Source organism: Mytilus edulis, chromosome 8 (genome assembly GCF_963676685.1).
Source record: "Mytilus edulis chromosome 8, xbMytEdul2.2, whole genome shotgun sequence".
Classification (NCBI taxonomy): Eukaryota; Metazoa; Mollusca; class Bivalvia; order Mytilida; family Mytilidae; genus Mytilus; species Mytilus edulis.
The window spans coordinates 37268486-37556843 of record NC_092351.1 but is presented as its reverse complement, the minus strand read 5'-3'; the positions used below and the strand labels follow the sequence as shown (position 1 = coordinate 37556843).

The 288358-nt window shown below is 32.0% G+C and overlaps 6 protein-coding genes and 2 long non-coding RNA genes across 9 annotated transcripts in view; 5 read left to right on the top strand and 3 right to left on the bottom strand.

Annotated features, from left to right (window-relative positions):
* The window catches only part of LOC139486796 (uncharacterized), a 110616-nt gene extending 4590 nt beyond the window's left edge, over window positions 1–106026 (bottom strand). Inside the window, exons 1-24 of the mRNA XM_071271767.1 lie at window positions 105880–106026; window positions 101717–102019; window positions 70151–70394; window positions 61331–61462; window positions 56914–57042; window positions 55361–55442; window positions 54734–54866; window positions 50374–50508; window positions 48873–48976; window positions 46433–46560; window positions 42025–42278; window positions 41180–41380; window positions 37499–37666; window positions 35227–35412; window positions 18852–19062; window positions 16397–16528; window positions 15425–15571; window positions 11578–11818; window positions 9632–9764; window positions 8843–9081; window positions 2224–2348; window positions 1374–1618; window positions 566–766; window positions 1–79 (exon numbers count right to left, since the gene is read on the bottom strand). The exon at window positions 1–79 is cut by the window's left edge and continues 95 nt beyond it. Of these exons, the coding sequence (XP_071127868.1) occupies window positions 1–79; window positions 566–766; window positions 1374–1618; window positions 2224–2348; window positions 8843–9081; window positions 9632–9764; window positions 11578–11818; window positions 15425–15571; window positions 16397–16528; window positions 18852–19062; window positions 35227–35412; window positions 37499–37666; window positions 41180–41380; window positions 42025–42278; window positions 46433–46560; window positions 48873–48976; window positions 50374–50508; window positions 54734–54866; window positions 55361–55442; window positions 56914–57042; window positions 61331–61462; window positions 70151–70394; window positions 101717–102010 (3943 nt within the window). The 5' untranslated portion in view covers window positions 102011–102019; window positions 105880–106026. The remainder of the gene's footprint in view (window positions 80–565; window positions 767–1373; window positions 1619–2223; window positions 2349–8842; window positions 9082–9631; window positions 9765–11577; window positions 11819–15424; window positions 15572–16396; window positions 16529–18851; window positions 19063–35226; window positions 35413–37498; window positions 37667–41179; window positions 41381–42024; window positions 42279–46432; window positions 46561–48872; window positions 48977–50373; window positions 50509–54733; window positions 54867–55360; window positions 55443–56913; window positions 57043–61330; window positions 61463–70150; window positions 70395–101716; window positions 102020–105879) is intronic.
* A 6218-nt stretch (window positions 106027–112244) lies between these two features.
* On the top strand, window positions 112245–126105 carry LOC139486794 (bifunctional arginine demethylase and lysyl-hydroxylase psr-1-like). Its single transcript, XM_071271766.1, has 10 exons — window positions 112245–112953; window positions 115260–115689; window positions 116197–116275; window positions 117360–117501; window positions 118335–118450; window positions 119017–119119; window positions 119770–119877; window positions 120293–120438; window positions 123235–123375; window positions 125010–126105. Exons 2-10 carry the CDS (start codon window positions 115283–115285, stop codon window positions 125139–125141), a joined length of 1374 nt encoding a protein of 457 aa, XP_071127867.1. The 5' UTR covers window positions 112245–112953; window positions 115260–115282; the 3' UTR covers window positions 125142–126105.
* A 9350-nt stretch (window positions 126106–135455) lies between these two features.
* Window positions 135456–148855, bottom strand: LOC139486795 (uncharacterized). Of its 2 annotated transcripts, XR_011655636.1 has the most exons (4): window positions 148665–148855; window positions 139147–139192; window positions 137586–137620; window positions 135456–136211 (listed from the first exon to the last, which is right to left on the bottom strand). It is a non-coding gene; the product is annotated as an uncharacterized lncRNA (long non-coding RNA). The 2 variants fall into 2 exon arrangements; XR_011655635.1 differs by lacking the exon at window positions 137586–137620 and having other exon boundaries at window positions 148665–148849.
* A 7347-nt stretch (window positions 148856–156202) lies between these two features.
* On the top strand, window positions 156203–174265 carry LOC139485488 (uncharacterized). The gene is made up of 9 exons (XM_071270001.1): window positions 156203–156283; window positions 158247–158321; window positions 159557–159721; window positions 160545–160623; window positions 167383–167549; window positions 168384–168569; window positions 169205–169326; window positions 170718–170859; window positions 172338–174265. The coding sequence occupies exons 1-9, from the start codon at window positions 156235–156237 to the stop codon at window positions 172655–172657; spliced, it is 1305 nt and encodes a 434-aa protein (XP_071126102.1). The 5' UTR covers window positions 156203–156234; the 3' UTR covers window positions 172658–174265.
* Window positions 174266–177293: 3028 nt separating this feature from the next.
* Window positions 177294–187631, top strand: LOC139485487 (uncharacterized). The gene is made up of 9 exons (XM_071269999.1): window positions 177294–177409; window positions 178043–178117; window positions 178995–179159; window positions 180063–180141; window positions 180470–180633; window positions 181649–181834; window positions 182495–182616; window positions 183329–183386; window positions 185472–187631. The coding sequence occupies exons 1-9, from the start codon at window positions 177358–177360 to the stop codon at window positions 185669–185671; spliced, it is 1101 nt and encodes a 366-aa protein (XP_071126100.1). The 5' UTR covers window positions 177294–177357; the 3' UTR covers window positions 185672–187631.
* Window positions 187632–194501: 6870 nt separating this feature from the next.
* On the top strand, window positions 194502–195953 carry LOC139486998 (uncharacterized). Its single transcript, XM_071272025.1, has 2 exons — window positions 194502–194985; window positions 195469–195953. The coding sequence occupies exons 1-2, from the start codon at window positions 194562–194564 to the stop codon at window positions 195921–195923; spliced, it is 879 nt and encodes a 292-aa protein (XP_071128126.1). The 5' UTR covers window positions 194502–194561; the 3' UTR covers window positions 195924–195953.
* A 10299-nt stretch (window positions 195954–206252) lies between these two features.
* Window positions 206253–207867, top strand: LOC139486997 (uncharacterized). Its single transcript, XR_011655708.1, has 2 exons — window positions 206253–206675; window positions 207388–207867. It is a non-coding gene; the product is annotated as an uncharacterized lncRNA (long non-coding RNA).
* A 7985-nt stretch (window positions 207868–215852) lies between these two features.
* On the bottom strand, window positions 215853–280544 carry LOC139486793 (protein dachsous-like). Its single transcript, XM_071271765.1, has 19 exons — window positions 278266–280544; window positions 239856–240039; window positions 238112–238342; window positions 235789–236207; window positions 234172–235291; window positions 232125–233129; window positions 231440–231679; window positions 230541–230675; window positions 228939–229148; window positions 228285–228654; window positions 227512–227900; window positions 226604–226813; window positions 223990–224201; window positions 223264–223549; window positions 222390–222577; window positions 221519–221623; window positions 221029–221173; window positions 220387–220558; window positions 215853–219735 (listed from the first exon to the last, which is right to left on the bottom strand). Exons 1-19 carry the CDS (start codon window positions 280021–280023, stop codon window positions 217197–217199), a joined length of 9918 nt encoding a protein of 3305 aa, XP_071127866.1. The 5' UTR covers window positions 280024–280544; the 3' UTR covers window positions 215853–217196.
* Window positions 280545–288358: the final 7814 nt, after the last annotated feature.

Here is a 288358-nt window from a genome sequence, read left to right as displayed (position 1 = left end):
CTGTCCATACTGGATAAATATCAATACTGTATTTAGCTGACAACGGCTCATAGCCTACTGCTGAAAATACCAGGATGAACTGAAAAGTAAACTTCCATTGTAAAAATACAAAGATACTTAAACTCATATTAATTACTAAATTCAAATCCAAAGAAATCTGTATCTGAGGCCCAAATATAAACATCAAGAAAGTATAGCAGTACTTTAAACATAAAAATCTTATAAAAATCACAAAAAACTGCCATGAATTCACAAACATAAAATATATTTTGTCTATCCTCTCAAAATTTGTTAACTTAACTGCAGAATGAATTATATAATGATCTGCCTATTTCAGTGAAAATTTATTGTCTACTCTACAGTCGGGTTGTTGTAGCTTTGACGCATTCCCCATTTCCTTTCTCAATTTTATTGACCAAATGCTCTCCCTTTATATACATAAAATGTCAAATGTCAGTTTTACTTAAATGCAGTGATGTAAACCAAGAACATTAATTCTAATGAACCAATCACATTACAGTATTTTTAGAAATGCAAATCGTATATAAGAACTATTAATACCTACCAGTATAATCAACGGAGTTATGACACACCACAAGGCATGCCACCAGTGTCCTGTGTGATGACCAATCATATGTTTTATATTGGCCGAGAACTGTTTTACACCATAAAACCAACCAACAGCTATACACATAAATATACCCGTAACCATGATTGGAAATCCCGCTACATACTCATCTATCACACGTAATATGTACAAACCACTCTGAAAATAAGATTTTTGAAATCATTTTATTTAATGAAAAAATAGGATAAGTCTCAACAAGGCATTGAAATGTAATTTGATCAGTTTAGCCATACAATGTAGTATCTCATATAGTTAAGTTGTACAGATTAGAACAAGCATGCATGAAATGTAGGTCAAAAGGATCCATTTCTGTTTAGACCTTTTTTTCTATTCACATGTCCATGATCATTAAATCTAATTTGTGGGTGCTGAAATATTAAAATATTTGGCATCTTATAAACAAAATTTTGAATGAAAAAATGTTCCCTAAGTGGAGCTGTAAAGAGGGAGATCTTCTACTCTGTAGCTCTGAAAGTTTGACAATATTCACTTCAGAGATTTTCAACATTTCTTTTTTTTTTCAAGGTGAAAAGCTTCATAAAAATTCCCTACCAGCCTCAATATCTTTAAAATATTTATTTGGCTAACATCCATTGCATTTGAAATATCAAAAGACAACCATGTCTTCCCATTGATCAAAGATGTGCCATTTACTTAATAAAGATCATTTCTCTTTCAATTAAAATGCATGATCATGACTCAACTCTGAAACAGATCTAAGAACGACAAAAATAATGGCAATTACCTGTGTGGTTAAAGGAAGACCAAGTAAAAATAATGATGAACAGACAACAAATAAAACAGCAATTCTCCGTCTTCTGAAGAGGGTGATATTTTCATCAATGATAGCGGTGATGACAGTTTCTACATTGACAAACTGTGTACTGATGCCCAGCATGATAATCATGAGAAAAAATAAAATGGACCACAATGGAGAAATAGGAAAATAGGACATGGCTTCTGGATTTACTATAAATGTTAGTCCAATGTCTGAAAAAGAAAATAAATACAAGTGTTTTACAATTACATGAACCTTATAGAATTTTATCTAAATTGTTCTAGAAAACTAAGTGTTTATCTTCAGTTTTTACTTTGTGTACAATATATCCTTACCTGTAAAGTTTTAATTTCAAAATTAAGATACCATAAATATCAGAACCTTAAGATGTTTTACCCTTTGAAATTGTTGAAGTTATTTCATTAACAACTACATGTAATCAAAAAGAATAGAGAAACCATAGGTTGTTGTCTGATCATATTTGTATTTGCTTTATTGTTTTAAACGAAAATCAGGCTGTTTGTTTCCTGCTTTGAATTGTTTTATGTTTTGTCACTGCACAGCCTTATAATATATAGCTTACTCCTAATTATGGGTATTACTCATTATTGAAGGTCATGCCAGTGACTTAGTTATTTATATCAAAGTCATTTGGTTTCTGTTTGGTAGTTGTTTCAGGACATTGGCACATTCCTTTATTTTTAAATTATTGAAAATTAGAACACTCACCTGACTGAATGACACTCTCTATATCTGCATCTAGTTCATGACTTAGTACTCCTAGCATTGCAAACATAGAGAAAATTAGAGCACTCACCTGACTGAATAACACTTTCTATATCTGCATCTAGTTCATGACTTAGTACTCCTAGCATTGCAAACATAGAGAATCCAGCTAACACACTAACTAGTGTATCTCCTAAACATACTAATATTGCATCACTGAAAACAGTACAAAACATTTAATTACTGGAAATTCAGAAATTATTGCAAGGTTTTTATTATTGCGAAAAATGAGAGTTGAAAACGCAATAATTTAAACTTGCATTTTGAAATATTAAACATGAATTGAAAAGGATTTTTCTCAAAATTGTAAAAATTTAAATCGCAGTTAAGTCTTAAAAATCTCAATAATAAATGCACGCAATAATTTCTGAATTTACAGTAGCTCTTTAGTATAACACCATTGGAAACATATTGTTTTTACATTTGATGTTGGAATATGATGAACCACTGCATATCATTACATGTTAAAGTAAAGAATGTGTATATACATGATATATGCCACTGTAATTTGTTCTAAGAGATAATGTTCTATGTGCCTGTCTACAGATCTAGCTAGAGTTTACAACACAACAAAACCCTTAGAAATTTTATGTAAAAAGTTAATGCTAGCCATAACCATACAAATTATATGTAAAAGTTCTAGCTAGCCATAACCATACAAACTATATGTAAAAGTTATGACTAGCCATCATCCTACAAATTATATGTAAAAGTTTGGCAAGCCATCACCCTATAAATGTATGTAAAAGTAATGGCTAGCCATCACCCTACAAATGTATGTAAAAGACATGGCTAGCCATCACCCTACAATTGTATGTAAAAGATATGGCTAGCCATCACCCTACAAATGAATATAAAAGTTATGGCTAGCCATCACTCCACAAATGTATGTAAAAGTTAATGCTTAAGCCATCCCTATTCAAATGTATGTAAAAGTTATGGCTAGTCATCACCCTACAAATGTATGTAAAAATTATGGCAAGCCATCACCCTACAAATATATGTTAAAATTAAGGCTAGCAGCCATCACCCTCCAAATTGTATGTAAAACTTATGTCTATAGTCATCAACCTACAAATAGTATGTAAAAGTTATGGCTAGTCATCACCTTAACAATGTATGTAAAAGACATGGCTAGCCATTACCCTAACTAGAGGCTCTAAAGAGCCTGTGTCGCTCACCTTGGTCTATGTGACTATTAAACAAAGGAAGCAGATGGATTCATGACAAAATTGTATTTTGGTGATGGTGATGTGTTTGTACATCTTACTTTACTGAACATCCTTGCAGCTTACAATTATCTCTATCTATAATGAAGTTGGCCCAGTAGTTTCAGTGGAAAATGTTAGTAAAAATTTACAAATTTTATAAAAATTGTTGAAAATTGACTATAAAGGACAATAACTCCTTAGGGGGTCAATTGACCATTTCGGTCATGTTGACTTATTTGTAAATCTTACTTTGCTGAACATTATTGCTGTTTACAGTTTATTTCTATCTATAATAATTTTCAAGATAATAACCAAAAACAGTAAAATTTCCTTAAAATTACCAATTCAGGGGCAGGAACCCAACAACGGGTTGTCCGATTTATCTGAAAATTTCAGGGCAGATAGATCTTGACCTGATAAACAATTTATCCCCCTGTCAAATTTGCTCTAAAGGCTTTGGTTTTTGAGTTATAAGCCAAAAACTGCATTTTACCCCTATCTTCTATTTTTAGCCATGGCGGCCATCTTGGTTGGATGGCCGGGTCATCGGACACATTTTTTAAACTAGATACCCAAAAGATGATTGTGGATAAGTTTGGATTAATTTGGCCCAGCAGTTTCAGAGGAGAAGATTTTTGTAAAAGATTACTAAGATTTACGAAAAATGGTTAAAAATTGACTATAAAGGACAATAACTCCTATATGGGTCAACTGACCATTTCGGTCATGTTGACTTATTTGTAAATCTTACTTTGCTGAACATTATTGCTGTTTACAGTTTATTTCTATCTTTAATAATTTTCAAGATAATAACCAAAAACAGTAAAATTTCCTTAAAATTACCAATTCAGGGGCAGCAACCCAACAACAGGTTGTCAGATTCATCTGAAAATTTCAGGGTAGATAGATCTTGACCTGATAAACAATTTTCTAATAGTCAGATTTGCTCTTAATGCTTTTGTTTTTAAGTTATAAGCCAAAAACTGCATTTTACCCCTATGTTCTATTTTTAGCCGTGGCGGCCATCTTGGTTGGTTGGCCGGGTCCCTGGACACATTTTTTAAACTAGATACCCCAAAGATAATTGTGGCCAAGTTTGGATAAATTTGGCCCAGTGGTTTCAGAGGAGAAAATTTTTGTAAAAGATTACTAAGATTTACGTAAAATGGTTAAAAATTGACTATAAAGGGCAATAACTCCTATATGGGTCAACTGACCATTTCGGTCATGTTGACTTATTTGTAGATCTTACTTTGCTGAACATTATTGCTGTTTACAGTTTATCTCTATCTATAATAATATTCAAGATAATAACCATATAACGGCAAAATTTCCTTAAAATTGCCAATTCAGGGGCAGCAACCCAACAACTGGTTGTCCGATTCGTCTGAAAATTTTAGGGCAGATAGATCTTGACTTAATAAACAATTAAACCCCATGTCAGATTTGCTCTAAATGCTTTGGTTTTTGAGATATAAGCCAAAAACTGCATTTTACCCCTATGTTCTATTTTTAGCCATGGCGGTCATTTTGGTTGGTTGACCGGGTCACGCCACACATTTTTTAAACTAGATACCCCAATGATGATTGTGGCCAAGTTTAGTTTAATTTGGGCCAGTAGTTTCAGAGGAGAAGATTTTTGTAAAAGTTAACGACGACGGACGACGACGACAGACGACGGACGACGACGACGGACGACGGATGCCGGACGCCGGACGCCAAGTGATGAGAAAAGCTCACTTGGCCCTTCGGGCCAGGTGAGCTAAAAATGTATGTCAAAGACACGGCTAGCCATTACCTTATCAAAGTATGTAAAAGACATGGCTAGCCATCACCCATCAAATGTATGTAAAAGACATGGCTAGCCATCAACCTACAAATTGTATGTAAAAGTTATGGCTAGCCATCACCCTAAAAATGTATATAAACAAGAATGTGTCCAAAGTACACGGATGCCCCACTCGCACTATCATTTTCCATGTTCAATGGACCATGAAATTGGATATAAAATATAATCAGGCATTAAAATTAGAAAGATAATATCATAGGGAACATGTGTACTAAGTTTCAAGTTGATTGGACTTCAACTTCATCAAAAACTACCTTGACCAAAAACTTTAACCTGAAACATGCACTTTCATTTTCTATGTTCAGTGGACCGTGAAATTGGGGTCAAAAGTTTAATTTGGCTTTAAAATTAGAAAGATCATATCATAAGGAACATGTGTACTAAGTTTCAAGTTGATTGGACTTCAACTTCATCAAAAACTACCTTGACCAAAAACTTTAACCTGAAACATGCACTTTCATTTTCTATGTTCAGTGGACCGTGAAATTGGGGTCAAAAGTTTAATTTGGCTTTTAAATTAGAAAGATCATATCATAAGGAACATGTGTACTAAGTTTCAAGTTGATTGGACTTCAACTTCATCAAAAACTACCTTGACCAAAAACTTTAACCTGAAGCGGGACAGACGGACAAACGAACAGACGGACGAACGAACAGACAGACGAACGGACGCACAGACCAGAAAACATAATGCCCCTCTACTATCGTAGGTGGGGCATAAAAACATGGCTAGCCATCACCCTAAAAATGTATGTCAAAGACACGGCTAGCCATCATCCTTGAAATGTATATAAAAGTTATGGCTAGCCATCGTCACCCTACAATTGATGTAAAAGTTATGGCTAGCTATCACCCTACAAATGTATGTAAAAATTATGGCTAGCCATCACCCTACAAATCATATGTAAAAGTTATGGCTAGCCATCACCCTATCAATTATAAGTCAAAGTTATGGCTAGCCATCATCCTATACATTATATGTAAAAGCTATGGCTAGCCATCACCCTACAAATTGTATGTTAAAGTTATGGCTAGCCACCACCCTACAAATTGTATGTTAAAGTTATGGCTAGCCATCACCCTATCAATTATAAGTCAAAGTTATGGCTAGCCATCACCCAACAAATGTATGTAAAAGTTATGGCTAGCCATCACCATACAAATGTATGTAAAAGACATGGCTAGCCATCACACTTCAAATGTATGTAAAAGTAATGTCTGGCCCTCACCCTACAAATTGTATGTAAAAGTTATGACTAGCCCTCACCATACAAATTGTCTGTAAAAGTTATGGCTAAACCATCACCCTACAAATGTATGTAAAAGTTATGGCTAGCCCTCACCCTACAAATTGTATGTAAAAGTTATGACTAGCCCTCACCATACAAATTGTATGTAAAAGTTATGGCTAGCCATCACCCTTCAAATGTATGTAAAAGTTATGGCTAGCCCTCACCCTACAAATTTATGTAAAAGTTATGACTAGCCCTCACCCTACAAATTTATGTAAAAGTTATGGCTAGCCATCACTCTAAAAATGTATGTAAAAGTTATGACTAGCCCTCACCCTACAAATTGTATGTAAAAGTTATGGCTAGCCCTCATCCTACAAATTTATGTAAAAGTTATGGCTAGCCCTCACCCTACAAATTGTATGTAAAAGTTATGACTAGCCCTCACCATACAAATTGTATGTAAAAGTTATGGCTAGCCATCACCCTTCAAATGTATGTAAAAGTTATGGCTAGCCCTCACCCTACAAATTGTATGTAAAAGTTATGGCTAGCCCTCACCCTACAAATTGTATGTAAAAGTTATGGCTGGCCATCACCCTACAAATGTATGTAAAAGTTATGGCTAGCCCTCACCATACAAATTTATGTAAAAGTTATGGCTAGCCATCACTCTAAAAATGTATGTAAAAGTTATGACTAGCCCTCACCCTACAAATTGTATGTAAAAGTTATGGCTAGCCCTCATCCTACAAATTTATGTAAAAGTTATGGCTAGCCCTCACCCTACAAATTGTATGTAAAAGTTATGGCTAGCCCTCACCCTACAAATTGTATGTAAAAGTTATGGCTAGCCCTCACCCTACAAATTGTATGTAAAAGTTATGGCTAGCCCTCACCCTACAAATTTATGTAAAAGTTATGGCTAGCCCTCACCCTACAAATTTATGTAAAAGTTATGGCTAGCCCTCACCCTACAAATTGTATGTAAAAGTTATGGCTAGCCCTCACCCTACAAATTGTATGTAAAAGTTATGGCTAGCCCTCACCCTACAAATTGTCTGTAAAAGTTATGGCTAGCCATCACCCTACAAATTATAAGTCAAAGTTATGGCTAGCCATCACCGTACAAATTGTATGCTGAAGTTATGGCTAGCCATCACTCTCCAAATTGTACGTAAAAGTTATTGCTAGCCATCACCCTACAAATAGTATGTAAAAGTTATGGCTAGCCATCACCCTACAAGTTGTTTGTAAACGTTATGGCTATAGACATCACCCTTTAAATGTATGTAAAAGTTATGGCTGGCCATCACCCTACAAATGTATGTAAAAGACATGGCTAGCTATCTCACTTCAAATGTATGTGAAAGTAATGTCTAGCCATCACCCTACAAATTGTATGTAAAAGTTATGACTAGCCCTCACCCAACAAATGTATGTAAAAGTTATGGCTAGCCATCACCATACAAATGTATGTAAAAGACATGGCTAGCCATCACACTTCAAATGTATGTAAAAGTAATGTCTGGCCCTCACCCTACAAATTGTATGTAAAAGTTATGACTAGCCCTCACCCTACAAATTTATGTAAAAGTTATGGCTAGCCCTCACCCTACAAATTTATGTAAAAGTTATGGCTAGCCCTCACCCTACAAATTGTATGTAAAAGTTATGGCTAGCCCTCACCCTACAAATTGTATGTAAAAGTTATGGCTAGCCCTCACCCTACAAATTGTATGTAAAAGTTATGGCTAGCCCTCACCCTACAAATTTATGTAAAAGTTATGGCTAGCCCTCACCCTACAAATTTATGTAAAAGTTATGGCTAGCCCTCACCATACAAATTGTATGTAAAAGTTATGGCTAGCCCTCACCATACAAATTTATGTAAAAGTTATGGCTAGCCATCACTCTAAAAATGTATGTAAAAGTTATGGCTAGCCATCACCCTTCAAATGTATGTAAAAGGAATGGCTAGCCCTCACCCTACAAATTGTATGTAAAAGTTATGGCTAGCCATCACCCTACAAACTGTCGTAGAAAATGACATTGCTAACTATCAACCATTCTGAATTTGTCCTTAATTCTATGGCATGTCATTCCTTTACAAGTTTACAAGCAATATACCACTATAGTCTTATGTATTCCCATATATCATTATCAAAACTTTACAATTGAAAATATGCACATTGACTCTTTCATAAAAATCTTACAACAAAAGTTATAGAAAGTTAATATACCAGTTCTTGACTTATTCCAAGTAATTTTGTGAAAAGATGCTGGGGCTTTCCTTTTGATATTTTTACAAAATCTATTATAAAGTACCCCAAATGTTCATCCCTTAATGTCACTTACCTATAAATATTATTGTGGAATTTATTATAACTGGCGAGTGTAGTGAGTCCTCCCATACAAGCTGATAAAGAGAAGAACACCTGTACTGCTGCATCAGCCCATACTTTAGGTTCCTTTAACTTCTCCCACTTAGGTGTGACGTAAAACTTTATTCCTTTGATGTTTCCTTCCATCATTAAAGCTCGTACTAACAGGACCATCATAATTACCATCGGAAATGTTACCACAAAATAGGCAATCTATAAAAAAAATTAGCAATTTCTGAAGTATAATGCATCTTAGTCTTGTTTTACTTTAATTACAGTACTAATTTTTTGTGTGGGAACCAATTTCGATTGATTGAAGAAAAATTGTGTTTTCATGAATAGCTGATTTCATGGATTTGCTAAAGTCTGCATTCAAGCCTATAGAAAAATGTGTACTTTGTTGAACATTTAAATTTGTGACTCACTGAATAATAATGATTCCACAGTAGCTCAATTAATCATTTTTTTTATTTTTTTTTAAAGAAGTGATAGTTATTAGTTTTTTTAATTTGTGAGATTTTTTTTTTTGGTAAGGATCCATTTCAATTTAATGTTAAAAAATCAAAAAGCAATAAGATGAGTTAAAAGTTAAACAGATATATTGAAAAAATATCAAAACTCCTGACTCTTTGCTCATTAAAAAGATTTATAATATATTATGAACATGTTTCTATTAAATGAGCAGAGATTTAGTCTCCGAAGATATATTAAGAAATTATTTTAATAACTAATGTTCTAACTCCCTCAGATAAGATATACTGACCTTTCCTGAGGTTCTGATTCCTCTAACCAGGCATACAAAGACAACCACCCAACATAGTAACAGACATAATGCAAGCTCCCACTGGATACCTCCAACATTACTAAGACTTCCAGATACATTCAAAACTCTGTTACTGAAAATACAATCAGTTAATAAAGAATTGTGAATTAACATAAAAAAATTTGACTCAAGAAATGAGCTTTTTCTCCATGTAGAAAATGAAAATAACTCTTCATAAATTTTATGTGTATCAAGAACTTTCCTGGTTTTAACTTCATGATAAAAGCCTTCCTTTGTTATCAAACTGAAGAACAGCAAAACAGTGCTGTTCCTTTGCTATGGATTTTGTCTAATGTGTGAAGTTATTTTGTGTCATGAATTGATACACAATATCCATCTTTTCCATTGATTCATTTTTTATCAAAACTTTTTCAATAGCTTTTTGAACAGTGTTCAACGGTATAGCTGACTAAATAAAACCTGTAACCAAATTTTGGAAATCCTTGTATTGTAGTTCCTGAGAAAATTGTGCCGAAAACTTTCAACTTGGCTATCATGTGTAAAATTATACAAGTATTCGATAAACAGGAAGTTCTCGAGTGATGAATCTAAAAACGCATTACACGGTATAGCTGACTAAATAAAACCTGTAACCAAATTTCAGAAATCCTTGTATTGTAGTTCCTGAGAAAAATGTGACGGAAATTTTTAACTTTGCTAATATGTGTAAAATCATACAAGTATTCGCGAGTGATGAATCTGATAAGGCATCACACAGTATAGCTGACTTATATATACCCTGAAACCAAATTTTAGAAATCCCTGTATTGTAGTTCCTAAGAAAATGGGACGAAAAATATTCACGGGACGGACGTACAGAGTGACAGAAGGATGGACAGACAGAGGTAAAACAGTATACCCCCCTTTCTTACATTCTTATAGAAACTATCTTTAAATATATGTCTTCTATACGAATCAAAAGTAACAGAGAAAGAAGAATGTTTGTACCTATTTTTTTTATATCTGTAAAAGCAGAACAGGGGACCATCCAATATTTGATATTTTTTCCTACTTGTCAGATAAAAGAGATGATTTTTCATTTTCCAATCGTTAATTATCCCTTTTTAGATGGTGACGTTCCCTTGTCACCATCTTACAGTGTTTATATATCTTAACTTGTACGATTCGCACTAGTATGTAACAATGTTTCAGATTTGAACGTGAGAAATTTATGTATTACTGAAAAATTATTACACCAGGGTTTTCGATATCGCAAACTAGTCAAAACATTTACTAAATTTTATCATCGGTATAAGGACATCATTCGTAAATATTCATAAAAATAATACAAGACTAACAAAGGCCAGAGGCTCCTGATATGGGACAGGCGCAAAAATGTGGCGGGGTTAAACATGTTTATGAGATCTCAACCCTCCCCTATACCTCTAGCCAATGCAGAAAAGTAAACGCATAACAATACACACATTAAAATTCAGTTCAAGAGAAGTCCGAGTCTGATGTCAGAAGATAAACATGTTTAACCCCGCCGCATTTTTTCGCCTGTTCCAAGTCAGGAGCCTCTGGCCTTTGTTAGTCTTGTATTATTTGTAATTTTAGTTTCTTTTGTACAATTTGGAGTTTAGTATGGCGTTCATTATCACTGAATTAGTATATATATTTGTTTAGGGGCCAGCTGAAGGACGCCTCTGGGTGCGGTAGTTTCTCAATGCATTGAAGACCTGTTGGTGACCTTCTGCTGTTTTTCTGTTCCATGCATGGTCGGGTTGTTGTCTCTTTGATACATTCCCCATGTCAATTCTCAATTTTATTGTTACTCTTTAAGTATCTTAATTACTTTTACAAATGACTCAAGTAAGCTTAATTCACAATGAAATAAATATACACAATAGTCTTATGCATAGGAACATGCTAAATCAGCTACTTACTAAAAATATTCCTCACTTGGAGTAGTCATTTTTGTATGACGATCTGTTGTTAGGACAACAGCACCAAACTCTTTTCTTAATTCTGTTATGCAATCTGTTACCAATTTGGTCTCATTTTGGCTGTACAGGGAACAGTTTGCCAGGACAGGGAAACAGGAATGATTTTGAAACTGGTTCTGGTATACATATGAACTGTTGAAATGTGAACAATTACTGACTTCAAATATGTTCTTACTACACTCTGTAAAAGATAAATTAAAAAGATTAAATTGGTGCATTTCAACATTTTATATGGATCAATTCAAAGGAATAACTTTAAGAAAATACATCAAATTCATGTATTTCGTGTACTAATTTTTTTATTACAATATGACAAAATTAAATAGATCCTACCTTCATGCTTTGCCTCTGAAAGAGCTGCAATGATTTTCAGATTTTATAGTAATTATCTTAAGAAATGAATTTATTGCCTCCAACTTTTTTAATGTGTTTTTATTCTAACAGCAACACTTTAGGATCATAAAAACTCTTCACATCAGGAAGTAAAACAGTGTTGTCAGATTCTTATCAGTGAAGCGAAGAAATACTGACTATGTGTCTGAAAATGACACTTTTTATGCACCATTTATGGCCATTATTTTTTCTGGTCTGTGTGTCTGTCAGTCCGTTCGTCCCTCTGTCTGTCCCGCTTCAGGTTAAAGTTTTTGGTCAAGGTAGTTTTTGAAGAAGTTGAAATCCAATCAACTTGAAACTTAGTACACATGTTCCTTATGATATGATCTTTCTAATTTTAATGCCAAATTAGAGTTTTGCCCCATTTTCAGAGTCCATTGAACATAAAAAAATGATAGTGCGAATAGGGCATCTGTGTACTAGGGACACATTCTTGTTTGTCATATACTTTTCAATGGAGCAAGATCTATATTGTTCTATGCATGTGCCTCAAATATGATCAATTGTCATTTGTCATACAATAACATTGCTGGGATATATGTTTACAGCCTTAGTGTGCTGATGTGGCTACAGGCAATCACAAGTCAATCAGTCATTTAACAGTATTAAAAGGCTTAAGTTGGTACCCAACACTTTCACTAAAATTAATTTGGCTTGTTTAATTTTCATAAAATTTTGACACAGTATTTACTTTGACCCTTTAACAAAAATATAAAAAAATTCAAAAAATTTGAACCAACCGTTTAATCAGAAAATTTACACTGGTTATATAGCAGTTTGACAAACACTTATTTTGATCATTGAGATGCTTAATATTCCCTTAACAATACAACGTAATTAAAACGTTCTGCTGATTTTACAGAGTTATCTCCCTGTAGTGTTAGGTACCTCAAAACTTTATAATGTATAAAACCTTGCTTTGAAAAGACACAGTAAACAGTTGCTGTTTGGTTCCAAGATGATTAAATGATCAGCAATTGTAAAACAATAAAAAAGGTGGCTTCTCCATGTCTTATACCTCCATAGCTTTGAAAAGTCACAGTTTATGGTTGTATTTTTCTATGAAGCTTAAAGTTGTCAACAATTCTCGAACAATTAAAAGCTTTTTAGAAACCATTTGATTTAAATAGACAAATAAAACATCTTAATTTGTAAAACCACATGGCAACACATTGGAATTGAAAACATTTTGAAAACTGAACAATTAAGACATCTATTTATTATTAATGAGAGATAATTAAACCACTTTCTGCTTGGAAAACCTTGTTCTGTAGGGATCAATACATATTAGATAACTGAAACTATTGGTCTCGTAATCTCTGTTTTAAATCAGCTAATTTCACAGCAGACTGTTATGTTACTAATTTGTTCTATTTAAAGAAATGAAAAATTAAAGATTCATATACGCTATATTAATTTATCATAACTCTCAAAATTCATTAGAATTATGTTATGTCTATTGTAAAATTTTAGAAAAATAATGAATTCTGTTACAAAATTGTATAATATCAATATGATATAGATAGTAAAAATGAATTTAAAAGCATTCTTTAATTACTATATTTATAGCAATCTTCATACTTTGAGAAGTTGTTGACAATTATAGATTTTACTCAATTCAAACATACTTCAATTAAAAAAGAATCCATTGAAAGTTTCAACTACCAATTATATATAATTATTGAGAAATAAAGCTCAAGTAGAAGAAGATAGATTTATTATTTATCTAATTGGCCTAGTAAATTCACCGAAAATTAAAGACCATGTTATCACTATATTCCTTATTTTTAACTTCTTAATCAAACAACATAGCTGTATTGATGACACAATTTGACTGTGATGGCATAAGCAAGATTTGTCAGATTTTTTGCCAAAAATAAACTATTTTAGAACAATTTTTGTTAATTAACATACAGCACTAGCTTTTCCTTAAAACATTTTTTTGGGGGGATAGGAGGGTCCTGATCCCGAAATCCTGGGCTTTAGAACACGAAATTCTGAGGTCGTGAAATTCAAATAAATTAATCCCAACATCCCGAAATTCGAAAAAAAGAACTCCCGGAACCCGAAAGGGTCAATCTCGAAATCACGAGTTACAAAACACCTGATCCCAGAGTCTCCATAAAGGTCCTATCCCCCTCATTTTTGCTGGCGAATATATTATCACTTAATACACTGTTAAGATATATTTATGGGCAACAGTTGTGCTGTTTATTTTTTCTAAGCATATACAAGTCAATTAGTCAAAATTTCATCACTTTAATAAGTTTAATGTCATGTCATGGCTGTGTTAACTCTTGAAAAGGCTATATATTTATTGGGAACCAAAACTGAATTGTTTTATTAAAGAACATAGATTCAATATTTGATACTGATAATCAGATAGTTTGAGTAGTTTCAAATTAAATAGTACAATTTGACGCTAAAACTTTAAAATGAATAAATGTTTTTTATCATATCAAATAATCTGAGATACATAACAAACAAACCTTCAAATAAACCAAACACTCACGATTACTCTCATAAATGTTTCAACACTTGAAATTTAAGTTTGTAATACCCTTAGCATACTATTGATTCAGAAAAAAAAATGTTCATTGTAAGAAGGCATAATTAATCCATCAAGGTTTTGAAGTACAAAATGTACCACAATATTTACCTGTTCATTTTTCCATATTTTGACCTATATTTCAATTCTACTCCAATCTTAATTTGACAAGTATAATATTCTGCGGACAATCAATTAGCTTAAGCTTTTATAGTATCAAGTTCAACAAAATATTAAAAATGCCACTTTTTGTCTAGTTATTAGGCTACCATACTTATGTCTATAAGCATGATTTATATTAGTCCAAATAAAATTAGTTGTCATGTTTAGAGATTATATGTCACTGTGTCACATGTGTTTTCCTGCAATACTCTATTCAAATCAAATAAAGAAAATGAAGAATGTGTTCATGAAAAACAGCTGATTCCCCCGATTGCATTTAACTAAATAAAGGGACATTATTAAACTAGAGATCTGTAAAAGTGTCACCACTCAAATTTGAACTTGGTCTGTGTTTTATGGTAATAAGTACTAAGTTTCATAACATTTGGTTGATGTTAACTAAAAATGGTTGATGTAAACTAAAAAAAAGAGAAATAGAAACAAATTTTGTGAGGTACCTATCTATGGCCTAGTGTTACATTTAATGCCTCCTTCGTCTAGCTATATATAGAGGCGGGGGCATAAATAAAATGAAATATAAAAACTTGACAAACTGTTAAAAAAGTATTCTGTTTAAAATCTGGACTGTGAGAAGCAAAGCATCAAAATTTGTTAAGTACTTGTTGGGGTCAAGAGTAGCCCAAATACTCTAAACTGGTCCCATTATCTAAGGATTTTACTTACTGTCTGGGTTATTCCATTTATTTCCACAATTAAACCAAGGAAGTGTAGCTGTCATGGAGGAAAACAGATAATGAACTGCCCAAGCATTCACCATGTTGTAATAGATAGAAACAACAAAGCTTGAGAGAACCATTGCCATACCAATACCTGAAAAACATAGGATCTTTTATTTACTTTTATTATTTTCATTATAAAGACATGTTAAAAGTACTTGAAGATTTGAACAGAGTTTGTATCTATGTGTATAATTTTGTATGGTGCTTACAGCTGATCTGATGAGTGGTTGGCCCTTAACAGTTTGCTCATGTTGTGCTACTACACCACAATTCCTGATTAGGAGGACATTTGAGCACTTATAAAGATGTTAAATCCAGCCATATTCTTTGATTACTTGTCCTAAGTCAGGAGCCTGTAGTTTAGAGGTTGCAAATGGTTGCTGTCCATCATATTTGCCTTTTGTTTATTGTTTTTAGCATAATTCAGGTTGTTTTTTTTCTCTTTTAAATTGTTTTTCATTTTGTCATTCTATGTCTTTTTATAGCTTACTTTACAGTATGCGTTTTGCTCTTTGTTGTAGGTCATATATTGAATTAAAGATATGTACATCTATTTCCTTATTCTATGTCTCATTGGCAATCTTACCACATCTCCTTATATTTACATAGCATGTATGGTCTGTATTAAAGTTTTTACCAATCTCAGTTCATGGTCAAAATACTTAATTTGATTTTTATTGTTTTAGCTATAAAATGAATATTTCATACATTTTTTGTAGAAAGACATTTTTATTTTATAGTATTTTATTTTTAAAAATATTGTCCCGTAAACACCTTCCTAGTCTCTCTTTCGATACTTTTTACCCTGATTTTATGTGCATAAAAATCTTGCAAAATAAATTGATTGAATACAACTTTTCTAGAAAAATTTGTCTTCTGTTGACTTCCACTAAAATGTCTAGCTAATATATTTTACCTTTAAATAGTGGAACAGATCTCCATACAGTTACTGGACCTAAACTGGCATATTGTCCAAATGCTAACTCCATGAACACTAACGGTATTCCACATGTCACTAACATTATTATATAGGGAATAAAGAATGCACCTAAAATGGAAAAGAAGGATATGGTGTACTAGTTCATGACATAAAATACCTACAGTTACTTAAAATATAAGCAACTGAACAATGCTTTTGATAATGAGATCATACAAACATGTTTAATTCTATAGCCTGCTGTGTGAGCAAAGGCTCTGTGTTGAAGACTTTTCCTTGACCTATAATGGTTTACTTTTATAAATTGTGACTTGGATGGAGAGTTGTCTCATATGGCACTCATACCACATCTTCTTATTCATATTAACCCAACCAAATTCTCTATGTGCTAGTCCAATCAATCAAGAGCCTGTATATGGTGGTTGTAGTTGGTGGCAGTCTGTCATATTTGTATTTCATTTATTGCTTTATCATAAATCTGGCCCACAGTTTGATTTTGTAATGTCAGAGTCTCTCAAAGCTAACTAAACTGTTTGGATTTTCTTTATAGTTGAAGGAAACATAGTGACACATTGCTGCTAAATTCCAAGTACTGGTAATTTGGTTTCTGGGAGATAGGTGTCTCATTGCTAATCATACCAAAATTCCTTTTTATTTTTCAACTTTATAAATACCATCGCCCACATAAAATGTATTAAATTAATTGCAGTATTAAACACTGGTATCCTTAAAACAAGCATGTATAAAAGTTTGAAACCACATTTTACCCATAAAAAGACAAGTTTTTTTGTTTTCTTCCTAAACAAGTTTGTAATGTTTTGTTTATGGGATTGTATCTTTTTATGGATGTTTTGATTGGTCAAGACATCAATTACTAGCTTCTCACAGTAAAACAAGGAAGTTGTATTTCTGAATTGTCCCATTAAATACATAGCAGGTATTTCCATTCAAAGTGTTTGTATAATTCTTTGATTTTCACCAGAGCAAAAAAAAAATTTCTTGTGTTTTCCTGGAGAGTTATGCATTTAATTCATCGATTTTCCTTGCTATATGCAATCTATTTATCATTTGCTGACAGGCATTGTGTCTTTTTACAGTATGATCAAAGCCATGCAATACTTCCTCCAGCTCAATACCTTAAAAGGATTGTCTGTAAAACCATCAATTTCCAAAGGCATGTCATATAACTATTTATATTGTTTGGAAACATAAAAAAAGTAGCAAGAGACAATGAAAAAAAAAAATCAGATTTGATAGCGATTAATATATAATAAGACTTAGAGCTTCTAAGTGATGTACATGTAACTTAATTAAATCCATGTACCGGTACACCTGATACATTTAAAAATTGTTTTGACAGTTCATTTGTACTCTGATCATGTTTGACTAGCTAATTGCAAATATCTTTTTTATAACCATAAACCTAAAATTTGAAGTTTAAGCTTTTGTAAGCCAATGATATTAAGCCCTTTTTATCTTTTTTGTAGGGTTTAATTTTCTGGTTTAATTGTGGCCCTCTATCTCCATGTATAAATTTACAATTAGTTATGCCAAAAATAAAAGATCTGCTTCAAAAAGAGATTCTAAAACTCTTCCTGTAAAGAAAGCAATCATTTGATACCAGGATCGTGAAATCTTGAATATTTAGTGATCAAACTAACCCAATTGGTCCGAGACCACAATTATTTCCTAGTGCATTTCTTTTAGAACATAAATGAAAATAAAAAAAATCCCACCTGCGCTTTCTCAAAGAAACTTTTACAGTGTGTTGTACTACTTTTGGGACAAATTATATCAAAATTATAGAAAACTTCATCGGCTCTAACTCAAAATATGGACAATTTTATGTTTAGGGCGTCTTGAAATCTTTTGACAGCTTCCGAAGTACTAATTTTCAACCTTTTTCAGCTGGACCAAATCACTACTTTCCTTTAAAATTCTGGACCCAAATTTTTTTAATGAATTTTACCCCCCTACATGCAATTTGAGGCATTAAACATGGAGAAATATATTTGGAAGGGGTATAAAAATTAATTGTAAGTAACCCACTGTCAACACTAGGGACTATATTCGTGAACAACGAAAATCAAGAGACGACAATTGTGGTCTCGGACCAATTAAGAAGCGCATGGCTCAGGAGTTTATTGAGTTACCATTTTATTTAATTTTCCATGTTAATCTTCTAAAAGCCTTAGCCATGCATCAACAGTTTAAAAGTTATTTTAGTAAATGATTGTTATAAGAGGGGTAGGAGGGGTCCTGATCCTGAAATCCCTAGGTCCCAAAATTAAATAAATTTAAATCCCGACATCCCGAAATTAAAAAAAATAATTCACAGATTCCGAAAGGGTCAATCCCGAAATCCCAAGCTAAAAAAAACACCAGATCCCGAAGTCCTGATAAAGGTACAATCCCCCCGCTTATAACAACTTACCTCCGCCATTTCTGTAAACTAGGTATGGAAATCTCCAAACATTGCCTAAACCAACAACATATCCCAGACAAGACAGGACAAAGTCAAGACGACTACTCCAGTTACCACGGTGACTGTTGCCACTGTCATCTGTACTCTCAGTGTCGCCACTGTCCACTGTCATCATGTCGGAGAGGTAAGGTCCAGATGAATCATCACTGCCCTGGGTTTCCTGTAAATGAAGGAATCGGAACATTTTGAAATTTGTCTTCGCACTTAGCCTTAATCCTACGGAAAAACTTCCATGTAAAATTATTAACAATAATGCTTCAGAGAATGAACGAATAGCAATAAAATTTCATAAAAAATCAAATTAAAAGTTGATATTTGAAAAAACTAATTTGTTTTCATCTTGATATCATATCACATTAAGTCCTTCTAAGACAAACTGTTATGACATATTTTTTTCTTCTTCCGGGAATATACAAAAAAGATGACTGATTTGTTCAATATGAACCTGAAAATTAAGCTGGAGTCAAGACTCCCAGTGGCACCGTTATTAAAGCATCAAGTCGTCTAATCAATTATTATAACAAATAACCATAATTATTTTGAGATTAAAGGGTCATCCTTTAATTAACAAGCCACAAAGCTATGATGATGATTATATATGTAATCATAAACTGTTACGGAGACAATTACCTGGAAACTTAATGATAACTACCTGCTCAGGTGTTCTATTTAAGAGTAATGAGATTTTGATGAAGATACACCTATGAGGTGAGAAAAATCAATAAAAAAGTGAAAATGTTAATGTTAATCGAATTTATAAACATTTTATTTTTTTATATCTTTTAAACTATCATGAAAGGTTGAACTGAGTGGTGTTTAATGTCCAGTGGCAAATATTACTACAAGTATATAAGGACGAGAACATGTTGCTGTGAAATTAATTTGAACCTTGTTTCACAGGCCAGTTAACTAGTTATAAAGAACACATTTAGGGTCCTTTATAACTTACTGTTTGGTGTGAGCCAAGGCTCCATGTTGAAATTTGTACTTTGATAAAATATCATTTAAAATATTTTGCTATTTTTACCACTTCATTAAAACTTCAAAATACTGATTGCATTAAGACAAGGGGAAAACAAATTTTGCAATAAAAAAGTTCTATATACTGATTAATTAAAATAATGTTTGCTAAATGTCCAGTTACAAATATCTTATCCATTTACAGCACAAAAAATAGTCTTTACTCTACAAGTATAATTAAATTGTGTTTGAAATAAGATTAACAAGAATGTGTCCATAGTACACAGATGCCCCACTTGCAGTATCATTTTCCATGTTCAGTGGACCATGAAATTGGGGTCAAAACTTTAATTTGGAATTAAAATTAGAAAGATATATCATAGCAGGGAACAGGTGTACTAAGTTTCAAGCTGATTGGACTTCAACATCATCAAAAACTACCTTGACCAAAAACTTTAACCTGAAGCAGGACAAACAAACTGACAAACTAACGGAAGAACAAACGAACGGAACCCACAGACCAGAAAACATAATGCCCCTCTACTATCGTAGGTTGGGCATAAAAAATTTCTCTAATTGAATCTCAGTTATATTAAAACCGAGAAGAAGTTTTGTCAAATTGCAATATCTAATCTACAAACTGTTCACCAATAATTGTTTTCGCAGACTTGCAAAATTGTTTAGAATGCAGCATTTTCCACACATGCATCTACTGTTACCAATTGCACTCAAGTTAATGGAATATAATATAAAAATCCAGAGCTTCATTATCTCAATGTGACGACATCACCATGGGATTTACTGCAACACAGCTAACCCTTGGGATGTTCTACACCCAAGCTTTCCATAGCAACGTTTTTCACACAAGCTTACTCTTAATAATTGCTCAACTGAAGCCTACCTTTAGGGATTTTCTAAACCACAAGATTTCTCAAAGGTTTTTTTATACTCAAGCATATCCTTATAAGTTTAAGACCTCAACTGACCCTGTGCAGAGTCTACACTCTTACGGTAGAGACTCCCTAAATCTCAACGTACACCTGCAGGAGAAGCACTACATTTATTTGTTTATTACTTATAGAATTCAGAATTAAATGTACATTACAATATGTTACCTGGAAATCTACCATCATCTCTCCAACGGAAATATGAACGTTCCTTTTCACTTAAATAAAATCCATGACAGACACAATAAGCTTATTAAATCAAGGAATTCCATGTCACAACATTAGGACCGATATACTACATTAGATGCTAAGAAAAATGTTGGGAAAAGGTAAAAAGACGAAAGCGATCAGCTCATTAATACAATACCAATTAAAGGTGTTGGTATTGATTCTGAATTGAACAGCAACGATATACATATTTATGACATTAAATCTAGTGGAAGGCTGATGGATGTTAAAGCCTTTTTTAATTACAAATTGGGATCAACCTTTGAGTCAAAGGCTGCAATTTTCAATGTAATAATCATTTGTATGTTCATAAAAAAGGAAATTTTTGATCTCGAGTGTAAACAAATGTATTTGAACTTGTAGTTTTACAAGGATTTAAAACAGAGCTTTAGAAAATAATACATTTTGATTAACTACTGTAAATTCAGAAATATTGCAATGTTTATATTATTGTGAAAAATGTGACAGGGTAATATTCACAATAATTTGCATTTCCCTTTTTTATATGAATTAAACAGGATTTTTCACGATATTGTAAACATTAGAATCACATTTTAATCTAAAATGACAAAATCGTAATAATAAATGCACGCAATAATTTTTGAATTTATAGTATGATGGATTGGTGGTTATATTTTAAAGTCCTGTGGCAAATATTATATGCTTATCAAAATGTGGACACTGAATCTCTTTTGTTTTTACTCCTTAAAATGCACGATACTGTAGAAATACAAGAGAAGCTTGAATATCAAGTCATTATTTTAAATATGTAGAGGATCATACCCAAGAACTTTCAATACTATAGGCAAGCATGCTACCATGAGACCAAATAGGTGATTGATATTTAAAACAGAGCAATAACAAATTGTGAAACATAAGACAACAGTTTTTATTTCCACTTCATTGCACACAATTTTAGATAAAACATTGCAGGGGAAAAACAGTGGCGGATCCAGAACTTTGCCTAAGGGGGGGCCCGCTGACTGACCTAAGGGGGGGCCAGCTCAAGTCATGCTTTAGTGATTCCCTATATAATCAACCAAATTTTTCCCAAGAAAGGGGGGGCCCGGGGCCCCCAGGGCCCCCCTGGATCCGCCTATGGAAAAAGGACAAGACAAAACAAGTCCACAGAACACTGCTAAAAATAGACAAACATCACCTTCACCCCCCCCCCCCCCCCCACTCTTCCCCCTCAAAAAAATAACTAAAAATAACTGACCAAACTGTGGTGCTATGGATGTGAATTACTCAGCAGTTAATTGAAATACAATAGCAGTTTATGGGTGGGAAACAAAATATCAAAAAATTAAATAACTCTATCTTAATTTCCAGCTGTTGCATGGTAAAACATACCCCTCAATATCATTGCTAATATGGTAGTTATAGAAATCAAATGTCAATTCCATAATAAAATGAAAATCATCTATCGATCTTAATGACAATTAAAATTTTAATTACATCATGCAACAATGAAATAAGATACAGTTTAGACAAAATAGATATATCCCTTGTTTTCAAAACAATATCACGTAACAGGAAGAAAATCATTTGCATTACTAATGATAACAGCCTGCAGTCAGCGATTTCAAAATCCATGTTGTAAAACTGAAAATTAATATTTGAGAATCTTCCAGGGGATATGAGATTAACACTGCATGAAGATCATTAGTGATGAAAAAAATACAAATTTCAAGATTATGAAAATGTGAAATTGGAACTTACCAAAGAAATTCATTAAATCAAGACAACAACAAAAATCCTGATTTTATTTGTACTTTTACGATCTTTCACTATCAACAATATATAAGCCACTAAATCTTTATTGTACTTTTAAGTTAAAAAATAGCATGAGAATTTTGTGTAGAACAATTAGTATATGATGAGAAAACAAATATAATAATTTTATATGTCATATATCTTTACTAAGTTTATCAAGGCTTAAATAAATTTATGGTATTTGATGAACACTTGAAAGTCTCTAAGTGAAAGTTCACAACTGTAACATAGGTAAATTGTTTATACTGGACTGTTTTCTCATAATAATGAATTGTTTTACATTCATCATTTCGGGCCCTTTTGTAGTTAACTATATGGTATAAACTTTGCTCATTGTTGAAGGATTATTTACACTATAGTTGTTAACTTCTATGTCATTTGGTCTCTGGTGGAGAGTTGTCTCAAAATGGCAAGTGGCAATTATTCCACATCTTCATTTCTGTATCCTTTTTTCAAATTTTAGAACCAAACCCTTTACTTTACATTTAGACAAATTGAAGAAAAAAATAAAAATGACCATGTTTTTCAATTGACTAATTGGTGTTTAATGCCACCTTCAACACTATTGTGCTATTTCGTGGCATTCAGATTTCATTGGTGTAGGAAAGCCAGAGTGCATGGAGAAAACCACTGACCTTCAGGAGGAAAACTGACAATCCTAGTCAATTCAAACTCACAACCTCAGTGTTTACAAGCTAGCTTGTGATACAGAAGTTCAACTACTTAAGACAATTTGACTGATGAAACTTCTTTAAACTTTTTGAACTATTTCCTGATATCATTTAACAATACAATCCCCCTATATATAGATACATTTATTGATGAAGGTAGCCAGGTGCTCATTAGAGTAGGTCTGTTTTGTGAGTCCCATCATTCTTTTCAGTATAAATGTGACACTTCATTGTAAATTGAAATTTGTTTATTTGTCAAGAGGACCAATAAATCAGTAATAGCTTTGTTTACAATCTATAATTTTTTAGAGTAACTTTCGTATTTACTATCCAAACAAATCATGAAGAAGTCAGAAAGGGAGGTCAACAAAGTCAATTTGACCAATTCATTTCTTTACTTACTGTCATGAATTAAGAATCATATATTATAAGTTTACTCATCAAGTACTGTATTTAGCATACATATATAATGTATCATGGAATTGTTGTTATTCGCATGAGATACCAATTTTCATTGATTTTGTGGGTTTAGCTGACTAAAGAGTTTAAATGTTCAACTTATATACTTGAAGTACAAATTTCCTATAAAGCTCACATGAGATACCAACTTTCATTGATTTTGAAGGTTAAACTGAACAAAGAGTTTAAATGTTCAACTAAGTTAAGGTGGTACCTAACACTACAGGGAGATAACTCTGTAAAATCAGCAGAAAGTTTTAATGACGTTGTGTTCAAAAGGGAATATTAAGCTTCTCAATGATCAAAATAAGTGTTTGTCAAACTGCTATATAACCTGTGTAATTTTTCCGATAAAACGGTTGGTTCAAATTTTTTGAAATTTTTATATTTTTGTCAAAGGGTCAAAGTAAATACTTTGTCAAAATTTTAAGAAAATTAAACGAGCCAAACTAATTTTAGTTAAAGTGTTGGGTACCACCTTAAATTCTTGACCATTACATTTCTACATACAGTTACAAAATGCAAAACAATTCAAAAGAGAAAACAAACTATGTTCAAAACAAGAAATGAAAAAATAAATAGCAGACAGCAAACAATCACAACTACTAAATTTACAGGCTTACTTAAGACAGGCACATATAGAATATGGTGGGGTTTAAAAAACTCATGTTCAGTGGACTGTGAAATCAGCATTAAAATTAGAAAGATCAGATCATAGGAAACATGTGTACTAAGTTTCAAGTTGATTGGACTTCAACTTCATCATAAACTACCTTGATCAAATAGTTATCAAAGGTACCAGGATTATAATTTAGTATGCCAGACGCGCGTTTCATCTACATACTCATCTGTGACACTCATATCAAAATAGTTATAAAGCCAAACAAGTACAAAGTTGAAGAGCGTTGAGGATCCAAAATTCCAAAAAGTTGTGCCAAATACGCCTAAGGTAATCTATGTCTGGGATAAGAAAATCCTTAGTTTTTCAAAAAATTCAAAGTTTTGTAAACAGGAAATTTATAAAAATGACCACATAATTGATATTCATGCAAAACTTTAACCTGAAACAGGAAAGAAAGATGAATGGATGGACAAACAAACAAACGAATGGATGCACAGACCGAAACCATAATGCCCTTATAGGTGGGGCATAAAAATCAAATGTAAAGGCCTTTAAGGGCTGGACTCATCAGATCAGCTCAAATTGTCAAGATATGAATACAACCTATTATACAAGTAGGTCATGGTCAGCAACTAGACTCTTCACCAAGGCCTTGATGTGTCACTTTAAAATATCTTGTTTAAAGAAATTCAATTGTTTAAATAAATAGGGGCACTAAATATCATCATTCACATTAAAACTTTAATACTTGTGTAAAAAGGTAATGCATTTCTGTATTTAGAGATTATTTCATCCCCATCCTTCGTAAACCCCTGACATATAAATATTTTATATACAATTATCAAATTGCATTTAAATTATTTGCACTCTGTTCAAATATCCTAATATGTATGTCAATAAAATAATAAAATAAATCTTTATGCAACAGAAAATTAATATTTGCAGCATGTAATCCAAGTTTACAGATATTTTGTTATAAACATCAACGTTGATTAATATGAAATTGTGAATACATTAAATTTAGCCTATCATAATTTTTCAGGTGTGAGGACAGACAAGTTTTTCAATTACATTTGCTAGTTTTTGTCATAGTTGAATTCACAAACAGAAAAGATTAGAGAAATACAATGATCCACGCTTTTTAACTATCGTGATGTTGACGCAAATTTTCACTGTAAGCCTTCTTTCTGACTTAGCAACACTTGATATAGAAAATTATATAATCTAAAAATCACATAATATTGTATGATTTAAAAAAAATATTTAAAGAATGCCGCAAAATACTTGATCTTTGATCCAGCTATTTTACATCTATAAGAAAGTAGTGTAGCAGATTATCAAAATAATATTGATATTGATGATAAAATTCAAAGATAAATAGGAGAATCCTTTAATGGTAAATATGATTGAATCATTAATGTCATAAAGGGGCCTCACAAGTTCTACATTGAGAAATAAATATTTTACAGATGAGCTCTATTGACGTAATAACTATAAAGTTTAATAGTTTATAAGACTTGTTTTTATTTCATCAACTGAGGCTTGTTCCAATAGCAATAAAGTTTAGGGAGAGGACATCACTATTGGTGTCCAATCCCTTTTGCTACTTTTGCAAAAAAATTTACTTCAATTAAGCAATAAAGAATTGTGCATGGACTATTGGAAACTCAGAAAACAAATTACTACAACACACAATTCAAAATTATAGAAGACATCTAGAAATCTTAATCTGCATCAGCTATTATACAGGCAGACAATTGATAATTCAATCCAATTAAAATCTAAAATAGGAAAAGCTATCAATAAAATGAGACATAGGGTAAACATCGGGTTGTTGTCTCTTTGACAGACATTCCCTATTTCCATTCTCAATTTTATCAACTAGAAAACACAACTAAACCAAGAAAGACATCTTGAGGACGTCATACATGCAAGTTTTCCTCAATTAACAAAAATTGATACCTGCAAAAATAAATGAATACACAGTGTAATCAGTCCATGAATTATTAAACAGAAAATGAGACCTTGGCTTTCCAGTACACTAAACCTGTTTCAATCTATAAATTTTACTTCATCAATGGTTGCTACCATTCAAACTTTGTATTTTCAATTTTATTTATCACTCAACAAACTCTCACATGTATCAGAAATCATTGCTGTTAGATACAAAAGTTCAAACTATTCAAAAGATATCCCTCACCATATATTTATTCAACAATCTAAAATTAAACATCATTTATTTAAGAAATAAATTTAATTAATGATAATTAAACATGCACTTTTAAATAAATCTGTTTAGATACCTTTAGAAGTCTATCTTGATAAAATACAAAGTTCTTTACTAAGCAAATATAAAAACCTACCTTTTACAACAATCAAAGTTTGTTTGAATTGTAAACTAATCCGAAATTTAAGTCTCTATTTGTCAATCGTGTAATATACAGTTATATTCATAAGATTTCTCTTTTATCATCTGAAGTAAAAATTTGTTTTACTTTATTTGATTTGAATTCCGCTGAATTTGTAAACATTTAATGGTCTAATGGTTTTAAACAAAATTTTATGGTAAAAATTTGGCCAAAATCTAAGGTGTAGAGTTCATCTATACGTCTATATTGTGTTTTTATAAATTACAAACGTAAACAGCTATTATTCTCCACTATTGGCCTTGCTTTAACATGGTAAATTAAACATGAATTGGGAGAAATATTTTGATTTTAAATCACAATTATTATTCAAACATATATACTTATAACTTAAAATAAATTTAATATAATTTCTTTTTTCCTTATGTTAACATTAATATTTACGAAGTCTATTTATATTTTTAAGATTTGATATATGTGTTCCTCTTGAGATCACATTCACAAAACAACATTGTCTTTAAATCTCAAACAAAACTGTTATCATGAAATGATGTAAATAATACTGTAAGCGTCCTTTTAGCTAACAACATCTTTTTCAAATAGATCTATTGCTTAAGATTTTAGAGCAGCTACCTTATCCAAAAAGAGGAAAGTTTGTATAGCAGTAATGACTTTACAATCTTTTCTTTTTGTTGAATTGCTCTGCTCAAATCTTTTTTTTTGAAAGAACTCTTTTTGTATATCCCTAGTTTGGCATGAACTTCTTACTTTATTTGTATAACTCCTGTATGACATGAACTTCTTACTCTTTTTGTATAACCTCAGTATGGCATGAACTTCTTACTCATTTTGTATAACCCCAGTATGACATGCACTTTTTACTCTTTTTGTATATCCCCAGTATGGTATGAACAATTTAATCTTTTTGTATAACCTCAGTATGGCATGAACTTCTTACTCTATTTGTAGATCTCCAGTATGGCATGAATAATTTACTCTTTTTGTATAAGCTCAGTATGACATGAACTTCTTACTCTTTTTGTATATCCCCAGTATGGCATGAACAATTTACCCTTTTTGTATAAACTCAGTATGGCATGAACTTCTTACTCTTTTTGTATAACCTCAGTATGGCATGCACTTCTTACTCTTTTTGTATAACCCCAGTATGGCATGAATTTCTTACTCTTTTTGTATAAACACAGTATGGCACGAACTTCTTACTCTTTTTGTATAAACACAGTATGGCACGAACTTCTTACTCTTTTTGTATAACCTCAGTATGTCATGAACTTCTTACTCTTTTTGTATAACCCCAGTATGGCATGAACTTCTTCCTCTTTTTGTATAACCTCAGTGTGGCATGAACTTCTTACTCTTTTTGTATATCCCCAGTATGGCATGAACTTCTTACTCTTTTTGTATAACCTCAGTGTGGCATGAACTTCTTACTCTTTTTGCTTAACCTCAGTATGGAATGAACTTCTCAATCTTTTTGTATAACCCCAGTATGTCATGAACTTCTTACTCTTTTTGTATAACCTCACGGTGGCATGAACTTCTTACTCTTTTTGTTTAACCTCAGTATGGCATGAACTTCTTCCTCTTTTTGTATAACCTCAGTGTGGCATGAACTTCTTACTCTTTTTGTATGAACCCAGTATGGCATAAACTTCTTACTCTTTTTGTATAACCCCAGTATGTCATGAACTTCTTACTCTTTTTGTTTAACCTAAGTATGGCATAAACTTCTTACTCTTTTTGTATATCCCCAGTATGGCATGAACTTCTTACTCTTTTTGTATAACCTCAGTGTGGCATGAACTTCTTACTCTTTTTGCTTAACCTCAGTATGGAATGAACTTCTCACTCTTTTTGTATAACCCCAGTATGTCATGAACTTCTTACTCTTTTTGTATAACCTCAGTGTGGCATGAACTTCTCACTCTTTTTGTTTAACCTCAGTATGGCATGAACTTCTCACTCTTTTTGTATAACCCCAGTATGTCATGAACTTCTTACTCTTTTTGTATAACCTCAGTGTGGCATGAACTTCTTACTCTTTTTGTATGAACCCAGTATGGCATAAACTTCTCAGTCTTTTTGTATAACCCCAGTATGTCATGAACTTCTTACTCTTTTTGTATAACCTCAGTGTGGCATGAATTCTTACTCTTTTTGTTTAACCTCAGTATGGCAAACTTCTTACTCTTTTTGTATATCCCCAGTATGGAATGAACTTTTTACTCTTTTTGTATATCCCCAGTATGGCATGAATTTCTTATTCTTTTTGTATAAACACAGTATGGCAAGAACTTATTACTCTTTTTGTATAACCTCAGTATGTCATGAACTTACTCTTTTTGTATAACCCCAGTATGTCATGAACTTCTTACTCTTTTTGTATAACCTCAGTGTGGCATGAATTCTTACTCTTTTTGTTTAACCTCAGTATGGCAAACTTCTTACTCTTTTTGTATATCCCCAGTATGGAATGAACTTTTTACTCTTTTTGTATATCCCCAGTATGGCATGAATTTCTTATTCTTTTTGTATAAACACAGTATGGCAAGAACTTATTACTCTTTTTGTATAACCTCAGTATGTCATGAACTTACTCTTTTTGTATAACCCCAGTATGTCATGAACTTCTTACTCTTTTTATATAACCTCAGTGTGGCATGAACTTCTTACTCTTCTTTGTTTAACCTCAGTATGGCATGAACTTCTCACTCTTTTTGTATAACCCCAGTATGTCATGAACTTCTTACTCTTTTTGTTTAACCTCAGTATGGCATAAACTTCTTACTCTTTTTGTATATCCCCAGTATGGCATGAACTTCTTACTCTTTTTGTATAACCTCAGTGTGGCATGAACTTCTTACTCTTTTTGCTTAACCTCAGTATGGAATGAACTTCTCACTCTTTTTGTATAACCCCAGTATGTCATGAACTTCTTACTCTTTTTGTATAACCTCAGTGTGGCATGAACTTCTTACTCTTTTTGTTTAACCTCAGTATGGCATGAACTTCTCACTCTTTTTGTATAACCCCAGTATGTCATGAATTTCTTACTCTTTTTGTATAACCTCAGTGTGGCATGAACTTCTTACTCTTTTTGTATGAACCCAGTATGGCATAAACTTCTTACTCTTTTTGTATAACCCCAGTATGTCATGAACTTCTTACTCTTTTTGTATAACCTCAGTGTGGCATGAATTCTTACTCTTTTTGTTTAACCTCAGTATGGCAAACTTCTTACTCTTTTTGTATATCCCCAGTATGGCATGAACTTTTTACTCTTTTTGTATATCCCCAGTATGGCATGAATTTCTTATTCTTTTTGTATAAACACAGTATGGCAAGAACTTATTACTCTTTTTGTATAACCTCAGTATGTCATGAACTTACTCTTTTTGTATAACCCCAGTATGTCATGAACTTCTTACTCTTTTTATATAACCTCAGTGTGGCATGAACTTCTTACTCTTCTTTGTTTAACCTCAGTATGGCATGAACTTCTCACTCTTTTTGTATAACCCCAGTATGTCATGAACTTCTTACTCTTTTTGTATAACCTCAGTCTCTTTTTTGTATATCCCCAGTATGGCATGAACTTCTTACTCTTTTTGTATAACCCCTGTATGTCATGAACTTCTTACTCTTTTTGTATAACCTCAGTGTGGCATGAACTTCTTACACTTTTTGTTTAACCTCAGTATGGCATAAACTTCTTACTCTTTTTGTATAACCCCAGTATGTCATGAACTTTTTACTCTTTTTGTATAACCTCAGTGTGGCATGAACTTCTTACTCTTTTTGTTTAACCTCAGTATGGCATAAACTTCTTACTCTTTTTGTATATCCCCAGTATGGCATGAACTTCTTACTCTTTTTGTATATCCCCAGTATGGCATGAATTTCTTACTCTTTTTGTATAAACACAGTATGGCAACAACTTCTTACTCTTTTTGTATAACCTCAGTATGTCATGAACTTCTTACTCTTTTTGTATAACCCCAGTATGTCATGAACTTCTTACTCTTTTTGTATAACCTCAGTGTGGCATGAACTTCTTACTCTTTTTGTTTAACCTCAGTATGGCATGAACTTCTCACTCTTTTTGTATAACCCCAGTATGTCATGAACTTCTTACTCTTTTTGTATAACCTCAGTGTGGCATGAACTTCTTACTCTTTTTGTTTAACCTCAGTATGGCATGAACTTCTTACTCTTTTTTTTATATCCCCAGTATGGTATGAACAACTAACTCTTTTTGTTTAACCTCAGTATGGCATGAACTTCTTACTCTTTTTGTATAAACACAGTATGGCATGAACTTCTTACTCTTTTTGTATAACCTCAGTGTGGCATGAACTTCTTACTCTTTTTGTTTAACCTCAGTATGGCATAAACTTCTTACTCTTTTTGTATATCCCCAGTATGGCATGAATTTCTTACTCTTTTTGTTTAACCTTAGTATGGCATGAACTTCTTACACTTTTGTGGCAGGAACGTTTAAGTTATTTATATATCCAAAGTGCAGCATGGACATCTTACTCTTTTTGTATACCCTGTATGACATGAACATTTTACTCTTTCAAGTGTTACAAAAACTCTTACGCTATTTGCATACTCAAATTGTGACATGAAATACTTTAGTCTTTTTGTATACACCCAATTTGCTATGACCTTTTTCTCCTTTTGTTTACCTCCTTTATGGTATGAACTTCTTACTTTTTAGTATACCCCTAGTATACCATGCACTTCTTACTATTTTTATATATATCCAAAGTGTGACATAAACTTTTACTCTATTTGTTTACCTCTCATTCAGCTTTATTTCCTAATATAATATTCTCCAATGGTAAGACTGAAATTATACTGTTAGACATTTTTTTCTAACTTGTCAAAAAGTGTCCCAATGAAGTATAAACTGAAATCCTAAAGCATAGGAAAACTGTAAAATTTGTAATCTCGAACTAAATATGAGTTTCAATCTTCAAAATCAATAGAAAAGAATTACCATTACATGATTTTTACTGAAATATAGTGAGGGTGTGCAAAGTTATTCAATATAACTTATCTAAAACAATCATTGAAAATGTGTTATGAATAGCAATCGCTTTGGCATAATTCTTCATAGGTTTATGAAAGAGATAGGTCCCAAAACAGAAATGTGAGTCTTATAGTGAAATTGTCTTTGTACAATTGGAACACACATACGAATAATACCCAAAGTTTTGAATGTAAAAAATGATGAGAGCAAAAAACAACAAAATGGTCTAATTTATCAGTCAAATCTTTCAACTTCGAATGAGGAAATTGGTTTTGGTACAATTTCAAATTTTGTTAACTGAAATGCATCATTGAAGTCATGTCAGTACAAAAACCTTTCGATCTGTAGATCTCTAAAATTTGACCATTTATCTGTAAATATTGTTTTCAAGGCTGGTGATGCATACATAGCAATAAACCCCCTGTAGACACATCCGTTTTTTTCCTTCTGAAGTTCAACAGATTCCCTCAGTTTTTTTTTACCAACAGTTAAAGACTATTGCCTCAATTTTATAGCTACAACACATATATTGCAAGATACTGTATCATTTAGTAGCTTAAGGTGGCTCGTGGGTACAATAATTTCAGCAATAAATTGAACCTTTATTTTTTCATTACAAATTTTATTTATTACACTATTATTACTTTATGATAATTTTATGGTAAAAAAATCAACCCAAAAAATCGATTCGGTTTGGCCCCACATGACTTTTAAAATGTTTATAGCATTGAAAAAGCTCCAAATTATCTCCCTTTGGTGCAAAAATGCCATTTTTTGGCATTAAATTTGAAATATCTTTTTTAACTCATCGGTGACCTATATTTTTTATTATTGTTTTCATATAAGCTGTACATAAACTAAATAATTGTAAAATTTAAGGTGGTACCTAACACTACAGGGAGATAACTCTGTAATGTCAGCTAAACGTTTTAATTACGTTGTGTTGTAAAGGGAATATTAAGCTTCTCAATGATCAAAATTGGTGTTTGTCAAACTGCTATATAACCAGTGTAATTTTTCTAAAATGGTTGGTTCAAAATTTTTGAAATTTTTATATATTTGTTAAAGGGTCAAAGTGAATACTTTGTCAAAATTTTATTATAATTAAACGAGCCAAATTAATTTTAGTGAAAGTGTTAGGTACCACCTTAAGCGATTTTTGTAATTAGGTTATTTTTTTATTTCGGTATTACCTCTTTTTCTCCTATTAGTTCAACAGAAAAAGGACATTAACAAAAATGTATACTTCTTCCGGAGGCAGATTGTGAGCTTAAATGAACGGTGACCCCATTTTTTTATTTCATTTTTCTTTTAAGTATATGATAAAGTTCATTTATAAAAAAAATATAGCGAAATCCTATATTAGAAAAAAAAATTGATTTATACCTAGGAGCCCCCTTAAAGCACTAATTTTGCAAAAAACTGAAAACAATTTTGACAGTATCAAATAACATTATAAGTACTTATCAAATTTATTGACTAAGATGGTGCATAAAAGTGTGATGCACTATTCCTATAAAATAATAATCTATTCAAAGTACAGGAAATTTGAAAATGTCATTGTATATCTAATGTATCATGAACAGTTATGGGCTTGATACAATGAAATGCTACATATGAAAATTCTTAAAAACATTAATAATTTAATATATCAAACCTTACTTAATTGTGACTCTATCGAGCAGAAACAAGGGACCATAAAACTCACAAAAGATGAACTGTATAAGTTATTTTTATGTGAGAATTTTGGGTCATAAATGAGGCAGTTTATTATCCTGATTTAGAGTAATTTCTCGCAATTTGATTGGCTGATATTGTCTTAAAAAATTTCAGTACAATTTTTTATTACGTCAATAGGAATTATCTCCCTTATTTATTACGTCAATTGGGATTATCTCCCTTATGCCATTGACCTAATAAAAAAGAAAACAAAGTTGAGTTGCTATAGTTGTTATAGTCCTAATATTTTTTTATTTTTAACAGTTTTAGATTAAATACCTTCAATATATTTCATGATATTGTTCTGATATTGAATTTGAATATAATAATTTGTAATATAACAAAACAGGATAAATTCGTTACACAGTGTTCAATTGTCCTAATACAGAAGTTATCGGGTCAATAAAATTCATATCGGGTTTCGCTTCGCCTCACCCGATATGAATTTTATTGACCCGATAAATTCTCGTATTCCCTGAGTTTAATATTCACATTTCATAGCCTTGTACAATGCATTCAAAGGATATTGAAATGATTGTAAAAGGTAAGTTTTTGTGGTAAAATGTGTATCATGAAAATAGAGAAAATTATAAAAACAAGAAGACATCCAGATATTGGTATATGTCTCCCCTTGTTTTTTCAATAATTTTCTAGGTGGGATGCTACTGCAAGTTTTGGAAGTTAGGAGCATTAAAACAGCTGTTCATTCCTTCAACTACTCAGAGAATAGTATTATAACTTCAAATTCATAAAATAATGACTTTTGAATGAGACCTTGAAATTCTATTGAAAATAGGATATTTAAATCTTGATGCAAACACATTTCTAATAGCATCAATGGTTTATCAGAAGTACATATACACCTTATTAGAAAATATTATGCGAAAGTCAAAATTCTGAAAAAAAGAAATGGAAAGATACTAAGGAGGCAATCAACCCATAATGGAAAAAAAACCCAGGCAAACAACACTTCACAGAAGATGGTGCAACACATGAACAGATTCTACAGAATAACCAGATCGAACATCGACGAACAACACCATAAGCAGTTCCTGTACAAATTGTGGTCCCTACTATGTTACTCATGGCAAGTAAAAACTCTAAACATGTCAAATTTCAAACTAATCAACAACTGCTGTGACCTTGAACTTTACCTCATCAATACCAAAATCAATCAAAGTTTGAAGAAGATACGACTTTTATAGGCACTTTCAAACCACTTTTGGAATAGATAACTCTTTATGTGTTCAAAGACTTTGTCCTTTTTTTTCCCCAACTTTAGATACTTTAATTCACTAGTAGCTGTTAACAAAGCACCTTAATGTTACAACAATGGCATTAAGGTTCTTCCCTGAATTGTTAGTTACCAATAAAACCAGGGGTTTCATTGGCAAACTTTTTATAATTCTACATAGTATTGCGTGTTAAAGATTTTGTACAGAAAAATTTATCAAATATTGACACATCACAGTACAAAGCTACATCATGCAAAAAATTGTATTTATGATTTAACCTACCTCTAAATCTATTAGTCCTTTCAGATTAGGTATGTACAGGTTAGCAGTGAGTAAAGCTAGTCCAGTCTCTGGTCTGAAGATGTCTGGGGTGCAGATGACATAGTCCGGAGGTTCAGTCCCTGGTTCCTGGTTTCCTAAGGGTCCTGGACCCCAATCAGTTGGAGTCTTTGTCAGGTCCTTGTACTTCTAAAATATAACAAATATTTTAGTTTTTGGTTGTACCATCAAATTGCTGTTTATCATAAAAAGAATGTATTCTTTTAAGTATACATAAATTCATAATGATTATGTTCTATTGAATATTTTTTTTTATTCATACCTAACAAATTCAGCAAATTCAAACCATTTTTTTTTTAAAGATAATAAATAAATTTCAAAATATTGTAATTTGAGTTGGAGAGATTTCATTGGCAGCCAATTTGACTAACTAACATGCAATACACACTAGTCTGATATGAGATCCATACTAGCTTGTAGTGATGAATAAAGCTAGAATTTAAAAAAAAACAAGAATGACTTGTGTCCCAAGTACATGGATGCCCAATTCGCACTATCATTTTCTATGTTCAGTTGACTGTGAAAATGGGATAAAATCTCTAATTTGGCATTTAAATTAGAAAGATCATATCATAGGGAACATGTTTACTAAGTTTCAGGTTGATCAGACTTCAACTTCATAAAAAACTACCTCGACCAAAAACTATAACCAAAACTTTAACCTGAAACAGGACAGATGGACAAACGGACGAACAAACAAACAGACAGACCGAGGCACAGACTAGAAAACATAATGCCCATAAATGGGACATCAAAAGCTTTTTCAGTGAATCTATCTGAAATTTGCTGATTAGACATTTGTACACTTAAACCTTCAACAGTGACAAAGGGGAAGTAACTCTAGCTCAAATTGTTTCAATTAGCAGTGACTACACAATGACTACAAAGAGAATCTCTCTTCAAAGAAATATTGAATTTATGCTCCTAGAATACCACTGAAATAACCAAAGCTGTGTTTTATGACTTCAAAAAGCAAATGACATATTTGAAATAATCTCTCAAAATCCCATTTGTCATCAAAATAAGATTAGAAAAAAAAAATCTTTAATGAATATTGTTCTATTTTTTATGTCAGTTTATTTTTACTCAATTTCTTATGCAAACATGACTTGCTTCTACAAATGTGCCTTTTTTCTATCAAATCAACCAAAGATTTCCCCCAGAAAAATATTGATTGATCATTTCCAACAAAAAATTCATTCATGATATTTATATGTGTTGCCCTCATAACTACAATCACTGAACTTTAATTGTAGCATAAACAAGATGATGTCCCTTCATATTTGATTTCTCTCCTTTAACTGTGTTTGGAATGAAAGTGTAAACAGTTACATAAAGCCACTTTTTTTTATGAGATGCCAAACAGCATGCCATCATAATAATATGAAGAGTTGTCTCCCATGTTGTCAGAAATGATAAGTTACTAGCTAGATGTACTAACAGAAATGAACATCATATGTTGTAAGAAAGCATTATTTGTAAAATAATAAGTAATGGTAAACAGAACAGCCACTTAATATACTGTATCCAAGTTATTTTCACCGGGTGTAAATTTTTGCGGATATAGTCATGGCCAAAATAATTCCGCCAATTTAATAGTGCACATATGAAGGAATTGATAAAAGTTTTGAATTCGCCAAAATAATAGCCACCAAAATATTTTTCAAACCTTTTTAAGTGAAAATTGCTAAGTTTTACACCCACTATATGGTAAAATGTAAAAACACTTAAAATGTAAAAAAAATATCAACCTAAAAGACTGAGTTGTTATCCATTCATTTGATGTGTATGAGCTTGAAATGTTGCCATTTGATTGTGGATTTTCCATTTTGAATTTTAATCAGAGTTTTGAATTTTTGATATTTTACTATTTTCTATATTCCTTTTTTGATAAAATCTTCACTATATGAATACAACTTTTAGTTCATGTGATGTAAAGTAAAAATAATACTTTCTGGCATCTATGTAAGTCTACAATGTAAAAGTGAAGTATTATTGATGAGCAACAGGAATTCTGCTTAAATCAGTGACTTTAGCTCAATTTTGAAGACTTCAGTGTGACTTTAAGATGAAGAACAGCCATTACATCTTTATTTGTTGTTTTTGGTGTAATATCTGATAAATAACTGACTGTTATGCGATTAAAATACACAATATCTCTTTTATAATTCTGTTTCTAATAGGTAATCTGATAATTTAAAGTTATAATACTTGCTTGTCTGAAGGATGAGAAATCATTTCTGTAGCATAGAACTGCAGCATATAACAGTGGTAACAATGGAATGAATGTTATACACCAGCTTATCTGTTTAGTGAGAGATGGATACTCATATAACTTGTACTGTAATACTGAGTCTGTCATAATGGTTAGAATGATCAATGTCTGAAATATCAAATGGTCAAAGGGAGGTAATTCATTAATTTTTACTCAGATTTTCACTTGCTAGAAAGGACAAGGTTCACTAATGGCACAAAATGGCCTAAAATATCAACTTTATCATAAAACACCAAAAAGGTCTCAATTTAGTTCGTAAATGGGTTTATTTACAGAGTATAAATGCTAAATATATCAGTTCTTTTCATAAGAGTACAAGATATTTGCCAAAAGTAAGCCCATTTTTCAGACCTAAAAGCTTTTGAAACACATTGGCCGCCACTTACGATCCAAAATGTGTTGTAACCAAAAGATTCCAATTTTGATATAGATTTCATCAATATTGAAACTTTTTGGATCGTAGATGGAGGCCAAGGTTAATTATGCCAAAAACAATTGAAATTATGGACAAAAAGTACCAAAATTGACCTTTTAAACCAAATTATGCTCATTTAAGTGGTCATTGCTTCATAAATAGAAAAGGAAAGTGCCACAAAAAATATTTTTGTCTTAGTAGTACAGTACATTCCGGTTATTTGCATAGCCTATTTGTCAGACGAAATTATGCAATAAAGCGGAGTATGCTAATATCCGAAATGCCAAATTACGGAGTCAAATAACATCGGTAGTGCAGATCAGTAAAGGAAATCCCTGAAGAAAGATGAACGTCCATAATCCACTTACAACATATGGAATGCTTATTTATTCCAATAAAAGTTATTTGTCTAGTGTCATTCATTTTATTTCATTGTGCATTCTTTCAATAAAGTTTGTAAACACATTTTGTTTTTAGTTTATTTAAGTACCGACTTTTCCTTTACCTGTGGCTGTGATACGAAAATAAAATTTTCTAAAAATAGATTTGTTTCTATGACCCGGATGTACACATTACATTGTTAGGGGTCATCCATAATTGTCAACCATTTTCCAAAGTGTACAAAACGTACTCTTTTTCAGACCCCCCACCCTCCCTCAAAAAGTGTACATCAACCATTTTCAGATTTCAAGAGAGCAATCAATCATTCTTAATAAAAAAAAAGATCCTGTTTATTATATTTTAGTTTAATATAGAAATTTGCATTGAAAATAAACTAAAACATCTCTGACTGTTTTATTTGATGACATCTATCTGTGATGCTTGTGTTTTGTTAGAATAAAGAGTTCAAATATTAGTGTTTCCCCTATCACACAGTGGGAACTCCAATGAAAAAGGGCACATAGAGCATGCAAAAGATTAACAAAAGGGCACATAAACTATGCAAAGAATCAAAGAAAGGGAAATGCATGGTTATATTGCATTGGTAAAGTATGGACTGACAGTTGTTGATGGAATCAGAGCTTAAGACAGCAATCGATAAAAGTGTAATGTTTTAAAACATTTTAAGTTTTTAAATTTCCCGCCTGTATTTCTATTTAAAAAGTCCCTGTAAATATGCCATTCATGGCACTATTATCGTTTGTGTATATATACTGTAACGTGTACATATATTGGATAATTTTTAAGGTTAAGGTTAAACTTCATATGGAGGTGCTCCTAATTAAAGGAGGCTTATACTAAGAAAAAAAAGTTTACTTCCGGTTTACTGTTTTGGAATACATTACAAGGAAATTAATCGAAGGACCAGTATAAAATCTTTTCACAAAATGGTGTCTTGTCAAAATCAAAACATTCAAAGAATTTAGTGTTTCCATCAGTTTTGTTTATTAAACAGAGTGAAACGATAACGATCTATAATAAAGCAGGTGAAATTGAGAATACCGAGAAATGCTTGCAAACTTTTTGTTTAAAAAATTTACAAGTTTACATTTTTGAAAGATTTAGTTTTTATATGATTTGATCTTTTAATCGTTCAATCCGGATTGAGGAGAATTATGATATCGAAATAAATATCATCAAGTGAAAATAATAAAGAAGAAATAAGAAGAGAAACACACCCAAGTCAATTCTCGATTTTATACATCGACCTTCCCTACGGGAACGAAATAAATTCAGGAAAGAAAAAAAAAAGCGTACGGTAAAAATGTTGATTTTTTAACCCCCTCCCCCCAAGTGTACGTTTTGTACACTTTGGAAAATGGTTGACAATTATGGATGACCCCTTACGCTTTGATTAAAACAAACTGTTTAACAATGGTACACATTTTTTAATCATTTTAAACAATAAATGTGTAATGAACTCCCTTTGATATGCAGTATTTACCGATTGCACAGTGATGTAACACTGTTACTTTAACCTCGTTAGTTTCGTATGATCTCGTATATGCAAAGCAGTTAACAGGTAATGGGGCCCTGTACGGGTTATTTGCTGGATACGAATGTTGAAAGTTAGAAAATATAATAATGGGAAGTAAATGTTCTTTTAAAAAAATATTAAAAATGAAAGATTGATTTATAAAATTCTTCAACCATATATAAATGTCCTGTAATATTTAACATAAATGTAGATCACCCCTAGCCGAATTACGAGATTAACACATTGGATAATGATCGATAATTAGCAGGCGTTAATGTTTTAAAAATTCACCAAAAATGTAATCTATGAACAATGTTTGAAACCCAATCAATAATTAACACCTTTGGAAATAGAAGATCATAGAATGGTTGTGTTTTTACAACCATCAGCTGACTGACATTTGTATGACCTCGAGGCTTAAAATAGAATATGGGAAACTTTACCTGTGTACACATCGAGGACTTTTTTATAATCATATAAACACGAAAGAAACTGTTTTAAAACTTTATTTAAATAACACAAAGTAAATGTGAAATAATAAGGCAAAATAATGATGCATTCAAGAAAAATATACTTACCAAATTGCCGTTTCCGGTCAAAAATCTCGTCAGTTTTAATTAAGCATATCTAGCTGGCGATTATTTTCTATGCAATTAACCGAAATGCCACTTGTAAGGCTATGCATATAACCGGACAATTTAACATTAGATGAATGGGAAATGGTTTTGTGCAGGAGAAAAGTATGCAATTAACCGAATTATGATATTAAGCGGTATGCAATTAAGTGGAATCGACTGTATTATCACAAGTATTTCTATGTGAAATTTGTAATTTTTCGGACTGAGTTAAAAAACATAAAAAATTCAGGGCCAATTTTAACCCTTTGTGAACCTTCTCCTTTATTATTTCTTTTTTCAATTTGTTTTCTTAATAATGTTTAACCTGAATGAGAAGCGTTTAATGAACAAATAATTGAACTATTTGTATAAAAAAAAACACACTTTGATTTAATTTGACATTTATGACTGAAAAAAGTTTCTTTAAAGAATGTAGAAATCTGTATGTACAAAATAAACCCTATTATCTAATTTGCTGTTTCAGAATCTTAGATCAAGGGTGATTTAATTGTACCATAAAATGAGAATAATTTCACATCACTGATTTATTCTCCATTGTTTTAAGCTGTTGATAGTTAATAAAAATGTTCTTGTTGTGCGTTTTTTTTTTTTAAATATTACCCAGAATGCATAAATTCTAAACCGTTTTATTCTATAAGTTACAATCTTACCAGTATAACTGCTGGAGTAAGAAATTGCCATGTTATCTTCCACCAGGGAGAATCTGTACTGCCTGTCATGTCAGCAATATTATTCCACACCCGCTGGGCACCATATACCCACGCTAACAACATGCATTCACATAAAGTGATGAAAAACAATGAAAATTTTGTCACACTGTTCATCCAGTAAAATGAAATGTATAAACCTGCCTGAAAATATAAAATGTTGATTGCTAATCATTAGGGCAAAAGATTCAATGATGGTTATGTTAAGAGAATTCTATGTATACCATTCCATTACCTGGAGCAACAATTTCTGTATTTGTCAAAGACTGAAAATATAAAAAAATACTGAATAAAACCATTTTGTTTTGCAAGTCTCATTTGAGTCAAACAAGACACTTATTAGTGGCCAGAACAAAACTGGTGTTCATGCTTATAAAATAAAAACTAAAAAAAAAAATTACTTGTATCAAGAAAACCAAATGTTAAACTGTCTAACTGTGAAGAAAAAATTAGCTTTCTGGTCGAAACAATTTTTTAATAGATTTATCATTTTCAGACTTCAACTTATCAAAATGCAGGATTTGGTCTTATGAGTACAAATTTTGTACTTCAAGTACAGAGTAAAGTGTTATGACTGAGATCCTATAGAAATAGCATGATAAACAGATTTTCTGGTTTTCTATGTATAGAATTTTTCTAATTTCAGCCACTTTTTGCTTGTTTACTGGGATCACCCACTTAAAAGCTTCTCATTGTGTCTAGCGGCATATATTTTAATATCAATGTACAGAAAACCGAAAAGAGCATGATTACAAATTATTACTTGGTAATTTAGATAAGATTCTCACCTGAGTAACAGTTATAATGCTAAGCAATGATATAAGTAGACACACAGATCCCGCCATTATGTATTTAAACTTCCATCGGAATCGATATTTTTCTGGTAGGAGATGAAGTAATGCTGACACAACATTCTGTAAATGGACTGCATGAGTATCTAGTCCAACTAAAGCCAAGGATATAAATAACAGTCCAAGCCATAGTTTGGGTGAGGTAAATCCATATAATACTGATGGTACTATCACAAAACCTAGATCTATTGCTAAAAATAGAAACAAATATCAGATTATTCATAAAAATAAAAACAAACAGTAAATCCATATAATACTGATGGTACTATCACAAAACCTAGATCTATTGCTAAAAATAGAAACATACCATAAGGTCAAGGCCAAAAAGTAGAAAATAAGGTTATTGCAAAAAAAGAAAAAGAAAATTAAAAACCAATTGTTCAGAGAACAATTGAAGGTCTTTCCACTAGTAAAGATCTATTTTGATATGGAAATATGAAAAATCAGTTTAAAATGTTAGTTCCTATGGCTTTATGATGTATTAATATCAATTTAAAGCAAAGGTCAAAATCTAGAACGTCCTATTAACCTATGACCTTGACCTCAATTTCAAGGTCACAAACCAAGGATCTTAAATCAAAAGACCCTAGGTCTTTAATATGTTTGGTTAAAGAGTAATATCACTTTACGGGTAAACCTAAATATAAGATGGGCAAAAAACTCCCATTTATTATCTGCGCACCCTTTCAACCAAAATATACAAGTAAGGACATGTCGCAACTAACAATTTATGAAAAATTATTTGTCGATATGTCATACGGTATTTGAAAATCAGTGAAAATAAGCAAAAATCAAAATTTAGAACATGACCTTGACCTTTGACCTTGACCTCATTTTCATTTTTTAGGACCAAGGACCTCAAATCGGAAGACCCTAGGTCTCTATCACTTATGGTTTACCAGTTAGAAATGCATATTACTTATATCATTTACATAAGGGGAAATAACTCTCATATGGAGTCTCTGGAAAGCTTCGGTCCAAATGAATTGCCTAATCCTGAAGATGTAACGAGCAATTTGGTAAAATAAATTTGTCGTAATCTTTTACGGTTGTGAAGGAGTAGTGGCCACAAGAAAAACAGTGTTTGGGGAGATAACTCTTACAACGCAAAGTATTTGGTAACGCAGTTGTCAGTTTTAAAAGCGCATACACTTTACAATATCATATTCCAAATATCTAAGCGACATCTTTTGAAACATCAATACTACGCAAGAAAAAAATTAGGCGGAAGAAAAAAAAAAAAAAAAATTAAAAACCAATTGTTCAGAGAACAATTGTAGGTCTTTCCACTAGTAAAGATCTATTTTGATATTGAAATATTAAAAATCAGTTTAAAATGTTAGTTCCTATGGCTTTATGATGTATTTATATGAATTTAAAGCAAAGGTCAAAATCTAGAACGTCATATCAACCTATGACCTTGACCTCAATTTCAAGTTCACAAACCAAGGACCTTAAATCAAAAGACCCAAGGTCTTTAATATGTTTGGTTTATTAGTAATATCACTTTACGCGTAATTCTAAATGTAAGATGGGCAAAAACTCCCATTTATTGTCTGCGCACCCTTTCAATCAAAATATACAAGTAAGGACATGTCGCAACTAACAATTTATGAAAAATTATTTGTCGATATGTCATAAGGTATTTGAAAATAAATGAAAATAAGCCAAAATCAAAATTTAGAATATGACCTTGACCTTTGACCTTGACCTCATTTTTATTATTTTCGACCAAGGACCCCAAATCTAAAGACCCTATGTCTTTATCACTTATGGTTTACCATTTAGAAATGCATATCACTTAATTAAATGGAAAAGGGGGAATAACTCTCATATGGAGTCTCCGTAAAGCTTCGGTCCAAATGAATATCCTAATCCTGAAGATGTAACGAGCAATTTGGTAAAATAAATTTGTCGTAATCTTTAACGGTTGCGAAGGAGTAGTGGCCACAAGAAAAACAGTGTTTGGGGAAATAACTCTTACAACGTAAAGTATTTTGTTACACAGTTGTAAAGTTTTAAAGCATATAAACTATACGATACCATATTCCAAATATCTAAGCGACATCTTTTGAAACATCAATAATACGCAAGAAAAAAAATTAGGCGGAAGAAAAAAAAAAAAAATAATTAAAAACCAATTGTTCAGAGAACAATTGAAGGTCTTTCCACTAGTAAAGAGCTATTTTGATATTGAAATATGAAAAATCAGTTTAAAATGTTAGTTCCTATGGCTGTATGATGTATTTATATAAATTTAAAGCAAAGGTCAAAATCTAGAACGTCCTTTTAACCTATGACCTTGACCTCAATTTCAAGGTCACAAACCAAGGACCTTAAATCATGAGACCCAAGGTCTTTAATATGTTTGGTTAATGAGTAATACCACTTTACGCGTAATTCTAAATGTAAGATGGACAAAAACTCCCATTTATTGTATGCGCACCCTTTCAACCAAAATATACAAGTAAGGACATGTCGCAACTAACAATTTAGGAAAAAATATTTGTCGATATGTCATACGGTATTTGAAAATAAGTGAAAATAAGCCAAAATCAAATTTTAGAATATGACCTTGACCTTTGACCTTGACCTTATTTTCATTTTTTTGGACCAAGGATCTCAAATCAAGAGACCCTAGGTCTCTATCACTTATGGTTTACCAGTTAGAAACGCATATCACCTATATCACATACATAAGGGGGAATAACTCTCATATGGAGTCTCTGGATAGCTTCAGTCAAAATTAAAATCCTAATCCTGAAGATGTAACGAGCAATTTGGTAAAATAATTTTGTGGTAATCTTTTACGGTTGCGAAGGAGTAGTGGCCACAAGGAAAACAGTGTTTGGGGAGATAACTCTTACAACGTAAAGTATTTTGTTACGCAGTTGTAAATTTTTAAAGCGTATAAACTATACGATATCATATTCCAAATATCTAAGCGACAACTTATTAAACAACAATACTACGCAAGAAAAAAATTAGGCGGAAGAAAAAAAAAAAAAATAATAATAATAATAATAATAATAATCAGAACAAAAACAATAAGTCTTTCCACAGAAAAGTGGAAAGACTTAATAATAATAATAATCAGAACAAATTCAATAGGTCTTTCCACGGAAAGGTGGAAAGACCTAATAATAATAATAATCAGAACAAATTCAATAGGTCTTTCCACGGAAAGGTGGAAAGACCTAATTACCATCAATTTATTTCTTATAATAGAAGTATACCATCAGGCTATTGCTAAAAATAGGAATGAAACATAAGGCTATTGTAAAAATAGAAACATATGATAAGGTTATGCTAAAAAAGTAACATACAACCAATAATTGTTATTGTTATAAACAGAAACATAAAATTAAAAATATAAAATGAAATATTAATCATGTTCATTATGAAGTTTCAGTGAATAAAAGTATGCATGTTAAGATTAGAAAACAAATATCCAGTAAAAGAAATAGGAAACTGAATTCTCTGGAAAGCTCTAAACATTAAATTTGAATAATTAAGCTTTCTATATTTATAATTGCTTTCCTATTGATTGCTGGAATGGTACCTGAAATAGCAGGAAATTTAAAAATATATGACTTTTGATTTACTACAGTTGTAATAGTCCCCAAGAGTACCTTTTACCCAGTAGTTATTGCTTTTCACTGAATATTCCTTATGAAGATTGGTCTTATTTTAATGCCAGCATTAAACCTTTATATATTTATTTTTGGCTTCCTTCAATTATTTGATTTTATGGTAACATTCTCATTGGCATAGATTAAATTTCTGAAGTTATTTTGAAAGTTGAAAACAAGAATGTGTCCATAGTACATGGATGCCCCATTTGCACTATCATTTTCCATGTTCAGTGGACCGTGAAATTGGGGTCAAAACTTTAATTTGGCATTTAAATTAGAAAAATTATATCATGGGGAACATGTGCACTAAGTTTAAAGCTGAATGGACTTCAACTTCATCAAAAACTACCATGACCAAAAACTTTAACCTGAAGTGGGACAAAGGGACGAACAGACTAACCAACAAACAGATGCACAGACAAGAAAACATAATGCCCCTCTAATATCGAAGGTGGGGCATAAAAAGTACAAAGTTTTATCAATATAAAAATCATCAAAACATTTTGATGGTGAATTATTTTAAAGTTTTAATTTTGTTTTACTACAATTTTTATTGATATGAAATATTTTAACTAATGGCAATAATATTTGTCAAAAATTTAACACAAGTAAAGGATCATAAAGGTTTCTTTTCCCAAATTTTCGTAGGCAGTAACAGCTCAAATTATTTATATTGCTGCACTCATAACACAAATATATGTGTACAGTACCTGTTATATTAAGTGTGTCAGTAAGTTTCTGTCCCGTCTTTTCATTGTACACACCAACCAATGAAAACAGTGTAAACCCAGCAAATACCATACCAAACAAATGAGCCAGGGTTGTTAACAAAGCATTTCTGTAATAAAACAAAATAACTGTATAATTATTCAAGTCAAAAAGGCATTCAAAGTCGGAGAGCAAATGATTTGACATAATACATTCAAGCATCATAAAGTGAGTCATTGAGTCAAGATTGAAATTCTAGCTTTGGATGCCTTTTGTTTTAGTTTGTAAAGAGATCATTACTTTAATAATATACTGATATTTTTATTCATTTATCATAACACGAGTGCTTACTGAAATGTCTCGCCTTCTTTACTAACCATTGATTTTAAGTTGAATAGTCCTAAATATAAAGCTTTGCTACAACTATCACATAAACTTATCATGATCCAAGAAAATGAGGATGAGGTCCAGGTAAGGAAGTGTCTTGTTTTATCTTAATTTCAGATTTTAAACATTTATTTTCAATAGAACATGATGTTTTTTTTTCTTCTCCAAACAACTATAAATATTAGACAGAGGGATTTGTATGAAGCTCCATTTCAAATTTAGGCCAACACTTAAGAACAATGATGGACAATTAAACAATACATTTTTCACCCACTTCAATTCCCAACTAAGAGAAAGATATTGCTTTCATCAATTATATGACGCAAGAAACATATCGTACTTCATTATATATATAATAGAACAGGAAGATATTAGTTAACCAATTACACAGTGAAAATATTTGAGTCAATCCAATATCAAAGTCTGATAATTCATTTCTCTTTTATAAACAAAAATATCTAGAATTTCTACCATAAATTATTATGTTACAAAATATCATGATTATTGGTCATTTGTACTTGTATCCTATCATAAAGTCCAGTGAAATAGGAATATACTTTAAGATAAAGACGTGTATCACCGGTCATAGATATAAGAAGATGTGATATGAGTGACAATCTTATTGATGTATACCCACATCTCATTATATTCAAATTTTATACTGAACAAAGGACCGCCATCTGCAGAAGCATCAGAAAAGTACACCTTACAAACTTTTGGAAATGATGGTACCCAATGAAGGTTACTTAAATAAAAACAAATAAGGTCTTAAATAAACTTATTTGTTTGCTGGTGCTGCTAGACGAAATCGAAGCTTACATGTCAAAAAAAAATTTATACAATGTGCTGGAAATTTTCAAAATACAGTCCACTCTTGTTATCTCGAAGTCTGCCGGACAAAGATCAGGCCCATGTGAAAACTTAGACTCATCCAAAATTTCAATTCAATCTTAAGTTCGAGACGAGAGTTAACTGTACCAGCAATGATGAAAATAAAGATATTTTCACTACATTTTCTAATGGAACAATATGTGTGCTGATTAACACACTTGAGACAAATTTTGAAAAGAAAGGTTACAATATTGATGTCAGGCGTAAACTATAAATGCCTGTACCAAGTCAGGAATATTACAGTTATCATCCATTCATGTGATGTGTTTGAGCTTTTAATTTTACCATTTGATTGGGGACTTTCTGTATGGAATTTTCCTCTTGAGTTTGGTATTACATGAAGTGTGATTTTACTTTGACATGACCCAATAGTTTTGTAAAATCCAAAAAATACATACATTTTTTTGAAAAAATTAAGTATGACTTTTTTAATCATTTTTTGGTATTTGGTTTTGAAATTACTGATTACCATTTTTTGAGAGGGTTGATGTTTCTTTGAAATTTTAGTACCCTGGCATTAAGGGCATACGATACAGTAACAGGGGAGGTAATGATGATGCTAACGTAAATTGTTATTTTCGCGACATCAATCAGTCACTTATCGGGAAAAGATGCCATTTTCAGCTGATTTTATCATTCAAACTGATTTAATTTGAAAACGAGTGCATGGACCCCCATTTTTTAAATCGTCATTTTGTTTCATTTTGCAGGGAGATTATGTGGACCAAATTTTATAAAACTGTAAATAGTGCAATTTTTTTAATTTTGATAAATATACAGCAAAAAATTACGTTTTTTTTCTCAATTCATGACCATTTGATAAATAGGAGTTATTTCTGAACAAAAAATGCATAAATTTTTAGAATACTTATAAAATACAGAAATTACAAATTATTTAACAAAAAACATTTTGTGTTCATCTTTTAAAACAAAAAAGTTATGTCTTTCTTTCGAAAAGAATTCCGAAATTTTGAGCAAATATACAAAATTTCAACCTCATTTAACTCAAAAAGTAGCACATGAAGGTATATTGTTTATTACATATTTGATTTAATTGGGTAAAAAATATTCATCAACTTGTAAATACAGGATCAAAACTGTATCGTATGCCCTTAAGAACATCCTGTCCTACTCCGTAGAAAGTCACAAAGGGAGATAATTTACCTGAAACAATGACTGTGGAAGTGTGAATATCCTGACATTAATGTAATGCATCCTGTTCCTATTCCAAGGGAGGTAACCATTAACTGTCCTGCATCAACCCATATCTACAATGAATTTATATCACAAAACTTTTAAAAACCTTAAAACACACTGCATTTGTTTGCACCTGTCTTAGGTCAGGAACATGTTGTTAAGTTTGCTGTTTGTTGATGTGGTTCATAAATGTTTTTGTTTTTATAAAGATTAGACCAGTGATTTTTTTCCTGTTTGAATTGTTTTACACATTGTATAGCTTGCTGTTCAGCCCGAGCCAAGGCTTTGTGTTGAAAGCCATACTTAGACCTATAATACGGTAGTTTTCTTTTTACACACTCTGACTTCCTTTTTCAATCAAAACTGTACTTTGTTTATAACTTAAAAAATACAATGTAATGAAGGATAAAAGCATAAGACCTGAAATTTAAGTGTTTAAATTTGAACATATGAATTTAGCAAAGTTAAAACAAAAACATCTACATTATGAAATAAATGCTGCAAACTCTATAAATCTTACAGAACTTCCTACAACATCTACCTCCCACAATACATTTTCTTTTCCTCAAATGTCATTATCCTTTGGCATTACATTTTTTATATGCTTCCTTATTGTGATGACCTTCAAATGTAAATAATGATAGTAACTTCCAGAATTTATGATGTTAATACCATTGATATTGCTGTTTTATGTCTCAATAAGTTTGTAGAAAATTTCATATAGAAAAATAGCAAATATTTAAACCACTTATCTCCTAACCAATTCTGACATTTCAAAAGTACATGTACTACATACTGTAACATGTCTGATTATCAGATATGTCAAGACTAATCTATGAAATATACTGTAACATAGTTGTCAAAAAAAACACTGGTAATAATTGCAAACTTCACATTACATGTATCACAAATGTGAAAAGAAAAAGACTTTAATTTCAATTTCATTACAATAATAATAGAATTTTGTCACTTAGTCCTTATAACTGCAGTGTATTCTAAATGATTGAAGACCTACCAGGAAAGTTTTTTAATTATGAAGAAAAATCGTTATTTGCTCCTTCTCTGCTTATAATTAATCTCATGGAATTAAGGGGTAAGAGCAGAGACTGGATGGCTAGGAGTCAGAATAATGTGTCCCTGTAGAGTGACATATCTTACAGCAAATTTCAACCTTGTAAACTAGTAAAAATTCAGCTTAATAAGATGTAGTACGAGTCTGTTCAAATTCATATCATGTCAACATGTTCTCATCCTGAATATCACATTTAATGGCTGTTAAACATCCATTCATCTATCCAGCCAGCCAAAATGCTTGAATATGCTGGAGTCAATTTCGCAAAAAACTTAAGACTAAGATTGGTCTTAAGTATACTGATTTATTCATGACTTATGATCAATCTTAGTCGTAAGTTTTTTTGTGAAATCCACTGCAGGTCTTACTGATATAAGTAATAATAAATATAGTCACCTGTAGTATACCTAGAGCTTCCCAGTTAAGATTGAGGAAGACTTTAATGCCTGTTACTGCTCCCTCCTCAAAACAGGTTCTTACTAATATAGTAATCAAAAACGTCATAGGAATAGGAAAGGATATATAAACAGTCTGAAAAATAAAGAAATGTACAATTATTCAGCTTTAAATTCAATGAGCAAAATGACGTTCCTTGCTGGTTTCATCTCAAAATTATAAAAATGCCAACAAAATATTAAATCAATCCCATCAAAAGGAGCAGAGAAAACATTGATGAAAGTTTTTTTCTTTAAATCAGATGGTCAGATGGACAAATGAACAGGGTTGAGCAGTTACTAGACCTGCTTCCATCTTTGGCGCCTTAGGTAAAAATCTAAATAGTTCAAATTCCGTACAAAAACAAACATTTTTCTCCGTTTTATTAGTACATTAATCAACTCAACTCTTTTACTTATCACTCTATCAAAATCACTCAAGCAAAATCTGTCTTCGATTGATAATGAAGTTCTTTACAAGGTATGAACTATTAATTTCCTGTAGTAAATCACTTCAGAAGTTATTACATTGATTTTTCATTATCTTCTTAAACTAATTAATGGTCTTCAAAAAACTTCAAACAAGCTAATTTCTTTGATAACAGTATTTTTTTGTTTATGGCATAATATATGAAAAAAATATGACAGAAACAACTTATCAACATCTGAGGGTCTGGATGCCAGGTTTACAAAATACAGAATAATTAACAAATACTCTTAAAAAATTGCGCCCAAAAAAATTCAGAATTTAGAAAAACAGACTAAAAAGGAGCAAAAATAATAATGGGATAGCTTAAATATATAGATAATACAGAACTCGAGGCTCTCATAGGGAACCATGTTTGGTTTCATTCGATTCAGTGCTCCTCTAGAAGAAGCATTTGTATGTATTTTTGGATAGATGAGCTGAAAAGGGTTTATTTTTCAACCAATTGAGAGAACAAATATTGCCAATTCAAAAAAGACATTTCGGTCCAACTTATTAAATTTTTCATGAACTAAGGGACGACATCAACAGATCAATGTAAGATAAAAAACTTAATTCAAATAGTTTGGGGTGGGGGTGTTGATCTAATGCAAGATTTGGTTATACGACATTGATTTTTACATATATCCATATGGGTCAATCAATTTTTCCCAAATTAAGTTAAGACAGGAGGGTGGGGTCAGTGAAAAAACTATGTGAATTAAGTTTTTTATCCTTCATGGAACTTTTGATGTCGTCCCTAAACTGACCAACAAGAAATTGACCTCCAGGTAATTTTGGGGTTTTGTTACACATCACTACAGATTTTGGGGACACTTATCCTTTTGATGTGATATATCATCAACAACTTTTGCACAGTGGAATGAGACATTTAAAGACATCAAATTAGTATTCTGCATTAATGTTTTGTCATGGATACATGATATAGATTCTACAATGGAAGTGAGTGTGATACAATATTTCTACTAGTCATTTCACATCAATAAAATTCATGAGAGCTTCACATGAACTGATATCACGTGAATTGTACATAAAAATTTTGTTCAAGGTGAATTCAAATGAATTTCATGTGAGATACCCATTAATTCAATTTCACTTGAAATCGATGCGAGTCAAATTTGTAAATCAGACTATTTATCTTTTTGATGATCTGCAAACATTGTTAAATATCTAGCTCTATTACATCATCAGACATGGTTGCCTTTTTTCTTAATGTCAAAGTAGCAAAGTCTGTTGAAAAAAATGCCGCCATAATTGAATTTTGACCGCTAAAGAACTGTGATCAAGCAAATCACATGTTGATTGTACAGAAAAAAATCAAGTTCAACCATTAAGGAAATGTATATCAGTTTACTAAGAATAAGGAAAATACATATATCTAATAGTTACACCCACATATATACGGATTAGGGATGTCAAAAGATCTGAAATTGAATACTCGGATACTCGGTCATACTACTCGAGTACTCGGGAGTACTCACGATTTCTTGGCTGAATCTTAAACGTCTATTGAACAGTTTAGATTTCAAGTGGGATGCAGTGTTTTTCTTTTTACCTGTCATAAACATATTAGCGAAATACAAACATGCTGTAAACATAGCTTGATCCAATGTTTTTTGTGTCAATTAAACAATGAACTCCCGATTGCCGTTTCTACAAAAAGAACTATCATAATAACAATTATTGTTTGTGTACAAGTGTTCAGGAATCAAATTCCAGTAAAATCAAAAATGTTTGCATATAAAGTCCGACAAAGTAGACAATATATTTATCATATGTTCCTGAGAAGTTCGTATTTTTTTATAATACGACGTGTCAATTAAATTGTCAACAGCAAATTGACAAATCGACTTCAAATTACTTCTGCTTTTTTGTAATGCTCAGTCTTACTTTTTCTTTGTTCTGTTATTTTGCACTATCGTTTGTTTGATGTCTTTTTTTTTAGCCATGACGTTGTCTCTTTAATTTTGACTTTTGTGTTTCAATGTCGCTCTCGTACTTTCGCCTATCTTTCAATTGTAAATTAAACAATTATAGTTAAGTTTTAAACACACAGTAATTAAATTGAATTAAATGTATATCTCATACCAATCACATTTACTGAAGTCTTGATTAACAAACAAAGGTACGTTTTTATGGCTTGTAATGAGTAAATTATTAATCAATGAAATTGTTGATCCGTTACAAACACCGTTAAAATTGTCTTTAATCAGTTGCGTAGGGATCACAGCAGGTCACTTTGAATGTTTGAATGGTTTTTTTTTGTTCTTGTTTAGAAATATGATCTGGTCAATAATTTCAGACGAAAGATTGGGTTGACTGTTAATTTTTGTTACAAGTAGTACACATGAAAACATTCCCTCGGAATGAAAGGACATTGCTGGTACTACTATAACAAATAGTATCGCCAGGATAAACATATTTATGTTGTTAATTGATTTTAAAAAATGGATTTGGTTATTACGAATGGGTAGTTCAACGAAACTAAAGTGAGTGGAAATGTGAAGAGAAATATCTCAAGACGTATAACAGACAATCGAGTATCCAAGTACTAAAACTGTACTCGACTACTCAGCCTTTCGAGCGAGTACCCGAGTACTCGAGTACTCGTTGCCATCCCTAATACGGATATATAATTATCACCTTATAAATTTCTTACAAGGTAATACAAATGAAACTTAATATTTTTATCCATTATACAAAGATATCAGAAAATAATAAACAACACAAAATCAATAGATTATCATTAACAATGATGAGAGAAACTTGAGTATTTGCTGAGCTATTCAGTTTTGACATTACAACTAATTTTTGCTATTTTCAGTGCTACTTCCTAAGTCGTATTTGTTCTCAGCATAAAAGACACATATCAAGTTCTGACCTTAATGAAATAAGTTCAGATTTTTGTTCTTTCTTATTTTCTTATCAATTAACTGACAAAGAGGTCTTTTCTAACTCACTCACTCAGATATCAATTAACCAACATTTTCCATATTGATATGCAATATTGGCATCATATAGCAATGTCCAAAACGGGTCGACAAACTGAGATTGACAAATCAACATAATGAAAAGACATCTGTTAATTCTCCGGGATAGTATTTCTAATTTCAGCATCTTTTAATTTATGTGTCTTTGAAATATGAATATCTCACATTTCCTTTATCTATGTCTATTCTCAAAGATCCATGGATTCTTAATAAACTCCATGGATTCCTAATAAACTGTTGATTCATCATTATTTATGAGATACCAATTTTCATGGATTTAGAAGGTACAGATGAACCAAGAATTTAAACTAAATTTTCTATAGACTTGTATGCAGATTTTGATAAAACCATGAAATTAAAAATCAACAAAAATAAAAAATTTCCTCAATCCACAAAACATTGTACCCGCAATAATAAATAAGTCTACACCTACTGTGTACTTTGATCTAATACTGACCTTTCCTATGGACTGTGGACCTCTGATAATAACAAAGTAGACTACGGTCCAACCCAGGATCAATACCAGCAGTAAACGCCACTGGACATCTCACAAACTCTCTATACCATTTGATATGTTTAATACTGACCTTCCTATGGACTGTGGACCTCTGATGATAACAAAGTAGACTACGGTCCAACCCAGGATCAATACCAGCAGTAAACGCCACTGGACATCACCCAAACTCTCTATACCATTTGATATGTTTAATACTGACCTTCCTATGGACTGTGGACCTCTGATGATAACAAAGTAGACTACGGTCCAACCCAGGATCAATACCAGCAGTAAACGCCACTGGACATCACCCAAACTCTCTATCCCATTTGGTATGTTTAATACTGACCTTTCCTATGGACTGTGGACCTCTAATGATAACAAAGTAGACTACGGTCCAACACAGGATCAATACCAGCAGTAAACGCCACTGGACATCACCCAAACTCTCTATACCATTTGATATGTTTAATACTGAATTACTGAAAATATATAATCAAATAAAACAGATATCATAATTTATCAAGATAGTGATGAAAACAAAATTGTGACACTTTCTTTTTTAAAACGGCTGCTCAAAACCATTAGTGTAAACTTTTTAAACCTCCAAATTCTGGGAGAAATAAGGCCATGGTAACTTTTCATGGTTGAAAACACATCATATTGATATACACGTACTGTACCCATTTGTCAAAAGACAGTTATGTTAGCGACATAAAAATGGAAAGAAAGAAAACTACAACAGTGCTGAAAGTGGTCAAGATACAATAATTCTTTACTTTTCTTCTGTGTATTAGCCTCCTTTAAGTAGGAGCACCTCCGAATGGAGTATTTACAATAATAAAATTTGTAAAATAATGTTAACTCCTGTTAAAATTTCAAGAATTTTTCAAGATATCAAACTCATCTGTTTTATAATGTACTTTATACTTTTAATTTGAATTCCTATTTTTTCAGTTACAATTTTAATACTTACTAGAAATATGTAGAATGCTGCAATGATGGGTCTGTACTATCTGTACTATTAACTAAATAAATACTTGTATTGTGTGAACATCCTGAAAATAAAATGATAAATAATGAGTAAAACTTACTAGAAGTCATGCTGGTTAACAAATACAATGCCCTGCCACGTGCACATGTCTGGTCTGTTTTTATATGTTTGATGTGTGATTTAAACCTTTTTTCAACTTTTTTATAGTTGTTCTCTTGTTGTGATGTTATGCCACTGTCCCAGGTTGGAGGAAGGGTTGAGCGCTCAAAAGCATGTTTAACCCTGCAACAATGTTTATGTGCCTATCCCAAGTCAGGAGCCTGTTGTTGGGACGTATTCATTGGTTCATGTCTCTCATATTTGCTTTTTATGAATTGTTTTACTATAAATTAGGCTGTTTTCTCAATTGCATTGTTTCATATTTGTCATGGTGGAGCCTTTTATAGGTGAATATAAAGTATGGGTTTTTCTCATTGTTTGTGGCTATATGATTGCTCCTAATTGCTTACTTCCACTTCATATGACAGGGGCAGATCCAGCCATTTTAAAAAGGGGGAAGGGGGGGGGGGGGGTCCCAACCCAGGACAAAGGGGGGTTCCAACTATATGTCCCCATTCAAATGCATTGATCAGCCAAAAAAAAGGGGGGGGTTCCAACCCCTGAAACCAACCCCCACCCCCCTGGATCCGCCAATGTATGATCTTTTGTGTATAGTTGTCTCATAGACAAACATACCTCATCATCATATTTTTATAACAATAGAAAGGTACAAAATCTAGTCAAATCCTTATGTCCAAGATTTATCAGGAACATAAAACATCACATAACAACCTGGAGGCTTAGAGGAGCCAGAATGAGTCACCAAGCAACTTTACTCCTTATTGACATGAGAGAACATAAACTCTGAAATGTTTAATTACAAAATTTTTTTGTTTATATCAAGCCTCTACATTTTAAAAACATGTTGCCTGATGGTTTCAGTAGAATTATTTTTGATTTTTTTTAGTAAAATCAAAGATTGCTAATGTCTACCAAGTTTTTCTTTAAGAGACAATAACTCATATATAAGGCCAATTTACATCAGTAATGTTAAGTTAGTCATTCTGTACCATTTAACTTTATTAGTGTTAAAGTACATGTACAAGTATATTGCCGTAATGGCAAGTTTAGAATTTTCCATTGTATAAAATGATAGATTTTTATTTTATTTTATGACTGTTTTTTTTAGTCTTTGCATTGTCATTTAACTTTTGACTAAATACATTGGTATTTATCACCCCTCTTTTGCACTGTATTCATGTCAGGCGCGGATCCAGAGGGGGGGGTTCTGGGGCTTGGAACCCCCCTTTTTTTGGACGATCAATGCATTTGAATGGGGACATGTAATTGGAACCCCCCCTTTGTCCTGGGTTAGGAACCCCCCCTTTTAAAAATGGCTGGATCCGCCCCTGCATGTATATCTATTAGATGAAACTGAGGTCACAAATTATACTAATTTCAGCTTGTGTACTGTTAACTTGTAAAAGTATAAATACCTTGATATGTACAATTCCACGACTGATCTGAACAAATTGATATGAAAAACATGAAGAAAGACCATACTGTTGTCGTGTTAAAACAAAAACTCATGGCTCCTGACACACACACCATACACACTCCTATACCTGCAAAATAATATTATATATTTTTAATGTATACTACTATTCTTTACCAACAGATTTACTATAAATTGAAGAAGGAAAGTGGATTTCCAGAAATAACATGATCTGGAACTTTGGTAATAATTTACAGAAAGAAGAATAATTGCCCCCAAAACAACTAGCAGAGGAGGTGAGATTTTTAGCTCAGTGTTCAAGGCCTCACAGTGATTTTGAGACAAAGAACAGTAATAATAGAGCTTTTCCTTTGCTTTTTATTTGCTTGTTTTTTATTTTTTTGTTTTTCATTTTGTTGTTGTTGTGCATGTATCCATTTTCAATCACAGATGGATACCCTATATCCTTTATTTTCCAATTCTAATATGACGTCCTTATTATGTTTTGTAAACAAAGCCGTGTTCTAATGAGCACAAAAATATGTTTGACACATGCGTACAAACTTACTGTTTATATTAAAGTTATTTCCATCGTTATCCTATAAAATATATACATTCAAGTAGCTTACATAAACTTTTACAATATATGTTATATCGAACAACATATATTTACCCTGCTCGTACTTTTTAAACTTATTAAATATGAAATGTAATGTACAGACTCCTTGGGGAGGAAACAGGAACAGCTAAACATTTTTACGGTATTTTCGTACACTTCGACCTATAAAAATACTGTATTTGTCCTATTAGAATCGAAATAATTCCTTCATGTCATGCTCTATGCTCATTTTAAAGTCATAAAAAACCTCAAATTAAAAAAAAGTTATGCATATTTTTTTATAACTAAATGGATAGTTTTCATTATACAACTTATGCACATATACTTTTTCTGAGGAAAATTCTTTAATTTGTCCACATCTAGAAGAAGTTTACTCATTTTTAATTGCTTCCTTGCAGGAAGCAATTCGCCAACATATTTTCCGTATGCATAGTGACCTGAGCGAAACTCTCGTCGTAAAAATCTGGAGATCACAATTAGTAACACATGGATCTGTCATTTAAATAAACAATTATCTGATTGTACATATTAAACATGTGCTCAATACCCATGCTTTTTGTCATTTGTTTACTATAAGGTGATAATTGGTAAACTTCGGCTTCAAAACACGGCATTTAATGAGCAGTCATATTTGTCAAATCATAACACACAGAGAGAAAAAAAATTGACGATTATACGATATAAAAGGTGTAAAAAATGAGAAAATCGTGCAGAGCACTTTGTTTATGATATATATATGCATTGGTTCAAGAATTGGATAAACATTATTTTTCACCACTCACTCGTTTCATATGACTTTAACATGGGTAGGCATCATATTTGACAAGATTTTACACCTCGCTAACGCTCAGTGTAAAATATCGACAAATAAAATACCTACCCATGTTAAAATGAGCATAGAGCACGACATGAAGGAATTATTTCTTAATTAGACAATTAAAGAATCCTGAAAGACCATCCAATTCACTGGGTGTTTTTATTTATCTATAGAAATAATATAAAATGCATGTTCAAATTAGATGTGTCTTGTTTGAGTGGTCCAAGCACCTCTTGAGATACCTGACATTCAAAATATGAATCAGTGAAAGGGAGTATAGTGGGTAGCAGGTTCATTTTAAATCATAACTCTGGATGAGTGATTAGACAATAAACATATTATCTACCAACCCTTAAACTACAACCCCTGTTCAATATATACACAAATAATTCTTATATGATTTGCATATTAGGGATTCCGTTGATATGATTGGTCGAGAGATTTACTTCTGGATGTTGATCTTGACATAGGTTATTTTTTGATAGACAAGGCTGACCAAACTTCTTTTTGTAACCAATGTAAACAAGATGAAGGCGCTGATAACACTGACGTTACCAAATTTATTTTCAATGCATGTTAATCGTTAAATAAAATAATACACAAAAACATTCGTTTTAATGATGATATAGGGTTATTGCATGAATATTGGTGGATATTGTCCTGAGTAGAATTTTATATTGCACGAGCTTGAGAGTGCAATATATATTCTACGAGGGACAATATTCACCAATATTCATGCAATACTCCTTTTATTGTATAGCAATATAATATTTGCAAGTAAACTAGAGGCTCTAAAGAGCCTGTGTCGCTCACCTTGGTATATGTGAATATTAAACAAAGGAAGCAGATGGATTCATGACAAAATTGTGTTTAGGTGATGGTGATGTGTTTGTACATCTTACTTTACTGAACATTCTTGCTCCTTACAATTATCTCTATCTATAATGATCTTGGCCCAGTAGTTTCAGTGGAAAATGTTAGTAAAAATTTACAAATTTTATGAAAATTGTTAAAAATTGACTATAAAGGACAATAACTCCTTAGGGGGTCAACTGACCATTTTTGTCATGTTTGACTTATCTTTAGGTCTTACTTTGCTGTACATTATTGCTGTTTACAGTTTATCTCTATCTATAATAATATTCAAGATAATAACAAAAAACGTCAAAATTTTCTTAAAATTACCAATTATGGGGCAGCAACCCAACAACCGGTTGTCGGATCCATCTGAAAATTTCAGGGCAGATAGATCTTGACATGATAAACAATTTCACTCCGTCAGATTTGCTCTAAATGCTTTGATTTTTGAGTTATAAGCCAAAAACTGCATTTTACCCCTATGTCCTATATTTAGCCATGGCAGCCATCTTGGTTGGATGGCCGGGTCACCGGACACATTTTTTAAACTACATACCCCAAAGATGATTGTGGCCAAGTTTGGATTAATTTAGCCCAGTAGTTTCAGAGGAGAAGATTTTTGTAAAAGATCACTAAGATTTACGAAAAATGGTTAAAAATTGACTATAAAGGGCAATAACTCCTTAAGGGGTCAACTGACCATTTCGGTCATGTTGACTTATTTGTAAATCTAACTTTGCTGAACATTATTGCTGTTTACAGTTTATCTCTATCTATAATAATATTCAAGATAATAACCAAAAACAGCAAAATTTCGATAAAATTACCAATTCAGGGGCAGCAACCCATCAACGGGTTGTCCGATTCATCTGAAAATTTCTGGGCAGATAGATCTTGACCTGATAAACAATTTTACCCCATGTCAGATTTGCTCTAAATGCTTTGATTTTTGAGTTATAAGCCAAAAACTGCATTTTACCCCTATGTCCTATATTTAGCCGTGGCAGCCATCTTGGTTGGATGGCCGGGTCACCGGACACATTTTTTGAACTACATACCCCAAAGATGATTGTGGCCAAGTTTGAATTAATTTAGCCCAGTAGTTTCAGAGGAGAAGATTTTTGTAAAAGATTACTAAGATTTACGAAAAATGGTTAAAAATTGACTATAAAGGGCAATAACTCCTTAAGGGGTCAACTGACCATTTCGGTCATGTTGACTTATTTGTAAATCTTACTTTGCTGAACATTATTGCTGTTTACAGTTTATCTCTATCTATAATAATATTCAAGATAATAACCAAAAACAGCAAAATTTCCATAAAATTACCAATTCAGGGGCAGCAACCCATCAACGGGTTGTCCGATTCATCTGAAAATTTCTGGGCAGATAGATCTTGACCTGATAAACAATTTTACCCCATGTCAGATTTGCTCTAAATGCTTTGGTTTTTGAGTTATAAGCCAAAAACTGCATTTTACCCCTATGTTCTATTTTTAGCCATGGCGGCCATCTTGGTTGGTTGGCGGGGTCACCGGACACATTTTTTAAACTAGATACCCCAATGATGATTGTGGCCAAGTTTGATTAAATTTGGCTTAGTAGTTTCAGAGGAGAAGATTTTTGTAAAAGTTAACGACGACGGACGCAGGACGACGACGGACGACGACGGACGCAGGACGACGGACGCCGGACGCAAAGTGATGGGAAAAGCTCACTTGGCCCTTCGGGCCAGGTGAGCTAAAAATGGTTTAAACTAAGATTTTGTCGTGGATGACGTCATGAATTTTGAAGATTTATTGCACTAGTACAATATTAGAATTTATTGCACCCTTACTTTTGGTTTTTAAGTTTACTTTTTATCAGATAGTAAATTTCATTGAGTACATATTTTTGCCTTAACAAACAAATATATTCATGTGCCAGTCCTATTCAATTACACAAATATACAATTCACATGATAGAGGTAACAAGTGTTGAAAAATATATTCCCTTTCTCCAATTTTAAAGAATTATTAGGATTAAACGCCTTTTTAAAGGAATTTATTCGTGTATGAACGAGGTATGAACTCGACCAATTCACTCACAAACAATCCTATAATAAAATTACAGGAGTTGCATTACCTTTCATTAATGGCAGAACACCCCATGCTGTGATTGGTCCACCTCTAGCATATTGTCCTAGAATCATTTCTAAATATAACAGGGGAAATCCAAACACTAACATCAGCACCAAATAAACCACAAAGAACACACCTAAAATAAAAGTTATATTTTTATAATAAATTTTAATTGCAAGAATATACAAATCTTATTCCATCGGATTCACATCATTTTCCATACTGTAAACCAAATCATGATTGTAAGAGATTTTTTTTAGTGACTCCAAACATAGCATCCACAGTAAATTTTTGTGCATACCAAAAACTTGGTTCTACTCTTGTATAAATACAGAAACAATTAAGATTATAAAATTGTCAAAATAAATTGCAGCCAAGTTGGATGGAAAGGGACACAAAAGGAACTGTCCAAGAAATTGAGTTGGTTTATAGTAAATACACCATAAAGAAAATATAATGAAGTCAAAGTAAAATAAAGAGATTAATGACCATCAATAAATGTTCATTTCCCTCAATGACATTATCGTCCTTCCCAACACCTATATCACTCTGCTGTGTCACTCCGTAATTCTGGTATCAAGGCTTCAAAACGAGACCAGGCATTATCAGGGACGTCACAATGAGAGAGGAGAAGTTATCGGGGACATCACAATGCAAGAGACGTTATCAAGCTTGCTTTCGTCAAGCGTAAAACTTGGGAAGAGCTGAACTGACCAGTAATTATTATTATTTTTATTTATAAGGTACATTTATTTTAAACAGATAATCTGGTTTTCTATGTATAGATATAGTAAACAATCAGCTGTTCGACACAATGTGAAACTGAGAGCTCACAAACATGTTCAAGTTCCACCACACCCTATATTTGCATGTCCAAGGTTAAGGGCCTGCAATTGTTTTCGTTGGTTGTTGTTTGCCATATGTGGGTTTTTTTGTTGTTGTTATTTAGTTACTTATAATGTCATATATCAAGCTGATTTGGGTTTTTGGGGGATTTTTTTTCCTTCATTTATTTCACCTTTTATTATTTTTGGTCTTTTACAACTTTGTATAGGATATGGGATAATTCGTTGATGAATGTAGTATGGTGATACATAGCTGCTAAATTCTGCTTCATCTGGACACTTTTGGACATTTGTCTTATTGGAAGTCATTACGTATACACATTTCCTTATTACATCAAGATATTCATAATATTAAATTTTAATGTATATATTTTTTCAATTTAAAAACTTCTAAAAGAAAATTTAAGAAAAGATAATATACAAGTTTTTAAATGTTGTCCTCACAGGGACCCATATCTAACTATCCTGATCATTAAGAAACATAACTCCTTGATTTCTTTTTTTTATAGTGACCAACTTTTAGTGGAGTATGTCTCACTTAACTAAATATATTCTAATAAAAAATATATGGTAATTATTGGACAAACAATATCTGAGAGATGAACTGAGATGTAAAACTCGATTTCAGTATCTAAAATGAAGTTCAGAAAGACCATCCTAGGGGGTCTCATTGGGGGGTTCTGATCCCGGATCCCGCTTACTGTTTTGTCAGATTCCCGTATCCCGCTTACACTGTGTACGTAAGCAATTTTCATTTTTTTGTCATTTCCCGGGTCCTGCTAGACCTCATTTCTCGTTTTCCCCGACACAATAATTTGACTTTCACGTGTCACGCTTACAAAAAATCGGCAATCCTGCGTAACGCTTAGACCCCAATGAGACCCACATCCTATAACAAGACAATGTTCCACTCCCCATAGTAACAATGCATAATTACACAAAGTTATATGATTGCAGTAAACTTAATTTTCAATAAATAATTGTAATAAAGAACGGGACATTGTTGTTGGACTTTTAAGACACCATCACTTCCTACAATAACAGGAGAATGTCCCAAGCTGTCTTTTGTAAATACAGCCTATAGTTCTGTTTGCTAAAATTGTCTCTTATGCCTTACATGTACTAATGTTCTCATAACACTTAATTTCAGGAAAAACATGGTTCTAAAATTAATATAAGAGTGCATTTATCTTTGATGTTTAATTTTAACTTGATTTTCTATTTCAAAAGATTCAAGTTCATTGAAATTAATATTGAGTCCTTTGAAGGTCTGTATAATAGAAAGAAATTATATGGTGTATTGATCACTTCATCAAAATCATAACATGCACATGAAAAAATTAAAAGCAGAAGTCATTAGAACAGTGCTTTATATTTTCTGTGTTTAATTGTTTATTGGCTTACTATTGATCCTGTTTGATTTATAATTTGGAGGTATTTTTGCCTTATGCACTTGAGGCATTAATTGTAATATTTATAGATTTAGTATTTATTTATCAAAAGCTTACAAAACCTTTAAACAGACTTATTAAGAAGGGATATAGTTATGATACTGTTGTCAGGTCATTAAAGATTGCATATTTTGGTTTTAATATTGATTCACTTATAGGGTCTTTGCATCGGAACTAAACACATTTATTTAAAAAACAGGCGTTGGCATGACAGGGGTTATGTTCTTCTCATATATTTTATAAAAGTATGATACTAAACCCCTAACGAGAGGGATTGTGCCTGATATTCATATGATGAAGATATAGACATACAGCGACCTATAGTTGTTAATGTCTGTGTCATTTTGGTTTTTTGTGGATAGTTGTCTCATTGGCAATCATACCACATCTTCTTTTTTATATAATCTTTCAATCAGTTTAATTGAGGTCTGGAGCTGGCATGTCAGTTAACTGCTAGTAGTCTGTTGTTATTTATGTATTATTGTCATTTTATTTATTTTCTTTTGTTCGATCATCTTCTAACATCGGACTCGGACTTCTCTTGAACTGAATTTTAATGTGCTTATTGTTACGCGTTTACTTTTCTACATTGGCTAGAGGTATAGAAGGAGGGTTGAGATCTCATAAACATGTTTAACCCTGCCGCAATTTTGCGCCTGTCCCAAATATTCAAACTGTAATCAGCTTAGAATCATTTAAAATATTTAGATTTTTTATTCCTGTCCAAAATATTAAATTTAGATTGATTCTTTCTATTTTTGATTTAAAAAAAATGTAATTTCATTTTGTACACTATAATTTGATTGACAAAAACAATTTCCTTTTTCTACTAATTTTAATGAATGGTTTTGATTATAAATTTTATGCTGAAAATATCAATTTCAAAGTTAAATACCCAGTAGAATTGTTATGACTTTTAATCAGGATTTACTGATTAAGTAAATGTCTAACTTGGATTAGCTTAATTTTTTACATCCTAAAAATAAAGAAAATTAACTACACATAATGCAAATATGTAGAAATTATAATATTGTTGAAATTTTGTAATAAGCAAATATTTAATTCTACTAATACATTGTATCTTTATATCACAGACTCATTACATTAAGCACAATATTTCCCTACGTCCCAAATTAGTTTTATTTTCTGAATTACTCCTGTTAACCATACCAATACCGCTTTTATATTAAAAGAATTATTTTGAGAAGTAAAAAAATCAAAGGCTGCATGACTAAATAGCTTTAGAATAAACAAGAATGTGTCCAAAGTACACCAATGCCCCACTTGTACTATCATTTTCCATGTTCAATTGACTGTAAAATTGGGTAAAAATCTAATTTGGCATTAAAATTAGAAGGATTATACTATAGGGAACATATGTACTAAGTTTCAAGTTGATTGGACTTCAACTTCATCAAAAACTACCTTGACCAAAAACTTTAACCTGAAACTTGCACTTTCATTTTCTATGTTCAGTGGACCCTGAAATTAGGGTCAAAAGTCTTATTTGGCTTTAAAATCAAAAGGATCATATCATAAGAAACATGTGTATTAAGTTTCAAGTTGATTGGACTTCAGCTTCATCAAAAACTACCTTGACCAAAAACTTTAACCTGAAGCGGGAAGAACGGACATACAAACGAACGAACAGACGGACAAACTCACAGACCAGAAAACATAATGCCCCTCTACTATCTTAGGTGGGGCATAAAAACATCTTACATGTTCAATCTTATTGAACACGTAAAATTAGATTGAACACATGTAAGATGTTTGTGAGTGTATGACCATTGACAGATGAGAAGTAAATGTAATTACAATAGTTCACACATGGTGCACTAAAACTTTTTGTTTTTTTTCTTTCTTCTATCATTACATGTATTTTAGTGAATCTTAAAACTCATTTGAGACAATATCTGAAAAAGTGTAATTTTTGGCAATAGGAAAAAAAACAAAAATGTCTTTAGAACCAGTATTTTAATAACACAAATCGAAGAACACACATTAAGGATCTAGGAACTGTTGTCTGTAATTCAAACTTTGTTTAATGTGTTAACAATGGCAATTTAAATAAACAGCTCCGCCATGAGCACATGATAGGCCCTTCGTCTTGTGTGTAAGGTTTATGCAATAATCATCAATAGTTTCTGAGATAAAGTGAGACATGTGAAAAAAAAAACTTTTATAACAAAAAACTCAATTAATCAAAAATAAAAATTGAATCAAAACCAAAAAGTATACAGATCTTAAGATTAATATAACAAAGAAGTTTGTAAAGTTTTAAGCAATAATCATAAATTGCTTTTGAGATACGGCGCGACATGTGACCCCCCCCCTTTTTTTTTTTAACAAAAAACTCAATATCTCTAAAATAAAATTTTGAATCAAAACCAAAAAGTATACAGATCCTAAGATTAATATAACAAAGAAGTGTGTAAAACTTTTAGCAATAATCATATATCGTTTCTGAGATACGGCGCGACATGTAAAAAAAAACCTCCCCATTTTTTACAAAATATCCAATAACTCAAAAATGAATTTTTTAATCATTACCAAAAAGTATACAGATGTTAAGATTAATATGAATAAGAAGTGTGTAAAGTTTTAAGCAAAAATCATACAACGTTTTTGAGATAGGGCGCGACATGTGAAACTAGAGGCTCTCAAGAGCCAGTGTCGCTCACCTTGGTCTATGTGCATATCAAACACAGATAAATTCATGACTAAATTGTGTTTTGGTGATGGTGATGTGTTTGTAGATCTTACTTTACTGAACATTCTTGTTGCTACAATTATCTCTATAATGAACTTGGCCCAGTAATTACAGTGGAAAATATTTTTGAAAAATTTACAAAACTTTATGAAAATTGTTAAAAATTGACTATAAAGGGCAATAACTCTTAAGGGGTCAATTGACAATTTTGGTCATGATGTCTTATTTGTAGATCTTATTTTGCTGAACAATATTGTTGTTTACAGTTTATCTCTATCTATTATAATATTCAAGATAATAACCAAAATCTGCAAAATTTCCTAAAAATTACTAATTTGAGGGCAGCAACCCAACAAAAGGTTGTCTGATTTGTCTGCAAATTTTAGGGCAGATAGATCTTGACCTAATAGACGAATTACCCCATGTCAGATTTGCTCTAAATGCTTTGATTTCAGAGTTATAAGCCAAAATCTACACTTTACCCCTATGTTCTATTTTTAGCCATGGCTGCCATCTTGGTTGGTTGGCCGGGTCACGCCACACATTTTCTAAACTAGATACCCCAATGATGATTGTGGCCAAATTTGGTTAAATTTGGCCCAGTAGTTTTAGAGGAGAAGATTTTTGTAAAAGTTTACGGACGATGGACAACGGATGCCGGACGACTGACGAAGGACGCCAAGTGATGAGAAAAGCTCACTTGACCTTTCAAGTTGGGTGAGCTGAAAGCACCCCCCCCCCCCCCCCCCCCCTTGTTTTAGTTACAAAGTCCCGTAACTCAAAAAGTATTAATCTTATTTTCACCAAAAAGTATACAGATTATGACCATCATAAGAAACAACCATATTAAGTTTCATAAGTCGTTCTCAAGTTACAGTGCGACATGTTTACGCCGGACAGATGGACTGACATAAATATAGTCCGATATGTCGGTACCATGAAAGAATCTTGAGTAACAGGACAAGTAACAGGACAGAGTTTGTAACAGGAAGGAATTTTTTTTTCAAAACAATTGCTTTATTTCATAGTTTTAAGAAAAATACATCATTTCAGATTGGTCACAATTGGTAGATAACAGCAAACAATGTCATTTATCCTTTGAAACTGTATTTGCAAGATAAAAAATCTGCCTAGGTAAAGTAATATTCTAAAAATAAATTCCTTTCTATTACCATATACTATACTAGAATTGCACAATGTTCTCTGCTGTTATCAAAAGTAAAAAAAACTGTCTTTTAATTCAATATACTGTATATTATGTTCAGATTTGTCTAATATGATGCTCATAACTTATATTAAATAAATTGGTTCGCATACAGTAGATCAACGCTGTGATTCGTCAGTGAAATTGTCTTTAACATCCTTCCTGTTACTAATTATGGTTATGCTGTTACTTTTTATCAGGTAACATGAGAGAACGTAACAGAAAGGAATTATGCAGTACATTTTGTCCTTTTATTCAAATTGTGTAGAAGTTTACTTCCATCTACATATCAATTTAATAAGATACTATAAAAACACATTTACTGTTATATTGCTCACAATGAAATATTCTCAGAAGGTACACAAAAAGGCTGTAACAGGAGAGAACAACAAAATTATTTTTCTCTAAATTCTGATCTTTGGGGAGTTCAGATTTTTCAAACTGGCTACCATTCACCTGAACATATGGAGTCATACATTCGGAAAATAATGCTCTTTTCATTGCTTTACAAGAAATAAAATCTTGGTCTTCCAAACGTTTCTTCAGGTGAAAAAACCTAGTGGTAACAAGAGGGGAAATACCCCTTGGGACAACTTTTCAATGAGCCTTAAAAATGCAAAATTTTATCATATGCTTTAGTTATAAGAAAATCAGACCAGTACGGGTATTCTTTATATGATTTAGTTTTCGGAAAACAACATTGGACAACATGACTTTTGGGGGGTTGAGCATTTAATTTATAATATTTCATTAGAAGAAATATAAGAAATAGTGTTTAATTGGCAATAGTTGTTGCATTATATACTCTAGTTAATACTGAAACTTAAAATTTTTCAGAAAGATGCCTGAATAAAAAAATAATTGCTGGTGAAAGATAGAATATGGAAATTAGACTACATTCATATCCTTTATTGAAATTAATATCAATAATCTACAACAATAGATTGCATATTTTTCATGTTACCAACATTCAAATACATGATCATCATCAATTTCATACATTATTGTCATCATTTATCAAATCAAGGAAGGCTACTTTCTCCCTGAGGTCAGCTATATTTAATAACTTTTGTATTAACTGTTTATGAAGAGCATAATTGTACCATTATACTAAACTAAATAGCTATATAAATATATATAAGGAGATTTGTATAATTGCCAATGAAGCAAATATCAACCAGGGACCAAATGACGTGGTTGTATATATATAAGCAACAATGGCCGAAAGGGTCATTACACGGCCTTCCACAATTAGCAAAATCCCATAAAGTTAGTAGTTGAAGTCCTTGAAATGACTGAATGTAAACAATTTAATTGAGAAAAAAAACACCAAAATATGACATGATTATGATAAAAGTACCAAAATGAAACACAGATATAACAGAGACAGCAACCAAGGAAAACCACTGTTAAACGTATTCCTTAATTTGAACATCCACATTCATATTGTAGTAAGGTTGAACATGTAAATGTGCACTTAACCTGCCTTTAACCTGAGACATTTGGTGTAACAGCACAATATCAGAACAGTAAAATCAGTTGTAAAAGGATTGACTCATCTGATTAGTGTAAAGCACAAAAACAACTATAAAATAGACAAAAAGAAAACTTCACAAATTACTGTTCTTAAGGTGGTACCTGACACTACAGGGAGATAACTCTGTAAAGTCAGCTAAAAGTTTTAACTAACATGTGATGTAAAAGGAATATTAAGCTTCTCAATTATCAAAATTGGTGTTTGTTAAACTGCTATATAACCAGTGTAACTTTTCTGACAAAACGATTGGTTCAAAAATTTTTAAATTTTATATTTTTTGTTAAAGGGTCAAAATACTTTGTCAAAATTTTATGAAAATTGAACGAGCCAAATTAATTTTTATGAAAGTGTTGGGTACCACCTTAAATAATGATTTTGTCTTCAATAATTTTGTCATAAAAAATGAAGTCTTGATTCTCCAATAGCTTGGTTGATTATTGATTGTTTAACATACTGTGGTAAATATTTCACCCAAATTTGGGATGATGCTAATAAATTTGAAAAAAATTAATCACTCTTGTCTAATTTTTATGAAACAAAGAGTTCATTAACAATTATAAACAATCTCATTTATAAAAGTATTCAATGTAGATCCATTGTTTTAAATATTTAGAAATTTTGATAAATTAAAATCCATTTTTTTCACAAAATTCAATGATATGTGACTTCATGGATATCTTAAATGTTCTTCTCTTATGATGAGTCTTACTTCAATCTAATATCAAATAGCCTTTACACTTGTTTTTGTTGCAAAAAGCTTGACATAGGGATAGTGATTCAGCGGCAGCGTTATCCAACTTCTTAGCGCTTTTTATTTTAAAAGACGGAAGACCTGGATGCTTCATACTTTGAATATAGATGCCTCATGTTAAAAATGTTTGCGTCTGTTACATGTACATTGTCCTTGTCAGTTACTAAGGACTATCAGCATTAAAATCAATGGTTAGTAAAGAAGGCGAGACATTTCAGCGTGTGAACTCTCGTTTTATTAGGGTACATTAAAATTGCTTAGCCTGCATTCAAATGATCCCTGTTATTTCAATATTTACTTCAAATACATATTTCTTTACTTACCGCCACCATATTTAAGAGACAAATAAGGAAATTTGACTATTGTTTCAAAACTGGTAACAAAACCACAACAGGCAAGCAAATACTCTATTTTCCGATCCCATCCAATATGTTCATCTAGTCTTGCAGAAGCTGTCTCTGGATTCTCTCCCCTGTCTACCGTACTGGGAATTTCTATCATAGAGTCATCATCTAGGTCAATACTGTCTCCTATACAATTAGCTTCCATTTGTGATGCTTGGGATTCCTGAAATTAAAAAAAAGAAAACTTGTAATTTTTTTCATAATTTTTTTCTGAATTTTTTTTTTCTAATTTGCATTATTTTAATACAAAAAGAGGTTTGTATACTCCAATGGAATTGGTGTTTCAGTTCACTTTTCAATATTATTGGATCCAGAGTGTCTTCACAATCTATTGACATTATAACAATATAATTTAATTTTGGATGTAACTCAACTTCTGATTAGCTGACATTGTTTTGTTTATCAGCTCATAGACATTATTTAGTCATAAGGCTGTGATGTCATCAACATTTTTTCATGGTTTACTGCGGTTTAAAATAGAATAAAGAATTAAATTATAAGAAATAACTGTAATATTTTTTCTGTCTATAATTTGAAATAATTTATAAAATGTGGTGCACACTTTAAAATAACCCGCTACACGGGTTATTCAGTGTGCACCACATTTTTTATGTTATTTCTTCATAGACAGAAAAAATATTACAGTTATTCTTTAATTAACTCGGTGAAGTCATGACCTAATTATCTTATGAAACTTTAATGCTGACTTCATATATATATATATATAAAATCATTGGACCACAAAAATTAGGTCAAGGCTAAGTGAAATGTTTAAGATAGAAACTTCAAACCATAAAACATTTACACGCTACAGGTTAGTCTACTTCTTCCATCGTTGAAATATATTAGTATATGAAATAGTCCTGTTGCACTCAAGCTATACATCCCTCAGTCATGACCAAAAATAGAATATAGGTACCACACTCGATTCTTAATTCAAGAACTCAGCAAATACAGACATTGAATGTGTTAAAGAAGGGATATGGTTTATGAATTAATGACAAAATGAATAGCAATTCTAACATGCATTTGATACAATGAACACAATTCCAAGCATCAAGATAATAGTGCCTTAATTATTTTCTGTCCTTCATAAAGGACAGAAAATATTTAAGGATGAAATAATGTATAATTTCCTTATCCGGAAATTAAATAATTGAATATATCAAATTTCCAATTGAAGTATAGAAAACAACAGGCTTGATATATATAGGAAATGTTATAACTTCCAAAAAATTGAACTGTCAATTTAAAGTTGCCCTTTCCTCTTCTATGATGTTTGAGCACACATAATTGTGTTTGTTCATGTAGGTTTTGTTCTTCATGATCTCATTTATTTTATAATTTGAATGCAATGAGATAGATAAAATTTCATTTTCTATAATGTTAAAATTGTAGAATATGAAACAGTGTTCAACACCAGTATGCTGACAAGTTTGATGAGGTTCACGCTGTTTCATAAATCTACTATTGGGGTGAAATTCAAACAGGCCGAGAGGAAAGAATTTTGGAAATTCATTCTGACAATGAATGATATACATCTTATTGCAATTATGATAAACAAGAGGTTCCTAAGAGCCTGAATTGCTCAAATTCAACAATATATATCTTGTATTGCTAATCAGGATGGGATTTGCTCATTTTTTACTTTAGTTTTTGGTGTTTTAACAACACTTTTTTAAGCACCGCATTTAATAGTGGCCAGTTTTTGTTGGTGGAGGAAGCCAGAGTCCCTGGAGAAAACCATGACCTTCGATAGAAAAACTGACAATCCTAGTCAATTAAGATTGGAGTCAAGTGCACAAGCGGGGTTCAAACTCACAACCTCAGTGTTGACTGGCTAGTGATTACAGTAGTAACTACTTAGACCACTTGGCCATTGAGGCCCCCCCCTATTTTTTGAAGGCCTTACGGTGATCCATAGTTGCTTAACTTCTACATCCTTTGGTCTTTAATCAAGAGTTGTTTCATTGGCAATCAAAACACATCTTAATTTTATAAAAGCGATAGATATAACAAAACGGAACCAAATGATCCCCAGCTAGATGTTGTAGCTCACATGGCCAATGAGGTCAGGCGAGTTAAACAGCTTAGGCAACATATGGTTCAAGGATGACAAATACAGGGGATACACCTTTCATTCATATTCAGGACATTTTCCTATAATTTTACTTACAAAATCAAAAATAAAACTTTCACTTTATTATGGAGAATAATGTTATGACTGTAAATCACATTAGTCTAGGCTTGTACAGTCAAAAGTTCAAGGCAAAGGATAGACGAAGGAGGCCAAGATTAGTATATTACTGAGATAATCTATTTAAATATGCCTGCCAAAAGTGACGCCATGTACATCAGATTTTACTGTGACTTATAATAGAGATAATAACAGTTACTATCATACCTTTATAATTTAGATTACCAACCACCCAACAGGCCAATTATCTTCAATATTTATACAGATTATGTATATAATACATTATCACATACTGTTAATTAGGAGTTAATTCTGCAGTGTGAACAATTGTCAGTCGTTATTATATATGCAGCAACTATATAACTACTGGTGTCAGAACCTCTCGTTAAACTCTTCACAATAATATAACATTCAGAATGCTCCAGTGGTAAGCTTAATCAATACAAGCAACACAACAGAGAGCCCCCTTCACCCCATACCTTCACTAAATACCTAAACAGAGATACTCAAACAAGCATAAAGTGACACTAAATTGAAACCCAACCTACAATCAGGATTAGAGACATTTAAAAAAAAATCTTAATTACTGGAAAGAAACAAAAAAGTTTTCTCTTTTTAAAAATCTTTTATAAGTTATATATAAAGTAAAGTAACGTTAACTCTAAAAACAAAGTGATGCAATGAGCACAAAGCTTGTTGAAGACTGTACTTCAACCTTATATACCGGTAATGGTATACTTTTTACAAATTGTGACTTGGATGGAGAGTTGTTGGCATTCATACCATATCTTCTTATATCTATATGATAGAAAAATCCATCAACTTATGAAACAAATGCCAAGACTGTAAGAAATTCTGCTCTGACAAAATCGTTTTTTAAATAATTTTGAATATATTAAGACAGATTTAACTGCCTGCACGACAAGGGAATTGTTAATTAAAACATGTATGATTAATGCCTTTTCTAAGACTTTAAAACTATTTCCAAGTTCCATGGAACCTGTGGAGCACTTTGAATATTGCTTTTAATTTTACTGCAAATTCTTACAAAACATATTGTACACCACTGCAAAAATAGAACTTAAAAACCACATGATTAAATATTGTGCTTTTTCATACCCTTATTTTGTTAAAATGTTATAAATATCAGCAATAGTACATAAAACTGGTTTGACTTATCTGTAAAACAGTATTTTGTAAAACAGTATTACATAATTTGTATTATAAAGCATAATGACCAAATATTTGAAACCATATGCAAATATGCAGAATAATCAATAAGGCTTACAAATAGCTAGTGCACATAAGTTTAATATCAAGTTTTAAAAGAAACAACGGAAAATGAAACATTGGTTAAGTATAAATAGAATACTTAGGATTCATTTATTTCATGGGTAATAATTTTTCAGGGATTGAGGAAAACTTGCATATTTGTAGATATATGATTTTTTGGTTTGCAAAGTCTGCATACATGTGAATTCCTATAAGAGAATTTCTTATTCGTTGGACATTTACCAACAAAATCCACCAAAAATTGGTACCCAACAAAAAAAAAGTCCACAGTACCTCAAAATTATCAGATTTTCACTATTTACAAAAAAAAATTAAGAACAATTATAGGGATAGATTTAAACTTACTTTTTTTTATAGGCATTGGAATACAAACTTATTCAAAGATACTAAAGTATTTCAAACATTGCTCTTCTATTTGAGGTTTTCTTAATTGGGTTCCAAGCTTAACAATGCAACTATTTTTCAGTTTCTGCAATTCTTTGTGTATTTTAAACAGATCTGCATGATCAGAAGGATATATTTTAGTAAACCACATGTTGTTCAAATTGGTACATTGATCCTGTGATATGTTGCCAATACTTTTCAGAATATTAAACTCTACAAGATCATTAAAGAAACATATTCAACCACATTACACTATCATTATATCTATCCATTCTCAACAGTTTAGTCTATAAACTTTAAAATGTGACGCAATTCTCACATTTTAAAATTCATAAGGATAAATAAAACCATCAACAATCAATAAATAAAGATTCTTGATTTCATCTCTTGTTGTCATGTTGTCCAGGTTTATTATTAACCCCACTGCATGAAAAACAGCAATTATTTGTTACCAATGAAACTTTGACATGGTAAGATTCTCAGGGGCGGATCCAGTCATTTTAAAAAGGGGGTTCCTAATCCAGGACAAAAAAGGGGGGGGGGGTTCCAACTACATGTCCCCTTTCAAATGCATTGATCATCCAAAAAAAAGAGGGGGTTCCAACCCCTGGATCCGCCACTGATTCTTATTTCCTGCCAGCAGACCTAATGACAAGTCAATGACCTCAGAAATCTTAAAAGACACTAAATCTAGTTCAAAATCAAGCATGATTAAATTGAGAATGGAAATGGGGAATATGTCCAAGAGACAAAGGCCACCAATGGGTGCTCAACACAGCTAGAAAATCTTGCACTCGGAGGTGTACTTCAGATGGCCTCAAACAAAATGTGTTCCATGACAATGAACGTCATACTTAAAACTCCAAAACATATATATGAACTAAACTTAAAAATACAAGACTAACAAAGTCCAGAGGCTCCTGACTTTGGACAGGCTAAAAAATGCTGTAAGGTTAAACATGTTTTGTGAGATGAGTCCATAAGACAGCCAACAAATTGACCAGTCAAGATTTACACAAAACAAAAGGTTTTTGGCAATTATAAATCTTCTGTAAAAGATATTGTATGGCAATTATGTTGTCTGGGTATCCACCACCATATTTTTTTCTTCATAATTAAGACAAAAACACATGCAAATAAAAGAACATGACATTTTTAAAAACCCACTCTTCTTAATATACTACAATTATCCTATATGATCCTATATCATGAAAGCCTTTAAGGTCTGTTATTAACAAAATAATACTAGTTGAATACCAAAGGAAGAGTAAAACACTGCACAAAGACCCATTGGTGGCCTTCAGCTTTTGTCTGCTCTATGGTCGGGTTGTTGTCGCTTTGACACATTCCCCATTTCCTTTCTCAATTTTAAGATGTGTCCATTTTTTTGTATTTAACAGTCATGATAACCGACTCTCACCTCCCCAATAATGTACATTTGAAGTCACATTCTACAATAATTTTTATCCAATTCAACTATCAGCTGGGATTCAATTTTCTAAAGTTCAAAATTATAATGGATCTTTTTTAAAACTGGATTAATTTTACATATGGTATTAATAGACCCCAAGGTCTTTTTCAGGTAGTATATGACACGAGGGAATAATTCAAACTAATATTCAACAAATGTATTTCCACTGACTATATCCATCAATTAATTTGGGTTTTGATCATTATAAAATAAAATTATAGAAGATAGGAAACACTGAACACTTATGTTAATATAAAAAAGAAGATGTGGTATGATTGCCGATGAGACAACTGTCCACAAGAGACCAAAATGACACAGACATTAACAACTATAGGTCACTGTACGGCCTTCAACAATGAGCAAAGCCCATACCGCATAGTACACAAAATCTCATACTACAGTGAATTAATGTTATTATGTTGGACAGCAAAGTATAAAACATCTTTTGCAGAATTTTAAACAAAAACTTCCTAACAAAAAACATATGCTAATTTTCATACAAAGCTTCATACCTAGTATCTGAACAATCCAACATATAACTTGTTCTATGAACAGTGGACAATAGGGAAATTTTAAATCCTTGTTCTTTGGTCTCTGGTGATAGTTGTTTCAATGGTAATTATGACACATCCCTTCTTTATCATAAACACAGATTTTTTCAACAGCTCAGTTGTCATTTATGCATATATCATGCAATTACACATTGCCTTTCTATATCTTTTTGTCAAATATCAGTACTTCCAATAATAAAATCCGTTCTACAATATTTCCATGTCTATTTTGCATTCACATGCAAGTGATATCAATTCTTTTTCTTTTAGAATACAAATACACAACCTTTAGTAATTGACTTCTTATGTATTTTTTTTTTTTTTAAACAGCTGAAAGAAGCATGCATGTATAAACGTGACATTTTATATAATGATCACTGTTGTTTTTTTTCTATTAAATCCAGATTAATAAATGTGTCAGAATTGAATCCTTTGACATAATGATCTTGTGTGACAAATGCTATAATTTTGTTCTATCACAAAGGGATTACTGTATTAAGTTTGTTCATGGAAATTAAAAGAGCATAAAAACTTTGAAAATCAATTTAAATAAGTATTTTTAGCAGCTTATAACTTGGAAGTGGGGGACTCACAACACTCTATATAAATATATAATTATAAGGAAATGTGGGGTTAATGTCAAAGAGACAGAAACCAAATGACAAAAACAGTCACACATCTAGAGGTTAATATTCAACCTTCAACAAGGGTCAGGAATGACTGTATGAAATGTCAGATTCTAATTTTTCTAGTCTAAAAAAAGCTACACGAGATTAGAAGGGAGAAATCTGCTATAAACACCAAAAATTCCAAATAAACAAAACACTAAAAGTTTTTCAAATTATATTCCAAAGTTATTTATTTTGATCTCAAGAGAAAGAAAAATTTCCAAAGGATACCAATGTTATTCATCACTAATTATTAAATTGTTATAATTTATTTACATTACTGGTACAGGGTTTAATTAAATTAGCAACATTCACATTATCTTTTTCTTTGACTGTTTTTAATGTAACAAATATTGATAATTCCAATTAAGTAATTCTTGTATTTCTTAAAACAAAATGTGTAAGTCTTTCCAGTTATAAGGAACCATTGAAAGTGGATTTTTTTTCTATTTTAATACATAAACTATACTTAAACAGTGAACTTAAACAGTTTCAAAGTCAATAGACCATGACTGAGGGGGCAGGACCAAATTATCTCCATGGAAATGATGTGCCACTGCTCATATAACTACATACCAAATATAATTCACCTTCTACTTGTATTAACCGACCTCATATAATCACAAAATTATACATTGTTGATGCATATGTCGTCACTATACCATATGTGAAAGTATAACAAAAAAAACTCCAAGGCAACTTCTTCGATTCTGAGTATGATTTTTCGGTACATAATGCAAAAAACTCTGGATATTTGTATTCACCAACTCTTAAAGTATGTGGTTCCAGCTGACTCTTCACAGTGTAGGTATTACCCAAAGAGTTTGACCTTAGCCCTTGATTTAGTAGGTCTCTTTCTTCATGTAAAGTTTTTGACACTTTTGATTGTAAGATTATAAGGATAATATTCAATCAGAACTGCTGTTTAAACTAAATGATAGAAAACTTTTCAATGCTAATTATTGAATGAAATATAAACAGACAGATTGAGAAATGTTACACTTACTATGTCATAATTGCTTGGTTACTAGTTATATCTGTCCAAAATTGTAATAGTATGAATGTAATATTTGCCACTGAACAATCAACATAAGCCAAATTACAACTGTTCAATATATCTGATAAAATCCATAAGAAAATGAAACTGTGCCCAAAATGATTCATTAAGAAAAGAGAAAGCGTGTAACATTTACTTGTGATATATAAATGTTAAAAAGTACATGAGCAACAGATGTCTAAAATAAGATGGAAATCAATTCTCATAAAATACAGCTATTGTCAATTTTATTACTGAGAGAAAAAGGAAGTCTGTGTTGAACTTGTCACATATTATTCTCTTTCATAATCATTTATTGTGTGCAACATACGTATGTATGTTCTCTTTCATAATCATTTATTGTGTGCAACATACAATTTCAATGTATAAGCTGTTTATCTTATATTGTTGATCTTTTATTCTGGAAAAGTTAAACTCCCTGTTACGAAATTAGTCATATTTGCAAAATCTTACATTTGCATTTATTCTTTTGTCATAAAAATAAGATTTTAATTGATTTTTTCGTCAATTACCTAAAAAAAGCCACATAGTGCTAATTCCCATTTGTTTCCTTTGTGGCATTTGTTCTTTCCATTTAATTTCATGTTTCTAAAGATGATAGTAATTAAAATCAATTAAGTAAAAAGCAAAAAAAACAATAAAACAACATGATTCCATTCGCATTCATTTTTTTATGCTAGAAGATTGAGAAACTAAATAATAATTCTATATGTATGTACTTGGCCTAACAGATAAGTAAATTTACTATACAAAAACGTAAAGTTTTGAAACAAATATCTACAATTTATCTCATTATGATCAAGTGAAAAAATAAAAACATTATTAAAATATCCATCATACAGTTCAGTGCTAATTTAGATCTCAAAACCCATTCTTTCAAATTTAACTACTGTATAGCGATAAATGTTAGACCTGACTATCTGCAGCCACTGCAAAATTTATAAACATTTTAAAAAATAAATCCAAGAAAGGAACCAAATATCAATTTATAATTAAAAAAGATGCCCCCCTCCTCCTGACACTCCACTCTGAAATAACTGTATTATATCAAAGTCAAAGTAGGACTGTCTTTGAGATATTATTGTGTCTGGGAGACACAATTGACTGTCGCAGATGCAGTGTTATTCTAAATTAACTATTACATCTAACCGTGTATACCCCAAAAATGACAAAGTTCAACTTTCTCAAAAGAGCAAATGTCAATAAAAATCAAAACCCTGACCACTGATGCACACCTTCAATATATGTACAAACAGACAGCAAAGTGAAAACTTCCTAGGATTCAAACTGTAGGAGGAGTTAAGCTTAATAACTATATACCCTTAATGGGCCCGGATGAAGGGAAAGACAGAAGGACAGGGGTAAAACATATGGCCCCCAACTTTCAGTTGTGGGGGCATAAACAATCTGTCCCAAAACAAAAGTAGCCTTTTTTAATGTTGAAAAAAAGAGGGGGGTTGTTAAAGGTAACATACATTTTGAGCACTCAAGAACATCATCTGAAGGATACTGTGCTTTTATCTAAATTATGTATCATATCATTTCTATGGTATTCATTGAACCTTTGATATATATCATTTTTTCATAATGCCTACTTTTTTTTATAGATAAACGGGAAACTGCGCATAGTTACTTTATGATCTAAGACATTCACAATTATAGTAGTTATATGTCATAAAAGAAACTTCTATGTTTTTGTTAAAAAATACTTATATTTTCGTTGTTTTTATATTGTTTTTTTTTACCTGCAAATGTTAATTATAAGCAGGAATTAATTAAATGACTTCCCATAATATTTGTCCGTAAAAACAGCGTTTTTCATATATATTTACTTGGTTCTTGCACCAAAAACTTTTGAAACATATTAAATTCAGAACCTATTGACCCCCATAATCACTGTTCCTAAGTTCATCATTTAAAGAAAAAACATCTATATATTTAACCATTAAATCTGGATTAAGTCTTACCTGTTGATTTGCAATGTACTATCTTGTATAAGAATTCCAGGTAATTAAATCACATCCATAATTATTCACCTGTAAGTTAAACCAACCATCAAATAATCCAAGAAATAAAATCAATCACTTAATAAACTTGCTCGTTTCCTTGATTTTTTTTAATATGATAATCTCTAATCATACTGAGGGTAACAACACCTTATATCAGACTGGTGAACAACACCTTGATCAATACATATATTGTCATAATAGTAAGATAAGACCATCCAGGTATTCACAGATCAAACGTTTCTCTCGTTAACCTATTTGTTAATGACATCACATCTACATAATTATGAGCCTTAATTAGCGTTTATAAACCTGACACTATTAAGCAAACGAGCAACATATGTATTGGAAAAATGCATTGATTTACGTAATATTGAAGTACATTAGAATGTACATTCTACTGCTAAAGGATTACATCAAAGATTAAAATTGTTATCATTCTCGGACATTATTAGTGGTAACATACAAGTCATAATCAGTTTTTTATGTTTATATGAAAATAAGAAGATTACTATGATTGGCAATGAGACAACTATCCAACAGAGACCAACCCCCAGGGTCGCTTCTCAAAGGGGTTCAAATTACCATATGACACCAGTATTGATTGCCAATGCCACAACTCTCCACAAGAAACCAAATGACACAGAAATTAAGTCTTGTTGAAGAGGCCTGTGTTTATAATTTACCAAAAAAAAATTGTACGGGTATATTGGGGGAAAAAAATGATATAATGTGAAAGAACCAAAAATTAATGATTATATACAGTTTCAGCCAGAGGAAAACCAAGGTACAATTAATGCTATTATTGTTGTTCCTTTTCTTATTGCTTGAAGGTCTACAAAAGTGCAGTAACAAAAATGACTGTTTATATTACAAATTAATACAGAAAATACAGACAAAACTGTGCAACTAGAATTTATAACTTGTACAGCATTTTAATTTATAAAAGTTATTTGGTGTCCACGTAAAAAATGCTCATTAAAATCTGGAAAAGCTTTTCTAATTTAACTCTTTGAAACAAAAGCATGTAACGACTATATTAAGCTGCTACTTGGCTGTTAAACTTACAGGGGCCATCCTTAAGAAAAAAATCTGGATCAGCCACTGCCTGTATAGAATTATAAATGTCAATGGTCTTTGTACTCGGAATGCATGAAGTTCATTCCTAATTTACTACTGATTGGTCATGATTATAATTCTAGCCTCCGTTTAAGTGTTCCATAGACAATTCCACTAGATGTATACCTGACACAACAATTAATCAATCATCCACAGTTTTCACATTAAATCATTTGTATAAATATCCTTTTAACGAAGTTAAGTGAGTAAGGAATAAAGGTTTCAATCCGATATTATTGAGACTTACAAACAATAGGAAGAACAACTACATGTAAGCTCACTCAAGTGGGATTTTTCAAATCTATTGACATTTTCTTAGCAATGACAATCCTTTTGCAAATAAATAAATGTTGTGTACAATACTTTTATGATCATGAAATTTCACACAAGGGTCGAACATAATATTAAGTTTGAAATCGAAGCTTCAAGCAAACATTATAGTTGAAGAGTTGTTAATGTAAAATGAAATATAACAATGCCTAATGTACCCTTAACACTCACAGGAACAGTTTGTAGATAAGTCACCCAAAACAGGATATAATCATTCTGATAAGCTGGCACTAATTTGACAGTCACTGAATTAACTAGCAGGATTTGAGGCTTAGAACTAGAGGCTCTAAAGAGCCTGTGTCGCTCACCTTGGTCTATGTGACTATTAAACAAAGGAAGCAGATGGATTCATGACAAAATTGTATTTTGGTGATGGTGATGTGTATGTACATCGTACTTTACTGAACATCCTTGCAGCTTAAAATTATCTCTATCTTTATGAACTTGGCCCAGTAGTTTCAGCGGAAAATTTTAGTAAAAATTTACAAATTTTATAAAAATTGTTGAAAATTGACTATAAAGGACAATAACTCCTTAGAGGGTCAATTGACCATTTCGGTCATGTTGACTTATTTGTTAATCTTACTTTGCTGAACATTATTGCTGTTTACAGTTTATCTCTATCTATAATAATATTCAAGACAATAACCAAAAACAGCAAAATTTCCTTAAAATTACCAATTCAGGGGCAGCAACCCAACAACGGGTTGTCCGATTCATCTGAAAATTTCGGGGCAGATAGATCTTGACCTGATAAACAATTTAACCCCTTGTCAGATTTGCTCTAAACGCTTTGGTTTTTGAGTTGTAAGCCAAAAACTGCATTTTACCCCTGTGTTCTATTTTTAGCCATTGCGGCCATCTTGGTTGGATGGCCCGGTCATCGGACACATTTTTTAAACTAAATACCCCAAAGATGATTGTGGATAAGTTTGGATTAATTTGGCCCATCAGTTTCAGAGGAGAAGATTTTTGTAAAAGATTACTTAGTAGATTTACGAAAAATGGTTAAAAATTGACTATAAAGGGCAATAACTCCTATATGGGTCAACTGACCATTTCGGTCATGTTGACTTATTTGTAAATCTTACTTTGCTGAACATTATTGCTGTTTACAGTTTATTTCTATCTATAAGAATTTTCAAGATAATAACCAAAAACAGTAAAATTTCCTTAAAATTACCAATTCAGGGGCAGCAACCCAACAACAGGTTGTCAGATTCATCTGAAAATTTCAGGGTAAATAGATCTTGACCTGATAAACAATTTTACCAATTGTCAGATTTGCTCTAAATGCTTTGGTTTTTAAGTTATAAGCCAAAAACTGCATTTTTCCCCTATGTTCTATTTTTAGCCGTGGCGGCCATCTTGGTTGGTTGGCCGGTTCACCGGACACATTTTTTAAACTAGATACCCCAAAGATAATTGTGGCCAAGTTTGGATAAATTTGGCCTAGTAGTTTCAGAGGAGAAGATTTTTGTAAAAGATTAAGATTTACGAAAAATGGTTAAAAATTGACTATAAAGGGCAATAACTCCTATATGGGTCAACTGACCATTTCAGTCATGTTGACTTATTTGTAGATCTTACTTTGCTGAACATTATTGCTGTTTACAGTTTATCTCTATCTATAATAATATTCAAGATAATAACCATATAACGGCAAAATTTCCTTAAAATTGCCAATTCAGGGGCAGCAACCCAACAACCGGTTGTCCAATTCGTCTGAAAATTTCAGGGCAGATAGATCTTGACTTAATAAACAATTTAACCCCATGTCAGATTTGCTCTAAATGCTTCGGTTTCAGAGTTATAAGCCAAAAACTGCATTTGACCCCCATGTTCTATTTTTAGCCATGGAGGCCATCTTGGTTGGTTGGCCGGGTAACCGAACACATTTTTTAGACTAGATACCCCAATGATGATTGTGGCCAAGTTTGGTTAAATTTGGCCCAATTGTTTCAGAGGAGAAGATTTTTGTAAAAGTTAACGACGCCGGACGACGCCGGACGACGCCGGACGCCGGACGCCGGACGACGCCGGACGCCGGACGCCAAGTGATGAGAAAAGCTCACTTGGCCCTTCGGGCCAGGTGAGCTAAAAAGGAAATACAAATTTTAGTCTTTTTATAGACCTAGCTAAGTTTGGAATCCACAAGCTCCCACACTGAAGGTCACAGGATGATTGGACTTCAACTTCATCAAAAACTACTTGACCAAAAACTTTAACCTGAAGATGAATGAACAGAACAGACTGACGACTAAAACAGAGGCACAGATCGAAAAAAACATAACTCTCAAGTTGAGGCTTAGAAATGTATAGTTCCTGCCATGGGGAATGCAATCAGCAAAATTTCATCCTAAATAAAATTACCAACTCTTAAAGTTTTTGAAGACAACATTGACAGCAAATCAGCTTTGAGTATGAAGCTTACAAAGGGAGATAATAATTAAAAGGAGAATCTAAATAATTGTAATACTGCATGTGGACTTTCGCATAAATTTCTTGTCAAATGTAAAGTAATTGTAACAGAAGACACTGCTATTTGTGATTTGTTTTATTTATCTTTTTATTTTGTGTATGTCTGTAAAAAAGATGAGTATGCAAAACAGAATTGTTGGTACTCTTTTTCTCTAAGCCCATGATTATTAAACTCATACAGTGGTTCTTTACTTTTTCTTTTATATAAATTAAGCTCTTTTGCAATAAAAACAAATTTTTAGAAATTAATAAACAAAATGTTCATACAATTAAGGAATTCAGCATGATATATAACCATGACAACAAATTTATATCAATGTGAATATGAAATGAGTAATTTTATTCTCTTTATCACATTTAATTGTGATTTGCAGCCAATTTAGATCCTAAACAAAATTGCGACAAATCAGGTTATTTTTAAATCTGATTGTGTTAGCAGTTTGGGCTTTAAAAGGGGTAGTTAAATATCCGCACTGTTTTAATTATTCATGTTTAATCTACTTGGTCATTTACCAATTAAAAGGATGAAAAGTTTATGATATTCAATAGATTGGAAACTATAAAAGAGGGACGAAAGATACCAAAGGGACAGTCAAACTCATAAATCTAAAATAAACTGACAAGCCATGGCTAATAAGTTTTTGGCCATTTATATCTAATACTTCATGACAAAGGAAACTTATAATCCAAAGACTTACAAAACTGAATGCAAAAAAAACCCCAAAAAACCCCAAAAAGTAGCATTAAAAATTTCATTAAGAAATATAAAACATTTTTGTAAAATATTTATGATAAAATGAAGTTTACTACAGAGAAATAAAATCAGACAAACAGAGAGTCAGACAATGACGTCACAGTCCTGAAATATAATCCAGCCCATTAAATATACAATACTTTGTAAAAAATTCTTAATAAAAAATGTAACACATGTCTCTGTGTTAATCTATGATGTCTTCAAAAGCTTAGAAGACTTGCTACGGCTTAAGGTACATGCCCTCTCCTTGTGTTGTCACGAGACCTTAACTCAATTCATATCATTAATCCATTGTATAAAATGAAATTTGTATTTTATGCAATCCTTTGGGAAACAAATGCTACAAATAGACAGAAAACATAAATTTAGATGACAAAAATTGTACATTTTTCTATTTTTAATCTATAACAGCCATGTAGTTAGTATATTGACATGAGAGTAACTAGGAAATAGACATCAAGGACTCTGATTAATATTATGAATAACAGGAAATTAGAGAGTTAAAACATCAATTAGGAGGTATCTAAATAACAAAAAGTAACCAAAATAAACATTTAACGGTTATCATATGGTTTAGCATACAATAGACAAACACCCATTTCATTTGTTATTTAATAAGTTCGGACACAAAAAAGGAAGATGATCAAAACAAGTTGTAAATCAAAACCTACATGTTAATAAGAAAGACAGCTACATGACCACTGATGGACAACAGAAATAGGGGGTGTTCGGTGATCAAGTGGTTTATTAATCACTACCCTGTTGAGGTTGTGGGTTTGAACCCTACTCATGGTGAGGTGTTTGACTATATATGATCATAATTGACAGGGCAATCTGCACCTTTGGCCACAAATCTGATGTCCTTAGCTTTTAGTAAATTTCATTCAGACTTTTAAAAGAAAGTATTTGCAAAGGTCTGTTAAGACACATGAAAAAAATAGTGAAATATTGGTCTTTGGACTATTATAGTACATGGAAATAGATTTTGGTGCAAACTGCTAGGAATGCCAATTTTCTTCTGCCTAGGGTTGTGGTTCTGTTTGGTGCTCTCACTGTCTTTCTCCTCCAATAAACACTAATGTCACCAGGATAAAACCTAAGCTACTGAAAGTGGCGTTTAATATCAAGGAACAAAGAAATGTACAAAGCCATTACAAACTCTTTTAACCAAATCACTTGATGTGACAACCTAAGCCAAAGTCCCTGTTAGTCTAATGGTTGATGTGTGCTGTTGTCTGCTTTAATTGTTTTGTCTTAAATATTATTTTTAGCACAAATAAAATTAGGTAATGATTTTTTTATTTTTCAATTTTGTGTTATACTTAAAGTTGTCTTCCGAGTCTTTTAAGGGGGCGGACCTTGGGAGATAACTTTTTAAATCAGTTAAGCGTTTGTAAAAGTCAAGTTCATCAATGTTTTTTAAGCATTTACCTGAAACAGATTAAAAATAATCTATGTAACCTAGAAGCTTAGAATATGTTTTTGAAAATGGTTGACACAAACGTACTGATGATTTTAAGAGTTATTTCCCTTAACCAAGGTCTACCTCCTTAAATAGCTTCGTCACTCAACATAGAATTGAGATTAGGTAAAGGAATAATGTTTTGCTTAATGTTGATGACCATACCATGACCTGTAGTTATTTACCTTATTGTACTTCAGTTGATAGTTGTCTCATTAGCAATCATTTCACATCTCCTTATCTAGACAATATAACAGCAATATGTTCTTCTTGTCACCTAAATCTTGGACGGATTTAATTATCTTGATTATAACAATCATATTATTTACATGCCGCCTTATTAAACAGATGTACAAACAACCAAGAAATACAGAAATGTCAAATGGCAACATAACAAAAGAAGGAAACAATAGAAAATGGACCCATATAAATCAAATTAATGGTATTTTCCATTGATTTTATTGGTCAGATTTTAACACTGGTTACCCCCTGGAGTCCATTAAAAGTTTTATCTAAGACTGCGTAATCAATAGAGTCAACTATTATCTAACAATCGTAATGGTAATTTTCCTACAAATGGAAAGTGGAGCTGTTATAAAGAATTGCTTATCTCGATCAGTTGTAATATAAATCTGTGCTGATCTATAAATACTAATGTACAATTATTCTTATGGTATCAAGTAACCTTGAAAATTATGTCATTTTCCAATCCATAGTTTCAGAATCTAATGCATTCTGCGTATTACTTACAAATTGTACAGCAACTCACTTTGACAGGTCTAAACAATCTTATTACAATGGGTAATCAATCAGCATCAGTTTCAGAGAAGAACATTCTTGAAAATTGGTCAAACAGAATCAAAGATAACCTTGGGGAAAACAAGAGGAGGCCTTGGTGGGTGGCTGAGTGGTCTAAGTATCACTCTGAGTATCACTGGCCCTTGAACACTGAGGTTAATTGCTAGTTCAAATCACACACATGGCAGGTGCGCTTGACTCCAATATTAATCGACTAGGTTTGTCAGTTGTGCTAACAAAGGTTGGTGGTTCTAATCTTTCAAGGGACAACCATTTCCTCCAACAATAAAAACTTATTGCCATGGATACAAGAGAGCAATTATTTGTTTACATATTTACCTGTAACTTTTATACCCCAAGAAAAGAATCTTGTACACATGTACATCTGATTGGAAGATAAAGAATTGGAATTACTTTTAATCAAATGATTATCCAATTAGGTTTAAAAATCTGGAAAATCAAATTTACATTTTACAAAGTATAGAAAATGTATTTAATATCTGTATGAAAGTGGAGAGATGTAATATATGCAACAACTCACAAGGCCATGTAGTCTTTTTTGGTGTGGCTGCTGGATTATGCAATTGTCTCTTTGCAATAAATAAAATTCAGAATGGGAACACAGTCAAAGAGATATATAAAAAGAAACCTAAATTCCTTCAAAACACTATAATTCAGAAACCAAAATAAAAGGACAGCTGGCAAATAGCCCAAACAATTAAATTCTTGATTAAGAACTGTCTAATAGACTATGGAAAATTTAGAAAATTTTAGAAAAAAATATATCAAGACTGCAGATGTCTTGTCTGATTTATATTTGTGTAGTTGGTGTTGCTGTCACATTGATGTATAATACATACCCTTTCATTCCTTTTTCAACACAAAGATATTCAATCATTAATATTCCTCAATACAACAATAAATAATTCTTTTTTCTGTAATAAAAGTTTTTCCAACTAATGGTTGTAAGAAAAACAATAATGGAACAAAGTACTTAGTTGTACGACATAAATAAATGGAACCAAGACAAGCTAATTTTCTAGCAGACTTGTATTACAGCTGACATTTAACAGCTAATTCTCATGAGTAATTTTTAATATTTATTTTGTTCTCAGCATTTACAATATTGACTTAACAACATATCTTTCTAAGACACAAATGTATGATTTGAAGATATTTTATCTGGTACTAGGTTGCGCAGATATCTTTTCACACTGTTTGCCGACTGGGGGGCTCATGTACTGTAGTTTAATAATCAAAATCAATTTAAACTGATGTTTTTGGTGCATTTAAAACTGGAAGTAAATAAAGGAGAAATATTCTTTTTGACATTTATTCTTATTTGTGACTTGAAAGTGGTAATTTCGAAAAAATTATGTCATTTGTTGGTGGCAAAAAAACTTTTCAAATGAAATGAAACAGGAATGCAAAAACAAAAGAATATTGAACAGTTGGTTAATAAATATAAAAAAGAAGATCATGGTATGATTGCCAATGAGACATCTCTCCACATAAGACCAAATGACACAGAAATTAACAACTATGGCCTTCAACAATGAGGAAAGCCCATACCACATAGTCAGCTATAAAAGGCCCCGAAATGACAATGTAAAACATTTCAAACGAAAAAACTACAACCACTGAGTTACAGCTCCTGACTTAAGTCTACATTTCTTTTTGACAGTTTTAATGGGTCTCCACCTTTTCTAATTTACCTTGCAGTTTGGTATTTTATTAAACTTTTTTATGATACAGTCAGTAATAAAATGTCCATTATAATATTTCCATGCTATAAAAAATTCTGAAAATGTCTTATTTAAATAATAACTTTTAATATTTTAGATCTATTGATTGATTGTTTGTTGTTTAACATCCAGTGAAGACATCATTGTGCCATTTCTTTTTTTTCAGACTAAGGAAAGCACAGTAATTGTGACATTTGCCGGTAATTTGATTTTCTCCGTGACTGCTGATTATATATTAATCAATTTTAAGATATATTTTGTTACATTTTAATAATCCTTATTGTCCGTCATCATCATGGTATTATCTTCCCTTCTTTGACAAACTATTTATTGGAATCACCTTACTATTTCTTACTACCTAGGAAATAAATCTTTGGTCGATTAGGATCAAAGACAGTGATCAATTTCAAGTAAAATCTTACCATATAAAAAACTACTTAGAAAGAGAGGCAAAGATACCAGTCAGGGACATGAAAAATAATTTCAATCTCAGGCCACAATTAAAAATATTTTGGTTTGCCCAAACCCTACCTAAGGTTGAGACAGTCACTCAGGCCCGGGGTAGGTTTTTTTTTTTTTTTAAAGAAATTTACGTATCGGAGGTTTATTAGTCTTCATGCCTATCCGATTAAAAAAAAATTCTTCAAATCAGGGCAATAAAAGAATTTGAGTAGGCAGCTTTTTTCTGGGTAGGTAGGGTTTGGGCAAACAAACCTATTTTTTTTATGGCCTCATAAGTCCAAAGTAAAATGACAATGCTATGACTAACAATCATGAGGATACCAATAATATGTGGTGAGTAACTGAAAAAAAAATGCCTACAGGTAGACACAACATATCATATTATGTCCATCAAGGCAAACACAGTTACTCAGGGCAAACCATAATATCCAGGGAAGAGTTAAACTGAAAACATTCATTTACAGATAGACAGAACCTAACCTTGACTTTCACAAAGGCAACCATAATAAATGAGGAAACAGATGATACTTGGAGGGGGGTCTCATTGTGGGGTTCCGATCACGGATCCCGCTTACTGTTTAGTCAGAACTCATTTATTTTCATCAAGGCAACCACAGTTACGGAGTCAAACCATGAAATCTGGGGAGTAACTAAAAACATTCATTTACAGATAGACAGAACATAACCTTGAATTTCACAAAGGCAACCATAATAAATGAGGAAACAGACGATACTTGGAGAGTAACTGAAAACACTCTTAAACAGGAAGTCAGAACTCATTCGTTTATGTTCACCAAGGCAACCACAGTTACGGAATCAAACCATAAAATCTGGAGTGTAACTGATAACATTCATTCACATATAGACAGAACACAGCCTCTTATTTTTATGAAGGTAAACATAATGACTAAATGAGGAAACCCATATGATACTTAGAGAGTAACTGAAAACAACTTATACAGATAGACAGAACCAATTCTAGTATTTCAAGAAGGCACCCATAATATAGAAGTAAACCAATGCTACTATGAGTGTAAATAGAAACACTCATATACGGGTAGACAAAACACATCCTTTCATCGTTAGTGAAGGAACCAGTTTCTAAGGTATTAAACCAAAATAAATGGTGATATACTGAAACAAAACACTAACACATAGGTAGAGAACACCTTTTCAAACACTAACACATAGCTAGAGAACACCTTTTCAAACACTAACACACAGGTAAAGAACACCTTTTCAAACACTAACACATAGGTAGAGAACACCTTTTCAAACACTAACACATAGGTAAAGAACACCTTTTCAAACACTAACACATAGGTAGAGACCACCTTTTCAAACACTAACACATAGGTAAAGAACACCTTTTCAAACACTAACACATAGGTAGAGAACACCTTTTCAAACACTAACACATAGGTAAAGAACACCTTTTCAAACACTAACACATAGGTAGAGAACACCTTTTCAAACACTAACACATAGGTAAAGAACACCTTTTCAAACACTAACACATAGGTAGAGAACACCTTTTTCAAACGCTAACACATAGGTAGAGAACACCTTTTCAAACACTAACACATAGGTAAAGAACACCTTTTCAAACACTAACACATAGGTAGAGAACACCTTTTCAAACGCTAACACATAGGTAAAGAACACCTTTTCAAACACTAACACATAGGTAGAGAACACCTTTTTCAAACACTAACACATAGGTAGAGAACACCTTTTCAAACACTAACACATAGGTAAAGAACACCTTTTTCAAATGCTAACACATAAGTAGAGAACACCTTTTCAAACACTAACACAAAGGTAGAGAACACCTTTTCAAACACTAACACATAGGTAAAGAACACCTTTTTCAAACACCAACACATAGGTAGAGAACACCTTTTTCAAACACTAACACATAGGTAGAGAACACCTTTTCAAACGCCAACACATAGGTAGAGAACACCTTTTCAAACACTAACACATAGGTAAAGAACACCTTTTTCAAACGCTAACACATAGGTAGAGAACACCCTTTCAAACACTAACACATAGGTAGAGAACACCTTTTCAAACACTAACACATAGGGAGAGAACACCTTTTCAAACACTAACACATAGGTAAAGAATACCTTTTCAAACGCCAACACATAGGTAGAGAACACCTTTTCAAACACTAACACATAGGTAAAGAACACCCTTTCAAACACTAACACATAGGTAGAGAACACCTTTTCAAACACTAACACATAGGGAGAGAACACCTTTTCAAACACTAACACATAGGTAAAGAATACCTTTTCAAACGCCAACACATAGGTAGAGAACACCTTTTCAAACACTAACACATAGGTAAAGAACACCTTTTCAAACACTAACACATAGGTAGAGAACACCTTTTCAAACACCAACACATAGGTAGAGAACACCTTTTCAAACGCTAACACATAGGTAAAGAACACATTTTCAAACGCTAACACATAGGTAGAGAACACCTTTTCAAACGCCAACACATAGGTAGAGAACACCTTTTCAAACACTAACACATAGGTAAAGAACACCTTTTCAAACACTAACACATAGGTAGAGAACACCTTTTTCAAACACTAACACATAGGTAGAGAACACCTTTTCAAACACTAACACATAGGTAAAGAATACCTTTTCAAACGCCAACACATAGGTAGAGAACACCTTTTCAAACACTAACACATAGGTAAAGAACACCCTTTCAAACACTAACACATAGGTAGAGAACACCCTTTCAAACACTAACACATAGGTAGAGAACACCTTTTTCAAACACTAACACAAAGGTAGAGAACACCTTTTCAAACGCCAACACATAGGTAGAGAACACCTTTTCAAACGCTAACACATAGGTAGAGAACACCTTTTCAAACACTAACACATAGGTAGAGAACACCTTTTCAAACACTAACACATAGGTAGAGAACACCTTTTTCAAACACTAACACATAGGTAGAGAACACCTTTTCAAACGCCAACACATAGGTAGAGAACACCTTTTCAAACGCTAACACATAAGTAAAGAACACCTTTTTCAAACGCTAACACATAGGTAGAGAACACCTTTTCAAACGCTAACACATAGGTAGAGAACACCTTTTCAAACACTAACACATAGGTAGAGAACACCTTTTCAAACGCCAACACATAGGTAGAGAACACCCTTTTCAAACGCTAACACATAGGTAGAGAACACCTTTTTCAAACGCTAACACATAGGTAGAGAACACCTTTTCAAACACTAACACATAGGTAGAGAACACCTTTTCAAACACTAACACATAGGTAGAGAACACCCTTTTCAAACGCCAACACATAGGTAAAGAACACCTTTTCAAACGCTAACACATAGGTAGAGAACACCCTTTCAAACACTAACACATAGGTAGAGAACACCTTTTCAAACACTAACACATAGGTAGAGAACACCTTTTCAAACGCCAACACATAGGTAGAGAACACCTTTTCAAACACTAACACATAGGTAGAGAACACCTTTTCAAACACTAACACATAGGTAGAGAACACCTTTTCAAACACTAACACATAGGTAAAGAACACCTTTTTCAAATGCTAACACATAGGTAGAGAACACCTTTTCAAACACTATTACACACAGGTAGAGAACACCTTTTCAAACACTAACACATAGGTTAAGAACACCTTTTCAAACGCTAACACATAGGTAGAGAACACCTTTTTCAAACACTAACACATAGGTAGAGAACACCTTTTCAAACGCTAACACATAGGTAAAGAACACCCTTTCAAACACTAACACATAGGTAGAGAACACCTTTTCAAACGCTAACACATAGGTAGAGAACACCTTTTCAAACACTAACACATAGGTAGAGAACACCTTTTTCAAACACTAACACATAGGTAGAGAACACCTTTTTCAAACACTAACACATAGGTAGAGAACACCTTTTCAAACACTAACACATAGGTAGAGAACACCTTTTTCAAACACTAACACATAGGTAGAGAACACCTTTTTCAAACACTAACACATAGGTAGAGAACACCTTTTCAAACACTAACACATAGGTAGAGAACACCTTTTTCAAACACTAACACATAGGTAGAGAACACCTTTTTCAAACACTAACACATAGGTAGAGAATACCTTTTCAAACACTAACACATAGGTAGAGAACACCTTTTCAAACACTAACACATAGGTAAAGAACACCTTTTTCAAATGCTAACACATAGGTAGAGAACACCTTTTCAAACACTATTACACACAGGTAGAGAACACCTTTTCAAACACTAACACATAGGTAGAGAACACCTTTTCAAACACTAACACATAGGTAGAGAACACCTTTTCAAACACTAACACATAGGTAGAGAACACCTTTTTCAAACGCTAACACATAGGTAGAGACGACCTTTTCAAACACTATAACACATAGGTAGAGACGACCTTTTCAAACACTAACACATAGGTAGAGAACACCTTTTCAAACGCTAACACATAGGTAGAGAACACCCTTTCAAACACTAACACATAGGTAAAGAACACCCTTTCAAACTTTGTAAATGCCTCTTGGTGAAAAGACTCACATAAACCATAGATGTAATACCCACATCTATGGGTAGTAATACCCACATCTATGGGTATTACATCTATGCATAAACAAAGTGAAACCTTTTTTCACAACTCAGCCTTGGAGATCACCCATTACAGTAAAGCTTCATACTCAAATTTACGTAAGAGAAACATGAAAATTTCATAAAGTTATTTTAAGTGAAATGAATAATGTTTTAGATTGTGTAATAAAGATGAGAATGCACCAACTAACATGAATCTTTAAGATATAAAACAATTATTACATCAGTATAGATAACAATTTCATCAAATAAAAAGAACACTTGCACAACTATGACTTAGTAAATTATGACATAAGATTAATTTTATTTGATATCTATCTTATTATTACATAATAGTAATTCTCTTTGATATGCATCAGATTTCTATCTTTCCTGTCTGCTATTGAAGAACTGAAGGATTACTTTGTGTACTGCTGACTGTAAGGTTAGAACTACTGTGTGAATATATTATCTTATTAAATGATTGTTAGATGATGGCAATCAACTTGTCCTTCAGATTGACACCTTTGCAAAATTGGGAATTATTGTCAATTAAACTTTGCCTATAAAAAAAGAAAAAGCTCTCCAAAAGAGACTTAATTACACAGAAATTAACAACTATACATCACTGTACGGCCTTCAACAATGAGCAAAAGCCCATACCACATAGTCAGCTATAAAAGGCAACCAAAACCTATAAAAATGCCTACAGGACAAATTTAATTTGCAAGCCATCACATGACAGCTAATAAGAACATTGTTTCTAGAGTCAAATGGCCAATTATGTACTCGTACGTTTCTAAAAAGTTGTCTATATAATCAATAGTATAATGGTCAAAACACAAATGTTCTGATTTTTATCAAGACATGTCAACAACAAAATTCCAAGGTCATTTTTCCAAAGTCATAACTTAACTAAGCATGCAGGAGTGAAGTATTTCAACAGACAGTTTTAAATCTTAAGCCCTGACAAGTTCAGAAATTCCTTTGATTAATTTCTGCTTGAATATATGATTTCTTTACATTGCATGATATAAAGAATGTCTGCAATTAATTACCTTTGTTTGACCTTGATAGATTTTTCTAGTGTCTAATGGCTCTCAATATATTTTATATTTTTTAAAGAGCTGGCATAGCCATATCTACTGACAAAGATGAATTCAGGAACTCAATAATCAATATAAACTATCTTGCTGATGCCCTCAAGCAGAAAGTTTTGCAACTGTCTGTGCTATTATGACGTAAACGATTAATGGTCTTTTCATATGTTACGATAAGAAATATTATTTTACATGTACAAACTTCAATTTTATCTTTTTTTTTACTTGATTTTTATCCTATTAAATTTAATCATGCATCATCCATGATCAAACCACCTGCAGAAATAATCAGAGTGCAGTGGTTCTTGATATGTTAACTGTCACATAGACATCACAGAAAAGAGCATCTCAGTCAATTGATATCAGCACTACTGACATTGACCTTGAACAACAATTACAGACTGTTTATGAATATTTGTTCCTATTTGAACAGATATTTTATGTTCTCAATATGGTCTGATTCTGAACAACATAAAAAAGAGATAAAGTATTGGCTGATCCAGATCTAGGTTTTTAAATGCTATTTTTAAATATAATATATGTAATTTTTTTTTTATTCAACACATTCAAAGAACTCAGGACTTGTTGCTGTAAAGATCATTTTATTGTTATATATGTGAAACAATAAAAAAAAAAAAAAACAAGAATGTGTCCACAGTTCACGGATGCCCCACACGCACTATCATTTTCTATGTTCAGTGGACCGTGAAAGTGGGATAAAAATCTAATTTGGCATCTCAAGTAGAAAGATCATATCATAAGGAATATGTGTAATAAGTTTCAAGTTGATTGGACTTCAAGTTCATCAAAAACTACCTTGACCAAAAACTTTAACCTGAAATGGGACAGACGGACGGACGAACAGAGGAATTAACAGACGAACAAACAGACGAATAAACAGACGACCGAAAACAAACGGATGCACAGACCAGAAAACATAATGCCCCTCTAATATTGTAGGTGGGGCATAAAAACAAGAATGTGTTTATTTTTAAGTACGCAGATGCCCCACTGACACTGTCATTTTCTATGATCAATGGACAGTTAAGTTGGGGTCAAAACTTTAAATTTGGCATTAAAATTAGAAAGATCATGTCATAGGGAACATGTGCAATAAGTTTGAAGTTAAATGGACTTTAAAAACTACGTTGACCCTAAACTTATACCTAAAGTGTGACATAGGAATGGAGTAACGCACAACCGGAAAAAAAAGAACAAACAAAATGACCCACAGACTGAAAAAATATTGCACTGGGGTATAAAAATGAAATGCTATTATTCTTTTTATCAACAATTTGTCTTAAAAGTATTCTTTGTTTATGAAAATATTAAGTAACATGAAATAGTTAATAAAACGACTTAAGCGTACAAAACATTTGGATAGTTTTTACTAATAGGGTGTTTGAATGAAGTTGCTTAAATTTCATTGATAAAATAATGTGGATGGACTTGAGCATTTGACACTGCTGCACTTAGACATAACCTCAATGCCTTATGCCTTGTTCACACGTACATTTAATTTGAATTCGCTAATCGTGTTCACACACTCTTCTTTTTTAATTTGAATTGATTCAAATTGGCTAATTCACATTGCGCATTGCAATTGGAATTATAATTTACATTTGGACGTAAACATGGTAAAACGTTTTGAATGGGAATTAAACTAACTGGAATAAGTTAATGCAAATCGAATTCGAAATAGGTGTGAATGTAGCATTATATTTGTGAGTATCAAGTCATGTCCATGTCATGTCCATGCTCTTAAAAATAGCAGGCAGCAAGATCAAAATGCTGATAAAACTGGTACACTCTCATTTCTATAAATCATTTAAAATATCACAAGGCAGATATAGTAAATAAAAGCAAATTTTCTCAACTAGATAAGAGTAATTCTTTCAATATCCTAACCTTGCAAATTGTCTCCCCTTATTTATTTTTTTTATTATTGCAAATTCTTATGTAACATTACAAATGTTTTCTAAATCAATTATCATTTCCTATAAACTGAACAGAATAACACTACATTTGAATTTAATTGACATGTTTAAATGAAGAAACAACATTGCACACCTGCTTTACAACAAGATCTAGTTCACAAATTGTAAGAATTAGATATTTATCTTCCAATGTTAACATATAAATCTTGATGCCTTACCTTCATAATACCAGACAACATTCTTTACAGCATTCAACAGTACATTTCTGAGTCAGAAGAAATCATGCACTTTTATTACTGATGTCCAAGGACAACAAAAGCAACTGAAGAAGAATTTAACCAACATAGTTGGCCTAGCATACTGCTTACATAAAGGCTTATTATTGCTTAATATTGTAAATTCAGAAATTATTGCGATGTTTTTATTATTGCCAAAATTGCGACAGGGTTATAATTGCAATAATTCAAAATTGCATTTTATTGTAAAGAGACGAATTCGCAATAATAAATGCATGCAATAATTTCTGAATTTACTGTATACAATCTTGGATTTATTTTAACTTTGAAAAAACTTGATTTCAACACAACTTATAAGAGTATGACGTCAATTTTCTTTTATCGCGAAAGACATGATATTTTTTCACAGATTCACTTGTCTACTTAAACTTATGTAAATTCTTGTGTCCCCTCCTATAAATATAATAGCTATTGTTCTCTGTAGAGTTTATTCATGGAACCTTTAAATTTCTTCTAAGAGAAATCTATCACTCATTGACTTATTTACCTGATCAAAAACTAACCTTTCAATAAAAAAAATACAAGTACCTATACATGTTACTTACTAAATAAGGACAAAGAAAACTGCATGTGATGTTGTATTTATTCAAAATCAATAATGTATTTTCAATTTGTACAATATAAACTCTGATTCAAACATTAAAAGAAAAATTTCTGACATAATATTCAACATTGTATAAAAAAAAATTCTGGAAAATGACAACTTTTGAATTAAATTGTGTTCTATAACTTAACCAACACAAAAAAAAAATATTCAAATGACAACAGGAAAAAAAAAAAAAATTTTGACAGAAATCAACATTTTGGGATTAAATCAGTATTTATTTGAACAGATTGAAATATATACATTGAAATTGAATAAAATACAACATCGTATGAAGCTTTGTGAGTAGATACCTGTATTTTCATCATTTAAGAAGATGACTTTTTCGTTAAAAAAGTTTAAATCCCTTGACCAAGAGGAGATGTCTATGTGGAAAACTGTCATTTGGTTTGCAATAATACTCCTTTTTTGCACGGCATTTAAAGATGAATAATGACATTGCTTGTTGAATAAGAATCCATACTTTTGATTGGCTGAACACATAACAAGCCATTCACAATCAACATGTTATTTTTCAATAATTCAACATTAAGGACTGCACATGCTTCCCATGACAATGTCACTTCAATGCATAGGGAAGAAAATGAAAGTCTTGATATAACTCGTTTTTTCATTGAAAAGTATATTTTACATGTTAACAGACATTGAACTATTCTTTTTCAAATTTTATAGAGTTTCACACATTTTGGTATGAATTGTTCAATTCTTTTAATTATATTCTTGGGAACCTGATTTTTTAGGGCAATGATATCTTACAAAGAAAATGTTTTACCCCTCCATTGTAACACCAAGATAAAAGCTTATGCTTTAAGTACATTGTAATTGCTTACCTAAATGTTTCCAAAAGTCTAGACAAATTTGTGAAATGGACATGGGCATTGCTTTCCTGTTTGAGAAATCTAAACCATCATAAATATAATAGTATCAGAACAATCCTATAAGGAGCCAATCTGTTAAAAAGTATCTATAAAAAGATCTTCAGTCTAATATAAATTGTTTCCAATATAACCAATGTAATACTTGATCAAACTTAGAAGTATCAGAAAAGAATAAACAGACTATAATGAATGTTTTTTTTAAACTGTCATGTCTTTATCAGGGAGAAAACTGATGACAAAAATGATCTCCCTTTCGAATAGAACTTCCCTGATCTAATGAAATCAAATACAAGCTGTCTATTTCCTATGTGATTTGGAGTCTTATTTGTCACTTGTACGTGTTTAATCTCTATTCTGTAAATTCAGATTTTGTGTGTCCATTAATTATTGGGATTATTGTATAATATACAAAGATGCAAGATTGATTATTACAATTTCAGGAAATTCTGCATACGAAACAATGCTATCATAATTTTTATTTCTGTGAAACCTAGCCACTAGGCAAATTTTGTAATCATAAAAACATTTAAATCAAAGCGCTGTAAGCGCTGAAGGCAGTTAACCAAAAACCAGGCAAACGTAATTATGTGCAGTGGCGGATCCAGAAATTTTCATAAGTGGGGGCCCACTGCCTGCCTAACAGTCATGCTTCAGTGATTCCCTATATAATCAACCAAATTTTTTCTCAAAAATGGAAAGGGGGGGCACTGAAAAACCCTCTAAATCCGCCTCTGATGTGGCATTAAACATTCATATATTGTACATTTATGTTTATCTAATGAATTAATTATTATTAAGGCAAATAATTTATATGTTATCAAGGTTTCAATAGCAATGAATATATAAATGTATATTTTTTATGGTGAGTCTGCAGTGGTACAAGTTCGCAATGATTGTAGTTGTTCTAGTTGGTAGTTAACGTTGGTTTTAGTTGACTGTTAGTAGTACGTGTTGACTTAGTACGAACATGTAATAGTATGAATAGACTGGTTTCCCTGTAAAGAAAACTGAGTATGTGTTCTATAGTACAATAGTTATGCAACACAAATCAGACAAATGTTCACTACTACAAGGATCAAAGGTGAGGTCTGACTGACCTGCCCATAGTAAATGTAAATGATTTGTTATATTGTCCCATACATGAATATATATGGTTTAGGGGTGGGGATCTCGAGGGTTTTCAAGTTCTCAAACAGGAAGGGGTAGGGTGACCCCAGGGACTTCCCCTATATTTCATTTGATTTGTTATATTGTTCCATACATGAATATATATGGTTTAGGGGTGGGGATCTCGGGGGTTTTCAAGTTCTCAAACAGGAAGGGATAGGATGACCCCAGGGACTTCCCCTATATTTCATTTGATTTGTTATATTGTCCCATACATGAATATATATGGTTTAGGGGTGGGGATCTCATCGGTTTCCAAGTTCTCAAACAGGAGGGGGTAGGGGGACTCCCCCTATATTTCATTTAGTTAGTTATATTGACCCATACATGAATATATATTGTTTAGGGGTGGGGATCTCGACCGTTTCGTAAGTTCCCAAACAGGAGGGGGTGGGTCACCCCATGGACTCCCCTTATATTTCATTTGATTAGTTATATATATAGTCCCATACATGAATGTATATGGTTGAGAGGTCATCCGTTTCAAAGTTATCAAACAGGAGGACGCCACCTATATATCATATGATTTGCCTACATTCAGGTAGTTATTTGTGAAAATAAAGTAAGAATCTTCCAGCTACTTTAACTGATCCTTCAAAATTGAGAGAAAAAAAATACCCCTTCAAAATTGCAGTAATATGTTTACACTTTAAAAGCATCTTACATGCATTATCAACATTTATCACTGATAAAGAAAATTTAAACTGTGACCAGGAACATATATATTGTTAGATATACTGTTCCCAGCTGTCACATTGTATTGGATTTTGACATTAAAATTTGTCAAAAGTAATTTTGAGTTTCTGTTTCTGTTTCTGCTTTTTCTGTCTTTTACATATATCTTTTGGTTTTCAATTCTAGTGTTTATATTCATTTACCATGCATAGATGTATTTTGTCACCTGCCTGGATTCGCCAAAAACCCGGAATTAACCTTATCCGCTTCCGGAATCGGATCCGAAATTGTAATATTGTCTTTTCACGGCAGCCATTGTCATTGTGTTCCAATGTTGTATTTGTCAGTCAAATACAATTTTACTCGTATTAACACATTTTTTGTCGGCGATTTTCTGTATATAGCTAGCGATTGAACAAAATTGACATCGCTGTCATGAATGATAATGATTAAAATACGTTTTGAGATCGTTGATTTGGAGACTTTGGCGAAAAGGTTTGCATGGCTATTATTTTCTTTCAAGTGGAACTGAGACTACTATAACTGTGATATAGTTGTCTCAGAGTGGAAGGCCCGTCGGGCGTGGCTAGTAACCAATTCGAAAGTGGAAGGTCGCGGACCTTGGACCACCGCTAATTTGAACCCCTGCCTCCAACTTGAAAAGATGCGAATTTCGTCTTTTGATTTGAAATTGCCGCCAACAGCATGAACAGTTGAACTTATTATATAATAGACTACTGACGTAGTTGTACTACGTATTGGCGACAAACAATATTCCTACGACTTTTGCCATTTGGGAAATCTCAACTACTTGTCTTAAAAGATTTTCGGCGATTAAATATTTCGTACAATTGTTTTTTGACATCTTAGCCAAAAGCACAGGCGATAATAAACTACATAAGAATTCCTAATGAGCACTACTTCCTATGTGCAACTTCAAAACTTTTGGGAAAATCGACGACCATTTAACGTTTTTATGGTAATATTTTTTATATTCTAGAATAAAAAGTATTAAAAAGTGTTCAATTAGTTATATATAACATAGTAGCCAGCTAGATAATAACAATGGCAAGTATTTCAGCATTTTTTGGGTAGACCACAAATCTAGGGTGCTCGCATAATGCAGATTAACTGCATAAAAATGATAGCATTCCTATTACCTTATGAATCAAATATCATTTGATAGATATAAAGGATGTGGTATGAGTGCCAATGAGACTACTCTCCATCCATGTCACAATTTGTAAAAGTAGTCCATTATAGGTCAAAGTACTGTCTTCAACACAAAGCATTGGCTCACACAGAACAGCAAGCTACAAAGGACCTCAAAAATACCTAGTGTAAAACCATTCAAATATCAAAAAGTAGATTTACTTTTTCAAAGCTACGTTCTGAACTGACACAACAGCGATACTCACCTCATAGGAAGGTGGTTTCCAAAACTCATTACCACTCTCATCTTCTTTCAGTTTTTTGTCAATGACATCATCTCCAATACAGGCTCTGCCTTCTTTTTCTGTAAACTGGTTGGACACGGCACCTTCTGTCAATTCAGTGCCTGATGCAAATATATTCTCAAATGTGACTTCCTTGATTCCCATATCGCTGGATAAAACTTGGAAATCTATGTCACATGTAATTTCTTCAATACCAATGTAATCAGCTGATTTTTCGTCAAGTATACAACTATCTTTGCTGGTAATCAGCTGCATTATCTATGGCTGAAAATTAAATTCAGAAATAAGTTAAAACAAAGGGACATAAAAATCATGTATGACTGCAATTGCAATGATTTATATATTACCGGTATGTTCATTTTTAAAATGGCAATAACTTATGATTAGTAGTTTTTCTATGATAGCAGCTCTGTTTGAATCTAATCAGCAACAGTAATGTCACTTGGTACCAATGCTGTAAGAAATATTTTCATTCACATTTCCATCATCTGCTATGATAAGAAATGTCCTAGACTAGATGGTATCAGCAGATTAGGGACAGAAGTCAGATGTAATGAAGAGTTAATGATTCACGCTCATGGCAACTGACCAAGTGGATTAAAAATCTGGGTTTGTATCTATGAAGTTGCTTCCAGAAATATTTCCCACTGAACAGTTATCAGGCCTTGCAATCATAGAATATGATTGTGGTACTCACACTCAGAACTCAACCAATCAAAATAACTGCATATGGTGTTTCAAGAACATATTTGCACTATGAGTAATAAATAACATGTATGCCAGAATGCCATGATACCCATGGGATTCCATCTGTCTATTTACCTATTGGGAATCTTTTTTTTTATTTAGTACCACATTGGTCAATATCAACTGTTATAAATTGAAACTTACTTAGTTGAAAGTATCCATATTTCACAAAAGACAGCTTTTAAATTGCATAACAAGTAAAATTGAGAAAGGAAATGGTGAAAGTGTCAAAGCAACAACAACCTGACCATAGAGCAGACAACAGCTGAAGGCCACCAATACATTTTTAAGGAATAGAGATTTTTCTATGTTTAAGCTGAATCAGTAAAACCAATTTGTTCATGACACAAATTTAACCAGTCATGGATTGAGTAAAAATAATTTCAGCAATCAATAGTGTTTGACATAATGTTGTTGCTTAATGTCCAGTAACAAATATTTCATAGATATTCAAAATGGAAACAAATCATAAATCACTGCACTAGGTAGGTTCTGCAAAGAGGGTTTACCCGAATGAAAGGGGGGAGAGGGAGAATATTAAATACCCCCTGAACATGAGAGTATCTTGGATAGATTGGAGTATTATTTCATTGACTTACCTCTACCAAAATGAGCTTCAAACTCTAATATTGGTTTGTGTTGCTCCTAAACCAAGCATGTGGAAATAAAGAGTAAATGTAAAGACTGGTCAGCTCCAATTCAGAATAATGGGTCAAGTAAGGTTGGTCTGATTTTATGCAGATTTGACCTTGTAGGCCAACAAGTGTAAAATTCTACTTTGAACGCAGGACAAGTTCAGAGCAGAGTCTGCTCAATGCTATTATCCTATTTTAAATAAACATGTTATCATCCTGAATATGTATGAAATATTTGCCCCTTAATGTTAAGTTTACATGCAAACAATTGATTGATCAATGATTAACTTGCAGATAAGTTCCTTTTGATTTTTGCACATATCTTTATAAATAGACCTTATTTAAAATATTTTAGGCCATAAAAAAGAATAGGTTTGATTGCCCAAACCCTACCTACCCAGAAAAAAGCTGCCTACTCAAATTCTTTTATTGTCCTGATTTGAAGAAGTTTTTTTTTAATCAGACAGCCATGAAGACTAATAAACATCCGATACTTCAATTTCTTAAAACAAAAAACAAAAAAAAGAAAATGCCTACCTACCTACCCACTGTCTCAACCTTGGGTAGGGTTTGGGCAAACCAAAATATTTTTAATTGTGGCCTTACCAACAAAATACAAGAACAAAAATACCTTATTCCACTCCTGATTGTCTCAATAATGAAGTTTACAGTGCACAACTTTCAAACTCAGTAACATCCAAATTGCTTACATTGTAGTCAAAACACTTGAAATAATTAATATTAATGAATGAAAACAATTTTAACTGTCTGTGATGACGAAAGAAGACACTTTAGATCACTTTATAAACAGATGTACACACAAAAAGGTGCAGAAACAATAGCTATTGCTTTTTAAGATGATGAAGTGAATGATATTGATGTATCTTAGTAATGCAAGTTTGTATGGTGCATTTTATCAAGAGGAAAAACTGATGACTCAAATTCATCTCAAAAAGAAATACAGCAAAAGGGAGATAATTCGTATTTTTTTTCAATCATTATTACAAAGTCACTCTTCAATCAAGGTGCCAATCCTGTACTTCAACTCGAGTTGAAAAATGAGTTTTTTAGAGCATTTCAAAAATTGAAATTTTTGGCTAAAAAAAAAAAATTCTGACGTCAATGCTTTCTGTTTGATTCAAAATTTATGCTGAATAGAAAAATTAATGGGATTAGAAATAAATTATGCATCTTTAGTGTGATATCAAAACAGGGAAGGGGAAATATATCATGTTTACTGCAAGTAGTGTGGGCTGGTGTAAAAACAGTAGAAAAATGCAGCTTGACTTTGAGATTTCATAATCTTATGTTTTGTGGCACATTTTTCTATGAAATCACAGTTTCACAATTTTACATATATATGATATGTCCATGAATTTGTTTCTATGTATCATTTTATTAAATGAAAATATTAAAAGATCATGCAGTTTCACAAGTATGTAAGCTAATGGAGTGTTCAATTACAATTTACAAGACTACAATTTAATCCTGGTGCATGTTGAAGAATGTCAAATCCCCCTTCTAAAGTATGCATGGTTTTAAATAGTCCCCAAATTTAGCTGGGATAATTTCCCACTTATATCCCACTTATTGTTTTGAATATCATGATTATTATACTACTATATCACTTTGTTTAAAGTTTTAAACTTGTGCTTGACATCTGGTTAAGCAACTTTTACCTGACTAAAATATAATTTGATTGGCAAATATAAAGATCACATAAAATGTTGAAAAAGTTTGTCCCACATTTGGACATTAAAATTTTGGTCCAACTATTGGCAATACTTGTCTAACCTAACCAACATTTGACTGAAATTTCAGGAGGTCAGGCATATGTTGGAACCAATGTTTCTGTATTCTGTATCGGTAGCAGCTAGACTCATGGTTGAGATCAACAGACATGTGAAGTATGAACATAGTGTTTGTATTCAAGAGATTCATCTAAACTAATGCATTTATTATAAAATTATAATATCCTCCATTGAAACCATTGCATAATTCCCTAATTAAACAAATATTTTTATAACATATGGCAGAAAGTGTTATATAATAACGCAAGTTCTGAAAGGAGTAAGTTCACAAAGGGTTGATGTTGCCCCTTATTTTTTATTTTTTTTTCAAAATACTTCAAATTTTCATGGAGATAGTTGGCAAAGCACTTGATTGTAAATAACAAATCTATTACTCTTAATTATGTAATATTTGAGTTTCAATGTCAGTTTTGGTCCGTTTTTTTCATAATTTACATTAGTTATTATATTAGCATACATATAGCTTTGGCAACAATTGAAGATCCAGAAATTTTCTGTGTCTAGGGATTCAATATAAACCTTGACACCCTTAGGTTACAGATCATTTTAAATAACAGATTGCCCCCATTGTTTCACTTTAGCATTTCTGAAGGTCTAAAAATTGCCTGATATAAATATGTTATGAAATTTTCAACAATATGTGCGGACTATTGAGCCTCAATTGCACTCTTATGAAGTTATTATTCGACTAAATATTAATTTCAAAGCAAAACATTGAAATTTTGATACCTAAGAAAGAAGTACAAAGCCAAATCATAGCATAAATGAAACTTGTCCCTTATGAAGACCTTCTTTTCTTTCCATATTTCTCGACCAATTTCCTATTTCAAACAATTTTAAGCATCATCTCTAAGATATAAGCTATAGTCCAATCTAAAGCTAAATTTATGTTACCTTTAACCCCTCGATTATCTAAAGAAATTAATCTTACCTGAAAACAATAAAATTCATCTTTGGTTTTCATGTTGATGTCTCTGACGAACAGGAATAATCAGGTGCACACTGCTGCAGTCAGACGCTAATATTGATCTTCTTCTGTAACATGGGATGACTGTACTCAGCTAACTTTACAATGCAACTGTAAAAAGACGCAATAGGATTGATAAATATCTGGTGGTAATTAATAAAAATGTCTGTCACTTAAATTGTTGAATTTATAAATTAATATAAATCTTTGAACTGTATTTTTTTCTAAATCACATGTAATGGCATGTGAAACTGCAAAAAAAATAAACTATTTGGAATTTGAAGAATTCTTATTTTTTGCTTAAGAACTCTTTAATCTAAATTTTATAATTGATTATATGTGTCATATAGACAATCAGATATAGAAAAAGTAATGTTGCTGAAATATTGATTGGAGAAATAGAAACATCTTACATAAATTAAAGTGACATAAACATGATAAAGCGAATTCTTATGTGTTTGCAAAGTCATTTCTATTCCAAATTATTTTTCATTATTTTTCAGTTTAAAAGTTTCTATCAAGTTGCACGAAATTAAGTACAACACATATATAAGAACACACTTTTGGATCACCTGCATCAAGTCATGGAAAGGTGTGATGTTTATGACATCAGCAATGTCAACAATTATCTAAGTTTGTGATTGGTTATATGTCACTGTGTTGACAATAAATTGGAAGCACAGTCAAGTCAAATCCCCATTTACAGTTTATTGGTTACAGGCAGGTCATATCATACTAGTTTCTTTGCTTCAAGGAAGTCATATCACTGGTTTAATCGTTTAATTGGTTACATAAGCAAGCTATACCACTGTATTAACAGTTTCTTTATTTCCAGGCAAGTTATGTCTCTGTGTTAAAAGTTTCAGGTCTACACAGAAAAGTCAAATCACTATGCTAACAGTTTCTTTATCACTCAGGCAAGTTATATCTCTGTGTTAACAGTTTCTTGGTTACACAAGCAAGTCTTGCCTGTGTGAAGTCATATTTCTGTGTTAAACAGTTTCTTTATTACACAGGCAAGTCATATATCTGTGTTAACAGTTTGCTAGTTTACACAGGCAAGTCATATATCTGTGTTAACAGTTTACTAGTTTACACAGGCATGTCATATATCTATGTTAACAGTTTCTTGATTACAAAGGCAAGTCATATCTCTATGTTAACAGTTTCTCTATAACACAGGCAAGTCATATCTCTGTGTTAACAGTTTCTTTATAACACAGGCAAGTCATATCTCTATGTTCATATCTCTATGTTAACAGTTTACTAGTTTACACAGGCAAGTCATATCTCTGTGTTAACAGTTTCTTTATAACACAGGCAAGTCATATCTCTATGTTAACAGTTTCTCTATAACACAGGCAAGTCATATCTCTGTGTTAAGAGTTTCTTGATTACACAGGCAAGTCATATCTCTATGTTAACAGTTTCTCTATAACACAGGCAAGTCATATCTCTGTTTTAAGTTTCTTTATAACACAGGCAAGTCATATCACTGTGTTTATGGGTTATTCATTTGAAAGTTTTTTTGCTTTAATATTTTATACAGTTAAGAATAGAAAATGTGACTACTGATGCAGAGTTATGACATTACATTTACCGCAACTGATTGTAGGGACCTCAAATGTATTCTTTGAATTCCTTCAACATTTCCTTGGTAGCACTCAATTAACAACCTCTTTCTGGGAACATCTTTCTCAACTTTTTCGGAATAATGTTTAAGGAATCTAAAAAAAAAAAAATCAATTTAAGCCGTCAAATATTTGTCAGAATTCATTTGAATCTATGATTGATTCTAAAGATTGATTAATTTTTACGTAATATGAAAAGTGCACAAAGGTGTTACACAGGCAAATCAATAATTCTGTTATAGGCAACTAAGACTCAATCACAGCAAACACAATTTATCACATAGAATCTGTTAGATTAATGGTTATTAAAAAGTGAATAGCTTGGGGCTTTTTTCACCTGTATTTATCAATAAATTAACCTTCATTTCCTCAAAATGATAAGTTATTATTTTTAGTACAGATCAGGCCATTGGTTTTCTCTTTTGAATTGTTACACATGTTGTTGTGCATGGCCTTTTATAGTTTGTTACAGGATATTGGTTTTTCTCATGGTTGAAGATTAAGGTGACATATATAGTTGTACACATCCTTGTCCTATGGGCGATAGTTTGATCTCAGGAGGTTTGTTGTCTCTTATATACATATACATTTCAGAAAGAAAACATTTGCAATTATATACATATACATTTCAGAAAGAAAACATTTGCAATCATTCCAGAAAGAATGTTGTCTCTTATATACATATACATATAAGAAAGTTTGTTGTCTCTTATATACATATACATTTCAGAAAGAAAACATTTGCAATTATATACATATACATTTCAGAAAGAAAACATTTGCAATCATTCCACATCTGAATATTATTACATTTTAAACTTATATTCCTGTTATTCAAGTTCCTGGGACTTTAATTAACAGATAAATTTATCCATGAGCCTATTTATATTTCAGGATTATATAAACATGAGGCTTGAACAAAACTGATTTCTTATTATTGTGTCCATATTTCATTTTTTGTACTGGTATGGATAGTAAACCCCACATTGACAGAAACAAGTGCCTGTGCTAACACGGTCATTTTACTTTTAGCCTGAACCTGTGAAAGTGGAGATGAACCTTATCATATATTTTTGCACTTTTGTTCTATATAATATCTTCTGCACTTCTTTTCAAAATGAAGGCTAAACAACACCCTTATGTTACATTGTTTATTACATGTGCCTGACCTGATTTTCTGAGATATGCAGAATTTGTAAACACGTCGTTACATCTTCTACTGCCGGTAGATCGAAAAGGAAACCAGTGTATCGGAGCACGTGTAAATTTCCCGCCAAAATGTCATTAAAACATTTTTTTTCATAAGTTGCTCACCTGATCCAAGGAGTCGTGTGTCAAACGACAACAAAACTATGCAGCTTTTTTCGGAATGTTAGGGCAATTATTGTGGAAATTATCTGGTCTATCAGTGGTTTTCACAGTAGTTTGATTCTGCAAGTGTACGTACCATCTCCAGACTGAGAGGCTGATAATTCCTAGTGTTTTTCCGGTGTGAAATATCCACCACTCATCATATTGTTCTAAAGAACTTTGCTGTGAAGCTTTTCAGCTAGATTTCACAGGCTCAAATCATGGATGAGATCATTTATGATTAATTATCTAAGCCATCTTTTTTTGTTTTTTTTTTTGTTGAACCACCATAAAAATGATCCAGTTGTTGAAATAAACACCATATAAGTTCTCAAAAAATAGGAGGCATCTGGCCATCTTAAAATGAAGCTCGCTTAAGACCACATGGAACAAGAAGACAAATAAAAAGTAAAATAACAAAAATACTTAACCCCAAGGAAATTTCTAAACGAAAATTCATGCGGCAAATTAAAATGCTCAAACATATCAAACGAATGGAAAACAACTCATATTCCTGACTTGGTACAGGCATTTCGTTATGCAGAAAATTGTGGATTAAACCACTTCCTTGTTTGACAGTAGCATGAAATTTCTATTATATTGACAACAACGTGTGGGCAAAGCAAACAATCATAATAGGTAAAATGTCAAAAATTTGGGTACAGCAGTCAACATTGTGTTATAATCTTATTCACCATAGAAACAAACAATAAAACAAAATGGCATACAGGCACTCTATAGACATAGCACATAAGCAAAAATGAAAGACAAGAATACAAAAAAATATCACATCACAGTAACACAATGAGGGGGTGTATAAATACCGAGCCAAGTCAAAAGGATATTACCAAAAATGGGCTCAGCAGTAAAGTTTCACATGTGCAAAAACAAACATAAAGAACACTATGCTAGTTATTTAGATGATAAACAACGTAAATACCTAGAATCTATTTACTTCCAGACCATTGAGTTTTATTTGTGAAGTTGATAGGTAATTTATATCAGCAATGTCTTGCTAAATCTTCCGTTGAACATTTTAGAGAAAGGACGAGACGTTTTTCGACATAACCCCATAATTACTTTCTGCTCAGACACTGGTAACGTGTACAAATGAGTAAGTAATAATTTAAAATGAATCGTTCTTTTGCATGCATCTTGTCCTGAAACTACAATCCCGTCCAGATGAAAATTCGAGTTTTTTGCAACATGAAATGCTAAGCTTCGAAACCCATGCCTGAATATGTGCCTGTTCCATAACGAAGGCTACATTACGACCATTCAACAGTATTGTGTGCTCAAACAGTATGTTATTAGTAGACTTTTATTGATATGTCTATGCCTATCCTGTTGACGTCTTTTCCACTGTTGGTTGTTTGTTCCTATTTAACTTATATTATGATTTTCAATTGTCTCCATGGTATATTCTGCCCCTTTTGCATATACATGTACATTTTTGTAGTACCAGATGCAATTACTCCAGCAGCGCTGAATGAATGATAAAAGTGGAAAAGGCAGCTAGTAGATCTTATACCCAGTGAAACACCGAGACAAAATGATTAACACATTCATAGCTCATATGTGAACAGTTTTGTCAGTTTTATGGATTTCCCATTTTTTGCTCACCTGGCCCAAAGGGCCAAGTGAGCTTTTCCCATCACTTTGCGTCCGGCGTCCGTCGTCGTCCGTCGTCGTTAACTTTTACAAAAATCTTCTCCTCTGAAACTACTGGGCCAAATTAAACCAAACTTGGCCACAATCATCATTGGGGTATCTAGTTTAAAAATGTGTCCAGTGACCCAGCCAACCAACCAAGATGGCCGCCATGGCTAAAAATAGAACATAGGGGTAAAATGCAGTTTTTGGCTTATAACTAAAAAACCAAAGCATTTAGAGCAAATCTGACATGTGGTAAAATTGTTTATCAGGTCAAGATCTATCTACCCTGAAATTTTCAGATGAATCGGACAACCCGTTGTTGGGTTGCTGCCCCTAAAATGATAATTTTAAGGAAACTTTACTGTTTTTGGTTATTATCTTGAATACTATTATAGATAGAGATAAACTGTAAACAGTAATAATGTTCAGCAAAGTAAGATTTACAAATAAGTCAACGTGACCGAAATGGTCAGTTGACCCCTTTAGGAGTTATTGCTCTGTATAGTCAATTTTTAACCATTTTTCATAGATTTTAGTAATCTTTTACAAAAATCTTCTCCTCTGAAACTACTGTGTCAAATTAATCCAAACTTGGCCACAATCATCTTTGAGGTATCTAGTTTTAAAAAATGTGTCCGATGACCCGGCCATCAAATTAAGATGGCCGCCACGGCTAAAAATAGAACATAGGGGTAAAATGCAGTTTTTGGCTTATAACTCAAAAACCAAAGAATTTAGAGCAAATCTGACCGGAGTAAAATTGTTTATCAGGTCAAGATCTATCTGCCCTGAAATTTTGAGATGAATGTGACAACCGGTTGTTGTGTTGCTGCCCCTGAATCGGTAATTTTAAGGAAATTTTGCTGTTTTGGGTTATTATCTTGAATATATTATAGATAGAGATAAACTGTAAACAGTAATAATGTCCAGCAAAGTAAGATTTACAAACAAGTCAACATGACCGAAATGGTCAATTGACCCCCTAAGGAGTTATTGTCCTTTAAAGTCAATTTTTAACAATTTTAATACTGAAACTACTGGGCCAAGTTCATTATAGATAGAGATAATTGTAAGCAGCAAGACTGTTTAGTAAAGTAAGATGTACAAACACATCACCATCACCAAAACACAATTTTGTCAGGAATCCTTCTGCTTCCTTTGTTTAATATTCACATAGACCAAGGTGAGCGACACAGGCTCTTTAGAACTTCTAGTTTAATTTGCCATGGAATTCGGTAATTTTTTTTATAATTTTCAGTTTGTTCCGGCGACATATCAAATAGAATAATAATGAATGCGTATGTCCTATGTCAGGACAAACTTGTTTAGTAGTTATACATTGTATTAGATTCTAAGACGGTGATCTGTGCGCTAATGAAGTTTTGAATTCGGTCTTTGTCCCTTATTTCCTGTCAAAGACGAATAACGAGAGATGTGCGGTATATGTCAATGAAACATTAGTCCTACCATTGATATAACAAAACAAAAAAATGAACATATATAGGGCAAAGGAGTATTCTATAGTTGATAAAGTAGTCTATTTGTGTTTGTAACAACACTTGTAATTCAAATATTTTGTCTTAAAGTATCAACAATTATTTTATATGTATTTATATCAAAAGAATTTCCTGATGTGCACAAAATACACCATTTTCATCAACTGTTATGTGTACGGGTCGTTTCATTATTTCTTTCCAGGTTTTTACCTCGAAGAAAGTAAATATGTTGGTTATTTTATCCGATTAAACAACATCTTGTTTCAAAAATGGAGGTGCGTGTCGTCAGGAATGTAATAATGGAATATCAATAGTAATAAACAGAGACTTAAGAGTTCTGTTAGGTTCAGTAAATTAGAATAATTCAACACTTATTATTTATATGTTCCAATAATTGTAGTGCATTTCTTAATCTTCTTTTACACGTGTCTACGTAAACCGGAAAGAACAATATGATTACGAAACAACTGAGTATAAAATTAGACAAGATGAGAGTCAGAAAACCGAAAACTGAACTGAACAATAATCATGTTACAAATGGAACTGTTAAACAGGTTAAAAAAGATAAGAAGAAAACAAATCAAAATAACCAGCAGATGTTAGTTAATGTTTTATTAGGATTTCTAGGAGTTATTTTTGCATGTGGAGTGTTTCTATTTGTAACAAGAGACCTCGTTCCCGAATATGAAAGGAATCCGTTTGAAAGAACTAAAAAAGAGGCTCCAGTTGAGAATAAAAGAAGTGATGATGATTCGAGTAAAAATATTAATAAGAAAAATACTCATCAACAAAGAAATGATGATGCTTCGAGTAATATTATCAATAAGAAAAATTCTCATCAACATACAAATGATGATGCTTCGAGTAACACTATTAATAAGAAAAGTACTCATCAAGAACTAGAGGCTCTAAAGAGCCTGTGTCGCTCACCTTGGTCTATGTGCATATTAAACAAAGGACACAAATGGATTCATGACAAAATTGTATTTTGGTGATGGTGATGTGTTTGAACTTCTTACTTTACTGAACGATTTTGCTTCTTACAATTATATCTATAATGAACTTTGCCCATTAGTAACAGAGAACTATATTTGGTAAAAATTTACATATATTTACCAAATTAATGAAAATTGTTAAAAATTGATTATAAAGGGCAATAACTCCTTAAGGGGTCAATTGACCATTTAGGTCATGTTGACTTATTTGTAGATCTTACTTTGCTGAACATTATTGCTGTTTACAGTTTATCGCTATCTATAATAGTATTCAAGATAACCAAAAACGGCAAAATTTCTTTAAAAATTACCAATTGGAGGGCAGCCACCTAACAACCAGTTGTCCAATTCATCTGAAAAATTCAGGGCAGATAGATATTGACTTGATTAACAATTTAACTTCTTGTCAGATTTGCTCTAGATGCTTTGAATTCATAGTTATAAGCCAAAAACTGCATTTTACCCCTATGTTCTATTTTTAGCCGTGGCGGCCATCTTGGTTGAATGGCCAGGTCATCGGACACATTTTTCAAACTAGATACCCCAAAGATGATTGTGGCCTAGTAGTTTCAGTGGAGATTTTGTAAAAGATTACTTAGATTTATGAAAAATGGTTAAAGATTGACTATAAAGGGCAATAACTCCTAAAGGGGTCAACTGACCATTTTGGTCAAGTTGACTTATTTGTAGATCTTACTTTGCTGAACATTATTGCTGTTTACAATTTATCTCTATCTATAATAATATTCAAGATAATAACCAAAAACAGCAAAATTTCCTCAAAATTACCAATTCAGGGGCAGCAACCCAACAACCGATTGACCGATTTATCTGAAAATTTCAGGGCAGATAGATCTTGACCTGATAAACATTTTTATCCCCTGTCAGATTTCCTCAAAATGCTTTGGTTTTTGAGTTATAAGCCAAAAACTGCATTTTACCCCTATGTTCTATTTTTAGCGGTGGCGGCCATCTTGGTTGGTTGACCAGGTCACGCCACACATTTTTTAAACTAAATACCCCAAAGATGATTGTGGCCAAGTTTGGATTAATTTGGCCCAGTAGTTTCAGAGGAGAAGATTTTTGTAAAAGATTAATTTAATTTATGAAAAATGGTTAAAATTGACTATAAAGGGCAATAACTCCTAAACGGGTCAACTGACCATTTTGGTCATGTTGACTTATTTGTAGATCTTACTTTGCTGAACATTATTGCTGTTCACAGTTTATCTCTATCTATAATAATATTCAAGATAATAACCAAAAACAGCAAAATTTCCTCAAAATTACCAATTCAGGGGCAGCAACCCAACAACCGATTGACTGATTCATCTGAAAATTTCAGGGCAGATAGATCTTGACCTGATAAACATTTTTATCCCGTCAGATTTCCTCAAAATGCTTTGGTTTTTGAGTTATAAGCCAAAAACTGCATTTTACCCCTTTGTTCTATTTTTAGCAGTGGCGGCCATCTTGGTTGGTTGACCAGGTCACGCCACACATTTTTTAAACTAGATACCCCAAAGATGATTGTGGCCAAGTTTGGATTAATTTGGCCCAGTAGTTTCAGAGGAGAAGATTTTTGTAAAAGATTACTTTAATTAACGAAAAATGGTTAAAAATTGACTATAAAGGGCAATAACTCCTAAACGGGTCAACTGACCATTTTGGTCATGTTGACTTATTTGTAGATCTTACTTTGCTGAACATTATTGCTCTTTACAATTTATCTCTATCTATAATAATATTCAAGATAATAACCAAAAACAGCAAAATTTCCTCAAAATTACCAATTCAGGGGCAGCACCCCAACAACCGATTGACCGATTCATCTGAAAATTTCAGGGCAGATAGATCTTGACCTGATAAACATTTTTACCCCATGTCAGATTTGCTCTAAATGCCTTGGTTTTTGAGTTATAAGCCAAAAACTGCATTTTACCCCTATGTTCTATTTTTAGCCGTGGCGGCCATCTTGGTTGGTTGACCGGGTCACGCCACACATTTTTTAAACTAGATACCCCAATGATGATTGTGGCCAAGTTTGGTTTGATTTGGCCCAGTAGTTTCAGAGGAGAAGATTTTTGTAAAAGTTAACGACGACGGACGACGACGGACGACGGACGACGGACGACGGACGACGACGGACGACGGACGACGGACGCCAAGTGATGAGAAAAGCTCACTTGGCCCTTCGGGCCAGGTGAGCTAAAAAGATTCAATACTGACAGAACAAAGTATGATGGAAGATATAATTAATCAAAACCCACACAAGACTGTAGATGAGCAGATGGAAGTGTCGTCGAATGGTTGGAGAGAAGCTGACCCACGTGTAATAGCTAAGTATGATTCGACAATTTGTAATATAGAAAAACGGAACATAGAAGACCTGTCAAGTGAGGAATTTGAAAAAGTATACAGATATAAAAAACCGGTCATTGTTACTTTTCCAAACGGAGCGGAAGACTGGGCAGAGGCAGATAAATGGACTGTGTCCAATCTGAAAAAGGAGTATGGTGATTTTAGAATATATTCTGGCAATGCGCGGGAGATTGTACGGAGAGGAGGAAATGGAGAAGTAGGGTCGTCCTTCTCTGAATTTGTGGATAAATTAATACAACAAGAAGATGAAACAGGAGAACCATTGTACGTATTGATATTTTAGTAATGAAATTTAAAACAATACAAAGGGAAATTCGTTGAAGAGTGAATGCATTAACCAACAAATCGAAAAAGAATGTCGTCTGCAGTGTTCTTTTAATATCTGAAATGTAAAACTCTTATTTGGTCAATTAACTGATTTCAGCTGTGAAAGATATCCAGTGTTATAAAAAAAACCAGGAACGTGTAATCGTGATATGTTACTGTATTTAAACGGTTTTTTTTTTAAATACTAGATACAATCTGAAAATCACCTTGTCCAAACTCGTTAGATGGCTAACATATGAAGAGGGCAAATACTCATATAATTCTCCAACCTCTGAAGTTTAACAGCAGTCAAAGTCTGAACTACAAAGAATGATTTGTTTGAAGACTCCAAGCTTTGATGCTTAGATATAGAGATTTTAACATTCATTAATAAATCATGAAAATATCGTGCTCAACCAAAGAGCGATAATTCAATATATTAAAACAGTTTAATTCTTTTTACAGGTATGTGTTTGACAGAAATTTCTACAATTCCTCCACACTGCCAAAAACTTTGAAGCCTCCAAGTATCTTTAAAATACAGGTGAGAAAAAATATAGTTTATCTTGTTATCTGTATTTCTTGAGTTATTGCATTGTTTTTGCAAGATGCCTAAAGATTTGGTCGTTTTGGACGATTTTTTCAAATCCAATATTAAACCAATAACGAGAAGCATGTTATTTAGGCATTTTCAATAATAGATTTAATATTAACCCAGTATACGTAATTTATACATTTAAGATTTCAGATATTTCACCACAAATCGCATTACACTATGTTAATGTGAAATAATTACTAGTGAGTAACATATGTGTCAATGAATTCAGAAAAAATATATTGAACGTACCGGTAGTTTATTGCATTACCGATACCATGTGTCGATGTCTCACTAGCGACATATTTTTCTGTCTTATAACTCAAGATACCAGTATAGTCGTCTGATTGTGATATTTAGACTGAGTGCGAGTTCACATGACGGGACGGGTGATATTTGCATAGTAGGAAACACTTACTTAAATGCCCTTATATATATATATATATGTCCTTTCTATTCCCTCTGCTTCTTGATTAATCTCTAGCTTATCGATTTTGTTATCTGGGTAATTATTTGTATCGAGTCTACTTTAATTGCATAATGTTGTATATATTTCTGTGTGTAACATGCATTGAAGCGGTTCACCATACCTTTTCGAATCTACAGCATTTTGGTGGAGCGTGTGACAAGAATTATGCTTTTGTCTGATATTTTCCTTTAAACAAGGGATATTGAGCCAATGGTTAAATTGAGAATGGAAATAGGGAATGTGTCAAAGAGACAACAAACCGATCAAGAGACAGAAAACAGCCCATGGCCACCAATATGTTAACAAAACAGCGAGAAAATCCCGCATCCGGAGACATGCTTCAGCTAGCCCCTTAACAAAAACGTTGCCTATAACAATGAATATGGACGCCACACTTATCTCATGAAAATATAAATGAACTGGAATTAAAAACCATACAAGACTTAAAAAAAAAAGGCTAGAGGCTCCCGAATTTGGACATGTTTAAATGCAAATAACATAATATGTCAGATAACTAGTCATAGTCTTCATCAGACATCTGAGTAAACTTGACTGTTTCTGTAGAATGGAATTGATGACAGCATATTCTTTTTGGGAGCTTCCAGAAGTGGAGTGTCATTCCATAAACATGCAGATTCTTGGAATGGTGTATTATATGGCAGGAAAAGGTGGTTTCTATATCCTATAGATCATACACCACCTGGAGGTATAGTTACTTTACTGTGAAAAGATAAATGCATTTCAAGTCTAATTTACGAATTAATGAAGGCTCAAAAGCAAGGTGGAAAATACAAGGCACAGTCAACTGAATAAGTTTAATACGAACACACAATTTCATGGCAAAAACCGAAAAACAATCAAAAGACCAACATCAGTCTACAAAACACAATATAGAAAAATAAAACAAGAGCAACACGAACTTCCAAAACCAGGGTAATCTCAGTTGCCACTGGAGAATAAGCAGATCTTGTTGCACCCGTATTTAATCCTGCCTTAAATCAGAAAAATAAATCTTTGAATAAGAAATACAAAGGTTCGCTAGCCTTGTTCATGTCATCGTACTATGATCAACAGTACTTAAACTTGATTTTGTGTTTACCTTTCTTATCTAAAAGCGCTAAATAACTTGCACACAATGTTATTAAGGAAGACTTTCATTATTTGTTTTAAGAGTAACACACATAACAAATGACGGAGAATAATAGGAAAGAAACTCCTGCATGTAGATATATAAAACTATAAACTGAAAGAATTATTGTTGAATTTGGCCAAATATATCGACATTTTAGGTCCTCATTACTAGTGCTCGTCAAATCCGTTCATTGTTTGTACGTTTGAAAATTTTGATTCTAGCAACACACACTTATCTTTTGTTTTTGAAACGATCGTCTGGCGTGCAAAATTATAATATTTCCATCTTCAGTGAATTGTATAGAGCAAATCGATTGTATATCAAAACGGATTTTTTTTCAAATCACTCAAAATGATGGGATAATTTGTTAACCGTAAAACTCATATTTACACACTCTTTTACTGCAGGTGTGTTTACTGGATATACAATGTTAGAATGGTTTGACATGGTTTATCCAAAGATAAAAGCTGAAGAAGATAAACCTATAGAATGCGTACAAGCAGCGGGAGAAATACTTTATCTTGTATGTACTATTCTTTGAGTTGGGTCTTTTTCTTGCCTAATAAATAAAGGCAACAGTAGTATACTGCTGTTCAAAAGTCATAAATCGAATGAGAGAAAACAAATCCGGTTAAACTTTATAAATTTAAACCGATGGAAACACATCAACTATAAGAGCATCGAAACAAAACAATGAAACAACAGAAACACTGAAGTGCAAGAAAAATCAAACGACTATACAACTAACCCTTGAAAATATTAAACAGTGATGAAGGGTGAATTTTAGTCACTTTTAATGTGCTTTTGTGATGAAAGTTGGTTATTCAACTTTCTTGAAAATATGTAGTCTAGAAATGCACCTACACATAATTTGTGTATAGTCTTTGCTTTGAAAAAACATAAGTCTCGATTTCTAAGAAACAAAAGTTTTTAACATTAAGATAGGTTAGCATCGATGAATTGCTTTTATCAGCTGATGGTAAAAAAGTAATTGTTACAAAGAAAAATAAAAATTGCACCACAATATTTACATTGAATACAGTGAAAGTTTAGAGACATCAATTGTCATAAACTTAATATTATTTATAGCCTGAAGGATTTTACCACGGAACAATCAATATTGGAGATACAGTTGCTATTGGGATACAGAAAAAGGAGAGCACTTTAGGAATACAAAAACTATTTTATGAAGGTAAAATGTAACCTGAAATGAGTTTTGGCCGGTGTGTGGTGGTCTATTTCATGTATTCAAAGACTAAGTATAAAATGTTTTTAGCATCAATGATGTATCTAGCATTTCTACTTGATGCGTTATGACTGGTGTACGTGTAAACATGATTTTTTTTAATATTTAATTTTACATAATATTTTGCCATTGAAAAAACCTTGAGCAAGATTTGATCAATCTTGCAATTAGCATTCATGAACTTCCGAACTCCTGCGAATTCAAGACACATTATGAATGTTATTTCAGTTAGTGTGGCATATCATTGTTTTGAAAATCATAAAGTTAGATGTTTCAAAACAATAATATGATAGCACTTGAATCAAAAATAAGAAATTTGAGTACATTATACAAGGCAATTGATCACTAAATATAAGCATAGTTTTTTTTCGGATTTCATTACTTAATGATTCAGTAAATGCAGATGAAGATTAAGTTTAAACATATCAGGTTTATGGGTATGAAACAATGTTAGGTGAACCAGCTGAATCTGTCCTCACAGGATTAATTAATTTCAATTTATTCACATATTTTGGACTAATCTCGCGATATGTGTTAACATTTCTGTAAAAAATTGAATTATAGAATGATACTAGAACTGATTGTTTTAATTACAGATCGTTATTTAGGTGAAATGCTGACAAAAAGTAAAACCTCTGAAGAGAGAACAGAATGGTCCAGAAAATTTATAGAATTATATACAACAATACTAGAGTTGTTACCGGGTTAGTTGGTTTTTTTGTGTGTTTTTTAAGCATTTTCTAAATTGACTAATATAACAGAGGGCTTTAAGCCAGATTTTAATGGAAAGCGAGTTTGATAATTATGAAAATAGTTCCTATACATCAAGTCACTACTGAAGTTATATGACGAATTGTATTATATTCTTTTGACCTCTATATTTTTTCACTCACTTCTAATTTCAAAGTTGTATTCACCAAAAAACTCAAATATCAAACAAGCAAGCAATAGTACAAACAAACAAAATTTTAAAAAAACTTTATGATTTATGCAATAAAATCAATATTTGCCCGAACGCCAAATGTGCGAAAAAAAGACATTTCTATCAAATGTAAATGATAACAACACAAGATATTTCATTTTGATATGAACGTTTTATTTCTCTTTTTTTTATTATAGAAAGCACTGAAGTTATGCAAAATATCGCAGAATTATTACCTAATGTAGACAGAAAGAGGGCTAGTTTGGATATGGTAAACAAAGTTTTAAAGAAAGATCCATATTTTCTCATAGCTATTCTACATAAAGCGGATTTAATGATAGATGTAAGTTTTCTTTTCGAAAACCAATAATATCGAAGTCGGTTGCATGGTGTTGATGGGAGTATTTAATATTTTTGAATAATTGACATTTTGACCAGCTGTTTTATTATCAACTTAAGATGTCTTGTAACTGATATTTCATTGTTTAAAAAAAATCCTCAAAACTGATAATTCTCGGTGATTTGGATTTAAAAAATGGTTACATGAAAATCCTCTTAAATCGAAAATGTTGATCTGAATCTCAGTTGTATACAAAATATGTGTTCGAATCAAGTTCAATGAATGAAAGTAAATTTTTCATTTTTGTGTGTATAACAGTATGTAACTGACATCTAACCAATGCATGAAAGTAAATTTTTCATTTTTGTGTGTATAACAGTATGTACCTGACATCTAACCAATGCATGAAAGTAAATTTTTCATTTTTGTGTGTATAACAGTATGTACCTGACATCTAACCAATGCTTCAAATTTCCTCTGATTGTGGTTTATATTTTGTATATCAGCAGTCTTGTTGTCAGTCAATTTTCATTTCTTTTGTTCAACTTCAATTGTAATTTATATGATCAATGTATTCTTTGTTGACATAATTCTTTGTTTTTGTAGTGATTAAGATTATAATACAATGTTGACTGTTGTACCTTTATTTTTGACATTATAAACTATTATATCCGTTTGTGTTGTTCACAAATTGTTATCATTATAATGGAATTGTATGCGACTGTCATACAAGTAAGAGGTTTAGCTAGATAAAAACCAAATTTAATCTACCATTTTCTACATAAGGAAATGCCTCTTTCAAATCAAGCATATAGTTATCAAAGGTAACAGGATTATAATTTAGTACGCCAGACGCGCGTTTCGTCTACATAAGACTCATCAGTGACGCTCATATCAAAATATTTATAAAGCCAAGCAAGTACTAAGTTGAAAAGCATTGAGGATCTTAAACTCAAAAAAGTTGTGCCAAATACGGCTAAGGTAATCTATGCCTGGGATATGAAATCCTTAGTTTTTCGTGGCATATGCCAGCTGTTTTCCATTTTTTTTTATATTATTGCGCTTTTGATTATGCCATTTGATAAAAGACTTTGCGTTTTTTAATTTTGCATTTTACTCAGATTTGTCGACCAATTTTGAGTGAAGTAAATTGTAAATCAGCAAAGTTTAGAAACTTATAATTATGCATTGAAGTAAAATTGAAATATTGTGTAAACGTCTCTTGTAATGAAGCTCGCCATTCGAAAAGAAGGAAAAAAACACCTTTAAAACGTCACAATCGGTTTAAGTACATATTTGATGACTATTCTGGTTTGTTTAGATCGTAGACCGCAAAACATGTCTCTTGTGAGTTGAGACGCAGACACATCGTATTTCGCGATGGTGAACGTAAAACTTTTGTAGTGTTGATTTCATCTCAGTTGGCACACCTACTATTTTGTAAGGAGGATGCACTTGCTATATGGTACATATAGTGTAAACATTGATGATCGCAACGTATTAAGATATCTAAATGGCATGCGATGGGATAGACGTTTGTTACTGCTGTCTGAGGAATTGGGAGTTGCCAATTGAAATTTGAAATCATCTCTTTTGTAATAGATTTAACTTTGAAATCGTGTTTCTGTGCCAATATCTAAGAAAAGATGAAGCCATAAATATGATTAGAAAGATCTGTAGTTGTGAATTCAATGTTTTAACATCCTTGTCATTACCCCACCTCCCTAATCTTGAACTTTACTTAGATAAAGTTCATTATAAAGGTAAATTGTCAAACATATTTTGTTTACCATACCTGAGCCTGTAATAGCTGACTACTAGTATACGGCATTTCACACTGACGAAGGCTAAAAGAGGGACGAAAGATACCAAAGGGACAGTCAAACTCATAAATCAAAAACAAACTGACAACGCCATGGCTAAAAATGAAAAAAGACAAACAGAAAAACAATAGTACACATGACACAACATAGAAAACTAAAGAATAAACAACACGAACCCCACCAAAAACTAGGGGTGATCTCAGGTGCTCCGGAAGGGTAAGCAGATCCTGCTCCACATGCGGCACCCGTCGTGTTGCTTATGTGATAACAAATCCGGTAAATAGTCTAATTCGGTAGGTCACATTCAGGAAAGGGAAGGGGATTGTAGTTACGACGTAAGGAACATATCCGATATCATTTAAATGAGGATCTATAGCTGCCACATTCATGTCATGTTGTCTTTTGTTGATTTCAAATATAAATGGCACTGCACATTTTTATAATAGAAATAAAAAGACAATATTGAAATTGACACAAAACCATGCTTTATAACTACCCAGGTGGTATATTCGATTTATTTATAACTAGAAAATATGTACAATAAATTTAAACTTCACTAAACAGTAGGAGTACAAATTGTCTATCCAATACGCTAGAATTTTAAATGAATAAGTCTATTTTTTGCGTTCAACCCCAATGTTTGCCATATAAAATTTGTCTGTTGTAGTTTAGGTATTCACGAGTTCAGATCTTATACATCTTTGGTTTTCTAATATTTTGGTCTTGAGCGTTTCGTGATGAAGTTAAATTTTCAAAGATCTATTCAAAGCATTTTAAACTTATGTCTGTTGTCTTTGTGCCGTTTGATTGGTGTTTAATAAAAGTAGTCCTTCTTCTTTAGACAATATTGAACAAAATCAATACTATGTTTTTTTGGGGGTTTTTTTTTTTTGGGGGGGGGGGGGTTCTTCTGAATTTATAGTTTTGAATTAGCTAAGGTCATAGTACTAGCATAGAATTTTTGTTTCCTCTGTAGATGAATGAAGCATATAAGGCAGAAGAATTGCTACAGGAGGCATTACAATTGAATCCAGAACTATTTGATACACGTGTCATGTATGGGCGTTTACTTTACGATACAGGAAGACCAGAAGAGGCAGTTTTTCATTTCAGAAAGGTAAACCTACAAAATTACGACTTAGAAATACAATTAAATGGTAATTAAACAGCCATTTGTAATCCAAATACAAACGCATATAATCCTAATTATATACATACTAATAAATCAATATACGGTCAATGTATATAAATAGTGGTTTATACGTCACTGTGTTAAATTCAATATACTTTAAAGCCATCAATAAAATTTTGAACAAATATCTCCAGTACAAAAAAAAAATAAACGACAGATCCAGGTGTCTTTGTATAAATTGTATAGTCACAAGTGTAAACAACTGAGCAATAGTTGTAAAAGTCCAATTTATTGAACGACAAATTTATGTGACGTATAAAATTTTCTGACGTCAGACACTCAAATTAATAAATGTGTTCTTAGATAGTAGATGTTTTTGTGTTCTGTTAAATTGTTCCTTTTAAAATTGTTAAACGATGATAACTGATGTACCCATATTTTGACTATTTTATTTATTGTGTCTGTTTATTTAACGCATCAATGTAAAAATATTGGAAATTGATGAGACTGTCATTAAAGTGAGAGGGTTAGCGCTATAGAACCAGGTTTAATCCACCATTTTCTACATTTGAAAATGCCTGTACCAAGTCAGGAATATGACAGTTCTTGTCCATTCGTTTTTGATGCGTTTTGTTATTTGATTTTGCCATGTGATTATGGACTTTCCCAATTGATCTTCCTCTAAGTTCAGTATTTTTGTGATTTTACTTTTTATATAATTTCTTTGCAAAATTCTTTAGTATGAACTAAAAAAAGTTTACTATATACAATTTTCGTTGCTCGCGGTTACTTATTCTCTTAAATTTCCTTGCAAAGTATATTTACTAACATAATCTATACAATTTGATAACAATGTTAAATTGACTTTTTCATATATTAAATTGCCTAATATTAGTACGTTCATTTGAACTGAAATGAACTCTAAATGATCAGTGTGTTCAAATATAAAATATAAAAGGCGAACTGTCTATCGTTGTAACTGTGAGCACATTAGATGAACTGACAAACAATATTTCTTATAGGTTTAGATTTTTTTTCAATGACCAAACCCGTGATACAACTTTATTTTTAAGACCACTTTGTTAGCAGAGTATAAACAATTGTCAAACAAATATATATAATTGATTTAGAATTGATAAATATTATGTTATAAAATGTAAAAAGCACCAATGTACAAACTACTTAACTAAGAGTTTAAGGGTTGAAGCTGAAAGCATTTCTTCGAAAATTTTATTTGACGCCATTGCAGGCTGGTTGACACTTTTTGAAATATCTGTTACAAAGACGACAACGGATAACTTTACAAAACATCTGACAAATTATCCAGAAATACGAAAAAAACAATTTAGTCACCATTGGAGATTCTGTATATTTGGTATTGTTATCACAACTGATATCTAGTACGAAAATCAAAGCCTTCGTCATTACTGTCAAAATTCTAATTTCTGTAGATAATGACACAAATGTGACATGAGGCTGTGTCACGATGAAATGAGAAAAAGAAAAGAAAAAGATGATTTCAAGTACCTTCTGTAAACGATTATTCTAAACAATATCATTCTTATAATTCAGAATATTAAAAATATCATACTTATAAATGTGCATTTTTTTTATTGAAGGCCACAGAACTTCGACCGAATAACATACACTTCTGGAATTATTTAAAGAATGCACAGATAGCCAGTGATGATGATAGAGGAGCCGAAGAATCAGACGAAATAATAACATATTTGAAAAGCTTTGAAGACTAGAATTAATTTTGATAAATAATTTACACCATTTAATTAAAGTTTTTAAATGAGCTTTATACATATTTTCCTGCATTTTCATCACCTTTTGTTATACTTTACTAACATGTATTATGAATCTTGTTAAAAGGGAAATGTGTAAGATGTTGACACAAAGTTTCTGCATACAAGCAAGTCCAATTAAACAATTTATCCATTTTCAATCTTAAAACAAATGATGCCTTGTATTTTTCTAGTGACATAAAATGAGCTATTTGCAGCCATTATAGACGAATATTGGGAATACTTGAAAATGAATAATTAAGTACTATCTTACATCAATAGTTTGCAAATAGTTTTATTCGATTATCTTTTTTTCAAACACATCACCCATAAGAGAACAACAACAGAATAACAGCAACAATGAAGTGCAATAAAAACAAATGCCAAAATACATAAAAACGGGCTATTTGATAACATATTCCAGAATCGGTAGATGACATATTAAGAAAAGGTTAATATGATTGTTTTTTTTAAATAACTGGCAACTTACATATGCAGATGGAACAAAAATGAAATAAATTTGAACGAAGATTCTCTTCTTTGTGAAACTTTTTAATATAAAATATGTTGTGTAATGTTTTTTGGATTGTTTTTCAGCCAACTTTTGGTATTTATTTTTTTTGCTGTCTTTTTTTTCTATGTCATTTTTTTTGTTATGTCATTTCTTTTTCTGTATTTTTTTTAATAACAATGAAAACATTGATATTTAAATCGAACAATGAAATATAAAACATTACGAAACATTGGAAAATGCTGTTATGGAAGGAACAAATGCATTTAACTCAAAACAAGTTGCCCTTAATATGCATAACTGGATCTTGGTTAGTCATATTATATAATAATAAGTAGTTTTTTTTTTTAATTCAAATTGTATTATACTTTTTTGCCATTATCATATAATAAATATTTACAATGTATAACAAAACACAGCTTGTTGTTACGCACAATAATTTGCCGCTTCAGAATCCAAAGAATCATGGGTAATTTCATTGTTTGTACCCAAAAAATGAAAATCACGTAACGTCATTGGTTAAATTTCCATTGTTTGTGACATTTTTGACCAATCAGGACGTTTTGGTGTACACTTTTGAAAATATTACCCAAGATTCATTAGATTATGAAACGGCGATTATCTGAAGTTCAGTATAGCTTAGTATAGAATAACAAATGTCATAGTCACATAAGTATTCATACGTCACAGTTTAATTTAGATTTATTTCGTACTTTCACCCATCTATAATGTAGGGTCGATGTTTATAAGGCACCAGAAAAACAACATTTTTTTCATTGTAACGCTTTATGAACACTTAGGTCCTGCAATAAATACTCAGAGAGCATATTTAAATACTTTTTTTTATCAAATGCTATAAAGGAAATGTAGGTCGTGGATCCCCTTTCTTCCTCGCAGCTTTTGGATTTGTCCTTAGGTATTCCCGTTTCCATTTCAAATAGGCATACATTATAATAATGGCAAGAACAATGACTACTATCACTGCTGACACAACGACTCCTGTGATCCACACATAATCTGGAAAAACGAAATGACTTATTGAAAACGAGTATATATTTACATGCTGTACATTATGTCTAAATTAATTTTTATGTATCATATACCAGGTTATGGAAGATGTCTCTAAAATATGAACATTGGAAAATATTGCACTATAAACATGCATTTGATTAACATATTTAAAAAAATAGTTGACAGCGCGGTAATTATTAATTGTATGTACTCATTTCTATTTATGTTTCTATTATATAGAAGCTTTTCTTGAACTTTTATCATCTTCATTGTACGGATATATATGAATGTGCTTTGAATTTAATTGTTTTTTTGGGTGTTTTTATTATTATGCATCTTTACTACTTTAATAAGCAAGGGTCTACTGGATACTTATACAGCAAATGAAGGGGTCTTATTGTATTTCATAGGTCAATCGATTCATCACGCTCTAGGATGTGCACATTATACATAAGCAGGGATGTGTGCTCCTAACGCAAAAAATGTCCCAACAGAGCTATGAGGTAGAACGACCGAAATTATCACTATTAAAGTGTTGTCTTAACCCACTGTCTTGAGACATGATTTCGTAGTATTTAGAAACTAATATAGGCGTCTGATCTGTTACTCTACCGAATGTGATCTATTCCCATTTGTTGCATTCGACATTTCGTGCGAATTTTTGCCTTCATCTCGATGTTATTAATGGATTCATGAAATTTAAACATCGGCGGTGTCAGTAGTAAAACAATTTTGATCTAAAACAGTCATTTCGATTGATCCAACCTATGTTCAGATTGTTCAGTAGCTGTAATTACCTCTCAAAACATTACAATGATTTGTCTGAACGTCTACTGAACAGTATGTCTAGACGCATAAACCAAAACTGATGATTAAGAACATAAAAATCAATACTAATTGTCAAATAAAAACTATCTCGTGCGCATGACTATTTGTGTAATTACTCCTTTCTCGCGAGCTAGTTGTAGAATATACATAAAGACTATAAAGCAAAATGGTTCAAATTCAAAATAAAAAGCCAAATTATTGTGGTCAATGCAGAATACCAAAATCAAACTCCAGCACAAGAATTAAACAAAAATCAAAGCAAAACAAATACAACTAAACAACAAAATAAAACAAAGCATTCGAAACAAAATATGCATGTGTGAATACCTTACCTTTCATATGGGTAACCATGTTTATGTAACGAAACCTATCCAAAATGAAAAAGTGCTATAATTCAAAATTCTTGACAGTACTTTTTTATACTGTAATAAGTTTTATAAATGAAAAAAATTAAATGAAAAATGAAGAAGTAATATCCTCAGTATCAGTTTTGAATTTGTTTTTAATTAGGTGTGTATCTGAATTGTACTGCAAGTTTGACAATTGGACCCTTAATTTGACTAATGTGTAACAGTACAAGATATTGTCACGAGTAAGAAAGAAGAAGAAATCAGACTTGGGATTGAAGGAACATAAATCAAACATTTGTAAAGCTCAAGAGGATAAACACTCCAGCTGAAAGTCTTACTTTTCTCTATTAATTAGTTCGAGATAGCGCTGACGTCGTTCGGGTGTCTTTTATATACGAGGACTGGCTTTATTCCACTCCGGCAATACACCGACGTCCAGACTTAAAAGAAATGCCTCAATCAGTCCTAAAAACATGGTGTTGCACGTCAGACTATTTTAAGACAATATACTGAGGTGCAATTCTCTAAAAAAATATCTTGATCTTTATTTAAATTGTTTGATAGTTACACATCATTATGATTTGTTTTTCATATAGAACCCTGTTTTACATTAACATGATGGTGTCGAAAATTCCTTTAATAAGCATCAGTGGATGATCATTCTGTTTTGTCATATTTAAGCTTTAATCTTTTATATTTTGAAGACCAATCGAGTGCTTATATCATTCACTGCTAAAGTTCTTGAACTCTTGTTGAAAATTTAGGGACATCACCATAGAAATCTTGTTTTAGCTTAAACCAAACCTAGCTTGAAATTAAAGCTTGGTTTTTACACAGTAAATAACAATGACAATATATGTACAGCTTGTAGTGTTTTACTCATTAACTAAGGAGAAAATAAAATACTTTTATAAAGTGGCGCAGATTTAGATTTTTCTATAAAAGTCTATTTCAAAATTAATTTATATTGATTTCCCCCCTATTTTCTTTTTTTTTCTTTTTATTTACTTACCTCAGTCAGCAAATTGACCAAATGGTTCTGATATTGGATTACCAACCTAAAATAGAAGAAACTGATGTACAAAATTCGCAAAAAAATAACATGTTGACGATAATCAAGGGTTATGAAATGTAAAACGTATGAAACATGTATTTTCTCTGTTAAGTTCTTTCTCGTTCTTGGTATTTGAAATAATAAACTAGTAAAATGTATCAGTTGTACTGCACCAGATGAGTATTTCGACAATTATTGCGTCTTCAGTGATGCTGGGGCAAACGTATTTGAAAATCCAAACCCTGACACAAATGTTGAAGGACTCATCAAATAAAAGGACACAACGTATAGCCACAACCGTACTAAGAATCAGAGCTAAGCATGAGGGAGAACTATTCCTTTATTGACAGAGATGAGAAAGATACCTGAGGGACATTCAAACTCAAAGATCGAAAATAAACTGACAACGCTAAAACTTAAACAAAACAAAAGGACAAACAGACAAATAAAAGTTCAAATGACACAACAAGAAAACTATAAACTAAGCGACACGAACCCCACTAAAACTGGGGGTGATATCAGGTGCTCTGGTAGTGTAAGCAAATGTTTAAAGTGAATTCTAAAATTTTAAAACAGTAAATTTCAATCACAACAATATTTGTATTTTCATAGCATTGTATTCATAGTATTGACTACTAGGCTGGAAAATGTCATAAGTATTTAAAGTACAATTTGTTCAACATTTATTTGAGATCAGAAATTATATTTAATATACAGTAATCAATACAATCGTTTGTTGTCAAGTTATATTGAACTTGAGTTGAAAATTTGTTGCTGATGATTCTGTATTGAACTTATTTATTAACATGTCACGAATTTATTGATAGATTTAATCTCCATTTGATTAAATAAAACAACTATTAAACAAAACCCAAAATAGAGCAAATAGATAATCTGAAAACTTTAATGTACACCAAAAAATATAGTAAAGAGAATAAAAAGGTTCACATTACTATAATACTTTTCTATCCCAAATTCATGTATTGGGTTTTGATGTTATATTTGTTATTCTTATCGGATTTTGTCTAATGCTTAGTTCGTTTCTGTGTGTGTTACATTTTAATGTTGTGTCGTTGTTCTCCTATTACATTTAATGCGTTTCTCTCAGTTTAATTTTGTTACCCCGATTTTGGTTTTTTTTCCATCGATTTATGAGTTTTGAACAGCGGTATACTACTGTTGCCTTTATTTATGAGGCTTCAGTCTTCTTGAGTAACACTAAAGAAATGGAAAGTATGTCTTACAGCTTCACGCGGGTCCTCTAAGTCTGTAACGACATGTTGTATTTCTGAATGAACTTGAAATTGATAATAAATTCATGAAAAGAAGACACAAACTTTGGTGGCTGCAGATTTTGGACGAGTATCATCCAAAATAGCACAAGAAAAATATTTGTATACAAACCTTCACCCTATTAAAGTAACACTATATATTAAACCGTATGAAATCCTTACGAATGGTTTATTTTTCTATAGTTTCTCGGTTCAAATAAAATCACGAAAATGTTTCTTCCTCTGAAATGATCACTCAGGGAGATAAGAGTCAGTGACAAACGAAAAATTTAAATCCCTCGAACTGGTTTGGCCTTTGAAATCAAGAAATAAAAATTTTCGAGAAAAAAACCGGAACAGTATTGTCTTTTTGTTATAAGCTAGTTAATTTTGGAGATATGCGTAATTCGATTTTTATCTTGCTGACTCGTAAAATACTCTGAGATCTTCCCTTTTCTTTTTACTGTAGTTTGTCTTTTCGTTATTATTCTTGTTGGCAATGGTGAATATAATAACTAGAGGCTCTCAAGAGTCTATGTGCATATTAACAATGGACACAGATAAATTCATGACAAAATGGTGTTTTGGTGATGGTGCTGTTTTTGTAGATCTTTCTTTACTGAACATTCTTGTTGCTACAATTACCTCTATCTATAATGAACTTGGCTTAGTAATTACAGTGGAAAATATTTCCTAAACATTTACAAAAAGTAACAAAAATTTATGAAAATTTTTAACAATTGACTATAAAGGGCAATAACTCCTTTAAAAGGGGTCAATTGACAATTTTGGTCATCTTGACTTATTTGTAGATCTTATTTTGCTGAACATTATTGCTGTTTACAGTTGATCTCTATCTAAAATAATATTCAAGATAATAACCAAAATCTGCAAAATTTCCTTAAAATTACTAATTCAAGGGCAGCAACCAAACATCAGGTTGTCCGATTTGTCTGAAAATTTCAGGGAAGATAGATCTTGACCTGATAAACAATTTTACCCCATGTCAGATTTGCTCTAAATGCTTTGGTTTCAGAGATATAAGCCAAAATCAACATTACACCTCTATGTTCTATTTTTAGCCATGGGGGCCATCTTGGTTAGTTGGCCGGGTCACGCCACAATTTTTTAAACTAGATACCCCAATAATGATTGTGGCCAAGTTTGGTTAAATTTGGCCTAGTAGTTTCAGAGGAGAAGATTTTTGTAAAAGATTACAAAAATTTACGAAAAATTGGTCAAAATTGACTTTAAAGGGCAATAACTCCTTAAGGGTTCAACTGATAATTTTGGTCATGTTGACTTATTTGTAGATCTTACTTTGCTGAACATAATTGCTGTTTACAGTTTATCTCTTTTTATAATAATATTCCAGATAATAACCAAAATCTGCAAAATTTCCTTCAAATTACTTATTTCGAGGCAGCAACCCAACAACTGGTTGTCCGATTATTTGAAAGTTTTAGGGCAGATAGAGTTCCACTTGATGAACAATTCTACGCAAGTCAGATTTGCTCTAAATGCTTTGGTTTCAGAGATATAAGCAAAAATCTACATTTCACCTCTATGTTATATTTTTAGCCATGGCGGCCATCTTGGTTGGTTGGCCGGGTCACGCCTCACATTTTTTTAACTAAATACCCCAAAGATGATTGTGGCCAAGTTTGTATTCATTTAGCCAAGTAGTTTCAGAGGAGAAGATTTTTGTAATAGATTACTAAGATTTACGAAAAATGGTAAAAAATTGACTATAAAGGGCAATAACTCTTTAAGGGATTAACTGACCATTTCGGTCATGTTGACTTATTTGTAAATCTTACTTTGCTGAACATTATTGTTGTTTACAGTTTATCTCTATCTATCATAATATTCAAGATAATAACCAAAAACAGCAAAATTTCCTTAAAATTACCAATTCAGGGGCAGCAACCCAACAAAGGGTTGTACGATTCATCTGAAAATTTCAGGGAAGATAGATCTTCACCTGATAAACAATTTTATCCCGTCAGATTTGCTCTAATTGCTTTGGTTTTTGAGTTACCAGTCAAAAACTGCATTTTACCCCTATGTTCTATTTTTAGCCATGGCGGTCATCTTGGTTGGTTGGCGGGGTCACACCACACATTTTTAAAACTAGATACCCCAAGGATGATTGTGGCCAAGTTTGGTTTAATTTGGCCCAGGAGTTTCAGAGACGAAGATTTTTGTAAAAGTTCACAACGACGGACGACGACAACGACGACGGACGCCGGACGCCAAGTGATGAGAAAAGCTCACTTGGCCCTGTGGGCCAAGTGAGCTAAAAATAGATGTGGTGTAATTGCCAATGAGACTACTCTTCACAAAAGACAAAATAACACAGAAATTAACAACTATAGGTCACCACACAGCCTCCAACCATAAGCAAAGCCCATGTCGCATAGTCAGCTATTAAAGGCCCCGAAATGACAAATGTAAAACAATTCAAACGAGAAAACTAACGGCCTAATTTTTGTACAAAAAGACTGTTTTTTTCCACTCATGAATCAGTTTTGATAATTCCTGACGTATGGTATCTATAATGTCTACTTTTCTTAAGAATAATCGGTAATCAAGATTTCAAAGGCAAGAATGACAACAAAAACACGGTTTAATATCGAATATAATGCAAACAATAAAAGTCAAACAATTATTGCATAAAGTTATTGAAAAACTTGTTAATTATTTATTAAGTTGCATAATATGGGCATTAAATTACATGACAGATAACCCCTTTATTCTTTAACCTAGAATATCCAGACTTGAACAAATATTTCTAAAACAGAAATCGAAATTACTTATTTGTTTGATATACATTGGTTTATATACAATCAATTTGCTGTCCTATTAAAATGTCTGAAAAGTGTGGCAGTATGGAATTTATTCAATACATAGAACTTCGAGATAACTTTTATACTTTTGACTTTTATGATTGTCGGTATAAAATTTATGAAAGTTAAATAGTTGTACTTTAGGGAAATAATTGGGTTAACTTTAGCAATGATTGGCTAAAAGTGTCAAAACAGAAGTGTATTATCGATCAAGCAAATAAAGTCTATACAATTTCATGATGATCAATCCAGTCCTGTTGCATTAATTCTAATTACAAAGGCAAAGGGTCAAGCAGCTTAAACGTTTCTTTAATCGTAACTCGGTAATGTTTGATATATTTTAAAACGCGAATTATACTCCAGCTGTATTGTCATAAAGGTTTAAACATATTTCATACAGAGTGTAAATAGAAAAACAACACATGTAAAAGTTGACCATTTGTTGCAGGAATTCCCAGACTTCCTTTGAAATGTAGACTCAGGGTTCGTGTTGAAAAATCTTTGGTTTTCTATGTTGTGTTTTGCAAACTGCTGGGTTTTTTTATCATACAATAATACTTCCTGACATTGTCAGTTTGCTGTCAATATTCGAGTTTGAATATGCCTTTGTTATCTTTGGTCTCCATTTTACATGATGTAGTAACACTGTCTCTCAATTTATTTCTATCATATATTAAAAAAAAAAGGGGGGAACGTGTTTGATTTGATTGTTCGCATCGCTTTTTTACTGTTAGGAACAACCAACATTCGTTTAATTACTTATTTTTTACTTGACAAAACACCTGACAAATTATGCAGAAATACGAAAAATAAACAACAACTAAGTCACCATTCGTCACGAATTCTGTCTACGTGGTGTTGTTAACACAACTTATAGCCAGTATGAAAGCTAAAGCCTTTATCATTTCTGTCCAAATTCCAATTTCTGTAGATAATGAAACAAATGTGACATGAGGCTGTGTCACGGTGAAATGTGAGAAAGAAAAAAAATGAATTTAAGTACCTTCCTTGAAGTTATTCTAAACAAAAGCATTCCTATAATTCAAAATATTCAAAATATCATACTTATAAATATGCATTCTTATTTATTGAAGGCCACAGAGCTTCGACCGAATAACATACAGTTCTGGAATTATTTTGTTTTCTCTTATTTTTGAGTGTAAATTGACATTGCGATAAGACTCGTCACGGTACTTTTCTATCCCAAATTCATGTATTTGGTTTTGATGTTATATTTGTTATTTTCGTGGGATTTTGTCTGATGCTTGGTCCGTTTCTGTGTGTGTTAGTTAGATTGTAGTGTTGTGTCGTTGTTCTCCTCTTATATTTATGCGTTTCCCTCAGTTTTAGTTTGTTACCCCGATTTTGTTTTTTGTCCATGGATTTATGAGTTTGAACAGCGGTATACTACTGTTGCCTTTATTTATGCACAGATATCCAGTGATAATGATAGAGGAGCCGTAGAATCAGATGAAATTATAACATATTTGAAAAGCTTTGAAGACTAGAATTAATTTTGATAAATAATTTACACTATTTAATTAAAGTTTTTAAATGAGCTTTATACATATTTTCCTGCATTTTTATCACCTTTTGTTATACTTTACTTACATGTATTATGAATCTTGTTCAAAGTGAAATGTGTAAGATGTTGACACAAAGTTTCAAGTCCTATTAAACAATTTATCCATTTTCAATCGTCTAACAAATGACACCTTGTATGTTTCTAGCGACATAAAGTGAGCTGTTTTCAGCCATTTTAGACGAATATTGGGAATACTTGAAAATGAATAATTAAGTACTAACTTACATCAATAGTTTGCAAATAGTTTTATTCAATGATCTTTTTTTCAAACCTGGATAATTCCAGGAATCTGCATAACAGTATCTCCAAAATAATGTTGCTCATAAATAAAAGCAACAACAGTATTTGGCTGTTCAAAAGTTGATTAAGCGAAAACAAATCCGTGTTACAAACTTAAACCGAGGGAAACACATCACCCATAAGAGAACAACAACAGAACAGCAGCAACAATGACGTGCAATAACAACAAATGCCAAACGGGCTATTTGATAACAACTGCCATATTCCTGAAGGACATATTAAGAAAAGGTTAATATGATTGTTTTGTTTTTTTAAATAACTGGCAACTTACATATGCAGATGGAACAAAAATGAAATAAATTTGAACGAAGATTCTCTTCTTTGTGAAACTTTTTAATATGAAATATGTTGTGTAATGTTTTGTTGAAATGTTTTTCGGCCAACTTTTGGTATTTATTTTTTTTGCTGTCTTTTTTTTCTATGTCATTTATTTTTGTTATGTCATTTCTTTTTCTGTTTTTTTTTTAATAACGATGAAGACATTGATATTTAAATCGAACAATGAAATATGCTGTTATCGAAGGAACAAATGCATTTAACTCAAAACAAGTTGCCCTTAATATGCATAACTGGATCTTGGTTAGTCATATTATATAATAATAAGTGGTTTTTTTTTTAATTCAAATTGTATTATACTTTTTTTGCCATTATCATATAATAAATATTTACAATATATAACAAAACACAGCTTGTTGTTACACACCACAATTGGCCGCTTCAGAATCCAAAGAATCATGGGTAATTTCATTGTTTGTACCCAAAAATGAAAATCACGTAACGTCATTGGTTAAATTTCCATTGTTTGTGACATTTTTAACCAATCAGGACGATTTGGTGTACACTTTTGAAAATATTACCCAAGATGCATTAGATTATGAAACGGCGAATTATCTGAAGTTCAGTATAGCTCAGTATAGAATAACAAATGTCATAGTCACATAATTATTCATACATCACAGTTTAATTTAGATTTATTTCGTACTTTCACCCATCTATAATGTTTGGACGATGTTAATAAGGCACCTTTTTCGTTGTAACACTTTATGAACACTTAGGTGCTGCAATAAATAATCAGAGAGCATATTTAAATACTTTTTTTTATCAAATGCTATAAAGGAAATGTAGGTCGTGGATCCCCTTTCTTCCTCGCAGCTTTTGGATTTGTCCTTAGGTATTCCCGTTTCCATTTCAAATAGGCATAAATTATAATAACGGCAAGAACAACGACTACTATCACTGCTGACACAACGACTCCTGTGATCCACACATAATCTGTAAAAAACGAAATGAATAAATGACTTAAGGAAAACGAGTATATATTTACAAGCTGTACATTATGTCTAAATTAATTTTTATGTGTCATATACCAGGTTATGGGAGATGTCGCTTAAATATTAAACATGAACATTGAACAATATTGCACTAAAACAATGCCTTTGATTTCTGACAATATATGAAGACGTATTCGCAGAAATAACTGTCAATATAACAGACAAACGTATTAAAAAATAGTTGAAAACGCGGTTATTATTTGTATGTAATACTTTCCATTAATGTTTCTATGTTCTATTATGAAGACTCTTTTCTTGAACTTGAATCATCTTTAATTGTACCAACTAATATGAATGTTCTTTCAATATATATGTTTTTTTTGTTGTTTTATTGTGCATCTTTAAAACTTTAATAAGCAAGGGTCTACTGGATATCTATACAGCAAATGAAGGTGTCTAAACACGGTAGGTCTATCGTATGTCGTACAATCGATACATCACGCTCTAGCATGTGCAAAGGAGAGGGAGAAAGATGCATGATGAACAGTTAAACTCATCGAAAATATACTGACAACGCCATGGCTAAAAATGATAAAGACAAACAGACTAATGATAATACACAAAAAAACAACATAGAAAACTAAAGACTGAGCAACACGAACTCCACCAAAAACTGAGGGTGATCTCAGATTATAAATTAACTGGGATGTGTGCTCCCCAACAGAGTTACGAGGAAAAATGACTAAAATTAACACTATATAAGTTGCGTCTTAACTCACTGACTTGAGACATGATTTCGTGGTATTCAGAAAATAAAATAGGCATCAGACCTGTTACTTACCAAATGTGATATATTCCCGATTGTTGCATTGTTGCATTCGTGAGATTTTTTCCTTAATCTCGAAGTACTATGGATTGATTAAATTTTAATATCGGCGGTCAAAAGTGAATGAGTGTCAGTAGTAAACAAATTTTGATCTGAAACAGTAATTTTGATCGATTTCGTCTATGTTCAGATTGTTCAGTAGCAGTTATTTACCTCTCAACATCAACGTCATAATGAATGTCTGAAAAGCTACCAAATAGTATGTCTAGACGCATTACCAACACTGATGAATAAGATCATAAAAAAATTGTCGAAATGAAAACTGTCTCGGGAGCATGACGATTTTGTGCAAATACTTCTTCTTCGTGTGCTAGTAGTAGAATATACACCAAGACTATATAAGCTAAATGGACAAATTATTGTGTTCTATGCAAAATACCAAAAATCAATCTCCAGTACAAAAATAAACAAAAATCAAAGCAAAACGAATAAAACCAAACAAAAAAAAAACAACATTCGAAACAAAATCTGCTTGTACAAACACCTTACCTTTCATATGGGTAACCAAGTTTATGTAACGGAACCTATCCAAAATGAAAACGTGCTATAATTCAAATTTTTTGAAGGCACTTTTTTATACTGTAAATAGTTTTATAAATGAAACAAGAATGTGTCCATAGTACACGGATGCCCCACTCGCACTATCATTTTCCATGTTCTATGGACCATGAAATGGGGGTCAATTTGGCATTTAAATTAGAAAGATCATATCATAGGGAACATGTGTACTTAGTTTCAAGTTGATTGGACTTCAACTTTATCAAAAACTACCTTGATCAAAAACTTTAACCTGAATCCTGGCGAACGGACGAACGGACAGACGAACGGACGAACGGACAGACGAACGGACGTACAGACCAGAAAACATAATGCTCCTCTACTATCGTAGGTGGGGCATAAAAAAACTCCGTATAATGGTTTGTTGCGGAATGACGGAATGACGGAATGACGGAATTTTGGAATGGCGGAATTTCGGAAAGACGGACAAGGGTAAAACTATATGGCACCGACAATTTCGTTGCGGGGCCATAAAAATTGAAGAAAAAAAAATAAAGAAGTGTCATACTCAGGATAACGAGGTTAAAAGCAGTTACATTTGCTTTTAACTGGCTGTGTATCTGAATTGTATGGCAAGTTTGACAATTTGAATCTAGATTGACTACATTGAAATATTAAAATGAATAAAACAAAAAGAAGTAAAATCAGCGTCCGGATCAAAAGAACATAAATCAAACATTTTTATAATAATTTCTTCTTTTTTTAGCTCGACACCATACAGCTATGTCGTAGTTGAAGATACGATTAAGAAAGCTCAAAACGGTAAACATTCCAACTGAATGTCTTATCGCTCTCTATTAATTCGTTGGAGATCGGTCTGATGTCGTTCGAGGGTCTTTTATATGGGGGCTGGCTTTAGCTCCAACCAGTCAATACACCGACGTCCAGACTTCAAAGAAATGCCCCAATCAGTTATCAAACATGTTGTTGCACGTCAGACCATTATTAGACAATGTAGTGAGGTGCAATCCTCTTGGAGTTTTTTTTCTTGGTCTTTTTTTTAATTGTTTTGATAGTTACGCATCATTATGAGTATTTTTCATATAAAACCATGTTTTAATATTTTTTAACATGATGATGTCGGAAATTCTTCAAACAGGCATCAGTAGAAATTCTTTCTGTTTCGTCATATTTAGGCTTTAACCTTTTATATTTCGAAGACCAATCGAGTGCATCTTTTGTCTTATATATCATTTACTGTAAAAAAATCTTGAACTCTCGTTGAAAATTTGGAGACATCGCCATAGAAATCTTGTTATGGCTTAAACCAAACCTAGGTTGAAACTTAAGCTTGGTTTCTATATACACAGTAAATAACAATGACAATATATATGTACATAATTTAGTAATTTACTCATTAGCTTTATATACTTTATTTTTTACAAAGTGGCGCTGATTTAGATTTTTGTATAAAAATTCTATTTAGAATTAATATTGATTTTCCCCCTATTTCGAATCCTGTTTTTTTTTTTAAATTTATTTATTTACTTACCTCGGTCTGCAAATTGACCGAACGGTTCTGACATTGGATTACCAACCTAAAATAGAAGAAATTGATGTACACAATTCGCAAAAAAACAAACATGTTGACGATAATCAAGGGTTATGAAATGTAAAACGCATGAAACATTTATTTCCTCTGTTAAGTTCTTTCTCGTTCTTGGTATTTGAAATAATAAACTAGTAAACTGTATCAGTTGTACTGCACCAGATGCGTATTTCGACAATTATTGCCTCTTCAGTAATGCTGGGGCCAACATATTTGAAAATCCAAAACCTTATACAAACGTTGAAGGACTGATCAAAATAAAAAGACACAAAGTATAGCCAAACCCGTACTAAGAATCCGAGCTAAGCATGAGGGAGAAATATTCCTTAAATGACAGAGATGATAAAGATACCTGAGGGACATTCAAACTCAAAGATCGAAAAATAAACTGACAACGCAATGACTTAAACAAAACAAAAGGACACACAGACAAATAAAAGTACAAATGACACAACAAGAAAACTATAGACTAAGCAACACGAACCCCACCGAAACTAGGGGTGATATCAGGCGCTCCGGAATGGTAAGCAGATGTTTTAAAATGAATTCTAAAATTTTATAACAGTAAATTTCAATCACAACAATATTTGTATTATCATAGCATTGTATTCATAGTATTGACTACTAGGCTGGAAAATGTCATAAGTATTTAAAGTACAATTTGTTCAACATTTATTTGAGATCAGAAATTATATTTAATATACAGTAATCAATACAACCTTTTGTTGTCAAGTTATTTTAAACTTGGGTTGAAAATTTGTTGCTGATGATTCTGTATTGAACTTATTTATTAAAATGTCACGAATTTATTGATTGATTTAATCGCCATTTGATAAAATAAAACAACTATTAAACAAAACCCAGAATAGAGCAAATAAATAATCTGAAAACTTTAATGTACACCAAAAAAATATAGTACAGAGAATAAAAAGGTTCACATTACTATAAGACGTGTCACGGTACTTTTCCATCCAAAATTTATGTATTTGGTTTTGATGTTATATTTGTTATTCTCATCGGATGTTGTCTAATGCTTAGTTCGTTTCTGTGTTTGTTACATTTTAATGTTGTGTCATTGTTCTCCTCTTTTATTTAATGCATTTCTCTCAGTTTTAGTTTGTTACCCCGATTTAGTTTTTTTCCATCGATTTACGGGTTTTGAACAGCGGTGTACTACTGTTGCCTTTATTTATGAGGCGTCAGTCTTCTTGAGTAACACTAAAGAAATAGAAAATTAAAAAAATATAAATTGCTTGAGTGGTTTCTTTTCAAAATATCCTTCAACCTCTACTCAAAGTATGTAGAGCTTCACGCGGGTCCTCTAAGTCTGTAACGACATGTTGTATTTCTGAATAAACTTGAAATTGATAATAAATTCATGAAAAGAAGACACAAACTTTTGTGGCTGCAGATTTTGGACGAGTATCATCCAAAATAGCACAAGAAAAACATTTGTATACAAAACCTTCACCATATTAAAGTAACACTATATATTAAACCCTATGAAGTCCTTGCGAATGGTTTATTTTTCTCTAATTTCTCGATTCAAATAAAATCACGAAAATGTTTCTTCCTCTGAAATGATCACTCAGGGAGATAAGAGTCAGTGACAAACGAAAAATTTAAATCCCTCGAACTGGTTTGGCCTTTGAAATCAAGAAATTAAAATTTCCGAGAAAAAAACCGTTACAGTATTGTCATTTTGTTATAATCTAGTTAATTTTGGAGATATGAGTAATTCGATTTTTATCTTGCTGACTCGTAAAATACTCTGGGATCTTCCCTCTTCTTTTTACTGCAGTTTGTCTTTTCGTTATTATTCTTGTTGGCAATGGTGAATATAATAAAGTAGATGTGGTGTAATTGCCAATGAGACTACTCTTCACAGAAGACCAAATAACATAGAAATTACCAACTATAGGTCACCACACGGTCTCCAACCATGAGCAAAGCCCATGTCGCATAGTCAGCTATTAAAGGCCCCGAAATGCATATGACAAATGTGAAACAATTCAAACGAGAAAACTAACGGCCTAATTTTTGTACAAAAAGGCTGTTTTTTTTTCGAATCATAAATGAGTTTTGATAAATCCTGACGTATGGTATCTATAATGTCTACTTTTCTTAAGAAAAATTGATAATCAAGATTTCAAAGGCAAGAATGACAACAAAAACATGGTTTAATATCGAATATAATGCAAACAATAGAAGTCAAACAATTATTGCATAAAGTTATTGAAAAACTTGTTAATTATTTATTAAGTTGCATAATATGAGCATTAAATTACATGACAGATAATCCCTTTATTCTTTAACCTAGAATATCCTGACTTGAACAAATATTTTTAAAACAGAAATCGAAATTATTTATTTGTTTGATATCCATTGGTTTATATACAATCAATTTGATATCCTATTAAAATGTCTGAAAAGTGTGGCAATATGGTATTTTGTTCAATACATAGAACTTTTTTACTTTTGTCTTTTATGCTTGTCGGTATTAAATTTATGAAAGTGAATTAGTTGTACTTTAGGGAAATAATTGGGTTAAGTTTTGCAATGATTGGCTAAAAGTGTCAAAATAGAAGTTTATTATCGGTCAAGCAAATAAAGTCTATACAATTTCATGAGATTCAATCCAGTCCTGTTGCATTAACTTTAATTACAACGGCAAAGGGTCAAGCAGCTTAAAAGTTTCTTTAATCGTAACTCGATAAGGCTTGGTATATTTTAAAACGCGAATTATACTACAGCTGTATTGTCATAAGAGTTTAAACATATTTCATAGAGAGTGTAAATAGAAAAACAACACATGTAAAAGTTGACCATTTGTTGCAGGAATTCCTTTGAAATGCAAACTAAGATTTCTGACAATGTTTATGCTTTCCCTTTATGAATTCCTAACGTTCAAAATTTCGACGTTTTAGAACAATCAATGCAAGAGTAGACAAATTTCTTCGGAAATATACTACCATGATTAGTTCCAATATGATAGTTTTTATTTGAAAATTATAAGATAAATTGGCTTAAAAGAATATTGACACTTTTAATTCAAAGTGCATTTTAAAACATATTTTGATTTGTAAATGCGACACATTTACAATATTAAAACTACCCACCATTTTGAACTGAAAATAAATGGCCGCATTTTTGCGCCTGTCCCAAGTCAGGAGCCTCTGGCCTTTGTTAGTCTTGTATTATTTTAATTTTAGTTTCTTGTGTACAATTTGGAAATTAGTATGGCGTTCATTATCACTGGACTAGTATATATTTGTTTAGGGGCCAGCTGAAGGACGCCTCCGGGTGCGGGAATTTCTCGCTACATTGAAGACCTGTTGGTGACCCTCTGCTGTTGTTTTTTATTTGGTCGGGTTGTTGTCTCTTTGACACATTCCCCATTTCCATTCTCAATTTTATGGTAGTTGTTATCAAATAATTCGTTTCTATGTATGTTGGCGTTTGTATTTGTTGCACTTGAGTGTTCCTGTTGTTGCTTTGTTTTTCTCTCATAGTTGATGTGTTTTTCCCGGGTTAAGTTTAAAACCCGGATTTGTTTTCTCTCGATCAATTTTTGACCTTAGAATACCGACATGTACTACTGTTGTCTTTGTTAATAGGTGGATATTTTTTTTGGATGCAACCGTATTAAAACATTTCACCATGAAGTGCATGTTCCGCTACCTTATATACTGTAGGTATAAAGGTATGGTGATTTCGATTGATTTGACCCAGTAGTACACCAACTGAAAAGCAAGAGGGTCGTCCAATTTGCTGTATGGAGTTAAAGAAACTTACGGTCTGATTGGTGGATGCCCAACTTAGATCATATAAGAGGTTAGAACTCATGCTACCGATATATAGTGGCAATGATTCGCCTTTCACTATGCCCAACGTACTAGACCACCCGACCACGTAGACCACTTGACCACGACGCGCTAGACCACTCGTTGCACACAACGCTCAAACTTTTGCGTTGGATCAAAACTGCATTTTTTACGTGTGCATGCAAAACAAATTTCTTGGTAGAGGGGTCTAAATACAATAGAAACAACACTTTCAAAAATACAAATAAAGTGAAAAATTATTTTTAACAAAACGCATTTGACTAGCAGGTCGAACAAAAGATGTTATTTAACCCTGCTGACTGCCGTTGACGATTTCCAAATAAACAGTTCACCAGATTAACAAAATGGATCTTAATTATTAATTTAATACCGAACAGAAAACAATTAACTTTCGGAAAATATGATAAACCCCAAACAATAGATGCAAACATTAGTACACCATATCCGGATTTTGACAATTTTTAAATGTCTCTTCAGTGATGTTAGAAATCAAAACGATATTTGAAAGGCCATATGTATATATACTATTGTATATGACACTTTGAAAAATCAAGACATCGTCGAAAATGTATTTTTTTCAGTCGATTTGGGTAGTTATTTAAATATATTCTAGTAAACCTAGTGATGCCATTAATGGAGATATGGATTGGAAACCTCCATGTGTGAAGCAGTGGAGTGGTGGTTTTAGACATTGGGCTAGATGTTATGTTATGTCAACAGATAGGGTGAATTATAAAGTATTTCAATGGGCATTTAGAAATGCCATTAATAAAAAGAAAAGTTGGTGTTATAGAATTATGACAAAATTTAGAGAATGTAATGTAGATATATACACTAATTTAGATAATGTATTGCATTAAAATGTTAATACACAGTTAGAATATTTTTTATTTGAAAATTATAAGATAAATTGGCTTAAAAGAATATTGTCACAAAGTGTTGGAAAAAAATTACGCACTTATAAATTGTTTAAAGATGTTTTTGAAACAGAGATGTATTTGAGGAAGAACATTTCAATACGATACAAAAGTGCATTTGCTAAATTTAGGTGTGGCGTCCCCCTTCCGAATAGAAACAGGTCGCTATAAAAATAAAACTGTAAATGAAAGAGTTTGCTTTGTGTGCAATGATAAAATTGAAGATGAGAAACATGTTATTTTAGACTGTCCTTTATATGCAGATTTACATGAAATATTATTTTATGAAGTTAAAAGCAGTAATGTGGATTTTAATATTTTATCTGATGATGATAAGTTTATATAACTTTTTTAAAATACTGATTGTTTTGATGTGGTTGCCAAGACCTGCTTTAACATTTTTTTAAAGTAGAAGACATAGTTTTTTATATGCTTGATTGATGGGTATGTTTTTATAAACTTGAAATATTTTATAGACATGATAATTGTAGTTGTATGGTCTATTTAATTAAGTATGAATTTTTTGAAATACTAAGGCTTTTCTACCTCAGGCATAGATTACCTTAACTGTATATGGCAAAACGTTTAGGAATTTTGGTCCTCAATGCTCTTCAACTTCGAACTTTATTTGGCCTTTTTAACTTTTTTGGATTCGAACGTCACTGATGAGTCTTTTGTTTTTTATATGCTTGATTGATGGGTATGTTTTTATAAACTTGAAATATTTTATAGACATGATAATTGTAGTTGTATGGTCTATTTAATTAAGTATGAATTTTTTGAAATACTAAGGCTTTTCTACCTCAGGCATAGATTACCTTAACTGTATATGGCAAAACGTTTAGGAATTTTGGTCCTCAATGCTCTTCAACTTCGAACTTTATTTGGCCTTTTTAACTTTTTTGGATTCGAACGTCACTGATGAGTCTTTTGTAGACGAAACGCGCGTCTGGCGTATATATAATATTTAGTCCTGATATCTATGATGAGTTTATTTATTAACATAACAAAAATGTTTTTATAGACATGATAAATAATATAGTTATAATTTATATTGAATTCTATAGTCTCTTATAATTCTTTATAGAATGGCACTTATATTTTAATTTATAAGTTTTTTTGTTTTATTCAATGTATATATTATGATGTATTACAAGTGGTGAGACTCTAATAAAATATTGAATCTCTAGTTATAATTGTTAAAAACAACATGCAGTTCTATGAGATATATGATTAAGTTATTGCGATTGAGACACAGGGTATTAATCTAATTACAGGGATTGTGAAATTAAGTATGAGTTTAATAACAGCTGTACATGTTGTTGCCAATTTTACAATGAAGTCAACAGGTCGACAACCAGAAAATTAAATATATTCTAAATTGACCAGGGACGTAATTAAAACTAAATCAAAACCTTCAGTATCGATACATAAAGAAAGAAATAAGTTCAACTGAGGTACAAACATTGTATGGTAAATCTTTCGGTCGATTAACGAGAAGAAGAAAAATAAAGACCTAAACAAACTACATACATGCATATCAAGTAAATACGGAGGATTGTCACGTCATCAAAGTCGTGTATTGATATGATCCGTTATGTTTTCAGAATCTCCTTTTTTTATTTCTCTGCACTTATACATGTATTTAAATGTTATATTCACAATAAAAGCTAACAATAAGTATTACTTTTAATTATTCTGAAAAAAATCAGAATTTTTCTAGTAACTATATAAAATGATATATTAGCATCAAAATGTCTTTGGGTGTTTTTGTAATATAAATATAAAAACGATACCGTATTTAGTGGTGCATCATCTTACAATAATAAGCTTCAAATATTAAAGTATTAAAGCTGAAATCATATCTCAGATCTAAAACTTAATCAGTCTTGCAGTTAGGTTTTGTTTTTGTTTTTATATTATGGACGTCTTTTTATGGTTCTTTTTTCTTATCAAAATTATTTCAATCCTGGTATCTATGATAAGTATATTTACAACCACTGGGTTGATGCCACTGCTGGTGGAGTTTAAGTCACCGAGGGTATCTCCCGCCTAGTAGTCTGTGTTGACATGAGTTATCATTGATATTTTCATTATTATAGATTAACTGTTTTAAAACAACACTTTGAATTTTCGAAATACTAAGGCTTTTCTACCTCAGGAATGGATTACCTAAGCTGTATTTGGCAAAACTTTTAGGAATTTTTGGTCCTCAAAGCTCTTCAACTTCGTACTTTATTTTGCCTATTTATTTTTTTTAATTCGAGCGGCACTGATGAGTCTTTTGTAGACGAAACGCGCGTCTGGCATGGGTATAGAATTGCAATCTTGGTATTATGATGAGTTTATTGATAATCTCAAGAGGAAAAAATACAGAGAAACAATACCATTCAATAATTGTTTTTACTATTCGCATCATATACACGATGTAAGGGATTTCTGACCAAATGCATGATATCTTTCAGAAAGCCAGTTGCCGGCGAACGTGCTCTATGATATTTGATATTAGCACTGTGTCGATGCAATTGCTGATGGACGTTTTTTCTCGAAGACATAAACAGTCTCTATAGACATTGCTTCGATACTGCCATTTTTTATAATATATTTATCTAAAATTAGCTATTGATAAATTGGAAATTAAAGAAGTCCCAACGCTATCAGACAAAGTCGACCATGTAAATTATTTTCCTGTTACTTTTGGTCATAGCTTTTAATTTTTCTACGTTGTTAGACATCCTTTTCTTTCAAATATTTTGGTTTGAGCGATCGTCCCTAATAAAAGTACACCCATAAAAATACTTCGGATGCAAGAAAAAGTGTTACTTTTACTGGAAAAGTTAAAAGCAGAAAGAATTTTGTGTAAAATTTTAAAATAACATTAAACAGTTGGATCTATAAATTATAGATATACTTCATACGTAAGTAATTGATTGACAAATATAAACAAATAGTTTACTGTTAAATGCAAACAAACTGGCATTTTCGTTTGACTGTGGTATACAAAAACTTCAATAATTTTGTCAAGATAAGATTTTTCCAATCCAATTTCATTGAAATCATTAGATCACCCGTTACCAACTAATACACTTAAAGGAAAGCCTTTAACCTCTAGTATTCAATTGACTACATAATGTATCACTAAAAAGAACAGACATATACATCGTAGCTATAGAAGAGGAAAGTAATCATTTCATCAATTCTTGTTTTATCATGTTCAAGGTCCTATTTTTTATCTTTATTAATTTCTTGTAATTCTGCATTGATCATTACTAATGATATTTTTTTCAGTTTATGGATAAAAAAGATAAAAGATTTATCACAAAGTTAATTTCATACATGAATTAGTATCTACAAAGCAGGAAAAGCATTAAAAAACATATACAAGTTAAATTGTTATTTGGATGGAGAGTTGTCTCATTGGCACTCACACCACATCTGCCTTTATCTATATAATAGTTTTTCATGATTATTACATACAAATGTTGGAGTATTTTTGACAAAACTAAACTTACAAAAAAACATACTTCCCACAAACATCTGTTTGAAAGTTTCTTAGATTGGCAGTGTTTTAAAGGGTGTCTTGTTTACTTTTCCTCTTTTTTTTTTTTTTTTTTAGGTGATTCCAACGATAAATATTTCTCGTCTAATCCTATAAAGTTGAACTATATTTTCTCAATCATGGATCAACTCAAGGTCGTACGTATGCCTATAATTGTTTACATCCCCTTAATTTGAACTATGATGACTAGTGGTCTCACTTGTAATCATACCACATTTCCTTATTTTCATAAAAAGTTTAGAGCTATGCACCTGGGAGATATTCTACTAAATTTCAAAAACATTTCACTGCAATTTTCATGACAGTACTGATGTATAGCGAGCCGCTACCGGGCTGTTGACACCAGGCCCTTATGAACGCCAGTCTGCGAATAGAGATATTGACCAAGTGGTAAAAATTAAATGATACCAATAATATATAAAGGCACATTGGTATAATTACTCCCAATATACCAAAAGCTTTGACTTTAGTAAAGAATCTATTAAGCATTAAAGAAGAATAAACTTTTATCTATTTTTGGTGAATGTTTGCATAAAAGGACATATTAAATCCCGATGAAAGACAAATAATATACTAGTAAACATTTCACCGCCAATTTTGTGCTTGTCTGAAGTCAGCTGTTGTCTTTCATGATTCGCCAGTCTATAGAAATTTTGTGTTTGTGTCGGTTCTTTATCAGTTTCTATAAAATTTCGCCATATCTCTTCTAGACTCCGAATTATTTAGAGCTTGACATGTTGAATGAACACCACTATGTCGAAGCTCGTATATTGACGAAGGTGTCTTGGGTTTCCAACACGTCTTCCTATTCAATTGTAATAATTATCATATAGCCGTAAACAGAAACACAAGTTGCGTTCCTCCATTTCATAAATGCACTGCCCAATGTACCTTCATTTCTGCGTTCGCCTGGTGTTTTAAATTTACTCAGAGGGTTTTGCAGTCTTAAATCCAGTTTACACAGACTGTATAAAATATCGGTGTATTACTGTTCAGATATTTTCAGCTATGTTTTTGTATTGAAACAAAAGATTTAATATTGTCATAATACAAAATAATGTTATGAAGGATGAAATACAATGTAATTAAAAAATGTACAATAATAAAATATTTGTATAATCAAGACGGTAAAATACTTACAGTTTGCAGTTTTAATCACAGCCATTAAACTATTACATGCAATCCATTGTACATTATAATCTATCTCGATGTTGAACTATTCATTTTAATATATCCCTGCAATTTGCACAATAAAACTACTATTAAAATACCTAACACATAAAAGGTTTAAAACCCGTCGTGCACAAGGTTAGCGTTAAGATTGAAAGTATATATACTATATAATTAAAGTATTCATCCTTTTAAAAATAAGAACCTTCGTTTTTTAAATTTAAATAAGAGTTAAAATGTTTTCTTATACGAACTTTAAACATAAGTCTTTGTATATTTACAGCGGTGTATACATAATATATTAGACCAATCGACCGTTTCTGTTCTGTAGTAAAGTGTTGAGTATATAATTGTGTATTGACAGTTTTTATTTTGTAACAATGTAGGTATGTGCTTGTGTTGGTTACCCTAAATGCATTTAATCATTGACAATAAGTCAATAGTCCGGTCATTAGTTCTTTTGTTAAAGGAAGCTGAACATTTATATGATAAAATATAACAAATATTGACAAAGTCTGTTCAGATTTGTTCTATGCGTTTTGGCACATACATGGTAATTGTAACTATAATGCGTGTTTCCTTTTTATTTTGATGACAGCCCAGATTTTTTTATTATTTTATATCATTTAAATCTTGACTCACTTTATTTTGTACCATCAACATTATATAGCAATTTGCATCAAGAGGGAGTTGTCTGTTTCCTCGCAATTGCGACATTTCCACTTTTGTCACAGTAGGTATAGTGCCTGGATGGGTCGGTCAACCTTTTTTCGTGTGTAGACCGGACTTTTTTCTTCCAACTTTTAATTTTTTCTTTTAAATGTAAGGATATTTGTGATCTGTGCCCGCATTTTTATGATTTTAACATTCGTAGGTGTATTAAAGAAAATGGCTTTATTTCACATTTGAAATTTCATTAAGCATTCCAAGGTTATAATATTAAACTTGTATAACATCAAATAATAAGTGGTTTATTTGCGCTTTGCATAATACTCACACGGGGGGGGGGGACCACGTTCACACTCGATAAAACAGACTGCCAAACCGGACAATATACCTATTTTGTTCATTTTAGTTTTCGATCATTTGATGCGTTAGTTTTCAAATAATCGCTAGAAAAGTAATATTCTAGATTGATCTCGCTTATTTTTTTTATAGAGGATAATCAAGGTTATCGATATTTTACGAAACTTTTCTTTGATCTTACTGACTGGTGCATGTAATTACCGTTCTCAGCGGAGTCGAGTGATATGAAAAATTATCGCTAGAAACTAAGGGGGCACGTGGCGTTGTCAATGAAATTGACATGAAATTGACAACGTCTCCATAGGTAAAATGGCGATAAACAGATTATCATTGGTCATCTCAACTCGATTGCTTTTCTCACTTCCGCCGAATCAATCTCGTTGAGATGAGCAACGATAATCTATAATAAATATCATAACAGTTAGGTTTAAATAGCCGGAGCTCGTTGCTTGATATTTCAAATTACAGCGTAGTTTGAGCTAGAAGTTAAACTCGCTTGTTTAAATCTATATTTTGTTTGCAGTCTTCTTGGTTTGTTTCGTCTTTTTTAATGTACACTTTTTGGTTTTTTTAAATCATTTTGGGTTTTTTAGCATGGGCACGAATTTCCACCAGAAATGGCATAAATAGTTATCAAAGGTACCAGGATTATAATTTAGTACGCCAGACGCGCGTTTCGTCTACATAAGACTCATCAGTGACGCTCATATCGAATAGTTATAAACCAAACAAATACAAAGTTGAAGAGCATTGAGGATCCAAAATTCCAAAAAGTTGTGCCAAATACGGCTAAGGTAATCTATGCCTGGGATAAGAAATCCTTAGTTTTTCGAAAAATTAAAAGTTTTGTAAACAGGAAATTTATAAAAATGACCACATAATTGATATTCATGTCAACACCGAAGTGCTGACTACTGGGCTGGTGATACCCTCGGGGACGAAACGTCCACCAGCAGAGGCATCGACCCAGTGGTGTAAATAGTTATCAAAGGTACCAGGATTATAATTTAGTACGCCAGACGCGCGTTTCGTCTACATAAGACTCATCAGTGACGCTCATATCGAATAGTTATAAACCAAACAAATACAAAGTTGAAGAGCATTGAGGATCCAAAATTCCAAAAAGTTGTGCCAAATACGGCTAAGGTAATCTATGCCTGGGATAAGAAATCCTTAGTTTTTCGAAAAATTAAAAGTTTTGTAAACAGGAAATTTATAAAAATGACCACATAATTGATATTCATGTCAACACCGAAGTGCTGACTACTGGGCTGGTGATACCCTCGGGGACGAAACGTCCACCAGCAGAGGCATCGACCCAGTGGTGTAAATAGTTATCAAAGGTACCAGGATTATAATTTAGTACGCCAGACGCGTGTTTCGTCTACATAAGACTCATCAGTGACGCTCATATCGAATAGTTATAAACCAAACAAATACAAAGTTGAAGAGCATTGAGGATCCAAAATTCCAAAAAGTTGTGCCAAATACGGCTAAGGTAATCTATGCCTGGGATAAGAAATCCTTAGTTTTTCGAAAAATTAAAAGTTTTGTAAACAGGAAATTTATAAAAATGACCACATAATTGATATTCATGTCAACACCGAAGTGCTGACTACTGGGCTGGTGATACCCTCGGGGACGAAACGTCCACCAGCAGAGGCATCGACCCAGTGGTGTAAATAGTTATCAAAGGTACCAGGATTATAATTTAGTACGCCAGACGCGCGTTTCGTCTACATAAGACTCATCAGTGACGCTCATATCGAATAGTTATAAACCAAACAAATACAAAGTTGAAGAGCATTGAGGATCCAAAATTCCAAAAAGTTGTGCCAAATACGGCTAAGGTAATCTATGCCTGGGATAAGAAATCCTTAGTTTTTCGAAAAATTAAAAGTTTTGTAAACAGGAAATTTATAAAAATGACCACATAATTGATATTCATGTCAACACCGAAGTGCTGACTACTGGGCTGGTGATACCCTCGGGGACGAAACGTCCACCAGCAGAGGCATCGACCCAGTGGTGTAAATAGTTATCAAAGGTACCAGGATTATAATTTAGTACGCCAGACGCGCGTTTCGTCTACATAAGACTCATCAGTGACGCTCATATCGAATAGTTATAAACCAAACAAATACAAAGTTGAAGAGCATTGAGGATCCAAAATTCCAAAAAGTTGTGCCAAATACGGCTAAGGTAATCTATGCCTGGGATAAGAAATCCTTAGTTTTTCGAAAAATTAAAAGTTTTGTAAACAGGAAATTTATAAAAATGACCACATAATTGATATTCATGTCAACACCGAAGTGCTGACTACTGGGCTGGTGATACCCTCGGGGACGAAACGTCCACCAGCAGAGGCATCGACCCAGTGGTGTAAATAGTTATCAAAGGTACCAGGATAATAATTTAGTACGCCAGACGCGCGTTTCGTCTACATAAGACTCATCAGTGACGCTCATATCGAATAGTTATAAACCAAACAAATACAAAGTTGAAGAGCATTGAGGATCCAAAATTCCAAAAAGTTGTGCCAAATACGGCTAAGGTAAAAAGTGTTCACTGACCTTTGGGTGTCATCTTTGTACTGATCAATTTAAAACTAATTCGACAATCCTATAAATGTAAAATTTCCCCTTTTCAGCTCATAAAACTCAACGTAGCTGTAGAGATATACTGTTAAAAGCAAGAATGTATATTACGGCAGTTCATTTAATGTCATTATCCTGTTCACATACAAGTTGTCGACATACCTTGATATACATATATTTCAACATTTCAATGAAGATTTATTTCTACATTATATCGCACTCTATCCAAAACCAATGACAATGACCGACGTTTCTTTTGGAAAATATTTTATATCTTCAATAAAAAAGGCTGCACTCTTCATAGACCCTTCATATAGGGATCATTGTACTCTGAAATTAAATGGCCGAACAAAAAGTCAAGTCTCCTTGTAAATACTATAAACACCGACTTACAACCGAAGTCAGAATTTGCAATGCGGTACACAACATTATAATCAGAGAAATATGGACTTTGTGGTCAAGTAATCAATCGATGTACTCTCGTTTTTGCTTCGAAACTAAAACAATAAAATTGAGAATGAAAACGTGGATTGCGTTGAAAGACAACAATCCGACCAAAGAGCATAGCACAGCCCAATGCCACCAATGGGTCTTAAACACAAACATAGATTACTGAGCTTTGAATCAAACAAAGTGCATGTGATATACCTGGTTAAAGACTGTGGTAGCTACTATTGTTTTATCACCATCCCCGGGGTTGACTGGTTCATAGACACGTGGTTTTCCCTTGACTCTTCCCGTTAGAAAGTAAAACCCATACTAAAGACGGACGTCATTTTTATCGTGAGGAATACTTTTAAAATACGCAGCCACGTCTGTCATAAAACGAATGTTCCCCTTTTCCCCGAATGTGACCTAACAATTTGACTTATTCACTTGGTTGGTACTTACATAAGCAACACGGCGGGTGTCATATGTTGAACATAATCTGCGAACTCTACCGACGAAGCACCTGAGATTATTCTCAATTTTTGGTGAACACGGCAGGTGTCATATGTTGAGCAGGATCTGCGAACTCTACCGACGAAGCACCCGAGATTATTCTCAATTTTTGGTGTTTGCGTGTTGCTCATTCTATGTTGTGTTTTGTGTTCTGTTGTTTGTAGATTTCTTCCTTTGGTAATGACAATCTAAGACGTTGTCTGAGGTTTTTTTTTCAACTAATGAGTTTGAATGTCCCTTTGGTATTCTTTTCGTCTCCTCCTTTTATTACTGTCTGGCAGTGCACCGTAAATAACCTTTGTTGCAACACAAAGTACAAAACTTGTATCTCATCTTGAAGAATACTCTTTTTTTCCAGATGTTATGAAATTTCCAGCTATGCATGTCAACCCGTATGACAAAATATGTCTTTTGAAATATTTTATCTTCTAAATATGTATAAAAACGGTTACTACTGGATGTTAGACAAACATTAATTCATTATTTTTACGTTAACACCGAACAAGTCTCTATGTTGCACATGATTGATATGATTTTTTTTATCATCCTACTTGATACATACCTCGATAGAGTATCTATCTTTGTAAGGAGTGCGGGAAGGTACAACTAAGCATCTAAACAGATAATAAAGTAGTTAAAGGTTTTTTTTAAATACATTGTAGCTAGGAACTAAATATTAAGCGTCCAGTAGAAAATATTTCATGCATATTTTAAACGAGACAATGAACTGTTACATCTAATCCCATAGGTAGGATCTGAAAAATAGATTAAAATGGATAAAGGGCAGGAAGGAAAATATAGACTGCCACTATAGAAAAGGGGGTATGTTTGGGCATATCGCTTTGCAACAGGTCACATACATGTACCATTTGTTCAAATATCTTTGGCAGTCTGTCAACATTTTTTTGGAAGGAAAGGGTTCTTAAACGTGCAGGGAATGTTGCACTTACCTTTTACAAGATATTGGATTCAATAATTCTACGTGGCTGCGTATTTATAAATCCCACGTGACAGCCAAATGTGTGCTCTTTGTGGTGTTGTTTTTGTAAGATATCCAATAAATCATGATTTGTTTCGGTATGTATTTTCTAAATGCGTTATACATGTACCTACATCAAAGATTTTGCGATGCTACTTCTTTCAAAATATGGTAAAGTACATACAAGTGGTATGATTTCATCTCCAAGGCAAATTCAAACAGTGGAATTCAATAAAAACTGACAAATCAAACGCTATCAATCAACGGAACAAGTGAAAACTGACTTTATGTATGCATTTTTCGAAGAAAATGGAGAGAAAACCCTGGTTTTATAACTAGCTTTACCTCCCACTTGTATGCAATTGTTGTAGGTCCATTAAATGGACACAATTTAGTATGAAGATTAAAAGTTAAGGTACCAAAATGAATACAGAAAAAATGCAAGGACTTGGCGGAAAACCTTCAGTTAGTAACAAGCTGGGTCTGGACGTTTCCAGGTTCTGTGTGTTTTTAAGATTATAAAAACTAAGTATACCTTTGGTTCTTGACCTCATGGCGAGATTGGTTATTCTTTCTTTATTAAAAGTTACGGACACTATAGCTCGTTTTTTCATTTTGTGAGAAAATGGTGAAATGTACAACCACACCTGCTAAACTATTATAGGCAGATACGAAAATGTTCCAATGGCCGTTTTAAGAGCTGTGTAGGTGGTAAAATAATGCGTATGCTACAACACGTACCATTTCTTAATTTTTTGGGGTAATTTTTTGAACACTTACACCACAGTTTATTATTCGTTTCCCACCATACATTTCAAATGAAAAGATCCAGGCATCTTTTTCTCAACATATCAAAAACAATGTCTGCTGCTTGCATCTAAAAGACAAACATTCGAACTATCTCTATGTTTTCGTTGTTTGATTGTAATGATAATTATGCATATTTGGAAAATAAAATGCATTCATCAACATCTAAGTTAATGTAAAAAATTAGTACCAATTGCAGTGCTCACAACAAGTTTTTATGTCATCAGGTTGACTTTGGGTCAAACAGTTAGGGATGTCAAAATACTAAAACACTATGAGCATTAAAACCAAATATGGACATATTCTTCTATCTATATAATAAACATAAAATTCAAATCAGATTTCTTTCAACTTACTTGGGGAATGATGAATATGGAATTTACGCGTGTGAAAAAAAAACCTGACTATCACTGGAAATCACTGTGTGTCATACAAAATAGCATATTACTAAGTGCAAAAAGGACATTAATGTTTGATGTTGCTTCTATCTCTTTTACTTTGAATACATATTGAAATTACCCAATTTTGTTCATGTAATCTGGTTTTATTGCTTTCACATAAAAATGTAAATTCCCTATATATTTAATATTCTGTATAAACTCCAAAGTCAGTAAAACTTGTATTATAGCTTATGATCTATGCGTTTCTCTACATGATAAGATTATAGTTGTGTTTTCTCATTCATAAGTTTAATATTGGTCTAACAAAGCGGTTCTGCAAATGACATAAAACCTGTTCAAAGATTAAAAAACTATAACCTTTAATTTTCATTTCTATTTCGGTAGAAGAATCACCAGCAGGTACAAAAGATATAGGTTAATACCTAAACACCGGGCACCAGTTCCGACTTATTACACCCTAAAATACCACGCGAACAGATTATACGTTTCAAACACCTACAGGAAAAAGATTATGTATGCATTTAGATATACAATATTTCGTTTTACGATTTGACATTAAAATACTTTCATCGGGTCAAAACTTAGCAGTGACGATTATTATCTTTAGTATGTATCATCGGTACAGGTTCTTCGCTGGAAACAATTAAAACTGATTTGTATGTATTGTTACCATAGAGGATGCCATGGATTAATGTCCTAAGCTCACAAATATTCTCCTCCCTGCATCGTAGAACATTACAGGTGCTCGGTTACAATGCATTTTCTTGTCAATCACATCAGATGTAAGGATGTTCAGTCTTATTTTGGTATCTTTGCTCCTCTTTGGAATTGCACAAGGTAAGAACTGGGAAACAATAGTTTGCTAGCTTTGCTACTCTTTGGAATTGCACAAGGTGAGAAATGTGAAACAATCGATAGCTAGCTTTGCTTCTTTTTTGGGGGGAAATTCCACAAGATAAGAAATTGGAATCAATTTTTAACCTTTTTTACCCCAATTCATCAAAACTTGCTCTTTTTTTTATTGATATTTAACATAACTTAAACCGAGTTAAAAATGAATTAAAATAATAAGGATGATGACTTTTCAGGTTATACATCTGTACTTTCAAAACAATGATCGGATTTATATAAGCATTCCAAATTTTGGACTCATAGGTATTGCGTATATGAGCATTCTACATAACTTTTATGGAACGAAGTGTCATATATTTTATGCAACTGTCTTATAAGTGAGATGTTTAATTAGCAATAAAACCAGGTTTAATCCACTATTTTCTACATAAAAGATGTCTGTACCAAGTCAGGAATATGACAGTTGTTATCCATTCATTTAATGTGGTTGAGCTTTTGATGTTGCCATTTGAATAGGGACTTTCCATTTTGAATTTTCCACGGAGTTCAGTATTTTTGTGATTTAACTTTTTATATATATAATCATTCTGGAATAATTGACCAAGTAGACCAGGTTAAAATGGGAGTCCAGAGGAACTTAAAGTTTAATGACCTAAATATGTTAATTTCTTTGCCATTTGGTCTTTGATGGAGATTTGTCTTATTGGCAATTATTCCACATCTTCTCATTTTCATATGGTCTTCAGTAGATAATAAATGGAGTCGGTTCTAAGTTTTTCTTTGTTTTCTGACGTAATGGTTACTTAGGTTTATTGTTCTCACAACTTTTTTTTACATTATCGTGAGTTATAGGGTATGTAAGAGATAATTAAAAAACAAGTTTTATAATCCGAAAAAAAAAGAGATAAATGTCAAAGGTCAATAAGACAGCAATTACCAAAAAAATGATCAGAGGACAACTTCACTCTGCTATGTAGTGCAACCAATAAGTCAAAGTTCTCTGTTGGCTATGTCCATTTTAACGTTATTAAACATTAACAGTATGTATTTGGCTTAGGACTAAGAGATGTGGTATTATTGTCAATACAAGGCTGTATATCTCCAACAAGTCAGTCTTCGTAATTGGATAAATTTGATACCGTATACCGAGTAAAGATAAATACGCATTGTATTCTTTAAATCTGTCATTTTTACGTAAGGCAATGAAAGTTGTTCTTGTTTTACCTCAACTCCCTTCATGTCTCTGCTCCTTTTTTCACTATTCCTACTTTCATTTAATACCTCATATCTTGAGTTGAGTCATATAAGTGACTTTGATATATCATCTTCCTGACTGTTTGGACGTTTAGCAACCAACACTCAATCATGGCTGTTGAAGTGAAGACGTTTCAACTTTGTCCCAAGTTACCACAATGTGTATACTTATTCATATGTAATATTTCTATATAGCTTTGTGGAATACTACCTATCTTACTGCTTTATAAATGTATCATATACAAGTGTTGTATGTTCTCCAACGTCCTTTCTATTCAGGTCTGAAGTTGCTCTGGGAGATTCATTGTAGCTTTTTGAAAGTTTTTTGACTCCTTGTCTAAATAAATAGTAGTAAGTCATACATTGATTTAACTGAAATAAATCTGGGTCACAGACCAAACCCGAGAGAAACACATCAACTATAAGAGTACAACGGGACAACAGAAGGACTGACCTGCTACAAAACCCAACGCCAACACAAACGGAAAAAGACTCTGTTATAATAAAAAAGAAAAAGAACAACTGCTATATTCTTGACTTGGTACAGGACATTTTAATAAAAAAAAAATGGTGGTTTGAACCTGGTTAACAAAGATGGATGATGCACTTTTGACAAAAATAAGATTTAAACAATTTATTAGTAACATTATTTTTTCGGAGAATTACATAATTCATATATTGTTTATATTTTCAGCAAGTGATTGTGGTGGTAAGAACACAGGCCATGGTCCTTTTAAAGGCAAACAATTTCTGGATGGCAAATTAAAAGGCAAGTTTAACCTTTAAGTTATTTTAGAATTAAATCAAATAACTATACATCAAGATGAAATTGGAATATGTTCAAGGGAGACAATACACGCCTTGATTCGATAGACTTTTTGGTATTGAACATAGTACAAAGGAATATCACTCTTGCATACAAATGACACATTTAACGAATTAATTAACACAACATTCGTTTCTACCTTCAATGAAGATTCTAAATTTTCATTTTAACCAAAATGTGTTAATCTATAAGATACTTGCAGATATAATGAATGCTAACCCATAGTAAAGTATATTTGTTTGAAATCTTGTTAAACCTACTAGGGGAAATGCATAAACTTCTTGACTTTCCATATACATTGTACCTGTACATGCCTCTTAAAGTATTTATAAGACACAATACAGATCGTAAACTATGCTTGCATTCAATTACCTAAGTAAAGATTTAATTAAAGCCTCAACATTTTTACATTGTGTTTTTTTTTTAATTATTTATCAATGTCGGTTTTCTAATATGTCAAGATTTGACTAAATACCGATATCCCAATATAGTCATGCTTTAAAATATTTAATAGTACCTGTTCTAGTGACATTCGTCTTGCAACTTGCGTTCGAATATTAGACACGTTTATTTTGACGACAAAATAGAAAAGAAAAGATTCGGGGTATCTATCCATGTCACACAATCAGTAAATGCACAGCAAAAACACAAAAATTGATGTTCTTCATCTCAAAGTCATAATGAGGTCTTCAACACGGAGCAAATAAAATCAAACTCTCACCTCACTGCAAGTTTAAGACGGACCCTATAGAATCGGTTTTATCGCAATACTAGGGAAATTACCGATCAAGCATTAAACATTTGAAATGAAACTAAACAAGCTGTAATTTGTTGAGCTATATAGGAGAGGACATATTTAGCTCAGTCGTTTAGAGTGCTGGCTTCGAATATAGAGGTTCCGGGCGTTACATTGTGTTTTTTATGATAAGAATCATGCTCTCTGTCTGTGTATGAAGACACCTAATGACTCAAGCGATCATGCCAAAATACATATATATAATTTTATATGATATTAAAATACCGATTAACACATAACAGATACCAGTTTTAAAATTGTGTACGCCAGACGCACGTTTCCTCTCCAAATGACTCATAAAAAAGTTTAAAAGGCCAAATAAATAACGAAGTTCAAGAATAGATGTATACAAAAATTGTTTATATATCTGAACATTTTTTAGGTTTTGGAATTATTGCTACATCGAGACCTTTTAGATTCGGTTGTTGTGGTACCATTAAAAAATGGCGAGCTGTAACGAAAGGCCCCGGAGAAGTAATATTCCAAGTATGGAGACATTCCGACAAGAAAAACCATTACATTCTGATTGGACAGAACCTTGTCAAGTGTAAGCAACTTTGAATAAGAATTAGGAGATGTGGCATGATTGCCAATGAGGCAACTATCTACCTAAGTTCAAATTTAGTGGAGATTTCAATTTCACAATTCACTTTATTTTTGATAGAATAATCGTACTACAAAGGTAAAGATTGCAAGAATGCAGTTCTAAATTAATTGTATTTCAAAGTTAGCGTGATTTTCGTTTTAATATACTTTTTATACACTTTGGATATGCTTGTAGATCATAGCATTGTTGTTTATATCATTTGTCAGTATAAAAATGACAACGTCTCGAAAAAACATACAGTGATAGCATTATAAGAGAAGAAATTAAAAAAAAAAAATGAAATGTTCTTTAATGTAGTTTTCTGAATATTGAAACTTTTTTTTTGAGTTGTGTGTAATTCTATCCTCTTGTTTGTCGTGTTGGTCTATATCACATTATACTGTTACTATTGAGAAAAAAAAACACCAGAATAAGTATATCTTGTTTTGATAAGCAGCATTTCTATTTAAAAAAGAGAGTGCGAAAGATACCAGAGGGACAGTCAAACTCATAGATCGAAACTAAACTGACAACGCCATGGCTAAAAAAGAAAAAGACAAACAGAAAAACAATAGTACACAAGACACAACATAGAAAACTAAAGACTAAGCAACACGAACTCCATCTCAAAACTGGGGGTGTTCTCAGGTGCTCTGAAAGGGTAAGCAGATCCTGCTCCATGCACATGTGGCACCCGTCGTGTTTCTCATGTAGAAGTTATTTCACAGTTGTTCTATCCTATATTTATCGTGTCATATATTATGTTGTTTATTATTTCTTACAGTCGATAAGGCTGGGGATACAACAGTGGACATACCACAAAGCGAAAGAATTTCCGTTGACAAGGGTGACTACATAGGATGGTACGTAGGCATGAATTTTTTTAAGTTTTGGTAACGGTTGCAATGTACTCATATACATTTTACTGTTTAACAACAAATCTACGATAGTAGTAAAATTGAGAAAGGGAATGGGGAATGTGTCAAAGTGACAACAACCCGACCATAGAGCAGACAACAGCCGAAGGCCACCAATGGGTCTTCAATGTAGCGAGAAACTCCCGCACCCGTAGACGTCCTTCAGCTGGCCCCTTAAAAAATATGTATACTAGTACATGGACGTCATACTAAACTCCGAATTATACACAAGACACTAAAATTAACAAGAGGCTGTCATAACGACAGCAAACCGGATTTATTAACATTTATTTGTGTCCTGGCTATATCCCAAGAACCATAACTGATGAATGCTGAAAGTGAAAATCGTCACTATCAAATTTGACCTCCATTTTGTAGTCAGTATCAACATATTAAAATTTGAAAAGCTTAGATTGAATGGTTCATTAGTAAATGCAACAACGTGAATGGAAACGCCATTTTACGATCTTTCAAGAACCATAACTCCTGAACGGTAAAAGTCAAAATCGTCATTATTGAACTTGACCTCCATTTTGTCATCAGTAACAATATATTAAAATTTGGGAAGTTTTGGTAGAACAGTTCATGCGTAAATGCACGGACACTACTGAAAACTCCATTTTTCAAACTTTCAAGAACCATAACTCCTGAACGGTAAAAGCCATTATTGAACTTGACCTTCATTTAGTTGTCAGTAACAACATATTAAAATTTTAAAAGCTTTGGTTGAACGGTTCATGAGTTAATGCACGGACAACATTTGATTGCCGCCCGCCCGCCCGCCCGCCCGCCCGCCAGCCTGCCCGGCGCCCGGCCGCCCGCTGTACATCACCAAATCAATAACCGACATTTTTGTCACAAAAATCCGGTTAAAAATCATACAAGACTAACAAAGGCCAGAGGCTCCTGACTTGGGACAGGCGCAAAATTACGGCGGGGTTAAACATGTTTATGGATCTCAACCCTCCCCCTATACCTCTATCAAATGTAGAAAGGTAAACGCATAACTTTTTGTAGATTAATGAAACTCAATCGGTAAGTTTAGTACCAATATTAGACATTAGACAATAAAAAAAAAAAGACAGTGTGTGAAGCACGATTCTTGAATAAGCCTTATTGCGAACTCAGAGTATGTATAAATACATAGTAGGGAATCAGGAGAAATTTAAAAAAATACTTTACTTGTAAAGAATAGCCTGTTTAGAAATCTTCACCTGGAGGAGTTGAGCCCTTTTTTATAACAAAAAAACGAGCTTAATCAACTGAGATCTTACCAAAATGTGTTTGAGTAATAATGACAATTGACGAAGCCCACTGACTCTACTTGTCGGCGATGGTTTATATACTTGTCTACCATCGTGGCAGTAAATAAATCGATCTTTTAGACTCACAAAAAAGAAAAAGAAAAACGTAAAATATACGATTACCGTGCATAAACCCGTGTTTCTGAAATAATATTCGGATATCTCGAGACCACACACATGTTTCTGAATAACCTTCATTCGTGAGATGTGTTTGCGATTTGGGTTTTGCCATTTGATAAAGGCCTTTCCGTTTTGCATTCCCTTGCAGTTCAGTTTTTTGTTATTTTACTTTTTTCTTCATAAGATATGCTCGAGACAACGAACTAATTCGAATACGTTAGAGAACAGAAGTTTGGAAAGCCACAAATATAAAACGCCGCGAGCTTAAAAACAAAAACTCCCTAAATAAAACAGCCAAAAACCGTATGCGGTTAACTTTGCCTGATGGAGTTTAAGTCTTAGCGTAATGCAATTACATGATTTTATTTACTGGACATTTACAGACACAATGAATTACTTGAACCGAAGCACTGGTTATTAAACGGGATGCGTCTGGTGAACTTTAAAAGATCACGTGTGTTGATGTGGTTCATACGTGTTTCTCGTTTCTTGTTTTTTACATAGATTGGACAGCTGGTTTTCCCGTTTGAATGGTTTTTACACTAGTAATTTTGGGGTCCTTTATAGCTTGCTGTTCGGTGTGAGCCAAGGCTCCGTGTTGAAGACCGTACTTTGACCGTTAAGGGTTTACTTTTATTAATTGTGACTTGGATGGAGAGTTGTCACATTGGCACTCATACCACACCTTCTTATACCACATAAAAACTCGATAAAGAATAATCAAAATGTATATCCAATGGCTAATTTCACCTAAGGGACCGTTCAATATTTATCAGATGGATGGGCCGGTGCAAAATGGGGCGGGGCAAGCACTTTTTTTGTGGAAATATTTGGATGGGCAAGAACTTTTTTAAAAATATTTAGTGGATGGGCCAGAACATATTTTATAGGAAAAATTTTGCTATCAATTTTATTGGTTTGTAGGATATTTCTTTTGCGGGCACTCAAAACATGTCTCAACAAACTGGTAGCCTGGCTCATTTCTGTCAATTTTAAGGATTTAATTAAGGAATAAAAAGCTAGAATTTTCTGTTCAGACTATCTTTTAAATTATTTTGACCTTATAGAATACCAAATTGTTTAATAGGTGTATTGCGGTAAAATTTATGGATTTAAGTAATAGGTAAGAAAAAAAAGCTCAAATTTTTAGATAAGGCTAAATTCAGATAGTGAACTTCAAATTTTTTTCTAACTTTTTCAAATCAACTTGGATTTTCCTAAAACTCTACAGTTATCTCATTTATATATTGATCTTATAGAAAGCCAGGTTGCTTGGTAGTTAGGTGTATTGCTGTTAAATTTATAGATTTAATTAATAGGTAAGAAAAAAAAAAGCTCAAATTTTAAGTTTAGGCTGAATCTAGATAGTCATCTTTGATTTTTTTTATAACTTTTTTAAATCAACATGGACTTTTATAAAACTCTACAGCTATTTCATTTATATATTGATCTTACAGAATGCCAGGTTGATTGGTAGTTTGGTGTATTGCTGTCATTCTTATGGATTTAATAAAAAGGTTATAAAAAAAACTCAAATTTTCAGTTTATGCTAAATCCAGCTAGTCATCTTTAAAAATTTTTATAACTTTTTCAAATCAACATGGATTTTCATAAAACTTTACAGCTATTTCATTTATATATTGATCTTATAGAAAGCCAGGTTGGTTGGTAGTTTGGTGTATTGCTGTCATTCTTATGGATTTAAAAAAAGGTTAAAAAAAAAAGCTCAAATTTTCAGTTTAGGCTAAATCGAGATAGTCATCTTTAAAATGTTTTATAACTTTTTCAAATCAACATGGATTTTCATAAAACTTTACAGCTATTTCATTTATATATTGATCTTATAGAATGCCTAAATGTTTGGTAGTTTGGTGTGTTGCTGTCATTCTTATGGATTTAATAAAAAGGTTTAAGAAAAAGCTTAAATTTTCAGTTTTTGGTTATTTCAAGATAGTCATCTTTAATTTTTTTCATAACTTTTTCAAATCAACTTGCATTTTCATAAAACTCTTATGCTATATCATTTTTATATTGATCTTACTGAATGCCAGGCTGTTTAGTACTTTGGTTTTTTGCTGTCATTTTATGGATTTAGTTAATAGGTTGAAAAAAAGCTACAATTTTAAGTTTAGACTAAGTTCAGATGGTCACCTTTCATTTTTTTTTTATAACTTTTTCAAATCAACTTAGATTTTCATATAACTGTACAGCTATCTCATTTATATATTGATCTTAAAGAATGCCAGGTTGTTTTATAGTTTTGTGTTAAGCTGTCAAATTTAGGGAATTAATTAATAGGCGAAAAAGGCTACATCATTAAAGTCAAAAACATGTCTGCCTATATTTGCTAAAAAAGACCATATTAAATTTCTTTTTTGAAAAGTAGAATAGATAAAGGGACATTGATATTTGAACTATAAACATGTTCTGTTATTAGGACAATAATTAGTAATTCAGTATATGATAATATGTTTACTAGTCCAAGAGTTATTGTCCCTTAATTTAAAGTATTTCCTTTATTTTAAATCAATATTGTATTTGAGGCTGTACATATAAAATCAAATCTGTACATGTATATTCATACTGGTTTTGCAAATCAATAAAATGTATGGTTCTGATACACACATAGATATATACATATAGAATTAACTAGCACATTTTAAATTTTGTATTAACACATTAAAAGTCTATTCTTTGATTTCAAGACATAAAAATTTAAAAACTTAAAGATAGAAAAAGAACCTAAATCATTTTTGATTGTCTTTATAGAGTTTTAGAGGGGCAAGGACTTTTTTATAGATTTTTTTAGATGGGCAAGGACTTTTTTTCAGAATTTAAAAGGATGGGCAATAACTTTTTTAATGAAACAATATTAAGAATGCACCGGCCCATCCATCTGATAAATATTGAACAGTCCCTAAGAGAATTAGTTTTCTGCAAACAATGCTTGATCAACAATATGTACGAGATCAGAGGTGTAAAAAAGATAATTCAAAATCATCTTATTATTTAAGAAGAAGTTTGATACATATTCCTGTGCTCACAATTGCGCGCTCTTTCTTTTTACAAAAAACATAACATTTTTTGTAGAAAGAAAGATAACTCTATTTCTATTTTTCAGCAAAGTTGTATTACAAAAGACTCACTAGTGACGCTCAAATTAGAAACGCTTAAAAGACCAAATAAAGTACGAAGTTGAAAAACATTAAGGACCTAATATTCCGAAATGTTTTTCAAAATACAACTTCGGCAATCTCTTCCTTAGGTAGAACATCTTATAGTCATAAGAAACGAGTGACCGGTGAAAAATAATGTTCTTCCAATTCTTGAACAAATGCATACAAACATCATAATCTTAGTCTTCTGTGAACGAATTTATCATTTTTTTCGTGTAAATTTCGTACAATCGTTAATTTTTTTTCTCAATCGGTCAGTGTTGTTGTGAAAATATGACAGGTAATTAAAGTTCGTGTTTTGAAGCCGAAGTTTAACGATTGTCACCTGTTTGTCAACAATCGACAAAAAATCAACAAAAAAGCCTGGAAATTGAGCACGTGTTTAACATGTAAATTCGAATAATAGTTTATTTAAAGGACATCCATGCGTATTGTGATCAGCGGATTTTTACGAGATGGGTCACACTGAGGTCACTTTGCATACGGAAAATATGTCGGGGGGGGGGGGGGGGGATTGCAATTAAAATAAAGTAAACTTCTTCTAAATATGAATAAATTAAAGAATTTACTTTAAAAAAAAGTATATGTACATAAGTTTATATAATTAAAACTATCCATTGAGTTATAAAAAAACGTATGCATTATTTTTTTTATTTGAGGTTTCTTATGACTTTAAGTATTTTGATTTTTCTCTGAAAGCATATGAAGCATATACATGTAATTCCGATTCTACTTATTGATGTTACACGACTTGGTAATTTATTCATTTGTGTTAACTTTCCTAAGTATAGAGTTAGTTTAAACATATTTATTTATAGTGGATTTGGAAACAAGTTATTGCAACTTATATTAATCCATTTCCACTTTGCGGGTGCGAGTGCTGCCTTGTAGCGGCATTAGCCTGCTCTTTTTCGAAATCTACAAGGGTGTCTTTAAAGTGCAAGAGATATGGCTCTCTCTTAACACGGGTCAGCCATTTATTGTCCCCTTCCGACGGACTGTCATCGTTTCCTCAAGACCATACTCGCAAATGGTGTCAAGGGAGAGCCGAAAATCCAGTCCCTGAAATTTTCATCCCGGAACGGGAATCGAACCAGGAACCTTTGTGTTAGTAGTCCGATGCACTAACCACTACACCACGGCTCTTAAAGTATAGAATTAATCTGATCTACTTCATAAATATTGTATATCAAATGTTTTCTTTCACCAAAATGCCATCCAATGAATCAGCACAGAGAAAGAAAAAATCAAAATCAATACGAAAAAAAGAAATAAACATTCCGATCAAGGAATTACGAGAGTATAAAAAAAGAATGACGGAAAGTTTAGAAATTTGTCAAAATATAGTACTTACACACGTGCTATCTTAAGATTTATAATAAAAGCATAGATCGCCGTGCCTGTTTTCAAAGCAAAAGACTGTTTAAAAGTCTATTGTTTTGTAAGGATAACACACGGGTCGATCACATACAATATTTTCAGAAAATGAAAATAAATAATGGAACTTCGTTCCTACTTTTCTTGTAGCACAATGGATAAATTTACGGTAAATCCTTTTTTTCTTTCTTTTTTTTATAAATGTAAATTGATAGTATCAAGAAACAACTGCATGCGTTTCTGAGTTTCTGCGTTTCTGCTTCGAAATTTGTTAATTTCAGTAAAATTCTGAACTGATTCTGTGATGATGAAATATTCCCACACGACCTTATTATAGTTGCAGATTTCAAATTAATATTTCAATTGTCACGAGATGTGAAAAAAAGGAAATGCTCTATGAACAACTCAATCGTAGAACCATGATGAATAAACATACTAGTAACAGGTTTTATTTCTCCAATGTCTTTTTTAAACACACCTTTGCCTAAAATAAAATTTATAAAAACTGAACTCCGAGGAAAACTCAAAAAGGAAAGTCCCTCATCAAATGGCAAAATCAAAATTTCAACCACATCAAACGAAATATATATAACAACTGTCATATTCCTGACTTGGTACAGACATTTTGTTATGTAGAAAATGGTGGATCGAACCTTGTTTAATAGCTAACTAAACCTCTCACTTGTATGACAATCGCATCAAATTCCATTATATCATCTCATTTTTAGGTATACAGTAACAGAAGCTTTCATTGTGCACGAAGAAAATGTAGGCAGCAAAGATCATCATATAATAGAAAATATGCCGGTTCCAGTTGAAGGACAAGATATTGACTGGTCTAAAAATAAAGTCAAAGAAAAAAGAATATACGCAGTTGAAGCAATGGGTGAAAACAGTATGTAAATGCTACTATTTCTCCTAATTTAAATAAAAACTAAATGGCTTCTCTAATTTAAGAGGGTCTGGGTGGGGTCTAAATTTCTGTATTCTTTAATTTTCTAAGCCTTTTTTGTATTTATTTGCCCCATCATTATTTATTCTTTCTTTATATTTTAGCAAACAATTTTTCTCTATTCCTTATTTTTTAGGCAAATTTTCTCTATATCTTATTTTATTTTTTTACATTTTTTTTGCTTATTCTCTTTTCTGAAAACCCCGTTAATACCCTCATTTGTTGATATTTTACTCTTTTTTTTGTATCGACATTTCTGTTTGAGGTACACCCGCTCTTATGTTATTACTTAGATATTTTTTTTCAATTTCACGATGGATTAAAAACATGTTCGATATGTGGATTTTCACCTCGAGTCAACAAGTTCGGAAAAGCGAAAACTGTAAAAGTTGGAGAACGCTGCTTTCAACTAGTAATAACTGATCATATATCGAAAATTATCAAATAACTGAATTATAAACTTTATGTTTCGTTTTTAAAAGCGTCAACTTATTGTAAAAAATGTTGTAATTCAACGGTTCGTCAAATATTTTATTTACTATTTTTCTCTCGTCTTTACATTTTTTTCTCTTTGGTTTGCACCTATTATCGATAATTCTCTATCATGCGAACTCCATCCACACGTCATACAATCATAGCTTTCAAAATCAATGATTGAAGCGTTCCTGATAAAATTCAAAACCATAAAACTCTTCGGAAGTACCAAATTTTTGAAATACTAAGTAATATTTTCCTTTTCTAATAGAACTCAATGCATTTATTTTATATTTGATAAAGGTGTGGCACCAAGTTTTAAGAATTTACCATTCACCAAAGTCATTACAAAAGCTGAAGTTGACAGTATGACTGACCCAATGAATGTTTACGACGTACAAGGCACGGATCCTGACAAACAGGACATTCCTACATTATTGGTTCATCTAGAAGCAGTGAATGCATACTTTCAAATAAGAAAAAATACAAGTAAGTAAAAGAAAAAGGCATAATTTCCGTGCATCTTTTTATTTTAAAATAAAGATGCAGTATGATTGCTTATCAGACAACTCTCTGCAAAAGGCCAAATGCAACTGAAAAAGTAACAATTATAGGTCATCGTACGACAAAGCCCATACCGCATAGTCAGCTATTAAAGGTCCGAAATGTCAAATGTAAAACAATTCAAATGAGAAAACAAACGGCATAACTTTTTTCCAAATAATGAATGAAAAAACAGCAACAAAGGACAACCAAGGGATTACAGGAAGATTCAAGCGTTTATTGTATGTTTCTGGCAACATAATGTGTTCCTTATATAAACCACCACATTCAGATAACAAAACTGTCATCTGTAATTGCATGCCATGGATGCCAATTAGATATCCTACCATATTTTTTCATTTTTCATAAAAGGGGTGTTTGGTATATGTCAATTGGACAGCAATTCAACCCATTGAAATTCTGAAAAGTTATTCACATTTTTAACAAGATTTACCTAGGAAATGGTCGAATTTACAGTTATCAAGTATGTCGCTACGTCGTAGAAACGATATGTTGTTGTTTTTTCTCACACTTTGGCCCTAACTGCTGTCGCACCTTGAAATACTTTTTACATTACACAGGTATGGTTTTAATGGTGAAGCACGCTCCTGTGGGAAGTCATGTACTGAAGATAGAAGTAAAGGATACATGTGGTAAAAACAAGATTGACGAACTGACTGTAGAAATCAAAGATGATTCTCCTGTAAGTCATGTGTCTCGTCTTCAGAGAATAATGCAATTGAGGGGAAACACATTTTTAGATGTGGGATAAGGGGGTCATAAAGTGGGTTAAAATGGAAAAAGAGGGTAAAACAATAACAAATTAAGCATTTTGGAAATGAAACGCCAGTGTCATTCCCCTATCAAACAAATGACTGATTTCTGTTTCATACGACTTGTAATAAAATTTAATAAAGCTCAATAGTTATGATTGACAATCTGTATCAAGGAGGGGGAGGACATGGGGGTACCCTTCTCCCTTCTCCCATCCCTCTTCTCCTTTCTCCTACCCCCGTTCTCCTTTCTCCCATTAGAATAAAACATCTCCTTTTGAGATATTTTTTCTTGAAATATTAGAAAAAAATTTAAAAGGAGAGATACTTTATTTTTTCTCCTTTCTCTAACTTTTTCTCCTTTCTCCCAGCCTTCCTCTCCTTACTCCTATCCCCTTTCTCCTTTCTCCCACCCTCTTTCTCCTTTCTCCTACCCCCTTTCTCCCTGTCTCCCTTACCCCTGTCCTCCCCCTCATCAAGTGGTTACCTACATATCGAATGGATGTTTAACGTACAGAGTGAATGCATTCTACAATCGATACACAGTGTTGTCAGCCTAAGTGCTACCCTACTTACTCAATATAAATAGAGTAAATGTAACACATTGGACCGTGCTAAGGCTCGGAGAACTCAGTCAGTATTATTCTTTTGAAATATTGTATTAGAGGTGTAAAATGATTACAAATTTGAAACCTGTTCATCAAAGATCGAATCACGAGTTTACACATAGACCATAGAATATCTATAACTATTATATAGTATAAAACATATTTCATGTACGTTTTAGTTTTTTTAAATATAAAAGCAATATTTTTCGTTATTTTTTACGGCTAGTATTCCGTTATACACATATCTAATTTTCCTAAAAGTAGAGTTTTTTCTACTGAATTAAAAATTGCATCTTGAGAATTTTCTTTAAATTCTCTGAGCATTATAACTGGTCCTAAAAGATTCAGTACTTTTTTAAAAGAGAATAAGTTTGAATAGCTACAATCGTTTATGGCGGATTTTATACATGTATCAAAGGTAAGTAGCGATATTCTCCTATCCATTTTCACTAAGCGAGACCAAAGTTTAACCAACTACCACTAGCCAGGAACAGCCGGTGGCATCCATACCACTTCAATTTCATTTTATATTCTATACTTTCTTGTTATGTTTGGTACCCAATAGAGAATTTGACAAAAGTATTTTAAAAAATATTGCTGAAATATTTGATAATATTTTTTAAAATGGTAAACGATATTGAGGGAATTTTTGCAATAATCCTATATAATTCAAACTCGTAAGTTTATATGAGTTCCCTACTTTCTACCTGTAGACAGACGCACCTTCAGTAGTAACTAAAGCACCAACAGTGCCTACAACAACTCCCGATGATTATTATAATTATGATGATGATGATGGTGATGACAATAGCGCTGTCAGTGGTACTGCTGCACCTGCGTCAGGCACTCTACAAGGTATGTTATTATTAGTGGTAGACCTTTTTTTATTGGCGGCAACATTTGTATTGTCAAAGTGAGGCTTACATATTCAATAGTTGACCGTCCTTGGTATCGCTTGTTGTCTATTGGCAACAAAGCTTTAACATTTTCATTCTGCTTTGGTTAGGAACATTCACGAAAAAGTCTCACACATATCAAAGAGACAACAACCCGATTAAAGAGCAGAAAACATTCAAGGCTGTCTCAATTTGGTTACGACTTAATACATGAGACGGTACCCAGATAACTAGACGCATTTTCATATCTCGTATTCAAAGCACGCAATATGTATTGTTAATAAAGAAATATCTAAAAGTTACATGCGGGAAATAATAGACAACAGTCTATGATCGTAAAGGAATAAGCTGTATATAAAAAAGGAGATTTTTTTTATCTTATTGTGGTGTAGACGAGAGAGTCTTTTATGATTTCTTTTTATGTGATGATTTATTCATTTGCTAAAAGTTCTTGTTTACACATCAAATACCGAAATGTACATATGAACAGCGACAATTAAGGCAAGTTCAAAGTTCATTTTCATAGATTTTTATTTTTTATTGAGAATGGAGAATTGGAATAAGTCAAAGAGACAACAACCAGACCAAAGAGTGAACAACAGCCGAAGGTCAACAATGGGTGTGCAATGCAGCAAGAAGGTGGTCTTCAGATGACCCCTAAATTAAATTGCGTTCTAGTTCAGTGAAAATGGAATTCACATTAAACTCAAAAACATATATAAATGAACTAAAATTTAAAAAAAAACCGGACAAGACTAACAAAGGCCAGATGCTCCTGACGCAATTACGAACCAGGGTTAAACATGTTTTGTGATATATCACCCCCCCCCCCCCCCCCCTTTATACCTCTAGCCAATGTAGATTAAAGAAACATTAAGAAATATTAAAATAAAACAATAAGGATATGTGGTATGATTGTCATGAGACGACTATTCAAGGAACGTGAATTTGCGGCCTGTAACAATGAGCAGAGCCCGTACAGTAACGTCCCCGATATGACAAAATGTGAATCATTTCAAACGAGTAAACATTTGTATGTTATGACTAATATACCATTAAAGACAATGAAGATGTGTCTATTTTATGTACTCAGCAACAATACCTCCAACCACGCCTGATGGAAAGGGGGGGGGGGGGGTCCTGATCCCGAAATCAATGGCTTAAAAACATGAAATCCTGAGGTCCCGAATTTAAAGAAATTTAAATCCCGACATCCCGAAATTCGTAAAAAGAATTCCCGGATCTCGAAAGGATCAATCCCGAATTCCCGAGCTTAAAAACACCCGATCCCGACGTCCCGAAAAACGGGTCCTGCCCCCTCTCAATTATGACGATGATGATGGTAATGACAAAAGAATTTGTATGTTATAATTATACCATTAAGGACAATAAAGAAGTATCTATGAATTTATGTACTTATGGTTTTTTTTTTTACAGATTTCGAATGGGATTGGCTTGTTGCTGTTTTAATTGTAGCAGGATTGATTATTTTACTTGCAGCCCTTATTTTCATCTTCCATAAGAACGGATGGCTACATAAACATCATAGAACTATGCCAATGAGGAAAAACCCAAAGGATGTCGAAAGTTCGGATGGTCTTAAAACTGAGACAAAAATAGATGACATAAATAAAACTGAAAACAAACCGGATGTAACAAGTAACAATGGCACAACACCGAATGATGTTGCGAAACAGGACGGCACAAAATCAAAACCAGATACAACAAAATCGAAATATTCCAAATCTAAATATTAAGAAAAATATATACATACATATTTCTATTGGATTGTTTTTAATACTAAAATATTCATTTGGTGAAACTCATGAATGATAAATCGTAATTTGATTTTCACTATTAAGAAGGAAAATAGCATCACCTTTTCTTAATTTATTTGTTCTTTGTTTGGATGACATCGTTTGAATTTATATTATTTTTTGGCTTTTCAAATTGTATTTGAGATTGAATTTTATTTACAGAAGTGTAAACATTAGTTATTGATTATAAAGAAGTATAGCAATTGAGTAAAATAATGCTTCTTTCTCATGTAACGACAGAATGTTCAACGAGTATCAAGGTGCATGGCCATGTTACGATGTAGTAGAGTAACGAATAATGAGATGCTTAAGTTGATTCTCAACAAAAAATGATACAAGAATGAAACTTAACAGAAATCGATCATTACTTCAAAATTTTCAAAATCACTAAAAACTGAACAATTCGATTATTATTTCAATCTGGGAACAGGATATCAATATATATGTTCCTGTTTCAATATAACTTTTGAGTTGTACCAGAAGCATCGGACCAATTTCGAAACTCACAAAAACGGGTATCAAATGGAGAACTTTGTGAAAATATAGGAGAGCTCGTGACTTTGCAACAGAAATTGGCCTCCGATGTAAACAAATTGTCGGTTCAGCTTTTAAATTAGTATTGCACAGCCTACCAAGCCCAAATTGTGTTACGGCGTACAGACTGCTTATTGAACAGATGCCAAAACAATTTTTGTTACGGTTTAATTTCTCTCGTATCGAACCGATACAATTTTTACATCCATAGTCTATTAGGAATAAAATGACGTTCAAAGAGGAAACTATGCAAGTGAAGAACAAATTAATAATCATCGAGGATATACGACATTAGTCACTGAAAACCAATTTAGTTATTAACAATGTATTTCTATTCGTAAGTTGTTTATCATTCATGTATATCTTTTGTCTTTCAAGCAAAACATAACTTTATTATTTTTCATATTATTTATTGAGTGTTTTCTTTTCATGATTTGAAGTAATTCGAGTCAGTTTTCCATCGTGTTATTATGATATTATTCTCAAAAATCATTAGTTAGGGGGCTGTGTTTGTTAAAATGGTGCTTAAACTGTTACTCTTGTTTATAAATTAAAACTATTTTTTTTATTTACAAAAGGACTACATACGAGTAAATATACAATTAAAAGGTTGGGCAAGATTGTAAGGATATAGTGCCCTGTTAAGGGTCGTAACTCTTAAAAATCACCTGTGCGCTTGTAGTGCATAGAATTCATGTGTGTAGTAAAGGTTCAAAGTAACAAAGATTAATTAAATTCTGTGTCACAGGAGTTCTTAAAATGCGATCATGAAAATACTAATTTCAAACGCATCATTGATTGTAAGAGTTATCTCCCATAACCGAGGTCTACTCTTTAGTTGACATATTGTGCCTGTGATATACGTGTGAAGTTATATACTTACAGTTTGTTTTCAGATAAGATGTTGTATGTACAGTATTTCCAACATACAATGTATGTTTAGTTTGTGTATATCTGTGATATTGAATGTGATGCTTTCTATTTGTCTTCATATAAAATATTTAAAACGTCAAAGAGTGTTAAATTGTTTTAGCTTTCTGTCTTTGATTTGAATTAGCACTTGTTCCAGTTAAAGTCCTCATTGATAGAAATATTTAAGTTTCATAGGAAGTCCAAAAGCTATGCAATGAAAATAAAACCTCAGTTTATTATATATATAAACAATCACAAACATTAATTTGAGGTGATACAAAACAACAATAAAAACGACACATGCCGCTGGGAATCACAACAGTGGATACATCAAATAAATCCTTAGTTGGTTTTCAGAAAAGATACCGTAAGTGCATATTTTGGCTAAATGTGGAGCTGACATGCTCAGACGTCCTACATTATTGGAGGTTGGCGCGCTTCCAGTTATCCTTCAATGAATTGGTGTTTGTGCATTTCATTGCTTTTAATTGACGTGAGATTTATTTTCAAAATGATACATAACGATGAAAAGTGAATAAAAAGTGTCGATGATATAACAAAAAGTCGAGATACAGCTATCAATAGTTTGTTAACATCAATTTATATCGTTTACTGTTTAAAAACCAATAGGTATATACGTTACATTGGGTCAGTAGATTCAGACTTTGTAAGATTAATATCAATAAAAAAAAACTCCTCATCCTAATAAAAAAATTACTTTTACACAATAGTTTATTTTAACTCCAATCGAGGTCATGGAGACAATTCCATTTATGACAAACAAAACAAATTTCATATGGTATAAGTGAAAAATATGCCGTGAATAAAATGATGACTACATTTTAGTTCTTAAAGTTTATATAAGTAATTTAAAAGCTATGAATAACATTGGATAATGAAGACAAAACTGTGAAGCTTTCCCGACTCTGCTAGGGGAAATATTAATAACAATATATACGACATTATATCTGTTGTGATGAATGTGGAGAGCAATGAAATGAACAATAACAGCGCATACATTAATTTAAGCTTGACAAATAAACAAATTTCTTTTGAGAGTTATTGACAAATTTAAAGATTTAAGAATTATATTGGAATATCTTTCTGGAGGGTTGACTCTTTATTTGAATAATATGAAAATAAAAAACACATAATTTGATATATATAAACTTGTAAATTTATCAAAATGTTTGAACAAGTTTCAGAAAAAGCGGATAACACAAAGACAAACCTTGCTATACATGGTGGGAAAATATTAGTATTACACAGACGTGTCAACATTTACCGTACTATAAATATGTGATGAGAGCTCTCGAATTTATACCCCCTCCCTATATTTGTAGATCCATGGGTAACCCCTCAAATTAAACATTTGTGTATGTAACAAAATACAGATTTAACGGTTCACAATTGCATCTGGTAAGATTCTGCAAATATAAGTCTGTGATCGAATAGATTGAAGATTTTTTTGTAGATCTAGTTGAGTCCGTGTTTTCCAATAATATTTGTAATGTTCGGATAGCCACAAAACCAGGTTCAACCCACCATTGTTCTTAAAATGTCCTGTACCAAGTCAGGAATATGGCAGTTGTTTTCTAATAGTTCGTTTCTATGTATGTTGCTTTGTTGTTTGTTCTTTTTTTAGTGGCACTTCATCAGTGTTTCTGTTGTTTCGTTGTTTTCCTCTTATAGTTTATGTTTTATGCCTCAGGTTTTTGTTTGTAACCCGGATTTGTTTTCTCTCAATCGATTTATGACTTTTGAAAAGCGGTAAACCATTGTTGTCTTTATATATTGATGGAAATTATCCAGATGAAAAGTAAAGTAGAAGGTACAATGTCATATAGTATACTAGTACGGAATATTTCTAAAATATTTAATTAAAATCAAGTCAATGTAAAGACGGACGAACATACATACATTACTATATATCTGTAATGATAAATGACTTAATATAAAACTAAATGCATAAGTATGAAATGCTTCCTCGAGATGTGTAAACAAATGGAACCATATAATTAAAGGGTGCAAAAACATAAGTCGAGAACATACAACACTATGGCTATTAAACACCACACAGAAAACTTAAGTGATGGCCATCATTTTTTTTTAATTTTATACTGTTGGAACTGTTAACCAAAAAAATACCTCATCATTCTACACTGTTCGAAACTCATAAATCGATTGAGAAAAAAATAAATCCGGGTTACAAACTAAAACTGAGGGAAACGCATCAAATATAAAAGGAGAACAACGACACAACAGAAACACAACATTAAAATGGTTTACTTTTTACCAATTGTAATTTGAATGGAGAGTTGTCTTTCCGAAGTCAATAACCTATAGTGTCCTTGCTCTACTCTGTTTCATATTACATTTACTCTATTGAGGAATTGTGTGTTATTGGCAAAGATGCTATATTCTCCCTTTGAATCCATATACAACTTGTTTGCAGCCTAAAATATTTTGCCTGGACTGCTCGTGACGTCTTCACGCTTCAGTGATTCCCTATATAAGCAACCAATTTGTTCCTACGAAAGGGGGGCGGGTCCATAGCCCAACTGGATCCGCCTATGATGTGGCATGTAATTAAGTGGTATTTGATGGTTACTGTCTATTTTTCATTTCATTTAAAACGCTTAAATCAGACCATTTCTTTTCTCTATTGAATTATTTCACATATTTTTACCCTATTAAATTTTACAGCATAAAATGCGGTATGGGTTTTGCTTATTGTTGAAGGCTGTAGTCATCTGTTACAGTAATTGAGTACACCTTGTCTCTTTTTGTCTTTATGGAATAGGTGTCGCAGTTGACGTTCATACCGAATCTCCATATTTTTACATCATTATGATATATATTATTTTACTCGTATATTGAACTTCATATGCCTCTTTCTTTTGTTTTGGTGTATTGTTAGGTAACTGGCGTAAATCTTTATTCATAATATTTTTTCATAGTGGTAATCCTTATTCTCGGTTATTGGCTTAATTTGATTTTTATGGACACCCCTGGACAGCTGTAAAATTTCGTCTCATCTTTTAATATTTCACAGGTAAAGATATAATACTAAGAGCAGTATTAAACTGATTTTATGTACTGTAACCATAGTGGTAGCCATGGACTAACAAATATCTGCCCTTCCATCAGTTAGGCGTCACAGTGCAATTATTAGTGTATCCGAACAGTTGTTAATGATGCAACCTCTCATTTTGGTAGTGATTTCAATCTTAGGATTTAAACATGGTAAGAACTGATACATTTTATTGAAATCATTTCACTATAATTAGCATTTTTTTATTTTCTATAATTGATTTAAATTAGTTTGTTGTATTTTGAACGGAATTTGGACTGACACATTAACAAATTTTCCCTTGGAAAGCAGCCGATAAAATCAATAAGGTAATGGCTAATCCAAAAATATTGCAGTTGAAGCCAGCGGAAAGATTTTATCTTCTTATTTATACATTGGGTCTTTCTTACGCTAATATCGTTCGATGTTCTTCAGAAACGTTGACTGGCGCTTCTCGACTTATAATCATCTTGAGACAGATCTCAAATTTGCTTACAACCTCATACCAAAACAGCTTATTATTTCTCCTGAAAAAAACAAAACAGAAATGCATTATCTCCCTAGTCCATCCCTGGCCTAAAAAAATAAAAAATGAAAATAAGTCACTGAGACCAGGGCTGGACTAATTATCTCCCCTGAAAACCCGGCATTACTCTGGTTATATAAGAAGCTGTCATATAGTCTCATAAGCTTTTTTTAACATATATTATTATGTGTTCAACTTGATAGTTTTAGTTACTAATCATGTAAAATTCTTACATCCTACTTTCCTGACTTTCTCAATTAGACAGACTTATCATTTTCAGTAAATGCTTGTGATGGTGTGAAACAAGGACACAATGACCATGGAAACGGAAAAGATATTGACAACCAATTATCAAGTTAGTCTTATTATTTAAAATTTTACAAATAATACCTAATTATACTATTTACCGGATTTGTAATAACATAAGCAACACGACGGGTGCCACATGTGGAGCAGCATCTGCTTATCCTTCCGGATCACCTGAGATCGCCCCCAGTTTTTGCTGGTGTTCGTGTTGCTTATAGTCTTTAGTTTTCTATGTTGTGTCTTCTGTACTACTATTTGTCTGTTTGTCTTTTCCTTTTTAGCCATGGCGTTGTCAGTTTATTTTCTATCTATGAGTTTGACTGTCCCTTTGGTATATTTCGTCCCTCTTTTAAGAACCAATGGTTTCAACTCCTCGGTTTCCTTGACTTTTAAGTTTTTGGATTTGTTTTGAATTTACGAGTTTGAGTATCTCTTTGGTATCATTCTCCTCTTTTTTTTTTTACAGCAATTCATATTTCACAAAAAAATGTTTAGTGCGAGATATTGAAAAAAGTTTAAATATTGGTATTTCCATTATTTCGTTTTGTTCGTTCTATCATAATATGTATTTTGTGTATAATCTAAAAACTCTTTAAAAGAATGCACTTCCATTTAACTTCCTAAAACACATTAAGCTATTAAAATGAATGTTTGACAAGAACAATTTAACTATATTTTCAAATTATTATAACAACAATATAAACAAAAGAAATATTCGTTTGACTAAATAGGTCAAATTTTCGAAATTTTCCATCCAGGTAGAACGTGTGACCATTGCAGTCGACTCAATTTTTTTCATTGCAGCTACATTTGTACCACCCGTCAATTTAAGAATCGACTAAGCTCGATGGAGTATTTATAATAATCATTTAATATCCATCAGGGAATTCTAACATATACAAAAAAAAACTATGTTTATATTAAAGACTATGGAGTAATTGCTACCGATAGTAAGTTTACGTTCGACTGTTGTGGTACTATAAGAAGATGGCGTGCTACAGCTGGTGGCCCAGGAGAAGTAGAATTACAAGTATGGCGACCAACTGGCAAGGAAAACGAGTTTAGACTGATGGGACAGAATTCTTTGACATGTAAGTATGACCATTACCTGACTTCTGGTATTACGAAAACATATATATCTGTTTTGTCATTGAGGTAGAGTATATGTTTCTGCGACACTGTATTTGGTCGGGTTGTTTCTTTGACATATTCTCCATTTACATTCCCCAATTTATACAATTTACCTGAGTACTAATGCATCCATAGAGTGATGATGCGTGTCTTTTAAATTTAACTACTGGATTACTCGGGCACCAGTATCAGTGTTCAATTATGTGTACATGTAATTTTGTGTCCTGTTTTGATACAAAGTCTGTTGACGACTATTCAACAAGATGAATGACAGCAGTGTTTAAGTTAAAAACTTTTCCGTATAACAAGATGCACAAAAGCTGTGTCCATGTCACCTATTGCTTAAGGTGTTCTACGCGATTTTGGCGTGTTCTTGTTTTGTTATTTACCCGTAAACAAGAGGAATGAAAGCAGTGTCCAAGTTACATATTGTTTAACGTGTTCTATGAAATTAGGAAGTGTCTTGTTTTATTATTTTGATTATTTATAGGATATTACAAAAATGTGTTATAGGTTCGTTTTCTTGAGGGGTGGTTACATGTATGTTGTTATTATGATAAATGTTAGTGTTATGTGCTAAGTTCGGTTTAGTTTTTTGTGTGTTGTTTTGATTTTTGTATGTTTGCTTTTTGGGAGAATATGTGGTTACACTGTATTGTATGATTGAACTCGGAAGAATATTCGTCAGTCTAAAAGAATATGCTCATTTAACCGAGTATTGGGTTAACGAAACCAACATATGGGGACCTGTTCGCGTTTCCCAACATAACAGTAACTGCTGTAAATCATTTTTTAAAGTTTTGTTGAATTATTTGATATTCTGTCTAAATGGCGATGCATGACGATTAAGACTTTCGTTTTAGTTGATAAAGCTGGAGGTGTAGTAACAAATATACCAGAAGAGAATAGAATTTCTGTTGAGAAAGGGGATCATATGGGATGGTAAGTAGAGTATATACAAGCAAAGATGAATTAGTATTTTTAGTATCAATTCGCCATTTCTAGACTATAAAGGACTATCGGTAATTGTTTGTACACTTAAAATGAATGACAGCTTTTCGTTGGTTGACATTTCATTGTCTATACTGATTATGAAATTGATATTCTGCAACTTATGTTCACGTGTACAGTAGTGAAAAATATCTTTTCCAGCGGCAAAAAATAGCATCATTAGTAGCAGATCAAAATAATTCCCCGCCACATCCTGAAAATTAAATGGTCGTCCTCTAGGATATGTGTCAATTAATCGATGTCATCTTTTCTATTTAAGGCACACAAAAACGAGTGGTACGCTTATTTTTGAGGATGGCGGAAGTGATGGTAATTTCGTATTGCAGTCTATGCCAGGAGCGTCATTTGGAGCAATAGTTGATTGGTCGGCTGCGACAAGGGTCGATAAAAGGTCATACTCCATTGAAGCTATAGGAAATGAAAGTATGTTTATCCATCTATAATTAAAAAAAAATTCAACAAGAATGGGTCCCCAGTATATGGATGCCAAACTCGCACTATTATTTTCTATGTTCAGTGGACCGTGAAATTGGGGTGAAATCTCTAATTTGGCATTAAAATTAGAAAGATCATATCATATGGAACATGTGTACTAAGTTTAAAGTTGAATGGACTTCAACTTCATCAAAAACTACCTCGATCAAAAACTTTAACCAAAACTTTAACCTGAAACGGGACGGATGGACGATCGAACAGACGAACGAACGAACGGACGTACAAACCAGAAAACATAATGTCCGTAAGTGTGGCATAAAAAAATCTTAAAACATCGCAAAGTAGACACTAATATATGATAGTTGATTTTCACTTGTTCCGTTGGTTGATAACGTTTGATATTGTCAGTTTTAATGGACTTCACTGTATTGATTTTACATTGGAATTCTGTTGTTATAGGATTTTTTTTTTTATCTTTTAATGAATGGAAAAATAGATAAAAGTTAACCTTTTTTTTCTAATTTCTTTGTCGAAAATTCTGTTGTTATTCTTTTTTACCATCTCGTTGAAAGGAAAAATAAATAGAAGTTCACCTTTTCCCGAATTTCTTTGTCGAAAATATCATTATATAATATTTATGATGAGAGAAAAGCTAAGTAGAATATATAAGAGAGAGGCGAAAGATACCGAAAGAACATTCAAAGGCATAAGTCAAAAATAAACTGATTACAACATGGTAAAAAAAAGTCCAACAGACAAAAAAAAAAAACAGTATATAAAACACAAAAAAAAACCAACTAAAGACAGTGCGGCAAGAACCGAGGGTGATCGGAGATGATCATAAATAATCAAAATCAACGTCATATTGGCACTTAACTTCCATGAAAAAAGTGAAATAACAAACAAAAAATCGAGCTCTAAGGGAATTTCAAAATCAAAACCAACGAAATAGAGAACATTGTTACATAAATTGTCTTTTAATATTGCTGATATTTCTTCTTAGATTTGCCACCTAGTTTTAAGAATTTACCCCACACTAGTATCATTTCCCAAGCTGATATGTATGATCTTGACCAGCAACCGACTGAAGTTTTCCTGATAGAAGTAACTGATACTGATGTTCATGATATACCTGGGTTGAAAGTGGAAGTATTTGGATTTGATCAATACTTTCAAATAGAGAATACAAGTACGTAAACAAATAACCAAGGTGTGAATGAAGAAATGTTTGCAGAGAATAAACCAATAGAATAATGATTATTAAAAGTAAAATAACAAAAATACCGAATTCTCAGGTAAATTCTAAACGGAGCGTCTCCCAACAAATGACAAAATCAAAAGCTCAAACACATCAAACGAATGGAAAACAACTATCATATTCCTCACTTGGTACAGGCATTTCATTACGTAGAAAATTGTAGATTAAACCTAGTTTTATAGCTAGGTGAACTTCTCACTTGTATTTCTACATTAAAGAGGAATTAGTTATTATACAGACAAAAAAAAATCAAATTATGATTTTTAACATATTTAAAAGCGGAATATTGAAATAATTCGCTATCAGCTATCAATTTTTGGTTCATTTTGTCAAAATGTGCAAGAAAACCATCACAAATGATACATTTAGAAACATATCTTCGTAAGTAATTAGCTTTTTCAAACAAATAGTCTTTGAATCAGGGTTTTTAGAAGCCTTAGATTTGTAAGTATTGTATTTCAACTTTCTGTAAATTTGTGGTGCTGTGTCTTGATCATATTGTTCTTTTATCACGTTTCACTTAATCTATTTGCCAAGATCGTTTGCTAAGAGAAAATGACCAACTTCAATTAAATGTTGTTATTTTAACAGATATGGTTGTAATCGTAAGCGCACCTCCTGTAGACACATATGTACTGAAAATAAAAGTAACTGATCATTGTGGCCTCAACAAGACAGAACAATTGACTGTAGAAATAAAAGACTTCGGCACTGTAAGTATTTAAAATCAGCTTATAATAAATATATACCAGTGATTAACCAAGATAACACAAACGAATATAAAGTCGAATCTACGTTGGTATTCTATTTTTTTTAAATGTACATAATACTTTTTAAAATTAGTTTGTGTCGGTCCAAATGTCCGAATGGTTTTTATACCATTTCTTAAGACCATGGGGTTATTATTTTCGATTCATTATATCGTGATTTTTATGGAGGTGTTGTTCCATAATTATTAGATATGAATGTTCTCTGTTCCTCTGTGTGTTTTTGTCTGGACACACGTTTTCGTGATTCTGAGTTGATTCTTTCTAGTACATTCCAATATTCACCGGTTATCGTTAATACTTTCCCTTTTATCACAGTTATTCCGATTCGTCCATCTGTTTTTGTATGAATTGTATATAAATACATGGATATCGACAGTAACTTTAAGCAATAATTCTATATCTCATTTTTCAGATAAAACAATGCCAGTATGGAAAACTGACAAGATATAAACTGATTGCAACAGTTATGAAAATACAATGCCTATATATAGAGAAAGGAATCAAAATCGAACTAGCCGATAAAAAGATGAAATTAAATTAATGTTTTAACACAGCAAATTTCAAAACCGCTCTGTTAACTACGTATTCATTCTGTAAAGCGTTCATACATTTGGCATATGTAAGCATTTCATATATGTTTTTTTTTTATCTGTAGACAACTAAAGGTCCAGACGAACCTGTTAACACAGCTGCTTCATCCGGGGATTCAGAAGGTAGGTTATATTTTTAAATTATACTTACCGCCTCCGGGTTCAGGCTTTCTGGCTGTGTTGAAGACTCATTGGTTGCCTCGTGCTGTTTTCTGCTCTTTAGTCGGATTGTTATCACGTTGACACATTTACCTTTTCCTTTCTTAAATTCTATTATGCTTTACTGTTCTTAATTGATACAATTTTGTCGACTTGTCTCTTATGTCCTTTTCTTTTTGAGTCGCTGTAAAAGGATCATTATAAAAATACATGCATATTTCGATAAGGGAAAGTTTAGAAAAATGATGTCATTGTTTTAAAAAATTAAATTTGTCTTCCTATTCCATAATATGGTAGCACCTATATTCATAAATATGCAATAGGAAAAATGAAGAGTTCCTTCAATTTTATCAATTCTAGGTCATCCTTTGAAAGAACTGTTTCAATGGTGTTACCAATATAAAAACATGCATTTAGTCATTAAAAAATATATTTAAATACTGTTCCAATTTGTTGTTAAGGTTTAAATGACTACTAATTGACATTTTTTATAGGTATTCATTCTATTTAAACATAAATTTCAGAATAAATTGTTGTAAAAAACTTGGCTGTCCTAATTATGGTCGTTGTTAATATTAGAAAATACTTTTAAACTGAATATATGTAAAATGTGTAAGACTGAATGATTAGATAATACCAAATCCTTCGTATACTCCTAAAAACACTTTCATTTGTTGATGAAAAATAAAAATGATTGCTTTTTTATATAGTAACCTACTGATCCTTCAGTAGCCCCAATGACACAAAACTATCATCATTGACAACAAATTTCAAATTTTTACTTTCATTAAGTACTGAACACAAAACCCTTAGCAAAAGAGAAATAAAAATAAAATAATTCTTAGGTTAAGGGAGTTCGCTTCTCAGTTTCAAAATAAAACCAGAGGATTCCGAAAATCTGACCAAAATTCCAAAACATGACAAGCGAGCTACCTTGAAAATACCAAATTATATAACATAACATCATTAACTAAAGATGTCAATAGTGTTACTAAATAGTGTCCTTGGTGTTACCAGTATACACCAGATTGTGAAAACTTGGTATAGGTAATACATTGTACTGTAAACATTGTTAAATAAGAATTATTTATCATAAATAATATGATGTTTCGCTTGTTAAACATGAAAGAAACACAAAAAAAAATGCTGATTGTCATAGTATATTCATCGGTGTTACTAAATTGGTCAATGGTGTTGATTTACAGGTATATTTTTAGATCGAGTTGCAAAATATTAAGTGCTCCATTCCCCTATTATATATGTTGTCCCTGTGCATGTTTCTACAATCAATATCTTTTCCTCAATCAAAGTTTAGGAAAGCTTTCGAAAAATCATTTTATAAGAGTACACCATTGACACTTTTTTCATTTACGATATAGCTTTTACCCCCTTTAAAGATTTTTTCACTAATTTTCAACACAGGTTGTTGTTTTCTTTTGCATAACATGCTTACAGGTAACATTGCTGGAGGATAAACTATTGTAAATGCTGAAATCTTGAGAGAGATTACTCTTACCCAACCAATTTGCCTTTTAGTTACACCAGTGACTTAAAAAAAAAATGAGACTCCTCATTTAGTGGCATTTTTTTATTATAGAACCAACATACACCTCCGAAATCATTAAGCAGTGTTTGTATGTATCAAAATGCAATAAATTATAGTTATTAATTCTAATAACAAATGATATGAATAATAGTCCTATTTTAGTTAAAGAAAAAAATAACAGTTAATTCTGGCTATATCCAAGGGATTCAGAAAAAAAAGGATGTTTTTATAACATTTCATACTGTAAACTGTATATAGTGTATCACAAAACATTCATATCTAACATTTACAAGTGTTATTTTTGATATATTTTCATGTCTGTGACTTAAAGAGACCAAATAACATAGTTTTGCATGTTTTTTTTGTTTTTTTTATAATGACCCATAAATGAATTATACACTACATTTTTCGAGAATTTATCTTGATTCCTTGAATTAGAAACAAAATCTGTCCCATATTCATTCTAGACGAATTAAATTAACGTGTCTCATTTTTTTCTTCAGATTTTGAATGGGATTGGCTGATTGGTGTTATAATTGCAATAGTAATTATTTTGGTTATAGTAGCACTGCTTTTCTTTTTCCGAAAGAAAGGATGGTTGAAAAAAGCTCACAGAACTGCTCCTAAAAGAAAACTAGCAAAGGACGAAGAAATGGATAATGGAACCAAAACTGATTCAAATAATCCCTTAACACAAACATAAGACAATTCCATCATCTACGATTCAATGTAGATTACTACAAACAATATTATTTTAATCATGTTAACTTGTTAAATTGTTGGATTTTCTGAAGCAAGGTTTTGATAGTACACTGGGTGCTTTGGTTTAATTTCTAATTTATAGATATATGGTACAAAAGGTTTGTTTACAACTTAACTTATGTATTTTATAGCAACACATTTTTGGTCTCTCCATTCTTCTTATACATATGTTATGAAAGTTACCATATGTTTCATTTAGGATTATAAATGTGCATGTTTATTTTTGTATCCGGCAATTGTGATATATTTGTTATTTTATTGTTCAAGTCAATATGCATGCATTGTATTTACACAGATGGATGTAAGATAACCGTTTTAAGGCCCGTTTTCAGTGATTTCATTTGACAATTTCTTGAATTACAGAAACGAGGGTAACACTTCAAAGAAGAGGGCTACGAGCACGTGAATAAGTGATGTCATGTCATATAACATTAAGGAAATTCTAGCAGGTTTTTAAAACATCATGAAAAAATAACTGGTTCAAGTTCTTGCTCATACATCAGAAGTGAGTTATAGGTGTATTTGTATTGCACATTATTTGCAAGCTTTACTTGCTGTCTGATGATGATTTGATGACACTCTGAATGGATTCAATATCAATAAATAAATAAATTCAACATAGATACCAGGATTGAAATTTTATATTTGCGCCAGACGAGCGTTTCGTCTACCAAGGACTCACCAGTGACGCTCGAATAAAAAAATGTTTAAAATGCCAAATAAAGTACGAAGTTGACGACGCAATAGCCAAAATTGATCATTTGTTGTAGTTTGAATGATGAGTTTAAATATCCGTCTTTATTTTAGTTCTTTAGACACAACACATCTTCGCTACCCACGGGTTACGATCCATTGCCCTCCAGTCTTAATCCGCCAGGGTGGAGAAGAGCCCTGGGGAGTGGGTAGTAACCCTTGGCTAGCGGAGATGGACAAAACAGTGCTTTTTACAAATAAACAATAAACAAAAATCTTAACAGTAAAACTAAGAATAAAATACCTAACTTGTCATAGGCACATCAATTTGCAATAATTTATTTAAACCATTTTTCAAGAATAAGAACGAACCCTTAACATCATTCCAATATGCAAAAATGTAAGGAATTTTGAGAAAAAATCATGAATTTCATACCAAAATGACGAATCCTAAATTTTATACAAATATGCAAGCATGAAAGATATTTTTCAGAAAACAAATGGCCAACATCATACCAATTTTAGTATCATTTTCAATATTTTTAACTGCATATTCAAAATTTTATATTAAACTTAATACTCAAAAGTAAAATAACAAAAATACCAACCTCCGCGGAAAAAAATGGACCAATCAAATGGCAAAATCAAAAGCTCAAACACATCAAACGAAAGGATAACTATTGTTATATTCCTGACTTGGTAGTTTGCCCGTATTTGTAATTTATATTCGTCGGTTCATATTGAATCATTTCATAAAGAATTTGAAAACAGAAATTTGTGGAAAGTGGACGAAATGATACAAATGTACAAGAAAACAGTACTTGCTGAAACGTCAAAGATAAAAATGTAGTGTTTTAAATTTGTAATATTCCCATGATCTTACGCTTACATAATCTTCTTGGCTTTAGTCCTTAGCGTTGTGTTGTTTAAAGAGTTATATTTCATAAAAACAAATTTATAAAAATATTCTTACTATTTAAAAAAAAAAACAGGAAAAGAAACCTATTTCAAATAGAAATCAATATATCGACATTAGTCTTGAAAAATTACAAAGGAAACAAGGAAAATAAAAGACGCATTTAACATATAGATTGAAATAAAAGTCATGCGCTAGCAAAGTTGCCGACTCAAGACAAGAACATGTACATGCGATCGGTCACTTTTTGAATGAATATTATATGATATTAATATATATATATATATATATATAAACAGGTACATGTATTAATTATCATCGTGGTGGTTTTAAATTATTTTGTGTTATATAATGATAAAAGTCGTCATTTCACATCATTCGTCAAATCGTGATAATTTCTTTCATGTAGTTAATAATTCATAGATTAAAAGTAAACGTATGTGTAGTTTGGATGTGATTATAGTGCAATAAATAAACAAAAAAATAAATGTTTCGAATTATCGTTCTTTATACCATTTGTATTAATTTTGTAAATGCGCAGCCACTTTATTGCAACAACATCATCTTAGTTAGAGACTTACATAGGTCAAAACAATAATTGATATACACGCCAACGAAATCAAGGACCTAAAAGGTTTGTTCTGAATCAGAAAAGCGAAATAATAAAATTGAAGATGACACTCTCCAATGTGATAAGATTACAAGGTATACATGACAATTTCCTGTTCTAAGACAACTCATTATAGACATAAAACCCAACTTAGAGTCGGCAATATCGGAAAATACTGTCTTGAGATAACACACAACCGCGATAAGCACCTAAGAGCATCATCAGATATAAAATAAAAAAGGTTGAAGGTAATTGTTAGTTATTTTTACTCGTGGTTTTGTTTGATAAGTGTTTGAAATAAATAAAATCATACTTGATTAAAGAATAAAATGTCCCAACTTACAAGTATGTTATTTTAAAGATAATAGACTTACGTTGAAATTGTTCAAATTTTTAATATCGTCGCCCTGTGAAAATAGTGCGTGGATAATAAGCATACCGCTTATACTAATTTTTGATATCAGGCTCGGGTGTTTTCATTTGATACAATATGTTTGAATTGTTTTACATTTGACTTTTCGGAACCTTTATATATGAACTTTCCACAAAATGTTGTTTTAAATTTCATAATTATATAGAAATTGTCATCACAATATCATGTTAAAAAAATATTATCATACCATGATTTTTACTAGACAGACACGGTTGGTCAAATGTTTCAACGTGATAATATATCACCTTGTACCCAGATTGACTATTCTTTATTCTACTCTTACTCCTGAATGGCACGTGTTTGGATAGAAGCAGCAAATGCCAATAGTTTTTATATTTTGTTTGACCTTTTTTCCTAGCTTATTATAGAATACATTTCGTTTGTCTAATGCAATGATAAAAGGCATTCTAATCTTTTGTCAAATCTCTATACTAACGTGTAGGTTTATCTATAACACGACGTCTTTCGAGTTGTTTTTGCAGTTTGGAAACGTTATCAGTACAATGTTCATAAAAATTCTTTGGATAATAGTTTACCTCGCCACATTTCTTGGCATACGTGCAGACACTTCATTGCAACAAACTCGGTATGAAGAGAGACTGAATCTGGTAGAGAAAGTTCTTATGAAGCAATCCAACGAGATCGAGGACCTAAAAACAGTTGTTCAGACTCAGAAAAATGAAGTAACACAATTGAAGATGACACTCTCCAAGGTCAAACGAGTACACGGAATTCAAGAAAAATCCATTTCGGTTCTACGAAAACTCATAATGAAGTCAAGGGTGATTTTAGAATCGACGCCAGAAGAGAATACATGGTTAGAAAAGGATAAGCAAGACAAGAACCTTAATCCATTGTCAGAAATGACAAAGAGGAAAGTATCAATTAATCGAGGTCAGTGTAGATTTCCTTTATATCGAAATTTAGTATTAATGCATTAGGAATATAACCATTCTTAAATAAATGTTACAAATACTTCTTTTAATGTTGTTTCTATGGCGGTAAAATGTACGATATCCAATGAAAAGGATATAAAAAACTCAATAAAGAAAGAATGCTAATATCAAAGACGAAAGATTGTCTAAATAAAAGTTATTTATTATCTAAATAAGTGCATATAACTGGTTTAGTGATATCCTTAGCTTGCAGTTTGACACAGACCAGTGTATATTTTTAAACGACTTTCAATACTTGTCAAAGGTATCCGGTTTATAATTTGTTACGCCAGACGCACGTACGTTTCGTCTACATAAGACTCATCAGTGAAGCTCAGATCAAAATAGTAAAAAACCAAACAAATATAAAAGTTGAACAGCACTGAGAACCCAAAATTCTGAAAAAAGTGCCAAATAGGGCTTTGGTAATCTATGCCTGGTATAAGAAAACCTTTAGTATTTCGAATGATTCAAACCTTTGCAAACAGCAAAATTATAAAAATTACCATATAATTTCAAGCTAGGAATTGATGTAACATTCATCCTAGAATCCTTGACATTATTCGGGACTTAACTTATAATGAGCAAATGGACAAACCACTTGTCTCTATTGGTCTTTCTGTATATTCTTTTTTTAATGAACAAGATGTCCATTTGATTAACGGCTGTACATTTCTTCTGTATTTCGTTGATACAATGTTATATCATTTGGTTTAACCAATCATTTCACTTTCCAGCATCAAGACTTGGGAACGTACTATCTTCAGCACGAGATGTTCAACCTATTGCATTCTATGCCCTTTTGAGTCATAATGAGTTGAACCCAGGACCGCACCATACTATAGTATTTGATTTAGTGAAGACTAACATTCACAACAGTTATAATCATTTTACAGGCGCCTTCACTGCTCCAATCAATGGAGTATACGGATTCATATATACCTTGAGAATGCCTTGTGGCACGGTTGGAACATTCGAAATTATAAAAAACAACGAGGTAGAGGGAACGATTCATGTGAATGTAAACGGTGGATGTTCTGGTCAATTTTCGACCGGAACTATCATTGTAGTCTGAAATATTGGTGATGCGGTGTATGTTAGAACCCACTTTACCATAACACCCACCGGTAGAATTTTAAGCGACGATAACGGTGGTCCGTATTTTGCTGGTTGGTTAATTGCGTCGCTTTGAATTTTAATAAAATGTTAAAGATCAAATACTGTTTTGTGTCAATCTTAGCTTAGAATTACAACGAGAAAACAAATGAAAAGTACTGCCATACACACAAAATGACACAGCCATACATAACAAAAATTTACAGGTTAACAGAAAAAGACAAGTATACACGCAAAATGTCAAACTGTAAATGGCCAGACTCTAAAAAGTTAACCATAACATAACAATCACAGATTAGCCATCAACAATAAGTTTTCATACGAAAAAACTGTCCAGGTACATGACTTTGGACAGGCATATCAACTGTACTTTCACACAAGCGTCTTTGCCATTAGAATGTTGGTCACAACTTAGATAAAAGGGTGTTATCTAGTTTAGTTTCGCTGGTTATGTGTGTGTGTTTTGTGAATAAAATGCAATCTTTCTTGATTGATATATATGCAGTTTATAGAAGATAATTACGCTATAAACGCGCTATTAACAAAATACAAGTCCATACTGTGCAGGGTTCTCACTAAGGCCAGTCCATGAGTCCTGGACTCGTGAAAATCTGTCTGGACTCACCAATTTTAAAACTGGTGAGTCCAAAGATGCATCAAGATTGAAATATTTTTTTTATAAACTGAACACACATATCATTATTTGATAGCAAAAGTTTAAAATTAACCTGAATTTAATGTCATTTTGTTGCTCTATAAGGTCTGGGAGACTAAAACTATAAATGATATTGCAAAAAAATATCTTCTTCTTACTATTGGACTCACCATGGACAAAAATGACGAGTCTTTGGACTCGCCTTCAAAAATCCTTAGTGAGAACTCTGCTGTGCACCATGTGTATGCTTTGCAAAAATCGTTCATGGTACACAGATCGAATGTATTTCCCTTGCCATTTAATTTCACAGTAAAGTTTCTAAGTATTTAGACAAAACATATCTTCGCTAGCCACGGGTTACGATCCATTGCCTTCCAGTCTTAATCCGCCAAGGGTGGAGAAGAGGGGGAGTGGGTAGTAATCCTTGGCTAGCGGAGATGGACAAAACAGTGCTTTTTACAAATAAACAATTAACAAAAATGTTAACAGTAAAACTAAGATTCAATACCTAACTTGTGATAGGCACATTAACTTGCAATAATTTATTTAAATCATTTTTCGAAAATAAGAACGAACCCTCAACATCATTTCAATATGCAAAAATGTAAGGAATTTCAAACCAAAATGACGAATCTGAATTTTATACAAATATGCAAGCATGAAAGATATTTTTCAGAAAACAAATGGCCAACATCATACCAATTTCAATATCATTTTTAATATTTTAACTGCATATTCAAAATTTGATCTTAAACTTAATACTCAAAAGTAAGAAAACAAAAATACAAAACTCCGCGGAAAACAATGGACTAATATAATGGCAAAATCAAAAGCTCAAACACATCAAACGAAAGGATAACTATTGTTATATTCCTGACTTGGTATTTTGCCCGTATTTGTAATTTATATTTGTCGGTTCATATTAATCATTTCATAAAGTATTTGAAAACAGAAATTTGTGGAAAGTGGACGAAATGATACAAATGTACAAGAAAACAGTACTTGCTGAAACGTCAAAGATAGAAATGTAGTGTTTTAAATTTGTAATGTTCCCATGATCTTTCGCTTAAATAATCTTCCTGGCTTTAGTCCTTAGCGTTGTTCTTCAAAGAGTTATATTTCATAAAAACAAATTTATAAAAATATTCTTACTATTTGAAAAAAAATAGGAAAAGAAACCTATTTGAAATAGAAATCAATATATCGACATTAGTAGTCTTGAAAAATTGCAAAGGAAACAAGGAAAATCAAAGACTCATTTAACATAGATTGAAATAAAAGTCATGCGCTAGCAAAGTCGCCGACTCAAGACAAATACATGTACATGCGGTCGGTCACTTTTTGAATGAATATTATATGATATTGATATATATATATATATAAACAGATACATGTAATTCTCATCGTGGTGGTTTTAAATTATTTTGTATTATATAATGATAAAAGTCGTCAATTCATATCTTTCTTCAAATCGTGATAATTTCTTTCATGTATATAGTTCAATAATTCATAGATTAAAAGTAAACGTAGGTGTAGTTTGGATGTGATTATAGTGCAATAAATAAACAAACATTTTTTTCGAATTATCCTTCTTAATATCATTTGTATTTGTAAATGCGCAGCCACTTTATTGCAACAACATCATCTTAGTTAGAGACTTACCTACGTCAAAACAATTCTTGATATGAACGCCAACAAAATCAAGGACCTAAAAAGGATTGTTCTGAATCAGAAAATGAAATATAAAATTGAAGATGACACTCTTCAATGTGATAAGATAACAAGGTATACATGATAGTTTCCTGTTTGTTCTAAGACAACTCATTATAAACCTAAAACCCAACTTAGAGTCGGCACTATCAGAAAATACTGTCTTGAGATAACACACAACCGTGATAAGCACCTAAGAGCATCATCAGAAATAAAATAAAAAGGTTGAAGGTAATTGTTAGTTATTTTTACTCGTGATTATGTTTAATAATTAGTGTTTGAAATAAATAAAATCCTAAAACTCCTATCTTACAAATATGTTATTTTAAGGGTGATAGACTTACATTGAAATTATTCAAAATTGCCCTGTGAAAAGAGTGCGTGGATAACCGCTTATACTATGATACCAGGCTCGGGTGTTTTCATTTGATACAATATGTTTGAATTGTTTTACATTTGTCTCTTCGGAACCTTTATATGTGAACTTTCCACAAAATGTTTTTTTAAATTTTATAAGTTTATATAAATTTTCATCACAATATCATGTTACGAAATTTTTTAATACCATGATTTGTACTAGACAGACACGGTTGGTCAAATGTTTCAACGTGATAATATATCACCCTGTATTCAGATTGACTATTATATAAATAACACATAGCTGAGAGGGTGATAGCGCAGATCGGTACCCGAGAAAACATTGTCAACCGCGGCTAAGCCAAGGTTGACAATACCTTTTCGATAGGTACCGATCTGCTCTATCACCCTCTCACCTATGTGTTATTTAATATATTATACTGAATGTCCTATCATTATTGTCTTTAACAGATGAATTTTATTTAAAAGTATTTTCTATGTAGTCACGTATTTAACAACGTAGCGGGTATTAGAAAAATCATCAGTAGTGAAGTAAATAGACAATAGTAGTGCATTGACTTGACATATCAACGATATAAGGATTCGGCCCGAAACGGGGAAAAAGCTCTGCTATCAAGAAAAATATATTTTCAATTGTTGTTATTTTGTTATTGTTTTTTATTTGATTTAAATTTTGGGTAAATATCCCTTTCAAAAGGCCTCATATATACATTACAATGCACATGATGAAATGTACATAACCTGTTGAAACCAATCGATGGTGAATGAATGCGTTTAAGTATGGAATAAAAGTATGAGATAAAAGTTAAATCAAAAGCATTGTTGCATCGCTTCATTGGTAGTTTTATAAGAAGACTTTTCATTTGTACATTAGAACAATGACCCTATGACTGAATCAATATTAACCAAAATATGCCATCTTTAATGACCTGACAACACAATAAAATGTATCATCCTGTATCTAGACAATCACTCCTAAATTCCACGTGAATGGATTGGTGCAGCAAATGCCAATACTTTTAGATTTTGTTTGATCTATCAGACCTAGCTTGTGATAGAATACATCGTAATTTGAAATCGAGGATAGTAAATTAGGACGAAACCAAAATTTAAGCAAACTCATTGTTGCATCACATCACTGGCAGTTTCATAGGATGAATCTTTATTTGTACATTAAAACAAAAAGGGTTCCCTTATAAAGAAAGAAAAATATGAAAATGACTACAACAAGCGTCACTGTAATGTATGATTTCATTTCGTTTGTCTTATATAGATAAGAGGCGTCTATTCTTATCTTTTGTCAAATCTCTATACTAACGTGTAGGTTTATTTATAACACGACGTCTTTCGAGGTGTTTGTGCAGTTTGGAAACGGTATCAGTACAATGTTCATAAAAATTCTTTGGATAATAGTTTACCTTGCCACATTTCTTGGAATACGTGCTGACGCTACATTGCAACAAAGTCGGTATGAAGAGAGACTGACCCTGGTTGAGGCTGTTCTTCTGAAGCAATCCAACGAGATCGAGGACCTAAAATCAGTTGTTCAGACACAGAAAAAGGAAATAACACAATTAAAGATAACACAGAAAAAGGAAATAACACAATTGAAGATGACACTTTCAAAGGTCAAACGATTACAAGGAATTCATGATAAATCCATTTCGGTTCTACGAAAACTCACCATGAGGTCAAAGGTCAACTTAGAATCGACACCTAGAGAGAATTTTTTATTGAGAAAGGACAGTCAAGTCAAGAGCTTTGAACCCATTTCAGAAATAAAGACAGGCGAAGTTTCAATTAACCGAGGTCAGTACTGATTTCGATTTTATGAACATGTAATGTCAATAAATATGGAATAAAATTATTCACTAATATATCTTAGATAAATAACAGTAATTCCAAACGTACGAAAACTTGGAGTTGTATTGTTTCGATAGTTTTAATGTCATTTAACTGGTGTTATGTCCCTAAGTATAATCATGACAAAACCTTGGAATCCACAAAACTTTAGCTGAGACAAACAAACATATTACATGTCTGAACGAGCTGAGACAAACAAACAGATTACATGTCTGAACGACTATCAGGATGGTATTTAATGTTACCAGCCCTGCTAGAATCATTTGCACAGTTCGAGAATCAACGTAAGAAAATGGTAAACCACGTGTCGCTCTCGTTCTTTTTTATACCCATAATTTTATTGAAAAAGATTTCTCGTTTGCAATTTTCAACTTAATTTCAATAATTTGCTTTCATTTGATTTGATTCACTCATCCTTTTGTATTTCAGCATCAAGACTTCTCAACGTGCCAACTTCAGCACCAGACATTGGAACAGTTGCATTTTATGCCCTCATGAGTCACGATGAGCTGAACCCAGGACCGCACCATACTATAGCATTTGATTTAGTGAAGACCAACATTCACAACAGCTATAATCCTTTCACAGGAGCCTTTACTGCTCCGATATATGGAGTATACGGGTTTATATATACATTGAGAATGAACTGTAGAAATTATGGAACATTCGAAATCATGAAAAACGACGAGGTAGAGGGAACGATTCATGTGAATGTCGTAAATGGATGTTCTGGCCAATTTTCAACAGGAAGTATCATTGTAATCTTAAATATTGGAGACACAGTGTATGTTAGAACCCACTCCACCTTAACACCTAGTGGTCTCATTCAAAGCAATATTCATGGTGGTCCGTATTTTGCTGGATGGTTAATTGCATCACTTTGAAAGTTTAATAAAAGTTCTTAACATGAAAAAGTACTAAATGTTGAACCCAAACTCTGACGATGAAATAGGCTTCGTAAAGATTTGTGTTCTATTATAATCTTATATAGTATGTTTTCATAGCTTTTGCCATGTACTCGGGTCTTTTCTGAATGGAAATGAAACAGGAGACGTGTGTAAAAAAATAATGGGACTGAGAAGTCAATTGAACGGGAAAAAATAATGAAAAGCATCTATAAGACACCTTACAGTCCCCAATAATAGAACATTTTGTCAAATGTGTTGACGTCTTTTCTATTATATTCATGTGTTATGGTAAAGAAAATTAATCACCGCCTTCATTTTTTAGATTTGATTTTGTTCAACCTAATCTGTACAATGTTTTACTAACGTTTGAAGTTAGATTCAAAACAAACCGGACATTGCTATATAATACAATTGCTACCTTAGTTTGCTATTAATAAGTATTGAAATGTGCATTGTTATTGGGTGTAATTTCAGTATTTGGTTCAAATATAATCTTAAATCAATCCTAAGTCTATCTTATTCATTCAAATGTGACGTCATTTTTCATTTTTTGATGATCTGTTTTACTAATACAAATGTGACGCCATATTTTTGTCATTTTCTACAATTTCTAATATGACGTCACTTGGCGTTGAGGTTTAAACTTATTAGGATGTGTTGCATTTTGTCGGGTTATGTAATGTATTTCAGTTGTTTCCTGTAATTAGCTAAAACTTCAGTTTTATCGTTTACATCTTTTGCATAGGCATTTTATAAACTGTACTGTTTGCAAAAGTATAAATTGTTCTAAATAATAGGGATGTTCTGGTACCTAACAGAAAACCCTGGCCGTTTTTGACACGGCCTTTTTTGTTGTTTTTTTTAACTTTTGGTCCTCGATGCTGTTCAACTTTGTACTTGTTTCGGCTTTCAAACTTTTGTATCTTGACGTCACTGGTGAGTCTTGTGTGGACAAAATGCACTTCTGGCGTATTAATTTTTTTTTTTAAATTGTTGCCTTTTGTTAGCTATTATTCGTGTGTTTCTTTGTCAATTGTGTTCTATTTATTTATATTGTAGTCCTGTAATGCTGTGTTGCCATTTTAATGTTATATTTCACATGACCATAAAAGAGGGAGGTTTGGCATGCCACAACACCAGGTTCAACCCACCATTTTTTTCCTTTAAAAATGTCCCGTACCAAGTCAGGAATATGGCCATTGTTATATTATAGTTCGTTTCTTTGTGTGTTATATTTTAACGTTGTGTTTCCGTTGTGTCGTTTGTTTTCTCTTATTTTTTAGTGTGAATTCACATTACTATAAGACGTGTCACGGTACTTATCTATCCCAAATTCATGTATTTGGCTTTGATGTTATATTTGTTATTCTTAAAGGATTTTGTCTAATGCTTAGTCTGTTTCTGTGTGTGTGTGATACATTTTAATGTTGTGTCGTTGTTCTCTTATATTTAATGCGTTTCCCTCAGTTTTAGTTTGTTATCCCTATTTTGTTATTTGTTCATGGATTTATGAGTTTTGAACAGCGGTATACTACTGTTGCCTTTATTTACATACAACAAGCAAAGATCTGCAATCAACAACAAGTTACAAAGTTCTTCAAATAAGGAAACACATTACCAAGACATGACATAAAACAACAACTTCCGAAGTCTCTAACTTTTGACGGCAAAGTGTTCTGTGGTCAAATTAGTCTTTATAAATATGAAAAAAATGTTTTTGTATACATATCTTTTTTCTTTTTTTAAACACGGTAGGCCAGCAACGAGTCCTTAACACAGCGAGAGAATCCCACATCCGCAGGAGTGCTTTAACTGACTCTTAAACAAACATGTGTATTAGATTAGTTCATTAAAAATGGACGTTACACTAATCTCCTATACACATAAATGAATTAAATTTAAAAACATACAAGACTTACAAAGGCAAGAGGCTCCTAACTTGTGACAGGCGCAAAAATGTGGCGGGGTTAAACATGTTTAGTGAGATCTCCAATATTCCTCCAGCTAATGTAGAATAAGCAAACCCACAAGAATACACTCAGTAAATCTCAGTTTAAAAGACATAGGAGTCTGATGTCAGAATAGATAACAAAATAAACTAACCAATATGACAAAGATACATAAATTAACAAATGATTACTAGCAGTTACAAACATGAGAGCACCAGACCTCAATTAAACTGATTGAAAGATTGTCTTCATCAATCGAAAAGCAATCTATTTACGGGTTAAGTAACAGATCATCATAAAATACATGAGAAAAATATAACCAATGTCAAAAACTTGCTTCAGGAAAAAATATGTTTATTTCGTATACAAATCTATGAGTGAATCAATATTCATACCAAAATATGCCATCTTTTAATGACCTGTCAACGCAAGAAAATATATCATCTTGTACCCAGACAGACTATTTTTATTCCGCACTTAATCAGAAATGCCACGTGTTTGGATGGATACAGCAAATTCCAATAGTTTTAAGATATTGCTCGACCTATTTGACCTTACATATGTTCGATTCAATCGTAATTTGAAATCGGGGATATCACGTCAAAACGAGTCCATAGTTTAACCAGAATCATGGTTGTATCACTTCAATGACAGTTTCATAAGAAGACTCTTTATTTGTACATTTAAAACAAAAAGTGTAGCTTTTTGAAAAAAGAATATGTGAAAATGACTACAGACAATCGAAATTGTATAAGTTTATTTGGGTTGTCTTATATAGACAATAACTGTTTAGTGTCTTTAAATATCAGCTGTATTTGTACGAGGCTAGGAAACAAGGTGTATGCGAGCTTTTAGCGAGCTACTACACCTGTTTCGAGCCGAATACACATACAGCTGATATTTAAAGACACTAAACAGTTATTGTCTTTATCCTGCAATTAATTCTATTTATTGTTTGTGTTTTGAAAGACACAAAAACTAACATATTTAGCATTTATTTTCGATTTGTAATCCATTGAGGCCTGCGTAGTAATATGAAAATCAAACATTACGCTGAAGACTGGTTCGCAAAAAAGAATCTCGAATGGTCAGCAATAATACACCGCTCAAGTTGAATAAGTATCTATTTTAACATAACAACTAATTTCAACAGTTAAAACAAATAACAAAACACTGTCAAATTTGAAAAAGAAGTGTACGAGTTGTCCTACGCTTCAGAATTGACATTCACTAAACATGCATGCTGAAATTGACATGGTTGATTTTGTAACACAATTATACACAATCAAGTTTTGAAATCGACAATTGCCATCGTCATTGGAATGCAACTGGAATACACATTCTGAGGTCACACAGGTTCAAACAATACTCAGTCCGGCAGTGGGCGGAGCTTCAACGCGATATCTGTATAGTATACGGATACAGCATAGCGATATCTGTAGGGCTGTATCTGTATAGTAGGACACCCAATTGCAGGATAAATAATGGTAAAAGGCGTCTATTCTTATCTTTTGTCAATTCTCAATACTAGTTTGTAGGTTTATCTATAATACGAAGTTTTTCAAGGTGTTTGTGCATTTTGGGAGCGGCGTCAGTACAATGTTCATAAAATTTCTTGGGATAATAATTCTCTATACCACATTTCTTGGCATATGTGCAAACACCATATTAGAACTACATCGGTATGAAGAGAGACTGAACCAGGTAGATAAAGTTCGTGTGAAGCAATCCAACGAGATCGAAGAATTAAAATCGGTTGTTCAGACTCAGAAAAATGAAATCACAAAATTGAAGATTACACTTTTTCAGGTGGCACGATTACAAGGAATTCACGAAAAATCCATTTCGGTTCTACGAAAACTCATAATAAAGTCAAAGATCAACTTAAAATCGACACCAGGAGAGAATACTTTGTTGAGAAAGGACAACCAAGACAAGAACTTGGAACGAATTTCAGAAATAATACCAAGTGATTTTTTTATTAACCGAGGTTAGTCCTTTTTATAATTCAATTTCAAAGTATATTGAAAAAAAATAATACATATCTTGGAAAAATAACAGGATTCCAATTTCACGGATACTTGGCATTTTATTGTTTAGTGCCAGTTTCTTTGTTGATCATTTTATGTCATTTAACTAATGATCTTTCCCCGAGGTCAAAGGAACAATCCATGTCAATGTCAAAAATGGGTGTTCTGGTCAATTTTCGACAGGAAGCATCGTTGTTGTCTTAAATATTTGAGATACGGTGTATGTTAGAACTCACTCTACCAAAACACCTTCTGGTCTAATTTTAAGCGATATCAATGGTAGTCCGTATTTTGCTGGATGGCTGATTTCATCGCTTTAAAAATTTAATAAAATTGAGAAACATGATAAATAGCTTATGTTAAACGCCAACCCACTATCTGTCGGAATACACTCGGATGGTAAAGATTTGTGTTATTGTTATAAAGTCTATTTTTGTAACTTTTAACGTAGACTAATGCCATTTCATATAATGAGGAAAAAAGGTGTGTGGTATATATCATGGAGAAAGCAATTAAACGACAAAAAAATACTAAAAATCATTTATACCGCACCATCCGATCAGCAACAATACACAGATGTTCACGCAAAATATCAGCTCTACATTGTCTACAAAAGTTCTGCAATCAATTCACCCGATGTTCTAATTACAAAAACAATTTTAGACAAACGCTCACGAAAATTCTATAGTTAAATTAATTAAACAAAAAACTCATCAAAGATACCCGACTTACAGTTTGATATGCCAGGTTTCGTCTGCATTTTGTTTAATGCTTAGTTCGTTTCTGTGTGTGTTAAATTTTAATGTTGTGTCGTTGTTCTCCTCTTATATCTAATGCGTTTCCCTCTGTTTAAGTTTGTAACCCGGGTTTTTTTTCAATCGAAGAATGCGTTTCGGACAGCGGTATACTACTGTTGCCTCTATTTATACTCACTGGTTTCGCTCGAATCAGAACAAATGGAAGAAGAACTAAATTGATTACCGAAAATTACGAAATTTTGGGCTAAATAAGTCCAATCTATGTTATGGTTGTAGAAACAGTTGTATTTTTTTGTCAACAGTTAATTTACAGAAAATTACATATGAATGATATTTCATGGCAACACAAAAGTGCTGAATACTGGGTTGGTGAATTCGCATTAGAATAGACAAAGACAATAGACTATTCAAAGAGTGTCGTACAAATATTACACATACTAACAGTTTAAATTCATTGTTTTCTCACTGACAAATTTTAGGAGAACAAACGTGTGATCGAAAGTAAAATCACAAAAATAATGAACTCCGATGAAAAATCAAAAAGGATAGAACAATGACAGGATGTAAAAGTACAGAGACACGTCATTGTTACAAAGAATCACTAAAATGTATATAGACTAAACATATTAGAAAAGATAAAGACAAGAATACAAAAATAATCATAGAACAATACCACAATGATGGGGTGTATAAGTATACAGCCACTTAAAATGGATATTACCAAAAACAGACTAAACGGTAAAAGTAATATAAGAATGACAAATCAAAGAATACTATAACACGTAATTAAGATGAAAATTACGTCAGTACCAAGAATCAAGACCATAGTGTATTATTTGTGCAGTTGATTCGGAATATTTATCAACAAGGTCTTGGTACCTTCCAATGACCTTCTTTTTAGAAAAGAACGACAAGTTTTTTGACAAACAGACACTGGTGACGTTTTGCGAAGTCTGAGTAGTTGCTGCGTGCTCTTGAATAGGTTGGATAAATGTATATCCCATATGCAGGTGAAGTTGGTAAATTGCTACAAAAGTGGGGGAGGGGGGATTGATAATTTCAAAATAAAAATCATCTCGTTTGTCATTGATTCTGGTACTGAGATGACTGTGTATGTCAAATTCGAGTTATACGTAAAAAAATAACGGGGCGGAGAAAACCGTGACTGTTGTTTCTTTAGTTTATAGTTCTGGGGTTACATTAACTGAAACCAATCAGAAAAGTTGGAGTTGTTAATGGAAAGAACATCATCAATATATCTTAATGTGAAATTAGGGGTCATCCATAATTGTCAACCATTTTCCAAAGTGTACAAAACGTACACTTTTTCAGACCCCCCACCCTCCCTCAAAAAGTGTACATCAACCATTTTCAGATTTCAAGAGAAGAATCGGTCATTCTCAATAAAAAGAAGATCCTGTCTATTATATTTTAGTTTAATATAGAAATTTGCATTGAAAAAAAAACTAAAACATATCTGACTGTTTTATTTGATGACATCTATGATGCTTGTGTTTTGTCAGAATAAAGAGTACAAAAATTAGTGTTTCCCCTATCACACAGTGGGAATGGTAACTCCAATAAAAAAAGGGCACCTAGAGCATGCAAAAGATTATCAAAAGGGCACATAAATTATGCTAAGAATCAAAGAAAGGGAAATACATGGTTATATTGCATTTGTAAAGTATGGACTGACAGTTGTTGATGGAATCAGAGCTCAAGACAGTAATCAATAAAAGTGTAATGTTTTAAAACATTTTGAGTTTTTAATTTTCCCGCCTGTATTTCTATTTAAAAGGTCCCTGTAAATATGCCATTCATGGCACTATTATCGTTTATGTATATATACTGTAACGTGTACATATATTGGATATTTTTTAAGTTAAGGTTAAACTTCATATGGAGGTGCTCCTAATTAAAGGAGGCTTATACGAAGAAAAAATCAGTTTACTTCCGGTTTACTGGTTAACTATTTTGGAACGCATTACAAGGAAATTAATCGAAGGACCAGTTTAAAATCTTTTCACAAAATGACGTCTTGTCAAAATCAAAACATTCAAAGAATTTAGCATGTTAGTGTTTCCATCAATTTTGTTTATTAAATAGAGTAAAACGATATCGATCAATAATAAAGCAGGTGAAATTGACAATCAGGGGTACTGAGAAATGCTTGCAAACTTTTTGTTTAAATAATTTTACTAGTTCATATTTTTGAAAGATTTAGTTTTCATATGATAATGATTTGATCTTGTAATCGTTCAATCCCGATTGAGTAGAATTATGATATCGAAATCAATATCATCAAGTGAAAATAATAAAGAAGAAATAAGAAGAGAAACACACCCAAGCCAATTTTCGATTTTATAAATCGACTTTCCTGACGGAAACGATATAAATTCCGGAAATAAAAAAAAAAGCGTACGGTAAAAATGTTGATTTTTTAACCCCCTCCCCCCAAGTGTACGTTTTGTACACTTTGGAAAATGGTTGACAATTATGGATGACCCCTTAAATGACCCGACTTCTTTTATCTTCTTGTTTTTATACAAGGCCTGGATGAGCTCCGATTTATATGAAATAAAGAAGAGATCGGCAAAAAGAGGCGCTCAGTCCGTTCCCATCGGAATGCTGGAAATTTGTCGAATAAGTCTACCGCAAAATTCAACAAATATGTTGTCAATATGAAACTCAAGCTTACTGATCGCTATAGTTCCTCTGTGTAGTATGTTTTACCCTTTTGTTCACTATTAACAAAATATGCCGTATGGTATGCCAAGTAATAAAGTCATAGCGTATGTTACCATTTTTATTTTGAAAAGCATTGTTGACTATTTCTTTTAGACGATTTTTCAATTATTTTGTTTTAGTCATGCATCCCATTATTTTACACATTTCCCTGGATATACTTTTCGATTAATTTGACATGACATATTTGATAGTTATCAATTTTGACTGCTTGATACCAACTATAATCTCAATAACATGTGTGTCTGTATGTCTGGTTGGGTTGAGCACCCAAGTTTGTCAATATCAATAAACACTTGTCATGCAGATTTACGGATTAGCTAGCTATATAAGCATGTGTTCATTAATGTATTCATCAAAATATGTCTGTACCCAGCCAGGGAAATTAGTTGTTTTCTCTCGTTCCATTTGTTAATGAAGTTTAACCTTGTCAGTTTTTATTGACTCTCGTTTTCCATTTTAAAAAACAACAACCTTTTATTCTATATTAAGAATAGTTTGCCGTAATAGAAGCTTGCAGATGATGGAAAATATCGGTTCTTACTTGACAGTACAATTTCGTAAAGGTTGCTTTGCCTCTTCTTTACACCATAGGTAGTTAAGTAGTTTTTACCTTAGTATGTCCGATATTTTTTAAATCACGGTACAGTTTTTCACATTTTTCCCGGCCCTAAGCCCAGTTTTTAACATGAAAACGTCTTATCTTCGGTTTCAAAAACATAACATATTTGTAGGTTCATAAATATTTCCACTTAATAAAGGATATCAAGCAGTAATCGAATATAGTAACACACTTCTTAGTCTAAAGTCATCTGTTATCCTCTCTTTCCACCAATTGTCCTTGGTCTATCTGAAATTGGCGTGTCATATTATTCTGTTATGTTCCACATCTATCTGTCTCTTCACGTTTCAATCAGGCGTCATTTTTTATATACATTAAGGTTTTATTTATAGTTTTCAATATTGTGTTATATGTACTATTGTTTATCTAAGGACATTTTTACCATATGGTAGATTGTTGTTTGTCATTATGTTGTCTAATCTTTTAATTACCAAACGTGACTTATTCCCGATTGTGACTATTTTGTTGAGTGTTAATTCGCATTACTATAAGACGTGTTACGGTACTTGTCTATCCCAAATTCATGTATTTAGTTTAAATGTTTAATGTTATATTTGTAATTCTCATCGGATTTTGTCAAATGTGTTGACGTCTTTTCTTTTATATTTATGTGTGATGGTAAATAATATTAATCACCGCATTCATTTATTAGATTTCATTTTGTTCAACGTAATCAGTACGATATTTTACGTTTGAAGTAAGATTCAAAACAAACCGGACATAGCTTAATAATATAGTTAATTGCTACCTTAGTTTGCTATTAATAAATATTAAAATGTGCATTGTTATTAAATGCAATATCAGTATTTAGTTCAAATATGATCTTAAATCAATCCTAATTCTATCTTATTCATTAAAATGACGTCATTTTTCATTTTTTGATGATCTGTTTAACAAATTCAAATGACGTCATCATTTTTTTGTCATTTTTTACAATTTCAAATATGACGTCACTTGGCGTTGAGGTTTAAACTGATTCGGATGTGTCTACATTTTGTGTTGCAAATGTCTGGTTATGTAATGTATTTCAGTTGTTTCCTGTAATTAGTTAATATTTCAGTTCTATCATGTACAGCTTTTATTCAGTAATTTTATAAATTTACTGTATGCAAAAGTATAAATTATTCTAAATAATAAGGATGTTCTGGTACCTATTAAACAGAAAACCCTGGCCGTTTTTGGCACAACTTTTTTTATCTTTTGGTCCTAGATGCTGTTCGACTTTATGCTTGTTTCGGCTTTCAAACTTTTGTATCAGGGCATCACTAGTAGATCTTGTGTGGATAAAATGCACTTCTGGTGTATTAAAATTTTCAACTTGTTGCCTTTTGTTGGCTGTTGTTCGTGTGTTTCTTTGTCAATTGTATTCTCCAATTTATTTATATTGTAGTCCTGTGGTGTTGAGTTGTCATTTTAATGTTATATTTCACATGGCTATAAAAGGGGAGGTTTGGCATGCCACAAAACCAGTTTCAACCCGCCATTTTTTCCTTTAAAAATGTCCTGTACCAAGTCAGGAATATGGCCATTGTTATATTATAGTTCGTTTCTGTGTGTGTTACATTTTAACGTTGCGTCGTTTGTTTTCTCTTATTTTTTAGTGTAAATTCACATTGCGAAAAGACGTGTCACGGTACTTGTCCATCCCAAATTCATGTACTTGGTTTTGATGTTATATTTGTTATTCTCGTGGGATTTTGTCTGATGGTTGGTCCGTTTCTGTGTGTGTTACATTGTAGTGTTGTGTCGTTGTTCTCCTCTTATATTTAATGCGTTTCCCTCAGTTTTAGTTTGTTACCCCGATTTTGTTTTTTGCGGTATACTACTGTTGCCTTTATTTATCTGTTTGTCTTTTCTTTTTCGTTTTTAGCCACGGCGATGTCAGGGTTTTTCCCCCAACTTAGGAGTTTGATTGTCCCTCTGGTATATGTCGCCTCTCTTTTATAAGGTGTACAACCTTTTGATCATCTGCAAGTGTCTCTTGTATTTTTATTTGGAAAAATACAAAGTCTGCCATATTTCCAATTCATTGAAACCAACTGTGCTTGCTTTTTTATGAATACACACAATGGCAAGGGTGATGAATTATGTTTCTTTTCTTTATCTTGCATAGTGTTGAAAAAATCTGATCTACGTATCTACGGTCAAATTGTGATATTAACTGGAACATAATTGTTTATCTACAATTCACAGTAGACGGATTTAAAAGTACTAAAGAGGTAATATCAGTGTAATGTTGATAAAAATCCATGGAATTGTTATTTTGTTCGCCACTTTTCTTGGCATATGTGCGGACATTGCATTGCAACAACATGGTTATGAAGAAAGACTTACTAAGGTCGAATCAGTTGTTTTGAGGCAAACCAAAAAGATCGAGGATCTAAATATGATTGTTTTGACTCAGAAAAAAGAAATCTTACACCTGCAGATGACACTTTCCAAGGTGACACGATTACAAAGAATTCATGATAACTCTTTTTCTGTTCTTCGAACACTTATTATGAAGTCAAAGTCCAACATAGAATCGGCACCAGCAGATGATACTTCGTTGAGAGAGGACAATCAAAACAGGGACTTTGAACCATTATCAAAAATAAGAAAGGGAGAAGTTTCACTTGATAGAGGTTAGTGCTTGTTTTCATGTTCATGTTATATAAGTATGTGCGCAATAAAATGCAATTCAGTTGGATGAATACAAATAGGTCCACATCTCACAAACACTTTGCTCATCGTTTTCGGTAAGATATATGTTCACACTATATGTGTGTTGTTCTTTTTTTTCATTTATATGTTTCGGAGTTTAGTGTGACGTCGATTTTCGTTGAACTAGTACTCATTTTTATTCAGGGGCCTGCTGACGACTGCCTGTGTTGAAGATCTATGGGTCGCCTTGGCCTGTTTTCTACTCGTTGGTCGGGTTGTTCTTAAAAATTCCCCGTTTCCATTCTCAATTTTATAGAATGTGGAAGGATTTAAGGACTGGGAACCACGAAACAACAGGTGTCCCACGTACTTCTATCAGGTCATTTTTATTATGATTTGATTGAAGAAGACTTTTAAAATTTCCGGTTTACAAAATCATTATTTTTTCGAAAAACTAAGGATTGTCTAATCCCAGGCATAGATTACCTTAGACGTATTTGGCACAACTTTTTTTGGAATTTTGGGTCCTCAATGGTCTTCAACTTTGTACTTGTTTGGCTTTATAAATATTTTGATATGAGCGTCACTGATGTGTCTTATGTAGACGAAACGCGCGGCTGGTGTACTAAATTATAATCCTGGTACCTTTGATAACTATTAGTATTATTCATTCAAAATTGTGTCATATTTCAGTATCACAGCTTATGGATAGGCAAGCGGTTAGACAAACTACCCAAACGGTTGCATTCTACGCACAACTGAGTCACAATGAGGAGAGCCCAGGACCGCACCACACTATAGCATTTGATTCAGTTAAGACCAATATTCACAACAGCTACAATCGTTATACAGGCGCCTTCAGTGCTCCGATCAATGGAGTATACGGGTTTATATATACATTGAGTATGTCTTGCCATGGTTATGGAGTATTCGAATTTATTAAGAATGACGAGGTGGAGGGGACGATCCATGTGAATGTCGACGGTGGATGTGCTGGCCAATTTACAACTGGAAGCGTCATCCTTGCCTTAAATGTTGGAGATACTGTGTATGTAAGAACCCACTCTACCATATCGCCTACTGGTCGCATTCTAAGTGATAGAAATGGTAGTCCATACTTTACTGGCTGGTTGATTGCACCGCTTTGAATACTAATAAAATGTTAAAGATAAAGTCTTTATTATCTTACAAATTTGTATGCCAGACTCGTGTTACGGTTTCATAAGACTGAATAGTGACGCTTGCATCAAAAAATTAAAGCGAAAGGCAATGTTTGAGTACAGCAACCACATGAAACATATTGACATACACACAAAAGCAAGCAGGCGCACACAATCAAAATGTACCAGTAAACATAAGCTTCCAAGCAATAGACAAAATGTACAGGTTACATAAGCTCATTAGCAATTGACCAGATATACAGATCAACAAGCTCCCCAGCAATAGACAAAATGTACAGGTAAAAATATTCTCCTCAGCAATAGACAAAATTTACAGGTTAATATAAGCTACTCAGCAATAAACTTAATGTACAGGTGAACATAAGATCGTCAACAATAGATAAAATGTATAGGTAAACATAAGCTCCTCAGCAATAGACAACAAAATACACAGGTTAACATATTCTCCCCAGCAGTAGAAAATATAGTTATCAAAGGTACCTGGATTATAATTTAGTACGCCAGACGCGCGTTTCGTCTACATAAGACTCATCAGTGACGCTCATATCAAAATAGATATAAAGCCAAACAAAGTTGTAGAGCATTGAGAATCCAAAATTCCAAAAAGTTGTGCCGAATACGGCTTATGTAATATATGCCTGGGATAAGAAAATCCTTAGTTTTTCGAAAAATTCAAAGTTTTGTAAACAGGAAATTTATAAAAATGACTACATTATATACAAAATGTACAGGTGAACATATTTTCCTAAGCAATAGACAAAAAAACAGGTTAATTAGACTATTTACCGGATTTGTAATCACATAAGCAACACGACGGGTGCCACATGTGGAGCAGGATCTGCTTACCCTTCCGGAGCACCTGAGATCACCCCTAGTTTTTGGTGGGGTTCGTGTTGTTTATTTTTTAGTTTTCTATGTTGTGTCATGTTTACTATTGTTTTTCTGTTTGTCTTTTTCATTTTTAGCCATGGCGTTGTCAGTTTGTTTTAGATTTATGAGTTTGCCTATCCTTTTGGTATCTTTCGTCCCTCTTTTAACATATGCTCATAATTAGCAATTGACCAAATTTACAGATCAACATAAGTTCCTTATCAATAGACTAAATGTACAGGTTAACATATTCTCCTCAGCAATAAACAAAATGTGCAGGTTAACATAAGCTTCTCAGCAATAGATTAATGTACAGGTAAACATAAGCTCCTCGGCAATAGACAAATGTACAAGTTAAAATAAGCTCGTCAGCAATAGACGAAATGTACAGCTTAACATAAGCTCCTCAGCAATAATCAAATATCTACGTAATATGTCAAATTGTAAATGATCTAGAGTAACATTTCAAAAACTATCAAAGATCTGCAATCAAATATATACAAGCGTTCCAACTGGGGAAAATAAAGACAACCATTTTCTAGATTCATGATTTTGGACAGGCATATAATCAGTCGTTTCACAACAGCTTCTTTCAAATTGAATAATGGTCAAAGATTGGCTAAAAGATATTATCTAGTTCTGTTTTGCTGGTTTTGAGCTTTTTTATACTTTGTTATCTCGATTGAAATACATGCGTGTTTTATTAAAGAAAATGACGGTCGAAAACTGTTTTATCAAAATACCAGTACTCAATGTTCACAATATTTGTTATGCCAAAATCGTTCAGGATACCCGGATCAAAATCATTTCCCCTCTCCTGTTTTTAAAATCCTTCACAAGAAAGTTTAAAATTCATTTGCATCTACGTAGCATGTTTCAGTTTTCTTGTGTCATCTTCGCTTTCATATTTTATTCATCTTTTCCACAACCCGTTCTGGATCTGAGACTGGCCTGTCACATTCTTATGTAGGTTTTTAAAATGTTTGTTAGGTTCACCATTTTTTTTGTGACTTGGAACCCAAACATTTTCCACCATGCAGTTGATTAAACTATCCATATGAGAATTCTGCACATACTTTGGGAGACAACATGATTAGCAAGTGGGTAAAATGCGTGTCTCTTTCGGTTAATTTAGTATAATAATTCGTAATTTTATTGAAAATACCTTCCTTTTAATTAAGGCACTGGCTACGGTTACATGGAAATGTAACAATAAAAAAAATATTATTGTTACATCGGAGACTAATTGCCGGAATGCAAAGTTGGGTAAGGAACCGATTAATTACGAATGTAACAATAATTATTGAGGCTACGGTTACATTGTGTTATTGTTACATGAAAAACAGCAATGTACGCTAGATTTATTAAATTTAAATTTTCTATAGTTATGTTGCTTAATTCTTTCATATGTACTAAACAATTATACTTCTAATAATGATAAATAATAAATATTATTATTCAGCAAATGGCGTTTAAATAGTTTTACGTATTTATAATGGTTTTGATGTTCTTAAAGGTACAACTTAAGATTAGCAGTGCAAAAGGCGAAAAATGGTTTGTTGTTGAGAACTCGGGCTGAGAAAAGTGTTCACTTTTTTATGTATTGAACTGCACATCTACTCTTATTACTGTCATTATACTTTGAACAATGGATGAAGACATTTCTATTACCAATTTTGTTTTGGATGAAAAATTTTAAACTTGGGATGCGTTTGATACGAAACTGAAACAATATCAAGAAACAAAATTTCTTACAGCTATAGGAACAAACTCTGAAAAAAATGATACATCAAAAGCAAGGTTTGCTAACTCCTAAGTTGGATACTGAAATTTAAGGTAAACCTAAAATCCGTAATGGACGGCAGTGCGATCATATCGAAAGACGACATGAAACTATACCACATGCTTTCAACCAAAATATCGGATAAGGAAGTATTTCTCACCAGAAGCATGGCAAACATTAAAGATTGCCTTATCTTCTAAAAGGAATATTGCAGAATAGAATTGCACGGTATGCAATACAGACGTTCGTAATGCGGCATCACTGGTGTGTGATGGCAGCTTGGAGTGGATTCATCAAAAATGCGTCGGACTTAAACATGCTCCAAAACCACTTACTCGGGATATGTAGAAACTGTCTTTGTAAATACAAAAATAAAGAAATTGTATGTATTGTAAATATAAAATAAACGTCATCAATTTTTATGAATTAGTACATATTACAAGTCCCATCGTACATTGCTGTTTCAAGTTCATGTAACAATAACGCTATGTAACCGTAGCCTCAATATTTATTTTTACATTCGTAATTAATCAGGTCCTTACCCGACCATGCATTCCGGTATTTAGTCTCCAATGTAACAATAATATTTTTATTATTGTTACATTTCCATGTAACCGTAGCCAGTGCCTTTAATTAACCGGTGTTAACTACACCTTATTTTCAATTTAAATTTTCATATCTTTTATTGTATAGCCATCCTTTTGTATTATAGAATCAAGACTTCTGAGCGATGTCACATCAGCGCCAGACATTCGAACGGTTGCATTCTTTGCACAAATGAGTCACAACGAATTGAACCCAGGACCACACCATATTATAGTATTCGATTTAGTGAAGACCAATATTCACAACAGCTATAATCATTTTACAGGCGCCTTCACTGCTCCAATCAATGGAGTATACGGATTCATATATACCTTGAGAATGTATTGCAAAGCGTTTGGATCATTCGAAATTGTGAAAAACGACGACGTAGAGGGAGCCAACCATGTTAAAGTCATAAGAAACCTCAGATTGAAAAAAATATGCCTATGTTTTTCATAACTAAATGGATAGTTTTCATTATACAACTTATGTACCTATACTTTTTTCTGAGTAAAAATCTTTAATTTGTCCACATTTAGAAGAAGTTTACTTATTTTCCGTATGCATAGTGACCTGAGCGTAACCCTCCTCGTAAAAATCCGGTGGTCGCAATACCCATGGATCTGTCATTAAAATAAACGATTCTCTGATTGAACATGTTCAACACGTGCTCAATACCCTAGCTTTTTGTTATTTGTTTACTTTAAGGTGACAATCGGTTAACTTCGGCTTCAAAACACGGCATTTAATGAGCAGACATATTTGTTAAATCATTACAGACACAGAGAGAAAAAATTGACGGTTATACGTTATATTTGCGTAAAAAATGATAAATCGTGCACAGAGGACTAAGTTTATGATATATACATGCATTGGTAAAAGAATTGCCTTTAAATTTGGATAAACATTTTTATTCACCACTCACTCGTTTCATATGAATTTAATGTCGAACATGGATGTTCTGGCCAATTTGCAACAGGAAGTGTCATTGTTGCCTTTGATACGGTGTTTGTATCACCTAATGGTAACATCCTAAGTGATATAAATTATGGAACGCCATGACTGCCTTATGTTGATGATCAGCATTATATGCAGTTCTCACACCATTATATGCAGTGCTCACAACATTATGTGCAGTGCTCACACCATTATATGAAGTGCTCACACCATTATACGCAGTGGCCCAAACATTATATGCAGTGGTCACAACATAATATGAAGTGGTCAAAACAGTATATGAAGTGGTCACAACATTATATGAAGTGGTCACAACATTATATGAAGTGGTCACAACATTATTCGTTTTTTGTTGATGAAGGTGATGATCGATGATGGTGATAATGATGTTTGATGTATGATGAGATTGATGCATGATGAGATGATTCGGTAAACTTCGGGGTTTTTTTGCGGAAATCTCTTGTGGAGAGTTGTCTCATTGGCAATCATACCACATCTTCTTTTTTTTATATATATTTCTTACCTATTTTGTTTATAACCAAGAAATCGAAACCGATGACCCTGATTTTAATTTTCCTGTAAGCACATTGTTTATGATCGTTTATAGAGTGATCTCCTCATATTTGATATCAAAATTTTGCTATTTAGGTTTTCTTCCTACCACACAAAGTTGGCATTTCCACTTATTAACTACAAAATCTGACAGTTTTACACAACCTGTAGATTAAAACAAGCTCTGTTGTATTCAGGGTGTGCCGACAAACTTTGATTATTTTCAATTGAAAAATATCTTTTTGAAAAAGGCACAAAGCCCACTATCCTGTGTTGCAAAAACAGTTACAAAATTTTTACAAATATATTCATTAATAGGTACAAATAAAATTCAGAATGGAAATTGGAATGTGTCAAAGAGACAACAACCCGAACAAAGAGCAAATAACAGCTAAAGGCCACCAGTGGGTTTTCAATGCAGCGAGAAAATCCCGCACCCGGAGGCGTCCTTCCGCTGGCTTCTAAACAAAAATGTACACTAGTTCAGTGATAATGGACATCATACTAAACTAAAATATATTTAAGAAACAAAAATTCAAAATTATACAAGACTAACAAAGGCCAGAGGCTCCTGACTTGGGACAGGCGCAAATTTTCGGCGCCTTATGACGTCAGCAAAGTAATACCAATCACTCATCTGTACATTATTAACCACATGCACATGAACTAGCTTGGCGTTTTTAATAGAGTAAACAGAGTAAAAACTCTTTGTTATTTTTGAATAAGATTTATTTGTTGGAGAACAAAAGTATACAAGTATAATAGTCCCATATATTAGTATAATAGTCCCTGAGACAGAGAGAAGTTTTAAGAAATGTTAGTCTAGCATTTACTAGTATTCGTAACTGAGACTTTTTAATAAATATTTAAAAAGCAATATGTTGGAGTTCTTTAAAACAAAGTTTTTAATTGTTTAAAACTTATGATGTATGTCTATAGACCAGTACCTATACTTAGTATCAAGTCCCTGTATAGACTCAAAATAAGAAATACGAAATACACGGCAAACTACTGTCAAATTTAGTGAACTAAGATTGTTATGTAAGTGTTGTAGCCATATCTCTTTGTTTTTCTTCTTTTGGTTTTATGCTTCAAAACACATGGAATTGGTTGACCCTTTATATCAAACTACATGTAAGAGTCCCAAGTGGTGAAGTTGAAATCATCCCTTCATAAATTTTATCTGGGACTATTATACTAACTAATAGTCCCAGATTTTATGAAATATTTTTGTCCCAGATTAGGACGGATAATTTCTAATAGTTGTTACTATAATCCCATCTCCTTTTCTAAGAATGCTGTGATCTTCTGAATTGAGACTTATCAACAGGTGTGAACTTGCATGAGCATCACGACGGGTTCAACATGTAGAGCACAATCAGTCTACCCTCCTGAAGCACATGAAATCCCACCCAGTTTTGGGTGGGGTTCGTGTTGCTCAGTTTGCAGTTTTCTATATATAAAAAAGAAGATGTGGAATGATTGCCAATGAGACCAAAATGAAACAGTAATTAACAACGGCCTTCAACAATGAGCAAAGCCCATACCGCATAGTCAGCTATGTTGTGTTTGTCAGTTTATTTTTTAACCATGGCGTTGTTAGTTTATTTTTGATCAATGCTTTTGAATATCCCTTTTAGTTTCTTTTATAAGTTGTTTTATGTGAAGAAATTCGGAGGCGAAATCTGTGTAAGGTGAAACAGGATATCTTATGCCTTTGTTTTATAAGTTTGGCGACTATGTTGACTGCATCTTTATCATAAAACTTGAAAAAAAATCTACAATAAATATGCCTCATCTCATAAATTTCATTTAAAAAATAAACAATAAAGGTTGTTTGAGAACAATTCTTTACGACATAGTGATGATTTCAGATTGTGAACTTTTCATTTCTATAACTTTCTAGTAACATTCCAGCAGCATATCGAGCATACATCTCTGAGTTGATCAAAATTCACTAGCATGCATTTATTTGATTTCCTTGATAGAGGGTTGCTTTTAACAAGAAAGCTATTAAACCACGAGTTCACGAGGATGAAGTTGAAATCATGCCTTCGTAAATTTTAAGGACACTATCAAGACCATTATGGAATAAGTGTTTCACAGATGACAAAATATTCGATTCTTTTGTAACCAATACCACATCCTTTTTTCCTCAAATATGACTGAAAGAACAATACCTATTACTTGATTTGTACTAACAAGAGCAACATGATGGATGCCACATTAGGAGCAGGATCTGCTGGTCCTTCTGGGGCACCCAAGATTACCCTGATGAGGTTTTTGTTGCTCAGTTTTTTTAATTTTCTAGGTTGTTTGGTGTAGTTGTTCGTCTTTTGATTGTTTTAGTTTTTCTTTCTTAAATTTGACATTGTTTTTTTTTTTATACAATGAGTTTTAATGGTATCTTTATACTCTCTTTTAATTGTTGCTTGTTTATCTTACAAATTATTAGATTAGAACAAATATTCCAAATAACAAATGAGAGTTGGGAAAATGAAGGAATCCATTACAACGGCAAAAAAAAAACATATTACAAAATGTATCAACAGAAATCCAAATTTCAGTATCATATCAATTGATTTTCTATAGGGTGTCTTTTTTATGTTGTAATGTTACATTGCTGTCTCAGGGTTAGGGTGAAGGTTGGCACATGTTAAAACAGTTTAACCAGCTGCATTTTTATGCACCTGTCCTAAGTCAGAAGCTTGTTGTTTAGTGATTGCTGTTTACCGTATAAGTGTGATTTAAAGGTGTCTCTCATTTATTGTTTGTTTATACAGATTAGATCATTGGTTTTCCTGTTTGAATTGTTTTACACCAGTCATTTTGGGGCCTTAATGGCTTGTTGTTATGTGGGGAGTCAAGGCTCCATGTTGAAGTGCATACTTTGTTTGTTTTCTATACATCGCGACATTGATGGAAAGTTGTCTCATTGGCACTCATACCACATCTTCTTATTTATATAAACAACAATACAAAGGAGCAGTGTTAGAGATTTGTGAACACATTATACTGAATTAACACTATGAAATTTTGTGACAGTATCAAGGTTTTTTTGAAACCATGTGCTGTGTGTTGTTATACATATGTCTATTTTTCAGGAGTTGGATGTTGGTGGTTGCATGGTGTGATGGATAATGGTTAGGTAATTCCTTGCATACTTAATATATATATTACACTATGCCAGTAGAATCAAATGCTTATAAAGAAATAATAACAAATATATGTAAAGTTATTAATTCATCTTTTTTCTTTTATTAAAAAATATAATATTTGGTATGACGCATCATGATTTAATGAATAATATATACAATGAATGATTGTATGAAGACTGGAATTTTCTCCCATGGAAATTGGAGTTACCTCCCATATGCACTTTTAAAGTTAATAACAAACATATTTGAACAATTATTATTATGTGTATAAATATGATAGAAGACATTGCAATTAGTAAATGCAACAACTGTAACATAACAAAATCATAAAACTAAAGCTAAATAGAATCTAATCCATGTTATACCACTAAAATATTTGGTTTAAAATCGTTTGACTTCAATAAATAATGCAATTATCAACAACAAATTTTACACTTTTCTGTTTTTGTGTAAAAATTAAGAAATCTATAAAATTCAAAAATGAATTGAACTTTTCAATGAAATATTTCTAGTATTTAAAGTTGCTTTGAATAAGATTTTTTTTGTTATTATTTATCATTATGTCACTATTTATATTGTTTTCCCCCCATTGTTTACCAGTAACTTAAATGATGCCTTTTATTTGTTGTTGAGTATATATATGTTTCAATCTAAATGTGACCGATCATTAAGAAAATGTTATAAGTTCATTATAAAACAAACCAATTAATAAGAAAATATTTCATAAAATTAAAAGTGCAATAATAAGAAAAGGAACAAACTGTCACTGTTTGGCAAAAAAACCCAAATCAAGACAACAAAATATTGTAAAATGACAACAAAATATAGTAAAGCTAATCAAGATAAAGAGAATAAATATAAGAGAACTAATTAATAAAGCTGTATAGTAGAGAATTATTGTAAAATTTTATAAATATCCAGATCTTTTTTATATGAGTTTAATGTTATTAATTGCACTTTGTCTGATCAAAGATATGATAGTTTGACCTATTTTAATGTAACATGCCTAAGTAAGGTAAAATTAAGCACATTTATTGTAAGTATAGTTTATGACATTTAAATAGAACCTTTGGCACATTAATGTCCCTAAATATTTACATGATAATCGACACAAATGAAAAATATCATCCTTTTAAAGGAAGCAGACAAAAACAAGGACTATAGCATATTGCTTATTGTTTCAATTACTTTGTGTATGAATCACGACTGAAGGTTTTAGAACATATAAATTTTGATCATTAAAATATGAAATGATTTTAATGGTTTAATAAAAAACACTACATAAAAATTGGTATAAAAATATCTAGAAATTGTTCAACATGTAAAAAATTGCATATTTTTGTAAGTAATCATAAACCAATAGATAAAAAAATTAGTTAGAACAAATATTTCAACAACTAATTAAAATTACACATTTTAAATTCTTAATTCCTCCTCTGGATCATGTGACAAGATAACCTGTCCACTGCCATGGTGACGACCTCTATTTTGCATACCACGATTTGTATTTTGATGAGAATGTACCATGTTTTGCATGTTTTGTCCATTATAAGACGGCTCCGGACTCCTTGTTGCTAATGGAGACAGCGATGGTGTAAATGACGGAGTTAATGCAGGGGAGGTAAAACTTGATTCATGTGCTATAGGAGAACGAGGCATATTTTGAAAAGATGTAGTCATGTTATTATTAGTCCGTTTCGATTTGCTTGAACCATGACTAGATCTGATAGGCTGAGGAACAGAGGTGGGCGGAGCATTTGTAATGATTGGCGGTGGCACCATTTTCACCTGAGGATTCAATGAAGAGTTTATAGTTCTCTGAGGAACTGTTTGCACTGGCTGTTTTTTTGGTTGAATAGAATCGTCTTTTAATCTAGCAATTTCAACAAAAACATGAGCTAATGGTTGATACTGTGGTCCCCAATTCAACAAATAGTCCCAGTTATAAGAACCTGAGTATTCTTCTTCACTATTTATCACATTAGATACTGTTCCCTCATGTTGAGGTTCAATTTCATGGAAACCCATGTCTTTACCACTTTCACTATAGCTTATATCATTAATTGGACCAAATTTGCTATAGTCTATTTCAGAAATATTAATACTTTCATTGTCCCCACCTCCTTCATCACAATAATGTTCTATCGGTTTTGATTTTTTATTAGTTACAGTTGTGTCTATGCCAAGTTTGGCTAAATAGTCTTTAGAATTTTGAACCGAAGGTTCTGATAAATTGTCATCATCTGGTAGACCAGAATCTGGCATATTTTTACTACGATATCCACTTGATGAATTTAGAACAGACTGTGAATTAATCCTCATAACTTCATCATCCTCATCTGCTTCCACGGAGCCACGCCCACTTGAAGCAGAGTGATGAGATTGTTCAGAAACATCTGGTGTTGTAATCATGTGTTCCTTGTAGTTGTAAGCCTCTCTAGCCTTTGGAGAAGAGGCAGGAAAATCAAAAGCATCGTTAAAATCTCCTTCATAAACTTGTGCTACAGGAGGCACTTTCCTGCTTCTATAACGCACTACAACAAGAACAACTATTATTAATGAAATGATCACTATTATCACTAAAACAATGATTATAATAACAGTGGTAGATACGCCTTCTTCTGGCTGAGTCTGAGGAAGAAGTGTACATCCAGAACAACTTTGATCAATTTGTATTTCTAAAACTGCTGTAGTCTTTTTAGCATCTTCTACAGCAGAACTTGCTTTCACTACTAAAGTTACTAAATCACTATCCAATGAACGTTTCTGACGTAAATCTAACCCAACTGATCTTTTCCTCCGGTTTTCAGGGTTATCATTAAATCCAAGTTTTACATAGACAAGTCCTGTTGTCATATTGATTCCAAAATAGTCTAGATTGTCATTGTTTTCACTTAACGTGTAGAAAATCCTACCAGCATCACCCCCGTCTTTATCTGTAGCGTTAACCTGACCGATCACCGTATTAGGCTTAGCATTTCCAGGGACAGAAAAAACAAACTTATCAGAGAAAAACTCTGGTGAAAATTCATCCACATCAGCTATTTTAATGACAACAGGAGCAGATGTGTATCGACCTCCAACATCCGTAGCTATAATGGTAAGTTCATAATTATGACTTCCTGTTTGAAGAAAAGGAAGATTTTCATAATCAAAATTTCTCTTAGTATAAATATTTCCATTTTTTGGATCAACATGGAAAAACTGATCATGATTTTTGTCAGAATCAATCTGATAGGTCAAAATTCCAAAGTGACCAGCATCTTTATCATTAGCATGAACCTCACTGACCAGTGTCATATTTGGCTCTTTTTCTTTAACCGTGAGGAAATAAAACGGTTGTGGAAAATGAGGTCCATTATCGTTGATATCAGTGACATTTATTTGGACCGAGGCATATCCAGAAAGCCTGATACTATTTGTACACTGTTTGCAATCTTTAGCACATATAACTAATTTATGTGATGTCCTTGTTTCGTAATCTAAAGGTGACCCTATATTTAAGTTTCCATTATCAGGGTTTATTTCAAATATCCCATCATCATTCCCTGAAGTTATAGAATATGATATTTCAGCATTTGATCCTGCGTCAGTGTCTTTTGCAGAGACCGACATAAACACTTGTCCTGTATTGTAATCTTCTGGTAAAGTAATACCGTAATCAGCTTGTGAGAACTCGGGTACAATATCATTCACGTCTCCGATGAAAATATTGACATTTGTAGAAGTGGTTTGAGGAGGTGAACCTCTGACGATGGCTGATACTTGGAGAGTATATTTGTCCTTTTTCTCCCTATCCAAATCCCTGTTAACAGATATAATTCCTGTTTTCTGGTTGATACGGAATTTGTTGTCTAGACCACTGACAATTGAATAATCAATTATATGACCAGATCCACTGATTCCAACTTGAAGCACTGAATAACCAGTTCTTTCTGATTCACTCACAACTGACCTAAAAGTACAGAGAACATATGTTAACTACTTTATTATGATTAAATGAAAAATGTTTATTTATTATTTCGATTGGACCATTGTGACATCGTGGAATGAGGTATAAACAAGAATGTGTCCATATAGGATGCCCCAACGCATTCTCTATGTTCAGTGAAATGTGAAATTGGGGTCAAAACTTTAATATGGCATTAAAACTAGAAAGATCATATCATAGGGAACATTTGAACTAAGTTTCAAGCTGATTGGACTCTTATTTTCTGACATATTAATTGACATTGTGTCTATTATTTGATATTTCTCTTCTGTTACAAATATGTTAAAATGTTAAGCAATATTTCTCTTTTTTTTATATTTTTGGTGTCCGGGTCTAACCAAAAATTAAGAAGATTACCAGTGCATTTCTAAGCATAACGGATATTTTTTTTTATAAAGTGCTTAGCATTTAGTTCTTAGATGAAATACATAAATTAGCAAGCAATGTACTGATTTTGCGTTTCATTTTTGAATGTTTATTCCAAGTTTACAAGGTTGTTCTTGGCCTTTGAATTATGATAGACTTATGACATAAAATTGAGAAAGGAAATGAAGAATGAGGAATGTGTCAAAGAGACAACAATCGGACTAAAGAGTAGAAAACATGAATACTTACGTGTAATTAGCAGATTCAAATACAGGAGGACTTTGATTGACTTGTGTGATGTTGACCTTCACAGCTACAGTTGATGACCTTGGAGGGGAACCAGAATCCTGAGCCTTAACAGTCACAGTAATGATTTGATTGGCTGAATTAAATACTATCTCCTGAGTAGTTTTCATCTGACCTGTAAAAATATATAAATTCCGTGAATAACTTGTGTGTTTGTTTATTTATAAGTTTCATGGATTTCTTGTGTAAGCTTGAATAGACATATTTCAATTGAATGTAAATTTGTCTGTCATTACTTAAAATCACACAGGTTCCTGTAAAACATTCAGAGACACAATACAGCTAAATACCAAAATGAATTAAATAAAATTCAGCCAAAAACTTTTGATTACAGTAAGAATTTGTTTTTATCATGAAATTTAGAGAACTGTTGTATATCTTAATCATACTTAATACTACTACTTAAAGAACAAAATCTATATTATACAGTCAAAATTATTCATACATACCAACAAATCAATTATACAATGCATGATTCATTGAAAAAGTTTCAAGTGACTGATTTATTTATCTCTCCAGTTCAAGTAATTTTAACATGAATAAGTGCAAATGAATATATCTGATATATAACTCTAGAGTACATACCTGACTGAGGGTTAATAGAGAATGAAGTAGTATCATCATTGAGGATGCTATACACTATCTGAGCATTTGTCCCAGAATCAGCATCTGTAGCATTAATATCTACAGAGAGAACAGTTCCAACTGCTGATAACTCTGCTAAAGTTGCCTGCAAAAAAGAATGAGAATAAGCATTAAATCTTCCTAAGGATCTTATATTTGAAATGACAATTTATAAACAAGCCCTTGGGTGTATATTACAGATATTTATCAAATGATAATTCAAAGTTGCAAACTTTTTTATAATGGTTGAAAAGTACTTTTATTTCAAATAAATCAGTATGATCTGATCATCTTAAGCTAATCAATGGCTGTCATTTTTAAAAACAAATATCTAACTTTTTTCTCTACCTTATTTTCTTAGTTTATATATGTAAAAGTTTGCTGAATTTTTGGGAAAGTGATAACCCTAATAATTCAATAAAACTGTTTTTTTAAATAGTCCTATACTTACATGATAGCTAGATTGAGTAAAAACAGGATTGTTGTCGTTTTCATCAGTAACATTTATTTCTAGCGTGGTGGAAACCGTGGGATCTTTGTTGGGCCCATCTGTCACCTGTAATTATATTTCATAGTGAGTATTTATGGAGCAAAATCATTTTAAGGCAAACTTAATTTCTTACTTTGAAATTTATCCATTAATTGAAAGTCATATTTTCTAGATATATCTGTGTGCTGTCGAATGAATACAATTGTCAAGTCCTCAGTCTTATTTATTTGCACGACAATTAAATCAAATTCATTTAAATTTAACTGCTGTTTTATTTTGTGTTTTTTTCTCATTATAACCCTGCATGTATTTTCTACTGTTTTAAAGACTTCTCAGGCTTTGCTCATTGAGGTTTTAAAAATTTATAGAAAATGTTTACGTCAACATCATTTAAAATATCTAAAATGTAGACACTTTAGGGACTGCTGCAGAAATTTTATTGATCAATATGTTTGGGTGCCTAGGTCACGGTCATCAGGATAAAAACAATACATAAAATCAGGTTGTAAAAATTTAAACGTCACAATGTTACAACGGTAAGTAACGTTATAAATAGCAACTGAAAGTGAAAGTTCATTGTAAGTATGTAAGAAAACTATAAAAAGAAATTAAAATAAAATGTTTTTGTTCAAATTATTCTGCCAAGATGTGTTTGTCCTCTTGCACAGTGGAACCAATTATACAATAAGTTGTCAGACTGTGTATAGATATAGTGTGTTTATCTAACTTTCTTCCCAAAAATAGACAACATTTTACTAGCAATTCCGTACCATTTCCACTGGCTTATCTGTTAACATATTCTAATGTTCAAATAACTATAAATCACCCTTACCACTAGCTCTAGTGCATAATGTTTTCTGGATTCATGGTCAAGTTGTTTAGCCAATCGGATCTTTCCACTAAATCTATCCATAGTAAAGGTATTCCCGGGATTTCCTTGATGAGCAAAATCATATTCTAATACTGGGTTATCTCTATCATTGGCTGTTATCATGGCTACCAACGATCCAACTGCTCTACCTAAAAAAGTTAAATAACAAGTTTATTAACATTTGGTCCTCTAATTACTTCCTATTTTACAATACCAGGGGCGGATCCAGCCATTTTAAAAAGGGGGGGTTCCTAACCAAGGACAAAAAGGGGGTGTCCAACTACACGTCCCCATTCAAATACATTGATCGTCCAAAAAAAGGAGGGTTTCAACCCCAGGAACCCCCCTCTGGATACTGAATACTATATCATAACATGTTCCAAAATAAAAGAAGAATTTGTTTGACAAGAAGGTCCACTCTCAAGCTTTGCTATTTACCAAGTTTAAAAAGGGACTTAAAGCTTTTGACCTATTTCATGGCAGCAAGTTTTTATTGGTGGGGGAAACCGGAGTGTCTGAGAAAACCACAACTTTTAAATTTGAGTAAAACTGAAGTTAGAATGCTGACAAAAATGGGACAGTTGGAAGGATGGCAAGACGGAAAGACAATGAATGTCAAAGGTAGCACTTAACATTCCCCTTACCTACGGTAGGAGCCTAAAAATTAAAGCATTGAAATGTATTATATGATCAACATTGATTTTTTCAATAATATATATTTCAAATTCAACAGTGAAATAAGTATAATCTAAAGGATCACATTGCTTTTTCCAATATGTAAAGCATTAACTCAATTGCCGAAAGTTTTAATCAAATACACTTGGAGATAACTCACCTTCAGAAACATTTATTGGCTTTGTCAGTGGAAAGTTAGGAGGTTGATCGTTGATATCAGTAATATCTATTGTGAGCCGACATTCACTTGACCTGGGAGAAATTCCTCCATCTTTAGCCTCTATCGTTAGCTCATATTTCTTTTGGATCTCATAATCTCCTCCATATTTGACCTTGACAATGCCACTGTAGATGGGTTCTATCGTGAAAGCCTCACGAACATTCCCGTTAATGATATTATATGTTATGTTTGCATTTCTACCATCATCTAAATCAGTAGCCAGCACCTGTATAAACAAAAATAAAAAAGTATTGTTTTTGTAAATTTACACATCATAATCATTTTTTCAGAAAAAAGTAGGCTTTTATTGAAGAAATCATATATCTGCTTGGCATTTAAAAATAAAGTTTATTCAATATCATATCAAATTCACTGCTGAACTTATTTCATCACAATTCAACACTAATTGGATATTTTTTTAAATACATTTTTTCTGTAAATCATATGCAATTAAGAAGATTAAAACACAAAAAAAAAGATTAAATATATTGCGTAATACTTGTCAAGATTTTATTTTATATTTAGAACATGAACATTTTTATAACAGCTTACTGATAAAATAAGAGATTTCAACAAATTGCAAGGTTATCAGATTTTACTTCTTCAATATCAGAAACTTTATGAATTCAACATTTCCTAATTCCTTTGCATGATTTTTATCATTACCTGTGTGACATAGGCACCCATACTGGAGTGCTCCTGTACTGAGGCATAATACTGGTTCTGTGCAAACTGTGGACTGTTATCGTTTTTGTCTATGAGCTCAACCCACACAGTGGTGTAAGCATACAGTACACCATCAGTGGCAGATGCAACAACCTCCATTCTTCTTTCCTTTTCATAATCTAATGTCAGTGGATTTTTGACAGAGATCACACCTTGAAAAAAATAAAACATGATAAGATATAATATTTATTAAATGTCATTCCATATTCAGTGTTCAAGACCTCATTCAAAATGCCTTTTCATATAATTTTTTTTTATGAGTTCAGTGTATATTTTCTAGAAATTTTTAGCTTTACAGCAAATGCTTTTAATTTTTCTACAGAAAAAAAGTGGGTGTATTATAGAAACTATATATCAGCCACACAAAAAACTAGAGGCTCTAAAGAGCCTGTGTCGCTCACCTTGGTCTATGTGAATATTAAACAATGGACACAGATGGATTCATGACAAAATTGTGTTTTGATGATGGTGATGTGTTTGTAGATCTTACTTTACTAAACATTCTTGCTGCTTACAATTATCTCTATCTATAACAGTACTTTCTGTGGAAAATGTTATTGAAAATCTTCAAATTTTAAGAAAATTGTTAAAAATTGACTATGAAGGGCAATAACTCCTTAGGGGGTCAATTGACTATTTTGGTCATAGTGACTTATTTTTAGTTCTTACTTTGCTGTACATTATTGCTGTTAACAGTTTATCTCTATCTATAATAATATTCCAGATAACAAAAAAAAAACAGCAAAATTTCCTCAAAATTACCAATTCAGGGGCAGCAACCTAACAACCGATTATCCGATTCATCTGAAAATTCCAGGGCAGATAGATCATGACCTGATCAACAATTTTACTTCCTGTCAGATTTGCTCTTAATGCTTTTATTTTTGAGTTATAAGCCAAAAACTGCATTTTACCCCCATGTTCTATTTTTAGCCATGGCGGCCATCTTGGTTTGTTGGCCGAGTTACCGGACACATTTTTTTAACTAGATACCCCAATTATGGCTAAGTTTGGTTAAATTTGGCCCAGTAGTTTCAGAGGAGAAGATTTTTCTAAAAGATTACTAAGATTTACGAAAAATGGTTAAAAATTGACTATAAAGGGCAATAACTCCTAAAGTGGTCAACTGACCATTTTGGTCATGTTGACTTATTTGTAGATCTTACTTTGCTGAACATTATTGCTGTTTACAGTTTATCTCTATCTATAATTATATTCAAGATAATAACCAAAAACAGCAAAATTTCCTTAAAATTACCATTTCAGGGGCAGTAACCCAACAACGGAACGTCTGATTCATCTGAAAATTTCAGGGCAGATAGATCTTGACCTGATAAACAATTTAACCCGGTCAGATTTGCTCTAAATGCTTTGGTTTTTGAGTTATAAGCCAAAAACTGCATTTTACCCCTATGTTCTATTTTTAGCCATGGCGGCCATCTTGGTTGGTTGGCTGGGTCACGCCACACGTTTTTTAAACTAAATACCCCAATGATGATTGTGGCCAAGTTTGGATTAATTTGTCCAGGTAGTTTCAGAGGAGAAGATTTTTGTAAAAGATAACTAAGATTTACGAAAAATGGTTAAAAATGGACTAAAAAGGGCAATAACTCCTAAAGGGGTCAACTGACCATTTCGATCATGTTGACTTATTTGTAAATCTTACTTTGCTGAACATTATTGCTGTTTACAGTTTATCTCTATCTATAATAATATTCAAGATAATAACCAAAAACAGCAAAATTTCCTTAAAATTATCAATTCAGGGGCAGCAACCCAACAACGGGTTGTCCGATTCATCTGAAAATTTCAGGGCAGATAGATTTTGACCTGATAAACAATTTTACCCCATGTCAGATTTGCTCTAAATGCTTTGGTTTTTGAGTTACAAGCCAAAAACTGCATTTTACCCCTATGTTCTATTTTTAGCCATGGCGGCCATCTTGGTTGGTTGGCCGGGTCACGCCACACATTTTTTAAACTAGATACCCCAATGATGATTGTGGCCAAGTTTGGTTTAATTTGGCCCAGTAGTTTCAGAGGAGAAGATTTTTGTAAAAGTTAACGACGACGGACGACGACGACGGACGACGACGGACGACGACGGACGACGGACGACGGACGCCGGACGCAAAGTGATGGGAAAAGCTCACTTGGCTCTTCGGGCCAGGTGAGCTAAAAATGAATAACTGTAATGAAAAATTAAAAGACAATAATTATCCTGAAGTTGATCAAGGGGTAGGAATCAACTAATTTTATTTCATGTATCAAAATATTTCTGTGAGAAGCCTCTCTTTAATAAATTTCCTTAAAACTGTCTTCACAACTACAAGGGTGAAATATCAATATTCTGACATTTTTTTTACGTGTCTAAACAAAGTTTTAGATATACTTACTAGTCAAAATCAAATTTTACGAGTCTAGGGCATAGGAATAGATCATAACTGTGCAGCCTGTTAAAATAACAGATGAAAACCCTTATTGTTTCAAATTTTCTCCTCACTTGGGAGCTTCTGACTCCACAAAAAATATCCTAAAGTATTGTACAACCTACCTTGAGAGTTGATACTAAATGTTTGCCCCTCATTTCCACTGACTATACTGTAGGTTATAGTTCCTCCTAAGCCTCCTCCGTAATGTTCAGCCTCTACTGTCTGTACCTCACTGGTTTGTGGAGAATGTTCATTCAGTGAGGTGGTATATTGCTGTTGTTTGAACCTCAGGCCTGATGTACTTGGACTACCAACTGTCACAAGCACAACTCCTAAAAACAATAATTGATATATTAGTTTGCAACGTTTAGATATATCATTTTTTCCTTCTTTTTTTTGTCATAATTTCACATTGTTCCCATTCAATTCAAATTTCTCTACTTCTTAAGATAACTATGGTTTAAGATGCTTTCATTTCTACTTTTTTTTTAAATTTTAAATAAGAAATATTTTGCAGATATTTTCCATTCCACTGAAAGTTTTTAACATGACAACAAGAATGTTGTGCTGTCAAAGTAATTATTATCTCCTCCTAACATAAGTAACTTTTGAAAGTTTGTTGTGAACAACTTTATTACATCTGTTACCGTTGGAACAATTATTCTATATCCTTTATTCATTTTGGAAACATTACTGTTAATTTAATCTATTGGAAATGATATTCTATAATAATTCTTCAATTTAATAAAGATTTTTTTTATTGTATGAAATGCTAAGTATACCTACACTCATTAAATTTGCATATTTTCACGAACGACTTAAACAAAATGAAGGATTCAGCGCACAAGAGAGTTATATACAACAATAAATGAAAAAAAAATTTCATGTGGCCATTATATTGTTATTAATAGTTTTAAATCACCAGGAATATAGATAAGTTATAATTGAACAGGTTACCTAAAATTTACTAATGTAAGTTATTTAATGCTCATTGCAATTTTTGAAAAAAAAATTATTATATATGTCTCACCTGTTGACGATTTTCTTGTGCTACCAGAATCCGTTGCTAATACTCTGAGGTTGTATAATTTCTTATCACTTGGTAAATTAGAATTGATGAAGATATTCCCACTATCTGCAGTGATGCGGAAATAGTTTGTATTTTGTATTAAACTGTATGTAACACGACCATTATCTCCAGAGTCTGCATCTCTTGCTGTTACTGTCGTCACCAAGGAATTGGATGAGCTACCACTGGCTATGTTTTTAGTGTAAGGGAACTGTGTAAAGACGGGTGCATTGTCGTTCACGTCATCAATTGTTATTGTGACCACAACGTTAGAACTGAATTTGTTTCCTCCGCCATCTTTAGCAACAACATTGAAAGTGTAAGATGACTTCCTCTCATGGTCAAATAAACTGAAAAAGACGATTAAATGTGATAGAACAAAATCGATAAACACTATCAAGTTTATACCCATACTATGAACTGAATATTTTTTCTCTTAATGTCCAGTGACAGATACTTCATGCATATTCAGTATGATTCCATACTTTGATTTCACTCTACATTATATATTCTCTTTTAATATAGCACTGTCCAAATATACAAAATCAGTTTGTGAAAAAAATCTTTCAGATTGTAATGTATCAATAACTTAATTTACTTTCAGAAAATAAAGTTGGAAAAACTGTCTGCCTTGTTCTTGATTTTACTCTGTACTTGTTGGTTTCTTTCTATGTTTTAATGCTCCATGTGGAATGTTGAAATGGCACAAACTAAAACTCTTAAATTTGACTTACCGACTTGTGATTATCTCCCCTGAAACACTGTTTATCTGGAACTGTCCTTCTGTATCGTTACCAAGGGAATATGTGACCTTGGCATTGTCTCCCTGGTCAATATCCATGGCCGACACCAATAAAACTGTTGACCCTACAGCAATATCTTCTGGAATATTATGGCCGTAACTGTCCTTGGCAAAAGAAGGGGCATTATCATTCACATCAAGCACATGTACAATGACCAAACAGGTGGCTTTACGACTTGTTTGTCCCTGGTCACGGGCACCAATGGTTAAGTTGTATCTAGAAACTGCTTCCCTGTCTAGAGAATTACAGGTAAGTTCTCCTGTCTCACTATCTATTTCAAAAGCATTACCTGTGTTTCCAGCTACAAAATAAAATATATTTGTGATTATCGAAAAATATAATACAAGAATTTAGCTAGGAATTTCTATAAAAGATAATTCTTTTGAGAAGGGTAGCTTCTATATGAACCTTTAATTGAAAAAATACAAACAAATTGGTTAAATCAGTTTTTCTGTAATTTTGGGGGCCAAATGATGCCAATTTTTACTCTTTCAATAGGATGTATAAAATGGTATGTTTTCAGGAAACTCCTTCCTTTCCAAAATTCAGAAAAATAAAAAAAACATTATACAAACAATGACATACCATCGATAGTATAGAATATTTTGCCATTATCTCCATCGTCTTTATCATGAGCCAGTATCTTCTGCAAGCTCTGTTGTCCAGCATTCTCTGGGATATCTATAGTAATCTGTGACTCCTCAAAGACTGGTGAGTTATCATTCTGATCTTGAACATTTATGATAATAGTAGTTGCTTCATACAGAGAAGGATTTCCATGGTCTTGGACAAAAGCTGAAAAATCAACAGATTCACGTCAAATTCAAACTCATGATTTATGTTATTATTGTAGATTCAACACTTTTTTTCTTTTTCTTTTTTTTATCAAATACTACTATCTGAGAATGTTAAAAACATATAGCTAAATATCAATTTGAATTTTTGAAATCTAAAAAATATTCAAAACATGCCATTTGGGTTATTGGAATGTCAATTAAAGTTCAATTCTAAGTTTTTATTTAGTGTATGGAAAATGCTGTGTCATTAGAGAGAAATTTAAATTGAATGATTCCTTATTTATTTTATTTCCTTGATCAGTTTTCAGAGTGAAAATACATTAAATTATCTTTGATTAATATTAATCATTCACCATTTTAAAACTTTAATGTGATTCAGTCGAGTGATTTCTTTTTAAAACAAATTCTGCATTGTGCAAAAGAAAATTGTTTTCATATTTGTATTTATTTGAATGAAACAGTGTACGTCATCAATTGTTTGAAACTAAAACATGTCGTTCATTTAAATTGCATTCATTTAAATTTGTGTCTGAATGATTCAGAATACTTGAATTTCTGACATTAGACATTTTTTAATCAAGTCTACACTTAACAAACAATTTTTAAATTGTGATTACATAAATGTTTAAATATTTCAAATCATGATTGGGAACATCTGCACATGTACCTTTTATCAAGTAATCAGTAAAATGTTTTATTGGCTATAAAAGAAATGAAGATTAGTATCTCTAACTTAAATGACAATTTATTGGGTTAAATAAAAAACTTTAATAAGATAAAATCTGTCTTCCTAGACATCCCAATTTGTAATGATAAATCATACAACATCTAAAATTAATATATTTCCTCACAAAGTAATTTTTGGTTTAAATATCTGGTTTTGAAAAATAAATGTTACATTTAAATTTCTTGCTGAAAGGAATCATATTGTCAATTTTTAAATGCAATGAGGACATGACAATTAATGACAATTTAGCAAATTGAAGAGTTCTTGCAATCATTCATACCAGTAAATTCTTACTTTTCATTTTCAGAAAACACAAAAAAACACACAAGACTCTGGTTTGAGACTTTTGAGTTAGTTTGAAATAGTTCATTAAATATTTCATATTGGATTCAGGGGTTATACGTAACATACTACATGTAAATTCAGAAATTATTGCATGCATTTATTATTGCGATTTTGCCATTTAAGACTTAAATGCGATTTTAATTTTTACAATGTTGAGAAAAATCCTGTTTCATATAAAATATTTTAAAATGAGAGTTGAAATTATTGTGTTTACAACTCTGTCGCATTTTTCGCAAAAATAAAAACCTCGCAATAATTTCTGAACTTACATTATAAGAAAGATAGCATAGAAGGACTGTCCATCTTATTTTTTATTACCTGTAAGTACATATGAGCTCTGTTCTTCTCTATCAAGGGTACCAGTTGCTGTTAAATGTCCAGTGTTGGGATCCAGAACAAATCTGTCATTTGCAACACCCTTTGGTAAAGAATATGTCAGTTTGCTGTTATCTCCTAGAATAGAAAATACATACACATTTATAACTCTTTTGATACTTTAATTATTTTGATAAATAACCTAAAGGAATTCTATTTCAAGTTCATGCAGGACAACTGTTTTGGGATGATACGAGACAATTTATGGATTTCACAAAAAGTGGAAAAAAGTCGTTCATGTTTATGTTCTTTTTCCTTAGAATTGTTTTAAATTTTTTGATTTCTTCTATCTTTTTTCAGCTGATGGTCAATTCAAGGAGTACTCTTAATGTTTAATACCTTAGGTTCATATGTGGAGGTTTTTCCATTCTCTACTCACTAGACATGGTTCCCGAAGTTTGAAAAATAGCTATGAAGTCACATGCCATTTAGACTTTTCAATGATCAAATGATCATGTGGATCATTTTTTTACCCTTCCAGAGTAAATCAGTTCATCCTTAATTTTTTGGTGGAGTATGCATTTGTCAATCTTTACGATTTCTGAGTAGAGTTAGATTTTGTTTGTCCATCTATAATTTTTCTTTATGGGAATAGTGTTGTGTAATTTGTTAACTCATGATTTTTTTCAAGTTCTTGATATCTTCATGCTGTTCTTTTAAAACTTCCATGATACAGATGCATTTATATTACAGCATATCGTAAACCATTTTAAGTCAATGCTCCATGTTGAAGGCCGTACTTTCATCTATAATGGTTTACTTTTCACACATTGTGACTTAGATGGAGATTTGTCTCATTGGCACTAACACCACATCTTCTTATTTCTACATATTCCACCTACCAGTATCCTGATCATTAGCACTGATGACGAGTATAAAATCTCCTCCGCCATTATTTTCTGTAACAACACCACTGTATGTTGACTTCTGGAACACAGGCTTGTTGTCATTGACATCAACGACCTTGATAGTGAGACTGGTGTATGCTGTCCTTGGTGTCACCCCTTCATCTCTGGCCATCAGATTTAATATATATTGAGATTTCTCTTCCCTGTCTAGGGCAGACTGGATTGAGAGAAGTCCTGGAGATGGAAGAGAAAAACATTTATTTTTTAATTCAATTTTTCAGATGTGTTTCTTGTTTTTATATAGATAAGACTGTTGGTTTTTCTGTTTGAATTGTTATACAGTAGTCATTTTTCAGGACATTTTATTTAGCTTGCTGTAGCCATGGCTCTGTGTTTAACCTTCAATGGTTTACTTTTACAAATTTTGAATTAGATCGAAAGTTGTCTCATTGGCACTCATATCAAATCTTCTTATATCTATATCTCTCAAAATAAATTTTCTGTTACATGAATATGAAATCCTTTTTTTACAAGTAGATGCAAATGAGATGAAAATAAGAAAACCACTTAGAACCTTTGAAGAGAAAAAACTTTCAGACATTTGTGATCAAATGATCAAAATAAAGTAATCTTGTTTATAAACAATGATAAAACATATTTGTAATTTCAATATAATTACCTGATTGAGAGTTTATTTGAAATTTTCCTTCATCATTACCCCCAGCAATGCTGTACATAACATGACCATTGATTCCACTGTCAAGGTCAGTAGCCACAACATAAATAATCCTATATCCTACAGCTTCATTTTCCTTGATGTTGATTGGTGCATAGGAATTAAATATTGGACTATTGTCATTTTCATCTTCAATAAATAACCAGACTGAAACTGCTGTCTTTTCCCGACATCCATCAGTTGGGCAGCCATCATGAGCTTCAACAACCATTGAAATTTGGTGGACAGTTTCGTAATCTATATTTTTCTTTACCCTCAGCGTTCCAGTCATGCTTTCTAGTTCGAGCAGGTCTAAATTTGGATTTTGATCTTTCAAGGAATAATACACTGTTCCGTTGTCACCAGAATCACTATCGGTAGCGGTAAATTGATAAACAATTTGCCCAACAGGCAAGTTTTCTCTCTTTTTCATTACAACGGGATCGAATTCAAACTCTGGTGGGTTGTCATTTAAATCGATCACTTTAATCAAAACACTAATCACAGAACTTTTAGGGTTATAAATTCCATTATCAATAGCTTTGATTCCAATAGTATGAGAGGAGGATTCCTCGTAGTCGATTTCTCGTACACAATAGATCTCTCCAGTTGAGATATTCACAGAGAACAAGCCAAAAACATTACCTTCTACCAAGTAGTATGAAACTCTTCCATTTTCACCAGAATCTTTGTCAAAAGCCTTTACGGTGGCAATCACTGAACCCACAGGGGTGTTTTCTAAAATTTCGAAAGTTTTATTCTCACTAGGGAAAATGGGTGTTTCATCATTATCATCTCTGACACGAATAGTTATATCTGTCTTGTTTTCTCTTTGAGGATTTCCATTGTCTCTGGCTATGATCTTTAACATGTATACCATTCTGCTCTCATAGTCCAATACTTCAGCTGTGGTTATTAATCCTGTTGTTGGATGGATTTCAAAGTTTCTCAATGACTCCTGGTCACTAGCTGTAAAGGTTATAAACAGAGAGTATGTATCAACAAAAATCAAAATCAAAATTATGTTTTTAAAGCAATAATTCAATTGGAATCAATATATCAGAGCATTATACTTAAACTAAAAATGCTTGAATCAGAAAATAAGCAAATTTCTGCTTATTCATAATGGAACCAGTGTTCTCCCAAGTATTTTCCAAGACTAAAAAAATTCAGAGCATACAATGAAGACTCTCCTTCCCAATTCTAATAGAATAACTTTAGGAGATCCCATTGACCACTGTTGATGTTGATTTAGCATCCAAATTTGATATCACAGATATTTGAAATATGACTTCAAACAAGAATGTGTCCCAAGTACACGGATGACCCATCCACACTATCATTTTCTATGTTCAGTGGACCGTGAAAATGGGATAAAATTTCTAATTTGGCATTGAATTAGAACGATTATTTCATAGGGAACATGTTTACTAAGTTTCAAGTGGATTTGACTTCAACTTCATCCAACACTACCTCGACCAAAAACTTTAACCTGAAGCGGGACGAGCGGACGAATGGACAGACGCATAGACCAGAAAACATAATGTCCATAAATGGGCATAAAAATGAATTTATAAAGAACAGTAGACTTATTTCAGTAGTTTAACATTTCGCTTCTGTGTGTATTTGTTAACTTTCCTCAACAGGGTGAAATGATCTGAAACCTGACAAATTCTGCAAAGAATATATTAGTTTAATGCTATTATTAAATAGTGACATTATACTTATGCTACTGTATTCTGAACTCATTAATTGACATGTTAGTGTATTCATTATGTTCGTGGGTTGTATTAGACTAGAATTCGATTATTAATCAAGACAAAATTCATTATTCAATTCTGCAATTAATAATGCAAGTCACACTTTAAATGCATTTTTTTTCAATCTTTTCCCTTATTTCTTATACTGGTGCACTTAAAAAGTATCAATCCATAGAAACAAATGAACCTACAATACAGTCATGTATTTTTTTAAGCTTTCCTAAAGATTTTAACAGTTAGGATAAACCTACCTGGATCAAACATGAACATAACAGTGCCATTCTCAGCATTATCTGGATCATCAGCTAGAATCTTGATCACTACTGTTCCTTTCATTCTGTTCTCGTCTACAAACTCTTCCAATGGCAGTTGGTTCAGGATCTTTGGCGGATTATCGTTGACATCTTCAACCTTTACAGTTACATGGGAGATATGGCTTCTTGGTGGATTGCCATGATCCACTACTTGTACAGAAAATTTAAGCTGATAATCTTTATCTTTTAGAGCTTCTCTGTCTAGTGTTTTAGTGGTGGATATTTCACCAAGAAACGGATTAATGCTAAAATCACTGACCTGGTCAATAATAGAATATTCCAGTTTTGAATTATTACCTATATCTCTATCAGTAGCTGTGACCTTGCCTACTACAGTGGAACCACCATTATTTTCTTGTATTTTAAACACATAGGCAGACTGTGAAAATATAGGATTGTTATCATTAGCATCCGTAACAGTAATTTTGACTTTAGCTGTTGCAGAACGAATTGTTTGTTTACCGTTGTCCCTTGCCTGTACGGTGAATGTATATGTATCCCTTGTTTCACGATCTAACTCAGACCGAAGATAAATGTACCCACTTTGTCCACTTCCACCATGAATTCCAAACATCCCAGAATCCTCATTTAATAAAGTGTATGTCACCTGATCGTTGTCAGCGTCCATGGCAGTAACTTCTAAAATTCCTGTATCCATTGCCGTTGTTTCTTTCACATCTTGTAAGTATTCCAATTTCGTGAAAATTGGTGGATTGTCGTTGACATTAGAAACTTTGACCTTCAGTGTTAAATTTGAACTCAAAGAGGGTATCCCCTGGTCAAAAGCATTGACAATTATCACATATTCTGTTTTGTTTTCATAATCCAATGCTGTACGTAATCTGATCTCACCACTGATGGTATTGATTGCGAAAGTGTTTTGAGGATTCACCGAGAGTCCATAATGGACTGTTCCATTTAGTCCGCTGTCGTCATCAGTGGCACGGGCCATGTAGATTGTTGTGGTGAGATCCTGATCCTCAAACACAGTGATTTCAATTGATGTGCTGATAAACTGTGGTGCATGGTCGTTCACATCTGAGATTGTAATATTCACCTAAAATAAAAGTAATTCATGAGTACTTCATACATGAACTCAATATTCCAAACAATAAAAGTATTTCTAATTTTTATCATATATCAAACATGGTATTTTTTGGTAGAATTATGTCTGTATTTCAATAAATTCTCTTTGTGTGTTAACTGTCGTTGTTCTGTTTATTGGAATAAGGTAAAAAAAAAATCAAAACATAATTCTGCCAACTAAATTAATAATGTCACTGAATTTATTTGTGCTTAAATACATCTTTGCTGTTATAAAAAATATACTGAACTTTGTAATGATGTAGTATTATTTTGGAACTGTACTATAACAATACAATACCCTTTCAAGAAATCATATAAATGAACAAGATATGAAGTATTGGGTTATTATCAATGAGACAGCATAATAAATGTGAGGACAACATTAAAGCTACAGCAACTGAATGGAAGCATGTTTTTAGCTGTTAAATTCTTTAAATAATCTGGTAATTAATAGGTCAATAATAATACCTGAGCAGAACCATAAACAGGAAGGATGCCAGCCTCAGCCTTGACTTCTAACAGAACAGATGGATACAGATGATGTTGTAGTCTTGAAACTCTTGTTTTTATCTCCCCTGTCTGTTGATTAATTGTGAAGAAATTATGGATGTTACCGGAAGCAATGGTATATAAAATATCAGGACTGTTTCCAGCTGAGGGTACAGTGGCTGAAACACTACCAACAGTGGTACCAATTGGTACAATCTCCTCTACAGAGAATCTATATGTAGCCTGGTTGAACACAGGTGGATGGGAATTGGCCCCTGTGACACTGATATTTATGGTAGCTGGTTGGGAGGCACTGAGACCACCACCATCAAGGGCACTGATTTGTAGAATGTATTGCTTCTCTGTCTGTGGTAGAGCATTTATCAAGGTCACCTTGCCTGAAAAATAAAATGATATTGTTACTAATATTAAGATACATATAAAATAAATAGCAGTAGGTAAATGGTATTTTACTTAAAATCATTACCAAACTCTCATCCAATCCAAGATAATCATTCTGTAAGGTTATTCTTATACAGTATAGTTTTTTCTCATTGTTGAAGGCTGTACGGTTGCCTTTCATTGCATACATCCACTTTATTTGAACTTTGTTGGATAAATGTTTCATTGGCAATCATACCACATCTCCTTATTTTGATATCAGGATTGAGAAACTTAAATATACTATAAAAATAGTAATATGGAAGGAGATTTAAGGTACTGAAAAAAGTATGCTACAAACATGAAACACTAAAAATCATCTAGATGGCAAATTACCTTCTGATTTATGTTCTCAGATCCAGAAGATCACTTTTGACGGATTAGGAGTGGAATTTGCAAAATGAAATCATTATTTCAACCGAATTTGGTTAGACTAAAAGATTAATCTTTATCATGAAATTAATCAGTTATTTAAACATTAATGCTAAATGTTCTTTTTTTTCTTATTTGCATATAATATATTATGCACTGAAATCATCACTTTGGACAAGGTGGATTTGACGAAACAATGCCTGGAATCTTTCTTTAAACAGTTACATTTTGAAAATGTTTTAATATATCCATATTTATACAAAGAAACACATTTAATGTTCTGTTAGTTGTAAATTTAACAAGAATAAATCTTTACAAATAGATGAAACTTAAAACGTTTTTACTTTTTCAAATTTTTATGAGCAATAAAACATTTAAAGTTTTTATAAGATATATAACTTCATAAAATTTACAAGTTTTGGGTGATAATTTTAGACAGATGGTCACATACATCACAAACTAATGTTTGTACGACACTTATTTCTAACGACTTATATAGTTTTATTGCTATCAATATAATTCGTATTTGAATTGTGTACTCAATTCACTGAATATAACTTTATATGATCCAAATTATCTACATGCAAAGGTATTCTATAGTTATATTCATTCAGCCATGTCATGAATATGAAAGATGATTTTATACTGCACAAAACAATATTTGTGAAAAAAAATTCAAGCATTCAATGGTAGATTTTATTGATTAATCGTTAATATTTTTAACAAGATGATTTTATACATTCTTACTCCTCGAACTTCGTCACAGGAAGTTGACAAAAGAATTTCAGTTTAATGACAAAGCACTTAAAAAAGACGCATACCATTTCTACTTTAGGAATAGCTATGAATATCAAAAATACCAACTTTAGTATCAAAAACAATTTTCATTTTACTGGAAATTTGTTCAAAATGATTTGTCCTTTATTTTAACTGCATATGCACAAATTTGATTTCTACATCCTGTCATTAATTCTTTATTAGCAATTGTTTCTCGTTGTCATTAATAGCTTTTCTTTGTAACATGTATAATGACTAATGGAGAGATGTTATTTCATTTTAATTTTTTCTGTTACATGATTTCAAAAGAATGAAATATGCTTGAACAGGGCAAAATATAAACAATTTGACATTGAAATAAGTTACCAAAATTCATGAAAAGATGCAAGTCCAAAGTTTCCTACCAAAGTCAAATAGTAGCAATTGGTCTCTCATCATATTAAATTTCCGAGACTTAAATTTCATACTATATTTATTGTAGCGTTAATTTTCTTTATTCTGTTAATGACAGAAGTAACATTGCTTTACAACATCTATTACTTTTGCCTGAAGTTTAGTCAAGTGTGTGAAAGGATTGTCCACCATGACGTAATAAATCATTCCATAACAATACGGCTGGCTGGCATAAAGCCAATACAAATAGTTCCATCTATCTTAAAGAATTCACTTTCATTAAAATCTTACGTGAGTACCTGTCTAGAGAGAAACTTACCTGAGTACCTGTCTACAGAGAAGAGATTGTCATCATTGCCACCAGCTATGCTATACTGTATAGCACTGAAGTTACCACTGTCTTCGTCTCTAGCCTGAACCGTGATGATGTCTTGTCCTGGCCGTAAGTTGACATTGACATTTGTACTGTAGTTTAGTGGATAAAACTGTGGATGATTGTCATTAACATCCTCGATGGTGATGCTGACGATTACAGAACTATCTAATCCACCTGAAGTCAAAGATCATTTTTTTTAAATAAGCATATGTACATGGGTGAGCATAAAAAAATTTCCTTTCTGTAGTAAATAGACATATATATAGCATTAAAATGTTACAAAATACAAGATTTTTTTTTTGTGCTTTAATTTGGATATTTTAGTTTGTTGGGATCAGAAAAGTCTTGCAGCTATCAATAGGAGTTGAATACCATAGACTTTATTTACTGTAAGTATAAAAGGTAGCCAACAAATTGACCACAAATACAATTTTTTTAATTGTGTTGTTAGATTACGGTCTCCTTGAAGTATACCCTACCATACCAGTAGCCAGGGGGTTCGGGGGGTTCGGACGAATCCCCCGTCCGAACCCCCCCTTGAAATCAAATAAGCACTGTTAAAGTCAACGTTTTGTTCAAATTGTGACTGTTTAAGTCGAGTTCATGAGTCCAACGAACCCCCCTTGGAAATTCCTGGCTACGGGCCTGCCCTACTATTTCCTTTCATTCATATTTTACTGGATTAATACCAGATTTCTCATTACTCTTCAATATTCTTGCATAAAATAATTTTGGTCAACTTGAAAAACCCTTTCAAAATTAGAAAAAGGATAAATATAGCTGACCCACTTTGAGGTATTTTTTAATCAGACAGATACAAAATAAACCAATTAGAAATTATTACTTAATCAAGTGTTGATTAAACATTGACATTTATGTATATTTTATCAAAAAATGGAACAAATGAGCATAAATTCTGTTGTTTTCACATCAAATATGTGTAATCCCCAGATGAATGTATTGTCACATCTGGTTTGTGTGTAATCGAAATACAAATCTTATTAATAGCTACTTTATAAAAGAAATATACAGGAGACAAAATGCTGATATGGAAATTTTCAAAATTGAGTAACATTTTTATATACATGCTCTGTTATGAAAACTGTATTTTACCAACTACAAAATCTTAATTGAACTAATTGTAGATAAATTAAAAATCTTTTTGTTTGTGGTTTTTTTTCCTCGTCTTTTTATCAATAGAAAAAGGAAGGACATATTTGACTGATATCTAAAGATAACAATATTAAAAGATAATAATAGAAAGATACATGCTTAATTATATTTCCCATTAAGACAGTAGATATAACTTGTATGTCCTCCTTACATAGTAAAACTTAAACAGCCCTTAGTCACTATTAATGTCATGATTACTAAATCTTTTGAGTGTTTTCTTTAAAATCATTTATATAATACTGTGGTTTTGTATATTAAAGAAGAAACCCATTTTTGTTGATCTAAAATATTTAATATAAAATTTCATGGTTTTGTCAAAATCTGCTAACAAGCCTGTTACAAACTGTATTTCAATATGCAGTTGACCTTAACACATTAAAATGGTTCCCATTAATCTTATAAAAAAATCCACAGAGGGTGATTATCAATTGTTTTATGATTGATCTATCATGTTTCTTGCCAAACGTCCAGTGGCAAATATTTCAGGCATAGCTATTACATATATTGATCTTACCACTATCAGTAGCATAAACAGGAAACTCATAGATTTTCTGTGTTTCATAGTCCAGAGTCTTGGCTACACACAATCGTCCAGAGGTAGGTCCGATATTAAACACATCAATACTGGAGTGTGACATGTTAGCCAGATGATAGGAGACTTGGGAGTTTCCATTGCAGTCTGGATCATAGGCAGACACCTGAAATAAAAAATTACAAAAATATTTACTTTTTCATTCATAAAAGATGCAAACGAAACTACATATATAAAGTGCAGGATGACAAATATAAACTATATAGTTTTCATGGTTCTCTGCTTAAATTGTACAAGTGCCTATCAGTTTGGTCTGCCGAAAGTACATGGTCACATCATAATATTGTTCTCAATCGACAATAATTTTACCATTGTCGTTTTAGTTGATTAAAAAGTTATAGATAGATATAGGAAGGTGTGGTGTGAGTGCCAATGAGACAACTCTCCATACAAATAACAATTTAAAAAGTAAACCATTATAGGTTAAAGTAGTCTGTATTACTGTTTGCTGTATGGAAAAGTTTGGCAAGTTACATTATGAAGACAAACTTCCTTACAAAACTTTTATAAACATTGCATAAGAATGTAAGGGATCTGTCATGCTGAGAATAAACAATAGTGGTTGATTGTGTCCATCAGGTGAAGAGCTCAATTGTACATATAACAGGCTATTATTTGAACTTGGAATTATTTTTGATTATGGAATTCGCATAATTTCTTGTGTTTAAATTTTTTTATAAATTCCATGTTTATTTTGTATTATGATCTTTTGAGCGGTTAATAACACTTTCCATACAATGTATTTTGGTTAGATAGTGTTGTGCGCGGCACAGTACATTCTATTGAAAATATACTATTTTCTTTGTAATAGAAAGTGTTGTGCGCAGCACAGAACATTTCAGTACAGAATAATCATGGAATTTATTAAAAATTTCAATAACAAGAAATCAAGCAAATTCCATAGTTAAAAATAATTCCAAGTTCAAATAATAGACTGTTATATGCTATTGACTTAAAATGTTGCATCTAATGTCTGCAGTATTTATTGTTAAAACCAGGAGGTTATCAATACACAATTGCATAGAAATAGTAGCCAAACTTTAATTATGCTGCAAATTGTAAACAAACTCATTCTTACTGATACGTTGTGTGCATGTTTAACACTTTCTAGTAAACTTTGATTGGAAATATTTTCACTATAAATTTTCATATTTTCTTGAAGTACTTTAATATACAATGTATATGGGAAGTTTTATATATATTCATTTATTTTCTAATTGTATTCATCACAAAAGTAATTTGTTCATGAAAATTTGTTGGTTAACTGTATGTACAGAAATAAATTTCAAAAGTCTAGGGGCCAGCTGAAGGACAGCTCCGGGTGCAGGAATTTCTCGCTGCATTGAAGACCTGTTGGTGACCTTCTGCTGTTGTCGGTTCTATGGTTGGGTTGGTGTCTTTTTGACACATTCGCCATTTCCATTCTCAATTTTACCATATATATTTGACATAAGAAAGACTTTGAGTTCTGTGTTATTTGCAACTAGTCTTAAATTGAATGTCTCTTAATGTACATATTTTGTGTCCACTCATGTTTTTTCTTGTCAATATAAATAACATGGAAATTGCTCCAATAATACAACTATGAAATGAATGAAATATAACATTTCTCAGGAATTCAAGGCACAATAACCCACAAGAAGCTGAATGCAATTTCACCAAAGGGGAGTAACTCTATAAATCTTCCATGGTGCCAATCAACATCAACATGGAGCCAGGTGTCTTCACAAAATCAAAGGTTACATGATTTACATGACTGTTAATCTTATCTCAACATCTAGACAATAGACATTACCATGTAATTGTTATCTATATGCCTATTCTAAATTCTCTATTTACTTTGTTCTCAAGTGCATTGAAGTTCGGTATCTTTGTTAATACTGTTTTGTTTACAGAAAAAAAATATTCAAACTAGTTTCTAAAAACATTTTCATTCCACTTTTTTTTAAAGCTCAAAATTCATGTCCATAATATATTCAATGTCAATGTTTTAAGTTTCTTATCATAGGCGGATCCAGGGGGGCCCTGGGGGGCCCGAGCCCCCCCCCTTTTGTGGGAAAAATTTGGTTGCTTATATAGGGAATCACTGAAGCGTGACTGGAGCGGGCCCCCCCCCTTAAAAGAAGGTCTGGATCCGCCACTGCTTATAAATTTGTTAAAAAATAATAATTAAGGTACGGTTCCCATAGTCATGAAATAAAATAGTTTTCAAATATTTTATACTCAAGAAAACATAACACAAAACCTTTTAAATATGCTAAATAACTGTTTTATTGATGTTTACTGCACAATTATCATGCAGTTTATTAATAAAGTGCAGCGATCTGCAATATATCACACAAACAGTAGGGGATCATTTGATTCAATTTTTATCACTTCCTTATACTACACCTAAATCTTGTAGGACCTTGCTCCATAGTCTTTTTAAAATAGACATCATTGAAAATAGGTCAAAGAGTTGGCGATATTTTGTTAGCATCAACAATTTATCATATAAATATTTTATAAAATGGAGAAAAAAACACCCTATGCAATTAATGTGTCACAATTATCAAAATTCCACAACCACCCAAGACTGAGCTAATATTTCTTTATCTATACTATGGCAAAAACTATCTTCCATCTTATTTGTACTAATTACCTATATTCCCTATTGAATTCGAGAAATATTTATTCTTATATATGATCTGTCTTGTTGTTAAACCTTAAGAAAATGGTGTCCCCGTCCTTCATTTTACAAATATCAAAATAATCATGACACTTTCATCAAAACTAACACTGGTAATTTAACTGTTAATTACAACAGACATATTGAAATCAGGACAATGGCTGCTTTGAAACTTTTAACAAGATTTGAGATTACTATTAAGAATTAAACCCTGCTGAGGATTATGACAAACCTTTTCAAATATATCTTAGATTTTTCTTTGAGACAAGTTTAATAAAGTCTAAATATACCCTAAAAGTAATTTGATGCATTTCATAGTGAGCAATTTAAATTTCATTTCAAAAAGACGGAATTTAGTTTATGATACAATAAAATGTATTCTAAATCTAATCTTCAAAAGAAATCGAACAAAACTTATTCTAAATTTTAAACAAACATAAGGTTTTAACCTAAATGCTTTAAAATATTTCAATTTACTCAGACATAGGAAATATTACATAGAAGATACATAAATCTTACGAGAGTTACGTAATTGTGTAAACAATCGTTTAACGCTACAGTGGTAATTAAAATAAGGTCATATTCAAATCCCTTTAATTTATTCTGTATCAAACATCATCACTGAACAAATATGAGTTTTAAAAAAAATTCTTTCTTTTTTTCTTGTATACTTCAAAAACATTTTGGAGTGCAGGAAAGAACTAATAATATACATAAATCTTCTACTTTAAAGATAAGTTGTCCCTTGGGCCTTTTAATGTTTAAGCATGCTGATAATTTCAGCTCTTGATCCAGCAAATTAAATTCAAATCAGAAAATAAATGTTAATACAGACTCCTATAGACAAACTTTCAAAGTATCAAATTCAAATTTCCCTCCTGAAAGATCTTCATTCTCTTATTTCAATAATTTTTCCTATCTACACTTGTCTGCAAGCAGTGTTGCAAGCAAGCTGATACAAAACTTTTTGAAGAAATAATTGATTTATTTACCCCTTTAGGCATGTCAGCTGACAAAATAGGGGTAAAACATAGAGCCATAAATCCTTTTATCTTAATTCCCAATCAGCATGTTACATTCTTTACTAATTAGAAGAAATAAACTTTCTGACAGCTTCGTTTTTTACAGTTTACATAAATAAAGCTTCAATTTCCTCTTATCTTTCAAAGAAACCTCATTTAGCAAACTTCAGATACGAATCAACGGTCAAAAGATCTACTAAACATGTTTTCTTCCTGAGAAATGAAATAATATTATTTCTGACACAAGCTTGGAACAAATTATTCCACTTCAAATGTAAATTTCTTCAATATGGTAAAGAAGTCTCATCCTGTTTCAAAATTATGAAAGAAAATAGTGTAGTAGTTTTCTTTTTCTTTGAAGAGTAAAGTAATAATATTGACTCTTAAACTTTTCTATTTTGCTTGTAGGTTTTTCTAAAAAAAAAATATTCTGAACATTACATAACATTTTCAAGTTTAATTGCAGAATAAAAGGAATGGTTGTTATGATTGAGACAAATGCTTCATATTTTCTGCTTCAGAGTTGCTGTTGAGTATACTTGACTAAACAAGACAAACAGAATTATTATTCCAAGTACATCAAACAGAAACTTCTGCACTAAAAAACAAAACAATTTTCCAACAAAATTCGAAAGATAAGTTTTTATCTAAGTTTTCATTTTATTGGACTATATTTACAGCAATAACAGCGCACTACCTTAGTACAAAAAAGGGAAATCAGGAATTGCAAAACAGACACCACCCGACTTCTTGAAAAAAAGATGCACAAACAATTAGGAAATAATAAAACAGAAAAAAACACCATATGGTCCAGATAGCATGACTTGGTCATACAGGCACAAAATTCATCCATTTTGCAAGCAAGCATTTTGCTTATTATAGCAGAATTTCCTTTAAACTGATTTTCAATTCCAAAAAGTAATGTTTAACCATTTATCTATTAATAATATAATATTAAATATGAAAGAATGTGCCGTAGGAACATCTTTATAAAATGCTCTGATCCTTTAAAGGGATTGTGTGAGGTTCATTACATTTAATATTTAATCATATAGAAATGACCCAATCTATTTAAATATTTTCTTACTAGAAATTAACAGGTATATATTACGATTTATGTATAAAAGTGTCTATCAAAAGTCATTATAAGGACATGACGTCATTGATCATTTTGAGCAATACTGTGAAAATACCTTTAGTGCAGATATTTAGTTTTTTTTTTTTAAAGTTTGTTGAAAAGCTTCTGATTGTGGGTTGTTACATTTGAAATAATGGTTCAACCTGAGGGTTTAACATTCTGTAGATGAAAGAAGGGTTGAATAGAGAAAGTTTGTTTTGCATTAAAATTTTGGTTTTGATAGCACAACATGGGGAAAAAACTGGGTACCTCATCTTAGTCTCAACAAATATACCTAACTACTGCAAAATCTTTGAAATCTATTCATCTAAATTTGGGTATATATGAAAGACTTTGTACTAACATTTTCAAAGTACAATCTATAAATAACATAAAATAACACAAAGGAGTATGGTTTCTCCATTCAATACTATGTTAGACAAAACTATTACAAAAATATGTGAGAAAAAAAGTATAAAGCTTTCATCCATTACATAATAATGAAGTACCATAAACCTGCAATTAATTATTCTAGTTCTTATGTTCGTCAAGTGGTACAACACATCCACAAGCTACAGACACTATTTTCTTATAAGAATTATGTTTTAATAATTACGTTCCATTTTTTGTTCAAGTATGTCGTATTTTACCAAAGACTTGTTGACGGATGCTTCAGAAGTATTGCCAGATGATCTAATGTATATTACGTGTTAATTACTATGCTTCGTTAGGAAAGTCATTGAGAAGTGAAGTACTTCTGGCTGCTGCTGCAAGTGCTTTGGTATGACAGAACTTAGAATGCATGTACACGATATTGAAATGCATATCACATAAAGATTTTGGCATTCAAGCAGATTTTAGTTTGCCTTTTGTTTTGTGATATGCTTATGCTGTTGAGATTCAACAGAAATGTCTATATATCATATTGCTGATACTGGTGTTATTGAAAAATGTTTTTGAAAAATAATAATTGGATAAATTATGCAATTCCTTGAAGTAAAAAATTCTTGCATCATTAATGATTTATTATTCTGACACAATGTCTTAAAAATATTTTTAAAATGATAGGCCTTAATTTTTCTCCCTTACACAAGTCAAGTTATAAATTAAGGAACAAAGAAAAAGGTATAAATAGTCTCCCTTTGTAGGTTTGATGAAGGGGAGATAACTGATTATTTAGGCAAGGCACTAGCTGCCAATCAGCCAAAGCATTGTGTGTATAAAAATTAAAATATAATCTATAATTTTATTCACTGGAGTCTCATCCTCACAGAGGGATCTCTTTCTTTGTCATCCTTCTATTTTGTCAATGGCAATATTTTATGTCTGAATCATGTCACAAAATTTGCAGGAATTCCTCATACTACCCTTATTAATGCTATGTAACAAAACCCAAAATAACAATACAATATTTGTTCTATTTTGCACACAAAAAAGACGGGTATGTTTTCCATTGTGATAATAAATAAAGGATAAATGATCTTTGGCGATTATATTATTTTACATTTAAAATATAAACCACACAAATAATTAAGGACAGACAGACATGAGTCTAATAAAACATCAACAACTTTCACTTTTATAATGCCTCACACAGTTTAATAGTGTAATACAAGTTTAATTTAGCAAAAAACTTTACACCATATAATATAAATATAACAATACTGAATAAAAACATGAAATTATCCCTATACAATAGTATCATATTTAATATTAATATTAAATAGTGGTATCCTTGTTATAGTTAAAGAAGTTGACCTGATCTGAGCAAGTCTTCCTATTATATTACAATCCTTCTTTTAAATCCTAATAACTTTATTTCAATAAATTTCACACCAAACAAAGACTTCAGTGTTGTTTTTGTTGGTAACTTAATGAAAACAGATCCGGCCAAAGAAAAAAAAGCTATTTATTAAATAGAATGTTGAAGAGAGAAAGGAAAGAGGCTGATGCCTGCATGAAATAACAATTTCATAATTATAAAGTGAACAGAAAAGGGAAAAAGCCATTTCAATCCTTTTTTAAGCAAATATCTAATAGAGAATTATCAAGTACAAAGAGAAATGTACTTGAGACTGAAAAAAAAACAAATAAAAAAGTGTCAGAAATATATTTAATTCATGATTTCTATGACAGATTAGTGTACTTGTACAACCTCCAAAAATAAAAAAAAAAGTGGCAAAAATATTTGCAATTTAAAGTTCTTGGCCAATTGAAATTTTTAACACCTGAGAAGACACCTGAAATGTGTTTTTTTCTTAAGTATACAGTATCACCTGATTGAAGTTAATTATTGTATATTAAAAGCTCTTAAGATGAAAAATTGACAAAAACATATATCAAAATTGTCTCTGTAATTAACCAATTAAATTTGACCTGGTAAATATTGTAACCATTTAAGACTTATTGAAAAATATTGGCCCCATGCAAAGAAATTGCTTTTAAAAAGGTTTAAAATTTTCACTTCCATTTTCGATTGAAAGACTAACATTCCTTTGCCAAGACAAACATCAGTACATGTACTATACTTTTGAATGACGAGATTAACTCTTAACTTACTTACTTACTAAAGGACTACTGAAAATACAATTCAGGTACTAATACCTAACATAAATTGAACCCAAATAAGTTGAAATAAACATAGATATTTTGGCAAAGTACAATCCTTGGTCATTTCTCAAGCACTCTTATGACTGTTTTTAGAAACACTTATTATGTCTAAGTTCCTAAAATATAACATGACTTTTTTGACTAAGCAAAGTAATTTATTCAGCCTAAAACTTGACCTAGACTAGTTCCACTACCCAGAATAAAATGTTTTATATTTAAATATGAATTGACTAAAAAATATAATATTTCAAATGGAAATCTGAAGTCTTGACTGAAAATAAGTAGCTAAGAGGACATTCAGAAAAGGGCATTTCTGTAAATGCTATATGATACACCAAACATAATTATGTATTTAAAAGTTCTTAAGTGCATTAGATCACTCAAATGGTATATATTAGTTGATTAAAATTTTCCTTTTTTTCCGAGCTCCCAATTAACATTTAGCAATTAGCACCATCACTGCATAAGCAACTCTCAATAGCTCAATATTATATAATTATGAATAATTGTATTGTCGTCACACCACACCTACCAATAACAGAAACATATATATCAGACATGATGAGAATAATGATGATCACTTTAGACTTTAGACAGCAGCTGAAATACTCTGCTCATCACAACATTACAGTAAATTATCTTATCATTTTAATTTCTACTGCTGGAAGAACAGAGGACTTTATTATTTATCATCCCCCCCCCCCCCCAAAAAAAAAAAAAACCACAAAAAAAACTTATTTGGACCATGAATCTCACAAAACCTGTGAATAATATTGTGTTCATTTTATTGTGGAAACACATATTTTTTTATAGCAAAATCTAGTATCATAAGAATGGCTAAGGCATTTGTTACATAGTATGTAGCGATCTGAGCCAAAGATTTGTAGAGTAATTCTTACTACACAAATTATTGTCTGAGTCAACATAAAAATAAAGAGATGTGGTATAATTGTTAATGAGACATTTTTTCTATACACCAAAGCTTAAATTTATTTTTTCATGGTGTCCTGATGGTAAAATGTCCTATGCTGCACACATGAGTTGTTGTGTTGCTGTCCAATATACATGAACCCGCCACCTCTATTCCAGACACCATGGAACCAGCTATTCTTATTTTAATATAAATAATGTTGTTTTTTTCAAAAGATTTTGATAAATAAATTATAAATTATCCTAGATACATCAACATGGAGTTCTCAAGTCCATCAGTAATATCAATGTCCATCAGTAGCATCCACTCATCTTTCAACAACTACCGTAATTCTAGAAATCATAAAACAGAACTTCCTATTTTCTCCGCACTTAAAAGTTGATGGTTTCTCTCAGTAAAAACTTTCATCATATAAACTGTTTATAACATCACTATACTGATGCCTATCTGTTTGGTGTTTTTTGCACAGTTAAAACAAGATATATTACTTGAGTCTGCACTGTGTTTTCCCTGGCAGAAAAATCTGTTTATTTTCTTCCTCACTTAAATCGTCAAAAGAAAATCATTCAGTACAAAGTAGTATTTACTTTTTCTATGGCATGAACTTTTCTGTTTATAATTTTATTGCTACAAAATTTGTTTAATTCTTGTATTACCTAAATATTTAAAAACTTTAGAATCTTTAATACCATCTCCCGAAAATTTATTGTACAGTTTTTGTTTTAAGCAGTATCAATTTGTTTACTTTCATTTACATTATCTACCGATTTTTTATCTAACTCAATTTTTTACCTACGTCAAAATATAAATAGCTATATCTTTTTATAACATTTTAATTCCATTATAGATTAGATAAGTAAAAAGATTTGACTAACTTAAATATTGAAATATAGTTTTTATAGATTACGTTCTGACATAATTAAGGAAGTTAAGATACTCTGATCTATGCTTGCAATGATAAAACTGAAGTATCTGAACTCTCTGAAAACAATTTTCAAATACCTACATGTTCTGTAAAATCTATATACAAACAAAAATTTGGCTATAAGGGTACTTAAATGTATAGGTATTTCTTTCCTATTGAATAGTTGAAATTGGGACAGGAGGTTTTTGGTCCATTTTTGAGCTTTCGTGTACTTCACTGTGTCAATATCAAAACAGTACCTAAGGAATTGAAGCACAGTGGCGGATCCAGAACTTTTTATAAGGAGGGGGCACTGACTGATCTGAGGCAGAGAGGTGGGGAGGGGGGCTCCAGTTATGCTTCAGTGATTCCCTATATAATCAACCAACATTTTCAGACATTAGGGGAGGGGTGGGGTCCCTACTGGATCTGCCTATGAACCACAACTTTATATTCAATCATCAACTATTGTGATGATTGATTGGTGCAAAATAGAATTGTTTTTCAAAACAAAACAAAAATGATTCCCTAATTTTGACTTAGTTAAAAACTTGATTTATTTTATTTCAAAATTCTCATTTAAAGAAGTAAATTTGTCATCAATATCTAGAAATCGAATAAAGACTGTATGATATTTAAAAATGAGGTCACCTTCAAAACTAACGATACCTGCACTTTTCATTTCAATTCAAAAAGTTTTAAGCTTTTAACTTATCATTTCAAACCATATTGAATTTTCACCTTTAATGGGCTGACAAAACACATCAACTATATCATTTACTTCTGAACAGATAATGATCCTATATATATGTTAGTCTGTAATATTTGTGAAACCACACAGGGGTCAGCGGAAAACAAGATTGCTATGAAAATCCTAGATACTTGTCCCAAACTGTCAAAACATCAAATACTAAAAATCCTGTTCAGTGTTATCTTAAAAATACTCCACACCAAGAGTGATTGTTAAATATTCAATCTTAATTCAATACCTTAAAGTGGAAATATTTCCAAACAAAGAAATGACTTTATTTTGAAATAAATAATAATATAAATGGCAATATTATATCAAATACGGTTTAACATAGATTTGTAACATTTCTTATCATACCATATTGATTGACACTATGGTAATAAAATAAAAAGAAAATTGTCGATTTTACAGGCCATAACTTTGCCGGGGTTAAGCAATCAATCAGGTTAGCGGGTACAAAGGAATTGGTAATTTTGACTAAGCAGATAAACATTCCCATATTTAAACAACTGCCCAACTTTCCTTTATTATTTACAATATTATTCCTCAAACAATAACTCGATTAGAATAATAATTGTAGATAAATGAACTATGAAACACCCACATGAAAATCAACAAAAAACTTGAGTTATTTCCCCTGATTATTTTTTTTCTTCTTCTAAAGACAAATATCATAAAAGATTTTTTCATATTTTTATAAATCCTTTCACATTTCATTTAAATTTAATGTATTCAAAACAATTAAATATAGCCCAGAACAACCTTAAACTTTGGTTTGTACCTTGTCCTAAATGTTTTAAGAAGATTAGGTCAGTTCTAGCGTGAAACAAGATCTTTGATTTCGCTAACATAATTACTTATTTCATTGTTGTAATTCTCACCCTATCCAATGTTAACCAAATATTTATGAGAAGCTTCAAAAGAACAAGCACTGCCTTGTTAACTAACAGTATTTTACTTCTTTTCGAAGTTCATCTAATAAACAGCTTATTTACGAGCTGAAAATGATAGGTTTTCATTAAAAACGTAACCATATTTTACAAGTCTGTTTCAATACTCTTATGTAATGAACCAGAAAAATTATTAATTCAAGCCTGAATGGTTGAAAAATATTTTAAAATGATATTGTGCTCTCTGTAAATTATAAATTGTAAAATTTAAAAACTCTTCCAAAACACCACATAAAAGGTTGACGACTTCATTTATATTGAAATCTACCGAACTTAATGTAAATAAAAATTCCATCAATTGCTAAATAAACTACCCATTTTAACATACATAATATAGAGTAGAAATAAACTTAAGTTCAATATAAGTATTATATCTCTGTTTGAAAAGAAAAAAACATGGGGTAACCAACATTTATTGACATAAAACGCAATCTCTTTTTTATTGACCTGTGAATTATATAGCTTGTCTTTTCAATACAATATTGTATTCATTGGTGTCTAGATGGGTAAATGTACCCTAATAGTCCACGATGAAGTTATTACATGAAAGTTTCTGGGGCAGAAAGGTTGAAGTAAAGATTCTGACAATTAATGTCCTGAATCAATGTCCCACATTGACTTAAAGTTAGGTTTTACTCAAGTTCATTTATTTGTAAAGATGATCGTTGCATATGAGAAGTCATCTTTCCTGTACCAGAGTTCTATCAAGATATTTAACTTTGAGAACCTACAGAAATGGACAATTGTATCTTAAACTAAATATCTGAAGAGGGACAAGTTTGAATTCAAATTGAATCTTAGCTCTGTTCAAGAGGTAATTCTTAACTTGAGACTTAAATTTATAAAGTGGTCTTCCTGTTGCATGAAAGCATGAAAACTAGTTTAATCAAACAGATTAGGATTTTTTTTCTCGATAGAACTTTGTATGAAAACTTAAAAGAGTTATTGAACTTGAATAACTATATACACAATAATTCTTTTTTTTTTGCAAATTCCCCAGACTCTTCAGATTTTGTCTTGGGAATTCACTAAGTCAGTTTGCTAGATTTTTTGTCTCTTTCTAGGTTTATAGGTTCTAATTATTAAATATTTGCTAGATTTTTTGTCTCTTTCTAGGTTAATAGGTCTCATTATTGAATATTTGCTAGATTTTTTGTCTGTTTCTACTGGTTTATAGGTTCTCATTATTGAATATTTGCTAGATTTTTTGTCTCTTTCTAGGTTTATAGGTTCTCATTATTGAATATTTGCTAGATGTTTTGTCTGTTTCTACTGGTTTATAGGTTCTCATTATTAAATATTTGCTAGATTTTCTGTCTCTTTTTTGGTTTATTGGTACTCATTATTAAATATTTCTCTTTTGAGTTTTATAGTAAGAGTTCAAAACACTTCTATCAATCATGGTACTTCTAAAGCATGTCACAAAAATATTAACAAATATTAGACCGAAAAAATAAACAATTAAGACTTGAAAAGAAATCTGACTTAAATCTTAAAAAATATCGAATAAAAATTCCAGCGTTAAATCTTTAAGCAAACAGTATTTCTGTCGACTGTTAATCCAGAGAGGAAAATGAATGTGCTCTTGAAAAACCTTTCATACAAACTTTCAACTTAAACCCCCAGACATTAAAGATAAACCCCAAAACAAAAGTAGATTTGACGGAGCTGGATGACAGGAAACTAACATCTATAATCAATTACCAAACATGGCTGATAACTCTGGCGGTACTTGTCTATAATACCTATATAACCATAACTTTGGAGACAAACTTTAATTCAAAAATTCCACCTCGTCTCAATAACTTTTCGTAAGCTTAATATAACTTAATGTAATGTTTGATGCCAATTTGTAACACTTGAAATTTAATTCTAGTTTTACCGTGTTTAACTTGACATGACCAAATATTTAGCTAGCATTATAGAAACACAGAAATGTTCCCCAAGATAACACAATGTTTTAATCAAATGGAAAAACAATCTTTCAATAGATCTAAAAATGTGTCACAATATAATTGTATCTCATTCTGGACAAAATATTTTCTTCAGTTTGTCTTTTCCCATATCATTTTAATTTTAAGTAAGATTTCTACACCCAAAACCTCCCATCCTTCCTAGGTTATATAATTAACACCTCTTAGTACAAAATTATTAATCAATGAAAGGAAAGTATTCATTCCAACCCAAAAAAGCACATTCGTCAGTAAAAAAAAAGCTAAATTAATGAAAATTAATATTTTTGAGTAAGGTAGTGTCTGTTTATATAACTTATTTGATGAAAATTAATATTTCTTGAGTGAGGTAGTGTCTGTTTATTGCTAATTACGTAAATATTAATTACTTGTATAATTCAGATGAAAACATGTAAGAAATGATTTACGATCGTTCCTTACATAGTATAACAACAGGATGGTAGATGTACCTACCATTAATGGTCATTATCGTTGTCACTCCTACAAGTCAGGACAACAACCTAATTAATTATAGTCATTGTTGTTTTTGTTCTGACTGAGAGAACACAGCAAGGGCATCCTTTACGACCACTTAATTACGATTTAAAACATCATCAAATGAATTGCTTGTCAAATTTTTTTTATAAAGATGTGAAAAATAAATTTTGGTCAAAAGATGAGTTTTTGTTACGTAATGGAATTTCGGTGAAGTAAAAGGAAATAAACATACTTTATACATATCAAAATTCTTAGCGAGAAATAAATATGTGGACACATTGAAATGTCTTGCCTGCTTCATATTCTTCAAAACTGAATCACATGTTAATACATGGTTATATAATCTTTTAAAAATTCAGATGTACTCTGCAGTTAAATTTCTTTTCATATTTAACAAATATGAAAAATATAAGAAGTGTGTCGATCCTATACTCTTGATTAAGAAAAAGAGCAGCATAATCTCAAGTCTGTGTCATTATGTTACATAATTTACCAATTTCATTTTTTCATGGAAAAAACCCTTCCAAGTTCAAAGGACATCTACACTTAAACAGGTGTCAGAGAATTTTCTTGCAACAAAGCTTCTACAGAAATTTGATGTAAAATCCATTGAGAACGATTGCATATGCTAGTCCTAGTTGTTAATTCTGTTTTGACAAGATGGAATGTAACATTATAACTCCTTTAGCAATAGTATTTATTCTAATTTACTGGACTAAGTGGGCTTACATCCAATTGTACAATAACATTACAATAAAATCTTATCACATTTGGCAAATATATAAATGTTTTTATTATTAGTTTTCGTAAGTTTTTTTTTAATATATTAAAATGCCAATGTTCCTAAATCTACTATATCTAATTATATGACAATGAATCAGCACTAATCTCGGACTCTTATTTAACATTTCTGACTTTGAAATTCATCTAGATGCAAAGTTATGCAAGAAAAGTAATATTTTAGCTGTACCTATTCAACAAAAGTCACTACTTCACATTTAACATATTAATATAATCCATGCATATTATTTCGCAAGGTCACATTTTACAATGCATTAATAAAACTCGACTCCCTGTGAAATAACATTATATCTGTATTTTCTTAACTAGACGATTTTTATGGATGTTTTTTAAAGTTGAATTCACACATTATGGTATGAATTTCATTCAATTACAGACAGAAAAAGTATACATCCCATATTAAATTCTCGTAAAACAGTATTGATTACTCCTCTAAAGCAGGTGACATCTTTTTTTGCCAAACAAAAAGACACAAAACACCCAAACTTGTAAAATTTTATGTTTCTGACATAAGTAACCTGCAACCTTTTGAAAATGCCAATGTTTTTATACTAAATACTAATGGTTTTGTGTAAAGATATTATAACTGGGCAAAGACATCTTCATAATCTGTCGAAATATAGATTTCCATGTACAATGACAAAGTAAAATCATTTAAGTGCAAACAACAAGAAAATGGCTGCTTTTCTAAGCACATTTAAAATTTAAAAGCAAAAAAACATCATGGATAGATACTGGCTGGTCAATTTCAGTACTTATCGGAGACAAGCTTTCCCACCGAGCTGACAAACGCTTTATTCAGTTAGATGATAGATATGTTTTAAATTATTGATTTCCAACCATTTCTAGCTATTATTTGACATAATTCTTATAAATTCTTAACAATAAGTCTGTGTTACTTTGTACAGCTTAGTTAATCTTGCTATCGATCTGTGAACATATCTGTGAACATTCCGACATCTGCATGGTGTCTTGTCCCCATATACAAAGATAATGCATATCTCTTTGACGAAATTAAAATCTTCAGTTTAAAATCTACACATTACACTTTCGCTAAAGGGGTCCACAAATGGGGGTGAAAGAATGTAAACTTTCAATGAAGAGTTGGTACCCATCATAGCAAATATTTTGAATTAAAGGTCAAAACTTATAAAAGGATGGTTTTGATAAAAATTGTTACAACATTCATATCCAAATAATGATCTCTACAAAATTGCAGCAGACATATAAATTTTCAAGTTGGTACATAAACTGACTGTGAGTAAAAGATTGAAAATTATGACAAAAATTTCAGAAAAAAACGTAATTAAAATTTTATATGTGCTTCTTACAATTTTGTGATCATTTATATATTATTTAATTCTTTTTTTCATATATACATGTACAATGTACTTTCAACTTCTTCAATCTGTTTCAAAATCAAACCCCCAGCATTCATCAGAAAGCAAAATTTGAACACAACCATTCAGAGTCATGCTTATACCTTACTTCTCAATGTATGCTGCAGGTGTAATGTACTTGAAACTTAAGCTTAAATACGACTAGCAAATATTTGTGAAAAAGACATGGCCCTACAGTAGATATTGGCTGTATTGATTGCCACATTCTTTTATCCTATTAATCTATTTGGTGTTCTCATTTCAAAAATTTAAAAGTTTGCTCAATAAACATTAAAAGATCAATATTCTTTAAAAATCAATTTATCTAGTATTACCCGGTAGCCTCGCCTAACTTGAATGTGGTGAAACATTGTATTATTGTACAATCTGAACTCAAGTCCTAGTTTAAGTTAAAAATATTACAGACGATTTTGTTATGTAAGTTTGAACAATTAATTAAATTTTAAATTTGACTTTGAAATGAAATATAAGAAGACCTTTTACATTAAAAAAAGTTTGAAATTGATTTTTAATTCGTTCTTAAATTTTGGAATAAGGAATTCATTTAAATTCTAAGTCTGCTTGGAAAGGTTTATAAATAAAGGTGTCTTCATTTTTCTGTCAAATCATTGCCAAACAGTCCATAGTAAACATACAGAAATTACTGTAACAACCTGTCATACTTAAGCTATATTTACTTATATTAAAAACCAGAAACTAGATTCAAAGACAGTTTTACTGCAAATACAGATTCTTCTTTTTGAACACAAGCTTTGAATTTTACCTCGCAAAGTCACAGAAAATAAGTATTTAAAGTACTTTCACACCCTTCATTCTGTCGAAAATTCATGCAAATCCTAAATTATATTACTCAATATGTATAGCAATATAATATTCTGATGATTTATAATTTTTTCTATATTGATGTAAATTTTTCACTTAAGAATCTAGATTTAAATTCATTTTCTCTTTTCAAATATTTACATTTATAATAATCTTAACACGTTTTCTTTATAACCTTAGAATTCAAAGTATAAAACAGCATCTTAAAACAGAGAAACAACTAGTTGTAAATCCCATGTGGAATATTATTGCCTAATTTAATGTGCAATAAATTTCATGTAAGTGTTGTTGAAATCAGTCATGTGACTTTATTGTGGTAGAGAAAGGGTAAAAAATTGTCACATTTCCAAAGAAAGTGCATATCTATTCTAATTTTTAATTTCAGGTTTCATTTTGACTGGATACACAATTTTATCAAAATACAACTTGAAACTGACTTGAAAAATCAATGGTACTAGTTAATTCAACTCAATCAACAGGGGGCTTTCTCTAAAAAGTATGATATCTATTTTTTTTTATTTTCATAAAAGACCAACCTCTGTGAATGTTGTAGAATTAATTATGATAAACTGTTCTTAACACAATTGAGAATGGAAACGAGAAATGTACCAAAGAGAAAACAACCCAAATTTTTATAGAAAAGAACCGAAAGCCACCAATGGGTATTCAACACACACCCAGAGACGGATTCAAAGAAAAAACCTGAGGTAATCACATTGACTCTAAATAGAGATCAGCATACATTGTGGACTACTGGACAATTTGGTTTCCCTTCACCTAAATAAAATATACTTGTCAAGAAAATGGTTGATTATTAATATAAGTGTTTTCTTCAAATTGTAAATATAGCAAACACAAGTCGTTGCATAGTTGATTAGCCCTCTGTTCTATCTATGTGTATTATAGTTAAATTCTTGAAGGAAAGAAACACAAATCCACTATTCTAACAATAAGCAACATTAACACAGTGAATCTATTAAACAAGACTTGACAAAATTATAATCAGTTTTTAATAAAACCTTTATTACGTAAATTAGTAAGTGCACTGAATACAATAGGGAGTTGGTACTAACAGTGTTTTCAATTTTCACCAAAAAGAATGTAATGTTTAAAATCTCTTGACATATTTCAAAAATCTAATTTTATTTGATCAGACCTGAATAAATGTCCAATTGTTTGATCAACACAGGAACTAAAGCATTTATATTTACATGATAAAGAAAATATGACAACTCGTAATTCCTCAATAAACCCGTCATAATAAAAAAACAATTTTGGAAACACCTGACTGACCCTATTTACAAGGACAACAAATTTTCACCTCCTTAATCTAAAAGCTGTTCATTTTGTCATGTGTGTCCATTTATTAAAAGCTAAAATGTTTGCCCATTTATTTTTTGACCGCTGACATCTTGATAAATGCTGTACTAAAGATGAAACAAACATGAACTTTTTATGTGCACATTTTCCTGCATGCACATCTTTTGACATGCAAGAAAAAATAAACAGCCTGCAGCTATACAATAGAACCAAGCTTAGCAAACAGAGAGGTACAACAAGGGGATAATCTCTAGATGAAAAGAAAGACCTTAAAGTTATCTCTTAAAACATGTAGGGTCACCAAAAATGGTATATACACCTTTAAGTCCTGTTTTACTTTAAGATTCTTGAACACCATATAAAAAAGTCCAAATACTGATGAAATAAACAAGAAAATCATAAACCCCTGAAAGACCTTCGCAAGATGTCCAGTAAAGAGGTTGCCCAGGTTCATACAGTAGTATAGATGACAGTTTAAGTTCATGTCTTGACAATGACATAAGGACCAGTATTTAGTGACATCAGTTTAGTTAGAAATGATATGTGGTTGCTCTCAATGTGTCACATGTCTGTGGTAACTTTTTACTAATGGCGTTCTGTTCAGATTTTGGCATATTCCTGGATGACATTCAAGTTTCTGTATGATTCTTACAATAACGTAACCCATTAACCCACTGTAGAAGACCGTATTTAGCTTAATTTGTCAAGGACTTATTTTATAACAAAAGCAATCTTTTACAAATGAGAAATGATGAGACCTGTTATCATTTATGTCAAGTATATAAGTAAAAAAAAATTCATATCATGACATAGAACATATGCAAATGGATAAAAAAGCATAATTTTGTAATTTTTATAAACTATAAAGATATATTAAAGATAATTTTAACAAGATTATGGACAACTTACAACGAATGACACCAATTTATGATGTAATATTTTTTTGTTAACTTTGCAAGCAACTGTAGATTAAACTTCCTGGTCTGGCTTTTCATTTTAAGCAGGAGAAAATATGATATATTTTTAGATATTAGACATTTTCAACAAGAACATGTTTTCTCGCTACATTGAAGACCTGTTGGTGACCCTCTGCTGTTGATTTTTTATTTGGTCGGGTTGTTGTCTCTTTGACACATTCACCATTTCCATTCTCAATTTTATTTATTATCTATAATAGCAAAACAGTGTTATGCCAAAAGACTCAGTTGGATGTTATTAGCAAAATACAGCAATTCAAATTGACTGATATCTAGCACAATTTATTATAGAGAAATCTCAAACTTTTATTTATATATCATCCTTTTTTCAAGCAATAAATCTTGAAAAAACAAGTTTAAATCATTTGAAGGACTTTGATCTGAACGATATTTATTTATCCTGCTTTATCTAATGAATTGAGATATCTACCCAGATGGCAGTTCAAACAGCAATATGTTAAAACAAATAAGAAGGAAATCTATCCAACACCTGAATGCAAAAATTCTTTTAAAAACTTCATTTGTTATACAAACAATTATTACTTTCTATTAGATATATTCTGATAAAATAAAAACAATTTAAAAAAAAATCCCTGTCAAAGTTGAAAACAATTTTGTTGTACATTGCATTGTCATACTATCATGGCTTATCTCATTTAAAGTAGGTAGTCGATTTTCTTTATGATAAAACAAAAGAAGTACACTCAGTTAGACTTTTCAAATCTAAAAGGTTAAGGTAGAATTCATGGGTAAAATTTCTGAAGATTTAGACACACATGTCTTAAATTTATCTAATTTAAAGTAGTATAACTATATATCTTGTAAAGTTTCAGCCCTTCCAAGCTTAAATAAACAGCAACATGGCATAGTCAAATGTGTCAACCAAACATGAACTTTTGGATCATGAACTTGATTTTAACCTTTTAGAATTTCATTTGATTGAGTTATCTCCCATGGTGAGTGTGAAGAGTTGTTTCCCCTTAGGGGACATGCAATCATTTGTTCATCTTCTGTTGACATTGTTTATGTACAAATTAATCCATTTCTTTTGTTTGTTGAATCATTCAATGGGAGCAATGTTATAAAACTAATACTCTACAAATTTATATGAATTCTTCTGGGGGATAGCCATGCAGACATTAATGTTAGTATTAGTTTGGCCTTCTGTCCCAGGTTGATATGCTTTTCACTCAGTTGTTTGATTTTTAGATATATTTATGTTCCTACATTTTATTCCTGACAATTAAGGGTTAATGAACTTTAGTAAAATTAACTATGAATTTAACAGTAAAAATCTGTATATTTAAGTATGAAATATGCAAGAGTGAAGAGACATCAAATTCTTAAAAACTTAATAACCACATACACACAAAAAAACTTTGGTTCTATTATGATAAATCAGTGTTTTTTTCTTAGTCCATTCATCTTTTCATGATTTCAATCTTTACTTGATCACTAAATATGGCAATTTATATTCAGATTTTAAATTTAACTGGACATAAATTACATCTCTTATGAATACAAACGATCTCAGCATATATATACAAATTTCAAATGTGTTGTTGACAAAGACAGTTTTTTTTAAACATTCACTGTTTCCTCATTTTTCAACATGATAAAAAGTAATACCTTTAATCAATAATTAATAAGCTTCATAATTTGATTTAATTTTTTCACATTATATTTTTGACACTTTTGATTTTGTCTTAATTCCTGAATCAGAAATATAATGGATTACCTAACCAATCATTTAAGTCCTTATAACCACTGAATTAACTTTTTCTTAATATCCAGACCATAATACCACTCCTAGAGAATTAAGATTTTAAAAAGATTTCAACGATTATAAATTATCGATTTCAAATTACACAGAAAGTTTAAACACAAAAGCAATACTTTTGACACAACCAATTTGTGAATTATAGAAGGTCACTCCTGATTACGATCAATGTTGAGGAAATGCTTTATCCATTAGTTCATCGGAAAATGTACAATATGGTTGACAAAACGAATTTCAAAAATGATATCAATCACGATCGTCAGTTCCCTTTAATTAAAATGACAATTAAATTTCTTATTTAAAACTTTCAATCATGTTTTCTAAGTTACAGTAAATAATACAAATCAAAATATTTGCTGTAATTTATCAAATAAACAGTATCTGACATATTCTCCCAACCATTCTGATATCCCGCTACCATCTGAGAACTGTATGAACACATCAGATAGTGAATCATATCACTCTACTAATTTAATTAAGGGATAAAAAACTTTCTATATGTCCCATTAAGAGTTAGTCAGTTCACAGCGCTGATCAGATAAATATAAATCATTAATTGATTCTATCACTTAAAGGGTAGATAACTATCTCATCTTGACTTCTGATTTCAACACTAACTTCTTGACCTCTAATTACAGTATTGACAGGGGAGGGTGAATATTCGTTACACATACTCAGATATCACGAACCATCACTTAAGAATACTAAACACTGCCATACACCTAACTTGGTATAACCCTGTAACAGTTTGCACGGCGACTAAATTTTACATGATCGTTTAATTATGTGATTTTTTTGTAAAATTTATAATTCATCTGCATTTTTTCAAAACCTGACAAAGATAAGTCACACCCTAATTGTAAATTTTTAATTCAGATTCTAAACAAATAATGCTGTCTGCTCGAATTAATATAAAAAAATATGTTTGGCTTGTTCATCCATTGTTCATCTGAACAGTGAACAAGAACTTCTGCGAGTTAAAAATTTGACTGATTATCGCTGTTTATACTTCACTGATATAAACAATCATTAGAAGTAATTATATCAGATAGTCCTATCATGTGTAAATATCATCGCCATTAAACCTGACCCTAAGGATGTCCCTGACACTACTCCTCATGTAGTATACTCCCATGTTAAACATAGATAAATAAATGTTAATTAAAATGTTTTACTTCAAACATACGCCCCTCAATACATGGTTAAAATGACTAAATTGTCAAACAAAATTAACAGAAGCGTGAAATGATGACCAACATAGAAAAATGTCTCAAAGCACAAAAATATATACTTTTCATTGTTCCTGCTTTCACATAAACTTAATATTATGAATTAAGAAATGACATTAAAACATAATAAGGACTGCCCATGGGCCTTAAATATTTATATTTATATACAATGTTCATAGCTTTTAGTGGTTGTCCTTGTCTTAACCCTGTAAGATATTTTGTGGAACAAATATGATGTCACTCAATTCTAATAAAAATAATATGATTTTGCAGCAAACTGACACTTTAAGATGTCTTCGGTTGTTTTATGTCATTGCATACAAAAATGCAGAAGATACCAAAAAGGACAATCAAAATTCATATTGAAGAGAATTAGGGTCATTACTCCATGACAAAACATCTATGATATGACAATAAAACATCAGTCTACATAACACTACCTATAGTAACTTTGGGTTACTGTCTCTTTAAAATACAACTCACAACTTTCATTCATGACACTTAAGTCAGAACACAGTCACTGTTTCCAAAGTTCTACTATTTCAAAAAATATGAAATAACTTTTTAAATGTTCCAGCAACACTTTTTATATATGTGTATTTGTGGGTTTATCTTAGTATGAACAATATCTAATTTCTGATCTACCAATGTGCTTGCTAGTGGGGTAACGGACATGAATAGTCAAGTCAGACAACTACCATACAGTGATACTCACAAAATAATATTATATTCAATAATCAATTCATTATCATATTTCAAATAGTTAACCATTTTCTAAATCTCCTAATCTTCAAGCAATGTATCTTCAATGTTATCAGCTGGAAAACTTGAAAAATTCAACAAGTCTTATCAAAATTATTACCCTCCGACCTTTCTTACATTGAGCTGAACTCAAGAGTTAATCCCCCTTATATCCTAGTTAACACCTGTCACTAGGTGATCACAGTAAAATAGCTATTTATCAAAATATTTTAATCTTTCTATTGGCTCAATGATGAAATGTGTTGCTTAAAGAAATATCATATCATGACTATCTAAAATTATTTTAATTTTGCGAGAATAAAAGTCATGCTGTCCCAGTTAATAGATCATGTGGTCGGACCCTATAACTAACTAAAACGATACTTTAACAAGAATGCATTTGTGTTTCGTATAAATTACAGACTGCAAAAATATTGCATACATATATTATTTCCACTCCATCAAAATTCATCTTATTATTGTCTTTGCATTGTAATGTAACAACAGTGTTGAAATTCAAGACAAAACACTTAAGTCATTTGTCATCAAATTAAAAAAAGTCAAGGTGACGAACAAAAATAAACTGGACAGATAATATTTCAACGGGAATTAGTACCAGGGAGAAACCTCTTACAAGTATAATGTATTCCACCCCCTAAAACATATGTCAAGACATTTGCCGCTGGACACTTATGTCGTTTCACCTCATAGACATTTTTTAAAAGAACAAAATCTTTTTAATGTTTTAATAGTTTTCAATATATGGGTTTTGAAAAATTTTGGAAAATGTCTTCAAAAATAAGACCAATGTTTATCGATAACTTGATTTTTTTTCAAATTTTACTAAGTAAATACTTCATTCAAACAAACATTTAAAGAATTGTATGACAAACTGACCACAGGGCAACACCAATCCCCAATGAGAGCCTCTACTTGACTAAGACAATATTAATGACCTAATTGTTCATATTCTGACAAGGATTCATAAAAGATTTGTCATCTAAATAGGTACTGGTTCAAATACAAATACATGACAAAAAAACAAGGTAAAACATAGGTTTAAATGTGAATTTTATCCACATTCCATCTAATTTTGTGCCCTTTCAATTGTGTTTATGTGTAATTACGACTCAAAACACCTATCTCCACTTATTGAGATCAATATATTTGCTATAGGCCTTGGCAGGCTAATTATTCTTTTTCAAATTTTTTAAAGAAAGTTTTTCAGTGAGTAAGAATTTGTTTTGGCCATATGCCAGCTAAAGTTTAATAAGAAGGGTAATTTACTTTTGTGATTATCTTAAGTTAAGTATTGACAGTGCAGCCGGACAAATTTTGTTTTCACCAGAATTTTTTTCTGGTCTAATATCCACCCAAAGAATGTTTTTTATAGGAAAATTATTTCTATTTATCACAAAAATATCATTTCTAAAAGAATTTTCTATATCACTTATAAAGATTCTGGCTATTACGGTTGGTTTCAAGATCTGAATCATCATGCATGTATTTTGCTATGGAATTCACAGCACTAATTTGCGATTTTTAATTTCCTGATTCCATCTATTAACACACAGCCTAAGGCATGATTTCTCTTATTTAATTCTAAATACAGATTGCCTTAAAAAAAGGGATGGCTAATACAAGCAAACATTTAGGTCTACTGCCTTGATATACCAGTGCTGAGTCAAGAGTCTGCACACTTCTTTAGATTCCCAAATTTGCATATTGACAACACTAAATGAAAAGTACTTTCTCAAGAAGAACTTTTCTGCTTTGTAATACATCATATATTTGCAACAAATGTTTTCTTTAAAGGAAGTCTACAACCATCAAATGGGACATCTAATTTACATACACAAAATCATTGTTATTTCACAAAATTACACGTTTGGTGAATGCATTACCTTAACTTTTGTATTTAATTTCGCAAGTGTGAAATTTTGTAACATATCTTAACTTCAATTAAAATATGTTTTCTTGTACAGTAACCTAATAAAGTAAAACACTTACTAGTATGCAAACACATATTGTAAAAATATATTTATTTAAAAGCATACTTTCATTTGTTATGAGAAATAAAATAATTAATTCACCACAGATGTGAATTGTTTGTTTGTTCTTGGTATAAAAATTAGGAGACCACCACTGAAGACTTTAAGAATTTAAGTCTAAAATAACCAATCATAATTTCAGCTGTTTAAAAAAAAATGAAAATTTTTCTGGAAGTTGTATGTGCCTTCAAGATTTTCCTCGAAAAAATCCTTCAAATCATATTTACAAACAAGCTGTGAGAAAAAATGTCTTTTGTCCCCAAAATACAAAAGTACTGAGAAAAAAAATTTGAAAAATTTATTATACTTCACAGACATGTAACACGTCATTTTTTTTCAATCTCCACCCTTAATAAGACAAACTTCTAACAGTTAGCGCCATATTGAAAACTTCTTGACCCAAACAAAAACGTCACTTGAAATCTTAACTTTTAAGATATTGCTACATACTTTAGTGACCTTCTCACATGATAAATACTTTTTATCTACAAATGGTACTTGAAATTTTAATTTTCTACCTGCAATGTCGACCCCCTCCCTAAGGTGAGATCGCCTTTGATGTTAGATCAAGATCGTTACCTGTATCCTTATGAATATTTACCTATGCCTTGGAGAAAACAAACAAGATGTGAATAATTTTACAATTTATAAAATGTTTTTTTGACAAAAGTAATTTTGGTTTTTGTTGAATATATTAAGATATGATTAAATTCACGTTTAATAATTCTAGACTCATCAATTACAGTTTAAGTAAGTGTTCTGATGATAAATCATCAAGAAGGAAATAACGGTGCACTTTTTACTCTCCCTGCTGTTTTACAATTTTGATAAATTTGTATATGAACTTCAGGAGATAGTGGGACAATGTCAATGAGACAGCAACTCAACAACACAAAAAAAACAACATCTTATGTAATCTTATTACAAGTACACCTTTACGTAATATACAATAATCCTATAAATGTTTTTATCCAACTCTAACAACAACAGAAAAATACCTCTCATATAAGAATAAAATTATTTATTCAGAGGAAGGTCTGAGCTTCCACAACCTTATCACAATCTGTGCTTTTGTGGCAGTATTGGCAGACAAGACAAACAAAATACTGACCAGTGGTCACCACATATATGCAGGTGCTATAAATGAGCAAAAAAAAAAATCCTTTCAGTATTTATCAAAGTCTGGATGCCCTTTGTTACTTGACCTCATACAAGTTCATGCCTATGTTTATAATACAATGTTGAATAAAGGATCCTGTAATAAAATAGCTATTTTTTAAGTGGCACAGCTGTTACCCGTAGATGGTCAGTGTGAACCTTAAATAGATAGCAAACTGTCAACCAGTCTGTGTAGGATTAAATCAGGTATAAAGACGATACCGCCCATTTTTCTTATGAAAGATATATTCATAACATCATATATCTGTGATGAGTTTTGCTCTAACAATAGACTATGATTTCATAGCAGTCAATAACAGTTTATTTTACACATTATGGATTCATTGATTATATGACAATACATACACATAGTACAAAATCTTATGCCTCAACACGCTTGAAGAAGTAGACAAATCAAAGTCGGAATTTAAACTGCATCTAGCCTAACAAAAGACTGTAAAAAATCTGTTTTAGCCGAAGTATTTACACAGCAGGATAAAAAGCAAAAAGAATCAATTCATCGAGATCAAACCAAGCGAAAGTAAACCAATGCATAGACCGTGTCCTTTTACTCTATACAAATGTAAAAACCTCACTGACTTGTAACTTTTATCCAATCTTAACTAATGCATTCTTAAGCGTCTTTTCCTGCTGTTTTTGAAATGAAAAAAATATTAAATTTTGGAAGGATGGCAAAATACACCATTTTAATAAGGGGGACAATTATACATTCATGTTTGTAAAAATCTTTTCTTTTTAATTTCTATATTCAAAAGTCATTCAATTCACAAAATTTCAAATCTTCCTTGTGGGAGAAATACTTGATTTAGTATACATTTAATGCAAAAGATTTTAAATCTCACATTTAAATATCCCTCTGGTACCCCCTAAAACAGTTATAAAAGTTAAAACCAGGCTTAATCTGTTCTTATGATGACACAGGGACAGAATGTCACCTACATTTATAGATGTTCATACAGAGTCTAATGGTTTTCAATAGTATATTTATAATTCTAACATTTACTTGGTGCTTCATTAGATCAATAAACTTCTATTAGGTCATGGGTTATTAAAAAAAATAAGGTTGAATTTGGAGAGAGAAAAAAACCTGTGTAACTTTTAATTCAGTACAGTAAATGTTGAAAAACACTGCTCTAGCTATAAGAATACAGATGAGTACTGCTATTTCCTCCCTCCCCTAAAGATCCTCATGGATATGGTTTCTAAAATTTCAATAAAATAAAGTTACTACTTGCAATGAATTGAATAGAATATGCAACTAAAATACTGAAATTACACAAAATTGTATTAAAAATTCTATTCCTGATAACAAGGCGAGTTTTAAAAATTTATTTCCTTAAGCACCAGCTAATGAGCTTAATTAATTCCAAATGAAATTGGAAAATATATTTGTAGGTTCATAAATGTTTACAAAATAAAAACAAATTCACAATGTTCAAATTCCAACTATTTACAGAAGCTTCCTCAATCTGAGCATTGTTCCTATGGAAACTGTATATACCTAAATTTTGTAAATTAAAACTCATTGAACAATGAATTGCAATTCAAACGTAACTATTATGGGCACTATTTAAAGAAACAATTTAGTTATGTAATACAAAAAACTGTGTAGATTTTTATATCAAATGAATGATGTTACCAAACTGTAACTAGAATTGTATACCAGGGGAGGATTCCATGTCAGATTTTTAATGAAGCATTGACGGGACAATTATAACTTATAAAGACAGTTGTATGTCGATAAAAACGCTTCTTGCATGCTAATGAACAATTATATGAATGGAAAATTCAAACAATTAACATACTCCCAAACTGATTCAACACTGTGTTCACGGCCAACAATAAATTAAAAATCGGTCTGCCTTCCTTTCAATACGTTAAATTACTACCTTTCAAAAGAATAGAAAGATTGTCATCAAAATTGTACCTCGGGTTTGTGACCAATGTAATAACCTATACTGAGACGGAATGATGTATTAGACCCACTGAGAACAAATTATAACTTTTCACCTTTCTCTAAATGAACAAAGAGCTCTCTTAAACCTTAAATTCGAATGATTTGCAATTACACCTTAGTAAATCACCCTGCCTCTCTAAGCAGATCACTGTTTCACTAAGAAGCCATTCATCATATAACATGGACTGAATGAGTACTCTTGTCAAAAACAAGCCAGGGAAAAATCCCACTGAAATGGCTTCTGAATGTAATTTTATTTTGTGTTGACACTAAAGCTCTTTAGATGTCCTATGACTGATTGTTGGTATGTCATGCCACCACTTTCAGCAAATTTAGTAATATCATGGCAGCTAAAATTTATTTGTGGAGAGAGAGCTGAATCTCCTATGAAGTAAAACAAAAGCAGATTTTGCTGGAAAAGACTTGAAAGCCACATGCAACAAATTTAAACTTTTTCTGTTTTTTTTTAAATTGACATAACAAATACATAACTTGTTACTACTCGAGGCATGTGCATGACATATTTTGGCTGGATCAGCCCATGTTTAACATACACTCTCTTAAAAAGATCTACTCCTACACCGTCAATGCTAAAAATAAACGTACAATAATGTCTATGGGCCTCACAACTGGTTTGTTTTCATAGTAAATTTGTGTAGTAGCTGATAGCTATCACCGTGATAGAATTTCACAATAATCTTTTGTCAAACGGACCTTACAAGATCAAGTAAATAAAAATAATACTTCAAAGTTTCTCTTTTTTATTCTATTTGATATGTCAAGACCCATATTAACTTACAGCCATATTTTTTTTGCTTTTAAACCCAGGCAAGTAGTTTATTTATTTGTATATAATGTTTTTGTTTTGGTAAATTAGATAACTATAGAGCTCATGATCAAAGAGACGCCTTTGCTTACAACTGTATTTTGTCATGTACTTTAACTGTTTTCAGTCATTTTAACTAATTGTTTTTGCATGATTTACATGTTGATAAAGGGCGGTATGGTAGTTATACATGTTGCCGATGTATCAAATATACACTTCTAAAATTTGAAATATGATAAATTTACTAGAAAGACCAATAAATTATAAATATACAAGTTGTATAGAACCAATCAATTTGCTTCAATATATTTATTTTTCAAATAAAGCAAACCAGTTTCTGAAATTGATGCAAATAAAATCTAGAAATTAATTCAATAACAGTGAAAATGCTTGTCTTATTCAAGATAGCAAATTTTTAATTTTGTTTATGCATTTTTCAACAGCAAAAAAAAAAAAAAAGAAAAAAGAAAAATTATTTTAACTTTCTTTAAGATAGGATATGTGAACAAAAATCGACAAAAGTCTCACTACTATCACAATGACAGCTTGCTTAAGAGCCTGGAGTCACATAAATACTTCACAACAAAATAAAACACTCAAGTTTAAATATACCAATATAAGTAGTGGTCAATGAGGCAATACACAAAATATTTATGGACAATATTTTATGTGGATGTTATTGTCCATACCTAGGATTCATTTAAAGTTGGTCATAAAATGGTATATACCTAAAGCTTTTAAAGTCATAAAATCTCCCCTTGTCTAGATTTGGCCACAGCAATAAACATCAATTTCCATAAATAAACACAAATGTCTTTTTCACAGCAATCATAGGTCATATTCAATAAAGAAAATTTCAATCGCATTTTGATGAGAAATCTTTATAGGCAATATTAAATATGATGTGTTTTTGATAAACTTTTATTCGACAGCAATGTGCTGACTGTGCATTAAATAGGTCTAAATTACATTAGGTTTGTATGATTCAAACATTTATTGTGACTAACAAGCTAAAAAGCAGTCAAATGGTCAAGTTCCATTCCAAATGATAAGTGTGTTCATATGCAGTCTCTATAGTACTACACCTTTTCAGTTCTAACTGCATGAGAAATAGCATCTCAAAAACAACAGTACATGTAACACAATTTCACAAAGATTTTTACCCAAATTATTGTCCAGTTGTCTAAACTGTCTCTTCTTTTTGGTGTGGACCCTAATAATTGCCAAAAAATTATGCTCTTCTAAAGCAAACATCATTGTGATGTGCATGCGCTCCCTCTCCCTTTTTTGAATGAATCTAACCAATTTCTTTTCTATTTTTTATCTCCTCTGTTCCGTAACTGAAGGCAAACACACATTTGTAGCCTATTATATGTGCCAGAAATAATGCAAATATTTTGAATAAGTTAAAAAATTGTTTTGACTGAAAATTGCTTTTACAGAGGAAGCTACCGAAATATACTGTCTGACCCAAGGCATGCAACGAACATGGCAGAACTCATTCAGAGTTTTACCTAGTGCATATACATTGAAAATATAATAAATGACTTAAAAAACTATTCTGGTAATTAATTATGTGCAGTCATAGTTTAACACTTGATTTAATTTTCAGAGTTGCACCCATTTCAACTAGGGACTATTAACTCACCGGAAATTGTGCATGTAATGTAATTTTAATGCAGTAACATCATAAACAATATGGCCTTATACATATTTGTTCATCATACAAGTTACTGGAAAACATGGTTGAGGAATTTTAATATTCTTTTTACTCTAAATTAACATTGTTTCATCTGTTCAGTGCCAGGGGTTTGACAGCACGAAATATTTCTGTGGATCCGTTAGGCATCATTATTGCAATTCATTACATTGACTACTACAGGGGTAGGGGTGGGTGGTATATGAATGCCCATAGGGATCTTGCACAAACAGGTATTTTCTCTTATTGAAACTAACATCCTGATTGCAAATGTATAGGTGTGTTGGGGGGGGGGGGGGGTTTCAGGAGTATCAACCTGGGTCCTGGCACAGCAAAGGTTAAGGAATTATAAAAAATCTGATATATCCTCAATACAAAAAAATAAATTATGAAAACAAATAACTTGAGGTGTCCTTTTCAAGATCACAAAAAAGTGCTCATGAAAACTAGCAGAAAATATGTACAATCAAGTATGTTTTGGCACGATAAAGCACCTAAGGACAATAAACATAGCAATGAAATAACAAGAATCTCAACTCTGAGATTCACAGAAAAATCAACATCAATTCATAAGACAAATATTGCATTAACTTTCACAGTTTTATGGTTTTAAAACAGAATGGAACCAATTATAGAGGATATATTTTAGCATTATTAACAGCAGTCAAATGAAAATAAATATTATAATTATTTATATTTATCATTTTCCTGTTGTTTGAGAAAACATATTTGCCATAACTCGCTAATGATATGATTGGATAAACATGCTTTAAGCATCTGTTTAACAGAGATCTTGGTCGCTTTGATGATTTTGCTTTCTTTCTCTGCGACTGCTTTGTTTTGAATTCTCTTAACATTTTTGCCATAGCTGTTCTAACAAGTGTAAATTACTTTTAACTTGCAAGAATTTTTATTTAACGAAGAAGGTGTAAATGAGATATTAATTGCAGTATATCATGTCAGAGAAACACAACAAAAGCTTTTTAGTATACTGTATAATTAATTGGAAGGTTGACATTTTAGTGCTATTTTAGAGGTAAACAACATATGAGGGAGATCGAAAAAAAAGTGGCTTTTTTCGATTCATCAAATAATTAAAATAAATGATGGGATAAATAAATTACTGAAGAAACAAAAAAAACTTTAAAACCACATACTGTTAGTTGTTGTTGGTTATAATTATTTTCATTTATTAATTAGAAAATGCAGGCTGTTTCAGGTTTGAATTACTTTCCATTCTATCATGTCAGGGCCTTTTATAGTTTACTAAACATTTTGGGTTTTGCTTATTGTTGAAGCATACTAGTTATACTGCCAATATTATTCATGTCATTTGGTCTCTAGAGGATAGCTGTCTTGTAAGTAATCATATCCCATCTTCTTCTTTTAATATCAATTATAGCTGAGCCACAGATGTAACAAGTTTATGTCAGTCTGCCTTTCTTTCAAGGCATTAAATTTTATGGTCCTGTTTCCTATAAAACTATTCTACTTTCATAAAAATTCTATTGATTTTTTCCAACTAAATCTTCCTAGTTTCCACTACTATAGATCTTTATGTTCATAATAATCTTAGACCATAAAATTTGACTAATTAAGTTCACAAGTTCAATCCATTCTCTACTATAGTTCTCTAAACCATCAAACAGAAATAATATTCTGAAAACCCTCTTTATTTCCCTGCATTTTATTGTGAAACATTTTACTATTGGAATGTAAAGCTTTATAAGATTTCTTTGATTTTTATGACAATTTATTCATAGGGGTTGTGAGCATGCATGCCAATTTGCTCCAACTGCCTGTCGTGTGATGACAATTAACCACATGAACTCTACTTATGCCATAAATACATGTTAGTGAATGAAATATCCTTCATGCCACAATTACCCAATGCAAAATACCCAAATTTTTCACAATGCAATACAACCAGAGGCCGTAGGAGGTAATTCAGCAACTGAATTTTATTGGTATTTCAATTGAAAGAAACTTCAAATGGTTTTAATTTAATGTCCTGACAACTGTCATTATGAAATTATGTCTGGTCAACTATTGGTCAAATAATCTGACTTTTTTGTGTTCAAAAACAGCAGTCGATAACAAGGGTGTTATCTCCCCCTGAAGTGGTTACCACAGGGACAACACGTTACATCAAAAGAATCTCCATTTTACATTTAAACCTATTAATCAAATTTTTAATGAAAATTTTCATCTTGTGTGCGAATCAATTAATGGGATTCAACGAGGCTTAAAATTGGACATCTTGCTCAATTTCTTTCTTCTTATAGGACGGAATATCAACACTTTTGATATTAACATAATGTTGACATAAGGAATTCTTTGTGGTATAAAGGTAGAAATTATTCTGCAATGCACCGAACAAGAAGATTTCTGCAATGTTTTATGCGACTGATTTCATTTTCTGTAACATATTTTCTTATCCATTCAATTTAAAGAAAGGCTTCAGATCATTCAAAGTATCTTTAAGATTATTTTTTATTACAGAGACAACTTCCGCTGTTTAAATTTTGCACCTATTTTTCCTGAATTAATAAGAACAATAAAAAAAGTTGAAATAGAAATTGAAATATAATTTTAAAGAGTTATTGCCCTTGTTTATGATTCAGAAAATGAATTAAAACCTGATAATTGTTTTCTTCAATTTTCGCTAATTTCACAGGATGTAAATTCAAGTCATGCAGAACAATTATTTTAATGTATACCTCTGCATTAGTCCAAATATTTCAAATAAGACTTTCCTCATAAAAAATTAATGATCCTTTCAGTGGACGGCACTGATGAAAAATGTTAATGCATTGCTTCAAGTTATAACTTTAACCCTTCAAAACAAACAAAAAACATTTGATATGTATCTTTTAAAATATTCATTTCCTCTCCTACTTATAATCTGTGATTCCTCATCCGTCCAATTTATTTAAGTAAAACATTATAGAATAAGTCATGTTTTACATACCTTTTCAATGATACAAAAAATTTTATACAATTCATAATAATCCTCATGATCATGCAGTATATATTATTTGTGCATTTGTACAGATCGAGTTTTTGAAAAAAGGGTTATATTAAGAAATATTTATTTCAGAAAAGGACCAAACAAAATGCATCTAGTGAGCTTCATAAACCTCGAGAGTGTAATACAGTGTTAATTGAGAATCTAAATACAAATGTATTAGCAATGTTATTTTTTCCAAGTTGCTACTTTTTGAATCACAAAACTAAATTATATTTTTTTAATAATAAGTGTACACACGTGTTGTTCAGTGCAATTCCCTAAAACATTAAATAAAAAAAATTGTAAAAAAACTCAATTAGCTTCCTATCATTGTTATCAGTAGACCATGGATTAATTATTGGTATCTGCCATCAGTAATTACATTACTAATTCCTTTACTAATGACATTTTTGAGTGAAATTGTATTTATTACAGATTTGGTAGATAAAGAGTTAAAAAGCATGTCATTTCTTTTCATCTTTTGTCTAATTCCAAGTCATACAGGACATTTAGCTGCTAGTGTTTCATGATTAGGTAGATAAACATTTGTGAGAACCTCAACTATTTTCCCATTTTATCAGGGATTTAAAACATTTATAGGATAAAACCTGCATTATTGTGGAATGTTATAAAACAACATTTTTTGTTTGTTTTAGTATTACTAGCAATTATCTATTGTTTGTTTGTTTGTATTTGACCAATATCTGAGTAATCCCCCCTTAGTATTTTCTATAACGGGGATTATTACTATCATTATTGGTCAAACTTAATTCTGTTTGATAGTTAATTTTGTTACACAATTTTGACACATTCACTGATTACTAATATAAAATGGCCGAACAAGATTTTAAAGAATCTAAATCTTTGTAAACAGTCACACATACATGTATATCCCTATTTCAAATTATCGAGGTTGGTTCTAAAGTCGAAAAGACAACATGCCAATGTTCGATTATTTAATAAGATGATATAATACCGGCTAAAGCCATAGAAACAGAGAACCCAATAAGTACACTTTAGATTTAAAAAACCTTAAGGTTTTAATCCCAAGTTAAATACAAACCGAGCCAAATTCTTTGTTTCTGAGTAAACAAAGACCGAATGTAAAGTAAAAGAATGGTCACACGGGTTTAAAGTAGTTTTCTATTTAAAAAGATCTGTATAATGACTTAGAATATACAAAGAAATATCAAGGCTTTTCTATGGTTATAACGGTGTGTGACAGTAAATATTGTAGACCACTTCACACAAAATCACTGACAAAATCTAATTGATCACTCTTGTTAAAATTCAAATTTTCTGAGTCTGAATTTTTAAAACCTTTGTGAAGAATAATTTGAATATTTTTTATATGAAAAGAAGTTGTACTACCACTCACTAACTATCTCTCTAAATAGACGTTCTGGCCTATATTTTTCCTGAAATAATCTGTCGCCATTCTTAGGAATTTTTCTATAAAATTTGAAAAAAAATCTATTTTTATACATTTTTTATAATTTTTTAATACATGTAGTAGAAGGATTTACACTATTTTTGATTGAAGGTTGCTTGCTTTACATCCAGACTACTTAAGAACTTTTTTATATTCACATCTATACTAATGTGATTTGCTTGAAATTCCATGCCCTTGGCAAATATTTCTATATATATTCAGAGATTTTGAATATAATACCAATGAATTTCAAGGCTATATATTTAAAATTGTCATAGTCATTAAATTAATTTCAAAAAAATGAAAAAATGAACTAATTCTATTCAGTATTGGGTCTTAAATTCTTAAATTTTTATACTATAAAGCAAGCTACATGTGTAGCCGAAGAGAACATGTATGTGGATAAGATTCATCCTTCTAAACAACATTCATTTTAATGTTTACCAAACAGTCAATTTAGTAAAAATCTGTTTGTCTTACATTATCTATATCTAGTATACAAAGTTTCTAAACTCTCCGTCCATCATTTCACTGGAACACAAACACACGATTTTGTCTCATCTCAGTTCAAACAAAACCTTGCCAAATACCAGCGATATCAAACAAAATTGGAATACACATCCAAACATTGCTTTGGTCACTCAGTAGTTTATCAGTTCATCTTACTGGTATGCCCTGACGTGACCGTCTAACAATCTACACTATTATCAGTGTTTTCATGGTCATTTCCAACAACTCAGACTTCAAACACCATTACATCAATAGAAACACTATTAGACAGATAAAGAACAAAGTTAACCATAGAAAATAATACTGCATTCTTTGATTGGATAGTACTTAAAAAATCTTCAATTTCACAGAAAATTTAATAAAATGACAGAATGGGGAAATGTGCAAGATATGAGTAGGATATATTTTTCAATTAAAGTAATAAAACAAATCATAAATGATAATTTATCAAAATGACCTTATTATTAATTTTTTATGTTGCAAAATAAAAGTTCTAAAATAAAACAATAATAAATTTTACATAAAAAATATTTAATAATAGATTCAATGGTAGATGTGATTTCCTGTCACGACTCATTTCTGTCCTAATGTTTTTTGACATCTACTGTATGCATGTTATATAATTATGCCAAGAAGTACTGTCATTTATTCCATTTTACTTACTATCACTACTACAACACTATGTGTGTAATGGAATGTGAGAAAATCATAATTTCTCATGCTGATTCTATCTTATACATTTACTGTTCACATTTGCCATTTGCAACATAGGCATTTTCTTTCAAATACAATATACATACATGTATTTGAGTTTTTCAAAGATAACGAACATGAAACAAAAGGAATTTATGAAAGTCCTTCATTTTCAAATTCTCAGCATGCCAACCAATTTTTTTCTCCATTTTTTTATAAGCATGATTCTCATTAGCCTTTGTAGATGTTAAAGTTGTTTAAAAAAAAGCTAGTCATTTTCAATTTTGGAGGATTTATCTATTTCAATTCAAATTTAATATAAAAAAGTTATTATCTTGAACTGTCGCTTAAAATATGGGAAAGGTCATAATGTGAATCATCAAATAATACTGAAACTATTTTTTCCATCAATTAAATACTAACAAAATGTCATCACTCATCCTGGCTATAATTTTCAAAAATAATTTCTGATTGTAATTCAAATTCAAACTTGTATTTATGGTAACCAGTTCAAAATTTGACTTTCTAATCATGCTGTTCAGTTTACGAACATTCTTTTTATTACTAAACATATAATTGAGATCTTAATCAGAATCATACAAAAGAAAAGTCCAAACAGACCACAACAATGTATACGTAAATTAACGTTTCTTTCCGACACAAAATTACCTTTACAAAAGATGTCACCCAAGATCAAATTTCATTTTGCGTGATCACGAACAAAGTGAATCTGCTCTTTTACTTAACGAGTGAACCCCTACGAGCAGACATACCTTTTAAAAGCACCTGCTGACCATCAAGTCAATTGTTTATTAATCGATTTCATTTCCGCTTAAATTTTTTCCTCATATAATCGTAAACAATTAACCCTTAACAAACAAAAAAGGAAATAGATTTGAATACACAATCTGGAATGTATATATTTCCATGGCAGACATGAATGAAAAAGTATTTTAGTCATGACTTAAAAGTTGTATTTTTACAATATAAATTTTTATTCATATACATGTTTGTCATCAGTGTCAACAACAAAATTGAAACAAGATTGACAATTCCGACAACAATTGTCTCTCAAATGAAGAAAGAATGAAGTTTAATACCTGATACAAAACTATTTTTACTTTTGATTGTTTTAAAATTTAAGAATGACAATGAATTTACTAGATACAAGTCATGTGGTAGGTGGCTCAGACTACTAAAGTGGTATCATGTGGTAGGTGGCTCAGACTACTAAAGTGGTACATGTACAAATGTATCCTTAACTTTTATTAGAATATTGCTCACAAACATTTTATGAAATATGTCTTATGTCTAAATTTATACATCAAGATAAATATGAAAATAAAAAGTACATTTTGTAAAGTTCTGGCATTTATTTGGAGTTTATTTATTAAATTTTGACAGAAATCAGTAAATAAATGATGTCCGATAATTTTGTATCCCGACTTTTTGATATTTTTCTTTATTTTCCACACCTGTGATAGTTCAGGTAAATTTGCACCACCTGTGCGAGTTTAGATGATTCATGAAAATGACTATATAACAAAGATGGACCATTTATCACTGGTCAAAACTTGTGAAAAAACTGAGAACAACAATTCATCACCCTAGCTTTATAATAAAGTGAAATAATGGCCAACATTGAGGAGACACATCACCACCATATAATAAAATGAAATAATGGCCAACATTGAGGAAACATCACACCACCATGTCTATTTTTTATTTTTTTTATGAAGTTTTTGTCGTTAATTTTCATAAATGTATACATGTAAACTCTACTGTGTGTTTTGGTACATTACAGCTTTAAATTTGTGCTATCCTTTGTTTATATTTTCTAGGACATGTATGACTACATAAATACTGGTACTTGGTGCATTTAATTTAAATTTTTCAAACCATAACACTGTCAACAAGTGCAATCTTGTCCCCTTTAAATATGCTTTGAAACATCAGTTTTCATTAAAATTTTACGACTCTAGCTTAATTTTAAAAAGTCCATCAGCTTAATCTCTTTATCTTCATGGAATATCATTCAAGCAACTACTCAGAAGAAAACCTCCTACATAATGATCCATAATGAATGACTAGCATGAAGTCAGCATTTATATTGAAAAGCCAGCTTTTTTAACCAGTAACTCTGAAAAATTATATTTTTTCTTCATTGTGGCCCAACCATTGCCCTTGCAAAACCATAAGAACCAGTAAGTTTCAATATAGAAATTGATAAAAGACTCTGGGACCTTTCATACCAGAAAGGTGGAGATCCAGAAAATTTTACAAGGGTCCTTGGTTCCAGCCTATCAAGTTCGTAAAAAAAGCATGGAATTAGAAGAAACATACAAATGTATATTTGAAAGGGGGGGGGGGGGGGGGGGGCGGTGAAGAATGCCAGTGTCTGAAAATGAGAAAATCTAGCAGCTTGGACATTTGATTTTACTTTTTTTTTTAAATTACATGTATGCTTAATTTCATCAACATTTATATCACTTAAAAGCTTACCTGTAGGAAACAAAATCCTTGTGCAGCATTTTCTTTGACTGCTGTCTTGTAAAAAGACTGGTGAAATTCTGGTTCCATATCGTTCACATCTTTGATCGTCACCAGGACAACTGCTGTTGAGGAAAATGGAGGGACACCTGAATCCGTTGCAACAACAGCAATCCTTGGTAATGCATTTAATTCACAATCTGTTTTATCCACACGCGTAGAAATAAATCCAGTGTTACTATCAATTTTAAACCAGTCAGAGTTACTATCGGGTGTGTCTAAAATTTTATAAGTTACTTTAGCATTTAGACCTTCATCTTTATCAGAGGCGCTGACTTTAGTGACAGGTGTGCCAACAGCTGATTGTTCAGAAATCTCTGCTAGGTACTGGGATTGTGTAAAGATTGGTCCATTGTCATTCACATCTTCTACCCAGAGAGTAAAGGAAGATGAGGCATGAAGTGGCTGGTTCCCTGAATCTACAGCTATTACGTTTAAATCATATTTGGAAACAGTTTCTCTATCTAAATAATGTTTAACATAAATATAGTAAATGACTCTGTCATCTGTTTTTAATCCGAAATGTCCAAGGTCCCCTTGCAATGAAACATTGATGTTTGAAAAATATTCATTTGGATGATCAGGGTCACTAACTGATATTCTAACAACCAGAGTACCATAAGTAGCATTTTCGGCTATTTTTGCTGATTGGTTTGAGGTAGTTAAAAACACAAGATTGATTGTAGCAGGTTTTTCATTGATATTTTCAACAATAACCTCTATCCTTGCTGAGGATGAGAGAGGTTGGGAACCATTATCTGTAGCTAACACAGATAATTCGTATTTCTGTGTCGTTTCATAATCTAAAGGTTTATTGACACGTACGATACCAGTTACTGGATCTACGGCGAAATGTTGCTCAGGGTTCAAACGATGATCTAATGTGTAGGTGATTCTTGCATTTTCCTCTGAGTCTTGGTCTGTTGCCTCTACTCTTGCAATACTCGTTCCGACTGCTATACTTTCGTTGACTCGAATAGAATATTTTGTGTGGATGAACTGTGGTGGGTTGTCATTTGCATCAATTATGATGACAGTAACACGGACATCCCCATATTTTGGAGGATCCCCTCCATCAGTTACACGAATGACTAAGTTGTAAACAGGTTTTGATTCAAAATCAAGAACACCTTTAGTTTCAAGTTCTAAATTCAGCCAGCTATTACCTGACATCTTTTTACGCAAAATAAAATGATCGTCTTCATTTCCACTTATAATGACAGAATCTTGAATTCCATTTTGTCCTATATCACGGTCAACAACACTTCCAACGATGACTTTAGTTCCTTGGGGAGTAGTTTCTGAAAGACTCAAGGATTTGCTGCCATTTGGAAAATATGGTGCATGATCATTCATATCTGTGACATTTATATAAACCTGAATTATTGCACCTGATCCACTAAAAAACACAAGTGCATAATTCTCTTTTGTTTCTCTATCTAACGATTTACTAGTTCGTATTTCACCAGTTGTTTTGTCTATATTAAAATCTTGTGTTTCTTCAAAAGTTTCAAAAGGAGGCACAGCATTTGCCATTCCATCTCCAATTTTACCAACATAAACATTTGGAGGCTGTTCTTCTCGTACACTTAAATACTGGCTTGATTCTCCACAACAGAAATGATTTAACAAAATAAAACTTGCTAAAAATGTTAATAACAGATTATCTGATATTTTCTGTGCCATTGCACAAATCTTGAACCTCACCATTTTGATTTAAAATATTTTGCTGTAATATGACAGAATAAATTTTGTTACAATTTATTCCATATCAGTATTTAAAAAATAAAATAATTTCTTACATGGTTATTCGAATATTTGTAGTTATTTTAAAATTCTCCATTTGTAATCCCATAATATGAATGAAGATATAATTGTTTCACAGTTTAGTATTTTTCACAACATGCTTTCAGATATTTGTTGCTTGGGTGTAAAACAAGTCCGTCACACGAGACCCCATTATTCAATTACAACGGTATACAACATTGTCACTTCTATAATTTACCTGTGAAAAAAATCACACCTGCGTTTTCAGTTGACGTTTGATGAAATTCATATCGTATCATATCAGATAGATAAAACACAATTTAACTTTTCGTCCAAATCCATCTTATATCCTTGTTTTAGTCCGTACACATGATTAATTTGTAGAATTTCATGCAATATACACACTTACTACCTGTACTGCAGTTTCTATGTTTAGGTGTCCAATCAAGCCTCGGTTTCGTATCGTTTGAGATTTACCGCTTCGGTAGAAATACGACTATTGAGTCCATTTGTAAAGTAATAAATTTGACAGCCAATCGATGGATCAACAGAAAGACAGTAATCCAATTTATTACCTAGCTGAAATACGGTTATTCAATTAAATCAAATTGAATAAAAATAATACCTAATTGTAATGTGTGCAGTCTAGAGACATCCCAAAATTATAATTCAAATTGATGAATATATTTTGTCATAGTGGAGAAAGGAAAAGAAAAAACAAACAAACAACAGTAAACAACAGTAAACAAAACAAAAACTGACTAAATCTATTGGAATTAGATCAGATTACTATAATTAATTCCACTTTATTCTTTAACAATTAACTTACAATAAAACCATTTCCTTTAAGAAAATGAACACGCAAATGAAGACAAAATGCAAAAGGAAAAAAATGGAGAAATTATAAAAATAAAAATAAAAAAATAAGGTTTTATTTGACACTTGATGTCCATCGTCGTCCGCCAGTTCATTCTTCTTAGACTATTGTGCTCTAAGTCATAATTTCTCACCAGTAGTAGCACTAGATGTAATGTAACCACACTTTACCTGAATGTTCTGGATGATATCCTGAATGTTTCTGAGGGATTTTATCTAAACATTGAATTTATCTATTGCTGCAATTAAAATTTTTGGTAAAACTTAAGTTTGTTATGTTTAATAACTCGAGGTTAATAACTGATAAAAAACTAAAGTAGTTAGATCAAAACTGATAAAATATGAATAACCACCGAGTCGAGGTTTCTTTTCTAAGGACAATCCATTTGGAGTTTTTGCCCCTGAATTGACAATTTTTATTAATTTTTTAGTCAAAATAATATACAAAAAACCCATGCATATATTACGAATATTATAACAGGTTGTTAAAAACTCTAAACAGAAATGCATGATTTATCACTTATTTCCAAAAAATATTATAATTATCTAGAAATCTAGCATATATAGATGTATATATATGTAAAACCTGAGACGAGAAAAATAGGCAAGTGATTCCATCTATTATGAGCCTCTTATCTTAATCAAGATGTTAATTATAAGACTTTGGACATTCTCGTGTGAGGGTAAATTTCAATATAGTGAAGAGTAAAACTGCTGGTACAAATGTTATTGTAAGTTCGAAACACTTTAGAGAAATAGATAATGCATTTCTAACTTCGAAGACGAAGTCGAAGTCGAAGTCGAAGTCGAAGAAGAAGAAGAAGAAAAAGAAGAAGAAGAAGAAGAAGAACCAAACTTTTTTTCCAAAAAAAACATAGCCCTCCCCCCCCCCCCCCCCCCCCCGCAGAAAATCAAATGGTTGCTGCCTAAGAAGTTGCACATAACTGGTATGTCATCCTCGTGCATGGTGCAGAGGAGTCAGTACTATTTAAAGTGTCCTATACCCCACCGTGCCAACCTCGTGCCCAGTGCAGAAAGCCTGATTTAAATATTTATCTTTCAAGTTATATTTTGTCTTCATCAACTAACTCACAGACAGATATTAAGATATCGAGATTCTCTACATTAAGAAGCCATATCAGTTTTTGGCTAGGAATCAAATGCATAAAGTTAGGGCATAGTGAGTTAATAGTGGAATTTAAACAATTTCTCTTATCTGGAGATGATGTGCACGAGAATAAAAAATGTTTTTCATCATCAACTTCATTTTAGGTGCACCTGAGACATAGCCTGTCTTGTCGGAGAGTACCCTGATAGCGACCTTGTTCAATTCTTAGTCTGTGAGAAGAAATACGCAATCGAGTGAAATTTCTCCTCTGCTCAGACGATTGTAGAATCGTAAGATATCTTTCACTACCAAAATGAGTCTTAAAAGTGCTATAGCTACAAAGCTTCCCATCAGCACAGTCGTGCATTTGGTTTCTCCATTGTATTTCATAGTGCTGATACAAATTTTAATTAAAATTTTGAATCTAAAGTTGCTTGCAAAGGCTAAACTGTCAACCCCATTAATTCTTTTTTGGCAAATAGTAAAATGATCCATACCAAGAGGGAATTTTTTATTCAAATGATAGCTTTGACTCTAAATATGCATCTTATAGTATGGAAAAGGATGAACCCAAATTTTCAAGCCTGTGCCAGTATCTGTTCATAGATTTGGTGATATCAAAATGTAAAGGAAATCTCCCAAGTTCTGAAAGAGTGGCAAGGTTAGTAGCTCTTTTCCCCACACCTAGTAACAATTTACAAAATTTCATATGTAATCTTTATGAAAGAAGTTTAGATAGGCTTCATCAACTTTAGAAGTCTGAGAATTTAATTTTTTTAAGGGATTAAAAATCCGCAAATTTCCGAACTATACAAAAGAATGGGTTTAATTGTATGATCAAATACGTGGAGTCTGTTTTTAATATTTGGATTCAGTGACAAGAAGTCCTTTCGTAGCTTGTAGTATGCTTTCAATGCCTTATTGTACAATTCCTTCTGAGCAAGGGAAAAAGATCCTGATGCACTAATGTTATACCTAAATATTTACAATGTTGAACACAATCTATCAACATATCATCAAAATAAGAATTATGTTTTAAATGCCTGCCTGCTTTGTTGGATACCATCACCTTAGTTTTTTTTAGATTAATTTTCATACACCAATCTTTACAATACTTATTTAATTGATCAAGTTTACACTGGAGCCCCTTTTCCGAGGAAGAAAAAAGTACAATATCGTCAAAATATAATAAACAATGAACTGGCTTGGAGTTAACCAAGACTGGATCAGGTGACTTTTCTAGATAATTAGGGAGATCATTTATGAAAATTTTAAATAAATTTGGACTCAAATTATCTCCCTGTTTCACTCCCACCTTAGTTGGAAAAAGGTCTGCAACTCTATTCTTTAATCGAATACACTCTTTACTCTGGACATGCATACTCTTAATTATATTATAAAAATTTGTACCTAGCCCAATGTTTAATATCTTGAGTTTTATACCTGGGTGAATGACCGTGTCAAAGGCCTTTTGGAAATCAACAAAACGGGCAAACACTCTACCTTCTTTAGTATGACAGTACTTATCAATAATGGTCTTAAGTATGAACATATGGTCAGATGGTCGTGCTTTTCTTGTGAAACCAATTTGGCTATCTTTAATGATCTGATATTTATCTAAAAATTTGCAAAGACGGGCGCCAAGAATTTTATTAAAAAGCTTCCCCAAAGCATCAGTAATGGTTATTCCTTTATAATTATTAGGGTCAGATGCATCATTCCCTTTATGAATTGGGAATATGTAACCAGTAGTCCAGGGTTCTGGGTATTTTCCATAAGGGAGGCAATTATTAAATTTTTTTAGTAAACAAGGTAACAAAGAGGTTTGACCATATTTTAGCATACTGTTAGAGATGTTTTCCAACCCTGCTGCTTTATCAATTTTTAAAGATGACAAAGCAGTAGATATTTCGGTTTCAGAGATCCGACTATCAAGTTCATAAAAGCACTTTCTTTTTTCAAGAATGTTAAGCTTTTCCTCCAAAAATTGCAGTCGTTCTTTAAACTCATCTTTTGGTTCAGTCAAATTTTAAAAATGATTCAACCAATCAAATGGTGCAACTAATGCACTCTTATCATCCTTTTCCTTACGCTGTAGTTCATCAATCAATTGCCAGTACTGCTTAGGGTTTTCCTCATGCAGTGTTTCTATTTGCTTCAACAAAGACTGCTTGTACTCCCTGTATTTGTGTTTCCGTGCCTTAGTATATAAGCGCTGTAGTTTATAAAAGTGACATTTAACAGCAGGATCTCAGGGAAATCGAGAATAAATTTTCCCATAACTAAATAGGTTTTTTCGCAAATATGCAAGACTACAGTCAAACCACTTTTGGTGTTTAACCCCCTGACCCGTTTGGGCTTTACGCCTTTTAAGATAAGTATTGGCAGCAGTTATGATAATGTCTGTCAATTCTAGAGATGCACTATCAATTGCATTTTGGGAATCTATGGGCTCTAGTTTAAGGAATTGCTGAATTTCTGCAGTAAAAAGGCATCTTGAAAAAGAGCTGGTGAGTCATCTGACCATATGTAACCTGGTGACATTTTATGAGTATTAACACTATCACAATCAGTTTTTAAACAATATTTTGCAGACAATGACCATTCCAACAAACAATGGGAGTCTGATAGTGTTGGTGTAAAATTACATATTCTCATGTACAAAATTTGATTTAGGATACTCTCCGACACTAAAACATAATCAACTGTACTAGCTCCATTAGGAGTATAACATGTTAGCCCACCAAAGGTGTCACCAAGAACTCGATCATTTAGAATCCTTATTTGGTTACTAATACACAAGTCAAGCAGGTCCCTGCCCTTTGAGTCAAGTTTATCACCTTTGCCCCTTCTTTCAAGAATTTGTTGATCGCTGAAATAGGACTGATATAATGGAGAAAGATTATAACTGTCATCTATGATAAAATCTGTATCAGAAGCCACTCGGGCATTAAAGTCCCCACACAATAATATATTACCCTGTTTTTGGTAGGAAGCAATATCCTTTTCTAAACATGTAAGAATATCATGGTCAAGTCCTTTAGAGTATGACGACCCTTCTAGTGGGTTATATACAACATATACCACATATATTGATATACTGTTTCGTCAGTATAGACCCTTTAGATTTTTTCTTTATTCCGATGTTCAAAATCGAAAAAGAAGAATATTTTATATAAAATGTAATGTTTAAGTTAGGTAACAATGTTGATGCGAAAGTATAACAAAAATGTGTTGGTCTTATGGTATGCACCTTTAAGTTTTAGTTGATCGCTCGACATAATTCCTATGGGATTAAAATTGAAATCCTTGCTCGGCATCTTGGTTCCTATAGATGTGAGTGTCACTGTGTAACTCGACGGTTTTGTTACAGTGCATAAAAGAATAGCGTTTTTGCTAGCAATATTTTGATGAAAGTTATTAATGGTAAACTGGCAATATGACAATCTCTGTAGATTCAAATGGGAGACAACTGTATGGTAGTTTCAGTTTGAATTCACTGCCAAATAAGCCAAGGAATATGACATCAGTTGACCAGTTAAAAATTACAACCTGTTGAGATGTACAAACTTGATTTTGCAGTGGCTGTTAACACAAAAAAAAGCAAAATAACACACACAAAAAATCAGAACGGAAAGTCCTTTATCAAGCACATCCAACTAATGGAAAATAACTATCATATTGCTGACCTGATGTAGGCATTTCCTTGTGTAGAAAATAGTGGATTAAATCTGGTTTAATAGCTAGCTAAACCTCTCAATTGTACGATAGTCGCATAGAATTCCATTACATTGGCAACATTGTGTGAGCGAAATAAACAGACACAATAGACAAAACTCTGCTGTTTCGTGGATATTGCTACACGTTTTACGATGCACGCGTATTGGCTTCATGCATGTGTGTTCTATGCACGGAGAAGGTTTGGTACCATTAAAACGTTTAATCTCGCTGTAAATGTTTGCACCTGTCCTAAGTCAGGAATCTGATATACAATAGTTGTCGTTTGTTTATGCGTGTCAGTGGCGGATCCAGAACCTTTCCTAAAGGGGGGGGGGGGGGGGGGGCGCTGACTGACCTAAAGGGAGGTGGGCTCCAGTCATGCTTCAATGATTCCCTATATAATCAACCAAATTTTTCCCACAAAAGGGGGCCCCCTGGATCCGCCTATGCGTGTTTCTCGTTTCTCGTTTTTTGTATAGATTAGACCGTTGATTTTCCCGTTTGAATGGTTTTACACTAGTAATTTTGGGGCCCTTTACTACCTTTTTGTTCGGTGTGAGCCAAGGCTCCGTGTTGGAGGTCATACGTTGACCTATAATGGTTTACTTTTATAAATTGTTATTTGGATGGAGATTTGTCTCATTGGCACTCACACCACATCTTTCTATATCTATTATAATAGCTCTTTCTGCTTATGTTGTAAATTTAAAAAAAAATACTATTACCTCATTTCTTTGTTTTTTTTTAATCCAATGATGTACTTACAATTTATAGTATGTTCCAATTTATAGAGCCATTTATCCATATTCTGTTTTTATTTCAATCTGATTTTTTATAAGCGTATCCATTTGATGCTTGTGTGTGATTTTGTGTATCGAGATGTTTTGTATATTTCTTCAATTCAAATAGGGTGACTATGTTGAACGCATATATCCCATTGAACTAGAGATAAAGGATATAACAGATACAGTCAAGTTAAGTCTGCCTCATATCTTGACTTACAACTAGAAATTGACAATGAGGGTTGGTTAAAAACGAAACTTTACGACAAAAGAGATGATTTCAGCTTCCTAATTGTGAACTTTCAGTTTCTATGTAGCAAAATTCCAGAAGCGCCTGCATAAGGAGTACGATATTTCCATGGTTCATTGTATTTCCTATCATGATTTCCTTGACAGAGAGTTGCTGCTCACAAGGAAGCTATTAAACCAAGAGTTCAAAATGGTGAAGTTGAAATTATCCCTTCGTAAATCGTTTGTTTACGGACATCATCACGAGTTGGCTGGGTTCTGGAATATCGGATCCGTTTCACAGACCATAGAGCATATGTTCCTTTTGACTTAACTACAATCCCGTTCCCTTTTTCACGAATGGGATCAACCAAATTAAATTACAGGGTTATAATAGAACTAACCGAAGAGCACTGAAAAGAACGTGATGCCAGGCCACTGTGGAGCAGGATTTGCCGTTACCTTAAGGCCTTCCAGAGCAACTGAGATCACCCTTATTTTTTGATGGGGTTTCGTGTTGCTTAGTCTTTATTTTTGTATGTTGTATTTTGTGTATACTATTTTAATTGTTTGTCTGTTTTTTTTTGTTTTTTTTTAGCAATGACATTGTCAGTTTTATTATTTTCGATTTATGAGTTTGACTGTTCCTCTGGTATCTTTCGCTCCTCTTTTATTGTCGGTTGGTGTTTTTATTCCTTGTTGAATTACATATGAGGAGACACAAATTACATTACCAAACTAACTTAATGAATTGTTTCAAGGCAAAACAGTGAGGAATCGGTTCTTCTTCTTCTTCTTTGCTAAGGACTGGATTCTTGAAAAGAATGTTATAAGTACACTAGACGGAGAATGAGACAGCAATTCTCCTGCAACTATTTACAAATAAAACGTTCCGAATATATACAATTAAAAACTACGTACACTTGGCTGCTGTCTATGGGTTGGTTTCTGGGGTGCACTATTGTTGGCTAGTGCACTCTGGAACCCCTCTATTGCCAGAGCTTCAGTTGTAGCTGTTGTAAGGAGGTTCACTCTTGTATAGTCAGTGGAAAGTATATGAGTACTTATATACTCTCTGGTTTGCTGGTGGTTGATATAGGCGTTGTTTGCCTCTAGTGCGCAGATCGTTTGGACGTAAGATGGAACTGGCATCAATGTCCACTAGCTCATGCTGGATCTTGTAAAGAGCCGTGGTGTAGTGGTTAGTGCATCGGACTACTGACACAAAGGTACCTGGTTCGATTCCCGTCTGGGATGAAAATTTCAGGAACTGAATTTTCGGATCTCCCTTGACACCATTTGCGAGTATGGTCTCGAGTAAACGAGAAAAAGAAAAAGAGACAAAGATAGATATAAAAGACTACAACAAGAAGTTCAGTGGGAGGTCCGGCAAGCCAACAAGAAATATATGGAAGAGGTCAGTTCAGACTATAGAGATAATGCAAAGAAGTTCTGGTCTTATATCAAATGCAAAGGTCAAGAATGGACAGGAGTGGCACCGTTAAAAAACAAAATGGGATTTCTGCAAAGTGACAACAAGAGCAAAGCTGACATTTTAAACGAC

Coding starts and splice junctions, on each gene's coding strand:
- LOC139486793 (XM_071271765.1), bottom strand. CDS start 280,023: ATGGTGAGGTTCAAGATTTGTGCAATGGCACAGAAAATATCAGATAAT. Junction 221,624..222,389: donor ATTATGCACTAGAGCTAGTG/GTAAGGGTGATT, acceptor ATATAATTACAG/GTGACAGATGGGCCCAACAA. Junction 220,559..221,028: donor CTCTATTAACCCTCAGTCAG/GTATGTACTCTA, acceptor ATATTTTTACAG/GTCAGATGAAAACTACTCAG.
- LOC139485488 (XM_071270001.1), top strand. CDS start 156,235: ATGTTCAGTCTTATTTTGGTATCTTTGCTCCTCTTTGGAATTGCACAA. Junction 158,322..159,556: donor TCTGGATGGCAAATTAAAAG/GCAAGTTTAACC, acceptor AACATTTTTTAG/GTTTTGGAATTATTGCTACA. Junction 159,722..160,544: donor TGGACAGAACCTTGTCAAGT/GTAAGCAACTTT, acceptor TATTTCTTACAG/TCGATAAGGCTGGGGATACA.
- LOC139485487 (XM_071269999.1), top strand. CDS start 177,358: ATGATGCAACCTCTCATTTTGGTAGTGATTTCAATCTTAGGATTTAAA. Junction 180,634..181,648: donor TGAAGCTATAGGAAATGAAA/GTATGTTTATCC, acceptor ATTTCTTCTTAG/ATTTGCCACCTAGTTTTAAG. Junction 183,387..185,471: donor TTCATCCGGGGATTCAGAAG/GTAGGTTATATT, acceptor TTTTTTCTTCAG/ATTTTGAATGGGATTGGCTG.
- LOC139486998 (XM_071272025.1), top strand. CDS start 194,562: ATGTTCATAAAAATTCTTTGGATAATAGTTTACCTTGCCACATTTCTT. Junction 194,986..195,468: donor CGAAGTTTCAATTAACCGAG/GTCAGTACTGAT, acceptor TTTGTATTTCAG/CATCAAGACTTCTCAACGTG.
- LOC139486794 (XM_071271766.1), top strand. CDS start 115,283: ATGATGGAAGATATAATTAATCAAAACCCACACAAGACTGTAGATGAG. Junction 117,502..118,334: donor AGATCATACACCACCTGGAG/GTATAGTTACTT, acceptor CTTTTACTGCAG/GTGTGTTTACTGGATATACA. Junction 119,878..120,292: donor AATACTAGAGTTGTTACCGG/GTTAGTTGGTTT, acceptor TTTTTATTATAG/AAAGCACTGAAGTTATGCAA.